This window comes from Acartia tonsa, chromosome 12, assembly GCF_053477335.1.
Source record: "Acartia tonsa isolate MP-2025a chromosome 12, ASM5347733v1, whole genome shotgun sequence".
NCBI classification, from domain to species: domain Eukaryota; kingdom Metazoa; phylum Arthropoda; class Copepoda; order Calanoida; family Acartiidae; genus Acartia; species Acartia tonsa.
In genome coordinates, this window is record NC_137271.1 from 7,279,905 (window position 1) to 7,568,262 (window position 288,358).

Genomic DNA, 288,358 nt, shown 5'->3' on the forward strand with positions numbered 1-288,358 from the left:
ACCGAATTTTTTTTGTTGAACTTTTCTTGAACAGTATCTATATACAGTATTTTCTTAATGTTTTGTCAAAAAAATTAAATTTCAATCAGATAAAAGACATTTACAATATTTTTCAACAAAGAAAAAAAGTGGCAATCTCACTTTATAGAGTTTACAAAGTACATATTTCATAATTCAATAATAATATTATGATGAAAATCTGTCGAGAACATTCCAGAAAAATGAGAATGAATCATTATGGTTTTTGTCTGACCCTTAAGATCTCTCTAACGACCAAACCGATTAAATTCTCCTTTTCAGGAAAGACTTAGATAGGTCATGAGCAGGGTTTTAGCCTATTATTTCCATAAAAGTTAAGGTGCTCCCAAAACTAGGGTAGCTGCTGCTAGTTTAATTTAAAGTATTTAGTGTAACTACTTTATAACTTGAACCAAAAGTGTGTAGATTACTTAATGTACATACAGGAAGAATTTTTATGAAATAATGAAATATTGGGAGTCAAATAGTAAATTCGTAAAAATTTGATTAGTTTAGTTACACTGTGAACGGCCCAGTAATAGTGTCGGACTTATTATGACGTAGAAAAAAAAAATTAGCCAATGAGAGGCCATTATTGACCAATGGTAAAATTTATAGTGGCCTCTCATTGGCTAATTATTTTTTTACGTCATAATCAGTCCGACACTTTTACTGGGTTCTACACTGTGGGAGGGAAGGGGACATATCATAACGTTTTCTAATTCATTGGCTTATCCACTTTGGGAACTTTTCTTGAAACTCGATTGGTTGGTTTGTTAATTAGAGTGTCCAATCATTTCAATCACTAATTGTAGTCTACAGAAGGGGTAATTTTGTGTACCGTCATTGGGGATGTGCATCAATTTATCGGCCATTGTCTTATCTCTTTAGATCTTTAAATTTGTCTATGAATAAACAATGGATATATTTGTCCTCGTTATTATGAAAATCAATTCAATGAACTTTCTAGAAAAAATATTGAAAAAATGATGAAATATGTTTTTGTAATAATCATTGCTCAAATAAGTTAAAAACGTTTTCAATCCTATAAAATATAAATTAATTTTATTCGGCCAATAATATATCTCTTACCACAAAACCATTTTTTTTATTTAAAGGAAGATTCACAAAAACCCTAAAGATGGTTTTAGCTATTTTATTTTTAAAGAAGTTGTATCAACTTTTTTTTTTATAGCTAGCCGGTTCTTTTAGTAAGTAGTAGATGTAAAATTTTTCATAGAATTCAAATATGCAATCGGTTTTTTTGTAGACCTCTTATTTTTTAAGTAATTTAAGTTTTTAAAAAAAATAATTAAGTCGGTTTTAAGGTACTAAAACACAACAAAATAAAAGAAGAAAATGGTCAGTAAGAACAAAAATAGTAAGATCTTTAATTTGACACCTTACTTTTAAAATTCTGTTGAGTAATTATTGAAAAAATCTATTTTTTTAACCTCGGTATAATAAAAACTTTAGACCTAAATATTTTCTCAAACAGACATAAAAAACATGGGTTCATATATACCATTAGAATCAGAAAAATATTACGAATCCATTGTAAGCAAAATTGAAAAAAATTAAAAAATTAAAAAATTACAGAAATGGCCAATTATTTTTTTTGTTCAGACAACACTATTGTCTTCCCTTTTTTACCCCCTCTTTACCCCCTCTTTACCCCCTTCCCATTTTTATACTCAATTGAAGAATTAAGACGTTGCCTGTACAACATAATATGATATTTTCATATAATTCCTTTTATTGTAGTTTATATACTATATTGTAAACTTTTTTTTTCAATTTTGCTTACAATGGATTCGTAATATTTTTCTGATTCTAATGGTATATATGAACCCATATTTTTTTATTTGTGAAATAATAAAATTAAGTTCAAAGTTTTTATTGTCGTGGGTTTAAAAAAATCGATTTTTTCAATAATTACCTGACAGAATTGAAAAAGTAAGGTGTCAAATTAAAGATCTTACTATTTTTGTTCATAATGACCATTTTCTTTCTTTTTTTTGTTGCATTTTAGTACCTTAAAATCGACTTAATTTTTTTTTAAAAAACTTAAATTACTTAAAAAATAAGAGGTCTACAAAAAAACCGATTGCATATTTGAATTCTATGAAAAATTTTACATCTACTACTTACTAAAAGAACCGGCTAGCTATAAAAAAAATAGTTGATACACCTTCTTTAGGCCTTGGGCTAGGTATATTTCTAGCCCCTAGGGCGTCACCTCCCTCCCTCTAAGTAAACAGAGCCCTTAGATGCTAGGTGCGCTGCCGCTGGTGATATTCATATTTCAACATTCACTCTAACATCTATATTTATTATTGGACGTTCACTCTGATTTAATAGCCTTAAACCAGCCAGTAATCAATAAGAAGCTTCATCAAAAATTTTATATTTATCTTAAGTTAATATGATAACAGCAAAGTCAGACTTTCAACATTTTATTAGTTTTATTTTTTACTAGCGGCTAAAATCTCTTGGAAGGGTAGTGGTATCTTCCCCTAAAATAGTTATAAACCTTCTCAAGAAGGAAAAACCATACCGGTTCAGTCGATACAAACAAACAGACACACAGACAAACATCCTGTTACTATATTATTAAAATTAAACTATTTCAATTATAATATATTCTTCAGATGTTTGTTATCATTCTAATTTAATCTTTGCTTGTACTATTAACATGCGCAAAGGCAATTTCCTTGAAAATCATCTTTGGAGCAATTTGAACCCCCCCCCCTTGTTTAGAGTTTTAATTTTACATTTCTATGTACGTTTTTATGATCTATTTGACTGCGTTTTAGGATATATGGCAAAAAAATTTCTAGAAGGTTCGTTTAAAAATTCATTACTATTTTTTTTACACAATGACTCACTTTGTCCGTCCGACTGTCCCTCGTGCACCAGAGAAGATGGAAATTTTAATAGTTATTTTTGGCTGCTATAAAAGTTAGATGTTTATTTTTTTGTGATTTATTATATTGTTACACTATTATAGGGCCTTGCTACTTTTTATTCTTGTATAACATTGTTTCAAAAATAACTTTTAATTTTAGGTTATTTGAATTAAGATTAAAGAGGTTTTAAAATTTAAAAGTTGATGGGGGGGGGGGGGGGAGTAAAAATTGTTAACTTGTTATTTAGTGGGATATTACAGCAAAAATGCGTACATAACTTTACATACATATATTTATACATATTTAATTCTATATTTATATGTATAGAATAGATAGATACAATATCTTTATATCCTATTTGCAAGAAACGGGATTATTATTCTCAATAACAAAGTGAATTATAGAGTTGTTTCGCTAATTAAAGGCAGGTGTTACTATAAAAATAATAATGCACATGATATGTAAGATCTTATAAACTGCTATATCGATTCTCTTAAATATTAAAGAAAGCTAAGTATGAATTCTTAGCAATTCTTAAACTACTAGCGGCTACACCAAAAGATCTTTGAGTTCAGAAAAAAATTATTAAAAGACAAATTTGCCCCTTCTGTTAGGAAAAATCATTTGTAGGGAAATTCGGACACTTCAATGCATGCAACCCAAACAATCAAATTTAAGGAAAATACCCAAAGTTTTTGAGCCAACGAATTATATGAAGTGATTATAAAACTTTGGGCCTCAAATTGTTCCTTTTTCAGAAAATTAGTTTCTGTCCTAACGCCATATGCATGGTTTATATCGGGTTAGCATGTACACTGATTCATACTTTGGTGGTTGGTTGTTGTTGGGGGGGGGGGGGGAGGGGTATAGTCATGACATTAAAATATAATCATACACAACACCCATTAGATAACCAATCAGTGATAGAATGTTATACAATTGTGATTCCTATTATATATATCATGTTCCTACGCGATACCACCAAAATTCAACATATAATAATAACCAAAACCATCCCTTACCCCCCTCCCCATCCCTTTTTGAGTGTCCTTTACCCACGTCCCTAGTAGGCCTGCTCAAAATACCCCTTCCTGTGTTCGTTTGATTCACCCCATTCTTTGGTTGTGCGTGTGTGTGTGTGTGTAGATTACATTTTGGTGTTGCACATCACATAGACAAATAAGCTTAGATAAGTATGAATGGGTAACTCAACTCTTAAGGGTAAGTGGTGGGTTCGAATCTCAACCCTACTGAAGATGTTATAAATTCTATTTTAGATGCGCAAAATTAATATTATTACTTGGATGTTACACAAGATTTTACTGTTCTCTAATAAGGTGAAACTCGCAGTGGACTACAATAACAATACATCCACCCGCTATGCCCACACTACTGAATGAATGAACTGATCATGAGGTCCATGTTAGCATCCTAAGTTGATGACTCTTTTTCCCCTGTCATAATATCTATGTATATTCTATATCTATTTGTGGAGAATACCTTGGCCAATAACAGGCAAAGCATATGCAGTAAGAACACTCAGGTTAGGGTTGTGAAAATAAAGGGTTGGTTATCTGTAAATTTTTTGGATGCATAATCAATAATCATGCACTTTATTGTCAAGATTTGGTCAAATCTAATCCTCGAGGGGTTATTTAGGTCAGAGTTGTTAAAAGACTTGTTTAGAAACTGAGATATATATTTTTTTAATTAAAAAGGGGGATTATTTGGGTATCTATATTATTTCAAACAAGATTAATCCTTATTTGCTATTGGTGGAAAGGTTTGGACACTGTTACATTGTACAAATCCAATCATGATTCTTCCCTATCACTTGAATTTATAGTGAATTGAAAAATTTGCTTAAAAGAAAGGAATAACAAAATCTTTAAAAAGATTTTAAAAGTTTTAGTGCAATTCATGCTACCTTCTGGTTATTTCCTATTCATCCTATTATATAAAGTAGTAAAGTTTTTTTTGTTTATTTGTCAGTTAGGATCTCAATAACCATTGAACCAATTGAGGATTCTATTATAAGGCAGCCTTACATAGTTAAGGAAATAGTTTTAGGCTATTTTACTGAACTTTCTCTCATAGATGCTTCAGTCGCAAAGCCTGCTTCTTTATATAAAGAAAAACATATCTGATAGAATTTATTAAAAATGTTGAAGTATTGACATAGGGTAGGGGTTAAGGGATGATTATCCCTCTCGAACTTTGACCCCCTCAAAATTTCAAAAAATACATTAGATTATCCCTCTCAAATCTTTGAAACCCCTAATTTAAGAGTCTGAAAATAAAAAGCTTGGACGTCCCTGTATTGTAGTATTGTTTTTTATTACAAAAATTATAGAGTTACGCATCTTCGTTATTATATTCCGTCTATCTACGTGACGCAGCTAATTTATCTATGGCAGAGAAGAGAGCGCACCACCGTACGCGGTTTCTATAATTCCATGCAATTGCGCGCGAAACAGTACCGTTGAGGGCTGGAATGTGTTGTGATTAGCTGGTGTTATGATTTATAGAAACCGCAACGAGAGTGAAGTGGTGAACTGAAGACCTACTCATATATACATGTATATTACATAGATAGATACATTATACATACATACACACTGCCTAATGCCTTTAGTTCGCTTCAGGCAGTCAAGCCATCAACACGGAAGAACCGCTGCGATTTTTCTTTTTAAAAACCATTGGTTTATGAATTTTTTTGGTGATAACAAAAATATGACAATGTAATGATATGTTAACAAAAAGTGACTTTAAAATGATTATTTTAAAATAATCCTATTAGTGAATAAACAATTAATTAGTATGTAAAAAAAACTTAATAAAAAATCCGCAAAAAAATAATAAAAATTGCGCCAAAAAAGGTTGACAAAAAGAACCAATTATTATGTGATTTTTAGAAAGCAACAAAAATTAGTGATCAGTAACAATCATTACAAAAAAAGTGACAAAAAAAAGAAAATTGCGGCTCAAGCAACATTATCATTAAAAATTTGTGCAATTTTTTTGTAATAATTGGTTGAGTAAACATTTTGTATCTCAGGTGAAACAAAACTATTCAGACACAAAAAGAACTTTCAAAAGGGAGGTTTTTAATATACATAGAGGATTACTTAAAACAAATTTGCCATTTAAAATAAAATACGATTAACTTGACAAAGTTTTTTTTTGTTGTTGTCAAAGATATCAAAAAAATTGTTATAATAAGTTTAATAAGTTATATGATTTTTAAATTAATGTCTTGGTATGGTTTTATACTATTTTAAGCCCCCTTTCTATTACCCTAGAGTAACAAATTTCCAAGCAAAGATGCTAGTTATAGGATAAATATTAGAACAACTAATACTGGCTATTATGGCTTTGTTATTGATTTACTTTTTTTCTATTTCTGTTCTACCATTGATTTTAAATGTACTTGTGCAATGAATGTCAGTATGATAAAAAGATTATTCATTATTGCTTTTTTAGATAAAAAACCCACAGTATTCTTCTATGTGTATATAACTACCTCAAATTTTAAAGATACCGAGACATACTGCTTTTCATCTTGGTTATCCTAGCCATGCCACACAGACACACATAGACAACCAATTACTTTAGGAATCATTCAATTGGCACGCAATATCGTAAGAAAGCTAGGTTTGCTGGTTTTACATCCTCAAGAGGATTGTATAGACAAATAAAGCTTTCTTTGCTTGTTTCACATCCTAAGAAAGAACCTAACTTTGTTTAAAGTGAATTATAGTGATTATTATAAAAGTGAAAAAAATCTATGAATACATACATGTAAAAAAAATCTAAAGTGAAATTTAATTTAATATGTTGTAAAGTTTAACAAAAGGATAAGGTTTAATACCAGTGATCTGATATATATAAATTATAGTTCGGTAAAAGAGCTCACAGCTTCAATATGGTTTTCAACTTTTTAAAGAAGCAAAAAAGGTAGGCTTTATATTTTTAGACGCATACGTTTTGATAGTGGAGTTATCATGTTTAGAATAAGCAACCTTACAATACTCTAATGTTACTAAGTGTAAGCTTTAAATACAAATTAGACAAGGACATTTTTATGTGAAATGTTTCTTTTATTTAAGTATTTTAGTTTAAAAATCCGCCTATAAATAAGAAATATCATTTATTTTGAACATTACATATGTATATGGAATAGTAAATATGCACAATGGAATTTTTTTCAATCAACAAATTGGCTATAAAATATTTATGCTGTTATTTAAACCTAGTGCAGACAGTCTAGAATTGTTCTGTCTAATATGATAATTTTCTAATATGTTTTATTTATATATAGAAAATGAAAGGGTAGCTTTTTTGAAAGCTATAGAAAGTAAATTAGATCTTTGATGCTTTTTATAGAAAGTCCAAAATTTAAAATTATATTTTTAGTTAAGATTAAAAACTAAAAAACTTAATTTGAAATAGTTTAATTTTATTAAGGCTAAATAATATTGAAAGTTTAAAATTTTGTGGTTGTTTTTTCTAAAATCATCGCTCATGTTTTATGATTACCATATGGCTTAAGTTTGAAGATAAGGGTTGCTTTTTAGAAACATTTATGATACTAAAATTACAGTATATCTGAAGGTTTATCCAAATAAAAATTTCATTAACAATTTAAGCTAAAAGGTCTTTAAAAATCATCGAAGGCTCAAAATTAAAAAAAGTGACAGACGGGGTAAAATTGATTTAGTAAAATTTGAACCTAAATTACCAGGTAATTTGCAAAATAACACTTTCAGTATAATAAGGGTTAAAAAGAATGTTTTATCTATTTCGACATAAAATTAAGTAGAATTCAATGAAAGGTAACTATTAAAGGAAGATTTATTGAAGATGTCTTTTATATACTCCATTTTTATTAAGTACTTGTCTATGCTTCAAGAATTCATTTATAAAGTATCTTTAATGAAATCAAATGAGCAATTTAACACAAAAATATCATATTCAATATTAAAGTTGTATTCATGGGAAATATTTACTTTAATTTATTATTTTGTTACCTTGTCATAGCTGCACAACTTATGACTTAAATCGTCCTTGTTTTATCAGGGATCTAAAGGGATATGACAATGGCCGAGGCCAATAAATCAATGTACATCCCCAATACTGATACACAAAATTACCCCTTCAATAGATTAAAATTAGTCGTTGAAACGTTTGAACACTCAACTTATCTAACCAACGAATCAAAACCAAGTCCCCAAACATAAGGAAAAAGGATAAGAGGATGAATACTCACCCCTTTTTCATGGTAAAATACTACTTCCCCATCCCTAAATTTATAAGCAGACGAAAATCAAAAACCGCCCAGGGCTTTTTGTAAGTCAATCATAAATAATAATGTGAATAAAAAGAAAAGCGATATTTAGCAAACAGCCGTGGGCGGTCAGAATCAGCTGAATATTCATTATGAAAAAAATTTCCCCCTTTTTAGAAATAGAAGGATTCATCTTTCATGAACAAATTTTTTTAAATAAAAATAAATACCATGTAATTTTTAATTAAAACATTAAAACGAAAATATCTAATCTAATATTCTTGCCCTAAATATGGAAATAGTAAAAAGTAGAAAAATATTTTTTAAAATAATTTTTAATCCTCCCATTTGAAAAGTAGTGGAATAGCAATAAATTTTAGCGCGGCAACAGCGCTAAGTAGGCCTCTAGGCCCACTGCCTATTTTCGTCTTCTAGTTGCTTCGATTCCTCTCTTTTATTTTTTTCTCTATGTCCCCAAAGTTGTTAAGCCAACGAATATGATAATGTTATTATAAACTTTGGGGACTAGTGTAATAAACAGTCCATTGTCCCTTCTCTTTCTGTGTTTTATAGTTATAAAATAATGCAAAATGATATATATAATTAATTTACATATTAGTACACAAATAAGCCTATGTTTTTATTATTACATCATAGAATTAGAGTAACAAAATAAGAACAAAAGTTATTTACATTTCATAGAGTGACAAAATAAAGAGTTGAAAATCCTTTAATTTTTAGTAGATAGCTATTTGAACCCATAGACGTCCAAAGTTACGGTAAAATGGTTTTAACCCCCCTCAAACTTTAAAACACCTCATTTTACCCCCTTCAAAATAAAAAGCTTGGACGTCCCTGATTAGACCTGCTACAAATTGTTATTGTTTGATTGATAATACTTTTTTTTACATCGAAATAAAAGTAGAATAAAACATAATTTTTTTTTAAAGATTGCTGTTTATGAGACCTTAGGTAACAAAGAGACACAACTAAATAACAATAGACGCACACCCAACTACTTTGTTACATTGGATAAAGCTTAATAAGTGAAATTTGACACTGGTTAAAATTTCTTTAGTGCCTTAATAAGACCAAGATTTTAGTATTTATTTTTTTTTTTATAAACTTAACAAGGACAATTATAATAAACTAAGCTGAAATTAAATAACAATATTTTAGAATTATAAATTACGTAAAAATATATTTTTCTCGTATTCATTCGAATCCGGTGGATAGGAACCGGTTCTCATCCACACGAAAAAACTATGTCTAGCATCGTATTATATCCAGCTTTCTACGATTATAAAAATGTACAATCATAAGATTAAAACCAGTTTTTTTGCCCATGCCTTCGGCACCTCGTGGCTAAAACACTGGTTTTAATCTTATAATTGTACATTCTATATCCGCGGAAAGCCGTTTTTAATACGATGAAAGAAATAACTATTCCTATAACCATTGGGGAGGGATAATTGGACTGTAGATTATACTTGCTCCGAAAGGTTTCTAAACAACCACTCTTATTAGTTGGCTTAAAAGCTTTGAGTATTTTGTATAAAATCATGATTGGTTGGTACAATCCTTCATTGTCCAAACTTATAAACCAATAAATATAATCTACAGAAGGGGTAATTTTGTTTTCCGTAATTGAGAGTATAATTTAATCTATCTTTCATAATGAAGGTAATTAATTAAAGCTTGATGATACAGTTAGGGAGTTGAATCCATTTTTATAGAAGCAGAAATATAATCTATGATAATGGATTCTGCTTCTATAAAAATGGATTCAACTCCCTAACTGTGATAGGTCGAATAAATATACTTTGAAAGTAAAACTATATTTATAAGTACTACTGTGAACCTATAACTACCATGTAAAGTTATTCTTTTTTTTTTTTTTTTTTTTTTTTTTTTTTTTTAAACACTTTTCTTATGATAACATTATTTCTATATTCAAGATTTTTTTAATGCTATGCCATTTTTTAAAAACTTTAAATTGATATTTAAAAAATATTTTATTATGATGAAAATTGTTTGTTTGTTTATTAAATAATTGTCGCCAACAAAAAAACAAACAAATTCAATTAAGTATCAAATTTCAAAATAACACATAAGGGGATTAGTCCAGGAATCTAAAGAAATAAGATAATTGGCGATAAATTGATGTACATCCCTAATGATCATACACAATATTACTCCTTTTGTAGAAAACAATTGGTTAAAACGTTTGTACACACAACATAATAAACAAATTAATCAAAATTTAATAAAAGTCCCCAAAGTTGTAAATCCAACGAAAAAGAAAATGTTATTTTAAAACTTTGGGTACTAGTGTATTAAACAGTCCTCAGGGATTAATCAGGGATACAGGGATAAGATAATGGTCGAAAAATTAATATTCTCCCAAAGTTTTTTTGTTAAAAAATCTAACTGATGATATTAAAATTCTGTATATTAAAACTATTGTTTAAAATTTTTTGACATGGATAATTTAAACCAATCATTTTTGTTTGTTTTGATTATTGCAATTAGCAGCAACAGCCAGCCACCCTCAAGAAACGTGTAAAAAGCCTTTTTTTTCTATGCTTAAAAACCTTGAAATTTTTAAATCTCTTTAAATTACTAATATTAAGATTCTAATTACAAAACTAGCAAAAAAAAATTAAACAATTCTTTAATTTTCTTTCGAGAGGGGTGTACAATTTTAAATTTTGCTTCAAAAGTTAACAAGACCTAATTTGTTAGAGATTAATGATTAAAACAATGGGTGTATTATTTATCATCTTAAGTGTGACATTCTGTCTTTGGTAGCTTGTAATTAGTGATAAAATAAATAGTTGTAGATATGTTAGCTGTATTATCTGTATTATCCCCTTCCTTGTTTCAATTCTCTTTAAAGGCGTTTTATAAAATAGGCAAGGTTTTTTATATGCCCGTTAAGACCTCGATAATCACCGCACCGATTGAGTTCTTCATTTTAAGGAAGCTTCACATAGATCCCAGGACAACAAGATGTCCTTAGTGACAAAGTGTGCAGTTGCTAGAACTTACATAGTTTAAAATGTTCTGGTCATTTGCTAACATTGACTGTCCTTGTGAATTTTTAAGACTTCGAGAGAAAGTATTAAAAAGTAATAAAAAGAGTTTAAAAGCTGACATGTTTCAAGAAATGACATAATTACATTGTAAACCTATGGGAGACATTACAGGAATAGGTTTTCTAAAAAAATAAAAATAGTTAAAGCAACAAGTAATAGGATGTCTTTGTGTATGTCTGTTTGTACGTTTGTCCTGCAAGATCTCTGAAATAATATAATAGATTTGTTCACTTATAAGTAATTTGAACTTTTTTGTACCATTCTATCATTAGAATAATCGTTTCTGTCTTTGAAAGTATAGAAGGTTGGATAATAGACATTATGAAAATAGATATACAAATAGATATATTTAATTAGAAAAAGGAAGAATAGTTATTATTGCATCGTATTATAAACAGCTTCCCGCGGATAATAAAATGAAAAAAAATTAATATTAGCCCTGATTTTTTTTAGACCTAGAAAATACGAGATCTTACTTAAAAATTAATAAGGGATAGCCTAACACAAAAACAGACGTATGGACATTTCATAAATATACCAAAAAGAATTGATTTTAAAAAAGAGAAAGGAGAGAAGAAAAATAAGTAAAACAAAGAGAAAAAGGTATAGGAAGTTAATGAAAAAGAGAAAGAGAGAGAGAGAGAGATAGGGTAAGATGATAATTAAAGGTTGTAGTTCCTAGAAAAAATTCCGTGGTAATTCTTCATTAAACGCTTCAAAGAATTTCAAAATTAACCATAGAGAAACTTTACTAAAAGCATGCTATATATAAAAAAACTACTAGAGTGCCCCTTGCCTTTAGGAGCTTTGTATTGAAAAGGGGAGGGTGGTTGCAGACAAATAGCCTAAAACCATCCCAAGATTTGAATCTAAAAGTAAGCCTTAAACCAATCTTGTAATTATTTAAAGAATCCCATAATGGAGAACTCAATCGGTTCTTAACGAATCTTGATATCTTAACGGACAAACAAAAAACACTTACTAGTTTCTATAATAGTTTTCTATATCATCGTATTATAGACAATTTTCCGAGGATATTAAAACTTAAAGTTATATGATTTAAACAATTTTGGTTATCCCCGAGGAGCCAAAGGCCGGTGCTAACAAAACTGGAATCAATTTTATGATTTTTATTTTAATGTAAGTAGAAAATTGTTTTTCAGTATGTATGAGCACTAGTTCTAATTCAGTGGATAATAATCGGTTTCGAAGCCATACTGAAGAAGATTTTCATTTTTCAAGTTACATTTGAATGCATTCGATTGGTTATTGCAGTTCTTCTTTCATAATAATTGTTCTTGCTGCATTTTAGAATACTAGCGGCTGCTAGCCTAAAACCATACCTACCCGTACTTTATATAAAAATGAAATAGCCTAAAACCAACCCGAGACCTATAAGTAGCTTCACTGTAAAGGAGGACCATATCGGTACAGGGGTTAGCAAGATCCTTCGCTACATACAAAAAAAGCTTACTTCTTTATATATTAAAAAAGACAATTTTTATACATACATGTTTTTTTTTTATATAAAGTAAAGTGTTTTTATGATCACCATTTTACCCTTCTGCGACGTCTCCTGTGTCCCAATTACGCTAACTAAATTGTCAGCATATAATTAAACAACATAAAAAAATGGGAAAAAAACGAGAGATTTTCAAGATTTAATTTGTCCTTAATCTTGTGAACGCAATTTCATAATTTAAGCAAAATAGGACAGTATTTTATTTTATTTATTAAGTAGCTAAGCTACTCTATAAATTACTTTGCTGTCCGTTCGTAAGTTTGTAAGTTCGTAAGGGGGGAAACATACATTTCTTGGCTCCAATTTTTTATTTTAGTTAAAATTTTGCTATAACAATGTACGTTAGTTTGTGGGTCATGCTATAATAGTTATTTGTAGCACCGTATTATAGACAGATTTCTGCGGTTATTAAAATGAAAAATTAAAAAATCAAAACTAGTTTTCTTAGTCCCAAGGGGCCTTATGCCCAGGCTAACAAAACTGGTATTAATTTTATTATTTTTAATGAATATTCGTGAAAAATTGTCTATAATGCGATACGATACATGATTTTTCAGTATGGCTCGGAAACGGTTCTAATCCAGCGGGTATTAATCGATTTCGAAGCCATATACTAAAAAATGCATTATTGTTGTTTAGGATTTTCGAAATCCTATAAATGATAGGGCATACCTTATTTATAAAGTAAGCTTCTTATTTATTTTAGTTTTAATATTTTGTAATTTTGACCTAAAATTACATCTCTTTGAAAAACTTTGTTGCTGTGTTTCTTATATAAAACACGTCCTTGTTACCAAAGCAACAGTAGTTACTAATCTATTAGTTTATTTGAGTCCCATAAAAAATGCCTATTGCAGTTGTGCGGTTGAAAACAATTAGTTTTCCTTAAGAGAAGACTTTCTCATTTACTTGTAAAATAATTCAAAATGAAATTTACACAACATTGAAAAACTGCGGATTTTTTATTTTATTTATGACGGTTGATATTTAATTTAAATATATAATATACGATTTTTCGTCTCCATTTCATAAGAAATTTTGAATTAAAATAGAGAAAATATCAATCTTAGATTATTTGTTTATTAAGTGAAGTACTTTCTCGTATTCATACGAATCCGGTGGATAAGAACCGGTTCTCATTCTTTCGAAAAAAACTATGTCTAGCATTGTATTATATCCAGCTTTCTACGATTATAAAAATGTACAATCATAAGATTAAATCCAGTTTTTTTAGCCCCGAGGTGCCGAAGGCACGGGCTACAAAAACTGGTTTTAATCTTCTAATTGTACATTCTATATCCGCGGAAAGCTGTTTATAATACGATGCGAGAAATAGCTATTCTACCGCCCAAGCGCATTGCGCCATTTTAGGAGCCGAAGAAGGACATGATTTGATGACATAAGGAAATTGGACCATTAAAAAGATACAAAAGGATTCTCTAAAAAGGCTATATAGGGATGCCTTTTTAGACATGTTGAAGTTTTTAGGCATCAGTTCAATGTTAATTATAATGGAAGACTATGAAAAGGACATTTATGTCCATTAGTAGGGCAGCAATATTTTGGACATTAATAAGTATTAATAGATTCATAATTCATTTTAGGGTATTAAATCCTATCAATAGTTATTTATCGAATCGTGCTATATACTGCTTTCCTCGTATATTAAAATGAAAATGTCCACGCTAACAAAATTGATTTTATGATTGTTATTTTAATTTTAGTAGAAATTTCCTGTAATACGATATTATACATGATTTTTTAGTATGGCAAAGAACTGTTTCTAACCATGCAGTGGATATAAATCGGTTTCGAAGCCACACTAGAATAAAAATTAACGTATTTTTAACCAAAAATTCTTAGATTTTTTTAATTCTAAAATTTTGAAGTTTAAGTAAATTGTAATTGTTTTAACAAATGTAAAATGCCAAATAGGCAAGAATTCAATTAAAGTTTTTCCTCAGTGTAACATCCTATCATCTTATACCATTAAAGTTGTCCTAAAAAACAACTAAAATTGCTGTTTAAGATCTTAAAAATGGCAAGTTTAGATGTTAAATTTATAAAGAATTAAATATACCTAAATTGAAAATAGAAAAATGTAAATAAATAAGTTTTGCATTAATTATTTTGTAAGTTAAATGTTAAGGAATAATATGCTAAAATTTTCTTTTAAGAGTGGCTAAATTTTGAACAAGAATGTCAGTGTTAATGATTTAACACTTTAGGATGAAAAGTGCAACATGAACTAAACAACTCCCATCAAAGGTTAACTTACAAAGCCACAAAAAAATCAACAGTGAAGTGTTTAAGAATCAGTCCTTTGTTAACATACTAATTTATACAAAAACATAAATATATAATGATATGTAGAAACTTTACTGGTAAAAAAACGGGGAAATTGGACATAATTATGCCTAAAAATTATCTACAAATTAAAAAAATATTATTGAGACAAAATGTATTGAATTTTAAATTATGCGCAATAACAAAAGAAATGTCCTGAGAAACCAAACTGAAAAATCGTAGGCCATATATTTTTCTTCAGTTGAAACATTTAGTTTTTTGTCCTTTTTACTAAATATCACACCATTTTATATAATAAATTTAAAAAAGCTAATTATACTCTTTTTTTTGTTGCTTTATGAAACAACTACTTCGTTTCCTTCTTAGCTGTTAGCAAAGAACTCTTTTATAATTGCTCCAAGGTCGTAAGTTTAGGGGTTACATACAGCCAGGGATTAAGGAGGGAAGAAAAAATAAATAAAATAATACCCTATACATTTTGGATCACTTAAGATTAGACGGGTATAGTCCCTTTCGTGGCATAGCACCCTAATGGGCGATTCTTCGTATTTTTCACAGCAGCTTTTCTCCTATTTCTAGCCCCTGCGGGGAGCTCTAACCCTGCGGGGCAAATTGCTTAACCCTGTGGGGCAATCACCTAATCCAATATAACCTAACCTAACCTAAAATAACCAATAAAAAGCCATTTTAAAAATACGACGAAACGCCCCTTAAGGGGCGTTGTTACGAAAGGGACTATTCCCGATTAGACGAAGTTGAAGAACATATAGTGTGTGCCCCCTCTTTGTTTTAATGTTAGACTAAAGGATACTGTTCTAATATCCTTTTTTTATTTCAGTTAACTTCTGCAGGGTTTCTGAACCCTACAGAACACAGACTTTTTGTTCCTATCCCTGAGGGCGGGCACCTATCCGAATATAACCTAAACAAAGCTATATTTATATTGGTTTGTATAATGATTATATTCAATAAGTTTTGTCTTGATAGTGATAATTTGTAAAGAATACATTAATATTTATTCTCTTAATATTAATTTGATTACAATATTTCAATATAAATCCGTAGTTTACTCTTAGTACAGAGCCGTATGTATAGTTTTAAATTACAAGTTTACAAAACTTTTACCTTAATGTAATCTCTTTACATTAGCAGACGAGCAGCAGCTTAAAACTTGCAGTTATTCTATTTATACAAAATCTTAGAATCGGCTCAAAAGACGATCGTGAAATGAAGGGTTTAGGGGGGCCGAAAAGGTCGACTAATGTACTTAAAAAGCAGCCCTATATATAATTGCCTTTATGTTATAAAACAATTACTGTTTTTACTATAGAAAATTTCTGCACTTTGCAGCCCGTGCAAAAATAGTACAATGGCTTGCAGGAAAGTTAATATTTTTCATTATATATTTTCAAAGAGCAGCTACTTTTATATTACTAAATTAGCTGCCACGGCCTTTCCAGGACCTATGAGAAGCTACGTTGTAAAGGAGAACTATATCTGTTCATCTAATTTTCATATACATATTTGTTATTTTAAATTTAACAAATAAATGGAGAACATTTTTTGAAATTTGGTACGTTGTATTGATTTTGTTATTTCTGAGCTTTTTAGGGAGATTCTCTACTGTTCATATACTCTTTTTAAATTGTTGAACCGCAAGACATGTGTTTTAAAGATATATTCACACAAACAAAACATGATTCAAATTACCCTAAAACCCCTTTAATCTAGCCTACTTTATCTTAACGACCTAGGTTTGGCTTGTTATTATTATTAGAGGAGATAATAACAAGCGCAACAGGTGTGTGTGTGTTTAGGTCTGTTGGTTGCCTTTTCTTGTGTGTGTGTGTGTATGTTAAGTGTGAATAATTAGGTATTTTGGGGTCTTTGTGTTTGGGTGTTGGTGCATACAATTTTAGTTGACTACAGGACAACTTCCCTGAAAACTTTAGCGTTTTTCTACCCCCCCCCCCTTTTATTTCTTCTTTCTTATTTATTGAAGTTTTAAGTTAGAGAAATATGTAAGCTTTATTTTTTTATTTTCGTATCTGAAGACAACTGTTTAAAAAAACTGCATGATTATTTTTATCTCAACTCCCCCCCCCCACAAAAAAACAAAGATTTTAAAAGAAATTACTGTAACAGGGGATGGGAGGTATCTATGAAAAAAATAGGATACTGCCATTTTTTGTGCTTATTTTGTTTGTGTATATGTTTTGCACAACCTTTGTCATAATTACATTGTGTTTCGTGCACAATTTTAGCAATACCCTAATAAAAATCAACTTAACGGAAGAAAAGAAAGGGATGGGTCAACCCCCATTAATTAGTTACTTCTCCTTTCAACCAACCAATCAATATTCAGTACAAGTAACCAAGGTTTTTTAGCCAACGAATAACCTATAATTTAAGTACCAGTAAATTAACAGTCCAATATCACCCCCGATGATAACAAGCAAAATTACTCCATCTGTTTTAAACAGATAATTACGAAATGATAATAAACAAATTAAATCCTTCTATAGTAAAAATTTATAGTTAAAAGTTTGGGCACCACATTTTTAACCAACCAATCAAATTTAATAAAAGTACCCAACGTTTTAAGTATATTGCTTAGATAACATTGGGTACCAGTGTAAATTATAGTCCAATGTCCATTTCCTATCTGAGAAAAAAAGGCATTATTGCAACACTTAATCAATAGACTAGTACAAATGTTATTATTAAGAAATCTTAAAATAATAAAAATAAAAAGACAATAATAAATAAAAGTATAATTAATTTTCTCAGAGTCAAACTGAGTGATCTAATATAAAAACTGGACAAGTAAGATTATATCCTAAAGCAGCGTAGCAAAAACAATTCAACTACTTCTTCAGTTAAAGTTTTTTTTCATATAAACATTTACATTTTTAGGGGTTACTTGTATGAAAGAAAAATTAGATATTAAATTTAGATATGTTTGTTATGACAGATATATTTTTTGACTGACGTTTTTGTATATTAGCTGCGCTTCTTATAATTATAAGAATTTAGTTTAGAAAATTAGGGAAACTTATTTCTCAACATTTTGTACGGGAAATCGATGATTAGCTAATATAATAGACCATACAATATAGAAGAATAAACGAACCATTTATTTAGCTTTAGAAAAAAATTCACACTGCTACTTTGTTCCAAAGTTTAATAAAATTCTCTGAAGTTTTGAAACCAAAAAAAGATAGATTTTATTAATAAAACTTAGGGTGCCATTAAAGTTTACAGTCCAAAATTTGTTAGTCTAATTTTTTTGGTCTATTGTAAACCATAAACTAATTAAAGAAAATCCTCCTTCCTTTTCTTTATTTTTTTTTACGGAAGTTTGATAATTGATCGGTTCAACTGAGGGGGAGAAAAAATATGATTTTTTTTTCGATTTTTGATATGCGCTTGTATTATAATAAACTAGCGGCTTCGCCCCTAGCCTCTAGGGGCTTTGCCCCAAGAGATGATAAAAAAAATTAAGGTGAAATTCGTAAAAGGACCAAAGAAATCTTCTGCAAAAAAGGACCAAGGAAATCTTCTGCAAAAAAAAAATAAGGGGGGATTTTTTTTTTTTTTTTTTTTTGGGGGGGGGGGGGGTTGGGGGTGTCCAACCCCCCAAGAAAATAGCCTAAAACCACCACAGGACCAGTAGGTATATACCCTGAAGAGTAGAATCCAATCGGTTCAGTGGTTACCGAGATCTTCAGCTTCAGACGGACGGACGGACGGACGGACGGACAGACAGACGGACAGACATCATTCTACTTTGTATTATAGATAGATCGAATTGTAAGTTTTACATTTTAAAAATAAAACAAAACAATCCATAGTTAACGTAATTAGAAAACTAATAAGTTTTCTATAAGATTAACCAAGACGTACGTACATATTTATTCTATACAAAAGCTATGCAAATGAACAAGGATGATGAAAAAACAAAATGTGACGGTCATACAAACGAACATTAACATGCATGTAAAGGCATTTAAGTCTAAACGAAATCTCAAACGAATCTACCCAAATTATGTAAATTTAGAATGCTTAGTATGGACATACTTTCTTTTTAAGACTTAACGGTAGAGATGCTTTGCTTATAACACTTTGACAAATCGTCATAGGAATCGTTACTTAAATGTAGAACAGCTTCGCTACTAAAAAAGGTTCAAATGTGCAAATAGACGTATATTACCTTTACATGTTAAATATAGATACATGCTTATCATAAACAAACATTGGCGGGTTTTAATACCAAAATCATTAAAGTATAACACCTTAAAATTTGCTTTTAAAGACTTGAGATTTACAGTGCATTAAAGTCATGAAAAGACACTAAGACACCTACATTCATTACATCCTGCGCAGCTACTCTATAACTGATGAAATTTTCTTAATGTAAATTGTATGGATTTATTATTACTTGGATCTTACACCAGATTATCATGTACTCTAGTATAGTGAAACTCGTGGTTGGCTAAAATAACAAACCCCTAATCCACCCTTTTTACCAGATCCCCTCCCCTCATACTGGATGAACGAATTGACCAATAAATGATGTCCATGTCAGCAACAATTTTTCTCCTGACATTAACGAAAATGTCTAACTAATGAATTTATCAACAATACATGCCAAGAACTTTTCTTTTTAATCACATTTTACCCAAAACCTTAACTGTATAATTCTTATTACGTATCAAAATGTTATTATAGCATGTTGCACAGCTGTGCTACTTATTGTTCTTGTTACATTAGGTTTGTAAATATCATAAATTCATATTGTAAACATAGCACCAGGGAGAAAGGGAGGGAGAAGACATTAATGGCAAAATAAATAGTTTTACCTTATATATACTACCAACTAAAGGCAGAATTTCACAAGTGCAATAATTATAAGGGATCTAAAGGGATAAGACAATAGTCGATTAATTGATGTACATCCCCAATGATGATAAACAAAATTACCCCTTTTGTAGATTACAATTAATAGCTGACACGTTTAGGATACTCAACCTAATGATCATTAAAAGTCTTCAAAGTTGTTAAGCCAACGTGTAAAAAGTTAATATAAAACTTTGGGGACAAGTGTAATAAACAGTCTAATGTCCCCTACCTGCCTGAATAATTATGAATCTAGCATCTATTGTCTTATCCCTATATCCCTGACAAACATAAAACTGTATGACGCGCGCGAGTTTGAATGGTTAGGAAGTGCTGAGATTCAACCATTATTAATAAGTAGACAAACACAAAAGTTAGGCAGAGAAAGAGAGAGGGCTGTTTATACACTAGTCCCCAAAGTTTATAATAACGTTTTCTCTTTCGTTGGCTAAATAACTTTGGGGAATTTTACTGAATTTTGATTGGTTTGTTTGTTAATTGTTCAGATGTTTCAATCACTAATTTTACGCTACAGAAGGAGCAATTTTGTGTATTATCATTGGGGATGCACTTCTAGTTAACGGCCATTGTCTTATTCCTTAGATCTCTGAAAGTTAGGTATGGTATGCTTATTACTAATACAAGATTCTGTACTACAGACAGACAAAACAGCGCACACTGACATCCTGTTACTTTAATATGACTTGAAATTGCCATTTGTTTCTATTTGGTATTGGTATTTTCAGAAAAGAATTTTCTTTTGTACTTAGTCACTCTTGTTTCTTTTTTAAAGCGATACCTTAGTAAATGAATGCTTAAAAATTGATTTTCAGGGTTCTAAAGGGAAAAGACAATGGCCAATAAATTGATGTACATCCCCATCTGATGTTACACAGAATTTCCCCGTCGGTAAATTAAAATTTGTGGTTAAAACGTTTGAACACTTAACTTGATTAACCAACCAATCAAAATTCACTAAAGTCTTGAAAGTTGTAAAGCCAATGAATAATAAAACGTTATTGTAGACAGCCCAATGTCCCCTTCCTCCCTGGTTATAAGTTCTGTTGGATTAATAGATTTGCCCATTGTCTTATTCCTATACCTCTGACGAAAAATAGTGGTTAGGTAATTACTTAGAATTTTATTAAATCATCTGACTTTTTATTTTTGTCATTTTTTTTAAGATGATTTTTAAGGAAAGTATTAAGCCACAGATTTTTATAATTTTAATTAAAATTCCTAATTTGCTAGTCATAAGATTTTAGCAACGGTTCTGGGAGGGATCGGGGGGAACAGCAAATTATACAAGTACCCCCTAAGTTTTGAAATATCTTGATTGATTGGTTCACACTAGCAGTGTCCAATCTTTTCAACCAATAACATTAGTTAATCGTCCATTTTATTATTATCCTCTAAAAGATGCCTAGAAACGGTTGACCAATTAAGTTTATCATTTCAGGGAATGTTTTTATTTGTCCTAAGGCTACAGATTCAAAATTTATTTCTTCACTGGTTATTCTGATCAAATTTATACAAATTTCCTTACTCTATATCACTGATTTTTTTATGTTTGGGATGTTTTTGTAGTTGCTAATTTAAAGAAATTACGTTAAAAAACAGATGAATAGAATTAAACTTTTAACACCTACTGCCAATAAAAACTTAGAAATAGGAGTGTTTGGTATTTTTAAAAACTTTTCTCGTATTCATTTGAATCCGGTGGATAGGAACCGGTTCTCATGAATACGAAAAAACTATGTCTAGCATCGTATTATATCCAGTTTTCTACGAATATAGAAATGTACAATCATAAGATTAAAACTAGTTTTTTTAGCCGGTGCCTTCGGCACCACGGGGCTAAAAAAACTAGTTTTAATCTTATAATTGTACATTCTATATCCGCGGAAAGCCGTTTATAATACGATACGAGAAATAACTATTATTGTTTCTTTTAGCAAATAATATTTAGTTTATCTGAAAGAATGGATGTAGATTAGAATATACGTAGATACTATGACAGGGGAAATTGTCGTCAATTTAGGTTGCTAACATAGACGTCATATATTGGTCAGTTCGTTCATCCAGCAGGAGTTGTTATTTTAGCTAGCTTCAAGTTTCATGAAAATCTGTTGTAAGATCCATAATAATAAATCCATTTCTGAAAGATAGTATCTCAAATAATTAGCGGATTATCAATAAGGATGATGATTATGACGTATTAACCTTTTAAAACTTGCTTATAGAGATGCTTCGCCTTTTGATCTATGCCTATGAGTTGCCATATCGTTCTAGTAATCGGTTTCGTTGGTAAAGATTACAGAGTTGCTACGCTTTAAAAAATATACCATTGTTTTTAGGAAACATTTTGCTTCAAAAACTATAAGACAATTCTAAAAAAAGCCTAAATTGACTTTCTGAACTATGCAATTTTATGGAGTAACTTCGTTTTTTTATACTTTTAAGAAAGCATATTCTAAAAAAGGCAAAGGGTAATAAAACGTCTAACCCCTCTAGACAAAAAAGTTATTTTTTGGCATAAAAAAATAGCGGCGCATTTTACTGTTAAATGTGACAAATTTTACTAGATAATGATCGAAGATTCTTGGAAAAATCAACACTAAAAAAATTAAGACGGCTATTAAAACGCAGGGAAAGGGAAAATCATTATACAAGTTACTGGATGCTTAGGTTATGCTCTTGTTAATCGCTGGACCTATTTGGTTATCCTCTACTTCTTATAAGTTCAGGATTTATGACTATTTGGTTGTAGGTACAACCAACTCCCAAGAGAAAAACTCCTAATTTTTTTTACTTTATCTTTTTAAAACTATTAATTAAAGTAGGGGGCAGTCAAAAATTTTTTATTATTATTATTAGAGGTAGTAAGGATTGTAGATTTGTTATAAACTATTTTCTCGTATTCATTCGAATCCGGTGGATAGGAACCGGTTCTCATCCATACGAAAAAACTATGTCTAGCATCGTATTATATCCAGCTTTCTACGAATATAAAAATGTACAATCATAAGATTAAAACCAGTTTTTTTTATCCGGTGCCTTCGGCACCTCGGGGCTTAAAAAACTAGGTTTAATCTTATAATTGTACATTCTATATCCGCGGAAAGCCGTTTATAATACGATGCGAGAAATAACTATTCCATTATTTTTTTTTATAGTATTTACTTAAATCTTGTACTGCTTTAATTATGAAATATGTAATATGATTTTTTTCTTTTTTTTTCGTTGCATTGTTTATTGGAAATTTGTATGGATTCTTTCTTTATCTCTCCTTTTTGCTCTCTCTCTTTCTCTAACTCTCTCTCTCCCTCTCGCTCTTTTTGTATTACTTCTTATTTATTGCTATTTTATCTATTTTATTTAATCATTTGATACTAAAATGTTTTTATTAATATCCAATGTCATATAATTGTTAGCTTCGTACTTTGAAATACTTTATTCTTTAACAATAGAAGTTTTAGGTTATGAAACTAAACTTAAAATATGTAAATAAATCACTTTTTTTTCATTCTCTAAAACATTAGAAAATACTTTTATGTAAATAAAATACATGATGTAATTTTGTCTTAAATATTGCGTCACAATTTTCTTTTAAGAGAAGCTTATCAGTAGTGCATTATTTACTTTTTGAATAACAAATACTTAGAGGCCAAAATTTCCTAAAATTACGTTCTAGCGGCTACGCAAGGCATCTATAGACAGACAGGCCGAAAGAAATACTGATGACTGCCCTGTTTATGGCAACATTGCGGCCCATTGTGCCCTAACTTAACTTTGACCCAGGGAGGGTCAAATGACAATAACTCATTTATAACGAATTTTATCTCTCTATCTATAGCTTATTATTTATATTATTCTTTGAAATGATTATGTTTTTTATTTGTTTGTATAATATATTCCTTTTAATTAAAATTGTTAGTATTTTTAATATTATTTATGTATGATTTTTCCATAAGATGAATAAATCATTTGAAAACAAAAAGACAGACAGACCGATACACAGTTAGATATCCTGTTACTTTTATGTTAAGATTATGAACATAATTTTCCAGGGATCGGCAGCCGCTTGTAAGCCTCAGTGGAATCGTTATTTTATCCCTATAAAATTCAGCTGGATGTATAAAACTCCTCTTTAGCAGACAATCCTTCTTTTTGTTTAAAACTAAGGCTTATGCGCGGCTGAGGCGCGGCTGCCGAACCCTGTAATTTTCCTTGACGATAATTAAAATTGACAACTATGAACACAAAACTACCCCTTAAGAAGATTAGAATTATTGGTTAATTAATTAAGGCACTGTTACTTTGTACAACCCAAACAATATTTGGCAATCTTATAAACTTTAGGAAAATGATTTTCAATTTACATTCCATTGCCCTCTCCCTCCTTCTAATTAAAGGGTGAGCAAAAAAAAATGCGTAGATTTTAAAAATTCAAATTGCGTGGCTTGTGTTAATGGTAGAAAAAAGGCACGCATGTCGTTAGAACCGCTAAGAAGTCTATTTTCAGGAAATATAAAAACGATTCCTGTGCTACGCATAGTTTAGGAGCTACGTGTTAAAATGTCCAAACTGGTGTAAAACTTGACTTGCGAGTAAATTTTAAAATATAACTAAAAATTAGAGAAGATATTTTGCAAAAAGAGATGCCTACATTTTTAAATTTCAAATTGCGCTGCTTGTGTTAATAGTAGAAAAATGTTACGCATACCGTTAGAACCGCTATGAACTGTATTTTTTGGAAATATAAGAACGGTTCCTGTGCTACAAATAATCTAGGAGCCAGATGGTAAAATGTCCCAAAATTTACTCGCAAGTCAAGTTTTAAGTCAGTTGGGACATTTTAACACGTAGCTCCTAAACTATACATAGCATAGGAATCGTTTTTATATTTTCTAAACATAGACTTCTTAGCGGTTCTAACGATATGCGTGCCTTTTTTCTACCATTAACACAAGCCGCGCAATTTGAATTTTAAAAATCTACGCATTTTTTTTTGCTCACCCTTTAATATTAATCAATGAATTTATTATGTTGATAATAAATATGTTAATCCACATATTTGAATATTAATTAACTAATAAATATGACTTTATTTACATGAAATACTTTATTTGTTACAAGCGGCTACGCCCCTAGAGGCCTTTATACTCTTTTCAATTTTAGTTTCTTAAGGGGCGATTTCTCTCAGGAGGAAGGAAGTAAACCTTAAAAAAAATTATAAACCTTCCCTGTACTCATAAGAAACTTAACAGTAAAGGAGAATCCTATCGGTCCAGGCTCCAACAGTTAGCGGGATCCTACGTTATATAGACATAGAATGCGACTTCTTTTAATTTATATTATGATTTCTGGCTTCGTTCTTATCCTCAAGGGGCATCTCAGATTGGTTCCAGCCCCCCCCCCCCTCCTCCAACCACTAATCTAAACATAGAGTAGTTGCACTGCTAATAAGCACAGTTTCTAAAATATTTCTTCAGGACGAAATTTCGTTACAGTATTTAAATCCGTGATAGTTATATTGAATTACTTTTTGGAGAACGTGACGCTCAATAATTAAGATTTTAATTTATTAGAAAACAAAGACCTTACTTTATATTAAAAGACTTATATATATGTTTTTAGAAGCACAGTTTCACGATCCTTAAGGAATGTCTGTAAGTCTATCTCTCAAATAATTTATAAATTAATATAAAATCTTTGTTTGTAGGTGGATTTTAAAAATTTGAAACCATAAATTTCTTCAAAAAATTAAATTTAGATTATTAGATATTAAGATTTACTTATTTTTATTTATATTTTAGGTATGTTTTATATGTCACCAAACAGGATTTTCTATCTATCTATCTATCTATCTATCTATCTATCTATCTATCTATCTATCTATCTATCTATCTATCTATCTATCTATCTATCTATCTATCTATCTATCTATCTATCTATCTATCTATCTATCTATCTATCTATCTATCTATCTATCTATCTATCTATCTATCTATCTATCTATCTATCTATCTATCTATCTATCTATATATCTATCTATCTATCTATCTATCTATCTATCTATCTATCTATCTATCTATCTATCTATCTATCTATCTATCTATCTATCTATCTATCTATCTATCTATCTATCTATCTATCTATCTATCTATCTATCTATCTATCTATCTATCTATCTATCTATCTATCTATCTATCTATATATCTATCTATCTATCTATCTATCTATCTATCTATCTATCTATCTATCTATCTATCTATCTATCTATCTATCTATCTATTCTTTAATCTTCTTTGTATTCCTTATTTTTGTTCCTGAAATGCATAAAAAGTAAAATTTGTATCCAAATATCATTCTGAAAAAATTTCAAATTGGACTTGAGCTTTTTTTTTCATCGGCGCAGCTAGACTTACAATTCTGTTTGTCTGTTATATTCTTGCTTAGATTTCACTTTTGCCTTTTAAAACTTTTTTTAGGGTGTTTATTGAACCCTTACCCCCTCCTCCTATACTGATTCTGGTTTTATTGTGTTTAATAAGTGCTGTTTTTGAATTTCAATAATAATAAACTTTGATTTTTTATTAACAAGTAAAAAAAATAAATTCTCTATAATAGTTTTTACCTTAATAACGAAAGCTTTGATACCTTTTTACTTTATTGTACTTGTTTTTATGTGTGTATGATTTCTGTGTAGGCTTGTGTGTGTGTGTGTGAGCATTACTAATGGGTAAACCAAAACTTTTAGAGCTTTTTTAGAGTCATCTTTTTTTAAGATTAAATAAACATCTAGGATTATCTTGTTTAAAAACCTATAAGCCTCTCCTCCCCCCCTCTCCCTCCTGCCCTCAAAAAAATATTTCAAAGCTACTCAAAATATAAAAATCCATTATAAAGAGCGAAAATCTTTACTAGTTTCGTTATGAAGCAGCAGTAGTCACTAATTTTAAAAACTTTTAAATATTCTTTTTTGTCTAAAGTTAATTTTTACCTCTTGCAAACGGAAAGCAAAATATAAGGAAGAGGGTTAAAATTTAAATATTAGATAATTATGAGTTATAATACATGTAGACTAAAAAAGGATGACAACATCCATAAAAGCGAAGTTCTGAAACGGTAGGACAAACGGACATTAACACTTGTATAATGTCAGAACTGAATAATCAGAATGCGAATGTATAAGAGTCAAAGCAAAATTGGAAGTAAATTTGTTGAAAAACTGCTTGATACAGGATAATGATTATGGACATACTTACATTTTTAGGACTTGATTATAGAGTTGCTTCGCTTATAAAATTGTACTTTGTTGTTCCAGGAATCAGTATACCAAAAATCAGACCAATCGGATAATTTGGTCACATACAAATTTGTTGTTAAAAATGTAAAAAAAATCAACATGTTTAAAATGGACGTACGGACATTCTGTTAATGATTATAGAGTTGCTACGCTTTCTAACTCGTACCTAACTATTACAGGAATCACCATGCAAAATTTGAAATCGATAGGACAATTCTAACATGCCTAAATTAACGAAAAAAGCTATTTAAAAAAGTAAAAAAAATCAACATGTTTACAATGGACGTACGGACATTTTGGTAATGATTATAGAGTTGCTACGCTTTCTAAATCGTACCTAACTACTAAAGGAATCACCATGCAAAATTTGAAATCGATAGGACAATTCTAACATGTCTAAATTAACGAAAAAAGCTATCCGTGACGGACGGACGGACGTACGGACGGACCGAACCTAATTATAGAAAAGCTTCGCTTTTAAAAATATTAAAAATGTACCGTGATGCAGGTTAAAATGGGAAATATAAAATACATTCTACTTATTCAGAGATTGGGGGGGGGGGGGGATTTGGATATTTATTATACTTATCCCCAAAGTTTTATTATAACTTTATCTTATGCGTTGGCTTAACAACTTTGGAGACTTTTTAAAAATTTGATTGGTTGGTTTATTATTATTGGTTGAGTGTCGAAACGTTTAAGCCACTAATAAAGTAAGGGTTATTTTGTGTATCATCATTAGGAATGTTGTCGCCATTTTAGTTTTATTATTAAAGTTATGATAAGTATTAGATAATAGATTTAGTATAAATGATTGGTTCAGCCAATTATAAGACCTTCAAGGGCATACAAACAAACAGACATCCTGTTACTTTAGTATATAAATAGTATTGAAACCTCGTCTTTTTTTATGCTTCAATGTTAGAAAGTTTGACCAAAAAATATTTGGAGACACATTTATCTTACGGTATACAGTTTTATTTCTGTTTTAAACAACCGTTACTGACGAAATACTCAAACAGACAGACAAAAACATACGGCAAAAAAGACAACATAAAACGGACAAATAGATATATGAATTTTGGGTCCCCTAAAAAAAGCTCGAATAAAAGATAAGTATTCTCAAATATAAATTATTTTCATGTTACAAAACATAACGAATATTTTGACTTTATTAGATTTACGTCAGGGTTATGAACATAAGTGGGATGTAGGGTGGTGTGGGTGTGTGTTTACACCCCCCTATCACAAGATATTAAGAAGAATTGCCTTCCCGATTTTACACTCCTTTACACCCTACCCCCTGGAAAATCCTCTGCACGACACTGGTTATAAGTATCACCACTGATATTAGTTACTTGATTCTTTAACGATATTCTGATAATCAGTATAAATATCCTTTTGAAAAAATGTGCTTTTTTTACAGTTTTTATTTTGCATTGTAACACATACAGGGAGGAAAAAGACAACAAAATGTCGTTAAAATTAATCCATATCCCCATATTTATCCTAATCTTTTCCAGCAATAATGTTACATACAAATAAATGTGGGGGAAGATTGATTTGACGTCCATTGTTCTGTCCCTGTAACCCTGTTTGTTACGTAACGAAGTCACGTAACGAAGTCATCCTAGGACAAAAATGGGACATCACTAAATTTTTATATAAAGACGTTTGTTCAAAAAAGTTACAGGATTAGAACAGCTTTTTGCTTAATTTTGCTTATATAGTAAACGTTAATATCATGCAAATTATATATATGATATTATGTAGAAAATATGTAAGCTATAATGATATAAAACATAAGACTTAAATGACTTAGTTTTGGAAGAAAAAATAGCCTCAAGCCACCCTATGGCCTGTATAAACCTTCTCTGAAACGAATAACGAAATCGGTTCAGTTGTTATTAATGTCTTAACGGGAAAAAAATATTACTACTTTATATAATTGAATAACAATTTGAAGAAAAAAAACTTTTTGCGTTATTTTGCTAGGACACTTTATAAGATTATTTTGAAAACAAACGGTGGCCCAAGATTTTATGCAATATTCAGTAAATGTGACAAACATACTAAAAAACAAATTTTGTCTAAAATTTTTGTAAAACTGTGCAAAACTAATCTTAATGTCAGCTATATGGTCATTGCTGGCAAAAAAGCGACATGCTATTTTTCATCTACATTTACTTATGTCGACTACATATATGGCTTTGGTCATTTACTAAGTATATTTGCGATTACTTTTATTTAATGAAATCTTCCAATTTTTAACATGTACAAAACGGCCTGCTTAATTGCTTCAAGATCCATGTCAGATCTATATAGGAAATAAATGTCTATAAACGAGCTCAAGTTTTCCAAGGAATATAAGATTAAAACTCATAGTGCTCCAATAATCCATAATAAACTCTCATTGCCCAGAACGATAAGACCCATTATTTTACTTTATTATAAATAAATTCATTTTTTTCATTTCATGTTGCTATTTACCTTATATTGATGTATTTAATTTCTAATCATAAAAAAGAAAATTTAAATTTATAATATGATAAATTTAAGAAAACTATGTTTTAAAAGAATTCGATTGTGGCGACATTTTGTGTGTTCAAATATTAAACTAAAATTGTAATCATCATCATTAACCCTTTGGTGATGGTAATGTAAAGAAAAAAATATAATTAAAAAAAATCTTTTAAAAATCATTTAAATTATTAAATATTTACTTTCTTTTAGATAGTAATGCCGGGTGAGGAAAATAGATTTATTGAGAAATAGATTTGCATATAGAAAACTAGCCAATAGGGAGATAATTATATCGAGCCAACTCTAGTAGATGTCATATTACCGACATAATAATGCTATGATACTATGACTACAAAATTATCATTATGATTTTTTAATTATTACATTATATTGACAATAGTGGCTGCGCTCCTATCATCTAGGAGCTATGTATTTAAATGAGCAAGAAAAATAGACTAAAACCAAACTTTGACATAGGAATTAAACAACCTAAAACCGACCAGGTACCTAAAATAAGCTTCCATAAAATGAACAAAATATATCAAAATCATAAGCTACAGATAAAAAAAACTTACTTCTTTATTTAATAGGTTTAGACTGTCTATACTCTATAGGTCAGCCACTCATTTTAAAGTCGACATAAACCCTTTAAATTGCATTTCAATAGTATGCCAAATTTTGAAAGAGTCAAATTTTTGTGTCAATATTCGGGTATAGTCCCTTTCGTAACATCGCTCCTTATGGGGCGATTCTTCGTATTTTTCACAGTAGCTTTTCTCCTATTTCTAGCCCCTGCGGGGGGCTCTAACCATGCGGGGCCAATTACCTAACCCTGTGGGGCAATCACCTAACCTAATATAACCTAACCCAACCTAAAATGACCTATAATAAGCCATTTTAAAAATACGACGAATCGCCCCTTATGGGGCGATGTCACGAAAGGGACTATGACCCAATATTCTAATAATGTCTTTTTGTTGAGTATAATTGTCTGTGTTCGTATGTGTGTGCACTTTGATAGCTAGCGGTTCACCAACATTTTTCTCTTCTTTATATCATTTTGCAAAAAATATAATGGGCATTTTTTTGGTAAGCGGTTCTACTCTAAATATTTAATTTTTATGTAAGTAAGGGTATCATGTTGTATAATTCTCTCTTTTACAAAATTACTAAAGGCTTCGCCCTTATAATCCAGACGAATACCTGCCCCAAGTGGTGGAAACCCTTTTTATCTGTTAGCGGATTTCTTTATGTTCTTTTGTATAAACTCCGCTGTGTAGAGTTATATATAGCTTATGCTTCCTCTATTCTTTTAATTTAATTCTCGGTGTTTAGATAGATCCTGTAACATCATATTTATAAGTAACAAGACTCAATTATACTTATAAAATAAAAAAACTGCCTATCTATTCTTTTTGTTAAATGATAAAATTAAACAAAAATTCAATACACATGAAATTAAAATTTTTATTAAAAACTTAGTTACAAAGAACCTACTTTTTCACACACATTCTTTTAACGGTAATATAGGAACATACAGAAAAAGGTTCATCAAGCAAAAAAATTGACATATAGACCGACTTACATTGACCCAAAGAGTAGGATAGGTCAATTTACGATAGACTTTATTCCCTCAAATCATCTTTTGATGTTCCTCTTGGTACATGGTGTCCTCTGAGGGTTCGTGAAGACAATGTTCGTGAATTTAAAGGACTGGTAGTTTAATGGAGATTTAAGGATAGTTATTTATCGCATCGAAATATAGACAGCTTTCAGCGGATATTAAAATAAAAAAATATAAAATTAAAATGAAAAATTACATGTTTTTTTAGCCCGATCCTTCGCCCCTCGGGACTAACAAAGTTGTTATTATTTTTATTTTAATATTTGTGGCTGAGAAACGGTTCTAATAAAGCATATATTAATTTCGAAGCCATGCTGGAGAATGATTTTCAAATTTTAGAAATTTTTAGGCTTTAAAAATATAGCAGCAAATCAAAACCTTATGTATAGTTATATGGATGTTATCATCCTTGTTTAAAAGCTAAATATTATATTATATATCAGGGATACTGGGATAATACAATGGATATTCAATTATTTTTTGTTATTTTTCAAACCCTGCCTTTGGTATTTGGAAAAGGTATAAATATAGGGAAGAAAAGGTCATATATTAATTAAACTACCATTATCCTCTCCCTCCCTGAAAAAGATATAATATATGCAGTAATTGAGTTAAGTACTTTTAAATCAACGCCAATTTAAACAACTTATGTAAAATACTTTTTACAAAATGCATTTTAGAGCCCTGCACTTAAAACAGCCTATTATACTTTGGCGGGTGGACAGTCAGCCGCAAAAATCCGCAAAACTTTTGAAATCTTTAGGAATCATACAACAGATGATAAGTTGATGTATTCTAAAAACAATATTACTCCTCATATAGATTGAAATTTGTTGGTGAATAAGTAAGTTTTATGGTATTGAATATTAGAACACGTTTTTAAACTAGGGGAAAGGGATAAGAGTTATCCTTTACAGCCCATTGTCCCATCCCTTCCGGCTATGTATGTTGCGGCTTTTAAAAAGTCATTGCATTCCCCCACTATCAAACTTTTATCATCCGTCTTATTAAATGACCAATATTTAAGGTATTTCTACAAATAATAAAAGTACTTATAAAAGTTAAAACAGCCTATGAATCAGTGGTAACTGGCAGAATGAGAGGAGACAATGGGCTATTTATTACACAAGGCTCCAAAGTTTTATAATAACGTTTTCTTATTCGTTGGCGTAACAACTTTTGGGACTCTAGTGAATTTTGATTGGTTTGATCATTAAGTTGAGTGTTAAAACGTTTCAACAACTAATTTTAATCTGCAGTAGGTATAATTTTATGTGTTATCATTGGGGATCAACTTATCGGCCAATGTCTTATCCCTTTAGATTCCTGGATAACTGCCAAATGTAGGCGGCTGACGGAACCTCCACTGTTATAGTGCAAACGTCCAGTATCCTTATCTAGCCAATAATCAGTTAGGCTAGTATTAAGGTATACTGCAGATTTGCCAGGCAGGCGCAAATATTTTGAAAAAAACAAAGATGATTGCACCCATTAGTTAAGCTAAACAAACAAACATTTCAATTATAGATTGATACTTGTAACTTAATTAGATGGTTGATAACTTCAAGATGGATTCTTGATAATCAGTTTGATATTAAATAAAAAGGCATTAACAAGATTTGAAAAGATTAAGATGTTATTATTTGAAGCTACTTTGTTTTTTAAAATAAGGCCTAATTGTCGAAGGAATTCCCATAAAATAGTTGATAGGACAATTCCATAGTATTCAACTAATTATTTACATAATTTTTTAATGCAATATTTAAAATCAAATTTAAAATTTGATTACTCTATCCTATTATATAAATAAGAATAATTAAAATAGACATGTCTTTGAGGACTATTGTGTTTTCTGTTATTTATTTTGGAATCAATTTACATCATTTCTGTGCGGTCATTAGCCTTAAGGATGTTCTCAAATCTTTGCAAAAATTATACATTTAGCAAATATTTTTTGCAATATTTTACAAAAGTAAACACCTTTTTCCCTATTCTACAAAAAAAGCTTATTTAAAAACAGTGTTTTTAGATATAAAGAAAATCTTAAACGGGTACTTTTTTGCTTTTCTTTCATACGTAAATTTTTACTGAATTGTAAGTCAACTTTTGCCATATTGTTTTACATTTTGATAAAAAAAGGAAACAAAAGCAGATAAATCATGTTTACGTAGAAAACAAGAACAACTTTAGACCATGACTTTAGTAGCGCAGCTTATCTATTATTAGGTTTGTCCTTACGTCTCATATTTCTTTTGGCTGTATTCTTATTACTTGTTTTTGACTTATCTAACAAAAATAATTTATTTAGTAAATGAATAACAATTTTAAAATGTTGTTAGATTCAAAACCTTTTTTTTCAAAAAGGAAAAAGGAATGTGATTCTGACAAACAATTCTAAGTGAAAATTTCCCCTCAACCCTCTTCTCTTTTTTTCTCCCCTCCTTACCCACTTTCCTTTCTGTTACCCCAAAAAACAAGTTTTACTCCAACTTTACTCCAACAATATATTTAATTTTCGGCAATTTCAAATGGAATTAATTGGCTGAATAGCAGACCCTGGTAACAGTCAAACAAGCATTCTAATACTTTGTAAAAGTTTTAAGCATATGTAGAGTAGCTTTAAACATATTTAGAATTGCTAAAGTATCATATTTCAAAAACATTTCATACGCTATCAAAACAATACCTGCTTAGTTTATTGCTTTTTCATTCTCTATCTGTTTATCTATTTTTTTTCATCTGTCTATTTACATCTGTACGTTTATCAATCTATCTATTTATTGATCTACTTATATTTTTATCCATAAGTAGCACAGAAATTTGTCAATGAGTAATTATTTCTTAAATTTAACAGAGGGACTGAGTCTTACTTACTTTATTAGAACTTTATTGATTGGTTTAAGCTAGCAGTGTCTACGATATCAAGATCCCTAGTAAAAACAGAGCAGAAAGCACCATTTTATGATTGGCTAATATTTTCTATTTTAAAGTTAGTATGTTTTTCAACCTATTTTTATTTTAAAAGAATACACTATTCTAAGACATGAAGATATATTTCGAATTTAGAGTCATTTCAATTCATTTTGTGAATCAAGCAATATTAGCTTGGTCGTTTTAGGCAAATATTTTCTGCAAGCATGTTTATTCGCGTTTTTCTTTGTTTGTATGCACTTTTATTTATGTCTAAGTTCTTGCTACATAGAATCCTTGTTTTTTAATTGGTGCCCTGGTCTGAATTTCTTTATAGTGCCTATAAAAAATGACGTCATACAATACAATTGACCAATTATAGGCCAATACACAGACTTTAAATTACTAATGGCAGGCCAGTATACATTTTAATCGACCAACGGTAGGCCAGTAGGACTTCATTTTTACAGGCACTATAAAAAGCTTCTCCTAGTCTACTCTAGTTAGGCTGTTAATGTTTTGTTGACTCTTAACATATCCCAAGTACGTACGGACAAAGACATACTTTAAGTATAGAGTGACTTCGCTATTCAGCACTAAAGTTCATCCTAAATTCCAAGCATAAAACATTATGATTCATAATATTATCCAGAGAGAAAGGGAACATTAAAAAATCATTTAATAAACCTTTCTTTTATTGAATATTTTAAAGGTACAAAATATAGAATTTCACATATAAGAATTGTACAAAAAAAGTTTTTATCATTCATTGTCTTATACATTTATCCAGATATCCAAGACTATGCCCTTTGTTTTGAAATAGAACAATTTATTAATAAAACAATATAAATATTTTTATTAAGATATATTTATCGATTTTTTCCTTGAAAGTGCCTTGTTGAGCACTAGACTCCCCACCCAATTATTGAATAAACACTCTCTCTTTCTTTCTCTCTCCCCTCTCTTTTTCTTTTTCTTTCTCTCTCTCTCTCTCTCTCTCTCTCTCTCTCTCTCTCTCTCTCTTTCTTTCTCTCTCTCTCTCTCTCTTTCTCTCTCTCTCTTTCTCTCTCTCTCTCTCTCTCTCTCTCTCTCTCTCTCTCTCTCTCTCTCTCTTTCTTTCTCTCTCTCTCTCTCTCTCTCTCTCTCTCTCTCTCTTTCTTTCTCTTTCTTTCTCGCTTCTCTCTCTTTTTCTTTTTCTTTCTCTTTATCTCTCTCTCCCCCTCTTTCTTTCTCTTTATGTCCAAAAATAGAACTATTACAAATGATTTGATGAAAAAGGCACAAAAAATGTTCGTTTCACTTTAAAAAATAACTCAATATGCTTGATTCAAATAATTTGGGCCCTAAAGAAATCTACAAAAACAGATCAAATTTAACATACGTATTAAGGCAAAGTGTTAGTTTTCTTACCAAAAAGCAAATTTTATTTATTGCAAATATGATTTTCATATCGATGCTGCTCTATAACTAAAACCTTTCCGTTTGTCCAATTTTCCTTTAATACTTAACAGTTAATTATCTGCTTTTTGCTGCTCTACTTATGAACCTAATTATTCTTTATAGTTATTAAAGAAAACATTTTTGAGATTAAAAATTTGAAAATTTAGACGATTTAAGTTAACATACATTTATTATGTGTTAAAATCAGGGTTTGAGAGTTAGGCTTTTACACAGATTTAATAATTTTTCTGCAATCTTAGAGGTCTAAAGCAGCATATGTAAATTGAAGGTATCAAATTACAATTATTGGTTGAAATGTTCGGTAACTGACGGTTTGTACAACCCAATTCAGATTTAGGGGCGATTTCTAGGGGTTTAGTTTCCCTTTTTTCAAAATTATTTAAAAAAGATCAATGGACCTTTCTTGTAAAGGAGAACCATATCGGTTCAGCGGGTAGTGAGATCTTTCACAAGAGACAGAGGATATATGTATGTGTTCTTTCATCCCTGCCTATATTTGGGCAATTTAATGGCTGCCCCTCGGCCAATTTATCATTGAGAATAGATTTAGAACAAAAACGTTGGCTATGCCACTTTTATCATATGCTTTGATAGGAATTTTGATAAATATATTCAGGGCTCACAAAGAGTTATTTAGAATAGCTTAAACCCTTCAGGAATCCCCTTAATATTCCAATGCCTAACCCATAAGGAAAAAGGATAAGAGGATGAATACTCACCCCTTTTTCATGGTAAAATACTACTTCCCCATCCCTAAATTTAGAAGCAGACAAAAATCAAAAACCGCCCAGGGCTTTTTGTAAGTCAATCATAAATAATAATGTGAATAAAAAGAAAAGCGATATTTAGCAAACAGCCGTGGGCGGTCAGAATCAGCTGAATGTTCATTATGAAAAAAAATTTCCCTCCTTTTAGAAATAGAAGGATTCATCTTTCATGAACAAATTTTTTTAAATAAAAATAAAATTCTATGTAATTTTTAATTAAAACATTAAAACGAAAATATCTAATCTAATATTCTTGCCCTAAATATGGAAATAGTAAAAAGTAAAAAAATATTTTTTAAAATAATTTTTAATCCTCCCATTTGAAAAGTAGTGAAATAGCAATAAATTTTAGCGCGGCAATAGCGCTGAGTAGGCCTCTAGGCCCACTGCCTATTTTCGTCTTCTAGTTGCTTCGATTCCTCTCTTTTATTTTTTTCTCTATGGCCTAACCTTACCTTTTAAATCATATTGGAATTGATTCATCCAACCTCGTATTGTTTTTTAACGTAGTCATGGCTAAACTGTCTTTTTAGCAACGTCTCGTAATTATTTTACCTGATATTTAAGAAACACTATGTCCAACCTAACACCATTACACAATAATGAAATTGCTATCATTTATAAATTTTATTTTCAAATTATTTTCCCTGCTTCCTATAAGGAAAACCTTTATATTTCTTCTCAATGTATTAAGGGAAATATCCAATTGATGATTTTTGGGCTCTTTACAAATACAAACAGAATAATGTATTATGGAGTAGTTACGTTTCTAGGTATCATTTAACTCAATATGCAAAAACATATGCCAATTTTAAAATCTCTTAACCATCTCATTTTGATAGCAATTTCTGAGTTTTAATCTCTCTTTCTCTTTCTTTTTTTTTCTGTTTATTTTTCTCTCTCTCTCTCTCTCTCTCTTTCTCTCTCTCTCTCTCTCTCTTTCTCTCTCACTCTCTCTATCTCTTTCTATCTTTCTCTTTCTACATACATCTGTCTCTTTTTGCCTCTTTAGCTTTTTAACAGCGACAGGGTACATTTTGATCAAACTTTTTCAAGCCAATGGACAGTAAATAATAAGGTTTGGAATGGCACAAAAAGCTATCGCAATAATATAAAAAATAGTCTAAAACAATCCCAGGACCTGTGTAGAGCTTCCCTTAAAAAGAGAACACAATCGTTTTAGTATTTAGCGATGACAACCCAAAAAACATGTCAGAGTAGCTTAAAACCAACCAATGTTATTTTATAGGGGTACCTAGACAAGCACAACCTTACCAAAAATTTCCATTTCCGAGATCTTTAGCTTCAGACAGAAAATCCTTACCACTGTATCTTTAAAAAAAGAATATTGAATCCTGCCAATGGATATGATTTAAACTAACTGTCCTTTGTTAAAATTGGGTTATGTGTGTGTGTATGTGTGTGAGTGTGTGTGTATGGGCAGTTATGACAGGTGTCCCAACATACAAACCAATAACCAAATTATTTAGTGCAACTACTCTATTTCAGATTGTGTCCTTACGTCAGCTCGTCCTAATAACCAACCGTCAGTAACTTAATAATAACCTCCTTGCTTATTGAGGCTTTAAAACACTATTTTATTTAACTTTAAAAAAATGAATTGATTTTACTATCAGTATTCATTGATAAACGTCCTTGTTTTTCCTTATTTGAGCATTAGAGCATATTGTAATTACAAAACATTGTTTTTTTTGCTATTTAATCTATTTACACAATGTAAAAACGTCGTTATGACATGTACATAAGACGATTTATGCGATAAGGGAGGGGGTCTCAAGTCCAAAACTGCTAAAAATATACTAGGATAATACTGGATATTAAAGTATATTCTTTTTTATAAAAAAATATGCCTTTTTTAGCTACTTAAACAACACTCGTGACTGATAATCAAATGTAAGGGTAGGGTAGAAAATAGCCTGAAACTATACCGTGACCTATGCAACTTCAAAAATAAAATAGCCTAAAACCATACCGTGACTTATGCAATTTCAAAAATAAAATAGCCTAAAACTATCACAGAACTTATGGCAACTTTCCTTAAATGGAGAACTCATTCGGTTTAGCAGTTATCGAAATCTTAAGCTTCAGACAAAAACTCTTTATATTACATTTCAAATTCTACTATTTGTTTTAAAGAAAGTTAGTTGTTGGGTAAAAACATAAAATTTGTTGTTTGATGGTTAAAAATTTGGCCTAATTGAGAAAATAGAACGGGAGAAGGGCTAGGGAATATGATTCAGGGATAAGACAATTAATGATCATTCTGCCTTTGATAGTTAGTAAAATCGAAGTAGAAAAAGGGTTTAGAATAGTTGAATACAAACTGCATTTTGGGGCTAGCACTTTAACCTATTTTTGTACCACTGAAAATTTCCCCGCCCCTCTGTTATTTTTAATATTAGAAAAAAACATATTATTATCTTCTTTAGGGTGGTATATCCGTGTGGGACTCTTCTGAACTTTACTTAAACAAACCTTACCTAACATGAACATTAAATAAACTTCTTCTCCTCAAAACGTTCGTTTTTGGACTATATGCAATATAAGAAAACTCCCCAATATTTTTTTAGATATTACATATCTCGAACAATCTATTTTATTTACTAACCTTTAACCTATCCTGTTCTACTTTTTTATCTTCACATAATCAATCCCTGTCCAAACGGGAGCGCTTTCATTTTTCATTCAAAGCCTAAATTCAATTTGGAATTTTGATCATGATCTTAATTTTTTAGAAGCGCAGCTACTCTTTAATAGCCCATGGTCAGTGTGTTATATAGGTTGTCAACAACAACCCTAAGACAAGGCAGACGGAATTAACTGTCATAGATATATACTAGTCAATTAAAGAGTAGCCTCGAATCTTCCTTTTACATAAAATAGGCAAAACTCTGGGATCTTAAGGGATATGAAAATGGACAATAAATTTATGTACACACCTAGTATGATATACAAATTACTCTTTATGTAGATAAAATTATTGGCGGAATACTTTGGACAGAAAGGGTTTGTACGAACAAAAAAAATTAATATAATCACCTAAAGTTTGAAAGTCAAATAATGAGGAAACATATTTATTCCAATGAACCCTTCCTCCCTGGGTAAAACAATGGGGCAATGGGCTGTATATTACACTAGTCCCCAAAAGTTTTATAATAACGTTTTCTGATCCGTTGGAAACTTTGGAAACTTTGAGGAATTTACTGAAATTAGATTGGTTGGCTTATTTAGTTGAGTGTTCAAACGTTTTAACCACTTTAACCAACAGAAGGGGTAATTTTGTGTATCATAATTGGGGATGTACAACAATCTATCGGCGTTGTCTTATCCCTTTAGATCCCTGGTAAAAGTACTCATAAACTTTATCATTTAAAGATTTGTGCCTTTTTTGACTTTTCGGGGCTAAAGATCAGAAAATTAAAGATTATTTCTAAAAAAAATTCTCAATTGCAATAACTCCTACTTTGAAAAGCTGAACTACAATTATCTTTTGTGAACTATTTCATTGTAAAAAAATCACTGAATACCCATTCAAAATCAAGGTTTATAGGGATTAGGCATTTAATGATTAAATAGGCCAGTTTTTTGTTGTAGGTATTGTCAATAAATCAATGAATGCGAAATTGTCGTAGTTTGTAGTTTTTATGATTTAAAATTCAAATCGCTTATAAACAAGGATGGCGCAGTCAAACTATCTTTTAGTATTAACTAGAGGGATGTACAAATTGTACATATTTTAGTTATACAGTTGCTCCGCTCCTTAATATCATTATTGAAACAAACTGTATAACTCTACAACATCCTGTAAAGTTCTTATAATAAAGTAACAGGATGTTTGCCTGTTTATCTGTCTATCTTTGTTTGTGTACCCAAGGATCTCGCTAACCGCTGAACCGATATGGTTCTCCTTTACAGTGTAGCTTCTCATAGCTCCTGGAAATGTTTATAAATATTTTTGGGGAGGATACCACCACCTTCACAAGAGAAATATCCAAAAATAAAATATGCCGCCGGCGAATATTTTTAGAAAACAGCTGAAACCAAAAATACGAAACTAACCCCATCTAGCGGCGAAAAATATATTTTTATATTGAACAAAAAACATTTTACGTGCCCCTAGAGGCGTAGCCGATAGTGATATATAATTTGATTTAAGTATGTTTTTCTTCAATAGGAATATCCCTCAATGCCTAATTCGATCCATTCAGAAGTTGAAATTAATAATTGACAGATGAAAAATAGTTTTTTTTTCTTCTTGAGCTGATAATCAGTCATGATTCCATTGTCAGAAATTGCTTAAAAATAACATTTCATGATAAAAGAACAATTTTTTTTGATTTTTTGTAAAAGTGTTAAACGTTTAGTATTTTAACTTTAATTGGAAGCATAGAATTGTAATTAAAATAAAAAAAAGAACAATAAACTTTAATTCAACTATAGTATTGGATATCAGATGGTATAAGTGAGATAAGACGAACAGATGGACGGACATTCTAGATTAGCTGCGCTTGCATGAGTAATACAAGCTGAAATTTAAATGGAAATTATTTAGTTTTTTCACCATACAATGCAATGATATTAAAGCTATGACACGTTTGCTTACTTTGTTAGTTGAAGGTAGATGGTTTCACTTTTTGTTCTGTACAATATAAAAATATTCTCGTTGTTCACTTTCATTCTTATTAAATTGTTTTAAAATCAGACTTTATAATTATAAAAAAAACATATACATGTGAGAGAGGACACCCTTTCTTCTACTAGAAATAGCCTAAACCCTACCAAATCAATAAATCACCACAGATACACATATGAAAGAAGATCAATCGGGTATTGTAGATTCTTAAGTGGCGTTTTGTCGTATTTTCCCTGTAGCTTTTCTCCTATTTGTAGCCACTGCGGGGGGGGGGGTCTATAACCCTGCGGGGAAATCATATTTAACTAGCCTAAAATATCCTATCAAAAGCTACTGTAAAAATACGACGAAACGCCCCTTAAAAGGCGATGTCACGAAACCGACATCACCTGATTATTCTTACAGTCTCTAGCCCCGAGTGATATAATTGTACTGAACAAAAACTGATACCATCTCCACTTTACCGTATTAAGCAACTTAGCACATACAATATGCGTGCATTAATGCTATTATATGCAAATCTGACCCTACTTAACAAACAGTACATTCTAAATTTTTCATAAAGTAGTGAGATTTAATCTTGATTTTTGTAGCAAAGCTACCCTTTAAATCTGAATGTCCGTCTGTCTATTTTGCTACCATGCCTTTTCCATGTTGCTAAGGGCGCAATAGCTAGTTTTATAAAACTAAGAATGATGTCAGCTTTGCATGAATGTTAACCACAAGTTTTTTTTGTAACTATTTTGAAATTAGATTAACTAGAAAAGACAATGAAAATTAAATATTTAAAGAATAAAAACTGTATTAAAAAATAGTTTTAAAACACTAATTTTACTTTTTTATTTCAGGTAATTGTTTTGTTCTTGTTTATTAAAAGAAATATTGGTGTTAGTGCTTGATTCTCTTGAAATGATTGCTCTAATTGAAATAGTGTTTTTTTTTATTAAACATATTTTTTTCACCAATTCATAACAAATAAGAACTCTTGTTTGAAAGCTATTATTAAAAGATTTTCATAAGTTGAAATGGTTTTGAGATTTTATTCGTTATCTAAGGTGTATTACTTGCTACGTGGGCCACTTTTCTGCATTACCTTTCCGATATATTTTAGTAATACGCGTGAAAAAATGTTGTTTTCGGTGGAGAGCTGAATATCTAGACATCCAGGGACTATGAAACTTTTTTTCTGGCCTCCCAGAGGTAAGAACCATCCAACAGAGTATTACTTAAAATCGGAGAGGTAGTGCAGAAAAGTGGTTATCTTGGCAAATAATACACCTTATTTATCTAGTTTAAACTCCCAAAAACTGTCTACAGAAAGTATTAGATAAGTTCAACCTTATTTTTGATCTATAGCCTAATTCACAAAAAAAGCTCGAGCAACCTTAATAATGACAACCATGTCTTTTCTGTCCTTTGTGAACTAAGGTTATAGCAATTACTAAACATGCTTTACTCAGCGCTATATATTCCTTATGATCTCAGGGAGGAGGAAGGGGACATCAGACTGTAAACTCGAAAACTTTGGGTACTTTTATTGGATTTGATTGAAAACCAAGAGTTTTCCTATTTTTCAATCAATAATTTGAATCTGCAGAAAAGTTAACTTTTGTATCATTTGAGGGTTCCCTTATTAATTTATCGTCCATTTTCTTATCCTTTAAGATCCCTGGTATTTACTAGAAGCCCCAAATTTAAATGATACTGTACATGAATACAAACAATAAAGAATTGTGGCCTACAACTTAATATAAATGGCATAGATACACAATACATATAACCAAAGAGGGAGGAGACATTGGGCTGTTTATTGCACTAGTCCCCAAACTGTAAGGGAAATTTTGTGTAACATCATTGGGGATGTATATCATCATTCTCTTTTACCCTTATCTTTGATATTTTATACATACAAAATATATATTGAACAATGTCCGTCTGTCTGTAATTCTACTTCCAAGATCAAATAGCAAAACTTTTTAAAACTTTCATGTTTTAAATGAAATGTCATATATAGTGATTTATTGGCAATGTCTGCCAGAATTATTAGAATGGCTGTCCATTGCAAAAAAAAACAACAACCACCCTTTACTGGGTATCATATGTTTTTTTGCTCACTTAAACATGCATATAAACACAAACCTAATACAAAATAGCGTTTTCATGATATTGTTAAATTTCAGATCTACTATTAACTTTAAAATCTTTAAAAATGTACTTTAAGAGATCAGTTTAGTTTATATTTGATAGTTATTATCATTAAATCTATGGATTCTTTGAAAATTTAAACAGTTTTTTTGCAGTATATAAAAAACTCTAATTTAAAGGGTGGAGTTTTGCAGGCGAAATGTTGGAGTTGTTGTTGTGTGTGTGTGTGTGTGTGTGTGTGTGTGCGAGTGTGTGTGTGTGTGCGAGTGTGTGTTGTTGCGCTGTTGTAAATTTAGCAACATCAGTTGGTCATAATATTTAGGGAGGGTGGGGTTTGGGGTTGTTGCAACTATAGACTTATGCATTCTAGATCATTTGTAACAGGTTTTGAAAAGTTTTTAAATAAAACACCCCTTGCAAATCTATGCAATATTTAACTATCAACTAACTTTTTAAAATATATTTAAAATAAAATGAAAGTAGTCTATTAATAATATGTTACTTTAAAAGAGTTGGTTCATTGGTATATCATCAATCCGTATACCAGCCAATTCCACTTTTGTTTTTAGTTCTAATAAATGACATAAACAAATAAAATTGAAACAAAAAACAACAATTGTCACAAAAATTTTGGGTTTCTTTAAAGTTTAAAAATGAATTGAGCTTTAAATGCAAAAACGTACTTTGGACATTCTGTTTTATAACTCTAATAATTGTTGCTACTTAACTGGCCAACAGCTCATTTACTGTTGGTTCCAGAGATCTTTAAATACAATAAACCAACAGTAGGGAATATTATGCTGATATTCTAATGTAATACTTCTGTGATTTTAGCTGTAAGACCAGTTCTTAAAGGGTTTGTATGTATGTATACAACAACCCATACATTAAACGTACACAGGGTTATAGGGTTAAGACAATCCTGTAAAAAAACTAGCCACTGCACTGTAAGAAAAGTAAAGTTATTGTATGCAGTCATAAGACTGTCGATATCATGTAAGCCATGACCACTTATTTTTGAAGTTATGTTTTTAGTCTTAATGTCTGTTTTTCTAATATATATCATCAAATAAACGTGGTCATTGATGACATATTATAAACATACCGATGATCTAATGTCAATATGACTACATATTTTATTAGACAATTGAATTCAAATTGACTGGTCCTCAAATTTATATGTATGAAATTATGCCTTTAATAGCAGATAAATAAATTTGAGCAAAGATTTTCCTGAGAAAAAATAGTTAAGTTATAAATAGATTAGGAAAGAGTTGGGAAGAATTAGCGGGTTTTGGGATACTTTTTGATTCCTTTACTTGTTTCTCATTCTTCATACATATAACACACACACACACACACTCATAAACCAGAAAGGTCAATTCCCGAACACTAAACTTAGAGGGAACTTAATAGGTCTGCTTTACAAACTAATTTTCATGGTGTGTAGACGAACAAACGAACGTTAATAATTATATAGTAGCACTAGCAATAATATGCTTACTGTTTGTGCTTAATAGTCCTATGAATCTTTTATTAAAAGTATTTGAAAAGTAGATTTAGAAAGTTTGCTGTAATATATAACAGTAGATTTTTGAGTAATTTAACAATGTTTTATTTGGCGGGTTTAAAAGCATACTTTTTTCATACATATTATGATAAATAAAAGACTTTTAGTAAACGGTCAGTGCTAAAATTACATTCATAAAACCTATAAAAAGGGTTATTACAGAAGCAGGAAGGTGGCTTGAAAAATAAACACTAGGATTTGCCAATTCTCTGTAATATATGGAAGCTTTGGGATGACATTGATTTCACGGAGTCTCCAAAGTTTTATATTCACGTTTTCTTTTTCGTTGGCTTAACAACTTTGGGGACTTTAATTGAATTTTGATTGGTTGGCTCATTATAGTGAGTGTTCAAACGTTTCAGTCACTGATTTTAATCTATAATTAAGGGGTAATTTTGCTTGACATCATTGGGGATGTACATTAGACTATATAAGTTTGAAGGAATTTTAATTAATATAATAGATTTGAAATCTGCATAAAATTTTAAGGTTTTTTTTTATAAAATTCGTTTTTTATATAATTCTTTATTTAAAGGCGCAAATACGATTTAAGTTGATTAATTTTGACATCTGTGATTGGTGGATTGAAAACTATCTGCGCTCTGATTGGAGAAGCTTAAGTGTCGTACATCATTCAACCAATTAGAGCGCGGGTAGGTTTCAATCTAGCTTTCCTATTAGTCAAAATAAATTAACTTAAATCGTATTTGCGCCGTTAAATAAAGAATTAAATAAAAAACGAATTTAATAAAAAACCCTTAAAATTTTATGCAGATTTCAAATCTATTATATTAATTAAAATTCCTTCAAACTTATATAGTCTAATGTACATCAATTAACGGTCATTGTCTAGTATTTAATGTCTTGACGCTTATTCATTTTTAACATGTCGTTATAATAGCAAACATTCTCACATTCACGTTGACATTAGAACCTGCATTAAAAATAAATAATAGAATCTTATATCTATCAATTTAAATAAAATTGAATTATTGTGCATTGTCCTAACCCTGTAATAATGATATTTCAAATAATCTTCAACCATTTCTTCCTCCCAATGTTGGCAAGCATCACGTTTTTTCCGTTGCCCTAATCCTGTAACCATGAAATATAACATAATTGAAATTATATAAGGTGGAGCGTTTAAAAACAAGTATGTAAATGCCCATAGGAAACATGAAAATATTGGTGCTTGCTTACATGTGAAGACCGGAGCACCGAAAACCCCCCCCCCCCCCGCTTAGTTTTGACAAAAATCAAAAATAAGGGGGGGGGGGTAGTTTTTTAATGTCTGGAAAACGGCAAGGAGGAAAAAAGCTCAGCAAGGCAAAGACTTAACCCCCCCCCCTTAATTTTGAAGAAAATCAAAAATAAGGGGGGGGTAGTTTTTTCACTGTAAAACACGCCAGAAAGTTGAGTGAGGTAAATCAAGTAAATCCAGTATACCAGAGGGGAAACCTTATTACAGGGATATTCATGTTTTGGGGCATAATTTCCTTATTTATTGACTGATTTTAGTAATTGATGTATCCCTGAACAGAAAATGAAAATAAGGAGGAGGGGGGCCAGTAAAAGGTTTTAATTTTGCGCAAAATTAAAACCTTTTACTGGCCCCCCTCCTCCTTATTTTCATTTTCTGTTCAGGGATACATCAATTACTAAAATCAGTCAATAAATAAGGAAATTATGTCCCAAAACATGTATGTCCCTGTAATAAGGTTTCTCCTCTGGTATACGGCACATTATTTACGAAAAAAACATTTTTCTGCATGAGGTCTCAGATTTTGATAAAAACTTCCAGTCCCCTTCATTTGGTCATAAAACTAAGGGCTGGGTGATTTTTAACCTTTTTAATCCATTTAAAGTCCGATTCTTCGCGCATTTTCTCACTGTGGTGTTTTCACAATGAAAAAAAGGCATTTTTTCATGATTTTCAAGTTTAAAATTTTTACATTAATTTTCAACTTACAGACATGTTTTATATATCAAATTAATCACCCAGATGGGTACAATATAGAATTTGTCTTTAAAATCACAAAAATCATGAATTACAGGGTGTCCCAAGAAAAATGTCAAAACAGGTTTTTTAAACTTTTGACACTGTCAGGAAATGAAGTTTGCCCATTTCTTGCCTTGAGAGTGAATATCATCCATTTTACAACACATATGAAGTAAATTTGGCGTGGTAACTCTAAATTTGGACACCTGAGAAATTTTTGAAACACCCTGTAAAAGTGATTTTTGCGTCTGTAGAGCTAAAAATTGGTCCAAATTGATTATTTTTTTCAAATTAGCATACAAAGTATCTAAGTGTGTTAGGCCATAGTGTTTTCTGACCAGATTACAATTTTTATATTTTTTGGACACCCTGTATTTTCAAAAAAAATGAGAAATTTTTTTTTTGTTTTTTTTAAATTTTTTTTGTTTTTTTAAGTTACCTAAAACTGTCATATTGATACAGATTTTGACTAATAACAATAATATTTGCCTATTTTACAAATTTACACACTTTTGGGACACCCTGTGCATGTTTTTAAAAAATGGTGGTTTTTGCCCCTTTTTGGGGGGAAGGAGTCGTTTTAGGGCCAGAGACTATTTCTTCATTTTTGTACAACTTTTCAAGGCACATAATTTGTTAATTATACATCAACCGCCTCTTGCGAACCGTTTTGCCGTTATTTACCGCCAAAGGCGGAATTTTGACCTTTTTTTACCGTTCTCGAGGTTTTAACGGGCATTTTTGGTAAGAAGGCGTTGATTTATCAAAATCACTCTGAAATACTTTTATTTAGGCTATTTTATTTACTAAATTTCATGTGAAGTAAAAATTTTGTGCATCTAACCGTTTTTCGTCAAGATGGATTTCAATTGTTAAAACAAGTGAATGAAGTGAATGAAGAAACATAAATCACGTCCATTTAAAATTCCTTTTGACAAAAATGGGTTGGATATACAAAAATTTTTATTTCACATGAAATTTAGTAAATAAAATAGCCTAAATAAAAGTATTTCAGAGTGATTTTGATAAATAATAAAGGCGTTGATTTATCAAAATCACTCTGAAATACTTTTATTTAGGCTATTTTATTTACTAAATTTCATGTGAAGTAAAAATTTTGTGCATCTAACGGTTTTTCGTCAAGATGGATTTCAATTGTTAAAACAAGTGAATGAAGTGAATGAAGAAACATAAATCACGTCCATTTAAAATTCCTTTTGACAAAAATGGGTTGGATATACAAAAATTTTTATTTCACATGAAATTTAGTAAATAAAATAGCCTAAATAAAAGTATTTCAGAGTGATTTTGATAAATCAACGCCTTCTTACCAAAAATGCCCGTTAAAACTTCGAGAACGGTAAAAAAGGTCAGAATTCCGCCTTTGGCGGTGAATAACGGCAAAACGGTTCGCCAGAGGCGGTTGATGTATAAATAACAAATTATGTGCCTTGAAAAGTTGTACAAAAATAAAGGCATAGTCTCTGGCCCTAAAACGACTCCTTCCCCCCAAAAAGGGGCAAAAACCACCATTTTTTAAAAACATGCACAGGGTGTCCCAAAAGTGTGTAAATTTGTAAAATAGGCAAATATTATTGTTATTAGTCAAAATCTGTATCTATATGACAGTTTTGGGTAACTTAAAAAAACAAAAAAAATTTTAAAAAAACAAAAAAAAAATTTCTAATTTTTTTGAAAATACAGGGTGTCCAAAAAATATAAAAATTGTAATCTGGTCAGAAAACACTATGGCCTAACACACTTAGATACTTTGTATGCTAATTTGAAAAAAATAATCAATTTGGACCAATTTTTAGCTCTACAGACGCAAAAATCACTTTTACAGGGTGTTTCAAAAATTTCTCAGGTGTCCAAATTTAGAGTTACCATGCCAAATTTACTTCATATGTGTTGTAAAATGGATGATATTCACTCTCAAGGCAAGAAATGGGCAAACTTCGTTTCCTGACAGTGTCAAAAGTTTAAAAAACCTGTTTTGACATTTTTCTTGGGACACCCTGTAATTCATTATTTTTGTGATTTTAAAGACAAATTCTATATTGTACCCATCTGGGTGATTAATTTGATATATAAAACATGTCTGTAAGTTGAAAATTAATGTAAAAATTTTAAACTTGAAAATCATGAAAAAATGCCTTTTTTTCATTGTGAAAACACCACAGTGAGAAAATGCGCGAAAAATCGGACTTTAAATGGATTAAAAAGGTTAAAAATCACCCAGCCCTTAGTTTTATGACCAAATGAAGGGGACTGGAAGTTTTTATCAAAATCTGAGACCTCATGCAGAAAAATGTTTTTTTCGTAAATAATGTGCCATTATACTGGATTTTCTTGATTTACCTCACTCAACTTTCTGGCGTATTGTACAGTGAAAAAACTACCCCCCCCTTATTTTTTATTTTCTTCAAAATTAAGGGGGGGGTTAAGTCTTTGCCTTGCTGAGCTTTTTTCCTCCTTGCCGTTTTCCAGACATTAAAAACTACCCCCCCCCTTATTTTTGATTTTTGTCAAAACTAAGCGGGGGGGGGGGGGGGTTTCGGTGCTCCAGTCTACCACATGTAAGCAAGTACCAAAATATTATTTAGCTTGATACAAAATTGGGTTCTTGCATAAGTTAATAATGCCATATGGTCTTAAAAATTTCACAAAAGGCGGCAAAAGTGGCTTAAAAGCATTCAAGGTGCAGTCTGATATGCTATAGTCTTTTATATGATCTAAAATTTTGTTATCTCAACTAAAAAGACATCAATCATATGCTTGTAAACACATAGCCGGACGTACTTACCTTATTATAAAGTAGCTACGATACTAAAAAATATAGAAACTGAATTATTAAGCAGTTTCGCTACTTAAAAGGGAAGTAAAGGATGATATTTAAATCTAATTATTACGCTTAGTTTGGCACAAAAAAACAAGGGTTATTACGTCCAATAGATTTTTGAAGCCTTTTAAAGGTTTTTGTACATTTAAAAACACGATAGAAAGATTTTAGAGAATATTTTGTGGTTATTATGTCATTGACTTTCGAAATGTCAATATTATGTAATTCATGGAAGGACGTCCAATTTTTTTTTTTTTTTTTTTTTTGGGGGGGGGGGGTTGAGTGAGGGTTTCAACGGTTTGATTGGGGAGTAATAGTCGACTTAAACCCCTAAAATTTAATATCGATAGAATACGCATTACTAACAGACAGACAGTCTAAGAATAGATAGATATTTCAGCCTCGCTGCTAATAATAGGAGGGGTTGGGTTTTAATATTTTTGCGGTTTTTGAAAATAATAGTTTAAGTTACAATTTGGTCTATACTTATTTTTATACTTGGTAGCTTTTTGGTTAAGGGGAAATGGTTTTAAAAATCTTTATAATATGATTTTAGAAATATAAATAGCATTCTTTTGTAATATAAAGAAAGTGTTTTCCATAAGTAGCGCAGCAAAAGAAAGCTAAAAATATTAATGCTAAAATAAAAATTATACTGGGCTCTGAACCTGGGACTTTTCTAACTTTTATATATCCCAACCTTACCTGAAATAAGGGACACCCGTGACTTTAAAAAAGATTTTTATTGTTAATTAAAAACATCACTATAAAAGAACCCATACAAATATTTCCTGAAAAAGGAAACCATTATGGAAATCTTAGCTAACAACCAGACAGAAACTCATAAGGACATTGCACTACTTATCAATAAAAGGGGGGGGGGGGTGTAATGCTTCTGGAAGCAATTATATTTGTTTATTACCCACCACTTCCGCTAACGAGCCAGTCATATATAGGGATATACATTCTGGAAAAAAATTGGAACAATGACCTGTTTATTACATTAGTCGTCAAAGTTTTATAATAACGTTTTCTTATTCGTTGGATTAACAACTTTGGGGACTTCAATGTATTTTGATTGGTTGATTTATTAAGTTGAGTGTTCAAACGTTTCAGCCACTAAGTTTAATCTACAGAAGAGGTTATTTTTAAATAATCTTTGGGGATGTACATCAATTTATCGGTCATTGTCTTATCCCTTTAGATCCCTGAGTAAGTAAGTAAGTATGAACATGGAAAATATTTATTTTGAATAATACATAACAAAAGATTTAAAGGCATATTAAGTAAATGTTAAGCCTTTAATAAAGCATTGATAATTGATAATTTTACAATTGATCATTTTGTGCCTAGTTCTACAATTTATTTTTATGACCACGTTTCCCTTTCCCTGTCACAATAATCATAAATAATGGTAACACTATTCACCCCTCCGCCCCTCCCCCTTATATATTTTTCCAGGGGGCGGATAAGAATTAAACTGTAACCCCTAAGTAGTTTAAGGGGGGTTTAGCACCTGCAAGAAATTTCATTTTAAACAAATACACCCTTTTATACATTAATAGCGCAACTACTCTATATTTCAGTTCATCCATGTTTTTCGTATGTTAACTACATCTATAAGTATGAATGTATAACCCACACAACTACCTGGCCAAAGTGTTGTAGACCTTTTTCGTCTGCTAGCAAACTGCTTTCAGTTCTTTCATAGAGACTAGGCTCTGTTTATATCTCCGACGCTATTGGCTGATATTGAAAGTCGGTACAAGGTCCCCTCCCCGTGGATAGATACATATAGCTCGTGCTCACTCATTCTTTTACTTTACTGTATGTTGCCTACTTTTGGACAGCATTATCCTTGTTTGAGTTATTATCAATGTTAATCATGACATAAAATTTGTTGATGATTCTAATCTTGGTTGACTAAGCTCATGACAGGGGTTGCCATATAAAAAAAATCACGCAGCAATAACATATAAGGTATAAGATATTGGATGATTAATTTATAAACATTCCCAATGATGATAAACCAAATTATAACCCCTATGTAGATTACAATTTTTGGTTGTGTGTGACCCAACGTTTTGAGCCAACAAATACGATAAAGTGGTTATAAAACTTTGTATACAAGTGTAATTTACAGTCCAATGTCCCCTTCCGCCTGGTTTTATTACAAGAGTTGTCTTCTGTCTGTCTTATTTTGTTCATATGTTTGTCTGTGTGTCTGTAATGGTTATATTTTTCTTGACATATTGAAGATGATAAAAGTATCTCCACAGATTATGACGTCATAGATATAACAGCCAATGAGAGGCCAGTATTCACTGTAATTGACCAATGGTAAAATTTATGCTGGCCTCTCATTGGTTATTCTATCTTATGACGTCATAATCTGTGGAGGGACTTTAATCATCTTCGACATATTGTACTTATTTTTTTCTAGAAGGTTTTGTAATATTTCACTTTCTTACGCAATTGTCCTTGTTTCAAAATATCTTAACTTTTAAAATAGCAATTTGGCAACTATGAGTTGACGTCTTGGTTTAGGGTTTTGTTCCGTTATAATTATTATTAAGTCTTAGCACCGATTTTTAAAAGTGGGGTGTTATCATTTCCACACATGTATCATATTAGCAAGACATAAGAATTTTATTTCAACGTTACAAACTATCCTTTTCGGTCTGCGATCTTATGGGATAAGACAATGGATGATGTACATCACTAATTATTGTATACAAAATTATTCTGTAGATTAGGATTATTGGTAGATACGTTTGGGCACTGGAAGTCATATAACCCAATGAAGGATAAATCAATCCCCAAAGCCAGTAAATAAGATATCATATTCATAAAACCAGCATAGTTTACTGTCCAATGTATCATCCCGCCCTTCTATTCTTCGCTCAAATATCGCCATTAAATAACCCTTCTTAGCGACTATAAAACCTTGTGTGGACGATATGTGGAATTGAATGTACAGCCGCTGATTTTATACTACTCATTGTGGCTCTCTCCACGGAGGGAGGGGACAATGAGCTGTTTATAGTCCCCAAAATTTTTAATAACGTTTTTGTAATCGTTGGCTCAACAACTTTAGGGACTTTTATTGAATTTTGATTGATTGGTTCATTAAGTTGAATGTCCAAACGTTTCAACCACTAATTGTAATCTACTAAATGGAAGTAATTTTGCATCATCATTTGGGGATGTACATCAATTTATTGGACATTGTCTTATCCCATTAGATCACTGGGCCCTCTCTCTCCGACTGTGGTTTTTAAAATCTTTAGATGTGTCCGTAACATTATTATACTTGATGATTAAAGGCCTATGTTTATACAATACGACTATTCTTAGACATTTGCATAGCAAATAGGCATTCAAATCGTTTAAAGGAGTTAAAAAAAAACGATTTTGTCATCATTTATACAATTTTTATTTTACATAGGTCCCAGGAGGGTTTTAGGCTATTTGATTATTAGGTCTAAGTATTGGAATGGCTATTTTTCTGCTTTCCTGACTTTTTGAATAAAGAATTAATAGATGCTAGGTGCGCAGCCGTTAGTATATATATTGACAAAATGTTAGCATGCCTTTTAAAAAGTTTTACTTTTGTTTTAGATAGATTTAATATAAAGAAGTTACAGCCATTTTAGAGACCTATCGACCATTGACAATTGACAAAGAAAAAAGAAAAATTCCTAGTCATAGAGTAGCTTCTCCACTAAAATTTTAAATGTTTTGATTTTCGGTTTCGCAGCAACATATTAGCGATGATTAAAGACTTTAAATTATGGTTTAATAACAGTATAACTTTAATCTTAACCTTATTAGTAGCGCAACTACTCTATATTCAGAGTATTTCCGAACGTCCTTCCGTTCAAGTTTGTCAATACTCAATATGATAAGATTTGTTCAGCTGAAGTGTAATACTTTTTTGTGAAGACTCCTATTACCACACGGAAAACTAAATAAACAGTCATCTCTGTAAAACACTCAACTTAATGGATCAACAAATCAAAGTTAACCAAATTAAAGTCCCCAAAGTTGTTAAGCCAACTGATAAGAAAAAGTTATTATAAAATTCTGGGGACTAATGTAATTAACAGCTCATTGTGACCTCCCTCCCTGTTTAAAATGTGTTAGGTGTGGATGTGTGTTTGTTAGTGCTTGTATGATTCTTGCTACGCTGTAGTTTATACAATTATCCTTGTTATCTAATACAAAGTTAAACTTTTATATGAAAGGATCTTCAAATCATTATAGGCAATTTGTTTTAAACATATCATTTAGTTTCAGATGTAGGTAGGGTCGGGAGGAACATTGGACTGTATATTATAGTAGTACCTAAAGTTTTCTCATTCGTTGGCTTAATTTTTTTTTATTTAAGTATCCAATTAAATAATTTTACTACAGAAAGGCTATTTATTCCTCATTTTAGGAGATGTTCATACATTAATTGTCCATTGTCTTATCTCTACAAATCCCTGTATTATTATTATTAAGTAGCGAAGCTATAACACGACACTTACAATAGTGCCTTCATTCTGGAATCTACATTAGATTGGACAGACAGACAGACAGACGTTTATATCATAGCTATAGAGTAGCTTTACTACTAAAACTTCTCAAAAAAAAATCATAAATTAAACAAAACTCATAATTTTCTTTATGTAGTGATGGATACGAAAATTAGGGATTTCAAAATTTTACAACAAAATGATAATTTTGATTAAATTTGTTAAGCGTAACGTTGTCGTTTTGCTTCACCCTTAATTCAAAATTGGTAACGGTGTTTCCACAATTTAGCTAAGAAAATTATTTTTAAATTTTGTCTTTTATGGATGCTGAACCGCTCTTTTATCCCCGCTTATGCATAGACTTGGAGTTTACATAGTTTTTAATTTCAGTTCAGGCAAATTTTGAAATACCTTGTTATTGCTTCGCCTTTTCTATATAAAATTATCATATGTTTGTGCAATTTAACAAACATAGCGCATTTTTTGGCGGTTTTGAAGCAACACCAATATGCCAACACCTTATAGTCCGTCAAGCACTGAAGAACAGGGAGGGAAGGGACAATGAGGAGACAGCGTAAAGTGGCACCAAAAAAATGACGCCATGCAATAAAGTTGACCAATGAGAGGCCAGTATAGACTGTAATTGAACAGTGGTAAAATTTATACTTGCCTCTCATTGGTTGTTTTATCGTATGACCCCATTTTTTTCTTGTGCCACTTTACGCTGTCACACAATGAGCTGTTTATTATACTGGTCCCAAAAGTTTTATAATATCGTTTTCTTATACGTTGACTCAACAACTTTGGGGATATTAAAGTTTGATTAGATGGACCATTAAGTTCAAACGTTTAAACCACTAATTGTAATCTATAGAAGGGATAATTTTGTGTATCATCATCGGGGATGTATATCAATTTATCGGCAATTGTCATATCCCTGTAGATCCCTGAGTGAAGCAGCAGTCAATCAGTGGTGCACTGAGAAACAAAGAAATTGAGCCATCAAATTGTCAGCTATAGGAAAACGAGTTGACAGGCAGGCAGAGGGTGGGAGATATGCCACCAGAAAAAAAACAAGCCTCTAAATTTCCATAGTGTTGAAATTGTCTATTAATAGTATATATATGCTAAACTTGATTCAGTTTATTTCTAACAAAAAAAAGTTTAACCAAAAAGGCATTTCCGGGTGAAAAATCCTACTTTTGACTTATTTTCTGGAATATGACCTATTTAGACTCTAAATAAATGTTTGCCTATCCTGTTTAAATTATTTTTCTCTCATGATACATGTCCCTGTCTATGTAAACGAAGTGACAAGTGGCAATTTTCGATATTTTTTTTTATAATATTTTCGAAGATTATTTTATAACTTTTTGCTTAACTAATTTTATTAATAGAAGCATTAAAAAAATATAACTCATTTTTGTACCACTATTGTAGCAATTTTAGTGGCACAGCTACTCTACAACTCTTGTATGTCTGTGCGTCCACTGACAGTAAAAAAATATTAGATTTGATCCTATTCCTTGTTCGTTGATCTAAAGTGTAATGACAATAGATGTAAAAAAACATTATCATTAAGTTCATCATTTATCATTAGTTGAAAAAAAGCTTTTGATATATCAATAAAATATAAATTACATGTATTTTGATGGTGTGCCTTCCATTCCGCAAATTGTCATATCTACAAAAAAGAATGACAAATAAGATTAAGTGTGTATGGATTGGACGTTTTTGATAGTTTTTACTCTCTTTTCATAAAAGATTTTTAATGCTAAACCCAAAGGAGTACTAAAATAATTCTTGTTGAAAGTTAAAGGGACTTTAGTTTTTATCTCAGCTTTTGTGATTTATTTTGCGGATTTTATAGCACACCATTTAAAAAGTTACTGTAATGTAATATGATATACTATTGGAAGCAATATAAAAATCGATAGATCATTACTTGGATGTTGCATCAGATTTTCATGTGCTCTAATAAAGTGATAATCGCAGCTGGCTAAAATTACGATACCACTCATCCACCCTCTTTACCTTATTACCTTCCCTTCTATTGGATTAACGAACTAACCAATAAATAAGGTCCATAATAGCAACCTAAATTGACTTCAAATTTTCTTTTGTCTATATATCCACGTATATTCTATCCATTAATATAGAGGTTTTTAGGCAGTGATAAAGGAATTTTGCATCCCAAGAAAAATATTGTCTGCCAAAATTGAAATTACTCTGTTAAACATGTTAAATCTTTTAGTAATCTTACTTTTTTCTTCTTTGTCATTGACAGTTTTTAAAATAAAATCTGCCTTTATAAAAAAAAAATATTATTTTTATCGTATACCCTATTTCTGGCTTTCAATGCTCTACTTAAAAGTTTAACATTTGATACTTTTCATTTTAATTACAAATTTTTAAGTATTTAGAAAAAACCTATTAAACAGCGATTTGGTCAATAAGGTGCAAAACATATATTATTGGTGTATTGATGAACAAATTTATCAAATATACCTTGACAACCAAATTCAATATTATGTTCTTATTAAGAAATAGTGTACTAGCAGCTGCGTCCCTAGCATCTAGGGGGAAAGGAGTAAAAAGAAACAAAAATAGTCCAATTATATCCCAAGGATTAAAGCTAATTTTAAAATAGCCTAAAACCATCCCGTGGCCTATGTGAAGCTTCCCTATAGAGGAGAACTCAATCAGTTTTGTAGTTACTGAAATCTTAAACTTCAGACAAAAAATCCTTAGTATATTACATTATAGAACTAGTTGATTTACCCTAAGCCTCTAGGGGAGTGTAAAGGAGGTCAGAAAAATAGCCTAAAACTTTATAAAGCTTCATTGAAAAGTATAACCAATTCGAATCAGTATTTTCCGAGATTAAAGGCTTCAGATAGAAAAACCTTACTACTTTATATGGTAGGATAGTCATGAGGGATTTTTTAAGTACATAAAATTTAATAGTGTACAAATATTAAAAATAAATCTTGTCAACCATATTCTGAGGCTTGCAATAATTCAATAGGGCTCATTATATTCTTATTTTACACTCCGGGGAAGATAAACTCAGATTTTAGGCAGATCAAAAGAGATAAATAAATAGATAGATTTAGTGAGAAAGAGATATAGATAGAAAAGGAGAGAAGGGGGGGGGGGGAGAGAGAAAGAAATAAAATAAGAGAGAATGGGAGATAAAAAAGGATGAATTTTTTTTTACACAAAAATGATAATTAAAATAGCACCTTACTGTATACTAGTGTACCACCCCCAATGAAAAACAACCACAGGACCCGTAGGAATATTCCCTGAAGAGTACAGCCCAATCGGGTCAGCGTTTACCGAGATCTTAAGCTTCAGACGATAATACATCGTTCTACTTTGTATTATAGATAAAGCAAATTCTTTTATTTATGTTTATCAGCATACTTATTTCTGTGACTTGAGTGCATTTTTTTTGCATTTTTTCTGCATCAGTTTGCAGCTCATTAGAACAGTATTACGATGATTTATAACAACAACAAGGATAACCATGTTCAGAAGTAGCGCATCAACAACAAGCTATACTAACAATATTTTGTATTCCCCAAAATCTTTAATAAAAACGTTTTCTTATTCGTTGGATTAACAACCTTGGGGACTTTTATAGAATTTTGATTGGTTGGTTTATTTAGTTGAGTGTCTAAACGTTTCAAGCACCAATCGTAATCTACAGAAGGGGTAATTTTGTGTTTTATCATTGGAGATGTACATCAATTTATCGTCCGTTGTCTTATCCCTGTAGATCCCTGGGTAGGTTTAGTTTATAATTATTTTCGGTTGAACCAATTTATATATCTTTTGTATCCTAATATCTATTGCTAACTCAAGAAAATTTTGCATATAAAAATTAGAGGGAAGGCTGATTTTTCTACAATTGTACTATCCCTGTCCTCCTAAAACAGATAGGCATACGGACATACCATAATTATAAAGGCTATTAACACTCTACAGTAGAACAATATAATAATATTTGTTGTAGAGTTGCCTTTCTCTTAAAATAATTTTTAAAAGTTCTATTTAAAATAAATAAATATCAGTTCTTTATGATATTGATCTCCAATCATTAATTACAAAAATTAAATAAATCTTATCTTAACGAGGTGACAAAAGTTTCACTATTATTTTTTTATGAAATTTATTGATGGCTTTTTTTTTATTTCCAATAAAATTAATTCTAGATAAAATAAATTGTTTTATTTATGACGAAATAGATCTTTACAGTTCCCTAAGATTCCAATAATTGATTTAATTAATATATTTTTTTTATTTTAGGTATGTTTTATAAAATAAAATTCTACTTACAGAAAATATAATCTAATAAGTTTTTTGGGTCTTTTTTTGTTTATCGATTGTACAACTCGTTCTTCTTCATATTTTGACAGATATTGTCAATTAAAAGATATTTTTATCTTAATTAATTAAATTAGTCCATTCATGATATTATTAAAATGCTTTGTTTCGTTATAAACATATACTATTTACTATTAAACTCAGTTTACGTTTGAAGATTTTATTTGAAACAAATATTACATGTCCAAATCAGTTTTTTATTATAAATTCAGCTACAAAGCAGAAACACCAATTATAAAGAGAATCGATGCAACATAGATGGATGTTGCACCAGAGTTTCATATACTCTGTTAAGGTAATACTCCCAGCCGGCTAAAATAACGATATCCCCCCATTAACCCCATTTTCTCCATCCCCTCCACTTCTACTTTATGAACGAATTGACCAATAAATGAGGTCCTTATTAGAAAGCTAAATTTACGACAAATTTCCCCTGTCAATACATCCACGAATATCCTATATCCATTATGCAGAGACACCTGTTGTATATATATTTATCACTTATCTCTGGTTATCATCATTTTAAATCAAAATATATGTAGTAGAATAGAATAGCAGATGAAAACCTAGTTTTCATAGAACAGCAAATTTTTAGTTAACAAAAGTAGTAAACATTATTTTAAAAACGCAAGGATGAATGATTTTAAAATAACTTTTAAGATGTTTTTTTTTAATTTTACCCTTAGGGTTTATTGTCTAAAATGGGGTTAGGGAAATACTTGCTAAAAACCAAATTTATTTGAAATACTAAAACCTTAATTTAATTTTGCTTAAGACCCCTCCCATCCCCCCCCCCCTCTTCCTTTGGACGCCACTAATTGTTTTTGTGTGAAAGATTTATTTTTCTCACTTTTTTATGTGAACATCCCCTCGAGGTATTTTGTGGTCAAAGTTGTTAATTGAAAATTGGCGCTCTGCCATATATTTAAAATCTTTACCATAATAATATTGATTTATTAAGTAATTTTAGTGTACTTTTTGCACTGATTCATTTGTAACTGTAAATTTGTAGAAGATCAGCTAACAATAACATGTTTTACATTATAATTATTTTACAATGATTATAAGAAGAAATTTGCAGCTCTGTTAAAAACTAGCGGCTACACCCCTAGAGGCTAACAAAACTTGTTTTAATCTTATAAGCTTATTTTTATATCCGCGGAAAGCTGTTTATAATACGATGCGATAAATAACTGTTACAATTTTGGGTATTGGTAGTCTTTCATCAGTTAGAGTGGTGTATTTCATGCAGGCTTCCTTTAAAACCCACATAAGAACATACACTTTTTGTAGAAATATGAAACACATATACATATTATTGATTATAATATAGGAAAGTTGAAAGGAAAGTAAAAACAAATATATATATAAATAGACCTTAACCCTTATATTTTTATCCTGAGTCTGATACTTAAAACCTTACAAAGTTTAAACTGTTTCAAAATTATATTATCCTGTTATTTTTATTTAAATGTCATAACTTATCATATTGCACTATATATAAACAAAATTGTCATAGATTTTAAGCAGATAGGCGGACTAGACATACTTCGTTTTTTTTATGTTTTTAAGGATTAGGCCCTGACAAATGCAATAATATTTATCCTGCTTTCTGCTTATCTACCAGGGACGGAATAGGACAATGACTGTTAAATTAATTTAGACCCTTTCTTCCTCCTGAAAATTACAATTATTCTCAAGAATTGTTAGGGGAATTTTTCCTAAGGTCGATTTCTCTGGAGATGGTGGTGGTACTCTCCCATAATGTAGTTATAAACTTCCCAGGACCTATGAAAAGCTTTACTGTAAAGGATAATCATATCGTTTCAGTAGTTAGCGAGATCCTTCTTTACATACAGACAAACATTCTGTTACATTTATATAAGGATTATTCTCTACATATATCCTTGCTTATCTATGTAATAATATATTTAGTTTTATATAATATATATTTTTATGATAAATGCAATTTTTTTCTATAAGTGTTTTATTCCCTTACTTTTTAATTTAAACATTATAAATATAGCTTTAAACCATCGCGGGACCAATTGATACATTCTCTAAAAAGCACAACCTAATCGATTTAGCAGTTATAACGGTCTTATCAGGTATGGACAGACAGACAGACGGACATAATAGCAAAAAAGTGTTTTAGAGAAAAATTTGTTTCTCTTTAATGCCTTAGCTGTTTTTAGGATCTTGATGTACAGAATTCAAGTCCATAATACTAATCTTGTTAAAGCAATGAATATTTTTGCGCGGATTTTTTGTTTATTTTTTCCTTGTTTTCTATAGTCACGGGCAGGTGTTTTACTCTTATTTATTTATTTATGTGTTTGTCCTAAATTATGCAAAATATTATGCTTGCAATAGCGCAGCTTCTCGTTAAGTTGGATATGCCAGTCCGCCCAAACGTCATTCCGTAATTGAAAAGCATCCCCGCGTTTGGTAAGATGTATATTTACAAATGAACGAAATATAATTAAACAATTTGTATAAACTTGTTGAAATTGTTCCACAAACCGCAGAAAATTTTCTTTTGTTATTAGATAATTAATTATTGTAATAAACAAGCCATATTCGTTCATTTCAACGGACATTCATTGATATTACTTTTAAAAAGTTAGGTTAAGTAGGTATTTAGGTTGGCCCAGACAGGTTTTTTCCTTCCTTAGGATTAATTTTAAGGCCGTTAATTTCAAAATTCTTTAAAAATAGGATCGATATTGCAAACTAGTGGCTACCTACCAAGGGGCGTTTTATTTGAAGGGGAAGAGTGGAGAAAAAAACCAAAATCATCTCAAGACCTTAAATCTTAAAAGGATACAGCCCGAAACTATCCTGGGGCCTTTATGAAATCTTCCATAAATAAACGAACTGCATCAGTCAAGTGGTTTGCGAGATCTTAACCGACAAACATAAAATCTGCTACTATATGTATTAGGTGTTACTTAACGTCAATATCATTCCCTAATATAAAGTATAAAAAGCTCCAAAAGCAAACAAAATGAGAAGGCTGAGTGTCCCACTATTCATATGGATATTAATATAGTATCAGAGGTTTTATGCTTCATAGAAAATAGGATGGTTTAGTGTTTAGAATTACCTAAAGAGTAACTACTTTATAATTTATATGTTATATGTATGTCTTCTGATAATTGGAAGTTTTATAGTAAGTCACCTTCTGAAAAGCTTCTATATAAGTACTTTTATAATTATTTGGGGAAAAAAACAATAACACCAACATTAGAAAAGAGAGGGGAGAGGGTTAATAAATCTTCCTCAAAATTTCCTATAATCCCCCCAAAAGCATAGTTTTTTTTAAAGTTTAACATTTATTCCTGATCTGCTTCTTATTTGTCAATCTTGTTAATTTAACATTATTTAAACATACATTTTATTTAAGAATAATTGAAATAGTATTATAGAAAACTATCCTCGATATAAGCCTCATGAATATTCTAAAAGGGAAATTTTAGTAGGTCAAGCAGTTTATGAGATTTTAAGAAACATAATAACATACTAAATATAAATTGATTTTACTAGAATTGTTTTTTTGAATATAACTCCCCATTTCATATGAAATATTAGCCAAAAAGGCCCTAAAAATATAATACAAATAAAAAATTCATGATTTTAAAATAACATAAGTAGGGGTGGGTTTTTATCATGATTATATGATTATTGGCAGTTCATGAATGATTGGATTTTCGCTTTGTATTTTCTTGGTTTAGTTTTTTTTATAAAGAAGCGTAGCAACTGTATATTCAATAATATAGATTTTTATATACTTTCACCTACTTTTTACATATTATAATCATGAAATTTCTTTTAATTTTAATAGCGATTTCTTGTTCTATTAGGTTTTAAGTTATCTATAATACAAAGTAGAACGATGTCTGTCTGTCCGTCTGTCTGTCCGTCTGTCTGTCCCTTAAGATCTCGGTAACCACTGAACCGATCGGATTCTACTCTTGAGGGTATATACCTATTGGTCCTGTGGTGGGTTTAAGCTATTTTCTTGGGGGTGGGACACCCCTTACCCCCCCAAAAACAAAAAAATCCCTCCCTTATTTTTTATTCCAGCATTTATTTTGAATGAAAGAATAGCAACATTCTCTCACTAAAAACAATAAATATTAATTTTTTTTATCACCTCTTGGGGCAAAGCCCCTAGAGGCTAGGGGCGAAGCCGCTAGTAAATAAAAAAGTAGAAAATGTGACTCATAAATAGAATCAATTTAATAATATTGTTTTACCTAGTTTATTTCTTTGTTTTACATGTTATTACTGCGCTTCTTATGTATGTTGTCATCCTTGTTCTCTTTATTATTGAAATATGTTGATTAACATGTTATTACTACGCTTCTTATGTATGCTGTCATCCTTGTTCTCTTTATTATTGAAATGTGTTGATTAACGAGTATCATGTTAAAAGTTAACTGTAACTCCCACTCAATCAAAAATTACAATTTCGAACATTTTTTTCAAAACAAAATCTAAACATGCATGGCAGGTTTTAACAAAGACGATTTAGTCCAAAGCAGCGACCTTAAAAATAATGGACAATAAAACATTAACATAAAATATTTCTAATAAAGGTAAACAAAATCACCATTCTTTAAAAGTATTGTTTTAATAAAGATTCAATAAAAGTAATCAATGTTTTTAGTCAGCGAATGAAGGGCCTAATAAAAAAATGTTTAAATGCAATACAAATGACTAATGATATGCCAGTATACATTGTAATTGACCAATATTAAAATGTTTACTAGCCTATCATTGGTCATTTGTATTTTATGACGTCTTATTTTATTAGGCGCTCTAACCTGCTTCCATCGTCTGATTAAGCAATTTTATTTAACTAGTAGTAGGTATTAGTAATATTTATTGTCCAATAACCCCTCCCTCTATGGTTATGAGTAAAACATGAAGGCCGATTTTTATCCATAAAAACAGTTCTAATGATTTTAATTACTATTATTTTTATAGATTGTGAAATGCCAAATGTTATTAATAATGCTTTGCTAAGCATGCGTTAATAAAAAAGTGTTTTCTCGTGTATGCTAGTAACCAGAATTAAAAATTTCACGTCTTTAATATGGAATGTTTTTGGAACCTATATTATAGGCCCATTTAATAAAGCTATATGATTTTTATGTATAATTGAAAAAATCAAATAAAGTTTATAACTTTTTCACAAATTCTAAATTTTTAAAATTCTTTTGTCATTTAAATAGCCCGAAGGACCTCTAAACCAGTGGTCTCCAAAAAAGGCCTGTCTGTCTGTCTATGAAAGGCATAATTTTTCTTGAAAAGTGACCTAAATTAACAAAAAGTCGAACCTAGGGACAGACCAAAGTTAAGAAGTAGCTATGCTAGCAAAAAATATAGCTGTTTTTTTTTCAAAAATACTTTCATCGTTTTGTATGAACACTGGTGCCAAATTAGACTGGTATTCAATGAAATTTATTTATATATTAATCCTTTTTTGTTGTTTTTGGCTTCATGTTTTGATTTTTTAATTAACTGTGGTTTTAATTTATCAAACAACTGTTCTACGATTTTGATTTTCATCTTTAATATTTTTAATAGAAAATTTCCTAATATTCTGAGAAATAAATATGTAAGACAGGCAGGGATCTAAAGGGATAAGACAATAGCAGATAAATTGATGTACATCCCTAATGATGATACACAAAATTACCCCTTCTGTAGATTACAATTAGTGGATAATACTTTTGTACACTCAACTTAATGAATCAAAGATTCAAAATTCAATAAAAATCTCCAAATTTGTTAATCCAACGAATAGTAAAACGTTATTTTAAAACTTTTGAGACTAGTGTAATAAACAGCCCAATGTCCTTTCCCTATCTATAAGACAGCATCAAAGATTTAATAAAATTGAATAGAAGTAAAAACAGTTTAAAATGATTACATTTTTTTGGAAGGGGGGGGGGTGGATTATTGAAAATATTGTTAAAATTTCTTACGTGGGAGTAAACACACCCGTAACAAGTATAAATTTCAGTTTATTATCAATCATTGAAAATTGTCAATATTTAACTGTCGTAAAATGCATTTAAAAACAAGGATGACAACTTCTATAAAAGTAAATCAATGACTTTCACAAGAGCTTAGAGCAACATTTACAGTAAGGACACTCTTACATTTTAAAACTTTTTACAATATCATGCAGTTTGTCTGGCTGTTTTCATAAGCTTCTGTTTTTTACCTTTTACCTTCAAAGGTGTCTTAAGGAATAAATATATAATAATCCCCAATTATTACATTAAAATTACCCCTTCTATAGATTGATATTACTGGAGGAAAAGTTTGGACACTGTTTGTTTGTTAAAGCTAATCAAAGGTCCCCAAAGTTTTAAAGCCAACAAATGAGATAACTTGATTATAAAACTTTGGGTACTAGTATAATACAGTCCAATGTCTCCTCCTCCTCCCTTTAAGTCCTTAAATGTTTATAACTGTTAATTTATGTAACTAAAATAAATTAAAGTGAATATTTTTTGTACATATATAATTAAAGATAATGAACACTAATGCATTTTGGATGATTTTGTTTATTAGTTCCGTCAATTATTATTATAATTACTTACTTTATTGTATAGAAGCTTCTCAATAATTTACATCAGTACATACATATATAATCAGGTTGGGACATTGGGCTGTTTTTTACAGTAGTCTCCAAAGTTTCATATTAACGTTTTCTTGTTCGTTAGCTCATAAACTTTCGGAACTTTGGTTGGTTAATTAAGTTGATTGTTTAAACATTTCAACCGCTAATTTTAATCTATAGAATTACTCTTTGTTTTATTTATTCACGTCAAAAATTTAAAGTTTTGTATATGTTTTTTTTGTACTTTGAATGTTGTCATCCTTGTTCTAAATATCTATCTAATCCTTTTTTAAAAACTGTTAATTCTGTCTGATAAAATTAAATATATACGGTAAATTATTAAGTAAACTTAAAATTAATTTTAAAAGTTAAAATAAAATTTAATAATAAACATATTAGTTATTTAATATTACCTGATGGAAGTACATCTATTGTGGAATAATTTATTTTATTTTTGACATTTTTAACAATGTTTTAATCTTAAACAGATGTTTAAATATTTTTTGCTTCACGATAAATAAAATAATTCAAGTGAATTCATTTTTTTTGTAGGAAGAAAACTACTCTGGGATCTAAAGGGATAAGAAAATAACCGACTAATTAATGTACATCCCCAATGTTAATGCACAAAATTAACCCTTCAGTAGATTACAATTATTGGTTGAAATGTATGGAAACTCAATTCAATAAACAAACCAATCAAAATTCATTAAAAGTCCCCAAAGTCGTGAACCCAACGAATAAGAAAATGTTATTATAAAACTTTCGGGACTTGTATAATAAAAAGCCCATTGTCCTCCCTTTCTCTAAGTGAGAAATAGGCATCAACCAATAAGCAAAATTTAGCATAAAACAACATTGGCGGTCAGACTGCTTTTAAGTAACTTTTTGTGCTACATTCAATTTCTAATTTATATTAATTGGATTTATTATTTTTTCTAGGTATGTTGTTTTTAAGCAGTATCTGCGCAGTCTACAGTAAATATTACACCTAAATACAATCATTTCTTAATTAACTTAATCATAAAATTTACTTTATATGTCTTAAGGAAATCGATCATTGAAAAGCTACTTTGTGATGTTTAAATTTAAATTAAGCTGTCATGCTTCTAAAACCTATTAAAAAGGAAAATTATGTCCATGGCAGCGATTTATATTTTGTCTATAAGTTTTGATCATAATGTAGATGGTGGAAAGAGGTCTTTAACAGTAAATTCTAAACTTTTTAACTCCAAGAAGGTATTAATTATATAATACATTGCAACTTTATGTGAAGCTGATACAATCAAACATAAAAAATTATATATTCAATAGCGTTACAGACAGACATACAAACATATATAGCAACTTATAGACTAGCTTTGCTACTTTAAAAAAAGTATATGTGAATTGATAAAAGAAAATGATTGTTAAGATATAATCAGGAATACCAGATGTCGTTACATTTTTTTTTGTTGATGTAGCAACGCAGCTACTCTATTATTAGGGTTTGTCTGTAAGTTTTCAAGACTGTCTTTATTTATTGACGTACATTTGATGACAGGGACAGGGTGGGGTATAAGGGGATAGATAAGGGGTATCGTTATTTTAGCCAGCTGATATTGTGATATTCTTTATCCTCATAAATGGTGAACTTTTTGCTGTGCCAGTTATCGACATAGTGGTCTTTGTGTTATCTATCTATTAGTTTCTTCATTTATCTTTTTTGTTTGTCATTCTTCCTTTTTTCTCTTTGTCTGCTTATCCTTTTTTACTTTCCTTATTTCTTTCGCTTTCTCACTTTTATATTTTATAGAGCTTTTGAACTTAATGAGATTTTGATCCGACAAAAATGTCATAGTAGGCAATTATAGCACTGACGGCTGAGCACCAAGCATCCAGTTAGAGGAGGGTAGAAAAATAACCATAAACCAACCTACTTAATAGTTAGATTTAAAAATAAAGCAAAAATCAACCCAGGGTCTATGTGAAATATCCTACTGTTGGAGAACTCAATCAGTTATGTAGTGTTAAGCTAGATCTTAAAGAATAAACAAAATAACCTTTTTAATTTTTCATTGCTGCGCTTTTTAGTGTTTATATTAATTCAACGTTTCTTTTATTTTGTTACACAAGATAGGTATAAAAAAGTTTGGAGGAAAAAAAGTTTGATTTATTGCTATGCAATTTTCAAGATTTATCTATTAGCATTTTTTTAATATTCAGGGATATAAAGGGATAAGACAATGGCCGATAAATTGATGTACATACACAATTATGATGCTCAAAATTACCCCTTCTGTAGATTAAAATTGGTGGTTGAAACGTTTGAACACTCAACTTAATGAATCACTCAATAAAAATCAATAAAAAAAAGTCCCCAAAGATATTAATCAAACGAATTAGAAAACGTTATTATCAAACTTTGTCCTCTCTCTCTCTGTATATAATACTATCGGTTATGCCCTAGAGGACTCTAGAGGCCCTTGTGGTGAAGGTGACCCCTCTACTTTCAATTGTACTTATTAAAAGAAAAGTTTTAAAAAATGGGAAGGGTTAATTTTTTTAGGGTGATTTCCCTTGCGAGGGTGATGGTACCCTGCTCCAAAATAGTTATAAACCTTCCCAGAACCTATGAGAAGCTACACTGTACAGAAGGACCATATCTGTCCAGCGATTACAGAGATCCTTTGCTACAAACAAAAATAGCTTACTACTTTATATAATAGGATTATGTGCAGGGATATAGGGATAGGACAATGAATTTTTGATTAATCTTTCCTTAAAGTATTTTAAGTAAAATTATGCCTTTGGCAGTTAGGGAAGGAATAGAACATAGATCAATTTGAATGTCTTTATGCTTTCATGATTTATTTCATTTTCTCTCTCTTATTCTTTTTGGCAGAAGTTTGTTTTACTAAAGGCCCGTCATGGTTATCAAATGTTTTTTACCCAAATTCAGTATGAAGAAAATGAAATTAATGTCCATAAAGTATTCTAAAGAACCTACAGTCAAAGGTCGTAGAATCAAATTGTTAGTTGTCATATTTTAATGGAACTTCTAGTAAAAAGGTTGTATATTTTAATGGTTTGGTGTCTCTTTTTTATGACTTTTAACAAAGGTCGTTCAATTAAAGGGTTATGAAATAAATCTAAAATAATTAGTTTGTAGTTGGAAACCATGTTTGTGTTGTTCTCATTAAAATGACAAACAAGTGTAAAGCTAAAACTTTCTTTATTTCTTTAATAACTACTTGTAAATTAAATTTCCAATCACATAAAATTTCAAAAAATAAAATGATCTGGACAAAAATCAAAATTATCGTCAATTGTCATATTAATGATTATAAGTTATTATAATCAGGCAAGTATTTTCATGCAAAAATAATTAACAACAGGGAGGGAGGGAATATTCGTCTGTAAATTATACAGAAGCGTGTTGAAGAGGGTTTTAGGGTGTTTCTGCCCCTTACCAAAGTTGAGAGGGGTACATTAATTTCTAGGTACACCGTACCCCTCTTAAAGCTTTGTGTTAAGGCCCTAACAAGATCAAATAACAATCATTAAAGAACTTTTTATTGAGTAACAATTCTTCAGGGATGTAAAGGATAATTGAATCTACATTGATTTAATACAAAAGATCATAGGAGTTAAGACAATAGAAGAATGTTTATTGTACATTCATATTAATGCTAAACAAAATTGCTCGTTCTGTATATTAAAATTGTAATTGAAAAGTTTGGGTACTGCTAGTTTGAAACCAACCAATTAAGACTTTTTAAAAAGTAACAAAGTTTTTAAGCCAACAAAGTATTTTTTTAAACTTTGGTCACCAGCATAATTTACATTGCAATGTTCTCTCCTACAAAGTATAATGTATATTATATGTAATGACGTCCTATGTCCTTTCTCTGTATCCATGTATGTTTATTTTGGCTGAAGTCTGGAGGTTAAAGATTAAGAAGATTTTCTCTTTTTTTGTCCTTTTTTTCTTTTCTTTATCTGTCTTTATTTCTCAATGTGTTTTTCACTTTTACTTTCCTTAGCGGTTTCCTTCAAAGTGCTTAGTCCAGCACAACAAACCACTACCTTATCTTAAAAATAAATTAACAAAAAGAGCTTTATGTATGTTTTTTATCTTAGGTAAAGATGAGTTAGGTTGTATTGGGTACAAGGGCAACACTGCAGGGTTAGGTCACTCAAGGTATAGCCAATATTGGGTTAGGGCCCTTACATGTGTTAGGCATAAAACATCCACATCCTTTAATTTCAATTTATTTTGAAATGAGGGCTGGGGTTTATGGGATCAATTGAAACTTTAAGAGAAAATACCCTTTTTCTTCATTTAGTGCTGAAACTTAATAGTTGCTTAAGAAATTGTACATTTTTCTTTATTTATAACAATAACAGCCTAATATTTCAAACAGACGTTCTATATTACGGTGGTGTACCAGAAAAGTCATTTTTTTGAAATTTTGACAAGCACACTATCTAAACCCATCACCCTAACAAAATGATAACAATTAAATCCAAAAATGGTCCATTATTTCAGCTTTATACAAATTTTGATTTTTTTACTTCTCCCCTTGTAGGGGTAAAATTTTATTGTATTAGAACTAAAGCTTCATGGTACTTACAGAATAGGTCTTGCGGAGTAGAATCCAATCAGGAACCAAAGTCCGTTTAAAATTATCTCGCTTCTAGTCCTTTTTGGGACACCCTGTTCTATATATCTATCTTCTAGTCCTTTTTGGGACACCCTGTTCTATATATCTATCTTCTAGTCCTTTTTGGGACACCCTGTTCTATTTATCTATCTATGTCAAGAATGACAATGTGCATGACCAAATTTCCCAGAGTAGGTTGTAACCTTTCCTTATTCAAGGAAAAGGAAAAAGAATCTTTTCAAAAATCTAATGGCAGTAAATCATACTTCTACCAATTATTAGCTTCTCTTAAGGCCTTTGTTATAAAACTTTTTTTTAATGGGTGTCTGGAGGAGGATAGGTTTTCTTGGGGTCTTGTCTAGCTTAAAACCTGTACAAGTCTAATATCAAGGTATAAATGTTTTAAAGGATCTCATTGGTTTGTAAAACAATAGCATCTTTAAACAATTTATTTGAAGTAAAATTAAATAACGTAAAAAAACTCTAGGATATATTTTCCTGTTTGGGAAAAAAGGGGAAAATTAAGACAGGGTAAAATTTTCGCCCACGGGGATGAGATGCAACCATTGCTAGTGGGGATGTGACACACAATCATGAAAACTTTTCTAGAGTTTCTACAAAACAGCAACAAAAGAAAATTAATATTTGGCGTATATTTTAACCGTTTTTTGTGCATATTTTTAGTATCTTCATTTTTACTAGACTACTTAAACTTAATTCATTCCCGAGTTTAGGTGGTTTAAGATTTTTTTTAATGCAGATTTGAAAGTTGAAAATAATACTTAGTTTGTCATCTTTGCTATTCTAATATTTTTGTTTAGTTTGTATAAATATAAAACTTAAGAATTGAAGTGTCATATAGGCAGGGGTGAGCATTCACATCCGTTTAGATTCCCGATTTACACTATTGCAAAACCATTGGAGGGTGATTAGAATAAAACACTAGAGGGTAAAAGGGTTAAATAACTGTATGTTCCCATCCCAAGGACCTTGTACCGACTCTCAATTGGGTTTTTGAAAAGCAACCAATAGTGTCGGGAATATTAACACAGCCAAGTAGTAGAAAACAATTTGCTAGCAGACGAAAAAGGTCCTAGGAAAAGTGTATAGACATCTGTACTTTAGACCGTTGTGTTTCCATTCAGGATTTACATAATAGTAAAAATATATCAGGGGGGGGGGGGGATGGGTTTTTAGTGAAGGTCAGTCAGAAGAATTGGCAGGTTGTGCTGGGTTGTGCTGTTGTAATAATATAAAGTAAAATTAAGGGATAAGACAATGGACGTAAAATCGACATACATCCATAATAAAAAATACACTAGATTACCTCTTATGTAGATTAAAATTGGGGAAAAGTAAAGAAAACTTAATTAAAAACTTTGGGTGCTAGTTTAATTAACAGCCCAATGTCCCCTCCCTCCCTTTAAAGTGTGATTAAATCACGGAATTGAATGCTCACTCATATAAGCGGCAAGTCACACATTTAACAATACATATAGTGTTCTGTTATGTTGGGGGGGGGGGGGAGGGGTATACAAAATCATACCAAACTATCCTTAAAAGGGATAATTATGTCTATAAGTAGCTCTAAAATTACATGTCAACAGACAATGATAGCCACCCTGGAAATATTAAACCCTGCGGGGCCTTTCCCTTGTGGGCACTAGCCTAACTGAGGTCTCCTATTCAGCCTAACCTCACATAAATTATGCATAAAAAAAGCAAAATATGACAAAATAAAGTTTCAAAATCTTTCTATTTGTTTTTTTAAAAGAGCGGAGTAGCAACTAAAGGCAGAATTTAGCTGTTTTGTTTTAGCATATTATAGTGAGAAGTAGTCCATATAACTCACATAAACACACACACACACACACACACAGACACAAAAGCACACACACACACACACTTTAAGACACATTTATGCACATAAAACACACTTTCTCTCGCGACTGTGCAAATTTTGCTACTCCCAGTGTCATTCTTCTTCACATCCTTTATGTCTCTGTCTATCTTTCTATCCGTTTTCTATCCTTTTATATAAAACAGTGTCTATCCATTTTCTAACCTTTTTATATAAAGCAGTAATGTTTTTTGTTTGTCTATGAAGATATCATTAACGACAGAACCGATTAAGTTCTTGATTTTAAAAAGCTTGACAAAGGTCCAGGGGTTTTAGGCTATTTTCTATTTATTAACATTTTCTTTTGTTTTTGTTATTGGTTGATATCAAATTTTTTTTAAATATTATCTGATATTGTGATTTGTTGACAATCATTGCAAAAAAAAACTTTAGGCTGATAAAAAGATATAAATCAAATTTTCTATTAATTATTGTTGTATAACCAATATTTATCTATTTAGCAATATCTATCTTTCTTGAAATTGTTTTGCTATCTACTTATCTTTCTTTTTTGCAATTTTTTTGCATATATTATGGGTTTTAATTAAAATTACCGTTTAAGATGCAAAACTTACAACTATGTACTGCACATGTAAATTCTAATTAATTTCAAAACACAAAAAGAAAAAGATTCTGTAATTATTTTATTCTTTCATTTAAATTTGCCTAATTATAAATCAATTTAGATCTGCCATATTTTTTTTCTTAAATTCTTAAAAAAATTATATTTTATCAAACTGATATTTTAAGATTGTATAAAGTGGTCTATCTGAAAAGGCAGGTCGTCTGTAAGCCTAAAAATATACACTATTTGAATATAAATTGATGAACATCCAAACTATTAAAAATACAGGAGACTAAGATGATTGGTGGAAAAGTTTGAACTGCTTGTTTATACCAACTAATTAAGTATCCCAAATTTTTAATTTAATAAATGACGAAATTTGCTTTAAATCTGGGAACCAGCATAATTTTCAGTCCAATTTTTTAGTATAAAAGAACATTCAATCAAAGTTGGGGGAGGGACTAAGCCGCTAGTGACCTATATATGAATAGAAAAATAAATAGGAAAGGAAATAATTGTATTATGATGTTTGTTTGAGGCTACCACATTTTTAAACAAGAAAGAAAATTACCAAAACAGCAAGAAATTGAAAAGCATATCTAAAAAGGCTGAAATCTATAAATAAAATACCCAAAGACATATGTAAAATCTCCCAATCAGTTCAGAAGTTATTTAAATCTTAACCTTCAGACATAAAACCTTTCTATTTTATATACTAGGAGGGAAAAATTTTCATATTAATAGTTTAACTACAACATAAAACCTACGTATACATATTTAAATACATTAAAGTAAAAGAAAATATAGATAAAGTCAATTGTAGAGTAGCTATGCTCCCCAAAACTTTTGAATGGGAGTAGCCTAACAATAGGCACAATCCCCACCTCATCCTTCCCCACCCTCCATCTCTTTATGATACCCAAATTACTTTTCGGTTCCACAATTTTGAGGTGTTTTGGGCCATTTTTATGGGTGGGTGTTTTCTTAAAACTGAAGCAGGCCTCTGTCATCAAAGAGGCAAAGAGGGCCAAGAACAATAGTTTAAAACCATCCCAAGGTTTAAACCTTAAAATAGAAAAACATTCACAGGAGCTACGCGAAGCTTACCTAATATATTATAGTAAAAAGTTTTGTTAAAAAAATTAATTCCAAACAATTTCAGTTGTTCTATAAAAACGTTAATACATTTCATTTTCATTTGTCAAAAATGATGGATAATAAAAATTTGGGATAAAAGTTCTATAGCGTTTTAGCTCCGTTGCGTTTAATCAATAGGATCAAATCTTTTTTGTTTAGAAGTTATTCTATAACTATGGTATGTCCGTACTCAACAATCTATACGCTCATTCTAGATTTTTAAGGGTATATTAAATTATAAAATATACTGTTCCTAAAAGTTTTGTGCTTTTTCATTATTTGACAAAAAAAACTTTCAACTTAATTCGGTTGAAGAAACCTTTAATGTCTAAAATTCTACTAATTATTGTAATGTACAGAAGATTTTATTTTGTTTATTTTAATGCGGGGGGGGGGGGGTTGCATCAATTTATCGTTAATTGTCTTATCCATTAAGATCCCTCATATGCTTATACTATATGTTGTGTGTCTAGAGTATCTACGCTGTCTCTCTTTAAGCTATTAATGTCTCTAAACAATGTTAAAATCAATTATGTACTTTATCAGAGTACTTTACTGTTCTTCTTTTTGTTACTGCGCTACTTATGGACAAAATTATCTTTGTTAATCTGTAACAATTCTCAATTAGAATATTTTAAAAGCAAAACTTTTATATAATTTGTTGCCGGCCCCTAATATCAATGGGTTCTGTATATGAAGAGGTTGGGTGGAGGGGTCTGAAAAATAACCATCTCAAGACTTAGATTTAGTAACATATAGCCAAACAAAATCCCAGACATATATGTAGCCTCCCTCAACAGTTTAATGATGTTTAAGGATTAATTTGAAAGGTTGGTAGGTTCTGATTAAAGATTTATTAAAGCGTTGAAATACTTGTCTTTTATGAAATAATAATAATTACTAATATTTTAAATGCATTTTTATAATTAATTCATAATTTTTTAAGGTATGTATTATCAGCAAGTTTGCTACAGACATCACGCAAGAATTGTATGATTGCTTCTCTACAAAAACTCTTGGGAGAAAATACAAAATCGGATTAACAATCCATTAGAATTCCTGTTATTATATGAGCCGTTCATAAGAAAGCCAATTATGTATTAGCAAACAAGGAAAACTAAGCCCATAAAACGATACCAAGACGTAATTTAAACAGCCTAGAACCATCTTGGGATCTATATGAAGCTTGCCTAAAATGGAGAACTCAATCGGTTTGGTGGTTGGCGATTTCCTAACGGACAAACAATAAATCTTACTACTTGGTAATAGAGAAGCCTATTTTTGTCAGTTTCTATGTCAGATTAGTTAATTTTACTACTGTAAGAAATTTGTCAACGTTTTGGCAGATTTTCTTAAAATTTATTCGCGCATAAAATAACATAATTTTTAGTATTTATCGTTTTGTCAATAAATTATCATTACTTTTAATATTAGCTATTAAATTAACGATATAGTAACCACAAAAAAGGTTAATTAATGCGTTCTACACCTACCCCTTTTTCGGAGATATGGGGAACCCTGTGGGTCCTAACCATACGGGGCATTAAACTATAAAACATTGTACGAACATAAATAGCAAATTTGTTGAGAAAACTTTAAAGGTTTAAACCGAAAGAACCCATGTTCATATAATACAACTAATGTAAAAGTTAGCTAAATATATTTTCCTCCTCTCTATGAACAACATTAGTTTTGATTTAATTGATATTTAGTAATTTAAAATGCTTGAAATAAAGCTGATAGGTCTTTTCAAGGACCTATAAGAATCTACCCTGTAAAGGTGAAGTTGTGGACCATATCGGTTCAGCGGTTAGCGAGATTCTTTGGCAAACAAACACAGACGCACCGAGATCCTTTTACTTTTTCATGTCTAATGTACATGTCTAAATATAACTTTAGCATTTTTTGAAAATATAAAATCTGGGCTAATTTTAAAAAAATGCAGTTTTTTTCTTACTAGGTTACTTTGTAGAAACATATCTTGAAGATTCTCCTAAAAGCCCTAAAGCAGTGTTTAAGTTTTATAAACCAATTAAACAATTCAGTCATTTGCAGGGAGGGGATATATTAATGATAATAAATTTAATCTACAACGCTGTATTCCTCCAACTTAATAATAACCAAAGCATAATATAGATGAGTGGGAGTATGATATATTGTCCATTATCCTATCCCAGTTCCCCTGAGCAATTCAGCCTAAATTTGCTTTCACTAATTAAATAATAAAAATAAATAATGGTCCATTTTACACATCTTATCTGAGAAAATTAAAAAAAAAATCTGTTGGTTTAAAAAAAAAATAACTGTATGTAATATTGTTTCCAATATGGCTTCGAAATCGATTAATGTCCGCTAGATTAGACCCGGTTCTCAGTCATACTGAAAAATCATGTATTCAGAGCCCCTTCATAATAGCGCGAGCACAACCGCTAATTTGTAAATAAAACTAAATAAACTTTAATTTGTTATTTTTTTTGCACGTTTTGTATGTTTCTTTTTCTCTAAAGCCTAAGCATATAAGCAGGATATGAAATTCAATATCTTATTTTTCCACTTATGTAACTTTGAAATTTGTATTTAAAACAACAACAAAGTAGTGTCACATTACTTTCGCATATTGGCATATCTTCAAATGTGAAATATTCGCAAAAAAGACACAATAGCAAATTGATTGGAGGGGTTGATTGATGATGAGAAAATGAACCTTTTGGTTGGAGGGGGGGGGGGGGGGGGTTAAATTACTCGCTAAACGCTTTAAATTTTTTGTCCCCCCAAAATATATACGCTTTTGGGTAATTTAACCCCATTATCAACCCTCCATTGGAGGAACTTAGGAGTTTTATGTTCTGTAGCAATAGTTTGCAGTTCTTTTGATTTTAATAATAAGAATTGCATTATACGGTAGATATAGGAGTCTGGTAGTAATGTTATCTGTTGGTCCTAATGTCAAAGAAAATATCGTGAAAATTTGCTCTTCTAATCGAAATTAAAATCTAAATAAAAATAGCTTGTTTATCCTTGTCACCATTCCTAATAAATAGCTTAAAACCTGACTAGCTCTATGTAGTAGTTTTAGAGATCTTACAAAATACACGTAAACTTCCCACTATTATTTCATATATTTTATTTTACTATAAAAATATTTTAGATTTCTACTTATTAAAAAAGCAATTATAAATACATTAATTTCTTATAAATGAGAAAAATAAATAAGTTATAAATTAAAATATCATTATTAAGTTTAGAAAATAAACAAAATTATCAAAATATGATATAGTAGTGAAAGTAAGAGTAAATTTTCAGTAGCAAAGCTACTATAAAATTTCAAATTGACGGAAAGACAGATGGACAGACAGACAGACAGACGGAAAGACAGATTTACCGACATACAGAGACACATAAAGACATAAAGACAGACAGACATACACACATACAGTCACACAGACAGACACACAGACAGTCACACAGACAGACACACAGACAGTCACACAGACAGACATACAGACAGTTACACAGACAGACACACAGACAGTCACACAGAAAGACACACAGACAGTCACACAGAAAGTCACACAGACAGTCACACAGACAGACACACAGACAGTCACACAGACAGACACACAGACAGTCACACAGACAGACACACAGACAGTCACACAGACAGACACACAGACGTACAGAAAGACAGGCATAAAGACGGAGATGCAGACAGACAGACAGATAGACAGACAGACATCCTAATACTTAATGGTATTCGTAGGACTAAATGACCAACAGCCAGATAGACGAACAGACATATGAACAAACAGACCCATTTACAGACGTATATACAACATACAGACATTCATACATACAGACATACATACAGACATACATACAGACATACATACAGACATACAGATATACAGACAGTCATACATACAGACATACATACATACATATATACAGACATACATACAGACATACATACAGACATACATACACACATACATACAGACATACATACTGACAAACATTCAGACATACATACAGACATATATCCAGATATACATACAGACATACATACAGACATACATACAGACATACATACAGACATACATACATACATACATATATACATACAGACAGACATACATACAGACATACATACAGACATACATACAGACATACATACATACATACATATATACATACAGACAGACATACATACAGACATACATACAGACATACATACAGACATACATACATACATACATATATACATACAGACAGACATACATACAGACATACATACAGACATACATACAGACATACATACAGACATACAGACATACATTCAGATATACATACATACATACATACATACATACAGATATATATACATACATACAGACATACATACATACAGATATACATACATACATACATACAGACATACATACATACAGACAGACAAACATACAAACATACATACAGATATACATACATACATACAGACATACATACATACATACAGATATACATACAGACATACATACAGACATACATACAGATATATATACAGATATGCATACAGACATACATACATACATACAGACATACAGACATACATACATACAGACAGACAAACATACAAACATACATACAGATATACATACATACATACAGACATACATACATACATACAGATATACATACAGACAGACATACATACATACATACAGACATATATACAGATATGTATACAGACGAGACATACATACAGACATACATACAGACATACATACAGACATACATACAGACATACATACAAACATACATACAGACATACATACACACATACATACAGACATACATACATACAGCCATACATACAGAAAGATTGACAGGAGGGCAAAATGATTGACAGATAAACAGACAGACATCCTGACACTTAATGGTATTTATATGACTAAATAATAATATACACACGTAAGTGAAAGTAAAGGATTTGGTCAATAAATAGCATATGGATTTACACATAAAGACTTTACATAAATATTTTTATTGTTAACAAGTCTATAAAAAACTGCATTGTTACTAAGCAATTATGTGCAAAATATCAAAAAAATATGTAGAAATACCAGGGAGGGAGGGACATTAGGTTGTCTAATACACAAGTCCTCAAAGTTATATAATTACGTTTTCTTATTCGTTGGCTTAACAACTTTGGGCACTTTTATTAAATTTTTATTGGTTGGTTCATAAAGTTGAGTGTCCAAATGTTTCAACCACTAAGAGAACTGTACAGAAAAGGTAATTTTGTGTATCATCATTGGGGGTATAAATCAATTTATCGGCCAATGTCTTATCAATTTAGATCCCCGACTAAAATAGTGTTCAGCGACGTACAAATAAGTAAAATTACGTTTTACTATATCCATATGACGCATATGAATATTTGTTAAAATTAGAGCACGTATGGATATAATATCTTTTAAATGCATATACAAAATACACAACAGATATATTCCTATTGACTAATCAAAACAAGGATGACAACATCCATAAAATAGAAGCTCCACAAATCAGTCATTGACAGTGCTTCTATTATTTAAGAAAAAAGTTCTTAAAAATGAGATGCAAGTATAATGATACTACGGCAAAGTATTGTCTAATCATCTTAAGAATCAACGTTTCAATAATCTAAATTTTGCATTAAAACAAGTTAATAATTTACTCAAAGCAAAATAAACAGAGTTGATTGTGCTTTTTAAAGAAGCTTTAAATAAAGTTTAGGATATTTTTTCCAGAGTTATGTTAATTAAAATTAAAATGCAATCTAAAATAACTCTATTTAAGACTATTTTAGACTAGCCAACCATTTAAATCTATAAAAAAGAAAGTTTTAACAAGAATGACAATATTACTTGTAGGAAAAATATTTTTAAACACTTTATTGTTTAGATTTGGGTTAAGTTTATTGGAGTTTAGATATGGAATGATAATTTAATAGAAGAAAAATTAAAAAAAAAAAACTGTATTCTATCTATTACTAGCGGCTACGCCCCTAGACGCATCTAGGGGCATGTGAGGTGGGAGGTAAATTTCAATAACACATTTTTGAATTTTAGAATAAAAAAAGAAAAAGTAATTAAATTATGGGGAAGATTTTTTCTAGGGGTGATTTCTCTTTGGAGAGCGATGATACCCTCCCAAAAATAGATATAAACCTACCCAGGAACTATTAGAGGTACCCTGTATTAGAGAACCATATCGGTTCTGTGGTTAGCGAGATCCTTTGGTACACACACACACAGCCAGACAGAGATCCTTTTACTTTATTATAAGGATACTAGCGGCTACGCCCCTAGAGGTCTCTAGGGGCACTTGAGGAGAGAGTTGAATTTAAAAATTAAATTTTTTTGGGGTGGTTTGAGGGTGTCCCACACCCCAAGAAAATAGTTATAAACCTTCCTGGGACCTATGAGAAGCTACCCTGTTATAAGGAGAACCCAATCGGTTCAGCGGTTAGCGAGATCCTTCGGTACAAACATACAAACACACAAACACACAGACAAACATCCTGTTACTTTATTATAAGGATTATACTTTATTTATTTTTCTAACATTTTTTGGATATGCTATGCTCCAAAATGAAAGGTTTGATATCTAAAAATTCTTTGCTAATAAGCCCCTTTAAAAACTAATAAGCTCCATAGATAAAAAGATAGATAATCTTCTTTAAAGTCATATGTTTAGATTTAGAAGTTATTAAAATTTTAGGTAAAAAATTCCTAGGCAGGTTTTTGGCTATTTCCCCCCCTGCAAATCAAGATGCCCCTAGAGGCTAGTGGCACATACGCCAGTTATTGAATTACTAGAATAACTATAATTTCAGAGAATATATCTATTGGTCATACTTAATTACTAGTTGCTACGTCACTAGCATCTAGGGGCTCTGTATTCGAAGGTGGTTGTATTGTAGAAAATGCTAAATATTGCCTAAATATGTGAAGCTTCTCTAAAATCACTCTAGAAATCTTACTCCTTTATATGATAGAATTAATTTATTGGTGCAAGAATATAATATTTTTCATTGACCTATCCCTAATACCCCTACCCTTTTATCCATAACAAGAAATTGACACTTTGACGGAAGATAAATGGATAAGAATATCTCCTAATTGAAACCTATTATCTACCTATCAAATTAATAGTCTTGTTGTAGGCAAAACTAGCGGCGTCACCCTTTATCCTAAGGTTAAGAGGAAGTGGAGGTGTTGGAGACCCTCAACACTGAATAGAATAGTAAAAGATGGGTTGCTATTTCTTGCCCAACCGGACTACTTTGTGTATAAGATGGACAAAATATATGTTCTATAGGATCTCGTAAACAGATAGAAACGTTGGACATTGGCTCTTTTCATAGTTTGATTTTGATATAGTATAGCTTTTATGCTATCTTACAACTTTTAAAAAGTGTCAAACAAAGATTTTCAGAAGAGAAAATCAAATTTGTTACAAAATTTTTAAAAGAAGGACAACTTTTAGAACTATCAGCATGCTCTAGTATTAAAGACACCTGCTTGTTGCATTAATGATGATTTTTGATTAGCGGAAAATTTAGGCATTGTGCTCATAAAATATTACCCCAAAGAAATTTTGTACTTTAAGTAAAACCTTTCCCCCAATCCGAATTTTAAAATGTTCTAGATTGTCATTTTTACAATGGTGTAATAAATTGTTGGCTTACTCCTGCAAAGGATAGGGCAGTTTAGATTGTAGAGAGAATAGTTATAAGCTTCGTATTATAGACATTTTTCCGCGGATATTAAAATGAAAAATTATTATTAAAAACCATTTTTTTAACCCCGAGGGGCGGAAGGACCTCATTAATAAAACTATTAATTTTATGATTTTTATTTTTATATTTGAGAAACGATGCTCTACATGTTTATCATTATGACTGAGAACCAGTTCTTATCCAGCGGATATTAATCGGCTTCGAAGCCGTGCTGGAAAAAATCTAATTAAAACTTACTACTTTATACTTTAGGACATTTACTAAATAATTAAAGAAAGGAGTATCAATGAATTCAAATAAAATTAATTGTTTTTTTGATAATAGCAGACGTTTGACGCTTTAGCCGTACTGACAAACGAATTTTAGAATAGCTTCGCCACATCACTATAAAAAATCAATATTGTACAGTGTAGTTCAAATATACCCTAAAATAATTTGAAATTGAGGGTAAAAACATCCAGGCCCCAAAAAATTACTTTTGTCACTCTTAAACAATTAGAGGAATTTTTCTTTTGCTAAAAAGTACCAAAAATTGTCCTTTTTAGAACCCCATGGTCAGTTTTACAATTTTGGTAGCGCATCACTTTTATTTAAGTTCAATAAAGTTAAACAAGGATGAAAACATCCATAAAATATAGGACATTTAAAAGGACATACTTTCATTTTAGGATTTAATTATAGAGAAGCTTCGCTTATAATACTGTATCTAGTTGTCCTAAGAATCATTACTTCAAAAATTAGATGAATAGGATAATTATGTCGTAAAAAAATGTTGTCAAAATGTTAAAAATCGGCTTGTTTTAAATGGACTGCGGACTTTCTGGTAACGATTATAGAGTTGCTAAGCTTTATAAATTGTACCAACTGGTATATCAATCATAATGCAATGTTTGAACTCGATAGAATAATTCTAACATGTCTAAATTAACGAAACTAACTAACCGTTAGGGATGTACCGACCGATCATAATTATAGAAAAGCTTCGCCTTTAAAAATGAAATCTAATTGAAAGAAAAAAATCCATTTTTTAGGGAGAAGAAACCATTTGCCTCCGAGTTTTTCGTTAGTTTAATAAATGATAACGAGCATGCAGAAAGACAAAAGTTTACTTGAAAAACAGATCTATAGTATAGATGTATATACAGACAACTACCTCCCTTCCTTTTTCAAAAACATCTTTCGTCTGCTTCTAAATGATTTTCTGCTACTTAGCTGTGTTAATATAAGCGATACCATTGCTTGGTTGATTTTCAATGACCCAATAGGAAGGTTGCGCAAGACGATTGCGATGGGGAGATCCAGTTATTTAACCCTTTCTCCCTCTAGTGTTTTACTCTAATACTTGAAAAGACACACACTCATTCTATTACTTTTGCTTTTGAAGAGGATATGCCAAAATAAAATCATGTTTTTAAAAAGTCATTACAGTAATGTTAGGTATGTTCTATAACAGGTGCAAAAACACAGAGCGAGAGGGGACAATGGGCTGTTTATAATGACGTTTTCTTATTCGTTTGATTAACAAATTTGAGGACTTTAGTGAATTTTGATTTGTTGGTTTATTGAGTTGAGTGTTTAACGTTTCAACCAATAATCTTACGCTGAGATAAAATCAACCTTATTCGACGTTCACTCAAAGCCCAAAAATAATGGACTTAAAAGTGTATTAAACTGTATATAAGACATTTGCGAATATATTGATACCATTAATTTGCCTCTTAGATAGAAAAAAGTATGTGTTTTTAATATTTTTCTCTTGCTTCAAATCAAATTTCAAATTTGAGTCACCAAAAATGCTAAACTAATTTTTGCTCTAGAAGAATCAATTTTTGGAGTTAGAAAGTGCTTAATACCTCATTTTAATCGCCTGGCATTGCTTTATAATATACAGGTAATGACTTGGTTTTTTATGGAACAGCTGACTAATAAATCGAGGTTTTGTGATAAACCCACTTTTGTTGTTGCTCCATAAATGATATTTTTTTTCCCAATTTTTTTGGCTGTAAAGAAGCTTTATATATTCATATAACATCCACCTAAATTTGACTTTTGATATTTTATTTATAACATCACCAGAGGGAATTGAATTTTGGAAAAAAAATATCAATTTATATTTTACACTGCTATGCATTGTTCTTGTTCTTGTTTCTAAAAAAAATTTATATTATAAAAAAGAGAATTATTTAATGCTTCTATAGGTATGTTTATCATTTTTCTAGGCTAAATATAACTATAATTAGACCATTTTAAAGTTAGACATCTTAACATATTAACACAATTATTGAATCAGTCTGTATTATTAAGCTGGCAACCCTTAAAACAGCTGCATTTCATTATCCTATTATATGTAGTAACTAGTGGCTTCGCCCCTAGCCTCTAGGGGCTTCGCCCCATGAGGTAATGGAAAGTCAACCCTCCAGAATAATTTTATAGTTATATTTTCAAAAAAGTTATTCTTTGCCGAATTACTCTTTGGTAAAATTAAACCCAGGTTGTACGCTGTATGCACAAAAATTTTAATTCGTAAAAATTAAACCCAGGTTGTTCACCGTATATCTCGTACGGGGTGAGCATAAGAGAGTACCCTGTATGCGGCGCAAGCTCTGATAGTCCCACTGATTGGACCACATATACACAAAAATTGAAAACTCTCCTCTGTAAATTTTTTTAATACCTATAATTGCAACAACTTTTTAAAGATGTCAATTTTTAAAAGTTACAAAAAGCCCAAGAAAATTTGTTGGTGAATTTTTTTTTTTTTTTTTTTTGGGGGGGGGTTCATGGGGGCTTCGCCCCATGATGCAGTGGGGTTCCCCTAACCCAATTACTGGTTTTTGTTTACAAAAATAAAAAAATTGGAAATAGGTATTTTTTATTTTTAGAGGGGTTGGGGTGTCCCACCCTCCTAGAAAATAGCCTAAAACCACCAGAGGACCAGTAGGTAAATTCCCAGAAGAGTAGAGTCCAATTTGTTCAGCAGTTACTGAGATTTTACAAAAAATGTAAAAAAAAATTTTTGGGGGGGTGGTTTTTTTAGTTTTTGGGGGGGTTGGGGGTGTCCCACCCCCCAGGAAAATAGCTTAAAACCATCACAGGATCAGTAGGTATAATCCCTGAAGAGTAGAGCCCAATCGGTTCAGCGGTTACTGAGATCTTAAGCTTCAGACGGACAGACAGACGGACAGACGGACAGACGGACAGACATCAAGCTACTTTGTATTATAGATTATTATATGTATAAACACACTTAATTTTTTAACTTTTTATTGATGGAATACATATGTTTCTCTATAAAAATAGATCATCAGTTCCAATTAAGATGTATAAAATAAGAGTTAAAAAAAAATATACATATATATGTCAATACATTTTGAATCATTTTAAAAGACTAAATAAGAAAGAAGTGTTAGAAAATTGTGCCCCCTGCGGGGTTTTTTACTGCTTATATCCTCTTGGGGTTGGGGGGGAATTAGCATCTTTATATAAAAAGGGGGAGGTGTTTAAAGAGAATTTTTAAAGAGAAAAAAATAGGTCATATTTTATCATTTGCAGTTTTACAAATTAATACATATTATACAAAAGCTTTTTTGTCTGTAGCTTAAGATTTCGGTAAAGTATAAGGCTATTTTACTAATTTCCTTACTCCTTTAATTACAGAGCTCCTAGATGCTTGGAGCGCAGCTGCTAGTAAACAAACAAAGTAAAACGATTCCTGAATAATTGATTTACAATTTTAAAAAGCAAAACATTTTTACAATTAGGATGTGTATATCCACGCCATGGTTAGCTCTTATTGTTAATTCAGGCGTGTTAGAATTAATCTTAAATGTTGGAAGATGATTTTTGTAGCAGTAAGGTACTTAGCAACTTTAAAATCATTACTTTATGTAAAGGGATGTCCCGGTGGGGGGGGGGGGGGGTTATGGGGTTAAGGGCTATAAATTAATTTGGGGCAACCCCATAATTTTTAATTTTTTAATTTTTAATCTTTCCCTCTCCCGCCCCCCCCCCAAACAAAAAAAAATATAAAAAGCTTTGACGTCCTTGCCTCTATAATATAAAGATTACCCCACAAAATAAACATGGGGATGCCCAAATTTAGATATTTCAATTCCCCCCCCCCTTCCCCCCCAAATCAAAAAGCTTGGACATCCTTGATTATGTAAGCTCATTTAAAACATACTGAAATCAATTTGTGTACAACAATTATCCTATTTAGTTTTTTAGTAGTGAAGCTAAACTATAATTCAAAATATTTGTCCGTCCATTGTCTGTCCATTCATCTGTATGTCTGTCCATTGGTATGTCTGTCTGAGACAGAAAGGGGAAAATGAGATTTTCTCGGCTTCTATAAAAGATAGAAGGCTGAAATTTTCATGGATTGAATATTCTCTCTCTCTATCAATACTCCATATTTTCATCAAGTTTCATTAGGATTTGCCAAAAAACTAGGGTGGGCTATATCGATTCCTACATTTCAAGTTTTCATGATTTTCTCTACTCCTATTCAAGATAGATGGTTGAAATTCAGGGATTGAATACTTTGATATTTTGCATAATTTTATGAAGTTTTATTGAGATTTACTTATTGGGGTTCTACCTCAAACATAAGAGTCCCAAATGTCGGAGTGGACAAATGCAGGAGTCCCAAACATCGGAGTGGACAAACGTAAGAATGGGACAAACGTCAAAGTGGACAAACATCAAGGTGGACAAACATCGGAGTGGAAAACATTGGAGTGGACATTGCTTAAATAAAACCTAGGAGTGTCTACTATTTAAATAATATTACAATTTTGAAATTTTTTATACCCCTGTCTACAAAATAATGACTATGGCTGCAGCGCTCAGCCCCCTAGCCTATATCCTAACCTAACCTAACTAAGAAAACAAACAGGACAAAGGTAGGGGGGGCTGTGTTTGTATAAAAAAAATTCAAAATTGAAAAAAAAGTTTGGGACTGTGTTTGTCCACTCCGACGTTTGTCCCAAAAATCCTGTGTTTGTCCACTCCAACTTCTGTCCCACTCCTGCGGACAGTCCCCATGAAAACACTTCTGATATATTCTCCTTAAGACTACCTGTTCAGGGATACATCAATTACTAAAATCAGTCAATAAATAAGGAAATTATGCTCCAAAAAATGAATATCCCTTTTATAAGGTTTCCCCTCTGGTATACTGAATTTACTTGATTTACCTCACTCAACTTTCTGGCGTGTTGTACAGTGAAAAAACTACCCCCCCCTTATTTTTGATTTTCTTCAAAATTAAGGGTGGGGTTAAGTCTTTGCCTTGCTGTGCTTTTTCCCTCCTTGCCGTTTTCCAGACATTAAAAAACTACCCCCCCCTTATTTTTGATTTTTGTCAAAACTAAGCGGGGGGGGGGGGGGTTTTCGGTGCTCCGGTCTTCACATGTAAGCAAGCACCAAATGATAAACATACCTATAGAAGCATTAAACGATTCTCTTTTTAATTATAAAAATATTTTTTAGAAACAAGAACGAGAACAATGCATAGCAGTGTAAAATATAAATTGATATTTTTTTCAAAATTCCAAAACTATTCAGGGTCCTATAAAGAGCATCCATAAAACACAGAACTCAATAGGTACTGTAATTGTCAAAATCTTAAGCTGAAGACAAAAAAGATACTACTTTATATAATAGGATAATGAAATGCAGCTGTTTTAAGAGTTGCCAGCTTAATAATACAGACCGATTCAATAATAGTGTTAATAAGTTAAGATGTCTAACTTTAAAATGGTCTAATTATAGTTATATTTAGCCTAGAAAAATGATAAACATACCTATAGAAGCGTTTAATAATTCTCTTTTTTATAATATAAATTTTTTTTAGAAACAAGAACAAGAACAATGCATAGCAGTGTAAAATATAAATTGATATTTTTTTCCAAAATTCAATTCCCTCTGGTGATGTTATAAATAAAAAAATATCAAAAGTCAAATTTAGGTGGATGTTATATGAATATATAAAGCTTCTTTACAGCCAAAAAAATTGGGAAAAAAAATATCATTTATGGAGCAACAACAAAAGTGGGTTTATCACAAAACCTCGATTTATTAGTCAGCTGTTCCATAAAAAACCAAGTCATTACCTGTATATTATAAAGCAATGCCAGGCGATTAAAATGAGGTATTAAGCACTTTCTAACTCCAAAAATTTATTCTTCTAGAGCAAAAATTAGTTTAGCATTTTTGGTGACTTAAATTTGAAATTTGATTTGTAGCAAGAGAAAATTATTAAAAAAACATACTTTTTTCTATCTAAGAGGCAAATTAATGGTATCAATATATTCGCAAATGTCTTATATACAGTTTAATACACTTTTGAGTCCATTATTTTTGGGCTTTGAGTGAACGTCGAATAAGGTTGATTTTATCTCCGCTACAGAAGGGGTAATTTTGTGTATCAACATTGGGTTTGTACATTAATTTATCGGCCATTGTCTTTATATTTATGCAAATGTTTGTTTGATATGGAAGGTTTTATGCTATTTTTGAGGTGTTGTTTCAGGACATAGACAATAGTGCAAACAGTAGTTTTCTATTTACAATCAAGGAATGACATGAATAATAAGTATTGATATATAATCTGGACAACTACCTGGACCAAGTAGTGGAGACCCTTTTCGTCTGCTAGCAAATAAGTTCCTGCTCTGTTTATATTTCAGACGCTATTAGCTGATTCTAGAGACCCAATACAAAATCGGGACATGGTGAGAAGGTCTTATACAGCTAATTTCCCCTCTATTTTTTTATTTCAATATTTAACTGACATAATATTGACATGAAACGTATTATAAAATGATTGAATTTTGTAATAGTTTACTTTTGGAACAAACTCCTGTGACATGGTGAAACTTACAAATCCATTTTGCACGTTTATTCACGGTTTTAAGTAAAAACTCGACACGGGGCCTTTGGTAAGTCATTGCAATATCATCCGATCTATTTCCTAACTTACGTCCGATTGCAAGTAGAAGTCAAAAGGAAATCATTACAATAAAAAAAAAAGCAACAAATACAATCTATTCATATTTCAAATTGAAATACCTAGTGAAGTAATAGGTTATGCTATAAATGACAAAATATGTCAATCTTCTTAGATATACATTGAATTTATATTTGAATTTCTTTAGTTCCATCATTGGAAATCAATCCTTATAATAAAGTAACAGGAAGTCTATCTGTCTGTTTGTTTGTCGCTAAACTGCTGTGGTTTTTCTTTACAGGGTAGATTCTCATATGTCCTGGGAAGGTTTTTAACCATTTTAGGGGAATGTACCACTTCCCTCCCAAGATAAATCATTGGAAAGAATTATCCCGCCCCCCCCCCAAAAAAAAACAAACAATATTGAGATAAAACGGAGTGACAGGTGAACATTAAATAGAACATTAAAGAGTAGCTGCGCAACTAAAAACATCAAGAAATCGATCCAACCATCCAACTGACTGGTGAAAAAAAATCCAGAAAGCACGAAAAAGAAATTGTATTTCTAATTTTGTAGTCTAACTCTAATTATACCAATAAGCGATGAATTTCCAAATATTTATGGCACAAATTTGCTTAATTTCTACTTTCTTTCTTCCTCATTTTAAATAGGAAAGGAATAAGTATGTTGTTAATACCAAAATACCGATTCGGTTCTCCTTTTTAGAAAAGTCTCATTTTTCTCTCATTTCGCTCTATTTTATCTCTCTCTCTCTCTCTCTCTCTCTCTCTCTCTCTATCTCTCTCTCTCTCTCTCTTTCTCTCTCTCTCTCTCTCTCTCTCTCTCTCTCTCTCTCTCTCTCTCTCTCTCTCTATTTTACATTACACTTTTCTTTCTCTCGTTCCTTATTTCTATTTCAATGTATTTTTTCCCTAGTTTCATCTTTTGTTTTTACAGTTTTTCATTGATTTCTAAAGTTTTGTAAAGATTTCCAGGGATGAAGGGATGTCCAGGGCTATGGACCAAAAATAAATCCCCCCCCCTCCACAACTTACAAAATTATACATCTCTATCTCAATGTTTGTAGCCTATTTTTTTTTTTGGGGGGGGGGGAAGGATAATAAATTATTTAACCGTCGTTGTCCCATCCCTCCTTCTTGAAAGATTTCTCTTTAAACCATCACAGTTGTTATTATTAAAAGATGGGTCTAAAACTGTTTATTTCTTTAGTATAACAGCACAAAATTAGACTATATCTAAGTGTAATTCAGCTGTAATTTTTAGGAGTGTTTTCTTATTTAAGTATTTATGTGTGTGCTCTACTTTTAACTTCAATGTTTTTCAATGAAAGTTGATCTTTGAAAAGTGCAAAGCCGAAGCATTTTATCGATTAAATTCAAGTTTATGTTTTGTAAACATTATTGGGTAAAAAGTTTAATAAATTGAAGGTTTGTACTGCATAATCTAAATCTAATAATTTTGTTAATTTTCCTTGGGTGTACATCAATTTATCGCCCATTGATCTGTCCAATGTCTACTTCTTTCTCAGAGAGAGAGAGAGAGAGAGAGAGCGAGAGAGAGCGAGAGAGAGAGATAGAGATAGAGAGAGAGAGAGAGAGAGAGAGAGAGAGAGAGAGAGAGAGAGAGAGAGAGAGAGAGAGAGAGAGAGAGAGAGAGAGAGAGAGAGAGAGAGAGAGAGAGAGGGCACAACGAGATGTTTAGTACACTAGTCCGCAATATAATAAGTTTTAAAATTACGTTTTCTTAACAACTTAGGGGACTTTGAATTTTGATTGGTTAGTTAATGAAGTTCAAACGTTTCAACCACTAATTTTGATCTACAGAAGAGGTAATTTTGTGTATCATCATTGGGGATGAAAATCAATTTAGAGGCCTTTGTCTTATTCCTTAAAATTCCTGACTTCGTTTTAGACTACTGTTTAAACAATCAATTCTAGTATGAAATTTACTGCAATCCTATATTTTAATGTATTTTTGAACAGTATAAAAGCCCATACATTTTTTACATACTTTGAAAAGTACCAAATCAATCGTAAAGTTTAACGGTTTTGAAAAAGAATAAACTCTTAATTCGCCGTGTCCAAAAGTTGCTATTGTTACATTTTGGACTATACACATTGATTTAGCTTTTAAATCAATGCAATGTGGGGCAAATTAATTAAAAATAGGAATTACAGGAAAGTGTAGAAGAGTTGCAATTTTATAACATGGGTTAGAGGTCTTTTTATTGCAGGCTTTTCATTGATTTTACTTTACGCTGACCCCTTTATTTTCAAATAAGGGTAAGGGTTCAATTTTCAAGGCTTGATTCAATGGAAGTATGCCCAAAATAAATATATTTCAATTTTAATTTGAAACTATGTATTATTTTCCTTTATTTTTCAATTAATTTTTAAAATCTTTGAAACGGTTTACTATAAAAATAATTAGTTTTTAAATAAATCTTGAAATTAAAATCAAAAGACTGCCTGGAAGTAACCTAAATCTAAAAGATTTAGAAAGAACAAAAAAATGCAAAATCCTAAATTTCTTTCTATTAAGTACGAAAAGTATTTGGAAAAAAATGGCCCAAAAAATATTTAAGTTTACAAAAATAGAGCTAAACATTTTAGAGATATTTCTAAACTAATCCTACCTGTAAAAAATGGTGACGTTATTATGTCAACAAAAGTATGTAGTTATGTAATTAGTTGACTGTTGCTATTTTGTCAGTCACGGCATTGCGCTTCGATAGTTTGCCATCAGTTTTGAAAGGGTTTATAATTGTAATTTTCTCTATATTTTGTTTTTAAGTTTTCTTTAAAAATAATTAAGAAAAACGTTCTAAATAAACTGAATTGCGCTTAAACATAAAAAATCTAAGTGACCATTGAAAAATTTAGAGGAACAGTATTCTGGAAAACATTTTGGATATCATTTAAGATTATAGAGAAGCATAATTTGCAGGGACTTTAAGGGATAAAACAAGAGATAATACATACCTGTAAAATACCTCTTGGGGGCGAGGTGTAGCCTTGGCTTTAAGTCCATTAGCTCCACCTTGGTCCAAAGAGATAATACATAGATATTAACCCCAAATTATGGTAACCATGATAACCATTTCTGTAGATTAAAATTATTTGTGGAAAAGCTATGGGGTTGACAATTTTTGAAACAAATTAAATTTTGATGAAGGTTGTTGAGCCTTCGAATGAAAGATCGTGTGTATAAAACTTTGGGTACAACTTATATTAGAAACAAATGTCTCATTTACTGTTTTACACTAGTCCCCAAAGTTATAATAACGTTTCTTTTTCGTTGACTGAACAACTTGGGGACTTTTAATGAATTTTGATTGTTTTTTATCAAGTCGAGTGTCCAAACGTTTTAACCACTAGTTGTAATGTACAGAAAGGGTAATTTTGTTTATTAAAATTATCGGTCTTTGTCTAATCCCTATAAATTCCTTAGGATTTGAAATGTTCTTCTGCATAATTATCCGTGTACGCATGCTTAAATAGCATCAGATAAGGACGGACAGCTATTTATCATCAGTCCTAACAAAATCATTGTCAACAATCTATTTATGGTCTTTTTACTCGAGTAATGCACAAACTTTTTAATGGCAAGATTAATTTCTTTAGAAAGTTTATGAAAACAAGGATGATTGATTACTTGGCCAGTGCAGTGCATCATACTTTAGATTTATATGCACATATATTATTTTGCTCTATTTAAAAATAAATTTTTGGCTCTGCATAAACTTTTGAACCAATGAGGCTATGGACTTTATACATATTTTCGACCCTCTATTTTTTTAAAATCTGCAATTAGCCTATAATATTTTTTAGATTGTCAGTTTGTACGTTAAGATGTAGTGAACCACTGAACCGATTATGTTATCTATTTTTAGGAGCTTCACATATATCCTGCGATGGCTGTATTCAAATTTTAATTAGTTATATTTTAGTTTAATTAATTTAGGGTTTTATTAAGGTCCTGCCCCCCCCCCCCTCCCTTTGAAAACAGAGCACCAAGATGCCAGCGGCGCTTTCGCTAGTATATTATAGAGTAGCCTTGGTCATATCTTATAAAGAGTTGAAATATGGGTGTCTTATTGTTAAATACCATTTTAGTTTCACAAATTAAAAGGAACAACATTTGAACAAAATCTTTTTTGCAGCCAATTTAATTTAATTTTTCTTTTCATTTACATTTTACATTGGTATATTAACTACTATTAACTTAACATTAGAGTAAAACGATTGAGAGGAAGGAGTTAAACAATTGTATGTCCCCAACCCGTGGACCCTGTGCCGACTTATAATTGGGTCTTACACGGCCAAGTCGTTACAAAAGAACAGAAAGCAGTTTGCTAGCAGACGAAAGACATGGGCCAGGAAGTTGTCTGGGTCATAGATCTCTATACTTATTACATTTTATAACTTAACTTTTAATTTATAAGATAATAACAAATATTTTTTCTTTAGATGCCATTACCCCTTTATCCCTGTAGATAATAAACCTTTGGGCTAGGAAAGCTCATTTTTCAAGATAAATTAACAGAATTAAGCATTGATAATAAAGATAATATTTTTATTTTTGCAAAATCATACACCATAAATTTTAAAAGTTTTTTTGGCGTTTTCTCTTAAAGTGGCTTGTTGAGCAAAGAAGCCCCCTTCCCTTTATATTAAAAATCAATTTTTTATTTTTTTACTACATATCATGTAAGGTTAGGCTCTGTTGTGTACTGTGTAAGCCGAAAGGGAAATGGCACCGCAGTTGTAGGCCCTGTAGGGTGAGCCCCGTATATTTTTTTTGTAGATACTTACCGTAAATCTAAATTATATTTATGTAGAAGTTTTTTTTTTAAAGATATTAATTTATTTTTTTATTTCAGGTTAACGACGTCCCAAAATCTGCATGAGCCCACAGATGGGAGTCCACATAGCGGTCAATATAAGCGACGCAGGTATGTCTATATGTCTATCTTTTTAGCTAGTTAGTTATCCATCTTCTTAGCTATGTATATATCTATCTATCTACTTACTTAGCTAACTATAATGATATCTGAGTTCCCTTCTACAATAAATAAATCTACTTATTTATTTTTCTGTTTCTTATTCTAGCAGAATAATATTTATCTTTCTATCCGCTTTAAAATGTTTTGCTTGTCAAAGTAAAGTCTGTTTTTTTTATGTTCAATCATGTATTTGCCCATAACACTGTCAAAATGCTTACAAAACAGACCTTTTTCAACCTAAGATACTTAAACAGTTTCTTTACAAGCCCAAGTAATAAGTAATATTTTTCTATTTCATGAAAAATTAATAAAAATACAAATAAGCAAATTTGGGTGTTTAATTGCTAAAAAATGAAAACTCTCTCTCTATCTTCGATATTCTAAATATCTTACCATCTATCTATATATATGTTTTCTATCTAGGTCTCCAGTGGGTCGTGACGTCACCGTGTCACGTGACCAGCACGAATATGCCGACTCTGAAAGTATACGAGGAGGGGAAGGGAGCCAGATTGAGGAGGACGAAAATGTTTTAAAATTTACAGGTAAGCTTCGCCACTTTTTTACGTTTTCATCCTTGTTCTGTAGCAATGGATGTAAATTGTCGTTAATTTAGGTTTATAGAACTCGTTTATTGGTTAGTTCGTTCTTTTATTAGGAGAAAAGAGGATGGGGTAAAGGGGGATGAAATGGGGGAATCGATATCTAAGCCCGCTGCGAGTTTTACTTTATTAGAGAACATGAAATTCTGGTGTAAGATCCAAGTAATACTATATCCAGTACTAGCGGCTACGCCCCTAGAGGCCTCTAGTGGTACTTTGAATGTTTTTTTTTTATTTAAAATATTTAATTAGAGAAATAATTGGTTTATGTTTCGTTCAAGTCTCTTTTTTTGGGAAGGGGTAATTTTTTTCTCGGGGTGATTTCTCTTGGGAGGGTGGTGGTACCCTCCCCCAAAATAGTTATAAACCTTCCCAGGACCTATGAGAATCTACCCTGTAAAGGAGAACCCGATCGGTTCAGCGGTTAGTGAGATCCTTCGGTACAAACACACAGACAAACAGGATTGTAGCAAAGTTGCTATACAGTTATTAATGTTTAATTGATGTATGTAAATTCAAAGATAGTACTATGGAGAATAAATACATACAACTTGTCTAAATAACGATCGTACAGACCTTAATTATAGAAAAGCTTTGCTTTTTTTAATGTTCGCAAATTGTTATACAGTATTTTTTAACTAAACTAATTTTAAAATTTCTCTAAACATATTTAAACAAACGATCAATCAAATTATTACAGCACTTAATTTATGATATTTTATTTTAATTTTGATTTATTATTCCGTATGATGAGAATTTTATTAAATAATAATAAGAATCATTAATATTTTTTTCCTAAAAATTTCAATGATGACTTTTATTATTTTGATTAGGGGGGAGTGGATAATGGCGGTTATTCTATAACCTCTCCCAACTAATTAACTGGTGCTTTTCCTCAAAATGTTTATCGAGCACTCGAAACCCCCTTTAAAATACGAGGGGGAGGGGGTTTGTTTTATTTCTCAAATGACTAACGCCTTAAGTGGACCTTAACCTTTTGGGGCTATCCAGTTTACAATTTAACCTAACCTAACCTGACAAAAAATGCTGTCCCCTTCCCTTTTCCAGATTTGGTGTGGGGGGTTTGGTGATCGACAAAGCAATTACAGGGATGTTGCAAATTAACTCTGATTAATATTTTGTTTAGAATGGAATGAGGAGAGCTCTGTGATAACCCTGCAGCTCGGCAACTCAAAAACTATCTATCTATCTATATCTATCTATGTATCTCACGTATGGTCCCTCAGATGTCAAAACTTTATTTTAGTGTTTGGCCAAAATGACTTAGCAATTGTATCTGTAAGTACGTCTAATAACACCCTATGCTATTTTTAAAATCCTAGAAAATTTTATTTGCAAGAAAATTGCATAAATTTGCAACCTTTTTTAGAACCACTACATAACTCGAGTTTTAAAACTTTTTATATAAAATCCTTTTTACAAAAAATATCAATAATTACTTAAAATTAAACCTGAAAGAAAAGAAATCTCATTACACGTGTTAATTTGCATGTTTTAGGTCTTTTTTTGAGGAAAGTATAACTTCCACATTTTTGACAATAATTATATTTTTTAACATTTCAAAGTAAAATATAATAAAACTTAAACGATTTTTCTTGAATTATCAGTTGAAAATTTCATCAAACATGCAATTTAAGTGATGAAAATTTAATAAAATCATTTTTTGAATGTTTAGAATTACCAATTTTCTACATTTAAAACAAACTGTTAACAAAATTTAAAATCATTCTAATATATAACTTTAAAAATCAATAACATTTTATAAAATGATGTTTTAAAAAATAAATCATTAAAAGGTATTAAAATGCATTTTAAGTTGCTTAAAATTATAACGAGAATATCTTTTTACACTTTATTCTTTGTAATAGAGATTAATCGTAATTTGCTGAAAATGAAACATTTAATAAACTAATTGAATCTTTTTGTGACCATATTTAAAATTTTTAATTTTTACACTAAGGTGTTTTTTAATAAAAATCTTTGTTAATTTCTGTTTTACGACAAAAAAAGAAAGGGACTTTTTTACTATTTCTAGGTTATCTTATGCAATTTAAACTATATAATATGAAATAAATTTTAATTGTCTTTCTTTTGAGCCACAAAATACTGTAAAATGTAACATATATGCAAAAATAACAATTTTTTTAATGAATATTATAATATCCTTATATGACATTGCGTCAGAGCTTATTCTTTAGATCATATGTTCATGAAAAGTAGCCATAACTTGGAGGGTTGCACTATTTGTTAGAATATTAAATAAACTTGAATGGTAAAAATATTAGCATATCCTTTGTTAATTCAAATGCTTTAGGTATATTATTCGGAAAGTTAGGTAAAAAAGAGAGCATTTGCTGTGTATACTGTTGAAAGACTTTCAAAAATGTGAATTACAAAGCAATCCTAAAAGATCGGGCCGTAGGCAAGTCTTGGTCGATTGGGGGGTACGGGGGTTTTCTGATAGCAATTTGCGTTATTGGTATACAAGGTAAAAAAACAACATTTTAAAGAAATTCTTTAAATAAAACCCAACGTGTATTGGCAGTACAAACATCTTCATGCTAGCAGACATATGTTTATCAAAATTAAAGAAAAGTATTTCCACAAGAAAAATTATTCAGGTTTCTACTTTATAATTTTAAATATTTTTTTTCTGATAAAATGTTTGACATATATCATATAATCATTTACCAAAAAAAATATTTTGATAATTTAGATTTCAGAGAATATGAAAACCCTCAAAAACTAAGACGACATTTTGCATCTTCTGCTATGACATTTAAGAAAAAAAATTTAAAAATCAAAATTTAGTATGAAAACTATTTTTATCGATTTTTCTGAAGGTATTATCGTATTCTATGGGTTTTTCATTATCATTTACTTATATCGAAAGTGCCAAACATTGTACCCTAACTTATTCATTTAATAAAAAACCAGCCGTGATCTATCTATTCTATATATTTGTTTAGAATGGAATGATGAGAGCTCCGTGATAACTCTGCAGCTCGGCAACTCACAAACTATCTATCTATTTATCTATCCTATTCTATATATTTGTTTAGAATGGAATGAGGAGAGCTCTGTGATAACCCTTCAGCTCGGCAACTCACAAACTATCTACCTATCTATCTATGTATGATTATCTATCTATCTAACTATTCTATATATTTGTTTAGAATGGAATGAAGAGAGCTCCGTGATAACTCTGCAGCTCGGCAACTCACAAACTCCAACACAAACAGGTAATATCACCATAAACTATTTTTTTTCTTTTCTAGTCCCCAAAAATTTGTGTGATAATCGTTTCTTATTCCTTAGCTTAACAACTTTGGTGACTTTTAATGAATTTTGTTTTGTTGATTGTCCAAACGTTTCAATCTCTAATTGTTATCTGAAGGGATAATTTTGTGTATCATCATTTGGGATATGCATGAATTTTCTTGTCCTTTTAGATCCCCGTTTTTTTACCTTACTCACAGTTTTAAAAACGACTATGTCACACATCATATGATTTGTTGTATGACTATGTTAATAGTTAAATTTTTTTGGGGTGATTAAACAAGAAATATCATACCCGCGGAATTGGTATTTTTTTTTGTCGGCGAGGTGTCGGGTAGGAGTCAGAACAGCATCGAGTCATACTAGAGACGTTAAGAATGATACTTACAGTCAATAGTATTGACTCTATTCCTTATCCCTGAGATACGACAAAAATTTTAATATTGCAGACAACCTTATCTTCTTTTAAGTACAAGTTTTATGAGGATTATCTTAAAAATGTAATTTGGGCATGCAATATCTTTTTAGGTTGACAAAACTTTTAGTCTTTGAAAAATCAAATTTTATTTTAAAATCTAAATAAAAAGGAGTCACCATATTTTTAAGATGAAGTTTTATTTTCAAACTTTCTGATAAAAATATATATTCATATTATTCAATTAAAATTTTTTATAAAGACATGCCACTATAAATACTCTATGATACATTTTTGACTAGCTGTTGACGTTGTGCTTTTAAGAGATACTTTGTTTTATTTCTATAGAATGCTTAAGAAAATGAAAAAAAAATTAAATTTGGGCAGATTTAACGAAAAGACTTTATTTCTAATGGCTTGAAAAGTTGAAATTATTGAAATACACATTTACAAATCTATTGTTTTTTTACTGTATAACAGTTGACTGTTCGCTGGTGAACTTTCTACTGGACAAAATTATCCTTGTTATTTGGACACCTTATTATGTCAGGGAGGGAGGGGACAATGGGCTGTTTATTACACTAGTCCCCAAAGTTTTATAATACAAATTTCTTGTTCGTTGGTTTACTACATTAGGGAATATTTTTGAATTTTTATTTGTTGTTTCATGTATTCTACAAAAGGGACTATTTTGTGTATCATCATTGAGAATATGCATCAAATTATTGGTCATTGTCTTATCCCTTTAGATCCCTGCCTTAATAAGTATGTAATGTTATGCATAGAATATGAATTGAGACATATAAGCAATGTAACGGTGAGACATCAAAATCTGATAAATAAAATTCATCTTAAAGTCGGGTTCTAACGTTGTAAAAAACATTAAATCACTATAGATATAATCTATATTATAATCAACTACTGTACTGTAATTCTAGTAAGATTAATCTAGTTTTAGAATAGTTTTTATCATGGTTCGGTTAGGGGTTAAGCCAGCAAATTTTAAGTTGTTGCTACACCCCTAGTCCCAGGAACCTGACAAAAGGGGATGGAAAGTCGTCTTGCACTTTCAATTTTAGTTTTTAAAAGAAAAAATCTTATAATTGTTGAGGGGAATGGGATTTTTTTCTACTGTAAAGAAGAACCATATAGGTCCAGCGGTTTGCAAGATCTTACAGAGAGACAGACATCCTGTTATTTTTGTATAAAAATTTCTGATTTAAGTTTTAAAGTGTAAAAACCACAAAAAAGCTAAAATATGTTGATATGCATTAAAACTCATAATAATATTTTTAAATTGGCTGTAAAAAATTTGCTACGAAATTGCACATGTACTTTAGTGGTCACCTAGTTTTAATTTGCTTATTGCAAAAATAGACATGGACATTAGGTGACCGCAGGGTTAGATCATGTCCAAATTCTAAAACCTGACCTTAGAATACGCCTTGCAGAAGTGTGCAAAAAGGGGTTAAATCATACGAAGCTCTTTATAGTGCCTAAAGAAAATTGCCGTCATACAATATAAATGATCAATGACAGGCCAATATACAGAGTAAATTACCAATGACAGGCCAGTATACATTTTAATTTACCAATGGTAGGCAGATATTAAGTCATTTTTATAGCACTATGTAAACCTTCGAATCAACCTGGCAAAATTAAAGGGGGTGAATACACCCCCCCCCCCCTTGACAATAATCTACATTCCCCAAAAATTTCAAACTTTAGAATTCGTCTAATATGACTTAAATATGATCATGTCTTTAACCTACCGTATTAATAATAAAATTGATATTTTATTACTTGAATCTTACGCCAGATTTTCATGTTCTCTATTAAAGTGAAACTTGCAGCGGACTAAAACAATGTTTTCTCCTTACACCCCCATCACCTTTTCTGGTACCAGATGGACGAACTGTTCAATAAAAAAGTTCCATGTAAGCAGGCTAAATGGACGACAAGTTTTCCCCTGTCATAATATCCAGATATATTCTACGTCGTTTTATGTTTTTTGGAATCATCATTTATTTTATAGTTCTTTTAAAAACTAATATTAAAATCTGTGTTGTTAAAAATCTAAAATACTGATATAAAACCAAAATTTCACCTTAATTATTTAATATGGTTACAAATCTAAGATATATTACAGCAACAGTTAATATTGAACAAAAATTAAATTGGTTTTAAAATAAGTAAAAAATATGGTTTTAAATTGTGTTGGATTTTTATAAATGATTAAATTTTATTAGAATTATAAACATCCTTTCTTACCCCTCAATGATAATAAGCTAAAAAAAGGCTAATTTTAGCCCAAAATGATTGAGTAGCTTAACTATTTGATTAAAACTTTTCTATTTGTAATTCATAGTAAAAATGCCATAATAGTTATTTCTCGTATCGTATTATAAACTGCTTTCCGCGGATATAGAAAGTACAATTATGAGATTAAAACTATTTTTTTTAGTCCCGTGGTGCCGAAGGCGCCGGCTAAAAAAACTGGTTTTAATCTTATGATTGTACATTTCTATATTCGTAGAAAGCTGGATATAAAACGATGCTAGACATAGTTTTTTCGTATGGATGAGAACCGGTTCCTATCCACCGGATTCAAATGAATACGAGAAACAGTTAATTCAATGTATTTTGGACATAAATATTTCCAAGTAATATATATTTGTGCCGTTAACATCAGGGATTAGAAGGGATAAGACAATTCATAATAAATTGATTTACATAGACACATCCTAGTGTGATAATACAATTACTCCACCATTAGATTAAATCATTGGTGAAAAGTTTGGACACTGCTAGTAATAAGGTTTTACAAAATTGCCCAAAATTTCAAACTATTAAACAAGTGTTTTAAACTTTGTGTACAATAAATTTTACAGTCCAATGTTCCCTTCCTCCCTGCGTGGTGAAGTTTAATTCTTTTCCAAGATTAAAATTTAGTAAACAACAAAGACATTTCTTAGTTTTTTTTTGGATGTGATTGTGGGGGTTAATTTAACTAAAACTTCTTTTGAATTGAATGCACAAATTTTGTTTAAATAATGATTATTTTTTGCCAGTAGTGGAAGGACAATTGTAACTTTGGTATCATAAATTGTAAAAAATAAATTTAAGAAAAGATTCCCTATAAAATATAAATTATTTAGAAGTAACTCTACTCTATAAGTTGCGATTGCGTCCATTTGTGATTGATTGTCTATATATAAATCAACCTATCCAATTGACATACTTTTTCACCTTTAAAAGCACCTATACAGACAAACACACATGCCCTTAAAATCTTGCAGCAACTTTTTACTGCATTAAAGTTGACTGTTCTTTATTTCTATATACTTAGACAGCTTATTATTGTTGCTGCGCTACTTATATAAATAATTGTCCCTTTTTAACCCTTTCAGTTGATTTATAAGTCTTTTTAGGGTCCTAACCTTTTTTTACTTTCTTTTGTGCACTGAAGTAAATCCTTTAGGTCAATAGTAATTTTTCATGTGGCATAATAAAAGTCTTATTTTTGCCATAAATAAGGAAATATTACACCCTTAATCTAATTTACCAGTTTTCTCACACACATTTAGTTTTTTGGTAGTGAAGCTACTCTAAATGTTCCAATGTCCTTCTGTCTTTATGTCTTTAGAAAAAGTAAGCTAATTTCTTGAACTCTATTAAAGATAGATGTCTGAAATTTCTTGACACAATACAATCTTTCCCGATTTTGTATTAATTTAGCGGGACATGATTCCAGTTACGTCATATTTTTCTTTCCCGAAAAAGGGAAGGGGGGAAGAAAATCTATTCAAAAGAGATGGGGAAAACCCCCTTTTCTCCCATCTCTTTTTTTCTTCCCCCCTTCCCTTTTTCGGGAAAGAAAAATATGACGTAACTGGAATCATGTTCCGCAAAATTAATACAAAATCGGGAAAGATTGTATAGTGTCAAATTAAGCATCTTCTCTGTATAAAAATGATTTACTTAGTTGCTAAATTAAATAGTATTTTGAATCTTTTTATAACGTTTCATTTTAATCTTTTCAATAACTTTAAATCTCCATTTGTTAAACATTTTTATAATTTAATAAATTGTTCTCAGTAAGAATGTTGTCATCCTTGTTTTAAAGTTTTATCTATTAGTTTTTCAGTAGTATAGCCATACAAAATTTCCTTTTTTTTGTAATTTCATTTAATATTTACCATATTTTAATATCTAACTTTTTTTTCTATTTATCTGCCTTTATATTCGCTCATTAAGATCTATAAACTTGCCTTTGATTATCAAGCTTTCCTATATAGGGGAGCTTAGTCATAGTTAATCTGGTATATAATACGATTCTAGATATATTATATGATTTTATTAATGATTATTTTCTTTTTAGGGGGCTCAAACCTGACATCTGACACGTTGAAGAGACTGAGACGTCAATCAAGCCAACAGGAAAGTGTTACAAGCATAACTGTAGAAAATCACCGCTACTAAATACTTTAAATATATCATACTCAACGGAAAAAAAGTTGACTAAACCCCATGAATTTTACGGGAAATGACAATGGATGATAAATTGATTTACACACTGAATTATGTATAACAAAATTGCCCTCTAAGGGAAGATAACTATTTGAAAATTATTGAAACTTTTAACCTTGTACATTAATTTTTGACACATTTCAATGAAAAAGTGATGTATTTATTTGGGTGGGTCCTTTTTTATGTTTGATACACATACACAAAAATAATCAGACCTTTTTTTATACTATTGTATGACAAACGAGGACAATATCATGTTAATAGCGCAGCCATAATTGAACTAATTTTAAAGCTTAATAACTATGTTTATATCAGGGGGAAGTGGAGTGTAAATTAAACTGGTCCCCAAAGTTCTGTAATATCCGTTTCTTATTTAATCCTAAACTTTTCCACCAATGATTCTAATTTACAGAATGGGTAATTTTATTTATCATAATTGAGAGTGCACAAAAACTTATCTCCCATTATGTAAAAAAGATTCATAAAATTTTGAATTATTTTCATCGAATGAAAGTAATATAATACCCTTACCGTCAATTTTCCGCTATTACATTGGACGTACTTCCTTAAGGACATCAAAAATAGCATAGAGTAGCCTTGCTATCATAAAAGTATAATAGTTTATAATGAGAATTACAACCCGCCAATTTTCTATTCAATATCATTGGGATATCTGCTCTTTAACAACTGACATAAATACATTTATTGGATTTTTGTAATTTTTATGTTTGGAGGTTTTTTTTTTTATACAAATAGATTTATTATCTTCGTAACAGAATACTAAAATTGATATAGAATTTATTATCAAATGTAAAATCTTTAAACTTTTGACTCTTAAAACTTATAATGTTTCTTTTTTCCTAATAAAGCAAATTTGTAGGGATCTAAAGGGATCAGATAATGGCAGATAAATTGATTTAACAACCCCAATGATGACACTCAAAATTATCCCTCTGTATGTAGATTAAAATTAGTGGGTGAAACGTTCCAGTAAAAGTCCTCAAAGTTGTAAAACCAACGAAAAAGAAAACGATATCTTAAAACTTTGGGGACTATATTAAACAGCCCATTGTCACCTCTCTGACTCTCTATCCCTTTCTGCAAATTTGTATGTTTTTGAGTTAGAATCAATAAACACATTTGTATTTTTCTTTTGTAGTAGAAGATCTTGTAGCTAATATGATTGATTTAAGAATAACACAACGTTTGTCAAAAATACCACAAATATAAAAACTGCAGTGGTTGAACCGCAGGGCCCCCTAAACAAACAAAGCAAAAGTATATCACGCCCTCCCTCCTCCTTCTCTCCTTTCTAATTTGGTCCTTCCGGGTTCAGATATTATACATTGGGTGTTGGAGGTGTCCTTACGAAACAACATATTTTTTTAGCTACTTCAAAACTTAACTATTTCCTTATTTTAGTATGACTAGTAGTCACTAAGAGATCAATAAGATAGTATACGTTACATTCGATTTAATTTGTTAAAATTTTGCAGAATTTTATAAACATAAATTTCAATGTACTTTACTTTATTGTTCTTTTCTTTGCTGTTTATACAAAAAAGAAGCTTTACTGTAAAGGATAACCATATCGGTTCAGTGGTTAGTGAGATCCTTAGCTAATAGGATAGTGTTTGCTTTTTATTGTTACGCTACCTTTTGAACTTTTTGTCTGTTTTAGATATTTGAAATTTTGGTTGTTTTGTATGGTATCTTAGTTTATATCATTTTTAACACATAAACCTATTTATAAACATATATGATTTATATACTTATACGTATGTATGAGGTAGGGATTAATATTCTGAAGGAAAAAATAACTGGCAACGCAGATAAATTTTCAAGCTAACTTAATACTTTCCTAAATATAAGTTTTTTGAATATAGAATAGCACCAGACATATGACATTAATTAGTCCATGTAAGGTGAAGATAATGTTATCATAGTTTAGGTTAGCCATTAGCATTAGATCGCAAGTAATTGGTCCAGTAAAATTAGGAAAGGATTGTAGATTAACCTACATGCTAAAATTCATGTTCTCAAATCTAAATATTTTGTCTTTGAATAGTTTTAAAGAAAAGACGTCTTTGTCTCTGTGTTTATCTTTATAAGGAAGGGTGTGAGATCCACAGTTTTTGTTCAACTTTTTTATCAGTGGGGTGAGGGTAGAGGGGGGTGGTATAGGTGTTGATTTAAATATATCCTGCTTCCAGGGTGGGATAAGTCAATGATGTTAAAATTAAAAACAATTCACAATTATTTATCTTGTATTAATATCTTATTAAGAAAATTAATTATTCATTCATTGTACAATCCCTTTATTCCTGGTGTCAACAATCTAAATATTAGCACGGAGGATAGGGACGTTGGACTGTTTATTACACTAGTCCAAAAAGTTTTATGGTAACGTTTTTATTATTAACTTTGGGAACTTTTATTGAATATTGGTTGGTAGGTTCATTAAGTTGAGTGACCTAATGTTTCAACCACAAATTGTAATTTACTATTGGTATTTTTTGTATCATCATTTTAGATGTACATCAATTTATAAGCCGTTCTTTATATTCCTCAAGTATTTCCATGTTTTTATTACAAATGCTTTCTGTCTGCCTTATTTGTTCAAAAAGAATGAAAAGCATATCATGCTCTTAAATGATAATCTCATAACTTGAGGAAGGGAGAGGACATTGGAATGGTCCAAAATTTCCAAAGCTTTATACGATATTCGTTATCTTAGTCTACAGAAATAAAATTTTTACCATAATTCGGGCTGTCCTATCCCTGGTTTTACTAACACATGATTTGGGATCTGTTTTGACAATATTTTTTTCGTAAATAATATTTATTTCTTATCAATTTGTGATTCCTGGGATAATTTGTTTGTCTGTAAAGGCGGGGGGAGGGGGGGGGGGGGGTTGCAACATTACCATAAAACTATATAGATTAAGCAGAATAACCTTCCCCTCATGAATGCTAAACACCTACCCCCCCCCCTGGTGAATCACTGTGCACGCCATTTTAGATGAATCCTGTTAAAATTTTAGGAATAAATTGAGCACATGAAATGATTCCAAGTCGACTAGAAAAACTAAAAGTCACTGAAACTAAAAGAATTGCAAAATTCTTAAGTGGAATTGCAAATTATTAGATAATTAGCAGCGCAGCTAATATAAAACTAAAGGATGTATGTATATATGGTGCGTTTGCATGCGAGTACGATAATTTCAGAGTATATACAGTTTTCGTAAAAACTCTTGGTTTCACAATTACCCCCTAAGAAAATGAGATTGTTTTTATCTGTGCATCATTCCACCAACGAGCCTAAAACCTTCCTTATACCATGACTAAGCTTCCCTGAAAATTGTGTATTTATTGGTGCTGCCCTTTAGAGATTTTAATTCACTTACACACACAAACATTAATAACTTACTACTTTATTGGATACTAGTCGCTTCGCCCCTAGCCTCTAGGGTTTTTGCCCTAAGAGGTTTGATCAAATTATTTTTCGTATTTTAGATTTAAAAGAAAAATTGGAAGAAAAATTTTTTTGGGGGGGGATTTTTTTTGAGGGGGGTAAGTCGATTCCATATTTTAATTTTAGTTTTAAAAAGAAAAAGAAAATTTTTTTTTGGGGGGGGTAGGGTAGATATACCACACTTTTCTGGGATCTTGCTGAGTCAAGTATCAACTGTTGGGAATATCAAAGGATGACTCCATGCAAAATTTGAGCCGGATCCGGCCAAAACCGGCCGTGAATTTTATGAAAAACCGTTTTTTTCCGGTTTTTAGGGGGTATCTGTAAATCGATTCAGCTGGAGCAAAACCGGTTAGAGGTACAAAAAATTTTACTTCACATGAAATTTAGCCAATGCAATTGCCTACAAAAATGTACTTCATCATCTACTTGATTGGACAACTCTTTTCCCTCCTAAATGTCCATTAAAACCTCGGAAACGGCAAAAATCGCCAAAAATCACGACTTCGGCGGCAAATAACGGCTAAACGGTCAGCCGGAGGCGAATGAAACATAAATAAAGAAATGTCTGCCTCAAAAAGTTGTTCAACATCAAAGAGATGCTTGAAGTCTCTAAAACGACTCCTTCCCCTCCTTTAAGGGGAAAAACTGAAAAAACGTGATTTTCAAAAGTATGCCCACTTCGTGGGTGTGGGGGCACTGAACCCGTCACCCCAGGGTCACCAAATATAAAGTCTAGGCGGCCCACAATGCTGAATTTTCACCAAGTGAAAGTCTTGTGTCATTATCTCTTATGAGAATAAAGTTATTAATTAATTAAAATTTCAAATTGTGATTTTTTTATGGATTTCTTTGATGAAATGACAGGCCGGTCAATTTTTAGGCCATTTTTTGCGGTTTTTGGGCCGTCACGCCCAAACGGTTTGAGATAATCTCACGGGACCTTTTGCCCAACCTAAGTCTGGTTATTTGTGAGGTCTAGGGAAAAAAAAACAGACTTACGCAAAAGATTATAATTATAATCTTTACACAGAAAAATGGCACGAGGTGAGGGTGTGAGGGGGCAAAATGAGCCGACCAGCGATTTTTGACGGCACGCAGCGACGTCGTGCTTCATCCAATCCGGGATTTTTTTTTTCTTAGACCTTACAAATAACCAGGCTTAGGTCGGGCAAAAGGTCCCGTGAGATTATCTCAAACCGTTTGGGCGTGGCGGGTTGAAAACAGCAAAAAATGGCCTAAAAATTGACCAGCCTGTCATTTCATCAAAGAAATCCATCAAAAAATCACAATTTGAAATTTTAATTAATTAATAACTTTTTTCTCATAAAAGATAATGACACAAGACTTTCACTTGGTGAAAATTCAGCATTGTGGGCCGCCTAGACTTTATATTTGGTGACCCTGGGGTGACGGGTTCAGTGCCCCCCACACCCACGAAGTGGGCATACTTTTGAAAATCACGTTTTTTCAGTTTTTCCCCTTAAAGGAGGGGAAGGAGTCGTTTTAGAGACTTCAAGCATCTCTTTGATGTTGAACAACTTTTTGAGGCAGACATTTCTTTATTTATGTTTCATTCGCCTCCGGCTGACCGTTTAGCCGTTATTTGCCGCCGAAGGCGTGATTTTTGGCGATTTTTGCCGTTTCCGAGGTTTTAATGGACATTTAGGAGGGAAAAGAGTTGACCAATCAAGTTGATGATGAAGTACATTTTTGTAGGCAATTGCATTGGCTAAATTTCATGTGAAGTAAAATTTTTTGTACCTCTAACCGGTTTTGCTCCAGCTGAATCGATTTACAGATACCCCCTAAAAACCGGAAAAAACCGGTTTTTCATCAAATTCACGGCCGGTTTTGGCCGGATCCGGCTCAAATTTTGCATGGAGTCATCCTTTGATTTTCCCAACAGTTGATACTTGACTCAGCAAGATCCCAGAAAAGTGTGGTATATCTAGGGTAGGGGTTTCCCACCCCCCAACAAATAGTTATAAACCTTCCCGGGACCTATGAGAAGCTACCCTGTAAAGGAGAACCGATCGGTTCAGCGGTTACTGAAATCTTAAACTACAGACAAAAAACCTTGGTACTTTATATAATAGGATAGTCGCTTCACCCTAGCCTTCAGGCGAAGGTGATGAAGTTCTTTAAAAAAGCCTAAACAACCGTAATTCATTTATAAAGTTTTCCTGAAAAGTAAAACCCCTTAGGACCAGTAAGATCTAAGATCTTTATCTTCAAACAAAAAATCTTACTACTTCTTATTATAGGAGAATGTATGAAGATCTTTTTATTGAAATCTTATAAGACAAATGTTACTTAATTAAATTTTATTGTATGTATGAAATATTAAGGATATTGGCGTCCTTGTAAGTGATTTGTTCATCTTGTACATATACAGACAAGTATACTTTTATCCATAACTAACACAGCAATATGAAACTGCCATTCAATAAAAGTAGAAAAAGTTAATGTAAAAGAAATTGATAGGTTTAATTTTTAGTAATATGCATACAAGTAGGATAAAAAAATGTTGTTAAATTGTCACTGTTTTTGATTTATTGTAATAGATTTAAACAGCAGGAAGGAAGGAGGCATTGAGCTGTTTATTAAAATAGTCCTCAAAGTTTTATTATAACATCTTCTTATTCATTAGCTTAACAACTTTGGGGACTTTTATTGAATTTTGATTTGTTGGTGCAAGAAGTTGAATGTACAAACGTGTCTACCACTAATTGTAAACTACATAATTTTGTGTATCATCTTTGTGGATTTACATCCTGAGTGTAGATATTTATATTTATTCTAATTATCCTATACCTGTATCCCTGCTAATATAACTATATATACATCCTGAGTGTAGATATTTATATTTTTTCTAATTATCCTATACCTATATCCCTGCTAATATAACTATATATACATCCTGAGTGTAGATATTTATATTTATTCTAATTATCCTATACCTATATCCCTGCTAATATAACTATATATACATCCTTGGTGTAGATATTTATATTTATTCTAATTATCCTATACCTATATCCCTGCTAATATAACTATATATACATCCTGAGTGTAGATATTTATATTTATTCTAATTATCCTATACCTATATCCCTGCTAATATAACTATATATATACATCCTGAGTCTAGATATTTATATTTATTCTAATTATCCTATACCTATATCCCTGCTAATATAACTATATATACATCCTGAGTGTAGATATTTATATTTATTCTAATTATCCTATACCTATATCCCTGCTAATATAACTTCCTATATTTACATCCTGAGTGTAGATATGCATATTATTTCTCACACAACCATATTAGCATCTTTCTCAAGATAACTACAAGCCGCACTTTACTTTTTGTTTCTTTTATTGTAGCAAAGCTTCTCTAGTTCACTTTATCCATCAGTCAGTAACGCTATGGGCGAAATGTTATTTTCCCAGATGCTTTTTAAGATAGAAGGTTGAAATGAGCATCCACTATGTGATATACTTTGTCCGTTGGTCTGTCAGTCATTCTAGAAAATATAAATATAAAATACGAAAGAATTGTTAGTGATTATTTTCTCCAATACATTTCTATTTTTGATTTTAACAAATCATCAAATATTCTTGTCCTTAAATCTCCTTGTTCATATTCACATCCACGATTTTGTTGTGCTTTCCAACTATGGATATTTTCTTCCTTGTTTTTATACAATTTTAAAGCACAATATGATAGAGGTTTCATTTGATAAATTCATGAACAAAAATGTAAATTGTTTGAATTTATCAAATTAGGATAATATGTTTGTGTCAATATTCAAAGTAGAGTTTTTGTACATAAATAGGATGTTCATTTCATTTCATGAGATTCAGCTAAAATAATACAATAGCGAAAGCAAAGAATATAAAATGTGTAAAATTTCATATCTACAATAAGTTGAATGATGTCTGTCCGTCTCTCTGTCTGTCTGTCCGTCCGTCTGTCCGTCCGTCCGTCCGTCTGAAGCTTAAGATCTCGGTAACCACTGAACCGATCGGATTCTACTCTTCAGGGAATATACCTACTGGTCCTGTGGTGGTTTTGTTGGGGAGTGGGACACCCCCAACCCCCCCAAAAACAACCCCCCCCTTTTTTTGCAGAAGATTTCCTTGGTCCTTTTTTTGCAGAAGATTTCCTTGGTCCTTTTTTTTTGTTTTTGCAGAAGATTTCCCTGGTCCTTTTACAAATTTCACCTTAATTTTTTTGATCACTTCTTATGGCAAAGCCCCTAGAGGCTAGGGGCGAAGCCGCTAGTGTCTTTATAATGTGTTTCCTAAATTAAATTTTAGTTTGAATTAAAGATTTTGTTGTTCTATTTTTAATGAATTATTTGCTGTTTTCTTGGGACACCAATTGATATGTAAAGGATATGATATATATGGACTGAAGTCATCTTCCTTCCTTAGTGTGCAAATATGTATGGAGGAATGCGCCGCGCTGATTGGCTGTTTATATATTTTACGATGAAGGGCGGTGATTGATTATATATTGACAATTTAACCACCACCCCTTGCTCTATAAAATTTATATGCAAATTATTGTCATTTATGACAGTGACATATGAAAATAATATTTTTTGTAAAAATCAGCTATAATTGTATGAAATAATGATTTTATCACTAATTGGTTGTTTATTTAAAAATCCAAAATATCCGCTGCAGATTCGAAGTTGATGTTATAGCAGGAAATAGTCTAAAGTCATTCTGGTTAGGTTATGTTATATTGAATTTGAGTGGCCCCTTTCAAAAATCAAAGGGGAGTTTCAGGGGCATTTTGAGGTAAAGCACCTTCTAGCCTACATCTTTACATTTGTAACACATGATGAACTAACAACAGGCGTTGAATAAATGGATCAAGGGTCGTGATGTCTACCAATCTACACAATCAATACACACAGGCGGACATCTACACTCCAGCAAGGTTAGTTAGATAGATAGATAGATAGATAGATAGATAGATAGATGTTGATATATAGATTGTCGTTAAAAAACATGTTAAATAATTTCTTATAAAAAGTAATATAAATCAAAATAATTAGCTATGTAAGGCACGAATAACATAAAAGATTATACATTTTTTAGTAGAGAAGCTACTCTATAAGACTTTTTTTTGTGTGTCCGTTCACTAATCTTAATTTTTGCCTGGCTATCAAGCATTTACTGTATAACCCACAATGCATAACCGTCTGTTTGACTATTCTTATAATTTCATTGATATTTTGTTTAAATTGTATACTTTGCTAAAAAGGATATATTATCACTAGGATCTCACAACAGACTCTTATGTTACCATTTACGCTAGTTACTGATGTTGTGTCATCCTTGTTCAATGATTAATTACATGGTAATAATAAGATTAGGAAACCTTATTTATAATTATAAAATTATTATATAATCATCTAACACAGATTTTTATTTATGTAGATGTTGCATTTTTATTATTTAAAGTAGTGCAACTACTCTATAAACGTTTATCCATTTGACCAAGTCACTTACGCTCGATTTATACATTTTAACGCTTTAACTTTTGTCTTAAATTTTGAATTCATATTATCTCTGATATACTAAACAAAATGTATTTTTTTTAAAATGATAAATTAATTAAAATACTATGTCCTTAAGTTTTAAGAAGAAAATTATATTTAATGACAAAAACCTATGTACAACAAAACTGACAAAAGTAAAAGCGGTTTCTTTATTTGCTTGATTTGTTACTGTCACAGTGAACTTTCTGTCCCAAGTTGTATGTAAACCTACTGTAATTCTCTTAATTTGGTATCCTTAAAACACATCTGAGTAAAACAATGGATAATTAAACCCACCAACTGACATAGTTATGTCATTAAAACATTCTCAAAACAGCAAAAATTAAAAGTTCTATTAATAAATTTATAGATATACATATAATCCAGAGTAATACCAGGATCCAGTGATGCTATATACTCTTATGCAGCGACTTGTTTTTGCTGATATTTCTGACCCTATTGGTTGATGTTCAAAGACCCAATTGAATTTCGGCACAGGGTCCACAGGGTTGGGACATTAAGTTATTTAATCCCTTCCCTCTTTATTTATAAAAAGTACTGTGCAGTGGTATAAACAATACTAATTTATTGGCTATTGTCCAATTAATAGCCTAAATGAGAATTATACTTTGGCTACATTTTATATTTTTTGTTTTGCTAAAACATCAAAAAATGATTATTACATCAGTTAAGCAATACTTCTACTTGTCTTTTTGTTTATTTACATTAGGAAAAAAATAGGGTTCTGGTGATAGGACAATGAACGATAAATAAACTTTCTCCAAGGAATTTATCATATTTTTTTTTCTGGTTGTCTAATATACCATTCGATAAATCCTTATACTAAAGTAACAGGATGTTTGTTTGTCTGTGTATCTGTGTGTCTGTACCGAAGGATCTCGCTAACCGCTTAACCGATCGGGTTCTCCTTAACAGGGTAGATTCTCATGGGTCCCGGGAAGGTTTATAACTATTTTGGAGGAGGGTACCACCACCCTCCCAAGAGAAATGTTTAAAAAAGTTGGAAATTTTTTTAACATCTGGAAGACTTCAACGTAACATAAAAAGGTATCCATAACATAAAAAATTATTGTAGAGACTTTAACAAACAAAAACATTTAAAGTGCCACTAGAGGCCTCTAGGGGGCGTAGCCAGTAGTTTAAATATGAAGAAATAAGTTTTTTGTCTGAACTGAAGATTAAGATACGAATTACTACTGAACTGATCGAGTTTTCTTTTTTAGGAAAGCTTAATAGAAAGGTTATCGGCCATTTTACTTTAAGATTTAAGCTTTGGAATGGTTTTAGTCTATTTTTCTGTCCTCTTTCAGCAAATAGCCCCTTTATATTACCCCTTTATATTAAAACGCAGTATATTACATAATGTTCATATTTTGTTACTTTGTGAAAAAAAGATTTAAAGATAATATTTTTTATTACAAAAGAGGAGGAAATTAATTTTTCCATTCCAGTGAATTTTCAATTTTATTAAAGCTTTGCATTTTGTTAAAAATTAAATTTATTTCTTTATTTTATTTTTGATTTTTACAAAAAAAAATTAACTTTTAGAACACAATTCCTTGTTTAGTGATGAATTTTAGGAACTAAAGCTTAAGAAATCTTCAAATAGGAGAAAATTAATTTTATTTGTTTAATTCTGCCTTTAAAAGTTTAAAAATAAGGGAGAAGAAAAAGTTGTAAATACATCTTTTCAGTTATACAATGATAAAAGCAGCTGAAAATAAAACATACTTTATGAATTCTTATTTTCTCTATTTTTCTCTATTTTGTGTGTGTAATTCTATCAATTACTTTGAATTCGTTTCGGTCTCACTATAATTCAGAATTCAGGACAAATATGCTAAAAAAGCAAATGCCTAAATCCAGTGGCGTACATAGGGTTTTGCCAGGTGGTTAGTTATCTTGAGAGGATAAAAAATGGAAAGGAAGGACTTCTAATTTTTAATACTATAAATAGCTAGCAAAGCTCTATGTATAATCCCGTTTAAGTGATTTCTCCAATTCAGACATCTAAACAAAGGTTCTGCAATCAATGGTTGGTTATCCTATCTCTACTAGATTCCCTCAAAGTGTCATGTTGAGCACCGAAGCCAGCTCCCTCCTACCCTTTATTTTAAAACAATTAGAAACTGCAATGGGGGGGGGGGTCCGTCCACTTTTTAGCTTGTTATTTACTTTATGTCAGGTAAGGTTAGGCATATTGTGTAATTGGTAGCCCCTCAGGGTTAGGACAATGAAGGTATAGGCCCCGCATAGTTAAATTTAAATATAAGGGTTGGGGTTCAGTGCTCGATAGGCATTTTGTGGGAAAGCACCAAAATTGCACAATAAATATTTGGAGGAATATTAATTTAACGTATTTATAGAATACTTATCTCCGTCACTCGTCTCCTAGAAATGATTAACTATGAAACTAGTTGCCAACATTTTTGCAGGGAGAAAGGGTAGTGCAATTAAGGTGTCTATCTAGGGCAATTATATCCAAAATTTGGAAGTAGCGGCCATTTGATTATAATACTATACAACAACTAAAAATGTAGCTAATATCCAGAAAATCAAATTCATTTGACAAAGGGAATCTTCATAAACATTTCAAACCCATATCCTACAAAGAAGCGTATTTTTATTTATAAAAATGACTAACAGAAAAATACTTGGGTATACAGAAGCTTCGCTAGTTAAAAAATCTTGTTTAACAACTTTAACTATACATTTATCCAAATATGAAATTAGAAAATACTTTTCTTTACCGTTATTTCAGACTTTTACTAGACTTATTTATAATAAAATTATTTATTTTAAAGTATTTTTATATGTGTACTATGTGTAATTTTAGAATCAAAGATAGAAAAAATATGTGTAAAATATTCTATATTTTAAATTAAAGTACAGGTAAAGTTACATTTTTTTTAGTGTAGTAGATATTAGTTAGAAAAAATCCTTATTTTTAAACTTTTAATTACTTTTTAGGTATGTACTCTTTTTTGAAAAGGCGATGTATCGTTTTGAATGGTAACGAATGATAAAATTATTTGCAAAGTTCTTAATTAATTATAATTTGAATGTTCTATTGGCGATTTCAATTTTATGTTGCTTTGCTTAACTTATAAATGCCCTTATTTAATATTAGATATATGAATCGATATATAATTACTTAGATGTTGCACCATATTTTCGCGTAATCCAATAAAATGAACCTTCCAGCTGGCTAACACAACAAAACCCCTAATCCACCCCTTTTACCCTCATCTCCTCCTCTCCTACTGTAGAAAAACCTTACCAATAAATGAGGACTTAAGTAGCAACCTAAATTTACAACAAAATTTCCCCTGTTATATTATCCACGTATATTTGATCAATTCATATATTCGGAATGTAGTGGTTAAATATGAACATTATTAAATCTTTCACAAGGGTTAGTAATTGCTTAATTACTTTTATTAATTGTCAAGAAATAGTAATAATCATAATTCAAACAGTCACATTCATTACCAAAACTAGCGCAGTGCATTAAACCTCTATTAATTAATGATATCAATAGCAGGGGGGAGGGGACATTGGTCTGTTTATTACACTAGTCCCCAAAGTCATTAATAACGTTTTCTTTTTTGTTTGCTTAACAACCTTGAGGACTTTTTTTATATTTTTATTGGTTTGTTTTTTTAGTTAAGGCCCGGGCTGATAAAAAGGGTAGCAATTTTATGACTTTTTTAACATTCGTGGAAAATTTTCTGTAATAAGATGCTATTCATGATTTTTCAGTATGGCTGAGAACTGGTTCTAACACAGCGGGCATTAATCGGTTTCGAAGCCATACTGGAAAATAAGTTAAAGAGGAACTAAAAACTGTCTTATAACGTATGTGAATATACGCAAAATAACACTGCAGGGGATGGGATGGAGGGGGGGCAAGTAAAATTATATAATTGCATGGCTTGCGTACGGATTATTAAATATTTTCTTTCACTATAAAATATCATGCATAATTTTTCAAATAACATATATTTTATATACTTAAATTATATACCAATTAGGCTTTTTTGATTCTCTTCAAACTTATTTGCTACTATTGGACATAAATATCCTTGTTTTAAAATGAAATATATTTTTTTCTCGTATTTATTCGAATCCGGTGGATAGGAACCGGTTCTCATCCATACGAAAAAACTATGTCTAGCATCGTATTATATCCAGTTTTCCTCGGCATCTCGGGGCTAAAAAACTAGTTTTAATCTTATAATTGTACATTCTATATCTGCGGAAAGCCGTTTATAATACGATGAAAGAAATAACTATTATTTGATTTTTAACAGTGTTCCACATGTTAATGCTAAACATTCCTTACTGAAGAAAAATGCACAAAAAAACATAAGGACATATATTCTTCAAAACAAAAAGCCTCACATGAAAATATCATATTTAGTGATTGTTTGACAGTTTGAATGCAACAACTACAATTGACAAACTTTTCTGTGCTGCGATGAAAACATAAGAATAGTTTGATAGTTTGACAAGATCGATGGTTGGTCTAGCCTTTTCTGTCAAAAATTGTGTATTTATAATGTCATATGACTGTTAATTTGTAGATATTATGTCAGTTATGGCTACTTTTTATTAAAGCCATATAGTCGATATAAACACTTGAAATTACATATAGATATTAGGCCAACAAATTTGACAGGGTTCGGACTGTACATTACCAGGGAGGGAGGTGACAATGGGCTGTTTATTACACTAGTCCTTAAGATAACGTTTTCTTATTTTTTGGCCTAACAACTTTTGGGACTAAGTGAATTTTGATAGGTTCATTTATTAATTTGAGTGTTCAAACGTTTCAACCACAAATGCTAATGTACAGAAGGGGTATTTTTGTGTATCATCATTGGGAGTTACATAATTTTATCGGCCATTGTCCTATCCCTTTATATCCCTGCCTGTTCTTCTATTTATTAATCATTTTACATGTCCATATCCTTATAAGAATTCAAGCAGATTTCTCCGAAATTTCTCATACGAATAATTTCTAAATTTATTCCCACCATGTGAGGAACAAAACTTGAATTTTATGTTTTGTACATTTTAATCATTACGTCTGCTTTATTTAAATCATTTTGTAATCTAAATGAATTTGATCTGCCAAAGACAGAATGTTACATATTTCAGGGTAGAGTAATTTAATAAACTAGTACTAAATGTACAAAACCTAAAAGTCACAATTGATCCCAATTTTCCCCTTTACGTAACTATCTAACCCTCTTAATTTACGTAAGACAAAATACCATGGACATCTAAATTCTATGAAAAACACGGCAATAACAATTTTTAATATATATATTTTTAATCTTGAAGACAATTACAGACCTTATTTTTTTTGTAAAAATATATAAATTCGACAACAACAAAAAAATCTACGAGCAATAAAAACAATTCTCTGTACAATATGAAGCATCAAAAAGGGTGAAGTAATTTAGAATATTGGAGAATATTAATATTAAGATGACCTATTCCAATATCCCAGCAACTGTCTACTTTAAGATTCATGACCAAACTATGATTTCTATTTCCCACCTCTCCACATTTTCCCTGGGATGTTCTTACATCACAACATACATTTATACTTGTTTTAAAACAGCTAATATATATATTTTTTCCAATTAGTTTTGAAAATCTGTTTCAATCAAATCACAACAAAGTTTGTTCTCAATCTCTCGAAAATTATTAATGTTTATTTAGTTTCTGATACGCTTTTAATTCTTAAAATTCGTCAATAAACATAAAATTTGTAAATAGTCAGTCGAAAGGGATAATGTTAGATGTAGAGAAGCCGAAAAACCAAAAAAACTGTAAAAATTTTAGATACTTTTAGATAAAGTTTCAATTCCAGAGAATTTACTTCAAAAGTTATGCATATAATATGAAATTTTGTAAGATTTTGAAAACTCTGCTTTGCTAGATTGTGCTGAATTTTGAAGTAGGTTCCATTTATGGTCAATTATTAGTGAAACTATACCTCAAATATCATTCTTAAACAATTGAAGTTTTGTATTATAATAGAGATTTACTAAAGGATTATAAGAAAATGCATTAACAGCAATCATTGGAGGAATAATTGTTTTTGGACAATTATTAATGAAAAATACCTTAAACAATAGAAAAATTTAAATGTTAACATTTTTATGGACAAATACTGCATATACATTGATGCAATTAAAACTATACTTGCATAGTACTTATCTATCAGAGCATTTTATACCTCCAAATTTAATGTAATATTGACAATGTGAAAAGATTTATTAGAATGAATTAGGATTAAGTTGCTCGTTTGAAATTACAAAACGATAGGTTTATGAAGGAAACTGAGGTGGATTCTTTTTAAAAAAATTAGGGTCACTTAATGAGGCAAAATAATTTTTGTGAAAAAATCCTCCAAAATCGCATAAAAAATCTACAAAAATTAAATAAAATCATAAAAGGGTTATTGACATTAGATTTTGTTTAAATTTTGTAGATTTTTATGTGATTTTGGAGGATTATTTACAAAAACAATTTTGCTTCACTAATAATTTTGCCACACTAAGTGACCCCAATTTATTTAAAGAATCCTCTGGATGAGTTTAGAAGCTAAGAATAGTGATCCCTAATATGGCTCTTAATCTAGAACAATTTTGGAGAACATAGCCAAAAGAACTATTATTTTTTGAAAAAATGTTTTAGAGGTACTTGAAAAAATGTATATTTTGAGAATGCTAAATTTACTTTTTATAACGAAGAACTGTTAACATAAATTATAAGAATATTGCAATAAATAACAAACCACTAAGAACCATTGAAATGGTAAAAAACAAAATTATTTCATTAAACTAACTTGTTAGTATTTTTTTACAATACCTAAAATAATATCTCATAAATATTTTTTGTTAGTATTTCGAAAAATTTTGTTTTCATTTATTATTTTTAAAAATGTTGTTATCATGTTTTTGCTGCGCTACTATTGAAAATAATTGTCCTTATAAACTTTTTAACATCAAAATATTCCTTTTAAGTTAAAATTATTGAATTGATTCATTTGAGCATAAAATCCAATACAGATTAAAAACTTGATTTGCTTCCAAACTAATGGAAATTTTATTTAAGTCATTTTTGATCAAAAGTCAAAATAAAATGACTTGAATATCATAAATACAGGGAGATGACAATGGAATTTAATTAAGAGTTTCTTAAGCTATTGCACAAGAGAAAAGAATTTAGTTTCCAGTTTTCTAGAAGATAAATTATCTATTTTATAATTAAATTGCAATAAAGACAACAAATATTTTAATCTTTTGATAATAAAATTTTAACGGTGGAAAAGATAGAGACTAAATACTTTACCTATAGTTGCATTGAAGATAGGTGATTTATGAAGATTTTTGTTGCTTTTGATATTATTTTTTTGATTTTTGATTTTTGTCTTTCATCTCTTCGCTACTTTTGAGTGTTTAATTCTTGTTAAACTAATCTTCTTTAATAGAATAAAAATTTATCCTTTAATCTTATTAAAAAACTAATTAAAATTAAAATCCCAAATTTGTAATGAAAGGTAAAATTTCTTATTTTAAAGCATGGAAACATTAAATCATTTAACGCTTGAAATAGTTTACAAACAGGGATGGAGGGGACATTGGGCTATTTATTATATTAGTCCCCAAAGTTTTATAATAACGTTTTCTTTTTCATTATCTTAACAACCTTGGGGACTTTTATTGAATATTGATTGGTTGGTTTATTGAGTCGAGTATCCAAACATTTCTACCACTAGATAATTTTGTTTATCATCATTGGGGATATACATCAATTTCTCAGCAATTGTCTTATCCCTTAAGATCCCGGAGTTTAGAGTTTATATACAATTTTAAAGAATATGGTTTAAAAAAATTTCAATGGTTTTAAGCTATTTTCTTTTTAAGAATGTAATCTTTTGTTTGTTTGTTCAATTTAAGGGTTAATGTATTTTTACATGGGATGGTTTTATTTTTAATATTTATTTTTAGTATCGTATTATAGACAGCTTTTCTCGGATATTAAAATAAATTTTTTTATTTGCTCGGGCTAACAAAACAGGTATTAATTAGATGATTTTTATTTTAATATTCGTGTGAGATTGTCTGCAATACGATGCCATAAATTATTTTTCAGTGTGGCTGAGAAACGGTTCTAATCCAGCGGATATTAATCTGTTCCCAATCCACACTGGAATACCATTTCTCCCTCCATAGTTTAATGATTTAATTAAAACATTTGACGCAAAAATGATGATGCATAAATTTAATTTTGAATATTCATAAATTCATTATACAAAATATATCATAAACAAAGATTATATTATAACAAGGACAAGAGTGTCCACAAGAATTGATTTTGAATATTCGTGGATATTATGAAAGGGGGGAAAAGTCGTCAATTTAGCTTACTGACATAGAACTCGTTGATTGATCAATTCGTTCATCCAGTCGGATGGAAACAGATTTTTTTAGCCCGCTGCAAGTTTAACTTTATAAGTGGTCATGCAAATCTGTCTGTTGTAAAAACTTTCTCGAAATTATATTATTAATTATTTGTGTATTAATGATTTTTCCTTCATAAAGCATGTTGATTTTGTTTTCTATTTCTTAGAATCTATAAAAAAAAACAGGCGTACGGACAGGCTCTCTAGTTATATAGTAGCTGCGCTACTAAAAGATGAATTCCTCCATACAGTGTAATTAAAAACAAAAACTTTTATTTTACAATTTTTTCTATATTTTTCAGGGTCGTGTAAAGTAACACCCCACCTCCCCCCCTTTCACAATTTCTATGTGTTAAATTTTGAATTTTGTTGATTAATATTATAAGATAGAAAAGTGTTGTGTAGATAATTTGATTGCCATTGTATCCTCCCTCCTTGTTTAAATTTGTTTAGGAGTGCAGCTACTCTATTACTAAACATATTTGCTAGCCGTTTGGCTCCTAAGGGTCATTATAAAAGGGGGAGGGGGGAGGTAGTGACAGATAAACATACACAAGGATATCCTTACTTAAAGAAAGCTTTCTTGTTTATTAGTGAATGTATTGGTTTATTTATTGACTTATGGTACGTTGCACTGATAAAATAATAATCGCAGCTGGCTAAAATAACGATATCCCAAATCCACCTCCTTTACCCCATCACCTCTTTTCCTCTTGAATGAATGAACTAACAAATAAATAATGTCTGTGTTAGCAAGCTTATTGACGAAAACTTTTCTCCTGTCAATGTATCCACGTATAAACTATATCCATTTACACAACCATAATATTGCTACGCTATTAAAACCATGATTGTCCTTGTTTTCTTCAAAATAATTTAATTATTTCTTCAATAATTAAACTTATTATAGATAGAAGCATACACAATAATCAAACATAAGAGGAATTGTTAATAAATCACTAGTTATGACAATAACAATGATAAAAAAGTTATCGAATTTATTTTTACAATCTGTAGATAAAAAAAGAAATAAAAAAATCTTAATATCTTATGGACAAATTCAAACTATAGAGTAGCTTCTCTTCTCATACTAGCTATGAAGTATAATAATATAGTGTTTAAGATTGCTTTTTGACAATTAGCTAAGATAATTATTTATTGTTTATGATGCAGGCAGCTGCGCCCCTAGCATCTAGAAGGAAAAGTGAAATAGCTTAAAACCATCCTATCCAACTTATAATAACTTTAACATAAAATTATGTTACATGTGTTTCCCCATTCTCTCTCTCTCTCTGTCTCTCTCTGTCTCTCTCTGTTTCTCTGTCTCTCTCTGTCTCTCTCTCTCTCTGTCTCTCTCTGTCTCTCTGTCTCTCTCTGTCTCTCTCTGTCTCTCTCTGTCTCTCTCTGTCTCTCTCTGTCTCTCTCTGTCTCTCTCTGTCTCTCTCTGTCTCTCTCTGTCTCTCTCTGTCTCTCTCTGTCTCTCTCTGTCTCTCTCTGTCTCTCTCTGTCTCTCTCTGTCTCTCTCTGTCTCTCTCTGTCTCTCTCTGTCTCTCTCTGTCTCTCTCTGTCTCTCTCTGTCTCTCTCTCTCTCTCTCCCTCCCTCCCTCCCTCCAAATCCCTCCATCTCTCACTTTCACTTAATTTTCTTTTGAAAAGGGGGTTATTAAATATGTAAATCCTTTTAATTTTAATAATTCTTATTAAAAATTCAAGGTGGAATATTTTTAATACACAATACAGTATGGATTTTCGTTGGGTTATGGATTATTTAAGTTTAAACGCCCGTTTATATATTAAGAAATATATATATCTTTTTGTGGTTTATTTATTGCTTTGCCCATAGCCTTATGGAGAGGGCAGGGCAGGGGGGCTAAGTTTTTTTAGCCTCGAGGTACCGAAAAAAAAAAAACTGGTTTAATCTTATGATTGTACATTTTTATATTCGTAGAAAGCTGGATATAATTCGATGCTAGACATAGTTTTTTCGTATGGATGAGAACCGGTTCCTATCCACCGGATTAGAATGAATAAGAAAAAATAATTGTCATTTCTTATCAATATGTTTTCACGTTATAACCAATAATGTGGGTGGATTGTGTATTAAAACTACCACATCTATTTATTATAGTTTCAACATCCGTAAAAACAATAAATCTATAAGTATAGATGTATAACCAGAACAACTGCCTTAATCCAGTGGTGGGGACCTTTTTCGTCTGCTAGAAAATTGCTTTCTGCTGTTATGTAGCGACTTGCCTGTGTTTTTATTTCTGACGCTGTTGGCTGATATTCAAGGACCCAATTGAAAGTGAGTTCACTGTAATGCACTGTAATACACTCATAATCCAAACTGTATACTATTTTATAATAACCCAGTTGGGAAAGTTGTAAGTTAGGTGTTATTAACAGTGTTTTCACAATAAACAATTAATAACAATGTAAGATTTCTGTATTGTCAATAAATCACTGAATATTTTTTTTCCTTAATGAGCAGGGAGGGGGAGGGGGGGGGGTTAGATTTTACAGTTATATTGTTAAACTAGCAGTTTCTTAACTTTTTAAACCAATAATTTAAATTTAAACATAGGGGCTAATTTTATTCATCATCTTTTGAAGTTACATCATTTTTTATCATTGTCTTGTTTTTCAAAAACTAGCTTATTTTGTTTTCAAGATATTGAATTTAAGCAAAGGTCTTAAGCATTAAAAACAAAACAAAAAATGTCAACCGTTTTGTAGGACAATTTCCTTACTCTGTAAAAGCATCCTTTGTTCGATTCCTAGAGTTGTTTGATAACATTTTAAAGCAGTTGAAATTGCTTTCAAAATTAAGGAATTTGTCCGCTTTTCCGATGTTGTTTTTGCTGCTATTAGAGATGTCCAAAATTTAAGATGACAATTTAGAAGTTTTCATTTGTGTGTTATTGTTACTATTTTGGGGTATAGTAACTTTCGTGGCAACGTATCTTAAGGGGCGATTCTTCGTATTTTTCACAGTAGCTCTCTCCTATTTATAGCACCTGCGGGGGGGGGGGGGGCTCTAACCCTGCGGGGCCAATTGTCTAACCCAATATAACCTAACCTAACATAAAATAACCTATAAAAAGCCATTTTCAAAATACGGCGAATCGTCCCTTTAGGGGCGTTGCCACGAAAGGGACTATTCCCCTATTTTGTAGATTTATTACTTATGAGCTACATATCGATTGATGTAACTCTAATGTAACAAAATGACCTTTAAACCCGTCGTTTCTTATGTAGTTGTCAACACCCAATTTTTAGTAACAATAGATTAAGGGACAGTGGCGTTTTAGCGCTGTTTCTGGGATTTTAAGTAACGGGCATTAGTTAGGTTTGCTACATAAAAAATTGACTTGAATAGACCATAAGAAAACTTCGCTTTTTAACTTTTCCCGAAAGCAATATTTTTTTTTTTTTTACATATTTTTCAATATCTTTGGTGATTTTGGTCCGATTTTCATACTTTTTTGAGATCCAGTATGCAATTTACTTTACTCTCAGTATGTCAGTCAAAATATAAAATATAAAAAACGGTTTTGTGTTTATTTTCTTCAATAAATCTATTCCTAATTTTAACAAATACTCTTTAAATCTACTTTTATGTATTGTATTCCCATCAACAATTTATTGTGCCTTGCTACTTATAGATGTTGTCATCCTTGTTTACACAATGATTATTTTTAGCTGTTTTGAATTTTTTTGTATGCTATGCTGTCCCTTTTACCTTGGCTTAAAGTGTAACAAAACATTTAAAAGAAGGCGGGCGTGCACACGAATTGGAATTCATTTTCCAAGATTTTTTATTAATGAATTTAGATTATAAATGTATAGTATAGATGTATAACCAGAAAACTACCTGTATCCCCCTTTTAATTACCTTTTTCGTCTGCTAGCAAATTGTTTTCTGCTCTTTTGTAGCGACTTGGCTGTGTTAATATTCCCGATGTTATTAGTTGATTTTAAAGACCCAATTGAAAGTCAGAATGGGGTCCTTGGGTCCATCTAAGGTTTTACTCAAATATTTAAATCATGTTAAATTTATGTAATTTCCTAACTTTAAACTCGTGTTATCTTATTTTTAATAGGCAGTGACGGAACTTTTAGACCAATAATTTTAGTCAACATCCAAAATGGACGATTTTGTTTATTACCATTGTTGTCTATTGTCTTATCCCTATTTTTTAATCTAACAAGGACTATTATGTTTATTATAAGTTAGGGTAAATAAAATCTTCGAATAAATTAACCTTTCCCTGTAGGGGTGTGTGTATATGATTTAAGGAACGAAAGGGGGTACAGTAATCAAACGGCTGCCATTTGCCCCGATTTAAATATGTATATAAAGGTTTTTGAAATACATCTAGCAGATTTCATGTTTGTTAACAGATTTTCTAAAATGGTATTTTTCCTCAAAGTACTTTTCGAGCATTGAAACCTCAACTTATTTTCATATAATTTGGTTGAGGTGATCTAACCCTGTGTGGTTTCCCAGTATGAAATGTAACTTAGCCTAACCTAAACCTAAAGTAATATACAATCAAACGAAAAACTATCCCCTCATTTTTTCATCTTATTTTATAAATAAAGGGTGGGGGGGGGGGGTATGTGCTTAACTATGCACTTTAAGGGAATATGCCAAAAATGTATGAATTTTCAATAGAAATCTTTGTTAATTATAATAAATTATCAAATTATAACAATTTAAATATGATAAGCCTTTAATTATTATTTTTTTATGTTACATGATATATAATGCTTTACTGAAATTACTATTTTTAAATCGGGGTCTGTTTCGTCTGCATCTCTACTTGTAGGTGTTGGTATTTAATCCTTAATTCATATCAATTATTTACGTTTTAAAATATACATAGTTATAGTATAGTGGTGTTACATCATTTCTACAATGAGTCTTTTTTATTATCGTCAAAGACTGACAGTTTTGCAAATTATCTCGCAAATTACAAGCTTTTTTCTTTAACTTAACTGAAATCATAAATCCTCTAATATAAATGCGAGTATTAAAGTTATGACACTTTAGTGGAAACTATAATACACCTTATTTAATAAGCAAAGTAAAGGAAACCTATTCTAAAGAAAAAATCAATTTTGTTTATTAGTAGCGCATCAATAACAAGATAACAGTATTCTTTATAGAAAAAAAGGGGAATAGTCCCTTTCGTAACATTCGTCGTATTTTTAAAATGGCTTTTTATAGGTTATTTTAGGTTAGGTTAGGTTATATTTGGTCAGGTGATTGCCCCAGAGGGTTAGGTAATTGGCCCTACAGGGTTATAGCCCCCTGCAGGGGCTAGAAATAGGAGAAAAGCTACTGTGCGATGTTACGAAAAGTAATATTAATATTACATATTATTTATTATTCTTTTCCATTTTTGTTTCTAAATGGTTCTCCTTTACAGGATAACTTCTCATAGAGGCGTAGCCGTTAGTATTACATATGTCTTACATATGTCTACTATTTGTTTTTAATATAACCTATCCCCCCTCTTGCATATGTATATAAAACCATATAAAGGTTTTTGCCTTTATGCCAATTTAAATCGCTTCATCCTGTTTAAGGACTAATGGCTTCGCACCTAGCATCTTTAAGACAATAGTACTCAGTGTAAGAATGATCTTATTATTGGTTAGAAATCTTACAAATTGTAGAACAAAGCATCGTATTACAGACACTTTTTCACAAATATTAATAAAAAAATAAATAGAGTAATAGTAACACGGAAAGCTGTTTATAATACGATGCGAGAAATAACTATTCTCTTATCCGAATCCATTTGTTTAAAAAGTTTAAAGTTTAAAACATCATGATGACAATGAAATGACGATGCAGGACTTTATTAAAAGTCTGTTAAAGTATTTCAAAGTGGTTTCAAAACAGTTTCTTTTTATTATCAATTTAATATACAAATTATATAGGAAAATAAATGTACATGACACTTCAATGTCAGGTCAAACAACCAAGTATAACTAAGAGGAGCCAATCCTTCCTTTTCTATTCAAACACCCGGGGTATTAGGTTAAGTAACATCCAACAGACAACCAACTCTTTGATTGCATGATCTTTGAATGAAGTTCATTGTAATAAGTTGGACCTTTTTTTGGGCTAATAAATTCTCCATACTGAAACTATTGATGTCGCGCATCTAACGTAGCAGCAGTAGGGACCATATTTAATATTTTTAGTTACGGCGAAGTGTAGAGCTGAGATTCAACATAATAGCCCTAGTTGAATAAACACTATTGCCTTATATAATAAAAAAATTATGTTTGCTTGTTCTTGCTGTGCTACTTATAGACATGATTGTCCTTGTTTCATCTAAAATACGATAACGCTCCCTTTTAATGATCTTACTAGTTATGATGAACCACTGACATAAATTCATTCTATTAGGATTGAACAATTGGGTTACAGGTTTTAGACCTAGCAAAGTTTCATTTTTAGCTCAATAAAGTAGCTCAATGTATGTGTTTGTGTGTTTTAAGATGTTGTAAATCGCTGGACCAATAGGGCATTGTCCAGGTTTTAGGCTAGTTAGAAAAGGGGATTAAGATAATCTCACAAGTGCCAAATAAGATCTTAGATATGGTTTAAGTCTTTATGAGAAAGTGACTGTAATTTTTTGTGTTATTATCAGAAAAAAAATTAATTAAATAATATATTACCATGTTATGTTTTTTTTCTTCCTTTTTAGCGTCTAATATTAAGGCGTTGCTCTACTGACTTTGTAAACTTCATCATTAGATTTGTAGATTTTATGGTGTTTTAACTTTTATGCCATTAAATCAAAATAGCAATTTATTACTAAAAAATAAAAAATATTATTTTTTTGGACAAAATAAGTCAGCTTTTCTGCAGTACATGTCAATAAAACACTTACTCAATAGGTCCTTTTATTTTATACAATCTATATTTTAATATTTGACTATAAACAAGATATTTCCATTCTTAGCCCTTCTAATTTCTAATAATTTTAATTAAAAAAATAAAATCTATGTCTGTCCTGTTTTACCATCATTTTGAAGAATGCTCCTCCCTATAAATTATTTCTATTGTGATTTTTAACAAAGAAACATTTACTTAATGATATTAGAGCATTTAATAAAACAAACTAATATTTTATAATCATTTAGAAATGTTTTCATTTTCATTGTTAAATAGTAGAGATTGTTTTAAATATATAGTTTAAACGAGAACTATAATATCCAAAAATCAAAAAGCTTTAAAGTAAAAATAATTTCAATCTGGTTCAGAATTCAGTAAAAAGTTACCAAAGGGTATAAAAAGGTCTGTAAAATTACTTCAAATAATTCTTTTTTTTTGCGCATTTATATATACTGCGAGATAATTAAGCATTTCTGAGATTTTGCTATTCCAGATTAATTGTAGACCTTTTTTTGTAGCTCCCAACCAAGAGAAAAATCAACCAATAATTCAAATTATCTAAATTATCTAATAGGGTTAAAATGGGCACAATATAATCCTATAAGAACACTATGCTTTTGGTGCTATTTGAATTAAATTCATAATTGGGAAATTAAAAACTCGCCTGCGGTGACGAGGCCTGTTTTAATGGCATGGCAACTCTATAAATTATTTTTGGGTGTCTGCACTAACATGTAGATTATTTGAATAGATAGATAGATAAGTGTATTATTTTCCAAATTGCAAAAAGGAACTATGTGCAAAATATCTTAAAAACAAATACATACGCTAAAAAATTTCCTATATATGACCTGTCAAAAAATTAACAACTATTCTGTTATTAAAGAAGCATCATGTAAGACAGTTTGTAAGTGTGTCCAGTTAGATTTCGGAAACGGCTTGGCCAATCCAGGAAAGTTTTGTATTGGTCTAGTGAAGGTTATTTACCATAGGAAATTTCACCTGAGAGATATGGCCCAAGAAAATTCACCCCTTCCCCCAAAAGATTACAAATAGTTTAAAGACTTGCTACTTGCTTAATTTGAGTTATATTCATTGTGGTGAATTCAATTGAGTTTTGACAGGGAAGCATCGACTTAGTATTCAACTCATACTCAACAACTAATTTATCATTTGCACGGACACGGACATGTGTTCGTTTATTTTAATCTATTTAAATCATGTCATATTGCTTTAAATAAAAAAGACAACCTTATTCATACTTATTGAAAGCTAGAAGTAAGATAAAACTAGAATGTATACAAATATTAATAGATTAACAGTGAATAAAATATCTTAAAATATCTCATGTTAAATGTCAAAATTAGTTAATGAAAGTTGCCCAAAATCTCTAGTGTTTTACACTAATGAACAAACTTAAAGCTTCGGTAATCGGTACAGCCGTTTATCGGATCTTAATGATTTCCAATACATACAGACAGTCATCTAATTTTTATTCAACTCTCAATTTTCTAAACGTCAATGGTGCAACTTTTATTAATTTGAATGCAGTTGTGCAGCTTGTAGCTAATCATTTCATTTACTAAAAGCCTGCGCTTTGAATTTTCATTATACTTTGGTCAAAAAAACACAATAGTCTAATACAGGATAAAAAGATATTTAGTATTATTGCTAAAACAAGCTTGAACGAGCTCTTTATTCTAGCTTTCTCTAAAAAAATAGCTCTTTAATTTCAAACCCTATATTGATTGTCCTAACTGTTCATATAATACTAGAGGCTGTGTGTTTATAAAGGCTTATAAGGAGGAGGGGAATTGGCCCTCTACTTTCAATTTCATTAGGAAAAAGTAAAAAAAAAAAACTTTTAGGAGGTTAGTCATTTTTCTAGGGGCGATTCTCTTTTGGGGGTGGAGGTTTCTTCCTTAAAATGTTTACAAATCTTAATATAAACAGACATCCTGTTACTTTTATAAAAGGATATTTTTTAAAAATTATATTGTTAGGAAGTTTTATTCTCTTAACAATTGAAATAAAAAGAAATATACAAATAATTGAATGATTAAATTCTAAATCTACAAAAAGAAATGTTGAATTCAACGGAAAAATGTTTTCTTTTATTTGTTTAAACTTGATCTTGTACTTTTTGTTTGTCCTCAAAATTCCAACTAAACTAAACCGCTAAAAATTACTCTTAAAAATCCACTAATTTTATATCAATGTTTTAGGTAAGTTTTTTTTATACATCCAGTGTGTTTTAAATGGACGTACCGGATATCCTGGTTGTGATTTAGAGTTGCTACGTTGCACAGTAACTTAACTGTTATAAGAATCTTCGTGCAGGGTTTGAAATTAATCAAACGATTATAACACACCTAACTTATCTATTAAAGCGAAAAAATACGAAAATACGAAAAAAAAGACGTACGGACGTATAAAGAATAATTTTGCTTTTTAAAAGTGAACGATATTTTCGTTTATATAAAATGATCAATCAAATTTCTTTTGAAAATCATTCATAAAAAACAGTACAATATTTCCATTGGATGTAAAAATAGCAAAGCTCATAATTTCATTATTTGAATATGGTTATAAGTAAGGCAAAATATTGATATTGGTAATATTAAATTTTTTGTCAGCACTTTGCTTTTCTGTTTAACAAGGAAAAATTTATTTCATGAATCCATTCTATCAAAATGTTTTAATCTTATTTTGGTACTGTTTTATTTTTTCCGTCTTGCTATACTAATTAACAAAAATATTAATGTTATATCCATTTATTTTATTGTATCCATTTTCATGAAACACATACATAAATATTAGAATCATTTGATTTTTATAATCATGTTCTAAAATGTTACGACTTTTAAAACATTCATTATGCTAAGTAGCATTTTTAAAATTTAGGCCTACCCTTTATACAATTTTTACATCAACATTATGACCTATATAACGTTACTCTGATAATAATCTTTGACTATAGTCCTTTCTCCCAAAAAAAGAGCTCGTAATAAGATTCTGAAATCTATATTATATTCTGTATCCCTTGGAGCGCGGTTTTATTTACCCATAAACTTCAAGCTTTGGTGTTCTAGCATTCTTGTTGAAATTTATTTGGACTGAATAGTCCTATAAAAAAAGGATTAACGGCGATAAATTCATCAAAGTATTATGTAAAAAATCGTCTAAAAAATTTCTAGAAAGTTCCTCAAACTGTTGGTCATAATGTTGACAAAGTAATCAGGCATATAAGTTCTAATTCTAACAGCATGTCAATAATATGTCAGACATAACCACAATTAAACAAGGATGCTAACATCCATAAAAGCGAAGCACTGAAACGGTAGGACAAACGGACATTAACACTTGTATAGTGTCAGAACTGAATAATTATATTATAAATGTATAAGAGTCGAAGCAAAATTGTAAGTAAATTTTATGGAAAACTGCTTGATACAGGATAATCTTTAAGGACATACTTACATTTTTAGAGACTTGATTATATAGTTGCCTCGCTTATAATATTGTACTTTGCTGTCCCATGAATCAGTATACCAAAAATCAGATCAATCGGACAATTAGATCACCTAAAATTTGTTGTTAAAAAAGTAAAAAATCAACATGTTTAAAATGGACGTACGGACATTCTTAATATTGATTATAGATTTAGATACAGGAATCACCCTGCAAAATTTGAAATCTATAGGACAATTCTAAACTATTTGAATTAACGAAAATCTCTCTGTGACGGACGTACGGACGGACCGACCCTTATTAAAGAAAAGCTTCGCTTTTAAAAATGTCATATAGTCCTTATAAACCGTGGAAAATTGCAATTTTATTATTCTTAATACTTCACAATTTCACTTTACTATTTGCTGTTTTAAAATAATTTTTTGGTTGATTTTTCAGGAACGCCTAGCCTGGCATTGTTGTGTAACTGTGAAAATATTAATACATATTTATATGCCTATAGTAAAATTTTATCAAATTAAGTACATGCTTATAACTTATAAGTAGAATAGTAATAGCGTGCAACAGTATTCTTGATAAACCAACAATAACGAAAATTTAGGGACGTTTTAATTGTATACCTTGGAAGAAATAGTCAATAAATCACAAAATCTGACATTTAGAATTTAAGGTTTTTATTTGAAATCTTCCCAAAAAGGTTTTTGTTCTCTATAAATTTATACATAGAATTATAGAGTAGCTTTTCCAAAACATACAATATTATTTACATTTTTTGTTTGGAAAGCGATTTATTTTACTTTTTTGACATACTTTGGTTTTGTTGGGATGTTTATGTATATGTTGTAAGCAAGGCATATGTATGGTTGGGGGAGGGGGGGGGGGTGTATGTGAATAGGCATATGATACATGCAATACAATATTGCAAATTAAAGAAATAGCCAACAAAAGCATGTTCAATATAAACACAGCAACTCTTTGATAGGAGTAATATAATTTGGATTGCATATGGTTTCTTCAGTCACTTATTGCAAAAATATTTGATATATATGAAGGAATCTATAGGAATCTTTAGGGATAAGACAAGGGCCGATAAATTCATGTTCATAAATACCCCTTCCGTAGTGGTTGAAATCTTTGGATACTCAACTTTATAAACCAACCATTCAAAATTCAATAAAAGTCCCCAACGTTGTTAAACCAACGAAAAGGAAAACGTTATTTTAACAGTTTGGGGACTAGCGTAATAAACAGTCCATTGTTCCCTTCCATAAACGCCCATGAATGTTTAAAATTTTCCTTTTTATATAATGTAATAAATATTCACCCAATAGTTTAAAAACACAGAGACAGTTTTTTAGCTCTTTTAAATTAACAATATTTAAGGAACACCAAAATCAGCATATGAGAAACTTTTGTAGAGATAGTGCAGAGGAGGTATTAAAATTATTATAGGGGGGGGGGGGGTATTATGAGTAGTATTATGTATCGAATATTGAAAAGTCAAGGTTAACAAGAACGTTAACAAACATGTCAGCAAAATGGCGAAAAAAACGAAACAATGAAAAAACATAATAGTGAAGCATTGAAGCCTAAAAATGTTGAATATTTACCATAAAAAATATAAATCAAAATTTAAGGCAGATATTCACGTTAAATCACTAAATTAATGCAGGGATCTAAAGGGATAAGACAATGGTAGATTAGTTTAAGTATATCCTTAATGATGATACACTAATTGACCCCTTCTGTAGATTACAATTTGTAATTGAAACGTTTTGCCAATAGAAATAGAAGAGTAGAAGAATATTCTGAACCCTCTTTTCGTCAAATCTAAGAGAGAACATTCCTAGCAGACAAAAGTATTGTTTACTTTCGACTCAAGCTGATGTGGATTCTTAAAAAATGATAGACTCGCTATTCGATAGTGAGGCAAAATTATTTTTGTGAAAAATCATCCAAAAGCACATTAAAAATCTACAAAAATTAAACCAAATCATATGTTAATAACCCTCTTAAGATTTTATTTCATTTTTGTAAATTTTTTTATTCGATTTTGGAGGATTTTTCACAAAAATAATTTTGCCTTACCAGCGAGTTGCCAGCCTAACTTTTTTTTTAAGAATCCAACTTTGTTTCAAGCTTTCAAATTGTAAACGAAATTTTTGGGCAATTAATTCTGATTCCGCAAAGCTTTCTACTAAGAAAATATACTGTTAACAGCTGACTTTTACGTATGTATGAAATGAAAAAAAACATGCCTTCGTAGGAAAATGTGTACATAATTTCAACCAATGAGATCCAATGTAAATTCCGATGCGATTCTCCTATTGGCTCAATCAGACATTCCCTCTCTTTCTTAGTACCTTTATTGTTTTGCCACTCAACTTAATGAACCTTGCAAAATTCAATAAAAGTCTCCAAAGTTGTTAAGCCAACAAATAACAAAACATTGTTGTAAAACTTTATGGACTGGTGATTGATGTCTTATTTTTCATCTAATTCAGCAAAAAGAAAGAAAAAGAAAGTATGAAGGAGATAAAAGGAGAAGAAAAAAGAGATTAACGAACAAGAGAGAGATATAGTTATGATATAATTTCAAAAAGATATAAATAAAAACATTAAAAAAAAGAAATCAGTGAGAAATAGAAAAGCGGAAAACATATACATAAAAACATACATGTATAATTTTTTGGGAAAACATAAAAAGACAATTTTGTGGGAAAAAATACATATTGGGCTGACGCACACAACTATATGAGTGGTAATATCCCAGAATCATCATTGGGAGAGTTTATTGCCCCCCCCCCCATCCCTTATTTTAGAAGTAGCGTAGCTACTCTGTATGTAGAGTATGTACGACTTTACATCACTTCGTCAACATGCAAATTAAAAAATCAATTTATAAATAACTTGGATTAATTATTACTTGGATCTTACACCAAATTATTATGTACTCTAGAAAGTAAAACCTTGTAGTGGGCTAAAATAACTCCCCCCATCCCCCATTTACCCCTTGTCCTCACCTCCTACTAGATAAACGAACTGACCAATAAATGACAAGAAAAATAGCAACCTAAATTGAGGATAATTTTCCATAATATTCATGTATTATATTCTACATCCATTCTGCAAATATATATTGCTCAAAATAAATGTCATATTTAGTGATTAATATACAATATTTGTCTAATATTTTCTCTTTTTAGCTTCTTATTGCTGCGCTACTAATGAACATTGTAGTTCTTTTTTACACAGTTAAAGTGGGAGGAGGGCTACAAATGCCCCATTTGAAGTAAATGGAAAATCAAAACCAAATGAACGGTTGGGGAGTTATGAGAATTTTTGTAAGGAATGATGGGGGGGGGGGTAATTTATATGTTCCTGGATTTCAATGTGTGTTTGTGATCAGGGAGGGTGGGGACATTGGGCTGTTTATTACACTAGTACCAAAAGTTTAAAAATAACGTTTCTTAATAGTTGGCTTAACAACTTTAGTGACTTTTAATGAATTTTGAATTGTTGGTTCATTAAGTTAAGTTTCCATATGTTTTAACCACTAATTGTAAACTACAGAAGTAGAAATTTTGTGTATCGTCATTGGAGATGTACATCAATTTATAGGCCATTGTCTTATCCCTTAAGATCCCTGATTTCAATGTGTGTTTGTGATGTGTTTACTGTTTATTCAACCACACTAAAAAAACCATAAAAAAAGTTATTTTAGCTATTTTAATTTTTTTTTGTTTATTCGTAGATTTTTAAGCTGATTTTTCTTAAGACACATATTCAGTGATTTATTGACTATAACTTCTTTTGATAAAATTTTAAAAATCACGACAGTTGTAATTGCTATAATAATGGATATAATTAGCAAGGATATAGAAACACCACATAATGAGTATTTTCAAATTATTTGTCTGTTTATATAAATTTTACCCATTTAATACAATACTATACTTTTGACAACCAAAAAAAACAAGGATGACAACGTACATGAGTATAAAAATACGAATGTTCAACTGACTAACGTTTTATGAAAAATTATAGTTTCTCTAAACTTGTAACAGCAAGCTTAAGATTATCTTATGTATAAAATTTTATTTGTGTTTTCACATTGCGGGGAGAAGATTTCAAGATAAATTATGAGCTTGATTGTACCCTCCCTCCCTGTATTTAACCCTTCAAGCCACTTTACTTTGATTGAAAGAGAGGTCTTAGGTATATTATTAAAAGGAGACATATGATTACGACAAGTTGTCAACTGTTGTCTCTCCATTTATACAAGGAAGTTTTTTTCCTTAAAAGAAAAACTATTATGCTATTCAAAATAATATTTTAGAATGTTAGTGCTAGTTTATTTAGGCTGCAATTGATTTTTAAGTTAATTTTGTATCGATTTTTTAATATTATTATATAAAGTTGTAAAGTTTTTGTTTGTTAGTTAAGTTCTTGCTAATTGGGTTCTCTATCTTTGGAAGCCTTAGAATGGACTGCCTCATGTCCCCCTTCAAATGCAGAGCCTCAAGACTTTAGGGGAAATTAAGTAAAAATAAATTTAGGCATATTCTCATCCTTTTTTCAAACATTTCTCAATCGTGTATTAATCGTGTATTAAAATGAACGACTTTCCCTTGATATGCAAAGAAAGCAGGGATATTTATGGATAAGATAATGAACGATAATTTTATACACGGCCCCAATGATAGACAAAATTATCTCTTCTGAAGATTAAAACTATTGAATGTTTGGACAATCAACCTAGTGAACCGAACAATTGAATTAAGACCCCTCCCGCCCTGAAAAGAAGGTCTCTTAAAACTTATAATTAAAGCAATTTTTACATATTTGCACATCCTCCGTCTGCAAATTTATCAACTCAAGGTAATTGCAATGTAAATTTTTGTAGCGCTGAAACTTTACTGTTAGGGCATGTTCGTCCGTAAGTTAATCTATCTTTCAATGGCTCCAACTATTTTTTATTTGTTGGGTTTTAAACTTAATTGTTCAGAAGGGGGGTGTAGAGGAGTATCAACACCTACTCTTGTATTGAAATTGGGCAGGCATTTCTACCCCATTTTACCCCCTAAATTATTTGTACCTCCCTAGTGAATCTCTGTGCATGCAATTTTTTTACAATATTAATATGACACATTATTACATATTTAGGGTTAGATTTAGTATTATTTGAGCAAAATCTTATGTATTAAAAAACTTGAAATTTGCTCTGTTTCATTGTTATAATTTTTTTGCCTGAAAAAACATAAAGAGCCCAGCAGGGTTTAGGAAGCTCACCCCCCCCCCCCCAGCAGGGTTTAGGAAGCTCACTCCCCCCCCCCCCAGCAGGGTTTAGGAAGCCCCCATTGCAACATTTTCCGTTTTCCACCCAAAGTATCACAGGGTTGTATGGTATTGGGTATACTGCCAAAAATGAATATTTCTCTATTAAATTAAGATCACTAAGTTTGCCCAAAATGTAAAGGATTTTTGTCGACCAGCGAATTCCAAGGGAGGGGGGGGGGGAAGGGGTGATTACCCCCCCCCCCCACCAAAATAAAATAAATTTTAATTTTTTTATTTTACTCCTCCTTCCCCATAGAAAATTTAATTATTTAGGAGGGGGTTTTACCAACCCCTTAAAAATTTTTACCCCCTTAAAATAAGAAAGCTTGGACATCCTTGGTCGATTTTAGTGATTTATATGGTTTACATGTGGTCATGATTGACATATCTTCGATAAGGTATTATTAATTGTATTATTACTTCCCACCCCCCTTTCATTAACAATAACTATATGCTTTCCAATGAAGACTTTCTTTTATATAAAGGGGGGGGGGGGGACTTTATTTATCCTCCATTGTCTTATCCCTGTATGCCTAGCTTATAAGTCAGCATGTGACTTCATTGTGGTAGACCATAATAGGTATTCCCATCATGCACCAAAAAAATTAAATTGACAAACATAAATTTGTTTGTCCTACTTATCAAATTGCTATTCTTTTCATTATTCTAAGATAAGATTATTTATAGAGTCTTATTTTCTAAAAAAACATAAGTTTGTTGAAGCTTTTAGCTATTAATTAATACTTTTTAAAGCTTTCCATTAATGATAGACTGTCCGTTTTTCTTTCGCTTTTCATTGTTTTGTATGAACGCTAAATAATAACAATTTCTTCTCCCCAAATTTATGTGCTTGTTTTTTTTTCATTCCCTTTCTTCCTATCTAAAGACATGGAGAGGTTTCCTAAAGAAAAAAATATTTTCCCCTCTTTTTCTTTGATTTGTAAAAGAACAGCTACTCCATAACTAAGGTATGTATATAAGTCAATCACTAAGACTAAGAAAAAGTAAAATTTTTTTTAGTGGGGGTGGGGGAGGATTTTCCTAAGGGCGTTTTCTCTTTTGAGGGTAGAGGTGCCTTTCCCTAAAATAGTTTTGAACCTTTCTTGGACCTATAAAGGAGACCCATACCAGTTCAGCGGATTGCAAGATCTTTCGGTACAGACAAAAAAAACTTACTACTTTATATAAATGGATTAAAAGTAACCCTCCCTAATTTGTCTACAACCCAACATACTTTAATTTAATGGGTTCTTTTAATGTGTTATGTGTAATTGTAAAAATTAATGAGTTGCTGATCTTTTCGTGGGCTTGGGGTTAATTTAACCCCTTTCTAGATAGCATAAAGAATGAATTTTAATAAAAAATTGGAAGATGAGTAAAAAAATAATTCTGATTCAGGAAGGGAGGAGGCATAGGACTGTAAATAAAACTGGTACCCAAAGGTTTATTAACACGATCTTTCATTGGATACTTTAATTGAACCTTGTTTGGTTGGTAAAAACTAGCAGGGACCAAACTTTCAACAATAATCTGCAGAAGGGGGTGGGTATATATATTTTTAAAAATATTGTCTTATCCCTTTGGTCCAATCATATGATATCATTTTGATTAATTTTGCCACTTATTTTTAAATCTTTGTTTTTTCTTGCTTTAAAAAATCTTTTTCTTAAAATTTTTAATGACATTTATAAATTCTTTAAAGCAAGCGACGGTTTCAGCAGTTACCCAAAAGTGACTTTCATATTTAGGAAATTAAGTCTTTTTGTTTGATCTTACGATATAAATGATAGTTTTTGTGCAATTTGAATTAAGAATTCTTTTATGGATTAAAATCTGTAGATTTTGAGTCTTTTTAAAGGGCATTAGGACATTTTCAAAATAGTAAACCTAAAGTAAAGTTAAATAAAAAGATAGAGATCAAAATAAAAGATAACTTTTTCTTCAACTATATACCATATTTTGAATTAAAAAATATCAAAGAATGAAAAAGAAATCCTCCATAAGTAAAGAAAGTCTACAGGCTAGAGACACCATAATTATATAGCAGGTATGCTTCTAAAAAGCACACCCCATACAATTTAAACACAATAGGTGGCCTAAAAATCAAAAACATGACTTTTAGAGTAGTCAAAAACATTAACTAAAGTATATTTGTTTTTACCATATTTTTTATTGATATACGAGTTTTTTAATAATTATATTAATTTTATTTTCTCTCCTTAGGTAAGTTGTTTTATGGTGTCAAAGCTCAAACACAACACACAAACACAGTAGAAAGAAAAAAAAATGTTTAATTTTAAGAGAGAGGGGGATGATGGAAGGGAAAGTTTTTTCATTTGAATGGTAAAGATTATGGGTATAAAATATTACATTTTGTCACAAAATCATTTTATAAAAATGTTTCACATTATTTTACTAAAGTACGCAGTCGTCCTTCATTGAATTGTCTTGCTATCTCTAATATCAGCTGAGATACCTCTATAGCAGCAAATCTAATCTAGGTGATATCTTTCTTTATTCACATCTTTACACAGATTTGGATAAATATTAGGAAAATTTGGAACAACAAATGAGCTAACAATGGATATAGAATATATGTGGATATATTGTTCAATTGTCATCATTTTAGGTTGCTAAAATGTAGAATATTAGTCAGTAGAATGGGAGGGGATGGGGTAAAAAGGGGGAAATCGTCAATTTAGCCCGCTGCAGATCTGTAATATCCAAGTAATTATATATCCATTAATCTATGTAATACAAGAATACCTTAAAGATAGATCCCATGACAAATTAATCTTCGTCCAAAATGATTAAAAACTATACAAGGACACACAAATAAAATTTTACTGATGTTTTTCCCTGTGCATACATTGAACAATCACACCACTTTGATCTGGCATTCTTTTAAAGCTCATGTTTTATCAACTCTTGGGTTTAAGGGGTTTTTAGAGATCTTAAAAAATATATATTATGTTACTGAAAGTCTAAGCAATGACTATCATAAAACAATATTTTTGATAGAAAAATATTCATGAATTGCGTAGCAAGAAAAATGCAAAAGCAGCTAATAGTGCATGTAAAAAAAGGACGTCATACAATGCAAATGACCAATTATAGGCCAGTATACATTTTACTATTGGTCAATTAACCCTTACAGATCGGGGGGGGGGTCATATTGACCCCCCCCTCTAGTTTTTTCAATGTCATTTTTTTTGTAGGTAAGATGGAGAGCTGTGACTTCATGACTTTTTAAGTTTAGTAATTATGCGTCGGCAAGAGTTGATTTTATTAGGATATCTGGTCTGTGTCGGTCGTGGTGTCCGGTCAAAGTCGGTTGGGTAGCACCAAAATTTTAAAAAAATTCTAAATAAATCTTAATTTCTACATTATGACTTTTGAAACCTAAATTTTTTTTGGTGAATACTAAGATATCAATGACCTTATGAGAAAAGTGGTGTTATGACCGTTTGACCGCACCCTGACCGACTTTATGGCCGATTTTTGTCCGGCTTTTACTACAGACATATATCATGAATATCGTGGCTTCTATTACAGCTAGAGACCTATAATTTTTTTTGGTAAATTCTTGAGCAACAATAAACAGATAAAAATAATAATTGGCGCCGCCAACCGCCGTTTTACCGCCGTAACCGCCGAAAATAACGGTTTCCGTTATTTGCCGTTTTTCGGCGATGATCAGAAAAAGTAATTTTTTTGTTATGAAAAATAAAAGTTCGTCCTAAAATTTGATCATCCTAGCTGCAAAATTGGCCGCTCTACAGCTGTTTTAAAACTTAGCGGCTGGCCGCTAAAAAGCGGCTAAGGAGCGGCCTGACCGCTATGACTAGAAAAAGTAATTTTCTCTAAAAATACACATGAACCACCAGAAAAAAATTTTACGTCTTTATCTGTAACAGAAGCCGAGATAGAGGGGGGGGTCAATATGACCCCCCCCCCCGATCTATTAAGGTGGGAATTGGGGCCCGATCTGTAAGGGTTAAAATGTATACTGGCCTATCATTGGAAATTAGTATTTTTTGACATAATTTTTATAGACACAATAAGCTGCTTAAAAATGAAGCTATTACTAAAATTTAATTTATTAAAATCTTTAGAATTATTTTCTATTTATTGTTTTTTTCCCTAATATTAAAAAGAACAGATAAATACTTCAAGTTTTTAGAGTAGCTGCGCTACAAATAAATATTTTGCCCCTGACACTCGCATCGGCCATGTATTAGTGTACACTGTACTGTACAGAATTAACGACGCGCGGCATTTTATGCGCTCAAATCAACAAACACAACAAATTTTCCCGCTATTTTACAAAGCTTTTCTACATGTGACATCTTTAACTGTCTTTATGTCTGTTTGTCCAAATATTTTGAATAGTTAAGATATCAGGAACTGTTTAAATATATGTAATCAATACTTTAAAGTAATATCTGATTCATATATCTTGAAATGTGTTTGACAATTTAAAGCTTTCCATCTTATTTATAGTTTATAATAATCATCAGAGAGAGTGGCGACAATGGGCTGTTTATTACACTAGTCCCCAAAATTTAACAATAATGTTTTTCCTAGTCATTGGCTTTACAACTTTGGGGACCTTAGTGAATTTTGATTAGTTGTTTCATTAGGTTGAGTGTTTTAACAACTAATTTCAATCTACAGAAATTTTGTAGGTAATTTTGTGTATCATCATGGGGATGTACATGAATTTATTGGTCATTGTAATGTCCCTTTAGACCCCTAATTAAATACACATTCATTCAAATTTTTTATTGCACAATATATACAATATACAATTTATACATCTTTGATTTCAAAGCAGTTATGGTCGGGATTCGAACCCTACACCAACCAATCCCAGTACCTAACCCATCCCCTTGAAAAACAAGCATGTTTAATGACAGCCATGTTTTTAATGTGTGTAATAAAATGTCACATTTCATCTGATAAAACAATGTACTCACAGCGTAGGGTCAAAGTTAAAAATATTAAAGTTGGTTAAAAAGAGAAAGACTATGTCCAAGTCCATTGGATGGAAGGCTTTTTATATTTAGTTGGTAGCCTAGTTGCTCTATTACAAGGGCCTGTCTGTAAACACAGCCATGCTTAAAAATCATAACTAGCATCGTAATAATGACAATTTTCCACGAATAATACTGTAAAAAGTATAATTCTAAAACCAGTTTTGTTATACCGGGCCTTAGTTCCCTCGGGGCTAACAAAACTGGCCTTGATACGATGCGATAGATAACTATTATTTATTGAAAGATTTAATTATTTATAGACAATTAAATAAACTACCCAAGTGCAAGTCATATTCATTGATTTATTGACAAAGCTGAAAAAATGTTATCAGTATCTCACAAAAATGCTTAGTGTAATGGCAAGAAACCTGTCAATGGACTTGAAAATAGAAGGATGATTTTTATGCAAATTAAAAATAAACTTTCGATTTTACAGCATAACTTACTTTTGCGAACTTTAAAAGAATTTTAGCACAAACATAATTCGCATACCCAACTTTTGCATATCTCACCACAAATTTGCCATACATGATTCTCATCTAACAAGGACGACAACATCAATGTAAACAAAGCTCATTAATATTAGATAATTTAAATGATTTTATATGCTTCAAGCTATAAGCACTAAGGATAAAAAATACATAAAAGACATTTTCGAAGCAGCTTACAGTGCCTATGAAAAATGACGTCATACAATACAAATGACCAATGATAGCCCAGTATACATTGTAATTGACCCATGGTAAAATTTATACTGGCCTATCATTGGTCATTTGTATAGTATGACGTTATTTTCATATTCACTATATGCTGCTTCGGATTGGAATTTTTGGATGACAAAAAAATTTGGGCAAAAATTTTACAATTCTTAAATTTTAATAGATTTTTAGGTCTTATTTTAACATTATAACAGCTATTTTAACAGTTATATCATAAAAAAAACATAACCATAATAAAATATATGTTACATATGTATTTATATATTTCTCTTTATAAGCTAGTATTATTTGTAACATATAATTTTCATGGTTGTTCTAAATAAAAATGTTCATACAAAAAAAAACTTTTAACATAGATTAGCAAATTCATCAATGTCCTTTAGCAATATATCCAAAGAAGATAAAGTATAGAATAGAATCCAGGTAGAAGATTCTGCCTGGCTAGCCTGAAGTAAAATTGGAACTTTTGAAAGACCAAAACGTCTACAAGGCTGTTAGTAAATAACATGATTTCAGTAATTATTCAGAAAAAATATTCAAAATAAATTTCTTTTCCAATGATTTACTAAAAGCCATGTAGCCAAGAATCCAGCTTCCTCTTCCCTATTCACGATGGATTAAAAATGAATTTAATGTGCATATTAAGCCTTAAAAAAATAATTATGTAAGAAAATTTACAAAAAAAATATTGGTCTCAGTATTTATATTATAAAACTAGGTTGCGCTCTTATGTTTCTTATATTAGATGTTGATACAAATTAAACTTTTCTAGTTTTGTCCAACTAGTCATTGTAATTTGTACTATATCATTATTGTCTTTACTGCGCAAGTCAAAGATTCCTTCAAATTTCCCAGAAATATTTAGGGTTTTCATTTCTATTCCTCCTTATTCTATGAATATATCAATGAAATTTATTGGTAATAAAGAACATTAAGTAACATTTTTCGTGAGCATCTTTTTAAAAAGGTTTTCAATTAATCTAATACAACCTCGTATCTTTAAACTTCAATAGCTAATTATGAATCTTTAACGTTATTGAATAAACATTTTTGTTTAACTAAATGTTGCCAGGTATCTAAAGGGATAAGACAATGGCCGATAAATTGATTTACATCCTCAATGATGATACACAAAATTAACCATTCTATAAATTACAATTAGTGGTTGAAACTTTTGGACACTTAACTAATGAACCAACCAATCAAAATTCTATAACAGTCCCAAAACTTGATAGGCCAAATAGAATAAGAAAACGCAATTATAAAACTTTGGGGACTAGTGTAAACAGTCTAATGTCCCCTCCCTCCCTGAAATGTTGCCCTATATTCATCCACCATGACAAAAACACTTTTAAAGCATAATTATTATAACATCATAACTGTTTACATTATTTCTAAAAGTGACATTTTTATTAAGGAATTCTAAAATTGCATTTACGGCACTTGCAACTTCCTATCTATTAAGAGTAAGATGTCGTCTAAATTGTAAAGATTTTTTTATTGACCACTTTATAATTAGTTTTATCAATTGAATGCTTTTAGCTTTGATTTTTACAAAGAAAGGACCTAGACATTTTTCGTTGATGAAATTTGGACACTAACTTAACTAAATAACCAGAATAAGGTCTCAAAAGTTGTTAAGTCAACGATAAAGAAAACTTTATTATAAGACATTGGGGACTAGTGTAATAAACATTCTATTGTCTTCTCCCTACCTCATACTTTTCACACCCAAAATATTATATATGTAATACATGTATACATTTTTGATTTTATAACTCTTTGTAAAATATAAATATATAAGGCATAAAAATACTGTTATAATTTTTACAAAAGGCCTTTTTATTACGAAAAAGGACAAATATTCTGACAAACAATCTATGTTTAAAAGTAGTAAGGATTTTGTCTGCTCATTAAGATCTCGTTAACCACTGTTATATTGTTGAAATATGAGTAGACATAATTGCTATTCCAGTATGCCCCCGAAACCGATTGATATCCGCTCTGATTAAAACCGGTTGTCAGCCATAATGAAAATCCTAGAAAGCATCATAATATAGACAATTTCAATAAAAAAAAATCATAAAATTAATACTAGTTTTGTTAAATCGTGCCTTCGGCTCCTCTGGTCTTATAAAACTGGTATAATCTTATAATTTATTTAAGTAACCGCGGAAAGCTGTCTATAATACGATGCGATAAATAATTATTAGGATAATTTTGACTCCTTACTTTAACTGTCAAAAAGTGTGTTCTATGTATTATCTAGTATTTATTAAACATTTATCTAATAATTATCTATATAATTTACTATTATCTATCTATCTATCTATCTCTACGTCATTGTCTATCTATCTATCTGTCTGTCCATCTGTCAAGACTGAACAATAATACATTTTTACTTTTCTGCAATTCACTTCAAGTTTCACTTTTAAGCTCCGTAATAAGCAAAGCGAAAGTATTTTTCTACTACAAGTTGATTCGTCGGTAGATTTTAGTATACTTTTTTTCAAGATGGCCTGAAAACCGACTAATATCCGCTGGATTAGAACCGGTTTTCAGCCATACTAAAAAATCATGTTTAGCTTCGTATAACAGACAATGTCCCACGAGTATTAAATTAAAAACCATAAAATCAATAGGTTTTTTTTGCGTTGGGATAAATGATAATATTTACTCTCATTTTTAAAAGCGAAGATTTTGTATAATATATATTTCTGCTTCTATAAAAATGGATTTATAAATATTCCTTTCTCTAGCTCTCTGTCTATCTATTTATCTATTTGTCTATCCAACCATCTATCTATCTACAATATTTCTATCTATATTTATGGTATTGTCATATTATTTTCTCTCTCTTTCTTATTTTTGTCCATCTATCTATTTATCTATCTAATTATTTATCTATTTATCTATCTATTTATCTATCTATTTATCTATCTATTTATCTATCTATTTATCTATCTATTTATCTATCTATTTATCTATCTATTTATCTATCTATTTATCTATCTATTTATCTATCTATTTATCTATCTATTTATCTATCTATTTATCTATCTATTTATCTATCTATTTATCTATCTATTTATCTATCTATTTATCTATCTATTTATCTATCTATTTATCTATCTATTTATCTATCTATTTATCTATCTATTTATCTATCTATTTATCTATCTATTTATCTATCTATTTATCTATCTATTTATCTATCTATTTATCTATCTATTTATCTATCTATTTATCTATCTATTTATCTATCTATTTATCTATCTATTTATCTATCTATTTATCTATCTGTTTATCTATTTATCTATCCACTTATCTATCTATTTATCTATATATTTATCTATCTATTTATCTATATACTTATCTATCTATTTATCTATCTATTTATCTATCTATTTATCTATTCTATTATTTACTTTCATATCAAGTCTTATCCGTCGATCCATCATAAAAATTGACAAAATTAGACTTTTATCTTCGTTGATAAGATTAAATTTCTCTAATTTGGAAACTTTAATTCTTAAATTAAGATAAAGCTCACAAACGCACATGTTAAATAACAAGAAAAATAGTCTATATAGATAGCGGAGCAATTGTAAACTGGGGGTCTCCAACCCTCTTGAAACCCTAATAAAATTAAGTTTCATTATAACTCCTGAAAAGCACAATCATCGATTTGCGAGGTGCTAAATGATGAGCGACCAAACGGACGGACAGACATTGTTTTACTTTTATTATAGATAATTTTTGCCGATAACTTTGCTTTTATAATGATTGTGTGTTAGCCTTAGCCACCTTTAACTTAGAAACAATTCTACGATTCGGAGTGATTAAATCTAGAAAATTAAGTTTTTCAACCTTCAAAATAATTTTAAAGACCTTGAGTTTTAAAAGTAACACATTATTAAGTATTTTTATAGATAAAATGATAATTTAATTCGGATCAAGTTTGAAATAATACTGTGTGCCTATTAAAAATCTACAATTTCAAGACGTAAGACATTACAGGGAACGCGTGGCGCACTTAAATGAGCTACAAAGGCGATTTTATACGCGTTTTATTTAGCCCTGCATATTTTTTTTATTTAAAGATTCTTTCTTCGTATTGCAGGCCTGATCCAATTTTTGTTTAATTACTAATATAATTAAATAAGAAAATGTCCTTAACATTGAATTAAAGTAATTTCTTACTAGATTAACAAGGATGATATAATATCAAAGAAACTATATAATAAAAACTGATTTTGTGTAAAGGTTTGTTCTATTAGTATCGTAGCTACTCTATTACTAAGGTATTTTTTATAATATATTCTTGTTTGTTGACTGATAATAAAATGTTTAGACATAGAAAGTTAACCAAAGCGTGAAAAATTTATAAATAAAAATGACAATTGGAGTTGGCTTTCTCTGCGAGTTTTATTGGTCATTTGTTTCAACGAAAATCAAAGTCAAACACATGATATAGCTATGATGGACGTCTAAAGATAATTTTATAGTTTTAGGGGTGTTTACGCCTTTCAAAATTTGAATTCTTTCATTAAACAAATACTTTTGAGTACCCCCCTCAAACCATTGAAACACCTCATTTTACCCCCGCCCCCCTCTCAAAAAAGCCGTGACGTCCTTGCAAGATTTATAGAGCAGTAACGCTGCAGAAAAAGAAATCAATTAAAAGTAATTGGGCCAATTTGTGCGAGATGTCCTTCTCAACCTAATGCTATCCCAGGGGTGGGGTCATGCATCTTGAAAAATAGAAAATGCCAGAGAGAGAGAGAGAGAGAGTGGACAATGGGCTGTATATTACACTAGTCCCAAAAGTTGTATAATAACGTTTTCTTATTCGTTGACTTAACAACTTTTGGGACTTTAGTGAATTTTGACTGGTTGGCTTATTCAGTTGCGTGTTCCAACGTTTCAACCTTTAATTGAAATGTACAGAAGGGGTATTTTGTGTATCATTATTGGGGATGAATAACTTTATCGGCCATTGTCTTATCCGTTTAGATCCCTTGAAAAGAAAAAAAAGGAAAAGACAGTAAACTGTAATACACTTTGGATAAAAAAGATTAGTAAGGTTAAATACAGAATTAATAATGTTTTTTTTGTTACATATTCAGTAAATACAATTATGAAGGATAAGTAGCTCAACCACTCTTGTCATTTATGTGTTTATAAGTGTGGTTTTTAATGGACTGTACAGGATAATTTGTTTATAAGCATGAGCGGTGTGTCTGTTTTATTTTACTGTTTTATTTTTAAGAATAATTTTCAATGATTCGAAGTATTAATCTTTAATTCCAGCTCGGTTTTAAAATAAAATAAACGATATTTTTATTAGTGCTTTCCCTCGAAGTATCTATCAAGCTATAACACCCCCCCCCCCCCTACAAAATTGAAAATAAGGAAGAGACGGAAGGTGTTTAAGTTGCTTAATTAAATACGTCTTTTAACTTAGAAAAGAATAGATGATTTGTTTTTGAAAACTGGGTCGATAAAGCATCAAGAAAAGAGATAGCCTGATATCTAGTTGCCGAAAGTGTACGCAGTTTCCTGAGTGTTTCCTCATCCTAGCTCAATATTTACTACTAGCTAAAAAAGCTTCAAACTTCAAAAAAAAAAATCAAAATTTAAAAATTTCAAATTTATAATGTATATTGTATAAATCGTTTACACATTCAAATTTTGATTTTTTTAAGGGAAGTTTGAAGATTTGTAGCTAGTAGTAAATATTGAGCGAGGATGAGGAAACACCCAGGAAACTGCGTACACTTTCGGCAACTAGATATCAGGCTATCAGAAAAGACGATAATTGTTTAATGACACTTTTTATCCCATATCACCCCCTCATTCGATTCTTTAAGATAATCCAAAATGTAATTTACTAGTTTGATAAATGTTGGCAACACCCCTAGCCTACAGAGACTTTTACCAAAGAGGCGATGATAGATAACCCCTCAGATTATTTAGATTTTGAAGAAAAAAGTTTTTTTTTTTGAGTATACTTACGAGATCTTTTGGAACATAACAATAGACAAACATAGCCTACTTCTTTATAGAAAATGATTGTAAAACCTTTAATAAACAAAGATCGTAAGTGATTAGGTTACCATAATTATAGAGTAGCTTCTACTATAAAAACTATAAAAAAGAGTTAAATAAGTACAAAACTGTAAATTGAAATTGTATCAATCTAATAAAAAGAATCTATTATTTACTCTTTAACGTACTCATTGATAAACTGAAGGACAATAATAGAATTAAGAAACAATGAAAAGAAGCAAATAAGTTTTACCAGACGCGTGAACATAAATGTAGGAAGGGTGTAATCAAAAGGAAAGGAATATTACCCTTTCCAGTTATTAATATCTGCTCGATTAGAACCAGTTCTCAACCACACTAAAAAATCATGTATAGCATTGTAATTTTCCACGAATATTAATAATTAATTAATACCAGTTTTGTTATATCGGGGCTAACTAAACAGGTTTTAATCTTTCATTTTGATATCAGCGGAAAGCTGTCTATAATACGATACGATAATTAGATATTCAATCCCCCTTGGCTGTTTTAAGGATCATTCTGAATGGGGTTGCAGAAGGTTGTAGTGGGTAGATCATCCACCCCCAGTATTTTTTTTTCCAGGGGTGTTGAAACACCGCCCAACAACCCCCTTCCGCACGCCTATGTAATAAATTTTATTCTGGGGAGTATAATCTAAAGGAAAATAATATTCTGATTGGTTTTTGTGTCCTTGACTCATAATTTTCAGGGACTTATGGATAAGAAAATTTAGATGAAATTAGTCTTTCAAAAATCGTTAGTTTTTGGCAGTTTTATGTAGTTTTATTAGATATCATATTTGATTTATTTCGTTTTTAAAAGCAAAGCTTTCCTATAATTAGAGTCGGTCCTTACGTCCGTCTGTCCGTCTGGAACGGATAGCTTTTTCGTTAATTTAGGCATGTTATAATTATCCTATCGATTTCAAACTTTGCATTGTGATTCCTCTAGTAGTTAGGTACGATTTAGAAAGCGTAGCAACTCTACCAGAATGATCGTACGTCCATTTTAATCATGTTGATTTTTAACTTTTTTAACAACAAATTTGTATGTGATAAAAATATCCGATTGATCTGATTTTTGGAATACTGATTCCTAGGACAACAAAGTACAATGTTATAAGAGAAGCATCTCTATAATCAAGTCCTAAAAACGTAAGCATGTCCTTAAACATTATCCTGTATTTAAGCATTTTTAAAACAAATTTACCTACAATTTTGATTCGACATTTATACATTTATGTTCTGATTTTTCAGTTCTGACACTCTACAAATGCTTTTATGGTTGTTGTCATCCTTGTTGTTAACAAGAAAGTCATAGAATTTTACCATACGTTGATATTGGACAAACGTATATAACATGCTTAAATTATAGAGTAGCTACGCTTTAGTAAAAACTAATATCATGTAAATATTAGGAGTAAGAAAGAGTTGTAGATTAATTTAACTGCCATTACCACCTCCCTCAATTGCTTAAATTATATTATTTGGTCAACTTTGACCTCCTAGAAATTGATTTCTGATCGAATATATTAACTTTTAATGTATTGACTATATTGGTATTTAAACAATGTCATCAAAAAATTTCTCAGCTTAAAACATTTTTTTTTGTGTTTTTTTTTAAAAAAACTTTGGGTACTTTTTTAAAAATATTGATTGGTTGGTTTAGATTATCAGTGTCCAAACTCGACCTTATAATTTCAAATTGCAGATGAGGTAACTTTTTCCATTAGGGCTTCAAAATCGATCAATTTCAGCAGGATTAGAACCGGTTCTCGACAATACTGAAAAATAATGAATAGTATTGTATTATAGACAATTATCTACGTATAATAAAATAAAAATTATAAAATTAGTACCAGTTTTCTTACCCGGGCCTTCGGCGCCTTGGGAATAACAAAACTGGTTTTTAGTTTTTAATTTTTCATTTTAATATCCGTGGTAAGCTGTCTATAAAACGTTGCGATAAATAACTATTATTATGTTTCATATAGTTTTAGCTATTCATTTAAAAAAAACTGAAGTTCTTGTAATAACACTAAACCTATTTTACAATGAAAATATCATACCAATATGTACATACCAAAACCATAGACAAATATTCTAAAAGTTGAATCATGCGATTTTTGCGACAAATTCCAAAAAAATAATGAAACCTGTTTTATTGTCATATTCAGTGATTGATTGACAATGCCTGTTCTTAGTTTTAAAGTAAATCTAGGGATATTAAGGGAAAGGACAATAAACAATAAATTGATGTCCATCCCCAATGATTATAAAATATTACCCCTTCTCCTTAAAACTATTGGTTGAAAAGTTTGGACTCTACAATTCAGGAAGAGTACCCAGAGTTTTAAGCCTATAAAATAAAGAGAAAAATAAGATAAAAAACTTTGGATACCAGTGTAAATTACATGTCAATGTCCCTTCCCTCCCAAGGATAATCTCCTTGATACACTAAAGTTTATTTTCAACAAAATATATGTTTTAAATGTATGATGAAATGTCCCGATTCTGAAATACACACAGTTAAATTTCAAGGTGAATTTTAATATCAAAATAAATTAATTTGAAATATTATAATAACCTTTATTTCTTTGGTTCTTAATAATGTTTCTTTGGTTCTTAATATTGTTTCTTTTTCATCAGCCGTTTATGTGATCTTATGAAACACAAATACAAAGTGACAATGAATTTTGAAGATAAAAAATAGTATAAATTTTTAAGAAGACCTTAACGGTTAATGTACAGGCATCGTAAATAACATTATATTGTATGGAAACAAATTAAGAAATAAGAGAGACGAAAGAGTTGAAGATTGATTTAATAGTCAGATTGTCTATTGACTTTTCCTTATTGATATGGATTTAGCGAATTTCCAAACGATCATGATTAAGACCAAATTTATTATTATTGCACAATAGCGATTGTTTTTTCACATTTCTGGGAAATTCTTTTATTCTCATGCTTATTAGTTTTTCTTCAAGCAATAAATCCCTGAAAATATATTTTCAGAATATTTTAACATTTTCCCCGATTTTTTCCACCTTGAATAAACGTATCAACTGGATGTGTCAGATTTTGCCCTTGAAATCAATTTTAAGGAATATCCCAAAAATAGTAAGTGGACCGCCCATGCCCCTTCTTTTCATTTTGAACACAGAGTCTTTTAGGTTATGGTTGGAAAAATAATATTTTTAGAACCCCCATAGGTTTAAGTCCACCGCGTCGGATTAGAGCAGCATATAAACCCTAAACAAGCTTTTTAAAATTAGATAAATTTGGGGGATGAGTTCTTATGTTCCACATTTCCATTCAAAGAGATTGTACTAAATTTTGTTGTGTTGTATTGTTGATCTTAGCAGATAAAGGAATAGGAACTTCAAATGATGAAAATATTATGTTTTTTTTTGTTTAAAACCTATTTTGTAAACCTTGCTTATCTGTCTGTTTATCTGTCCATATTTTTCCGCCGTTAGAACCTCCGACAAGTGCATTAAATTACGCTGATATCTTCATTAGTGAGTTTAAAACTTACTTACAAAAGTAACAGGATGTCTGTTTGTATGTAGTGAAAGATCTCTATAACAGCTAAACCGATGTTTTTCTCCGTTATATTGAAGCTTTGGCAATTCTTACAATTTTGGAGGAGGTTGATTTCACCCTCCCAAGAGACGTCACTTAAAGAAAAATATATACCCTCTCATAATTTTTGCAATTTTTTTTATTTTAAAAGTAAAATTTCAAGTTAATTTCAAGTTAACCTCTTTGGGGGGTGGTGGTGGGGGGGGGGGGAGGGGCTAGGGTTGTAGCCACGAATTAACAAAGTGCTAAAAATCAATAATTATATCATATAATGCTTTTTGCCTTAGCTACTTTTGGACATAATAATTCCTCTCCTTTTTTTCAAGGAAATAATTGTTAGGTTTTTGGCCATTTATTGATCCCTAAATCTAAAAAAGTAGAGAAGAGAGGAATATGAAATATATGGATTGAGAGAAAACTCCCAAAATTCTGTAGAAAAAAGCTTTTTAGTCAAATTCCAGTGTTTTTGTAATGTAACAAATATTTTAATTTGATTAGCGGAGCTACTTTAAATTTAATTAATGTTTTTTTTTTCTGACTGAGTTGGCCATTAATATATCTATTCTACTTATCTTAAATTAAGAAACATATAATGTGCTTTTTATGTAATACCCACCAAAATACTTATATTTTTTCCCCACTCAATTAAATTTTTCTAGTATTTTTGCGCTTTTTATTAGCATAATTTTCAAATTGACAAATACTCTTTGCTTATAAAAATTAACTGCTACAATATATTTTTTGGTTGAATTTTAGGAAAACTTTTTGTACTCTTGATTTTTATTCTTTGATATCTAAAGCCGATTTTATATGTATAATGTACTTTAGATTAGGGATGCTTTGATTTAAATTTTACCTAAATGTTATTAATTTTTAAAGTCATTAAAGTCAAATACAAAAGAGCTTAAAATATAAAAATAATGAGTAAAGCCATGTATTAAATAAGTTTTTTTGAGCATTTACATTAGATTATTTTTGCTGATATTTCGCTTTTATGTTTTTGGATCACTATGTGTTCATTCTGTATCTAAAAAATACTGCGTAGAGACTATATTCTTCACGATAGTTCACTACTATATTAAAGGATGGGACTCACTCAAATATAACAAGGATATCTAAATTAAAGTCAAGATTAAAGTTTTTACCATTCTATGTTTAAAACTCCATTCTGTATAATATGAAGTGTGTTTGTTATTTTAATAATAGTTGATTTTCTTTGTCATAGTAGGACATTCAACAATTCATATTCAAATTTAACCTTGTTAGACAAAATAGAAAAAGTCATACTCTTTGGGGTCTTTTTTATAAGAGGGGATGGATGACCCCATAAGCTTGTGTTTAAAATTTAAAATAATTCCATTGTGGGGGGAGGGGGAGTTAAAAATTGACATTTTTTCTCCCAAGAAATACGTACATACACATCAACATCTTGTTATTTTTATATAAAGAAGCAAGATGTCTATTTGTCTTACGTCTTGAAAGATCTCGATTCTTTATAGGGAAAATTTTATCTATCTTCATATGAGAGTGCCATTAATTAGGGTGGCTTAATATAGAACACCTGCCAAAACTCTAGGCCAGGGTGATGTAATAATTGAGTAGCTTCCACGAGAATTGCGGGTCAGCTTGTAATGTAACATAGAATACAATCAGCTGTGCGCGAAGCTTACCAATCTATAATTGGCCAAAGGATTCTCACCTCCAATCTTCTCGTGCATCTGAATCCTAACTTCAGAGAATCAAGGCTACATACATACATACACTGGAACTAATAAAAATATCACCTCCCCCCCCCCCCCCCCCCCATCAACAAAAAACGGTCTAGAACTAGAATTATGGTAGTGGACAAATTTACTTCTTCCTCTTAAAAATACACTCAATCAGAAGTTTATGTGATCTTAAAATTTTCAAATCTCTCATAAATTTAGGATAAAATATTTTTTAGGCCTGAAAGGTTGCGTGATTTTATTTTATTTGTGTAAAAAATAATATTTTTTTTATTTCAGAAGAACAGTCGTACAGAGGAGAGACCTGGCCTTGTATCTGCCAGTAGGAGCATTCCTTCACTTCTACTTCCAGCACTTTATAATTCGGTAAGCAGATTAATTAATGGATAGATAAATATATGATTTTATAAATAGATTAACAAAGGATCAGAAAGAATGTGTGAAGTGAGTGTGACAGATATATAGAAAAATTAAACACTGATAAAAACACAGAAATACTCACAGGATACATGATAGACAGAAAGACTGACAAATTTATATATATACAGACAGATAGATAGATAAATAAACAGATAAACTTACAGATGTACAGGCAAGTGTAAATAAAAAGAGAAAGACAGTTTGATTGACACGTAGACAGACAGCGAGACATTGACAGACAAACTTACAGATATACAGATAGATATAAAAATGACAGATGAACAGACAGGTAGACAGTCATAATGACGACATAAAAGTGAGATGAATAGACATACAGATAGAAAGACATATAGATAGATAAATAATCAGACAACCCTAACGTTGTATTGATAATATATTATAATAATTTGTTTAGAAGTTGGATGAAAGTCTAGAGGGAGGGGATAGCAATGGAGATATCTACGAAACTGTTCAACAAGTAAGATTAAGACAGATAGTTATTAGATCGATTCTATTTATATGGCTGGATAGGCAGATACTTTGATAGTTTAAAATAAAGGTACAGTGGCTGCTAGCGGCTGCGCCCAAAGCATTCAGTGGCTTTTTTAATCGCAGGGGAGGATAAAGCAAAAAATACCCTAAAACCATCCCAAGTTTTCACTCTAGAAACAAAATGGCCTAAAAACCTATATAAAGCTACCCTTAAATTAAGAACTGAATCGGTTTAGCAGTTCGAGATATCTGAAAAATAAAAGAGAAAACATAAGTAAATTGAAGCGTTCCTTTGTTTTTAACGAATATTTAAAATCTATATATAAAATATCTTTACATTGTCTATTTTCTATAAAAAAAAACTTTAGTTCTTTCTTGCTGCGTTACTTATGGATAATATCGTCCTATTTTGGCAACTCAAATATATGTTAATTCTGAAAAACAATTAACTGACAATAAAGCCACAAAAGAAACAATGATTTTGCTCAAATTTCTGGAAAGCTTGATCAATTTTGAACAAGGACTACAATTTTAAATAGTTTGCGAAGCTGAATTATCTATTGGAAATAAGTAAACAAGTTATTTGTCTATAGTGCCCTAGCAAAATGAAATGAACGTCAGAAAGTACCCTATTTCCCATCTATTTTCTGGGGGGTTTCTTTCCCCTTACCTTCTTTCCTTCTACTATGACGTCCATAGAATAGGCAGGCCAAAAGCTGTGACATCTATCCCCATTTCCCTAGGGCACTAAACACAGTTACGTAAACTAGACTTTAATTGTACCAAATAAGTCCACTATAAGTTCAATAAAAGTGGCTTCAAACCACATAAACACATTCTCCGTGAAATTAATTAGTTAATTGGATCAGCCTAATGCGAGATCTTTTGCTACATACAAAAAACTTACTACTTCCATATTCATACTAGTTTATTTTGCTCCATTACAGGTTTTTGTTTTAAAAAATTGATAAAATCGTGTAACCAAAATTATTCTTTAGAGAGTCCAATAAAAAAAATTAACTATGGAAAAGGAAAGGACGACTTTATAAAAATTGGGACACCTAGCACTATCTTTGAAACTTGTAGAGTAGATTTGCTACTAAAACTGAATAAATCGAATCTGCAGTCCGTTATTTGATTTCATAGAAAACCCTTTCTTCTTATTTTTACACACATTTTAATTTAAGTGTCAAAGAATGGTATCCCATCAAATTAGCAAAGAAATACAAAAACAAAAGAATAGTTATTCATCGCATCGTATTATAGACAGTATTCCGCGGATATTAAAATTAAAAAGTTTTGTTAGCCCTGGGGTGCGGAAATGATATGGGATTTTCTGTTTATATTGACAGGGGAAAATTTGTCGCCAATTTAGCTTTCTAATATGGCCCTTCTTTATTGGTTAATTAGTTCATCCAGTAGGAGGGAAGGGGATTGGGTAAAGGGGGTGGATGGAGTGTATCGTTAATTTAGCCAGCTCTGACCATCACTTTATCAGAGTACATGCTAATCTGGTGCAACATCCAAGTAATAATGTATTGATTGCTACAATTTAGTAAGAACACCTCTAGAATTAATTCCAACTACAAACTGCACTCAAAATTTAAGTTTACACAAATGACAACAAACTAAATTTTATGCAAAAAATACAATTACCGTTGTATTAGTTGTTTATTTTTCATAAATATAGCGTTTTCACAAAAGAAAGATATTAAAAAATATTGTGCTTATACAGTATTTATATAGTGTCATTATTAGAATAACCGTCAATGGCTTATATATAAAGTAGTAAAGATTTTTATTATCTGAAGCTAAATATTTCAATGTAAAATGAACTGCTTAAGTTCTAAGTTATAAGGAAGGGTCACATTGTTCCCGGGCTAGTTTTGGGCTATTTTCTTTAAATATTTAATCTCTGTGATGGTTTTAGGCTATTTTTGTAAATAATGAGTAAGCTCTGACTCTAATTTCGATACATGTCATTGGTTTAGAATACGTAATTAATTTTGATCTAAATCGCTTAATATCTGCCAAAATCCGCAAATTAAATGACGAAAAAACTGCGGCTATGAAATCCTTGGCAAAAACCCAACGCCTTATTGTCTACCATAAAAATGAATATGGGTCTCACATTACTATTGTTAAATTTGCAAGCTAGTGTTTTTATTAAACCGTTAATAACATTATTTAAAAACAGCTAATCGTCTAAACAATGCAATGGTAAAAAGTTTTTTCGTGGTTTGTTTAATTTTAGAATAGTACAAATCTTAAAAATGTTCCCAAACTGTAATTTGTTAAAATTATAATGATAATAATTTAGCTATTAAGCATTGTTGCTGTTTTTTCAGTAGTTTTTTAAAGTAACAAATTTTGATGTCAATTCTAAAACTTTTTGCAATATATTTCAGAAACCTATCTTTCTATCAATTTTTTTCTTTTCTCTCTCTCTCTCTCTCTCTCTCTCTCTCTCTCTCTCTCTCTCTCTCTTCTCTCTCTCTCTCTCTCTCTCTCTCTCTCTCTCTCTCTCTCTCTCTCTCTCTCTCTATCTATCTATCTATCTATCTCTATCTATCTATCTCTCTTTTTCTCTCATTCTAACATTTTATTACATTAATATAGTTAGGTAGGCATGTTAAGAAGGTCCGTAGGGGTTGTTTTAACATTAGGAGAAATATGTGTAGAGAGCAGTCATGATAAAACAAGGATGACAACATCCAAAAAAGCGAAGCACAAAAAAATGTCATAAAAAATATAAAAAAACAGGAATTTTTTTGCATGACTGAAAGAACGACGGTTCAAGTATTTTATATAGTAAATAATCATTAGTACAAATAATCTTAGAATTATAGAGTAGCTTCGTTGCTAAAAATGCATAAATTTATTGGGTACCCGTAAGCGAATGTTTCAACAATGTAAAAAATGAAAAATTATTGCAAAAGTTATATTATTAGAACAATAAATAGTAAGAAATTTTAATTTTTTTTCTCTCTATGTAAATTTATCTAGCCTTTTTTGATTAATTATGAAATTAATTAGCTAACATCTTTGTATGTTCGGTTTCATATGATAACTTAGAATCAAAAGAAAAGACAATGCACCGCTCATTTCCTTGCATAGATATCACATAGTTAGCAGGGATCTAAAGGGATAAGACAATGACTGTTAAATTGATCTACATCCTCAACGATGATACACTAAATTACCCCATTTTTTATTACAATTACTCGTTGAAACGTTTGGACACTTATATAAAAAAAATCAACTAATCAAAATTCAAGGTCCCAAATGTTATTAAGTTAATGAATAAGAAAAGGTTATTGTGAATCTTTGGGGACTAGTGTAAAAGAAACCCTAATATCCCCTCCCTCCCTGAATAGATAACCATAGATAAAATAGCACGTAGTTAATCAGACACTTATTTCACATATTTTTCTGAACCGCTACGAATCCTTTTACATTTCCTATATTAGTACAGAAAAAAAAGATTCAACTACTGTTTTAAAGCTGAAAGTTGTCTATGAATCTTTCCAATAATACGATGAAACCTACTCTACAAGTGTCCGTGTCTGTCTGTCTTTCTGTCTGTACCACTCGTCTGGCGAGATTATAATTTATCTTCCAATTTCATCTTCTTCTCAGCCCAAAAGTGACACACAGAAAACTGTCCCGAATTTGTATTAATTTTGAGGAACAAGACTCCAGTTACGTCATATTTTTCTTTCCCGAAAAAGGGAAGGGGGAAAGAAAAAAAAGGGAAGGGGGGAAGAAAAAAGAGATGGGAGAAAAGGGGTTTTTCCCCATCTCTTTTGAAGAGATTTTCTTCCCCCCTTCCCTTTTTCGGGAAAGAAAAATATGACGTCACTGGAGTCTTGTTCCTCAAAATTAATACAAATTCGGGACAGTTTTCTGTGTGTCCCAAAAGTCCATTGAACAAAATTTTGTACCTGGACTTTAAAGGTTCCATCCCTTGCAAAATGAGTATATTATGTCTTTAATAGGTAAATTAATATATTTGAGGTGATTATATCACATTTTAGCCAAAAACTTTTGTTTGATGATTATTGCAGGTTAGGTTGGGTTAAATAATGAATAAAAGAGCCCCAATAGGATTGGACCCCACAAGATTAGATAGATTCCTGAATTATAAATAATGGGCCGGGGGAGGGAGGAAAAGGGGTGGTTAGGTGGTCAAGATATAGGTTGAAGTAAAAGTACCATATATATAGAAAATCTCCGATACTGTTGGACGTTATATTAGAGTAAAACACTAGAGGGAGAAAGGGTTAAATGACTGTATCTCCCCATCGCAACCGACTTGTGCAATTAATCTATTGGGTCATTGAAAATCAACCAGTGGTGTCGCTTATATTAACACAGCCAAGTAGCAGAAAAGAATTTAGAAGCAGACGAAAGAGGTCTTTGGAAAAGGAAGGGAGGTAGTTGTCTGTATATACATCTATACTATAGATCTGTTGACGTATCGTAATTGCTTAAATCTTGTAACTAAAATGCATATACGTATATAACACTAACAATTTATTTTTTTTGTTTTTGTTTTTTTCCTCAAAAGTTTATATAAAAAATGTGGAAACGAAAAATTAATGTTTAATCAAATATTCTTAAATTTAATCAAGTTTACAAAGAAAAGGAGAAGACAGAAAAATTACAATCCCAATAGACAGGGGTTGCATTTTTTTAACAAAAACGATCATTGTTCGTGAATTTGATGATTTTTAGCAAAGTTTATTTACTTAACTGCAGTAAAATTAGTAAAAGAACCTAAAAGAAAAACAACTAATGAAATATATTCGTAAGGGTCTTTGGTTTGAACTAATATATCTCATAATGGCTAGTCTGAGCTTTTCAGTGAAGACTTTCATAAAATTAAGGTTGGTTTTAGGCTATTGTTTTGCCCTATAGCACAGCTTCTAAAGGGTAGGGGAAGCAACAACTAGTTTGAATTCATGTATTATTTTTACTTTTTGTTATAATAACATAAGAAAGTATAAGATGATAATCTCATTATTAGGAAAGCGTTATGCAATTTATTACAAATTTCCTATTTTACAGATTTTTTTATCTTTAGGTAAAATTTAAAGGATTTTCAACTTTAAATATTTCATTTCTTGACAGGGCTAGGCGATAATTCATGCCTATAAGAAAAGAAATTATTAGTAAATTGTAAAAGCTCATTTGATTTTAGTTTTAAAGTAAAATTTAAAGCAGATACAAAGTTTATACTCTAGACTCAAGCATAATTGAGTTTTGGAATAGAATGTTAAAGACACTCTTAAAATTGAATAGCTTAGCTGCTGTAGACAAATGTCATCCCCGTTTTTGTTGATTTATATTAAACGGTAGTAGTTATAAAACAATGAGACAGTTAGGAGGTTCAAACAAACTTTTAATAGTAGTAAAATATTTCCTAAGATTACTTTAGATTCCCTTTAAAAATGTTTCAATAACTTTATCTGTTTCAATGAATTTTGTTTTATTAAAATACTCCAATCAATGTAGTCCATGTAGGGGTTGGGATTTAAAAAATCCCCCATCCCTATTTTACAAGATGAAAAGTAAAGAAAAAATGTCCCCCTCAACATTTTTCTTTCTGTTCTCGATAGGGAAATCACAACCTAATATTTTTTTGAAAGTTGGTTCATGTACCTTGACATTTTTATTCTTCCCAATCTATTTGTATAAAGTTGGTTTACTATTCCCAACTGTAAGACAAAGGGAATACCTCACAATAAAGAATAAACTGACCTACACAATCACAGATTAGAAAAGACTTCAAACATTGCAACGAAAAATTAAATTCAGCTAAATCAATAGATAAACTTAAACATAGCCAGAGGACGATTAGATTGATCTACAACCCAATTCTCCCCTCCAAAACATACCAGCTATCATAGACTTAAACATACATTACAACTTTTATTATGTTTTTTATTATCTATTATCTTATCCCTCATACCTCTGTCTTTTTCATTTGGTCTTCTAGTAGTGTTTTTGTTTAGCTAAAATATCGTTAGACAGACATACCACATTTCATAGCTTTAAAATTTGCCTCGCTATAAAATTTTAATTTATTTTGTTTTGGTAAAACACCCTTAATATTTGATAAGGCATTGGGATAAGCGTAAAAAAAGGATTTGGATTCTTAGATTCCAAATTGTCTGTCACAAAAAATTAAGTGTTTTTCCAATGTAATATGAATGCATTTTTTACATTAGCTAAATATTTCGCATGGTAAAGCTTCCTTGAAAAAAAAAAATAGCCATTGGTAACTTTACAGACCAGTGCAAAACACACACACACACACATCAATGGCTGTTTAATGATTGATTATTTCTTCTAAATCGGCTTATTTTTGATACTCTTCTGTAGTAAGTATCTATATTTTTACTTATTTTATCCTATTTTAAAAAAAAGTAGCAAGTTTTTATGTTCGTCCGTTGAGATATCGCTAGACACCGCAGAACCAATACAGTTCTCCATTTTAGGAAGGTTTCACAAGGAAGATTAGGGCTATTTCATTTTAGGTTTCAGTTCTGAAATAGTTTTTGCTATTATGCTATATATTAAAAAATTAGCTGTCTTTAGAAAAAATATTTAACAGTTTTGGAATAAAACTTTCGTCTGTAAAGGTATGAGAGGGACTTTTGAACAATGAAATTCTAGGCAATACGACAATTTATACTTTAGTGGGCATTAGGCATATCTTGTACAAGAATAAGTGTGGCCATAAGCAGCGCAGCAATATAAAGTTAAAATGGTTTTAATAAATAGATTCAAAGTGTAAAGTTTTAAGCCAGAAATAATTATAAAAAAAAACAATATTATTAGACTTCAATTGTCAAATTTGAATATTAAATTTCCGAAAAAAAATGGTCTGATATTTTTTCAATTTAAGTATTTTTTTATTTAAATTATTTAAGTTATAGGTTATATACTAATGAAATATCATGTCTGTATCTAATAAAAAGGCCTTGATTAAATAAACTTTTTTCTGTTTATTTTAAAATAATAATTGAAATCTATCCCCCCCCCCTCATTCCTTACCTCCACTTGAGGAAAAAAATCATCTTTTGTTTTTAATAAACAGTATAAAACTTATGCTCATTAAAGCATCATGTCTTTTTATTTATAACCAACTGAAAATTGTTTTTTTAACATGAAACACTGTGTATTGGACTTATCAAATAAAAAAAAACATGTTTAATTAAACTGTGTTGATCACTCTATGTATTATATAAAGTCGTAAGGAATATTTGTCTGAACTTAAGATCTAAAAAATTACTAACCCGATTAGATTCTCTATTATAAGTATGCTTTGCATAGTTTTTTGTTTGGTTTTGAGCTATTTTTTGCACCTCTAGATGCTAGGTGCGTAACCGCTAGTAATATATAATCTTTTTTTTGTATCGTTTTTGGACAATTGACCGCGGATACCTAATGAAATGGAATTCATAAACATTTCAATAGCTAAAATTAATAATTTTATTTAAAAAAAACTTCCTTCTATCAAACTCAACTTTATTTAAGTAATAAATCAACATAAAATTTAATTTGAATATCAATATTTACCTTTCTTTATGTAAAAAATCATATATCAAACAATTTTATAAAGTAGATAGATCAGGGAGGGAGGGGACATTGGAATGTAAAATTAAAGTTTATATCCTGTTTATTGGCTTAAAGACTTAGGGTACTTTTTACATATTTGATTTTTTTGAAAACAAACTAGCAGTGTCTAAACCTTTCAACCAATAATTTTTATCTGCAGAATAATACTTTTGTTTATCATAATTTGTATTCCCATGAATTTATCGTCCATTGTCTTAACCCATAAGATTTCTGGGATGATACAGAATAAGACGTTGGCTTTTTCAGGGATTTAAAGAACAATAAAATCAATATTCACTATTCAATTCATTCCTTTAAAAATACAAGCTTCAAACCACCAAGTTTTACCCATAAGATTGAGGGAACGATTAAATTTATGATCCATTGTTCAATACCTTAATTCCTGAGTTTCTTTATATAGAATTGAAAAACTCGCACAATAGTCTACGGAAGTATAATAAGAATGATGTTTCCTCATTTTTTATCAAGTAGTAGTAGGTATTAAAATAAGTTCGTTAGAGCTTAGAAAAAAAGCCATCTCTATATAAAAAAACGAGGATAATTAAGTAGCGAAGCAATATCTGATTAATTAGGATCACAGTTCATTATCAATAAATTACAATATTATATCTAATTTTTTTACACAATAAACAGAAGATTGGCATACTTGCCAAAATATAAGGTAGTTACTCTATAAATAATCTGTAGATTCAAATTATTGGTGTAAAAGTTTGGACACTGCACGTTTGAACCAATAAGGATTTACACCATGCCTCCTCAGTTTTTTAACAAAAAAATGAGAGAACGTTTTTTAAAAACTCTAGGTATCAGTAAAATTTGTAGTCCAATGTACCTTGTGTATTCTGTGTATATATTTCTGTGTTACTTGCTGCACTATCTATGTCAATAATGGTCCTTGTTAAAATTATCTGTTACCCAACCTGATAAAAGTGTGATGTAGTAAAAAATGTAACTGTATATACTAAAGTTATAGAGAGACACGTTTTATAAAATATAAATAGTCATAGAGAGAGGGGACAATGGGCTGTTTAATACACTAGTACTCAAAGTTTTATAATAACGTCTTCTTATTCGTTGGCTTAACAACTATGGGAATTTCAGTAAATTAGGTAGGTTGATTAATTAAATTGAGTGTTAGAACGTATCAACCAATAATTTTGATCGATATCAGGGGTAATTTTGTGTATCATCATTGGGAATGTACATCCATTTATCGACCATTGTCTCATCCCTTTAGATTCCTGATAAAAAGTATTACAATATTTCCTATCAACTACCTCATACGGGCGATGCTGTTGTCCATGACACTATAACGTCAGGTCCAACAACCTGCAAGGATAACTATTAATGGAATAATACACGGCAGCGATGTTGAAAAGAGACTATCCAAGGAAAAACACCTAGCTCAATTTGTAGGAATATATTTCGATTAAATCACATCTAATCCTTGTCAACCTGCACAAAATTAACCATATTTCAAATATTTATAGTAAAATCAGATATATATTTTGAAAAAAATTAGGTTATTTTAAAGTAAAGAAACAACAAAATAATGAAAAAGTGCTCGAAAATACAAAGAAAAAGTTAAATGTATTATAATGAATATGGTTATCCCTTCTATTATTCTTTACTGTACAAAGGTTTGTTTGAAACTGAGCAATTTAACCGCTGGTTTTGGTGTAAAGGGAAGGGGTAGAAGGGATAGGGGTTTAAAAGAATCAAAGTTCAAAAGAATGAAAGTTTTGTACTGTATGACTTTTGTTTTTTTAAAAATATTGCAATTAGCAAAACAGAAATACGTGAATGTGTTGAAAAGATTTTAATTTTACATGAAAGTGTATGAAAAAATGTCATAAATTAAACAATAAAGTATTAAAAGTATTTTTAGTAATGATTAACAACAAAGCAACAAATGTAAATTTATATTTAGATAAAAAAACAAGTAAAATTACAATTTTTTATTTAATCCATTTCTTAGTGTGTCAAATTTATTGATGTATTCAGCTTCCCGAATTTTTCTGTAGTTTGATGAGTCCAGTTTGCATTTTTCTAAGACCGAAAGCTTCATGTTGGTCATGCTGTGTCCAGGTAGATTAAAATGTTTTCCTGTTGGGTATTTGTCATGATCTGTGCTTCTGACATAACCAAGGTGTTGGCCAAACCTAACTTTTAGTTTAGCTTGTGTTTCACCGATGTATTGAACAAAATTACATGCAGCTTTGTCACAGGAAATGCAGTAAACAACATTTTTACTTTCACAGGTAACACTCTCTTGTAGATTGATGTAAATTTTCTTGTTATTTGAGCTAACAACTTTTTTACCTTCTTGAATATAGCTACAGGTATTACATCTTGGTTGTTGGCATTTTTTGAGGCCAGGTAAAGATCTCTGTTTTCTTGATGGTAATTTTGTCTTTACAAGGCGTGCTCTTAAGCTAGCAGATCTTGGCTGTCTGTAAGCAACCATGGGAGGGTGGGGAAAAATTTCTTGTAGGCGTTGGTCATTCAATGTCATAAATTTCCATGCATCCTTAAATATTTTTGACAGTGGGGGCAATGATGGATGGTAGGATACAACAAAGGGTATTCTGTTTTTCTTCTCTCTTATCACTTTCTGAAGGGCTTCACTCCTTTTTAGATTTAAGGCTTTTTGTATGCTTGTGTTGATCAGTTTCTCGTCATAATTTCTCATCAGTAAAAATAGTTTGAGTTCATCTAGTCTTTTCATCAAAGTGTCTTCTTCTGAGCATATTCTAACTAGTCTGTGGCACAACGAATATGGGATATTATTTATTGTATGTGGTGGATGGCAGGATGAAGGAAGAAGATATTGCATTCTGTCTGTTGGTTTTCTATTAACTAAGGGAAACAAAATCAGTCCAAACACCCGGAGTATCAGGTTAAAACAGACTACCAACTCTTTGATTACACGACCTTTCTTTGGAAGTCCCAACAGTGCATGATAATTAGTTGCGCATGTTATGGACCAGAGCATTCCCCCTACTCTATTCATTAATGTCGCACACCTGAGATAGCAGCTGTAGGAACTATTTTAAAATTCTTATTATTACGCGGTTTTAAGCCCTGATTCTAACCATAATAATGACCTTCTTTTAGGCCATGGCATTACTATTGTTAGCCAGCGTCTAACATAGAAGCAGTAGGAATTATTTTTACATTTTTCAGTTACAAAAACTATTTAAAAAATCATTCCTTACCCAAAAGTGTAACGTTACATTACACATTGGGGGATAGGACAATGTGAAAAAAAATTCGACAACAATTTTACCTATGAAATTTATTAAAATATTAAGGCAATGTGGTTTCTTAGCATTTTTCTTCTACAATAGCATGCTGTAATTAGTCACAAACAAAGTAAAATGCATATGCAAATAAACTGTCATTGGACTTTTTAAGGATGCTTTTTCTTCAGATTAAATATCCCTTGTCCCTGATTGGGCCCAATTCTTTTCATACTATTATACTATACCTTGTAAAAAAAGCATCTCATTGTGTTTTAAACAAGGACAATGACATCTAAAATTATCGAAGATTTTTATTATCATTATAATACACCTTTCTGATTTGTAGGGCTGAACGTTTGCAATAAAATCCATGCTATACTTATTTTTATATTTTTATAACTTTTAGATTTAATACTGCATAAATCGATAATGGATGTGCTAAAACTTGGATCTTACATCAGATTTTCATGTTCTATAATGAAGTGAAACTTGTAGCGGACAAAACTAACGATTCCGTCTTTCCACTTCCTTTACCCCGTCCCCTTCCCTCATACTGAATGAACGAACTGACCAATAAACGAGTTCCATTTAAGCAAGCTAAATTGACGACAATTTTTCCCCTGTCATAATATCCACGTATATTCTAAATCCATTAAAACGATAAAATTTTCTAAACAGAAGAAATAATTGGTTAGTCATTTTAGAGATCTTAAGGATATATATACAAAATACTATATTTTTCATAAATATATTCAATAAATTGTAGGCCATTTTCTTTATAGAGTTGCTGCGCTGAAATCTAAAATGACAATTCACTATCTATTGTATTTAAGCTGGAATTCTTCTATTTTTTTTCTTGCAGATACCACAATACATAAAAGATACATTCAAGGGACGTTCAAGTATTTTGGAACAAATAATTGAATGGGACAAAGGAACTTTATTTTAAAGCACAAATACTTTAAAGTATTGAACTGTCCTGTACAATAACATACTTTATTTACTACGCAAAATGGCTGGGTTTCTTGTTTATTGGATAATTTCAAAGATATATGATTTTGTTTTGAACATTGATTGTCAAAAATTCTTATCTACTAATACTGCATAAAACTAATTAATATTTATGTTTTTTAAGAATTATTATGCTACGTTTCTTATGGACCTAATTAACCTAGTTTCTTTCCCTATAGCTTCTTGACCCTAAGACACATTAAGCTTCCTCAAAAGTACAACGAATTGGGGCCAGATTTTCGGTTATCTTTAGCTTCAGACATAAATCTTACACCTTTTAAAAAAGGAATATGTTTTAACTTATTTTATGCCTTTTGAAAAAAAAATCATCAAGTATTCACTTCTTCCACCAATCAGGCATCAGATTTCAAGAAAACTAATCTTGTTAAATTTTAGACTGGTCCCTGTATGGTGTATGGCAATCCGCATCTTCAGCAGGCGTCCCAGCCGCAGTCCCGCAGGCCGCGGCCACCAAGTTTGAAACCCATCGACTTCTACGGATCGCGAAGCGATATCTATCAGTCCAACACAGAGCTCTATGCGTCTAGGTATGTATAGATAATTAGTATAGTATGTCTTCGAAAATGATCAATATCCGCTGGATTAGAACTAGTTTTACTTAGCAGTACTGAATAATAATGTATTACAGACAATTTTCCACCAATTGTAAAATAGTAAGCATAAAATAAATACTAGATTTCAAATAATATACATAGAATAGAATGTTCTTTTAGGAAGATAGTAAACTATGGGCTTCGAACCTCAGGACCCTTGGTTATAAAATTGGATTCTTAATAATTCTAAAATCTAATTTTTGTTTTAGAAGTGAGCTATATTCTCCTACAAAGAGCGACATCTATGGAAGCAAAAGTGAATTTATGTTTGGTCACAACCCATCCACAGCCACGCCAACCAGCAACCGCAACAGCTATTTCGGCGGCCACAGCACCCGCCCCAGCTCCATCTACTCACCCGTGGGCACGTTAACCCGCCGTGGCTCCAAAGTAACGCCGATGGGCGGTCAAACTAGCGGCGTTAACGGGGAACGGGGCGTGGAGGAAAGTGGAAATTTTTATGAAAGTGATTCTGGCGTGAGTAGCTTGTATGAGCCGTTAAGCTTTAACGGTGGAAACGGCGGGTCATCACTGCAGCTTATGAATCCACACTCTACCTCACAGCATAGGTATAGTTCAATTATATTTTTAGTAGCGGCGCTGCTCTATAAGAGCCTACCCAACTTTCTGTAAAAGACTTTAATTTGCTTGTTCCATTTAGAATGAACATATATTGTTATGCAATTATTTCATTTTTTGAAATAGAATGGCAATTAATTGATTACATTTTGTTAGTTTGATTTAATTTTGAATGAAAAAATTATCAACTTGTTTTATAATTTTCAGGCTTGACTTTTTACCGCCTCACCGCAGCGATTCCAGCATGAGGTTGGACAACCCCGGTCACATTCACATGCGGTCATCATCCGGCGGTCATCAGGACCACTTCATCATGCCCGGGCAACATCACATGTTACACCATATGACCGCTGGCAGCCGGGGGATGGTTGGCAGTCATCTAGATTCTAAGACAAGCAGCCTCCAGTCCACAGCTTCGTCAAGGATGAGTTCCAGCGATTCAGGTTGATAGATAGATAGACAAATTGATAGACAAACAAACATACATACAATGAAACAGTAAAACAGACGGATTAGAAGACCAAAAACAAAAAGACAAATATACAAACAAACATAGAAACAAACAGACAAACAAAGAGAAAGAAAAACAGACAGACAATATAATATAGAGACGAATATAGAGATAATCAGACAGACAAATAGACAGACAAACATGCAGAAATACAGACAAACATACAGTTCAACAGGCTGAAAACAGAACAAATAAACATACAGACAGACATATAAAAAAGCAAACAAAATTTCAGACAATAAAGTTTCATTAATCTAAAGTACATATAAATAGAGGAAACCACAAATTACCAGGGATCTAAAGGGATAAGACAATGGGCGATATGAAACATAAAGTTCTGTAGATTACAATTATTGTTGAAAACTGTTAAATACACAACTTAATGCACCAAACCAATCAAAATTCAATAAAAGTCTCCAACCAATAAGAAAAAAACTTGGGGAATAGTGTAATAAATAGCCCAATTTCCCCTCCCTCAACTTATTTTAAGACCGTTATAAGTATACCAACCAATCAAAATTAAAACTATTTAGGTGTAAGTTCTGGAGGACAGGGGCCACCTGGATCCAGCGCCAGCAGGCAGGATCAGGCAAAATCTGTGTCTTTTCAGGTATAGTTGAGATAATTATTTTTTTTTCTTCAATTATTAAATTTAAAAACAGAATTTGGAAAAAAATATCTAATTATATCAAACTAACAAAAAAAAATGATAAATCTAAAAATATAGATGCATAACCAGACAACTATCTGAGTCCCCTTGTTTGGGACCTTTTTTGTCTGCTAGCATATTGCTTTCTGCTCGTATGTACCGACTTGGCTGTGTTAATATTTCTGACGCTATTAGTTTATTTTCAAAGACCCAATATAAAGTCAGCACAGGGTCCTCGGTGTGGGGACATACAGTTGTTCAACTCCTGCCCCCTCTAGATTTAGAAGTCATATCTAAAAATAAAGATACTTGATTTTTCCTGAAATACTTGTAATACCTTTTTTATAGGGAGAAGAAGAAATGGATGTTGGACAAAACGATTACGATGACGTCAACGCTGCTATCAACGAAGTCTTCGACAGTATCGACAATAATGACGACACAGAAACAGATCAGATGGACGAGTCATCCACTTACGAGGGGATGGACGGGCTGAGGAAAAGCCCCGCAGGGCCGCGCCAAGGCCGTGGCAGCGTCTCGGTTAACTACAGTAATACCATTGCTTATGCTGATGCTAAGAAACAACCTACAAGGTAAGTACAGACATTTTAAATTAAAGAGTGGCTACGATTTTTTTCAAAAATGTGAAATTGAAATGCAGAAATTTGTATGTATAGCTAACAAAACAAAAACTAACCAATATTTTGTTTTCTTAAATGTTATTTAAAAAGATAATTTTTACCAGTGTGGATTCGAAACTGAGTAATATCCGCTGGATTAGAGCCGGTTCTTAGCCATACTGAAAAATCATGTATGCATCGTATACATAATTTTCCATAAATATTAAAAAAATCATTTTTAATCTTTCTATAATACGTAGCGATAATGATTATTAATCTCTCATATTTTTTTATTTTTTTTTTATAGAAAATTCAAATCCTTCAATGAATCACGACGAGCTAGCGGAAGCCATTCAAATTTTGCAAATGGTCTTATTCCTACAAGTAATGGGTAAGTTTAAAAATACTTTTTTTCTAGTGGCGCAGCCTAAGAAAACTTTTGGCATTAATTTAATTCTAAAAGGCTTTAATCTCATAGAGCAGCTGAGTAAATAACATTTCTTCAAAATATTCATACAGGGAAATATTTGAAATTCTTATGTAAAAGTACTAGGATGTGTATGCGTGTGTGTCTGTCTGTATCCTTCTTCTTTACGATGTAGCTACTCATGGGCCCTTAAAGTTTTATATCTAGTTTGTGGGAGGGTACCACAACCCTCCCAAAAGATTTCGGGCCTAAAAAAATGACACTTCCTAATTTTATATCTTTTTAATTTTTCCTTTAAAACTAAAATTAAGAATGTATTTTACATCCCCTCACCCACCTTTAAGTGCCCCTAGAGGCCGTTAGGTAAGTAGCAGCTTGTACTCGATAATATAATACATTTTTTCTTTAACTTTAACTTTAACATTTTATTTTAATTTCAGAACATATGAGAAAAATACAAAGAGATATAGTCTAAAAGAAGACAATCTTCTGTTTTCATCACACAACGACTCACAATATTCAGGTATTTCATTTTCTTATTGATTGATAGGAAGATTTTTTAATGTGTGCGGCATTGCGCAGTTTCTTCAAAATACAAAAATTGTATGTGTGTGGCATTGCGCTTTTCTTTAAAGTTTTCAAATAAGGGCTTATTCCCATAAATTGAACCTTCCCCCTATTTCTAAAATAAATTGAAAACAAGGGTGGGTAGCAGTTTTCTGTTTATTATATATTTAGGACAGGTTAGCTTAGGTTATATTGGGTAGTGAGTGGCTCCACAGGGTTAGAGCACAACAGATTTAAACCCTTCACATGGGTTATAAAGGGTTTAACAGGCACTTTGTAGAAAAGTACCTTAATAACGAATATTCAACTATTTGGAATTGGTAATAGTATTTTTTTTGATTGATTAACCCTTTGTTTAGAAGTTGTAAAGAAGAGCAAGCCCAAAGAGGAGATAAGTTTGAAGAACCTGGCAAAACGATTGAATCTTCCTGTTTATTTGGAACTTCTGCTAACAGCTTCAGACACAAGCTTTGAGAAACTTTTTAATTATATTCAGGTATATAGTTTGATCTAAAGGAATAAGAGTCACATCTCCAATGATAATACACATGATTACCCCCTTTTTTTTTCTCTCTCTCTCTCTCTCTCTCTCTCTCTCTCTCTCTCTCTCTCTCTCTCTCTCTAACTCTCTCTATTTCTCTCTCTCTCTCTCTCTCTCTCTCTCTCTCTCTCTCTCCTTCTCTCTAACTCTCTCTAACTCTCTCTATTTCTCTCTCTTTCTCTTTCTCTATTTCATTTTTCTCTCATATTGTTAATTTCTATGAATCTTTTTATCTCTATTTCCCCTGACCTATCTATCTTTCTACGTACTCAGCTTATACCAACAACGAAATTAAGTCGGAAAAAATCACGAAACCTACACGTCATTTTATGATGACCTTTTTATCTGCCCCCATAATATTATTTTATATTTATTTCAACTGTTGGCTATACCTTATTCCTGCTATGTACTAATCAAGTAATCAATCAATCTACCTATATTATAGGATGTGATGCCCGAGCTTACTGGAGAGGTGCAAGGCCGTCAGGCGAGCAGTTCCAGCCTCCTGCTCCAGGATGCCAGGTACCATGCGGAATAGTTAGTAATCACACCGTTTTATACACAGCTTTCTGCGGATATTAGATTGAAAAATTATAAGATTAAAACGAGTTTTGTAAGCCCCGAGAGCCGAAGGATCAGGCTTACAAAACTGGTATTAGTTTTTATGATTTTTATTTTTAAATATTCGTGGAAAATTGTCCGTAATATGACGCTAAATATGATTTTTTAGTATGGCTGAGAACCGGTTCTAATTCAGCGGATATTAATATGTTTCGAAGCTACATTGATTTTTTTTATGTTAACAGTAAAATAAAAGTCTAATAAAACAAGTAAACTTCTATAATAAATAATAAGATAATTTTCTATATTGGGATGGAAGAATTTGCATTTATGTCCCTCTGGTTTAAATCCTTTTTAGATTTTTTCTTAACTATTTTCTTAATTTCAAAAGATTGTTGCAACTAAGACTTTTAAACTCCGGTTTTAACGTCTTTTTGGACAAAAACGCAATTTCTTAATGATAACTAATCTTGTTTAATATTTAGACTTTCCCTCCACCCAACTCAAACTCACCAACACTTGGCGGAGCTGTGGGGCAAACAGCTGGCGGATAAAATTGATCTACTCAGGTATGACAAAGGCGTGGCTATAAAATTTATAAAAGGTCTAAGTTACAAAAGATCTAATTTACAAAAGACCTAATTCTACAAAATTAGCATAAATTATACAAACATACATGGGTCTTTAGTAATTTAGACCTATTGTAGCATTAGATCTTTTGTAACATTAGACCATTTGTAGTATTAGACCATTTGTAAATTAGACCTTATGTAAAATAAATCTTTTGAAGCAATACCACAGCAAATCTGTTATGTCATGTGTGTTATGAATGAAGTCGAATAATTAGTTTGTATTTGGTACTCTAGAGGATATACTAAAGCTTCAGTCAATGGCAGATAAATATAATTCAATACTTACCAGCTTCCAAAGATGAAATTCTTACCAGATTGATTTATCATTTGTTGTGGAATCCATATATCGCCACCAGTAGCTTTAAAATAATCAAATAAGTGTTGAATCACTTTGTTAATGTAATGAATAAAGAAAAAAAAAATAAATTTAAAATGAAATGCAAAAAAACTTATTTATAGCAATAATTACTGGAAAACTCAGAAAATTTTATCTAATAATTTAATATTTTTTAGATGTCGTCTTTCTGCGCTTGAGAGTGAATGGAATGAAAACAACCTGACTTTCTCTGATATTCAGTCCAGGGTGTACACCCTGGTTACTCCTGAACAGGTATATGTATACAAACAGACAGAAAGACAGACAGACAAAAAGACAGACAGAAAGAACCAGAAATACGGTTACTGATAAAGACAGACATAAAGATATATAGACAGAAATACACATAGAAAAACAGACAGAAATACCGACAGAAAGATAGAAAGAAAGGCCGAGACAGACTTACAAAGAAACAGACAAAACAAAAACAACCAGGTTTTCGTTGATATTCAGTTCATGTTATACGCCGTTGTTACACAATAAAAGACAGATATATAGACAAATATACAGACAGATGCACACATTGAAAGTCAGAAAAAACTAACAGCTATAATATTTTTTTCTAGCTAATAATTATATTATTTTAGTTGGGTCAGCTTTCAAATCACCGAAATGACCTGGAAACGTCCACCCGTCTACTTCACATCCTCTCTTCCAGGCTAGCCAGGTTAGAATTCATATAGAGTTCAGGGATATTAAGGGAGAACACCCCCGTTTGTGATAAAAAAAATAACCACTTATGTAGACTAAAATTATTGATACGAAAGTTTAGAACTTGTTAGTTTGAACCTTCCAATGAAAGTACCCAAAGTTTTATTCCAACCAACGTGTTCACTAACATTGGGTCCCGATATAATTTACTTTACAAAAAGATTATTTAAAATATAGTTTTAACTGAAGATTGCTTTAATACATTAAACATGATGTTTTACAAATAATCTTTTGTTATTCATTCTATGTAGACTATAATTTACTTTACACCAATAATTCCTCCTTTCCTGGAATCAGCTTTGATGAGTATGGGTCTTGGGCAATTTACATTCTAACAAAGAAATTATTTTAGATGTGATCAACAGCTAATAGTTTTATCCAATATGTTGGACTCAGGGGAAGCTAACCAGCTACAAAAACTTCTATTTGAAAGGTAAATAAATAAATTTTAAATTTGTTTTGAGTAATCTTAAACTTGGAAAATCTAAGAAAATTTATTTGTTTTTTTTTGGTTCCTTTTTTCATGATTTAATTCCCCATTTGTCTCTTCTGTTTTTAAGCATAAGTTGTTTTTTTTGGTGACCATAGCAAATCTACTTTATAAATCACTTTATTCTCCGTTTTATATTTATGAATTTTTTTCAAGAAATATCCTATAATTTTTCTCCTTTGTCATTTCAGATAGATTGCTAAAATTTTGTTATATTCCTATAACCAGTGTGCTACTCTAATACTCATTATATTCGTCTGTCTGATATGTTCACTTTTTATTCAATTAGCTAGAAATTTTTATATATTTCTTTGCTACTTCTGGCTACTTACATGCTTTTTTATGTAGCTCTTTTATTGCCTATTGCTTATGACCGAAAAATCTCGAATGATGTTATAACAGAATAATGGACTCTTCTAATATGACGTCATGGCCAACAAGTTTTAAATATTATCTCTTTTTGCATAGGGACTATAAAGAGATTCCTTTTTTCAAACATTTTCTTTTTTTCAGAGAGCAAGAAAGATTACAAGAGCTTAAACACATGACCCTGGACCGTCTGTCCGAGGCTAAGCACCTAAAAACGTACGCCAACTCGCGGCGGGATCGTATCAAGCACCTGTTAACCACTACGGCCGTCGCACCGGGCCACGTCGCCAAATTTGACGAGTTTTGCGACAAGCTGGTAAATGTCGTCTTTGCCCAGGAAGAGGTGAAGACCAAGATTAAGACTTTAGAGAGGCAGCGAAGCTCTTTGAAAATTTTGTTCCACAGCGTTCCTGTTTCAATTCTGTAGGTCTTTCCTCAGGGATATGACAATGATAATGAATATTTGAAACTTACTCTTAAACAAAAAGTGCTTCAGATTATTCCAAAAAAGTTTAAAAGTAAAAAAAGATATTGGAACTGGTTTAGAAACAGTGATAAAATAGTACTAAAAAAAGAAATAGTATTTTTATATTAATTTTGTAACGATCTTTCATTAATGTTAATAATACAATTATCAATAAATTTTTAATGTTTTTAAAGTACTGAAGAAAAAAAATATTTTTCCATCACAAGCATGCAATAGAAGAACTTTCTGAATCAAACAAAATAAGACTTACACACATACACACAAAATTTAGATGAATTATCTCAATTCCGGTGAATATTTTTGTTATTATTAGCCTTTGTTTTTTGTAGTTTTTTTGAAATCACAATGTGTTATTGTAAGAAGAAAGTTTAATGTAGTTGTGTAGCAACACGATAAACTATTTTTGTCCTGTGACACAGTGTGATTCATATTTAAAGGGTCCCAAATATTTGGGGGATTTTTATAGTCAAATTTGGTGATGAGATTAGAGCTTTAATGATTCCAATCTGTGTAATATGTATCTATGTATACTCTGTTATAGTTCATCTATGATTATGTAAAAAATTGTCTACTCTTTCATAAATTAATCTATGTTTTGTCATTTCTATTTCTCTATCTTCATAAGTCAATGTTACTCCATGTTATTTCTTTATTTGATTTCATTTCTTTTTTTTTGTCAAAAAATATGTTTTATTAATAAATGATTATATGAAACTGTGTTTGTCTAATTTTACCATTGAAAAATTACAATATATAGTGGCCTATCGTTGGTTATTTGTATTGTATGACGTCGTTTTTTATTAGGCACTATTATCTGCTTCCAAAATGTTCTCGCGTCCCTTAATAATTTACTTACAATTTTGTTTAGACTTCTGCATTAATATTCTGCTTATTCAAATCTTACACTCTACAAGTGTTAATATTTGTTTGTCCTTTCATTTCAGAGCTTTGCCTTTATGGATGTTGTCATCCTTGTTCAAAATAAAATGGAGGGAGGGAGGGGGGGATTTGTTCGGTGGTCCAAAAGTAGTTTTGAGTAAACTGATTGACCCATCTGTAAAACTTATTTTCTATTGCCTCAAGGGTAAGATAACCTTTTCTTCTTGGTTGACTACGGAATTATACACGTGACTTGTGTCATTTACATTTGTGTAACATTCACATGTTTTTCAACACTTTTGAATAAAAGTTCTTTAGGGTATAGAACAGGGGCGTCCAAGCTTTTTTATTTGGGGAGGGTAAAATTTTTTGAAGGGGGGGGGGTAATTTGTGTTTGGGGGGGGGGAGTAAAAAGGCGCAAATTTTTTATCCCTCCCAAAAAAAATTACCCCGGGGGAAAAATTGGCTTGGGGGGGGGGTAATTACCGCCCCTGAAATCTATTCGGGGAGGTTAAACACCCCTCCATAAACTGTTAAGGGGGGTAATTACCCCCCCTAAAAAAATTTGCCCGGGGTAAAATTTTTGGGTGGGGAAAATTTATAATGTAAAAAAGTACCTACCTAATAATAAAGTACTATAAAATATATACAGTGTGTTTTTTTTTATGAGAACTTTTTTGAAAGCAATTTTACCCCACTTATAGTTATCAGAATTTAATGATTAATGGCTTATTTTCTTCGTTTTTTCAGGGAAATTATGAAACAACAAAAAAAATTACAGTTGACACCTAAGTTTTAAATTTTCAACTTTACTGTACTTTTTCAACAAAAACTGTAATTTTTTTTGTTGTTTCATAATTTCCCTTAAAAAACAAAGAAAATAAGCCATTAATCATTAAATTCTGATAACTATAAGTGGGGTAAAATTGCTTTCATAAAAGTTCTCATAAAAAAACACACACTGTAGTAGTATCTCATTCCTATACATGAAAACACAATAATCAATTCAAGTTTTGCTTACTGATAAACCACTATGATTCTCCTTTAAAGTGTAGCTTCAAATAGGTCCTGGTAAGGTATTTATCTAGTTTTGGGGAGGGTACCACCACCCTGGCAGCATTCCAAGATAGATTGCACCTAGAAAAAAAGCTCGATATTTTGATAGTTACTGAAATAATTGATTGTTAATGTTCGTTTTTCCTACCGTTTCAGAGCTTCGCTTTTATGGATGTTGTCATCCTCGTTGCACCTATAAACCTATCAATAATCGTGAAGAAAAGCTCCTTTAAAAACGCAATTGGTCATTTTGTATTGGTCTGATTCTTTTTTTAGATTAATGCGCCCAACTTTAGATTTGTGTAACCAAGTCAAAATTCACGTTTCTCATTTTCCAATAAGTTTCTAGTCGTCCATTTTTTAAACTCAAAAGGTTACTATTTCGCGAAAGAAAATTAATCAAATTCAAATCTTTAAATCACAATAAACGTATTTCTTATATCTTTTAAAGTAATTGTAGGTTAAGTAAAGATTAGCAGAGCCCTATATGGAAATGTCCCAGCAGGGTTAAAGCCTATTACAGAAGCTATAAATAATTTATCTAAAAAAATAAAAGACTAAAGGTTGGGTGGGAGGGGAAAAGGGTCAGTAGTAAAAAAATAGGTTCGAGCACCCAATATTATGTCAAAAGATGATTTAGCCTCGGGACTTTTAGAGTTCAAGTTAAAATCAAGGGTTTATTAGAGCTTTTTACATTTTCAAAGCCATCAGAAACTTGTAATGAAGCAAAAAATATACTAAATGTACTAAATCAGTTTAATAGTTATTTCTCGCATCGTATTATAAACGGCTTTCCGCGAATATAGAATGTACAATTATGAGATTAAAACCAGTTTTTTTAGCACCGAGGTGCCGAAGCTGGATATAATTCGATGCTAGTCATAGTTTTTTCGTATGGATGAGAACCGGATTTTCCTCTCAATTCGAATGAATACGATAAATAAATTTCCAGTATGGCTCAAAAATCGATTGATAACCGCTGGATTAGAACCGGATCTGAGCCATACTCAGCATCTTATTACAGATAATTTCTACGAATATTAAAATAAAAATCATAAGATTAAAACCAGTTTTTTTAGCCCGGGCCTTTGGCCAATCAGTACCAACGAAGCCGCTTTAATTCATTTTTATATCTACAGAAAGCTGTTTATGAAACGATGCGATAAATAAATATTATCGTATAGTATTTTTTTCAATTGTCCTCGGTTAGGAAATACAAAATCATAGAAAAAAATATTTTTTATAAAAACACCTTTAAATAGATTTGATTTGCTTTTTTTGATTTTACAATATTTCTTCTAGTTGTCTAAGAACACTGAAAATGTAGACTTTTTTACTCTCAGTATACTTTCAGATCACCCCTATAATACGCCTTTGTCCATACAAAATCAGGGATCCTAAGGGATAAGACAATGGCCAACAATCAATGTACATCCTTAATGATGATCACATCACTTCCACTTCTGTAGATTAAACTTTGTGGTGGAAACGTTTGAACACTCAACTTAATGACCAACAAATCAAAATTCAGTTAAAGTTCCCAAAGTTGTTAAGCCAACGAATAAATAAACGTTATAATAAAACTTTGGGGACTAGAGTAATAAACAGCCCAATGTCCCCTCCCTCCCTGACACAAAATACATACACGTGATTATCAACAGGAACTTTCTTCTAAAGAAAGTTAGGTTGCCGATGCTAGTTTTTAGTTGGTCATTGGCCTTAAAACATCTCCTTATTTGAAAAAATTAAAAATGAGGTTGTACATCCTAACTTTAAGGTAAGTTTGAAAAAAATGTTAAAATGTTTTATCTGAAAACTATATAGTATTTTTACACTAAAATACTTTTAATATTTTATTAAGATATTTTTCAGTAATTTGAGGTAACCGCAAAAAAATCCGGATATTTCAATAAATAAAACAATGTTGCTTGATGTCTGTTTGTAACTGCTGAACCGTTAGACTCCACTCTACTAGGAATATACTTATTGGTCCTGTATGGTTTTAGGCAATTTCCTTGGAAGGTCGGACACCCACAACACCCCCCAAAAAAGAAAAGTATCCTCTCCCCCCCCCCCCCCCAACAAAAATCTCTTTTTTTCGTAAGCAAAAAGTAATTGCTGAACCAATTCGGCTTTTTTTTCTTCAGAAAATATAGATATTGGTCCTGTTAACCTGCGGGATGGGACACCCTAACTCTCCAAAAATAAAAAAAATATTTTTTTATTGTTAACTACTAAATTTCTGTAGTTCCCCTTACATCTTGGGGCGAAGCCGCGAGATAATTTTATAAAGAGGTTAATTATTTTGACAATTATTATATTTCTTTATTCAGTTTCATGCTGCTGGTGGCTCAATTGAACTTAGCTGAAGGAAGTTATTATTACAACTATCCTTACAACTTAGGTTCCAACTATCAGTATGGAGAAGTTGCTTCTATTTCTAATACTGGCAGTAATCCTTTACCTTGGAGCTCAGCGCTAGTGAGTTTTTCTTTTTTTTCTTTTGGTTAAATTACATTATTACACAATGCCTATTGAGTAAAGGAATATCGTAATTTTTTTTATAAAAAAGCTTTTCTTCAAAGTCTAAAAATATTTACTTTCACTAAAATAAAACCATCACAAGATTTAACTCTGAAAAAAAACCTAAAACCATCACAGGACTAATAGAGAACCCAGTCCGTTCAGTGGTTATTGAGGTCTTAAACTTCAGACAAAAAAACTTTACAAAATAGGATTATTTTTTAAAATTGTCTAAAGACTAGTATTTTTAAATCAGATACAATTTCCACAAAAAATACAATTATGAATTTGCTTTTAGTAGCGTAGCTACTCTGTAATTTCAAATGTCCGTCTGTTCGTCCATCCGTTTGTAAGACACGAATTGGAGTAAACTTACTTCGCTAGCTATGGAATGGATACTGATATCCCTTTTTTAATATTGCCACTGCCATTAATAATCTAATTCTTGTTTTTTTTCTATTTAGGGCGCCTCATCATTTATTGCTCCTTCAAGGTAATTTTGTTTCATCATAAATATCTTTAAATTTGAAATATGACATGTACAAATTTTCATTTAAATTTGCTGAATATTATTGTATATTCTATATATATACACAACTAATTTTTTTCTCATTATATTTATGGAATACAATTGTTTTACTAACAATTATTTTAGATTATGTACTTTTAAATAGTGAGTATATTAAATTAAATATTATGTGTTCCTTTGTCTGCTAAGGTCTCTTTAAGTGCAGTTCATATTGCTCCTTAATCAAAAAATTTTGGGAAATACATTAGTTTTTATAACAGATCTATAGTATAGATGTATATACAGACAACTACCTCCCTTCATTTTTCAAAGACCACTTTTGTCTGCTTCTAAACTATTTTTTGCTACTTGGTTGTGTAAAATAAACGTTACTATTGGTTGATTTTCAATGACCCAATAGAAAGGTTGCATAAGACGGTTGCAATGGGCAGATACAGTTGTTTAACCCTTTCTCCCTCTAGTGTTTTACTCTAATGTTTTTATAACAAAATATTATTTCAGTACTCTGTATTCGTCTTACAACCCTCGGAGAAGGTTCGTATTTTTATAAGCGATTCTTTTCTTTAATTATTATGGCTGGTGTGTCCGTTATGATATATAAGTTGGAAGGAATTTTAATGTTAGAGGGAGATTTGAAATCTGCATCAAATTTTTAAGGATTTTTTTTATAAATTCGTTTTTTGTATAATTCTTTACTTACAGCGGAAATACAATTTAAGTTCATAAATTTTGACCAATAGGATGGGTGGATTGGAAACTACCTGCGCTCTAATTGGTTGAATAGTGTGCGACACTTAAGCTTCTCCAATCAGAGCGCAGATAATTTTCAATCCACCAATCACAGATGTCAAAATTAATTAACTTAAATATATCCGCTTTTAGATAAAGAATTATACAAAAAACAAATTTGATGCAGATTTCAAATCTCCCTCTAACATTAAAATTTACAATACCCATTTCGCTTAGCTTCCATTAACACATATCAAAGATTAATTCCATGTCAAAAAGCATGTTTTAAATTCAGTATTTCCCAGATTTTCGAGTTCAATAGATCTAAAATGTTCGTTTTATTAGCTTTTTTTTATGTTCTTATCCGTGGAATTAGTCATATATCACCAAAATGAGACATTCAATTATGAATATGTATGGGACTAATATATAATACAATAAGGATGACAACATCCATAAAAGCGAAGCTTTGAAAAGGTAGGACAACCGAACATTAACACTTTTAGAGTGTTGAACTGAATTACCTAAATATAAACGTATATTTGCTAACAAAATTGTAGGTAAATTTGTTGCAAAACTGCCTAAATACAGGACACTTACATTTTTAGGACTTGATTTTGGAGATGCTTTACTTATAATATTATACCTTGATGTAATAGGAAGAAGTATTCCAAAAATCATATTAAGAGAATGATTGTAAACTATAAAAAAAATTGTCGTTAAAAAGTTTAAAATTTAAGAAGGTTTTAAGGAATGTACGGACTTTCTGGTTATGGATAATAGAGTTCCTAACTGTTATAGGAATCATCACGAAAGTTTGAATAGTACAATTCTAACAGTCTAGATTAGCGAAAAGAGCTAATCGTTACGGACGGACTGACTCGAAATTTAGAAAAGCTTCGCTTTTAAATAATTTTTGTATTTCATAAATATTCATGATAAATATCTAAACATTTTAAAGATACAATTAATTTTTGTCTTCGTTCAGGTGTCGCAGAAGATACTGCAAATGATTTGGTTGGAAAACTTGTACAAAAAAATAAATGTGTTGATTTTTTTGTAGAAAAGATATCATACCGTTTTGTTTATTGATTTAATTCTTAATAATAAATAGTATTGCTCTCTTAACCGGTGTTTTTTCTTCAAATTATCCTTATTATGATAATTAGTAAGATTTTTTGTCAGATTAACAGAGTTTTGCAATTATTGATTTTGCCATCTTAGTTTTATAAAAAATTTATATATGTATTATGTATAAAAAAAGTACATTTAAATAGAAAGGTTTAAAAACAGGAAGTACTAATATTGCCTAATATTTACAAAAAAAATAAAAGAATAGATGGTCAACTTATTTTTGTACATTCAGGAATCAAAGGATCAATAATTGATACAGATATGTTATTGATTGCACAACATTTGTTTGAAAGTCCAAACTCTACAAGTCTACATAATAATAAGTTGCTCCCTTAGTCGCTAAATCCGATGTAGTTTAGATTAGTGATCTAAAGGGATAAGAAAATGGCTAATAAATTGATGTAAATCCCCAATAAAGATATACAAAATTACCCCTATGTATTTTTATAAGTGGCTAAAATGCTTGGACACTCAATTTAATGAAACAACAAATCAAGATTCAATGGAAGTCCCCAAAGTTGATAGGCCAACGAATAAGAAAGACTTTTGGGGACATGAGCTAATCTACTCTGTAAATCTTTTTGTTCGTTTGAATGTGCAAATTAAACTTTCTTCTCTTTGGCATATATATACTATTCTGTAACTTTTCCCGTCAGTTCGTCTGTAATGATCGTTTATGGGAATTTTTGTTTATTTTTACTTTTTTTCTTCCACATATTCCTGAAAAAATAAAAGCAACGAAATGTACAAAAATTGTTTTGCAAAAGTATTGCCGAACATTGCCAAAAATTATCAACACAAACATAGTTTACTAATTCGATTTTACACAAGCATGCACTGAAAGTTTATAGATTAATTCAAAAGTAGTCCTTTATAATGAACTAGCGGCTTCGCCCCTAGCCTCTAGGGGCTTTGCCCCAAGAGGTATAATTACATCTTCTATTACTTACCTAGCAGAAAGGATCGCAAATTTTCGCACCTACCCAGCAGGAAAACATTTTCTCGATTAAATAACAAATTCGCAAAATTCGTAAAAAAATAGTCTAATGTGTTCTCAAGAAAATTACTACTGGTGCTGCTCATAGTCTAATATTTTTTTTTTTTTTGGGGGGGGGGTAAATTTTCATTTTTGGGGGGTTGGAAGTGTCCCACCCCCCAAGAAAATAGCTTAAAACCACCACAGGACCGATAGGTAGATACCCTGTAGAGTAGAATCCGATCGGTTCAGTGGTTACCGAGATCTTAAGGGACGGACAGACAGACGGACAGACGGTCAGACGGACAGACAGACATCGTTCTACTTTGTATTATAGATTACTATGAAGTTTTATCCATATTTGATAACATACGGGATATGCCACGAAATCTTTTTTTTTGGAATATCTCTGAACTAACTCTTGCTTAATTGCTTTGCATGAATATGGTCACAAGCCCTTTAGACGACCAACCCTTTGATTGCACGAATTTTGTCGAGAAGTCCTGATTGTGCATGTTAATGTGCCTGTTTTTGGCAAAGACATTTCCCCTACTGTAACTATTTATGCCGTGAACCTAAAATAGCAGCATTAGGAACCACTTTTAACATCTTTTGTTATGACGCTGTGTTAAACCAAGATTTCTACCTTTAAACTTCTCTTCAACGAGCAGATGAGCCAAGTGTTACGTCACCGTCGCGGGTTAGGACTGACGGATGTACACTTACAGACAAGCTTCAGTGATATAATATGCTCTAAATCAATTTCTGCTATAAAATCTAACAGGCCACTCACAAAAAAGTATTTTCTTTTATAGATCTAATTCTTCATATTTCTTGAAAATAAATTCCAAAACAGTAAATAAAACTTTGTGAAAATCCCCAAAAATAAATAAATTGTGATCAACTATTTTTTATCAACTCACGGATTAAGGAACAATAAAGTTTCCTAACTTCCCTTAATCAATCATCTATCATACGTTCACTTCTGTTGTCTTATCCCTGTATCCGTGAGTCAGAGACTAGGAAATGTGATTCAGACAAACAATTTAAGTGAAAATTTCCCCCCTCAACCCTCTACCCTTATTTCTCCCCCCCCTTCTTACCCACTTCCCTTCAGCTACATGAAAAAACATGTTTTACATCACATCTCTACGCAAATAATATGTTTAATTTTCGATAATTTCAAATGAAAATTATTGGCTGAATGACAGCAACTGCTCTGAGTATAAACAGGGAGGAAGGGAACATTGAGCTGTTTATTACACTAGAGTCCAAAGTTTTATGATAGTGTTTTCCTATTATTTGCTAAAGAACTTTGGGGAATTTTATTGAATTTTGATTAGTTGGTTCAATAAGTGGAGTGTCCAAACGTTTCAACCACTAACTGTAATATACGGAAGGTGTAATATTGTGTAACATCTTTGGGGATGTACATAAATTTATCGGCCATTGTCTTATCACTTTAGATCCCTGAGCATAACTCTATCTGTATCATCTATCAACTCTTACCTACTGTTGCAACATATCACTATGGCTTAAAACAAATTGATTGTGAACAAAATTTTAGTTTCTTTAATAATTCTATATTCTAGTTATCTGTGTGAATTAAAAAGTTTCACAACGGCAAACATATGAAATTAAACTAAATTATCAGCCAGGAAGGGGACATTATACTGTTTATTGCATTAGTCCCCAAAGTTTTGGAATAAAGTTTCTTATTCGTTAGCTTAACAACATTTTGGACTTATATGGAATTTTGATTGTTTTGTTCATTAGGTTGAGTATCCAAATGTTTCAACCACTAATTGTATCCTACAGACGGGGTAATTTTGTGTATCATTATTGGGCATGTACTTAAAGTATTCGTCCATTGTCTTCTCCCTTTATATCCCTGCTAAATTATACAAATTGTTAACTATACCAAATCTGATAGCCATTGAAAAAAAGGTCTAAATTAAATCGTCCAAAAATATAGCATTTTATACCAATGTGTTATTTTGTGATTGTGTTTCCAAAGCCATAATTCAATGACCCATTTTTTCACTAAAACAACAATCGTTGCATTCAACATTACTAGATATCTTTCAAAAAAGATAATAAAAAAGCTGAAAATAGCCTTAAAAAGTTGAATGTTTTTAATTGGAAAAAGTAGTATGAAATTTTTAATTATAACTTTTCTTAAATATAATGTTCACATTCCTTTTTTACATAATAGTGGCTACGCCCCTCTAGGGGCACTTGAAGAGGGGAGAGTTAAATCCCAAAACCTGTTTGTTTAATTTAGATTTTTAAAAAAATGTGGGGGAGGGGGGGGGGGGAGGTTCGACCCCCCGCCATCCCCATTTTTTATTTTAGTTCTTAAAAAAAGTTAATTAATCGGTTCAGCGGTAGCAAGATACTTTGGTACAAACAAACAGACAATCACACATCTTGTTTCTATATTATAAGGATTAATAGGGCTAGACTACTTTAGTTGTTTTATTAGCTACTTGATTTTACATCGGCAGCATAACACAAACAACAAAGAAAGAAAGGTTAGTTATAAATACAGCTAAATATAATTTTTTCACCACCTATTAGAATAAAACACTAGATGGAGAAGGGGTTAAATAATTAAATAACAAGGACCTTGTGCAACTCTTTGAAAATCAACTAATCGTGTCGGGAATATTTACACAGTCTGACACAGGCAAGTATTAGAAAAAAAATTGATAGCAGACGAAAAAAGTTCCTTGGAAAAGGGGGGGAGGTAGTTATCTGTATTTACATCTATACTTTATACACTTTCACACTCCAAAGTAATTACTGTGCACGCCTAAGGGTTGGAATATTTCTATTTCAAGTTAGCTATTTAAAGTTTACTGTATTATACCCGCACTATATAAAACGAACTAAGAATAAAATAATTCGCATTGTTTTGTGTTCCTAAAATAAAGTACGTTATTTTAGTCAGAAAGAAATAATCTAAAAATCCAACCACCCAACAGATATGGGTCTCCTTTACAGTAAAGCTAATAATAGGTCCAGGGAAAAATCGCCACTTAATAAAAATGACCTCCTCAAAAACTATTTATAATAGATTACTCGTAATTTAAACAGAAATGTAAACGAGTAAAGTGGAAAATGATTATGTAGGCGTTGATTAAAATCACAGATGGGCAACACTTAATTAGTTTAATCCAATCTTAAACAGGAAGACTAGACCACAGCAAGAAAAAGCTGCTATTTAAATAAAACGAACCTAGTAATACTAATAGTGTTTAACTTTTTGTCTTTGTGACGAAACAAAAATCCATCTCTTTTTTTAAGGGGTTTCCTTTCCCACCTCCCCTCTCATCCTTCGTTTTTGTTACGTCACAAAGATAAAAAGTTAGACACTATTACTAGATTCAAATAAAACAATTCTCTCTTGAAAGGTTTCGTGATTTATTTTTTAAAATATACATTTCCTAATCAATGAAATACAAATCTATAAGTTCCAAAAATTTGGTGTCTCAACAATCGCATTACTCTGAAAAATATTTATCTTTTTGATAGTTTTACATAATAATTAAGTGAACTAGTTGCATGGCCATAAACCACATTGAAAACAATGAAGACTGATGCCTTTTTAAAATGAAAAAAAAATTACAGTCCTAATTTAAAATGTAAGCAAAAATGAAGTATGGTTGCTCTTTACAAATTACTAGGGGCTATGATGCTCTGGAGTCAGGGGAGTAGAAAATAGCTTCAAACCACAAATACAGCTTTCCTAAAAAGTAAAAACTTATATTACTATATTATATTTTTTTTCTTTTTCTATTATCATTTGAAAGAAGGTTCTACATATTGATAACAAATTATCTTTTATAACACTAATTTTACTATAACAAATTCCGTTTTGTAATTTCAAGAAAATGATATTGTCCAATAATGCGAAAAAGATAAAAAACCTTAGTCCTTTATTGTTTACTTATTTTATTTTTCTAGTAATCATTATTGAGATGTTATGACTTTTAAATTGTACCTAACTGTCCCAGGAATGAGCATGAAAAGTTTGAAATTGATAGGATGATTCTGACAAGTATAAATTAACTATCACAGCTATCCGTTAAAGGCAGGCTAGTCCTAAATGCTGAAAAACTTCACTGTTAAAAGCTCATTGAAGTTTTTTGTAATATACACGTTTAAAAAGGGCTATGCAAATGAAACTTTTTAACAAATTACCCCCTCCCTTAAAAAAATTTTACCCCCCAAAATATAAAAGCTTGGATGCCCTTGCTCTTGCTCTTGCCCTTTCTATTCTTTCACTTTAATGTTGGTTAACAAAGTATCTACTCTCTGACTTACTTTCTCAAGAAAATATAATAGGATTTGTAGGTGAACATGTAAATCAATTTAGTTCTCTAATTTGCTTTGTTTATATTTAAATATAATTTTCATTTTTGTGCTATGCTACACTACTTAAAGTGTTGTCACCATTGATTATTTTATATTTTTATTTAAAGTACAGTCTTTTTAGAATTATTGCTTTTCTTTTAAAATGCGTAATACACAGAATAATTTGAATATATTAGCTTACGCCAATAGGTCATTCTACTCTAATAAAAAGACGTATCAGGTTATTTTTCTCAAATTGCCTTTTTAGCACCTAATCCTTCCCCCTTCCCCATATTTTTCAAATATATTGGAAATAATAAGTGGGTGGTTATTTTTCCTGAATACCCACAGTGTACAGGGCTACTCATTACCCAATAAAATATTACCAAACTTGACCAAACTAATTAACAAACATAAAAAAACTACCCCATATTTTCAATTTATTTCAAATCATATTTGAGTGAAGAAGGGAATAGGTTTCTATGCTCAATAAGACATTTTAAGGTAAAACACCAAATAGACTATAATTAACCTCAATTTCTTGGATAATGAAAAATTGATAGCTAGTTAAATAAATGTTATGAAATATTTTATATTTCAGTTATTTCTAGTATTTAGTATTGGTTTACAACTTGTTTTTGCAAAGGGAATAGACAATTAATATGTTGTAGGCTAGGTATAAGTAGGGGTCGGTAGCTGCTGATTCATAATTGTAATGTAGGCTACTGAGGTGGCTGCGGGTGGCTGACACAAAGTCAGCTGAAGGTTTTCCAAGCTACCCAGCTTTCCAAACCCATGCAGTTATTTGCTGTAGCTACTTTAGATTTTTTAAAGAGTATTTCAGCTGTTAAAGCTGCTGAAAAGCCGCCTCATTTGGCGGCTCAGGCTGAATTAGGTTTCGGGTAGCTTTGATAAGTGAACCTTCGGGTTGGCTGAATTTGAAAATGGTGGATGAGCCTTCGAATTAAAACTTGGAACGAGGGGATATTGATTCGTAAACTACACAGAGCTGGATCTTTAAATCATTTTAGTGGTGAGCCAGATCGGGGTGAGCCAACTTTCCACCAATGAGAGCACAGCATTTTATGAAATGCCACGCTGTGATTGGCTGAAATTCGGCTCACCCCGATCTGGCTCACCACTAAAATGATTTAAAGATCCAGCTCTGGTACCCAAAGCTCTATAAAAAAATATCTTTTATTGGGTACTTTAGATAAACCAAGATTGCATTTTAGCGTCAAAACTTTCCAACAAATAATTTTAATAGACAGAAGGGGTAATTTTGTTTAATATAACTGGGAATCTAAATCAATAAACTCTATGCAAATCCCATTTTCGAACACAGTAAAAGTGTCTGAATATGACGTCAGAAATAATTAACAATTAACCAATGAGAAGCCAGTATTCACAATGGTAAAATATATAGCGGCCTCTCATTGGTTAATTGTTAATTTTTTCTGACGTCATATTCAGACACTTTTACTGTGTTCCCTATTTTCATTTATTTCTAGAAAACAAAACATCAAAGGTTGAGTGAAAATGAATAATCAGCGAATAGTGAGATTATTATTTGAAATATTTTTCACAATAATTTTTATCCTACAAATGGGACAAGCATTGAGGTAAATAATATTACTTAAAAAATAGTCAATAATAAGGGGATTGGGTAGAATTTTAAAATAAATAAAAACTGTATTAAATTAGACGAATCTTTAATGAAAAAAAAAGATGAAAATCCGTCAATACAGCTAAAACTGAACCCTCTCTCTTATTTTTGAAATAATTTGAAAATAAAGGGGATAGGTTATTATGTGGTATCCGCCTAGGGTAAATGGCAGACACCAGAGTTCGAATAAAGACTACGGCAGTGTGAACAGACGTGGACACCTATACTATAGAGAAGCTACGCTTCTCTAGCAATCACTAAATAATAAACATAGTCTATTCAGTTGTTTCTTTATTGCTGGTCTAAGGATAACTAAACTTGTACAACATAATATAAATACATATGGATTAGGAATAAAGATAGTTAAAGATAAATCATACAGTAAAACATAGATAATTGCAATGGTTAGGTAGATGGCTATCCCTGTCTGGGGCAGGCAGGATAGCCCATGGAACAGCACAATAGGTAGATAAGCATAGAGGGGTTGAGTGGTAGGTCTGGGTACTAAAGAGGGAAGGTTTGATGATTACTTGTGACAACAACAGTCTGTGTGGGGGTGATTCTATCAGGTGAGGGAAGGCTTAGATCCTTTATCCTCAGGGTTGAGGTGGTGCTGATAACTTGGTGGTTGAAGGGGAAGGTTCCGGTGCTTAAGATGGGAGAGGGAGGGGTAACACCCCTCCCTCCATTTGCAGGACAACTGAGAGATGAAAACCAATACCGTTATCTGACATATTTTCAGGTGGCTTTACAATTGTATAATAACAGGATTTAGCTGGGTGCGTAGCATCACTATAATGTCTTGGTTTCTGCATGGTCCAGAGGTGCCGCATACCACAACTCTCCCCTCGGAAGGCTGGGAGGGGTTGTCTGCACCGCCAGACTTCCGACAGTGGTTGCGGCCTTCAGTTTGTTGTCCTTGTGGAATGGGTCCGCCAGGATACCAGCTGCTGAACGGTGGTGGACTCCAGCCCTCCCCAGGTCGAACGGAATCTGCTATATCTGCTGGAGTAGCTGGTCCTGTTGGATGTTCTGGCCGTTGGATGTGTACCTCTGAGGCCACCCTGGCAACCTCCAGGGGTGGCACAGCACATGAGGGGGCTTGGACCAACAGCCGCCTGGTATACACCTCTTCAGGTTTCTCCACTGGGCTGGTGGTCTCCATCGTGTTGGTCACCTTGCTGCTGGCAGGCTGGCTACTGGATGCAGGCGCAGCTTCTTCGCCCTCGGGGCTGGTCAGGTTCATTCGGCTTCCAGGGTCTCTGTCAACGCGGGCAGGTGGTGGTTGCCATACTGTAGGAGCGTTGCCTCCCTCAGGCTCATCCTGGACATTGGCAGGGTAGTGCCTGGCAGTCAGACCTGCGGGGTAGGGGAAGGTAACAGTCCATCCCTTATGCCGGAGGCTGTCTTGGATCTGCAAGGGTGGCTCCGCTCTAGTTGGCTGGGAGACAGGCCCATCCACGGCCACTGCTGCTGGTGGACTGGAGGCACAAGGCTCCGGATTTCCTCCCCTAGCCTGAAGGGGTCCAGGCACATCGTCTCCATCTTGGGTAGACATAATTGTTGGGGATCCTCTACTTCTATGGTTAGGCTTGGCACTTGGCGCGTCCAGTTGAGTTACTCCCCAGGCAGCGGTCAAAGCTTCTTCAGTTTGGCTGGTAATGGCTGATATCCTGGTTCCTGGGGCAGATGCAGGGGGCGCAGGCAAGTTTGGCCCAGCCCAAACTTCCTGGTACACCAGTGCAATACAATTACCCTGGCTTGGTTGAGGGAGGTAGACAGCTGGATGCAGTTGGGGGTGAGGGACAGCTGGACTCTCCCTGCTGGCTGGGGGCTCTGGCTGGCTGGGGGTGACGGGTGTCACCCCTTCCTCTGGGGCTGCGGGCTCATTCCGGGGTCCAGGTATCTCGGTGGCGGCGACGGTTGTCGCCCCAGGCACCAGCGTGGGGGCGCTGGATAGCACCCCCCAGTCTTCACAGGGGTCCAGGTCTCTCGGTGGCGGCGACGGTTGTCGCCCCAGGCACCAGCGTGGGGCGCTGGATAGCACCCCCCAGTCTTCACAGGTGGCGGCGACGGTTGTCGCCCCAGACATCAGCTTGGTGGTGCAGGGAAGCACCTCTCGTTCCTTCCAGGTGGCGACGCCGGTTGGCGTCCCGTACATCGACTCAGACTCGCTGGCTAGCGCCTCTGGCCTCTCCCACTCGGCGGCCGCCAGGGCCTCCCCGTACACCGTCCCGGTGGCGCTGGGTAGCGCCCCTCGGCTCTTGCTGGGGGTGACAGGGGTTACGGACACCGGTCCCCTGTGGTTGAGGCTGAGGTCCAGGCCAACCCGGTTGGGTTCAGCCGCTTCTCCCAGCACGTTGATCCTGGCCACTATGGTCCCAATCTGAGACACAGACTCCTGGGTAGCCGCGGCCCCAGCGGCGGCAGCTGGTTGGGGTGACGGCTGGGCATCTCCCTCCAGGTGGACCTGGGTGTCAGACTGGTTGCATGCAGGTTGTTGGGCGGCCTGGTGTTTCTTCATTGCCTGGTCCCAACCGGTTCTACACTTGGCGGCTGTGTGGCCGTTGAAGCGGCAGCGCCCCTTCGTCCAGTTGGGTCCCATCAGGCCGGCTTCCCCAGGGTGTATCAACCTGCCAGGTCTCTCCTCCTCCAGTTGGGGCACCAGCTGACAAACAGGGTCTCTACTAGGGGTCAGGCGGTGCTGGGCTGCTTGTGGTGGCTCCTTGGTTACATTCAGCCTCCTCCCCATACACACAGGTCCCTTCCATCCAACAGCGGCTCTCCTCTCCTGGGTGGCGAGGCCAGCCGCGGCCTTAGCTTCTGCAGGTGCTTCTCCACCTGAGGGATCCTGCCTCTGGGTACGCCAGATAGTTGGTAGCAAAGGCCGTTGGTGGTGCCAGTCGGAAAGGGGGCTATGATCTCTTGGGGGTACCTGTGGCCAGTGTGTGGGCAGGTACCCACAGTTGAACCAGCAAGGCCCAGAAGATGCCATACTGATGGTAGCCTGAACTGTATTCTGGACTGCCAGCAGGCTGTTGGTAGCCACCTGAGTTGGGCCAGAGTTGCCAGCTGGTATTGCGTCCCGGCCAGGCTCCGTCAGCTGCTGGTGGGGAGCCCCTGCGGTGGTTCTGGTTTTGGCAGGGGGTGGCCTTCTTGTTGACTTCCCTAGTTGGAGCTCTGCATCCTGGTGGGCCTCCATCTTCAGCAGCATGGGGGAACTTGGCTGGGACATGTGCAGTGGTTCAACAGAGTAGAGGCATCTGGTCTTGGAGTGTGGGGGAACAGCCTCACTGCTGCTGGTCAACCCTGCTCCCTCCGTGCTGGGTAAAGCCTTCCACTGCAGCAGGTCACCAGTTCCCATCCTTAGGCCGGTCCCCAGTCGTTCCATGCCTGGGGGCTCCCAGGGAGGCTTGGGTGGCGGCTCCCCCACCCCCAGGTACGCGTCGGGCATCTGGGTGAAGAGCCTATTCCCCTGGGACAGCTCCCCATCCTCCAGCTTGGTGAGGCCAGCGCCAGGTAGGACCTTTCCACCCCAGAAACAGGTGGTACTGGCCCTAGGGCTGGGCCCCTTTGGAGTCTCAGTTCTGGTGGTAGTGTCCATCTTGGGGCTGGCCACTAAGTCTCTGAAGCTTGTCACCTTCTCATTAGGCTCAGTTGCATCGTTCAACACCCCCAGGAGGACACCTACAGGTTCAGCAATCCCCAGTCCAGTATTGCTATTTCTCGTGCGTTGAGCACCAACTGAACAGGAGCTGTGCAGCGGACATTCAGTCACCCTTCCAGACAAGGGCATCTCAGGGACCAGGGGTCTGTGACCTGGCATGTGTTTGATGTTCACTGTACTCAACACAGTAGGCCAAAGTAATAACAGAAGCAGTATCTTGTATGAAGAAGCAGAGAGTGGTGGGGTACAGATGTTGGTGGTTCTGGTCCAAATGAAGACTTCTGTCCACCACAGTGCCAGCAGCAGGCCTAGGCACACAGTTAATGCCCAATCAGGAATGTCTTCTATTGCCGCACGTCGGGCCAGGGGCTGACAAGTTCTTATCTTGTAGATATAGGAGCAGAGTAGAGTAGCCGCGCCGCAAGGAGGTTCGAGCCGGCTCACCCCTAGTATAAATACTATAGCTGTGTAATTAGGGTGGTAGTCCACGTAGCCGTAGGCTCGGTCCTCCTGGCTCAAGAGTTTCTGTGGCTGGCGCGTCCCCATGATAAGTAGCAGGGGGTTGGTCTGTTGGGGCCAGCGTCTTGTTTAACTGTTGAGCCTGAGTTGTTCTCCTTTCCAGTATAGCTCTTGATTTCTGTGATAACCAGCGGATCTTAGCTTAAAGGTAAAGGGAATATGGTAGGTATCCACAGATGTCTCTAGGAGCGTATCCACTAGTAGATATATGGATAGGTAGGCTATCTACAGTATGACCTTTTTCGAGGGTCACACTGTATATATATATATGGCTACACGCCCATATATATATATATACGTGTATAGGAATATCCCCAGAGCTAGCTAGCTTTCCTCCTTGCTCCAAAAAATCACGCTTCCTCTGTATATAGTTCACAACTATGAGGGTCGATGGTCCAGGTACACACCACCACTACCCAGTGTGGGGCATCAAGTCAGGCTATGTCCACAGGGTGGGCATACTTTCGTTCAGTTACCATATCAGTTTCCAGTGTTGTTTGGTGAGGTTAGTATTCACTTACTTGCACCCATGATACAAAAAAAACAACACTATTTATCACTTGGGTGTTTATATATACATATATTTGTTTCACTAACCACTCAGCTTTGAAGTAGGGTTGGCAGGGCTAGGAAGATGTTGAGGGTCTGAGCGGGTTTAAGGAACTGGTTTAATTTTCCTTATCACACTGTAGATAGGGAGGGAGGAGCTTGCAAGTTTTTCTCCTAAAAAAATATCTCTGTTGTATGCTATAGAGTGGCCCCTCTCCTGTGTGTGTGTGTGTGTGTGTGTGCGTAAAATCTCCTTTCCGTGCAGCGCGCTTACGCACCGTCAATCCGCGCACACAGGTAAAACGCGCACTTATCCCTCAACTCGCTCTCTCGTTGGTCCGCTTTGTCCGTTGAATTTTATGATATTCCGCACTCCGTTGCGCTACCCGTAAATGGCGCTCTGTGATCCCGGTCACTAGCTCCACACCATGGGCGGACTTAGTCAAGTGTGGGTAGGAGGGGGGAAGCGCGTGAGGGGACGGGGTAAATCCGTCCGTTACCCCTGTGAGGAAGGGGGGGGGGAATGCCGTGGGTTGAGGTAACTGTGTAATGAGGTAATGTTGCCCTCTCTCCTTAATCCTAGGTTTATTTTTATATCACCTTGATTGTATTCTCTTCAATGGAGAGTGAGCCCCTCCCTTTCCTCTGAAATAAGGGGTGTATTGTTGTTGTGCTGTAGGCTTGAGGTAATTAGATTGTGTATCAGGGCATTTGTTATATTACATCTAGCTTCTATTTTTGTCTTTATCACAATTACATAACAGATTTGTTTACCAACCCTGTTCTATTTTTAGTTGTTATCACAATACACAGTAAATCCAAGCCTGTTCTATTTTTAGTTTTATCACAACACAACAAATTGTTTGCCAATCTTTGCTCATAAATCTATTGTTTAACCATCACACCAGGGTGGTAATCCCTGCAATGTGATATAATATCTGTTTTTCTAGATGGGTGGCTGCGTTGTAGCCTCTCAGGATACTTGGAGTTGACGTAGTTTTCTCGGCTTTGGTGCACTACACTCGTATGTTGGCTCGCAGCTCGCAGCTATGTGGCGTGTTTCAGCCTATCGGCGGCAGGGAATGTCCCGTCCTGCTAGCGCCGCTTGCAGCTATGTGGCGTGTTTCAGCCTATCGGCGGCAGGGAATGTCCCGTCCTGCTAGCGCCGCTTATCCAAATCCGGCTGATGGCGGCAGGGAATGTCCCGTCCTGCTAGCGCCGCTGGTTCGGATCCTGCTATCTCTTGCAGTAAATGTTGGCCTATTTTCAGCCGTTTGCACTTATTTGGCTTGTTTCAGCCAGTCCGCAGGCCTGTTTCAGCCCTTTGAGCGCTCAATTCTCCGTTAGACGTCGGCGCTTCTCGCGGTTCTCCGTCAAGTTTCGCTGTTTCACTTCCACAACTGCCGGATGCAGAGTTAGACCTTGCTATCCAGGGTGGGTAATTCAGGTTGCTTGTGTCAGTTTTGCCAGTTTCGCTTCCACAACTGCCGGATACAGAGTTAGACCTTGCTATCCAGGGTGGGTAATTCAGGTTGCTTGTGTCAGTTTTGCCAGTTTCACTGCTGGGAGTACCTTAGCCTCAGCTGCGCGTCTGCTCTACACTTGTGGTTCGCCGTAATCTCACACAGCTGTCACCAAAAGTTGTGGTATCCGCCTAGGGTAAATGGCAGACACCAGAGTTCGAATAAAGACTACGGCAGTGTGAACAGACGTGGACACCTATACTATAGAGAAGCTACGCTTCTCTAGCAATCACTAAATAATAAACATAGTCTATTCAGTTGTTTCTTTATTGCTGGTCTAAGGATAACTAAACTTGTACAACATAATATAAATACATATGGATTAGGAATAAAGATAGTTAAAGATAAATCATACAGTAAAACATAGATAATTGCAATGGTTAGGTAGATGGCTATCCCTGTCTGGGGCAGGCAGGATAGCCCATGGAACAGCACAATAGGTAGATAAGCATAGAGGGGTTGAGTGGTAGGTCTGGGTACTAAAGAGGGAAGGTTTGATGATTACTTGTGACAACAACAGTCTGTGTGGGGGTGATTCTATCAGGTGAGGGAAGGCTTAGATTCTTTATCCTCAGGGTTGAGGTGGTGCTGATAACTTGGTGGTTGAAGGGGAAGGTTCCGGTGCTTAAGATGGGAGAGGGAGGGGTAACACCCCTCCCTCCATTTGCAGGACAACTGAGAGATGAAAACCAATACCGTTATCTGACATATTTTCAGGTGGCTTTACAATTGTATAATAACAGGATTTAGCTGGGTGCGTAGCATCACTATAATGTCTTGGTTTCTGCATGGTCCAGAGGTGCCGCATACCACAATTATACCCCTATGCCTAATCTCTTTGAGGGATCTGTCCCTACAGGGCCTATACCTAAGTTGTCTAACCCTACTGGGCTACCCAATATTCAATGTAACCTAACCTAACATCACCTAAAGTAATAAACAAATTAACAAAAAAGCTACCTTTCTCAATATTTATAAATAAGGAGGAGGGATTTATGTGATCAACAAAGTATCATATACAGTTTGAAATCGATAGGACAATTCGAACATGTTTAATTTAACTAAAAGAGCTAATTATTCAGGACGAACTGAAACGAATCATATAAACGTTTTGCTTATAAAAATTTATAATTGTGCATTGTAGTATTAATCCAAGTTAAAAATTCATTATTTAATTTATTTTTAAAATCAGGAAATATCTTAGCAAGCCTATCATGAGTGAGAATTCTCTTGTCAACTTGGATGACAGTTTCCAACCTATCTTCTATGTCTGTAGGAAAAAAACAAACACATTTAAACTACATAAAAGTAAGAAGATTTTTGTCTGCATGTTTGTAACAAAGGATCTCGCCGCCAAATGTAGAATGTTACAATCTATCTTATAGGTCTTTGGAAGAACTATTTAGGGGAGGTTACCACCACTCTCCAAAGAGAAATTGCTCCTAGAGGCCTATGGTTTCTATTGTAACAAGTATTATAGAAGCAAATTGCTGAATTACGTGGTGTTCAAATAATTTTAGGAGAGCAATAACATTATTAACTCTTTTAAAGAGAAGAATTTGATCAAATATAAGATGTCTGTTTGTCTTTAGAGACAGCCAGTTCAATTTCAATCTTGGAAAACAATTAGGCATATTGATATTAAGTAAAGTTAAAATTTTTTAATTTCAACCAAATTTAAGACAAATTGTGTTAATGCCCATGGGCCTAAAAAACTGCATAATCAAGAAGGGCTACCATTTCTAAAACTGGCAAAAATAAGGTTTCTGCGTTTTTGGCCATATGTGTGTTTTTTGTCAAAGAAGGTGTATTAACTTTTTTGCTTTTTATTTAAGATAATTAGCCGGTTCTTTTAGTAAGTAGTAGATGTAAAATTTTTCATAGAATTCAGATATGCAATCGGTTTTTTTTGTAGACCTCTTATTTTTGAAGTAATTTAAGTTTTAAAAAAAAATAATTAAGTCGGTTTTAAGGTACTAAAACGCAACAAAATAAAAGAAGAAAATTGCCAGTATGAACAAAAATAGTAAGATCTTTAATTTGACACCTTACTTTTAAAATTCTGTTGAGTAATTATTGAAAAAATCTATTTTTTTAACCTCAGTTTAATAAAAACTTTAAACCTAAATATTTTCAAAAACAGACAAAAACAATATGGGTTCATATATACCTTTAGAATCAGAAAAATATTACGAATCCATTCTAAGCAAAATTGAAAAAAAGTAAAAACTTAAAAAAATAAAAATGGCCTAAAATATTACACGGTGTTTCAAAAAAAACTGCGTTTTCCGTTTTTCTGACACAACCAGAAGGAATACAGAAAAAACGATTATATGTTCTTATTCTCTGTAAAAAAGTACATCAAATTTCTAACAGGTGTTTTTCATTATCTCTAAAAATATGGCCTCTATGATAGGTACATAGTTTCCAAAAATGCTTTATGTGAAAAATGTTGTGCAAGAAAAATTAAAATAACTCTTCTATTATGTATAAAAAAGTCGTAGAATTTCAATATTAATTTAGAAAAAGGTATAAGAAAAGTACCTTAATGAGTTTTAAAGGTGAAATGCTTTTTAGCTCCTCACAAAAGCATTTTTAAGAAACTGCACTTTGTCATTTTTTCACATTTCTTGATTGTGATGCATTTGCAGTAAAAGAATCTCCTTTAATAACGTAGGTTATAGTAAAAAGAAAAAAACTCCATTTTATTTGACAAAAAAATCTCTACAGACAAAAAAGTTATTGAAGTTTGAATTTTTTTATTAAAGCATTTAATTACAAATTATGGATAAATTATGAGTTTATATCTTAACCTGTCAATCAAATTAAAGGATTATAGGAATAAATGAGGGGTGGGGATTTACGAACATGAGCAATTTTTAAGGTCATGTTTCTTAAGTATACAAAAAGAAAACTGAATATTTGTTTTCAGTGAGGGAATTTTAAATGAAATTTTTAGTGTAATTGGTAGAAAATTGTATTGGCCGTATTAAGGTGTTGTTTTCAAGTGAATAAATTTTTGAAAACCAACCTGAAGGCACAAAATTCTACCAGAAAAAAGCATCATGCTCATCATTTAAAATATTTATGCTTTAAAATGCGCCATTATTTTCAGAGATATTAAAAAACACCTGTAACAATTTCGATCCATATTTTTATAGAGAATATTGACATATAATTATTTTTTTTGTACTCCTTATGGTTGTTTCCCAAATTTGGAAAACGCAGTTTTTTTTTAAACGCCCTGTATATTTTTACAGGCAACACTTAATTTTAACTATTAAACTAGCCAATCAAAAATCTCAAAAATTGACGAATCATGAAGCTTCACCTCAAAACTTAACCAATAGAATTGACAAAAAAAAGGATAATGTTCATACAATATATACAATAGATACTACAATAAAAATAGTGATACTTACATAACATGTAAAGAATGAAAAAGTATGAACAAATTTGCTTCAGTCTGTTTATAAACTTCAAAACAATGCAGTTAAAAATGCATTATTGTTTCTTGTGTTTAAAAAATATCTGTTACAGTGTATGTACATTTGTTTAGGTTTTGTTCAAGTCAACCCTTTAAAGCCGAAAATTATGATTCTTAAAATAAACTTATATTTTTTATTATAGTTTTATAAAACTTTTTCAATTTTGCTTAGAATGGATTCATAATATTTTTCTGATTCTAAAGGTATATATGAACCCATATTTTTTATGTCTGTTTGAGAAAATATTTAGGTTTAAAGTTTTTATTAAACCGAAATTAAAAAAATAGATTTTTTCAATAATTACTCAACAGAATTTTAAAAGTAAGGTGTCAAATTAAAGATCTTACTATTTTTGTTCATACTGGCAATTTTCTTCTTTTATTTTGTTGCATTTTAGTACCTTAAAACTGACTTAATTATTTTTTTTAAAAACTAAAATTACTTCAAAAATAAGAGGTCTACAAAAAAACCGATTGCATATCTGAATTCTATGAAAAATTTTACAGTAGTTAGGAAAATTATCCTAGTTTGGCTTCAAAACAGATTAATTTACGCTGAATTAGAATTGGTTCTCAGTCATACTGAAAAATCATTTATAGCATCGTACTACAGACAATTTTCTACAAATATTAATTTAAAAATCATAGAATTTTATTTTAAATTTTGCAATCCGTGGAAAGCTGCCTATAATACAATGCGTTAAATGACTATTCATTTCTTACACTTTAAAACTATATATTACATGAATAACAGGCTACAGATTTTATGCAGATTTTCTTGCTGGAGCTTTGACTGGGACAAGTAAAATTAGCTGGAGTGGAAAACACAAGAACCTGTCCTATACTGAGCTTGAAGATCTAGTCATCAGTTCCAACTATTCAGATCTTGAAATTACAAATGCTGTAAAAACTGGAGTGTTTATTCTTCCCTATGGTTACTGCTACAGACTGTCTGCAGTGAATAACAAGCAGAAGCTTGAATTTAACATGAAAGAGCATGCTAAGCTAATTATGATTGAAAAAAATGTTGATAATAAGATCAGTATACAGGAAAAGTTGGGATTCTTTTCTTAAAATATTAATTTTTTAAAGATCAGCCACAAGTAGTTATAGCTATGACAGCTACACACTCCCACCATCTAAAACTAGTGCCCCTGGCAAGCAGTTAGTTGCTTAATACAGGGTGTCCCTCGTAAATTGTTTTTTAAAACACTTATTACTCCCTTAATATTTGAGCTATCTTAGTAAAATAAAAAGTATTTGACAGCCTACTACTGGCCATTTATTGTTAACAGAAAAAAATCTACAAGGTAATACATTAAAGGCTGATTTTAGTGAATATAAGACTAATTCACAAGAAAAATATGCCTAAGTTAACTTTAAAAGCAGCTGGTGATCAAACGGTGGATCACAAAGACTTACTCCAGACATAATAAGAACTGGCATTGTAGTCTAATTAAAAAATCTAGTATATTTCAGGTTCTTGCGTGCATTTGAAGCGAGCTCACATGAAAATTATCAAAGAAGATCAATATTATGCCTATTTTTACATATTGTTCACTTATATTACACTTCAGATTCTTGAATATTGAGAATTTCTGGTATGCCATGTCAAGCCTGTTCTATTTTTGTGTTTGGAAAGTCTGAGCGACCAGCCGTTTGGACCCTAACTAATCCTAAAGTTCATAAAGCAAATATTTTCTTGTGGGTTAGTCTAAATTCAATAAAATGAACCTCTTATGTAATACCTCGTAGACGTCTTCCTGTTTATTTTGTGGATTTTTCATCATTACCCCATAAAATGGTCAGTAGTAGGCTGCCAAATACTTTTTATTTTACTAAGATAGCTCAAATATTAAGGGAGTAGTGTGCGTTTAAAAAAAACAACAGTTTACGAGGGACCCTCATAAAATGTTGTCACTTGTATTAGAAAGAAATTGTTTAGCCGTTAGAATTTTCATATTAAGTTTGACAAATGCTACAACTTTAAAGGATTTCAAATTTTTTTATGGTTGGCTGTAACATAAAAGAATGATGGCACAGCTGACAACTAAAGTTTTTCTTTTCAAATAAGGAATAATTCCCAACTTGATGCTATTATAGCAAAGCGCGGGAATCAACGATTTATTGGACTTTGAATCAAAGAAAAAGAAGGGATATGACTTTAAACTGTTCAAATTGTCCTACAAGCTTTTTGATTCCACAATAAAAGATGGAGTTGATTGTACGGATTATAGGTTTGTTTTTTATTGATTCATCAGAAAGAAAAAAATCTTGGGTATAGTAACATCGTAACATCGCACCTTATGGGGTGATTCTTCGTATTTTTCACAGTAGCTTTTCTCCTATTTCTGGCTCTAACCCTGTGGGGCCATTTGCCTAACCCAATATAACATAAAATAACCTATAAAAAGCCATTTAAAAAAAAACGACGAATCGCCCCTCATGGGGCGATGTTACGAAAGAGACTATTCCCAAAATCTTGCATAATCTAGAAAAGACACTTAATTTGTATTGTCATATTGGCGAAACACAGATGTCTAATTATTGTCAAATTATACTTTCTAAATGCTAAACTGATCTGTAAAACTTGTCAATAGTGTATAACGTTTAGAAAGCTGAATTCAAGCTATGGAGAATGCTTTGAGGATGCTTTAACAAAACATATTATTTCTCTTATTGGATGCCTACCCCCTTGGTTTCCAACAGCCACTAAAAGGTATATGTGTAGTGATACGACGGGAAAACGGCGGCGGATTTTTATAAATTTTTGATAGGTCATGTAGATATGTTAGAAAATCTTAAGTTTAAAATTTAAAATCCTCTATGTAAAAAATTGCGGTTACAGGAGCCTTTCAAAGATTTCTTGAGGATCAGGACCTGCAGGATCATACCTAGAACCTGAAATTGAATTGAACAACTTTGTTTCATATGAGGATGTTCTACTATGGGATATTTTGGTAACATAAAATTCTTTGTTTCAGTAAAAAAAATTTATTCTTTTTACCTGGATGACAATGCCAGGTTTGTTGGCATCCTGTGCCCACCAGGATGGAGATATTTCTATCTTCTTTATTTTGTAAAAATTAGTTTTCAAATTAACTTTTACAATCTGAAATGTCTAGAAATTAAAACCAACTCTAGATACTCTACTAGGAATATGTGCCAAGGAGAGCTTGATGTTGGTCCAAAAATCTACGAGAAATTGTTGAATGACTTGAAAGATGTTATGACTAATGTAAATAATCCAGTCGAAAAGCAGTGTTTTCCACCATGTCATAGGATTACCATTAAGGTTATACTTATTTTTGTTGTTAAACAATAAACATTGTATGATTAAATTAGAAAATAGGGAGAGTTTAAAATGCGGCCAGTTAATTCAACAAAAGCTTCGGCACATTAATATCTCTTCCCTCATTCAAGCTGCCCTTTTTGATATCCGATTCCAAATATAAAGGCATGAGAAGTGTCTGTTTTATTGAATGTTTCATTATTTAGGTTCTATTGAATATGAATTTATGTTACCAATGAAAGAAGGATGACAACATCCTGAAGTATACGTAAAACAGACTACGGAGATTTTAAGCATATTTGTTCAAATCAAGAATAGATAAATTGGAGGAAAAATAACAAAACCTATTTTGCATGTCTTTTTTTATTTTTTAATATTCAAGTGTTGTAGCATAAATGATAGACCAATGAACAAAGTAAATTACATACGCACATTGGTATATAGCAAATTCTCAAAAAAATCAAACTGGATTGTAGAGTAGATTCGCTACCAAAAAGAAAATATCTTAGATATTATATTATAGTTAAAGATGAATGAACAAAATATTTTTTTTCAAGGCTGGGGTCGCATTCACCAGAGAAAACTTTCCTTTTGGACGGAGAAGTTTTGTAAATGAAGATTCAGCTGAGAAGTATACAGATGTGTATGCTTATAATGAAGTTGACCTAATAGTTGAACTGGGTAGTGCTCTAGGTATAAAATTTTGTAATGAACTTATTATGTTTATTTTCTTACTTTTCCATTTAATATTTATGTTCCTTAAAATGAACCTAGTAAAAGTGTCTGACTCTGATTATGCCGTAAAAAAATTAGCCAATTTGAGGCCACTATAAATTTTACCATTGGTCAATTACAGTGTATACTGGTCTCTCATTGGCTAATTTTTTTACGTCATAATCAGAGTCAGACACTTTTACTAGGTTCCCAGCATCTAAAAGATTCTCAGAAAAAAAGACATTACTACTTAAATCTTAATGATTTTTTATGGACTGACAAAGCTTAACCCATTAATGACAATAGGGTCTTAAACGACGCACAAATTCAAACCTATACTATCACTCTATTTTTGTATGCTGTCCTTTTTAAATGTTTGTAAATAACTGAACAGAGCTTCAAGTTTTGTCCTCTACATTGCTTGGCCTCTCACTTCATTCGATGACCAGATGAAATCATATTTTCATGGCAGAGGTGGAAAAAATAGGAAAAAATTTCCACACCAGGTCTAACTTTCTTCTTTTAAAGAATTAAAACATACTTATTTATAATTAATTATAGTATTTATTATGTATTTTTAGTTTCTGCTAAGTTTTCTTTAATTTTAGTTAGTTTACATACCTTTTTTTGATAATTTGTTGTGCGTCGTATTCGACGCATTCGGACTAATCATTTTAGCCTTGCGTCCTTTTTGACCTTATAGGACTAATCATTTTAGGATTTTACTGTATAATCTCCTATAATCTGCTAGTTGCTTCGCCCCTAACCTCTAGGGCGGGTGGGGGATGTCAGGAAAATAGCATAAAACTATCCCAAGGTATTTATAAAGCTTCCCTGATAAGTAAAACCAATTCAGACCTGCAATTTCTATAATCTTTGGCTTGGGACAAAAAACCTTACTACTTTATAGTATGGAATACAATATAAGCAGCGGCTACGCCCCTAGAGGCATCTAGGGGACCTTAGATTGCAGGGGGAGTCAAATCCCCTCTTTCAATTACAATTTTTTAAAGAAAATTTTAAAAAAAATATTTTTAATTTATTTTCTAGGGGTGATTTCTCTTGGGATGGTGGTGGTACCCTCCTTCAAAATAGTTATAAACCTTACCAGGACCTAGTAGAAGCTACCATGTAACGGAGCACCATATAGGTTAAGTGGTTAGCAAGGTCCTTTGGTACACACACAAAGACATACAATAACCTGTTACTTTATTTTAAGGATATAAAAATAGTAGCGCAGATAATCTACAACTAGGGCCTGTCTGTACGTCCACCTGTCTGTATTTCCATAATTGCATCCAAATAAATAATAGCTACCTTACAACTAGGGAATGTATGTATGTCTGTCTATATATCCAAAATTACAGCCAATTAAAGACTGTAAATATGTTTATACTTCTGTAATTTTTATTGCAGCCTAGCTGTTAAGGGATTCATAAAAATAGCGCAGATACTCTACAATTATGGTCTGTCTGTATATCCGTCCGTCTGTATATATATAATTGCATCTAAATAATTAACAACTATTCCTACAACTAAGAAATGTATTTTTTAGGGATCTAAAGTAATAAGTCAATGGCCGATAAATTGATGTACTTACTCAGGGCTATACCATAAAATCTTTTTTTAGATTACATTTAGTGGTTGAAACATTTGGACACTTAACTAAATAAACCAACCAATCAAAATACAAATACAATTCCCCAAAGTTGACAAGACAACAAATAAGAAAAAGTTATTATAAAACTTTGGGGACTAACAGGGGCTGGGGGGGGGGGGGCGAGGGTTTGTCATGTATTTATTGGGTTGTTCAATATAATTGTCGACAAAATCATATTTCTTTCCTAAAGCTAATAGAGTGAAAGGATATCTCTCTGTGTATCTGCTTAACTGATATGCTTCTTTTTTTACTTTGTAGCTTCTCATAGGTCCTGGGAAGGTTTATAACTATTTTTTGGGAGGTTACCTCCACCCTCCAAAGAGAAATCGCCCCTTAAAAAAAACCCAACACAAGAAAAAATAGAATAAACTAAATGAAATTAATTCTTTTTAAATCTAAAATAAAAAAACATTGTTTTTGAATTCAATGACCTCTCCCCATCTCAAGTGCCCCTAAAGGCCTCTAGAGGCGTAGCCACTGGTACCAAATAATTATATTCTGAATTGTTTTATACAGACGAATGGACGTACAGACAGACACTGATTGTAGAGTATCTGTGTGATGTATCCTTATAATAAAGTAACAGGATATACATTCTACATGTGTCTGTGTGTACTAAGGGATCTCACTAACCACTGAACCGATATAGTTCTCCTTTACACGGTAGCTTCTCATAGAACCTGGTAAGGTTTATAATTATTTTGGGGGAGAGTACCACCACCCTCCAAAGAGAAATCGCCCCTTAAGAAAGACCCCCCAAAGAGAAATCGCCAACACAAAAAAATAGAATTAACTTAATTAAATTAATTCTTTTTAAATCTAAAACAATAATATTGTTGTTGAATTCAATGACCTCTCCCCATCTCAAGTGCCCCTAAAGGCCTCTAGAGGCGTAGCTACTAGTACCAAATAATTATATTCTGAATTGTTTTATACAGACGAATGGACGTACAGACAGACACTGATTGTTTAAAGTATCTGTGTTATGTACATCCTTATAATAAAGTAACAGGATATACATTCTATATATACAGCATGACCCTCAAAAAAGTATTTTTAAGCATCTGCAGCCCTTATTTCTCAATGAATTATAAAAAAATGCATATGTCCTTGTTCTCCATAGTATTCTACATAAGTAGATATAAAAATATTTTTTTTACCTCCATTAACACCGGAGATTTTTAGAGCTAAAGTTTTGAAAAAGTGACTGAGGAAAAAGTAACTTTTAACATGAAACGACTTTTTTAGCTAAATTAAGGTAGAAATCCTTTTATTTTTGTTACTAGCAGAAACTTTATACAAAAATGAAATAAAAAATTTAGTTTTTGAGTAAAAAGCATTTTTTTACACATATTTTTTGAGTCTTTTTAGTTTAATGATATTTTGAAAAACTTACTTATTAGGCAAAATTTTTTAAGATTAAAAAACCAATTAAATCTTTATGAATATAGCAGGAAAATTGTTTTTGTTTCACAATCCTAACTTTAATAACAAAAAAGTTATGAAGAAAATAAAATTAAAACATAATGATTTTTTTGTCTAAAAAGCTTAATTAACCCCCTATTAAATTATTGAGATGTCAGAAAAGTAGGCGGAGCAACTGTCATAATTAATCCTTTTCTCAAATAAGGGTTAATAAATAACCTAAAATTTGCAAATTATCAATTCATTCAGTAGTATTTTTTGCCATTAAAAATTTATATTTTTTGGTGGAATAAAAAAGAAATAATTAGTTAACTTGTTTTTCTTTGTGTCTCATTATTCAGTTGCCAGAAAAACATAATATAACCATCCAAAAAATAAGAGAAACAAAAAAAAATTCTTTTTCTCAGTCACTTTTTCAAAACTTTAGCTCTAAAAATCTCCGGTGTTAATGGTGGTAAAAAAAATATTTTTATATCTACTTATGTGGAGTACTATGGAGAACAAGGACACATGCATTTTTTTTTAATTCATTGAGAAATAAGGGCTGCAGATGCTTAAAAATACTTTTTTGAGGGTCATGCTGTATGTGTCTGTGTGTACAAAGGGATTTCACTAACCACTGAACCGATATTGTTCTCGTTTACATGGTAGCTTCTCATAGGACCTGGTAAGGTTTATAACTATTTTGGGGGAGAGTATCACAACCGCCCTAGGAGAAATCACCCCTAGAAAATAATAAACCCCTCTCAAAATTTTTTTATCAATTTTTCTCTAAAAACTGTAATTAAAAGAGGGTGTTTGACTCCCCCCCAACCCAAGGGCCCCTTATTGCCTCTAGGGGCGTAACCGCTGCTAGTATAGTGTTCCATACTATAAAGTAGTAAGGTTTTTGTCTGAAGCTAAAGATTATAGAAATTTCAGGTCTGAATTGGTTTTACTTATCAGGAAAGCTTTATAAATATCTTGGGATGGTTTTATGCTATTTTTCTGACATTCCCCACCCACCCTAGAGGTTAGGGGCGAAGCAACTAATAGATTATACAGTAAAAGCCTAAGATGATTAGTCCGATATGGTACATAATAGACGCATGGGAAAATTGATTAGTCCGAATGCGTCGGAAACGACGCAAAAAAAAAACTTCTTTAGTATGCCACAAATCAAAAAATCTAAAAATACAAATGTCTTACAATCCCTTTAAGAAGCTGTGTTTGAAATTTCAAGCGATTCTGACGACAGGGGGGAAGTTCGGCACTAATGGGTTAACTTGCTTGATTCACTTCACTAAGAGATGCGATTGGTAAGAAGGTTTAAAAAAATATAATTCGTTATATTTAGCAGTAGGTACTAATTTATACATATGTTTGAGATCAATTTATAATTTTTTTTCAAAGGCCTTTTGAATAGCTAATTTCATAAATCTGCCTTTTTGTGTTTCAAAGTATTACCATGAACTATATTGTTTAGGTTTATGGCTGGGATTATCAATGTTGAGCCTGGTGGATTTCTCCTTTTCTGCTTGGAACTGTCTCAAAACTAGAATATATAAATCATACAATGTAAATCCTATATAAACGTAATCTAATAAAGTGAAACTTATAGCAGGCTAGAAAAACGACCCTACAGCTTTTATCTCATCCCTTCCTACTGGATAAACTATAACTAACGTATTATGATAATCAAAGTTACAAGGAAATTAAATTTTTTATCAAAGTAAGACGACATTGAAGATTACGTTAAAATAATAGAGTTACTCAAGAGACATATTGTTTAAATGGGCCAATATGAGAATACTGACGGAACATTCAAGAGATTTCATTGTTTGAAACATTTTACAGATCTTGGAACATATCTATAGTATAGATATATATACAGACATAGACAACTACTTCCCTTCCTTTTTTAAAGACCTCTTTCGTCTGCTTCTAGATTATTTTCTGCTACTTGGCTGTGTTAATATAAGCGACACCATTGGCTGATTTTAAATGACCCAATAGAATGCGGTTGCGATGGGGAGATACAGTTATTTAACCCTTTCTCCCTCTAGTGTTTTACTCTAATAATCATGGTAGTACATAAGGGCATAAATTTTTCAATTTGTTCACATTTTGAGTCAGCTATAAACTGTCAAATATCTTAGGAGATAGCTTTTCCTAGGTAAATTGATTCATGTAAAAATTTCTTCCCTCATATAACGTGATACGTATGACAAAATAAACAATAAGTTAGTAATAAAATTCTTTTAATAAAGTTAGCTTTCTACTAAGTATATTATCGAATAAATTTGTATTAAATTTCGTCGTAAATATCTCGTATACAACAAAATGTAAACAAAGTTTCTGTCTGCAAAAATTCCTTTTTTAACTTACTTCTTAATTACTATGTCTTCTATAGGAAAGAATTCAATTAAAGCTTTTAAATATGATCCCCCATGGAAATAGTCTAAAAACTGCCATGATCAGTAGAGATATTAAATAACTAATAAATGATAAGTACAGTGCCCAATCGTTCCAGTAGTTAGACAGTTAGGGAGTTGAATCCATTTTTATAGAAGCAGAAATATAATCTATGATTATGGTTTGGACCTTCTAAAACTGTAATCTACCTTTCCACTTTCCCCTCTCTTGGTGAAGATATCTTCAACGCCGATACGATTTTTGAAATGTAAGATTCTACTTTCCCTTCTCTTGGTGAAGATATCTTCAACGCCGATACGATTTTTGAAATGTAAGATTCCACTTTCCCCTCTCTTGGTGAAGATATCTTCAACGCCGATACGATTTTTGAAATTTAAGATTCCACTTTTGCCTCTCTTGGTGAAGATATCTTCAACAAGAGAGACAAAAGTGGAATCTTATTTTTAGAGGGTCCAAACCATAATCATAGATTATATTTCTGCTTCTATAAAAATGGATTCAACTCCCTAACTGTTAGAGGGTTGTTAAGGTTTATTCGGACTGACAGACTTCAATATACATTTTATTGTGCAAAGCTTTCTTATAAATCTAGGGTCAGTTCTTAACGCAATTAAGCTTTAACGTTTGTTATTACTATCCTTTTATATAAAGTAGTAAGCTGTAGCAAAGGATCTCGCAAAATGCTATGGTTCTCTTTTACAGTGAAGCTTCTTACGGGTTCAGTAAAGGTTTATAACTATTTTGGGGAGAGTATCTCCACTCTACCACTTTTTAGTTCCCCTAGATGCCTCTAGGGGCGTAGCAACTAGTTTATTATATTGTATTATTATTTAATTTAAACATTTAATTTTTTCGCATATGTTTATTTCAATTTTATCAAAAAAATAAATATGATAAAAATGTAATTAAGTTAAAATGATAAAGTTTCTTCTTTCATATAACATTACCTAAAAAAAATATAATTATAATATAGAAATGGTAATTGAAAAATAATGGGGTTATTTTTGTTATTTATTCATTACTTTAGGTCAGGTCAAGTTAGTTCAAGCAATGTTGAAACTGCTGGATTGAGGCACTGCAGGAATAAGCCCTGCAGGAGAAGGCCAGTTAGTGGGTTTAGGCAAAAGAAAAAAATATCCCTGCCTTAAATCATTTTTAATTTATTTTGAAAATAAGAGGGGGGGGGGGCGGGTATATTAGTTATCTACCGTCTTTTTGTCTGACAGCACATACACCATGTGCATTAAAAATACCTGGATTAGTTGTAATTCAAGTCACAAACTACACCATATCACTTAGCTCTTGCTGGTGCCGTAACCTTGAGGGTAACTTAACCATTGATTGGATCTATATTAACCTAAAATAGTTATTTTTCTCATTGTATTAAAGACAGCTTTCAAAGGATATTAAAATTGAAAAATTTTAAAAATTTCGTGGAAAATTGTCTGTAAAACGATCCTATACATAATTTTTCAGTTGCACGTCTGAATAAAACTAAAACTTATGTATTGACTTGCAGTATTTTTTGAAATTAAAACACATTTCAGAGCATTAATTTACATTATGATCAAGCTATAGTTGTAATAATTCAAGTAAAAACTTGTATACAGACTTCTTAAAGTCGTTATTTTGAAATTAACTAGGATGACAACATCCATAAATAGCGAAGCATAAAATAATGTTGGATGGGAATGCGAACAGGGAGATTTAAGAAGTAATGGTTAAAATAAGGAATCACGAAACCTCTCCTACCTAATTCTATATTTTGCAATTCTTTAATGCTTTTTTTGTCTGTAGCGAAGGATCTCGCTAACCGCTATTTTGGAGGAGATTGCCAATATCCCCCCCCCCCCCACCAAATAAAAAAAATACTTTTCCATCCATTGATTTTGTTACTTTTCTTTTTGAAAGTAAATAAAAAGGATGTGGGTCGAATTCCAGCCCCCATCACCAATAGTATTCCTATGGGCGTAACCGCTAGTATTTGCATAATGCAGCATAACCGACGATGGAAAAAGTACATTACAGGATGCTCATTGGTATGATGAATATTCACAAAAAACAGCCGTCTTCTTGAATAACAGCTGATAATATGACACTTCCATCAAAGCGTATCAGACTAACTAACAAACAGACAGCCAATTGAATTATAGAGTATCTCCGCATCTAAAAACTTACCATTACACTGTACAGAATATTGGTCCAATCAGAGTACAGCAGCTGGTAGATTACCTGACCAATGAAATATCTGGATTATACAGATAATCTGACCAATGAGATATCTGGATTTTACAGATTATCTAACCAATAAGAGATCTAGATGGTGCCCATATAGAAGATTGTTTTAGCTAAGTAAACACAACAGTACAGCTCCATTGTTACACAGGAAGCTCTACCCCTGTGTTCTGATAGCAAGTAATGTTGATGTGGACGAGAACTGGTGTCAGGTGTGCTAGGAGAAAATTGATTTGGACGAGAACTGGTGTACTAGGAGCATAATATTAAATGGTATTTCCTTTCTTTACAATATTATAACATTTTTTAATTCATACAATAATTGATAACAAAACTATAAATACAATGTTAATTTTGAAACAACATTTAATAATATAACAAAATAAATTTAATACACAGTTATGTACAATGTACATGATACAACATTTGTATTTAACTTTTCTGCTAGTCATATGTTATAATTTGTTAATTAAAATACATTTATACCTTTCACAAAACAAAATCTTAACAATTAATAAAACAGTTATAAGGAACTTTTAATTATAATTAGATAAAACGTTTGGGGCAAAAGAGATTTACTCTAAGAAACAAATTCAGGCCAAATAGAATATATTGCTTAATAAATTTTTTTTACATCTAAGAATTTTATAAGAATCAGTTAAAATTTAATATTTTTTTTTTATTTAGAGTCAAAAGCTTTCTAGAATATTTAATTCTTGTAAATATTTTTTTTAAATTTAGGGTAAAAGTTCAAATAAACTTCATAATAAACAAATTTACTTTGATTCAAATATCAATAAAAGTATTTTTATTTAAATTCTAAATACTTTATTTAATAAAGTGAGAGGATAAATTTTCCAGCCATATTATCCTTCAAAATTTTATTAATATTCTTTAAAGAAAAGTTAATCCAAAATAGTTTTCTTATCTTTTAGAGGCAAATACAAGCATAATAATACAAATTTTAAAATGAATTTATAATTAAAACTTTGAAAAATTATTGTTTTCTTATTTTATCCAACACACACAAACAAACAAACTCACAAACAAACAAACATAAAATATTAAGATGCACAAAATTAAAATTTAGAAATGTACAGTATCCTTTATATTTATGTATTTGGCTTTATTATCTATCTATCTATATATCAAGCTAGTTTGCCAACTACATTATCTATCTATCACTCAAATATGGATGCAATTATGCTAGTGCCCATCAAATCTTGCCTTAAAATGCATCACATCCCCCTTTAGCCACTGCTACCCTTATCTTTACATCTCAACCCTTTCTAGATCTATCCTTTAGCCTCCCCCCTTTTTATAATTGCAGCTGTGGTGCAGTGTAGATGCACTTGGCAGCTGCCTAACTGCTGCTAGGCAGCTGCCTGACTGCTGCTTGGAAGCTACCAGGGTGCAATGTCCGCCCGGCCATTAACATTGCAACTGCACTACAAATAACAGCCACAACTGTATTTGCATTCTTCCTCAAAAGTGCAATAAACTTTTCTAGTATCTAGTATCTAAGTATCTAGGAAAAATCATGAGTTTTGTAGGTAGGCTTATATACAAAGAGGTGTCCATATCTGTATTTGTATGGTTAAATTTATCTAATCTTATTAGATACATATGTGATATATTTTAGTAAATTTTAAGTGATTTTATCTTTTAATCTAGAAATTTTGATAACAAAAATGGTTAGGTATTGTTTGGCTTTAAAATCCCAGCATTGATAAGTTTTATGCAGAATGAAATTTGAATAGACATCTAAACTTCAAATTTTAAAATATGACTGACTCAAACAAAAAAATGTTCAATATAGATTTATTGGATCTCAAAATAAAGAGAAAATTATTTGCCCTTTAGGATATGAAATTGTTTATTAAAATTCTATATAAAAAATTTTATGTACTTGTAATTTATAAGAAAACAAAATATTTTTTCTTAATTATATCATATGTAGACTTTATGATTCACATTTAATTTATGCTTTCATTAGTTTAGACAAAAATAAGTAATTTTTTTGTTTAAATTGAATTGTGGTCAAGGCTTGTTTTATTTTGAATTATTTGTTTTATGATTTTATGAACGAAAATTATCCTTCAATCTAATAAAGTTTTTGAGGAATTACTTTTTAAGTGACAAAACTTTAAGTGTGTTCTTCTTGAATTTTTTCCTGTCAAAAGTACATGCCAATGTATAACTATAGAAGTAGGAAAACAGATCTGGAAATTATGAATGTACATCCTGCAGCAGCAGCAGGCAGCTCCAGGTTGGAACAAGGTGCCCAGCCTGGAAAGGTTGTTCTTGGTCAGGTGATGATGCATGTGCATCTGTCCTGCAACCAATAGGAAATAAGAAGAATTCAAGAGCTCTCACCATTCAGAGGAGGGAGGGGAGGGGGGTATTTTTGTGGAAAACAAAATAGGGAAAAGGTGAGTTAAAATGCATTTTGGTGCACATTTATTTCATACCCAATTTCCTACTATCCCCCCTCCCCCCCACCATCCCAAATATTACTTATACAGTAAATCACAGTAAAATCTCATCCTAAGCTAGCTAGCTTCTTTATTGTAATAGTATTGTGACAAAACACTTCAGAAAATAGCATTTGACATCACATGGTTTTAAAGTTGAAGGAAAAAGGAATTCATTTCTATCCAGGCCACCTCCATGTGATATTAAGGGGACAAAGAACCAGGAAGTAGTCCTACCCCACCACCCTCACCCATCCTGCAAAACTTGCAATATACTCCCCCCCCCCCCCTCCTCTAAAGGAAGATATCGTACTTTACAAACATTAAACTATTCTCTGTGTTCAAATAGGGAAAATGGAAATGGTTCTCTGTTTTATGATATTTTGATGATAAGGGAAAATAAAACAAAAGTAAAGATGAAACTGGATGAAAATAAGGGAATTAAAGTAAAGGATAACGAAAATTTTTTTGTCTTTCCATGTTTTAAAAATGGTCAAGATAAATTTGATAAATTCCATGGATTGATAAAGGATAAGACAGCTGAAAAACTAATGTAAATCCGATATGTTGATAAACAAAATCATCCCTTCTGTAGAAGATTACAATTAGTGTTTGAAAATCTTGGTCACTCAACTTAATGAATAAACTAATCAAATTCCCCAAAGTAAAAAATAGGAAAAATTATTGAAAATTTTAAAGACTGGTATAATAAACAACCCAATGTCCCCTCGCTCCCTGGTGAAATCAATTAATATAGAATACAAACCTAACATCATTAAAGGTATTTTGCTGTATTCTTGTCATATTCTGAACTTAGATATGAAATAACCAATAAAAATTAATCTGATTATCTTACTAGTTATTTTTCAAAATATGATTTAGGCAATTTTAAGATTTAATTTATTATTATGAAGTAGCTTAAATTGTATGTACTTTTAAACACATAAGAAAATTAAGTTTTTAAAAGTAAAAAAAAACATCCTGATAAATGACTTTAAACTATATATGAAATCTGTAATCTAATGATTTAGAAGCACAGCTAAACTACAGTATGCCTGTATGTCTTCACGAAAGATCAGCTAATTAACTTTACATTCTTTGAAACTGACAGATTTATAACTTAAGATTTGAATTTAAAAGATTGCCTAAATATCAAATAATCTAAGCATATCATTTCATTTTATTGTTGTTTGTTTTACTTCATTTGTATAAGAGTTTACTATGTTTTTTTTTTATCAGTTTAATGTTGGTATAATGGTTATAACATAGTTGTTCTTGTTTTTTATTGTATCGACGTAAAAGCAAATAAAAAATACACTTGTTCATCAAAATGAATCATTATTTGTAATGGAAACCAGGGATTTAAAGGATAAGACACTTGCCGATAAATTGATATACAATGATGATACACATAATTAACCCTTCTGTAGATTATAATTAACGGTTGAAACGTTTGGACACTTAGCTCAATGAACCAACCAATCAAAATTCAGTCACCAAAGTTGGTAAGCCAACCATTATTATTATATTTGGGGACTAATGTAATAATCATGCCAATATCCCCTCCCTCCCTGAATAGAAATAGGCACAATTATGTCTTTAATAGCGTAGCAACAATAAGATGATGTAATGCAGTAAACTCTAATACCGTAGGAATAAAAAAAACATATACAATAAAAAAGGACTGTATAATGTAAACAGTTGAAAATAAGACAGTATGCTGCAAAACAGTTAAAATATATTAAATATAAAAAGACAGGTATAATGTATTATTGAGTAGATGCGCTACTAAAAATACATGATTCAGCATCCTCTATATAAAATTCAAATTATTGCAATTTATTCAAATTTTTTTGTAAATTACACAGTTTTAAATTTTTGTATTTTTTTGTTAAAGTTTTTTTTATAATTTGTATACAAAAGCATAAATAAAAATTTGTTGAAAATTGAATTATTTAAAAAGAAACAATCATAATATTCTCATTATAAAATTTAAATTTTTGTTATTCTTTTAAAACCTTTAAATGAAAAAATAACAAACATGGCTAAAAATAAATAAATACTCCGATTATTTTTCTATCCAATTTTTCCTATACATTTTTTAAAAGTAGCGCAACCTACAAAGAAATAAAAATCACAACCCTTACATTCATAAAAATGGTGTTATTTTAGAACACAGTAATAGTGTCTGACTGATTATGACGTAACAAAAAAAATTAGCCAATGAGAGGCCGTTATTGACCAATGGTAAAATTTATAATGGCCTCTCATTTGCTAATTTTTTTTGTTACGTCATAATCAGTCAGACACTATTACTGTGTTCGTTATTTTACATTTTCGAACTAAATTATTTACATACTACATGTATTTTTGGAGGGGGGGGGGGGAGATGGATTCTTACCACAACACAAGTACTTTTTGAAAATACGAAAGTACGTATGGGGCAAATTGCTAAAAATTAATATTTTAATAAAAAGAAAAAAAGTTCTTTAAGTCCTATCTTAATTCATAATTCCTATTGAATTGTTATATATTTATTTTTTCAAATACGTGTCTATTTTTAAAAAAAAAATTCGTATTTTATAAGGTTGCATTTGATATTAAAGAGAATAAAAAGGGAATGGACTAGAGTTGCAATAAAAGAGGGAATTTGCAAAATTTTGCATTTCTGCGAACTTTACTTTCATCCCCCCTCCCCCCCACCACACACCACCCTTTTGTTTATATATTTCCATTATTTTGCAACGAAAATTTCAAGCATCTCTCTCTCTCTCTCTCTCTCTCTCTCTCTCTTTCTCTCTCTCTCTCTCTTTCTTTCTTTCTCTCTCTGTGCTGTCACTCTCTTTTTCTCTATCACTATCTCTCGCAGCTTTCGCTTTCACTGAAAATACAACTTTGTACTCTTCATCCTTGGAAAGTATGTTTGGGGCCCTCTCAAGGATACAGGGATAAGACAATAGACTTTAAATTAATCTTCCCCCTTTTCTTTTAATGTTTCAAGTTTTTTCTTTGAACAGATTAATGTTGCGTAGAGATTGATATAAACGTCTTTGTACTATTCTCTTAGATCTACCAGTTAAATCGATTTGTTATCACCAGATTTTCATATATTCTAATAAAGTGATAGCTGGCTAAAATAACGAAACCCCATCAGCTTTACCCCATCTCCTGCGCTTCCACTGGATGAACGAACTGGCCAATAAATAAGGTCTATATTAGCAAGTTATACTGACCTCGAATTTTCCCCTGTCAATATATCCTGTATATCCAATATCCATTACATTAACATCACAGATAGGACAATGAAAGATAAATTCTTCTCTCCACATATCCCACATATATTAGTTATTTTATCTGGATTTTCGGTGGCTCCAGTAGCCGCCATAATTGATGGAACAAAATATTTTATTTTTTATCAAAAGTTGCATATTTGTGACATTTGAAAAGTTATAAAATTTTGGAATTGTACCTATCACATAATTAAAATAAGAAAACAGTAGCTCCCCCTCAGCACCCAGAAATAGGATTAGGAACCATTCTAACATATCATTGATAACAAGACACAAAGATTAAAGCAAAATGAATTTGTGGAGATAAATCATTTCTATAAAAGTAAAGGCACCTTATGACCCACTAAAAATACTAAAGTACAAAATGTTCATAAAAAAACCTCAAAATTGATTTTTTGTGCAATTAAGCTGCAAGCAAATATGTGTTAAAGTGTGTGTGTGTGTGTGAAAAAAATAAGAAACGTAATCCTATGTCTTTGTTACGTGTTGTGTAGCCAGGTTTGTCAGGGAGAAGGGATAGATAGTCTGAAATTTTATCCAATATTGTCATTAGATTTAATCAGAGATTTTGAGGTAGAATATTAAATCCTGTATAAATCCATTTTTTTGCTATTTACTTTTATCAAATGTTGATTGATTGGATCAAACTACAATGATGAAAATTATAAAATCAATAGCTTTAAATGAACAGAAGGGGCAATTTTATTAATTCTTTAAGGGGGGGGGGGAGTTACAACAATTATTCGTTCGCTTTATTATCCCTTAATATTCATGATTAAACATAAAGTGGCCAAAACACATTTTTAATTAGAATAACAATTATGTCCATAAGAAGCGAACATTACAAATAAAGAAGTAGTGCAATAACTTAAAAAGCTGTAAATGGATTACTTAAACTCCCCCACCCCCTTTTCCTAACCCTAGGGGGACTTTAAAACTTTTTGGCACTAACCCTATGTGGTACTAACCTTGCGGGGATCTTTTAGCCGTACTGACCCCAACCTATTATAAGCACCAAAACTTTTTTTGCGGTCCATTGCGTTATATATAAAAGTGTCAAAAAGTCCAAAATATAATAAAAATTACTTTATACTGCAGAAAAGGCAAACGGCAAAACACTATTCTTTCCTAACACTCAAATATAAACATTTACTTTGTATTATTTTCTTTTAAACAGAGGATCAGTAGGTTAATTCAGGCTTAGTAGAATTTTCCAAGAAATTTTAAACCTTAAAAAAAATCAGTCTTTCTGGCATAGAGCTTGAAAATCTATTGCCTTTATCTTCAAATGATTATTCCTATGCTGATTAGGAATATAGTATCTTTAAATGTTAAACGTTTTAATTGTACATAGGCTTATTCTAACTTCCTTGTCATCATTTGTTTATTATGACCAGGGACAGAAGGGGCATTGGGCTGTTCAATCAGTTGAGTGTTCAAATGTTTTAACAACTAATTTCAATCTACTGAAGGGGTAATTTTGTGTATCATCAATTAGGATGTACATCAATTTATCAGCAATTGTCTTATCCCTTTAGATCCCTGTTTATGACGCAAGAAGAAACTTGAGATTAAAATGTTAAATGTACTTTAATGCAGTTTTCAAAGTGTTTATTCAAAACGGACACTTATGTCCATAAGTTGCGCAGAAATAAAGCAGGTATTGCCAATCAATCACTAAATAAAGTTCGACAATTAGTATTTTATCATTAGTAATTAATGTTGCTGACATTGAACATTGTAAAACCTTGTACGGTAATTTGTACATTGACAAATGTACATAAAGACATACCTACCATAGATGTACAGTAAGTACAGAAAGTTTATAATTTATTCTTTTTTTACAGTAAGAATTCTGAGATAACTGTTTAAGAGATTCTTTGTTGCAAATTAACAAATGATATTTTATTATATAAAAACATTTGATATTCTAAAAGTTCGCAATTTTTTTTTTGTAAATGCTAGAAAAAATTTTCTGGTTAGAACTGGAGTTTTACTTTATCATGTACAAAGAATGTTATGTGTTTCATAAGAGAAGCAAAGCTTCTCTATATTTGCTTGCTTTCTGTTTAATTATCTTTTATTTTCTAACTGTCACTCTAAATTGTTAGGAACCTATGTGCACCTCCCCCCCCCCCACAAAAAAATACATACTCGTAAAGAAAATTGCAAAACATATAACATTGACTGAATATATTATGATATTTCTTGTATAATTTTACTATATTATAGTTTACTCTTCTGTGTCTTGTAATTTTTGCAGATCTTATTATTGGAGTATCACTTATGGATAATCAATAATCTTATATATAAACTTTCTCTTAGTGGTTAAAACAGCACAAACCACAACAGTTGCGCCAGCTCTTGCCCCTAATGAGCATAACCATGATAGCTAAATTTGTTTCCCAATAACTATTTAAATAGCCAAAAAACAAGAAAAGTTGCTTCAGATCTTTCCCCAAATTACAAAATAAGGATTTTTGTGCCCCACAGAATGAAAAATTTGCCTTAGTTCTTTCCCAGAAACAAAAAACTATTGATCCATAACTATTGCGCCGTCCTTGGATCCGTGATGCTAGATGCAACTAGTCACGTGTACCTGCCCTGAACATTATCCTATCCCTGAATCCGTGATGCTAGATGCAACTAGTCACGTGTACCTGCCCTGAACATTATCCTATCCCGGAATCCGTGATTCTAGATGCAACTAGTCACGTGTACCTGCCCTGAACATTATCCTATCCCGGAATCCGTGATGCTAGATACAACTAGTCACGTGTACCTGCCCTGAACATTAACCTATCCCTGAATCCGTGATGCTAGATGCAACTAGTCACGTGTACCTGCCCTGAACATTATCCTATCCCGGAATCCGTGATTCTAGATGCAACTAGTCACGTGTACCTGCCCTGAACATCAGTGCATACAAACACATGACCAAAGTGTTCAAGTAACAAGGATGACAACATCCATAAAAGCGAAGCAGTGAAACGGTAGGACAAACGGACATTAACAATTTTATAGTGTCAGAACTGAATAATCATAATATAAATGTATAAGAGTCAAAGCAAAATTGTAAGTAAATTTGTTGAAAAACTGCTTGATTTAGGATAATGTTTATGGACATACTTACATTTTTAGGACTTTATTATAGAGTTGCTTCGCTTATTACATTATACTTTGTTGTCCTAGGAATCAATATACCAAAAATCAGATCAATCGGATGATTAGATCACTTAAAAATTTGTTGTTAAAAAAGTAAAAAAATCAACATGTTTAAAATGGACGTACGGACATTTTGGTGATGATTATAGAGTTGCTACGCTTTCTAAATCGTACCTAACTATTAAAGGAATCACCATACAAAATTTGAAATCGATAGGACAATTCTAACATGCCTAAATTAACGAATAAAGCTATCCGTTACGGACGTACGGACGGACGGACGGACGGACGGACCGACCCTAATCATAGAAAAGCTTCGCTTTTAAAAACGAAAATAAAATTATCAGTTGATTTAAGTAGCTAATGCTATACATCAATTTTAATTCCATTCAAATTAGAGAAAAAAATCGACACGGGGTCCTCAACATACATTGCTACCCTATAAAAATAGCCGATAAATTGGTATACATCCCCAATGTTGATACACTAAATTACTCCTTCGGAAGATTAAAATTAGTGGTTGAAACTTTTGAACACTCAACTTAATACAACAACCAATCAAAATTAACCAAAATCACTAAAGTTGTTAAGCCAACACTTTATAAAACTTTGGGGACTAGTGTAATTAACAGTTCATTGCCCCCCCCCCCCCTCTATCTCTCTCTGGTAACTAGGGTCAATCAACAAATTCTTTCTTATTTATTTTTGCACTTTAAAATCTAAAATCATAGATTGCTTGAATCTTAGTTATTTATAGAATATGTCATTTTCATTGATTTATATACAAAACTTGCTAAAAATAATTATGTATAACTTGTTTAATTTTTTTCTTGTGTTGCTTTTGAAAATGTTAACTTTAGTAATATTTTTATTTTATAAAATTTTCTAACTTGCATAAACATACGAGTTCATAACGCACACACACACACACACACAAACACTGAAAACATCAACACACACCAACACACACACACACACACAAATAAATACCCAACTCACACACCCACACACACAATTGCGCAGTAAATTATGATTCCATGAATGCACATTATCAAAAGGATTTCAGGGTTAGGACAATTGATCATTAAATTAATCTTCTTCCAAAATTTTGAAATTTCTGCCTCTGTAGCTTTATATAGGCGGGGAGGAAAGGGTTGAAGATTAGTACAATTATCATTGTTTCTTCCCTCCACAGAAACAGATTAAAAGAAATTTTATCATATTTATATTTTTGGTATATGTGAAATAAATTTCTATTTGAACAATCTTGGAAAACAAATTTAATCTCACAAAAATATTGTATGATTAAAATCTTTGATAATCTGTCCATATGCCTGGATTTGTACTTTTTGTATTGTCGGCTGCAAAACGGCTGGCCGCACCAATGTTAAATTAGAACTGGCAGAAAAAGTCCGAGTACCACAAATCTGATTCAGCCAAGTTTTTCTATAACGAGTTACAATGTGCGCGGATATGGAAAACACTTGAATAAATCTTTTATTTTGACAAGGCTGTGTCTTGGCTAAATGAGATTTTTTGGTAGACCTTATGTGCCAGTTTAAATTGAGTTCAGCCGTTTTGCCAGCTTTAAAACTATATTTCAAAACAAATAGTGAACGTTTTTTGATAAGAAATAACAAAAAGACCACTGTTTTTTTGATAACATACAATTTTCTATTTAAAGACATCTTTTTTTTATCATTATCCATATATCAACATTCAATTTGTTAGATTGAAGAGTACAAAATACACTAATCATACTAGCGTAGCTACTCTATAAGTAGGAAGTGTATGTTTGACTCTCACTTTAAAATAAAAAAAAATATTTAAGATTTCAAACAGTTTTGTTACCCTGGGGGCAGAAGGCTTTGGCTAGCAAAAGATGGTATTAATTTTATGATTTTTACTTAATATTCGTGAAAAATTGTCTGTAATACAGTAGTAAATAAGTTCTTTTTTCAGTATGACTGAGAACTGGTTCCAATCCAGCGGATATTAATCGGTTTCGAAGCCATACTGGATAAAGTGAACAAAGAGGGATAGGACAATGACAATGAACTTAATCTACATACAAACCCTTTTTCCTCCCGGCCGATATTCACCAATTACCAAATAATGATTTCTCACATAAGAGTTGTGGTTTATTTTTATTTTGTCCATTGTCCTATCCTTTTATCCTTGCAATATCCTTCAAATTTTAGTGGATCACAAATAACTTCACCCTCCACTAATTTAGTTTTTTTTTAAGGAAACTCGTATAATTAGTATTGGATAGTAGCATTTGAAAAAGAAATATGAATGATAAGGGAGGGGTATGTGTGATTCACTGGTAAATTAGAAGGTTGATACCATTTTTACATTGTTTTATATTTTTTCACTCACTTACATTTGATTATGCAGTCTTTTTTTTTTGTAGATTTTGCGGCTGCTGGCATGTTTGCGGCTGGCTTGCGGATTACGGCAGTGAACCTAGCCGTTGTGGTACACTGTGTGCTGACAACCAGCTAACCACACTGCCACAACCAACAACCAAATTATCCAACAGACAACCGTAAAAACACATTTTTAAGTGGCTGGGGGGTAAGACCTCTCCATGAGATTTTGAAAAATCAACAGCATTTCTGAGTAGTCCTCTTTCCCTACCTAAAATAAGTTAGGTTTTAAAGTATTCTGCTTTAGAAGCGCAGCTACTCCATAATAAGCAGGAAAACGGGTATTGGACTATAGCAGATAAATGTATCTTGCCCAGTTTCTTATCCAGGGTTATTTTTACAATGGCTTTAATAAAAAGTGGCCATTGCTAAAATAAAATCGACATTTTAATGTTATTAAAATTACATGCTTTTGTTGACATAATAGAGACACATTTTTTGACAAGGATTTGGAAAATTCTGCCTAACGTAACATTTAAATATTGATTGTGCTTTATATAGAATAGAGGCTTCGCCCCTAGAGGCTTTCCCGGGACCTATGAAAAACTACCATAATAAGGTTAACTTTTGTTTATTATTCTTATTTAAGTATTGACGAGCCTTTACTTTAGAAAATTTGACACTCATCTGACAATTAATTTCTTGATGGCAAGACTTTAATTGAAAGTCCCTTCTCTCCATGATAATGAATACGCCTGTTTGTCGACTAAGACATTCCCCTAATATTATTTATTTTAATCAGGCCTTTGTAAATTACTATAGAGTTGCTATGCTTTCTTCATTATGCCCTATTGTTACAGAAACCATAATGTCTAAATTTGACTATCACAGCTATCCGTCTAGCCGTAGGCCAGAAAGACAAACATCCCATAATTATTGAATAGCTTCGCTTCCAAAGAAAACTGTATGAACCAACCACGTAGATAAATGAACATGTAAAGCCTTACCATTCTTAGCTAGAATGAATGAATTTTGTGCTGCTGACGTCATACACAAACCCGCCGTAAGGAGCCTCCAAGTTTTTTTTCCGTTGTACAGAGTCACATTCTGGATTGTAGCGCAGCTGCTCAACAAGTTTGGTTTTGTCAGTACGTTCTTTTCTTATTTAATGATAAAAGAAATTTAAGTAGCTACACTTGTATTAAATTAAAAGAAAAATGAACCCTATTGGATAGAAATAAGTTTTTTTTCAATTTAATCATAAGCAGGTGGAATTTTTTTCGTCAAGAAATAGGTTTTTGTTTTTCTTAGAATTTTAGAATTTCTTATTTATTCATTTATTTTACATGACTATGATAAAATTCTTTGAAAATTCTTATCTTTCAGTGTTAACGTATTTAAAGTTGTTGATATCACAAACTAATACAATTATCTCCATAATAATCGCAACATTATAAATATTAAATCATTAAATTTTGACTTTTATGATGTTTTTTTATTTCTCCAACCCTACCAATAGACAAGAAAGTTAACAAACTTCCGTTGAACAGTCGGACCGACGGACTGGCATAACCTAACTATAGAGTAGCTGTGCTACTAGTTTTTTTTTCTCACTAAATGTCATCGCCAGCTATTGTAAATGTCTGAAAAAAAGAAAAATGTTTTATTAATACCTTGTTTTCAATATTTTTTACACCTTAACACGTTTGTCTTTGTTTCAAGCCTATAGGGTAAGTGTAACCATTTTCACTCAACATCTAATTTTCAATAGCCTAGAATCTTCCTTGGACTGATATAAAACTTTTCTAAGATTGTGGAACAGTCAATTCAGTTTTAGAATATTCAGCATATTCTATACTAGCGTTTACGCCACTAGAGGCCTCTAGGAACACTTGAGAAAGGGGCAATTAAATCCCAAAATCACCCACTCCAACTCAGTTTTTTTTTTTTTTTTTTTGGGGGGGGGTATTTTTTCTAGGGGCGATTTCTGTTGGGACCTATGAGAAGCTACCCTGTTAAGGAGAACCTGATCGGTTCAGCGGTTTGCAAGAACCTTCGGTACTAACAAACAAACAAACATCCTTTTACTTTATTATAAGGATATGGAGGATACTGACGGACACTTTATATCAACCCCCCTCCCACTTGGAACCCCCCCCCCACCCCTATATTAGTATATTTTTTAAACCTACTACAAAGGGTTAAAAGTATTAATTATTCCTAACATCACTATACTAGCATGAGGGTATGTCGAAACGTTCATATGTCTTACCTAAACCATATTTCTTGCTTGGTAAACGATTTTTCAAAATTATAAAAATTCTTTTATTTAATGAAAAATCTTGTAATATTTCTTATTGTCTTTCATAAAAAAATATATGATTTGCTTTTCAGCTGCGCTTATTATGAACGTAATTATCATTGTTGAATTACGTTATCAAATTTTGAAACTAATTCTATTACGAAAACAAATTTTCAACAAATTAAACTTTTAGAAATTTATTGAATCATCGATTTGATATTTGCTAATATCTATTTTTAATACTAATATTATGATGACAAGGAGGGAAGTAATATCATTACAAAAAATTTAAGAACAAAAAAGACATAACAAAAATCTCAATATTTTGGTCAACAATGGCTAGATTCTATTATTATTATAGAGAAGGTTTAAGGCTATTTTAAGGGAGCTAACCCCCCATCCTTGTTATCCATGAAAGTATAACTTCCAGAACATTCTCCCCCCCCCCCTTAAAAAAAAACTTTAAGGATTTGAGAGATAGGGGCGAAGCTAATTGCATATTGAAAAAAGTATAAAGACTTTAATTTGAGATGACGAAATCGATAAACGTTTATTTGAAATTAAATAAATTAATGAATATTTTTGATACCAACAAGTTAGACCTATCTCCACGCACCTTGAAACATACTCCGCTTATGATTGCGGTGTAAAGCGTCCATTCGCCCATCAGACAACCAACTCTCTGAGATGCACGACCTTTGTCTGAGAAGTCCCAACTGTGCATGGAAACGAGTTGCGCCTGTTTTTTGGCCAAGGCATCCACCAATCTGACTATTTACGTCGCGCATCTGACATAGTAGCAGTGGGAACCATTTTTAACGTCTATAGTTATGACGCGGTGACGCACCGAGATTCGAACCTATCACCTTCCCGACGACGAGCGGATGCGCTACGTTTTGAGCCACGGTCGCGGGTTTACGATTAAACTAGTTACAATCTTGTTTCATTTGGCTGTAAAACAGTTAACAGACTGTAAAAATACTATAGTGCACTTTCTCTCTGCTTGCATCCAAAAAACTATTGAAGGACTAATTTTACCCCTTAAGAAAACCATTAGGTTATTTATGTTGTCAAATGTCAGTCTAAAGTCAAAGTAACAAAAATTATCGTTTTATACATCAATAGATATGTTATTACTTGGATGTTGCACCAGATTTTCATTTACTCTGGTGAAACTGTAGCGGGCTAAAATAACAATACTGAATAAACGAACTAACTAATAAATGACTTGCATGTTAGCAACCTAAATTGACGACAAATTTTCCGCTGTCATAATATCCATGTATATTCTATATCCATTATTCTTACTCCCTCCCATTACTAAAAAGTCAATACACATTAGATTTGAAAATTGATAATGAGAGTGAAAAAGTTTCTGTAAAGTTTTATAAAATAGGAAATTATACAACATTTGTTAAATAATCAAAAGGGGTTTTTAGGGGCCTTTTTTATAAACATAAAAAAAAACATAAACTATGACTAAAATTTTTTGGTTGAATCGTTTTATATTTAATATTTTAATTTTGGGATTTCCAAAAAAAAATTAAATGTACACTTTTAAATGAATATCCAAAGTAGTAAGCTTTTTCGTCTGTAGTGAAGGATCTTGGTAACCGCTGAACCTATATGGTTCTCCTTTACAGTAAAGCTTTTTATAGGCTCTTAGATGGTTTTAGGATATTGTATTTTTATAAATAAGTCTGGGTATAGTATTAGGTTATTTTTCTACTCTTCTATATCTAATCGAATGTGGAGCTCCTAGATGTTCCAAAAAATGTTTTTTGGAGTTTACCAAAAAAAACTAAAAAAATAACAGTAAATTCCAATACATCAAAAGAAAAGTTAAATGATCACTAGACATGATATTTTAGAAGAATGTTTACAATCAGTCAATAAATAAGGTACGGAGAGACATACAGAATTTAAAAAATGTATAGTATCTGCGCTACAAAATAAGCCTCTACTAAATATTTTTACACGTAGTAAAAGATTACATAATAGCTAGCTACATGTAATTGCTGGTTTAACTTATCTATACTTTTATTAATGTTTTGTGTACTCTTTACATAAAGCATAGCAATTCTGATACATTTGTGTGTGTGTACCTAGTTTCATGTTGCATCAAAATGTTGCATCATTGTAAAAAATGGACTCTCAACTTCAGCAGCAATAACAAGCTAACAATGTTTTTGATAAAAAGTAACTATTATAAAGTTAGAATAGAGAAAAACAGTAAAAGTAAAAAAAATAAGCACAGCAAAAAGGGATAAGCTATCAATATCTTAATCAGGAAAGCTTTGCAAATGTCTTGGTATGGTTTAGAGGTCCCATGAGGCTAGAAATAAACCATAAAATATCATAGAATAAGGTGTCAAAGCTAACTTTTGTTCATTTAGAAACTTAACAAGAGCAGCATTTTCAATTATAAAAGTATTTTAAAAATGGTTTCTGAAAGGAAATTAATATTTTTATCAATAAATCATTTTATATGAATTTACTTTACTACAAAGTATATTATCTTTCTTGTTTTACGTAATCATCTTTTTTTTATAATTTTCATAAAATCATTTCCTGTATTAAACCTTTAAAAAAAACCTATGTACGTTTATACTATTTAATTATTTTTTTAGATAGCGCAGCTACTTCAAAACTAGAATATATCAGTATGTTTGACCAACCAATTCAATGAATATATCATTAAAAAAATTATAGTATTACTTAGGCCTAGCTATTCTAACAATCAACTCTACAAAAAACCACGAAACCTTTAAGTAAAGTAAGGTCGAGGTATATTTTTTTCTTCGTGTAACTGAAGAGGGGTGGGTATGAAGGGAGAAGAAAAGAGGAAGAGGGTTTTGGGGAAATTTTTCTTTAGATTTATTTGTCAGAATCACATTCCCTTTTCCCTCAGTATTACTATAATATAGTTTATTTTAAACTTAAAACTGTTTCATGAAAAATAAAAAAAATTGCCACAACTTTTTGGCCAAGGCATAATGTTTAACACATATTATTATGAAGTAAGAAAAAAAGAAAAAAAAACAATTCTTAATTTTAAAAAAACATTATTGCTGAAAAAATAGGAGGCAAAATACTTATTTTTAAATGAAAATTTAACATTTTACCTTTTTTCTATCTTCTTGTTTTAATGTTATGTTTTTTATAACTTGTTAAAAGTTGTAAATAATATATTTAAAAATATTTATTTAAATGGAAAAATACACGTATTTTTTTTATTTAAGTGAATATAAACAAATTAAATTGTAATGAAAGCAGCTGTTTTTATTATATCATACTGTAAAAAATATATTTTCCATATTTTTTTTTTTAATTTAGTGGTGTCTGTATATAACGGATAGTTCTTAGGCATGCTAGAATAGTTCTACCAATTCAAAATCATGCTATCAGATATAGTTTTTGAGAAACTCTATAAACCTCTTTTAAACATTTAACAACAAATAAAGTTTGAATTGGTCATTCCTAGGATAAAAAGGTATGCTCGGATAGACATAAAATGACAACTTATACATATATATGGAATCTAAAAAAAAAAAGTTTTTAAAAAGTATTTTTTACCGTACATATTTTGTAATATGATAAGGAATATGGCGATTCAATATTTATCAAGGTAGAGAACAAAGAAGCTGAATTTTTAGTGGCATAGCTACTATATCATTGATTTTATATGTAAAACATAAATATTTTTTTTTGTAAGAATGCTTTCTTTACCTATTGTGACAAAAAACACATTTATTTTTTGTTGCTGATTTAAAATAAAAGAAAATAAGGTTAAATAAGATTTTTGGTGGAAAATTATTTTTTTCTTATCACTATTGTAAATTTAAAATCTTTTTTTTTATTTGAAGCAAAAAAGTCCAATCTTTATTTTGCTTTTTCTACCAACATAATCACATGGTTATCTACTAAATGGTAACGGCTATTTTTTGTGTGTGATTTTCTGTGTATTTGTTTGTGTGTATGTGTATGTGTGTGTGTGTGTGTGTCTAGACGCCAACTATTCCTGAATGTTCTTGTCCTTGACAATGCACCTTACAGTCTCAACTTTATCCCCCCCCCCCATAACTCACTGGCCCCCCAGAACCTGACATTATAAACAATTGTATCATCCTCCCCCCCTTCCTCAGATTTCTCCTTTCCTCCGACACAACTCTCTGACAAAGTCTCTCTCTTTCTTTCTCTGCAATGCAACACTTTCACTTATTCAGCGCGGACAGACGGACAGACTGACAAACGGACAGATAAGTTCAGGTATTGAAGCTGCCCTAAGACACACACACACATACACACACACGCACACAAAATAACAGCTGTTAAAAAATAATCATTATTAAAACGTTTAAATAAGCAAAAATAGAAAACATAAGGTTAACAAGAATCACTTATAAAAACTGTTGATTAAAATAAAATAAAATATAGAGAAATAAAGATATTAAAGCGGTGCTACTCTTTAATAATATACATATTACTATACTTGTGTGTTGTGTGAAGTTATAAGTTCAAGGATAAGGTCGCCGTATACACTGTAACTGACTACACAGAAACTCTACCCACACCAACACAACAAACACACACACACAAACTCTCGCTTTCTCTTTATAGGCCTATATATGATTTCCCTTTCTAGCTTAGTTGAACAAAATTTTCTCCTTCTCTCTCTCTCTCTCTCTCTCTCTCTCTCTCTCTCTCTCTCTCTCTCTCTCTCTCTCTCTCTCCTGTCTACTTCCCAGTGCCTTTGAAGTTAGCCCAACAAGGACAATTATATCCTTCTAAAGCTCAGCAATAACATTATATATATATATATCCTATTATAAAAAGTAGTAAGCTTTTTTGATTGTAGCGCAGGATCAATCTAACCTCTGAACGCATATGTTTCTCCTTTACAGAGAAGCTTCTTAAAGAACAAGGAAAGGTTTTTAACTATTTTTGGGGAGTGTATCTTCAAGATACCCCACCACACATTTGAAAGACTTTTCTCCACCCATCTTAAGTGCCTCTAGAGGTTTCTAGAGGTGAGCCGCAAGTATATAAATATAAATCATTATAAATGACATAAATTTCTATAGTCTTATACTTTTAAAATTAATCCATAAATATTCGAGATATGGACAATGTACACAAATGCCGCTAGACGTTATTACAAACCTTAATTATATAGTAGGTGTGCTTCTAATAAGGGGGGGGGGGGGAAGAAAAAGAAGGCACACATATGATTCGCAAAAAATTGTTTGGGGGGGGGGGGGGTAGAAAATATTACGCCCTAAAAAGGAGTGAGAGAGTGATTGAAAAGGCAGCTTTAATAGACTTCAGAGGGACGGAGATTTTAAAGAGAATTGAGCCTCTAACTTTTGTGGGGGGGGGGGGGATATAAAGCTAGAGGATTGATAAGAAATATTGTTAAAATGGGCCCATAGCTTCTACAGAAAAGGAGAGATTTCACCAAAAAAAAAAGAAAGTGTTATCATTTGACAGAAGGAAGGTAGGCCTAGAAGGAGGCCTACCAAATTACATATATATAATATACATAGATAGGCCTATATACTCTCCACACAGAATGGAATCGTCTAAAAGGAAAATTAAGAAGGAAGGTGGATATAGAAAACTAAGAAAAAAGAAAATTTTTAAAGATATAAAAATAACTTTTTTGTGTAAAATTATTTTGTGTATGTGACTTTTTTTGCGTGTTTGTGTGTGTGTGTGTATGTATAAGTTTGTGCATGAGTGTGTGTGTGTGTGTGTGTGTGTGTGTGCGTGGGTTTGGGTTGGGGCCATAGAAGATGCTGTTTTAAAGTGACAGTCATGTTTAGTTTAATTTAATTTCATCATTAAAGATTATAGTTAAACTAAAGAAAAAATGCTATAGTCTTTTCTTAAAGGCTTCTTTTTAACTCACAATGTCCGTCCGACCATCTGTAAAACTTATAATATTTCTTGAAAAGGTTCATTTTTACAAGAAAATAGTTCAAGCTTTTGTTTAAGCATTTATTTGTAATATTAGAAATAGAATTCAAATAGGATAAATATGATTTACTCTGATGTTAAAAGTGATAACAAGATGTTTTTTTTCTGGTGAAGGTTTCCATACTAAGGGGGAGGTCATTTTCTAGTAAATTCCGTAAAGGTGTGTGTGTTATAAGGCCTAAAAATAGTAGTAGAACGATAAGGTGCTCTATATATTTGTATTCCCTATTGAATAGAACAATAGGGAGCACCTTATCGTTCTACTACTATTTTTAGGCCTTATAACACACACACCTTTACACACTTTTACGGAATTTACTAGAAAATGACCTCCCCCTTTTTCTCTATTTTGGGTAAAACCTCCCCCCCCCCCCACTACAACTTGCCCCAAGTATTTTTTCCTATGCATGACTCTTACGTGGCCTATACCTGAGGAGCTTTTGCCCTGCGGGACTACCCAGAGCCCAATATAACCTAATCTAATATGACCTAAAGTAATTAACAACACACGAAAATCTCCCCCCCCCCCCCATTTCTCATTTGTAAAACGAAATTTATTAGTTCTGTTCTCATTCTTGTTAATTACTCTAATTTATTGATGAAATAAATGATATTTTTTTGATGAAAAATACGTTTTGAACTTGTCCCTTTTCTAAAATTTGAAACGTCAGCAAGCAGCTTTATCACACCCACACACACTCATACACACACACACAGACACAGCTTTTTAAATGGGGTAAAGAGGAAATGTAAAACTGGAAGGAAATTGTAAAGTAAAGGGTTACAAAGAGAAAATGAAAGGAAAGAGAATAGAATTATAATAAAAAAAGAGATCTTAAGGCATAAGACAATGGCCAATAAATTGACGTACATCTTCAACAATGATGATACACAAAATAACCCCTTCTGCAGATTACTTGTAACGTTTATACACTTAACCTATTGAACCATTAAAAGTAAAATATCTTATCTTACAAATTTTATAATCGATGTATAATTTGGATCCTGCCAGCCTAGATCTTTAGAAAAATTTTAATGGCTCATGTGGCCAAAAACTTTGGAGTCTCTTTATTGTTCCTATAAAAAGGGGAATACATTTAAAAACTTTTGGCTGAAAATCCCGAAAGACGTCATATTAGAATAATGGACTATTCTAATACGTTGTCATACGGGATAATTTGGCCAGTTTTTTTTTAATTTATCCACTTTTTTATAGGAACTACAAGAAGCCTCTAAATTTTTACTTTTAGTCTATTTTAAAAATATACATCCGGGTTATTTATAGTCGTAGGAATTATTTTAACATCTTTATTATGCCACAAACTAGGCCAGGAATATAAACAATAACAAATTATTTCTTCTACTGCCCTATCCATGCTACAATAAATGTTTAGAGGATGTGCAAATGGGGAAAGATAAAATTTTAAAAAGGGAAGGACAAAGTAAAAGCACTATGAATATTTTTTTTATTAATTTGGAATTTTTACTTAAATATTATTAGAGTTATGATTTAAAGTAGCGCAGCAATTCCATTTTAACAAAACATGTGTGATTTACGCTTAAACAATGCCTATAATTTCTTTTTTTTGTTGATGAATTTTAAAATCTAAATAATTACCAAAAATACTGTTAATTTTTATCACGTTATTTGCCCTTATTTTTGAAAACTCTGGTTTAAAAGGTATATCATTTCTATAGTGCATGACTGGTTAGGCCTAGGCATAGAAAACAGCTTATTCTATTAGGTGTGTTATCAATTTCGTCATAAATATTAACTATAACATTTTCATACCAACATAAATGAAATTATTACTATAGCTCTAACTTCCCCTGTCCCGATAGCCTTCTCCTTATAATTGCTAACATGAAACACTTTCATAATATAACAATATGTGGACGTGAAGGCGCACCATTCTTATATTACGTACACTTGAAAAGGGGGAAGGGATACATTACAGGAAGAGAGAAACAAAGAAACCGAAAGGGAATAAAAGGGAAGTGAAAATAGTTTTCGGGAAACAGGCCTAGATAAGGAAAAAGGGATGACTTTCAGGGGGAAAAGGAAAAGTGAAGAAACATTATGTGTCCTAATTTTTCCTCAAATATTTGCAGACTAACAACAGTAAGATTTTGAGATGAATTTAGGGGGAGATTAGTTTATCATTCATTGTGCTGTCCCTGTATTCCTTGATGAAAACTTTATTCTAAGGAAAAGTGAAATGACAACGAGATAGGACAATGAAATAAACGAAATTGGGAGGAAACAAGAATTATAGATTATTGGTACCTAGTGAAGAACTATTAGGTAGTGTAGTACTTAGAACAAGAATTTGAATTCTCATAATTTTCTTATTAAATGTTTTTGAGTAAGGACGTAGCAAAAACAAAGGATCTACTGCAGTTCACGGTAAAATATTGCTGGTAACGAATATTGCCAAAAATCTATAAATTTTAAAGGCTGCTAGCTGCCAAACGGCTGAACGTACAGATCATGCCCGCACACTGTTTTAAGCGGCATAAGAAGGCCTACAAATAATCTGGAATAGTCATAAATCAATAATGCATAATTATCTCGCAGTGCAGAGAAATGCGTGAAAAAGGCCTATTTTACGCGGTTTTTCTTCAGCGAAGCTTTCCCTGTGTATCATTGGATCTTGGCTATTCCAGATTATTTGTAGGCCTTCTTATGCCGCTTAAAATGATGTGCGGGTATGATCTGTACGTTCAGCCGTTTGGCAGCTAGCAACCTTCAAAATTCATAAATTTTTGGCAATATTCGTTACCAGCAATATTTTACCGTGAACTGCAGTAGATCCAAAACAAGCTAACGAGGTTTTAAGCCCGGAACTAAAAGCACAATTCTTACATAAGAATTAGAGGGAATTTTACCATACATTGTCCTATCAATACAATACATTTTGTCTCGAAACAAGGTTTTTTTTTCAAAATTTTAGTATCCTATTATATAACGAGGTAAGCTTTTTTGTCTATAGCAAAGAATCTCGCTAACCGCTGAACGATATGTTTCTCCTTTACAATGAAGCTTCTTAAAGGTAAATTATGGTTTTAGCCCTTCCATATCACTTTAAATATAGAGTAAATAAGGGGAACTATAGTAAAATAAGCAATATTTTTAGCGCAGCTACTATATAACTGGGAAAATGTACAACTAACAAAAATAAAGTTACAGATGAGCTACTTATGGGCATAAAAGGCTTTGTTATTTCATTACATCAACAAAAATAGTTTGCAAATGGCAGCTTTATCACGTATTTCTAATGCAAATTTTGCATCATAGAATTGTACTATTGAAGTAAATCTTTTTAGATTCTTTATTAGTGCTTAGGTTGTAGCATCTATAGTGGCGTTTAGGGACAATTTAATCTAAAGATGGTACAAGGAAGTCGAGAAGATTCTTTTGAGAGGGAATAATTTAGTAGGAGTAATATTATTTCTAGATGCAATTTTTCTTGGGATGGTGAATGAACCCTCCCGGACAAATAAAAGCCTCATAAGAATGCCATATCGGTCCAGACATCAGTCATGCAGTATTTTCATGTAGTTTATTTTGAGTTATCGCTTAACTGATAGTTTTATGTATATGCTTATCTTTACAAAAGACGTAACAATTGAACTATTTTCAAATTACATTATAATCTCTTCAAAAAAATAAACAATACAAGCAAGTCTAAAGACAAATATCACACTAAACATTTAACATTATAACTTTCACTAAATTGTTTCAGAAATCATCAATTATAATATGCCTTAGATCTATCCATCAGTCAGACGTACAGACGACCTATCCTAGTTGTAAAAAGCTTCAATCTACAAAATACAGATTAAACTACTAAATAATTCTTACTCAACTACAGCAAAATGGAAAGCCAGATGTACAAAGTATGTTATAGAGAGTATATGAACAATAGTCATAGAAATTTAAACACGAGAATTTATTCATCTATCTTTAATAGCATATAAGAAGATCATACTTCTACCACATGATTTTTCCCAACAAACATTGGACAGACGGACAATGTAAGATATTAAGAATAAATATTAGTCAATGTTATCTGAAATCTATCTATGATAGGGAGGGCGGGGACATTGGGCTGTTTATTACACTAGTCCCTAAAGGCTTTAAAAAGATTTCTTATTCGTTAGATTATCATCAGTGGAGATTTTTAATAAACGTTGATTGGTTGGTTCATTTAGTTGAATGTCCAAACGTTTCAACCACTAATTGTAATATTAAGAAATGGTACTTTTGTATATCATCATTATAGAAAGGCTTCACTATATACTAGAATTATATGGTATGGAAAATTCTGCGTATTATGAAACTGTGGGGGCCTCTTTATTATGCAATATTCAAACCATAAGAAGTATAATAAATACAATTATTTCCAAAGGTAGCGCAACATTGTAATAAAGATAACAAAGTTTAAAAAAACAAGAACAATTACATACGTAGGATCTAAAAGCATCTAGGGGCGTAGCCGCTAGTTTATCGTATATGATATTAACAATTTTAATCTTTAATGCCAAATTGATGTCAAAATGTCAATTCAAATGATAGATTTAATCTAATCTATTTAAAATCTGCTTTATTCCCTGCAAGGAAGGAAGGGCAAATTGGCTGTTTATTACAATAGCTCCCAACATTTTATAATAACCTTTTTTATTTAAAAAAATTGGGATCTTTTATTGAATTTTGATAGGCGGTTTTATTAGGTTGAGTGTCTAAACGTTTTAACTATTGTTTTTAATCTCCAGAAGGAGTGACTTTTGTGCATCATTATTAGGGATGTACATCAATTTATCGGCCATTGTCTTATCCCTTTAGATCCCTGGATCCCATGTCATATCTGGAAGCATTATATCGACAAAATGATATATCATGACTGACATATTATCAACATTTCCATTGTCGACTATATAAAATTAAGAGAAAAGTTTTGCAGGGTTACTTTAAACAGCGAAGCTACTCTTTAATTCACTTTGTCTGTCCGTAAGTCCGTAACGGGTGGAATGTCATTTACTCAACTGCTATTTAAGCTAGACCTCTGATTTTCAATATAATATCTATGAACACGGAATATTTGCTTGATTCACTTTGTCCGTTTGTCAATCCATTTTTTGGGCGTTATCCTCTTAGAAATTTTTTTTTCAATTTTTTTCAATTTTGTATTTCCCCCCCCCCGACTACCGACGAACAACTATTTTAGGTTAGGTTAGGTTTTAGGCTAGGGAGCCGAGCGCTGCAGCTAGGCAGGCAAGGGGGCCGAGCGCTGCGGCTAGGCAGGCTAGGGAGCCGAGCGCTGCGGCCAGAGTTCATAGTTCGCTGTCGGAGGGGGGGGGGGGGGTACTCAAATTTTCAATATTGAAAAAAAATTCTAAGAGGATAATGCCATTTTTTGTGCTTCGCTACTTAAAGATGTTGTCACCCTTGTTTTATTTGTTAAGAAATTGAATTTTAAGTGAAGCTACTCATTTTATGTGTGCGTCTGTCCACATGTCCGTCTATCTACATATACCAATGTAATATTCCTTTGTTATTCACTTAAATAACTTTATTGAAACTAAAGTATTTTTGCTGGCGCTAACACAATTGTGCCAGATCGTTATGGGAGTAATCACTTCGAATATCAAATAATTTGGATGATTTTATGTTGAAAAATGTCTTAATTCAAAACGCTTAAATCTACATTTTCAAAAGCAAAACAATCTAAAAAAATTCCAAAAAGGTTTGTAACTAATAGGACATTTCCTACATACCTTAATTTACGATCAGAACAGTTTGGTTATCCTAATGAACACACCATATTTATCGAAAATCTCCGCTATTGCAATTTAACAAAAAACGCCATCAAGTCTGATTCAATTTTCTGTGAATTTAAGCAAGCTACTGTTTATGGATAAAGGGAAAGGACAACCATGGTTAAATTAATCTTAAATGCACAATTCTTTGTGATTTGAAATATTAAAAAAATCTAATTTTTCTTCCATATTCTCAGGATGGAGGGGACATTGGACACTGGTTCCCAAAGTTTTATTTCTATACTCCATGTTATTCTATTTGTTGGCTAAGAACTTTGGGAACTCTTACCTAACTTTGATTTGTTTTTGGTTGTTTTAAAACCAGTAATGGAAAAGCTTTAGAACAAATAATAATTGTTTACAAAAAAGGGTAGTATAGTTTTGTTTATCATCATTGGGGATGTCCTACATATTCTTTACCTTGTATTAATGAACCTATTATGTTTTTGTAGAAAGCATAGACGTGATTTTTTTCTATTTTTTATTAGCTCTCTTTGTAATGAACTAGCGGATTCGCCCCTAGCCTCTAGGGGCTTTGCCCAAAGAGATAATTAAAAAAAAATAAAGTACTACTCCTGCTGCTCATAGTCTAATGTGTTCTCAAGAAAATTATTTTTTTTTTGGGGGGGGGGATTTACATTTTTTTTGGGAGGTGTCCCATTCCCCAAGGAAATAGCTTAAAACCACCAGAGGACCAATAGGTAAATACCCTGAAGAGTAGAATCCGATCGGTTCAGTGGTTACTGAGATCTTAAGCTTCAGACGGACGGACGGACAGACAGACATCAAGCTACTTTGTATTATAGATAACGAATGCGCCCCTAAATTTAAGAGGAGCGAGGGAGAAAGTGTTAATTGATGAAGAATACTATTGACAAAGTAGACGGACCCAGCTTCTACCAATAACGAAATTAATTCGGAAATAAATCACGAAACCTATACGTGTTTTTCAGCTGTTGTTGGGGAGCAACACATCGTAAAATTGACGACCTCTCCATTTGCCCCCCAAATAATAATTTAGATTTATTTCGCTTGTTGGTTATACCTATTCATGAGACGGACCTTTAAATCGATTGAAGGACGCTCTAACACTTGACCCTAATTATAGAGAATTAATGCTTTTTGGCCATAAGAAAAATAAACGATTGCGAAATATATTTCACCATACAATGTACAAGTGTAAAATTTTTATTTTGCGTACTATTATTTGGTGTGTATGTGTGTGTGTGTGTGTGTGTGTATGTGTGTGTGTGTGTGTGTGTGTGTATGTGTGTGTGTGTGTTAAATACTAAAGGTGGGCCTCCCAAGGTATTCCCACAAATTTACTAACAAATCAATTTAAAAAAATATCAAGTGTTACATTTTTAATAGCGCAGCTATTCTATAATTAGGATAATGTGTTAGTCTTTAGCTTTTTGATATTTGAGTAGCTAAAAACATTTCCATTTAGAATTCTTGTTTACTGTATATTATTCACAAAATATTTTTATGCTTGTATTAAACCTATTAATTAATGTTGTTTTGTCCGTCTACCTTTGTAATTACTATAAGGAAGCTTTTTACTGGTCTCATTGTCATTGTGACTAAAGATATTAACAAGTATCTGTACTGCTATTAAAGTAATTGCTTTTTATTATTAGTAAAGGTATGGGGAATAACTTTCAGGCGAATGACATAATATAAAAATTCTTTAATAGTTATTTATCGCATCGTATTATCGTATTATAGACAGCTTTCCAAATGCATAAAAATTTAAAATTATATAATTAAAACCAGTTTTGTTGTTAACCCTGGTATTCATCTGGTATTCATCTTATAATTTTTATTTTAATATTCGTGGAAAATTGTCTGTAACTCGATGCTATGCATGATTTTTCACTATGGCTGAGAAACAGTTCTAATCCACCGGATAAAAATCAGATTTGAAGCCATACTAGAAATGAATTTACTCTCTCTCTCTCTCTCTCTCTCTCTCTAGTTGTGCTCGAATGAATTGACACCGGGCCTCTATAAGAGTAGCTAAAATTACGCGTTTCCTATTCTACGTAAATTGGTTAGATAAAGGAATGGTTGGCTGTGTACTAGGAGAGAAAATTTACTATTAGAGGTTACACAAATGATTGTTTCCCTTGATATTGAAGGTTGACTTCCGCCTACTCATATCCTGTTTTTTCTTATGAATAAAGATCATTACCCTACACATAGCCAGAAACCTAACCAGGACTAATCCTGAGATTTCCCCAAAAAAAATTAGGTCATACAAATGATTGATTTTTAATACATTAAAGAAACATATATTATATTATGGTGATATCAGAGATGTGTCAGATTTAAAGACTAGACCACATATACTAAAGACATTAAAAACTTTATGCCCTAAAGAAAAACAAATATTATGAAAATAGCAAGGATAAAAGATACTTGACTGCGTAATAATTTAAAGAATAATATCAAAGAAATAACCCAATTAAAAAATATTCTTGCTTTTGTAGGAAATAAATTATATTTTCAAATAACTTAGTTCTATTAATTGTACATCAGCTCATCCTTCTCATAAATATTCATCTATAAATCTAACTGTATATTTTATACAGACTGTATTTTGAATGCATTTTTCTTTTGCAGCTGAACTTAAATTCTCATCTTGTTTAGATTATATTTTTGAGAAAATAATAACATTACACGCTGTGCACTTCAATAAAAATAGTTTTAGTTTAATTGAAAAAAAAAACTATCCACAATCCTTATTATAAAGTAAAAGGATCTCTCTCTGTCTGTGTGTACCAAAAGATCTCACTAACTGGTGATCCGATATGGCTCTCTTTTAAAGTGTATCTTCTCATAGGTCCTAGGAAGGTCTATAGATATTTTGGGGTAAAATACCACCATCCACCCAAGAGAAATTGCAAAAACAACATATCTATACCTATCTCGCTGTAAAGAAACATTTTTTGGTAAAGAGCTGATCTTAACATAAATTGAAAAGGAAACATCTTATTTGCCATAGAGGCCTCTAGGGGCATATCTTCTCTTATTAGAATTAATCAGTTAAGAGTTGAAAAATATTTTTTGGTTAAAAGCTGATCTTAGATCGAAAAGATAACATTTTACATGACCCTAAAGGCCTCTATATAGGGGCATTGTCACTGGAGTTAATATAAATCAGTTTAGAGTCAATATTGCAATTTCTAAATAATTTGTTCCTTTTTATTTTTCTTAAAATGATTTGAATTATATTAATGAGGGATCTGACAGAAAAATGTTTTAAACACTAAATTAAAGAACATCATTACAATTAACAAATTAACCCCTTTGCAAAGTCAAACCAACTTAGACACCAAAGATTTAAAGCCAATGTGTATTCAAAAACAGCATAATTTACAATGCAGCGACCTTCTGTCCTTGTATTTATATACATTATTTATATATACAGAGATACAGGGCCAAAATACCTTGTTAAGCCAGCTGAATTTTTAAAGAAAAATATTACAATATTTTTTTTAATAAGAAAGCAAATACATGTTATTTCTTACTAAAATTAGATTCAAACATACACATTATACTTGCATGAACTTGTAAATCTGAAATCTAATCTGCAGTTGCCAAAAGCCCTCTGATGCAAATTTCATAATTGCTAATATTTCTGATTAAAGGCCTAAGAAATGCTCCATCTTTGACTTTAGTCATAACTGAGAATTGTAAATAAATTTGTCCGTTTAAAGGAAACCCATACCAACAATCCTTACAATTGATTCATGGTCCATTCATGAGCATGGCTGGATTAAGATGACCTAAACAAGTAAACTATAGTCCATTCATAAGCACAACTTTTATGTAAGAATAATAGACTTGCCGTTCTTGTACAATTAAGTCCGTTCATAACCATAATTTTTACATAAGTGTACACGATTTATAACTTGTAATTATTCATGACATAATCGTTCTATCTATTTTAAACCAAGCATTGAATCTTTCTTCATGATCTGTAAGACTTAGCAACATAGTTGAGCTAAAACAAGAATGACAACAACCATAAATGCGTTTAATTTTGATAATCAATCCACTTATTTTTTGGTTAGTAATCAAACGTTTGTAACGTAGGTCAAGCCAACTACAAATAACGAATCGCTGCGCTCTTAATAAACCTAATTTTCTTGTTTCATTGATACTTTGGTAGAATAAACATTCACAGCAAAAAAATCACAATTCACTGGCGCGGAAAGTTTTTTTTTCTGATACTCATTTGGTATAAAATAGTTTTAACTGGTTAGTTTTACATTTTTATCTTGCCAGACATAAAGCAGCGCAACAACAACAGTCACAGAGATTCAAGAATGGAAGAGAGAGAGAGAGAAAGAGAGAGAAAGAGAGAAAACAAATGAGAGAAAATTATGACTGTCTGGGTGTGTGTGTGTGTGTCTGTGTGTTTGTGTGTCTGTGTGTGTAAAATACGCGATGTACTGATAAGTAATTTTTTTATATGTAGTATTGTTATAAACATTTTTCCGCGGATATTAAAATAAAAAAATATAAAATTAAAACTAGTTTTGTTAGACCCGAGGGGACGAAGGCCTGGACTTACTAATAACTAGTAATAATTTCATGTTTTTTATCATAACATTCGTGAAAAATTGTCTGTAGTACATGATTTGTAGCCATGGCTATGAACCGGTTATAATCCAGCGGATATTAGTCAGATTCGAAGCAATAATGAAAAATAAATTTTAACAATAATTGAGTAATTCGTGGTAATTCCATATATCATAAAAATCTGAAATCCCTTGTCAATTAACTATTAAAAGAGAGTTGAGATATAAACAAAAAATTGGGTCTACTGCAGTTCACGGTAAAATATTGCTGGTAACGAATATTGCAAAAAATCTATGAATTTTAAAGGATGCTAGCTGCCAAACGGCTGAAAGTACAGATCATACCCGCACACCATTTTAAGCGGTATAAGAAGGCCTACAAATAATCTGGAATGGCCAAGATCCAATGATGCACAGGAAAAGCTTCACTTAAGAAAAAACGCGTAAAACAGGCCTTTTTCACGCATTAATCTGCACTGCGAGATAATTATGCATTATTGATTTATGGCTATTCCAGATTATTTGTAGGCCCTTTTATGCTGCTTAAAACAGTGGGCGGGCATGATCTGTATGTTCAGCCGTTTGGCAGCTAGCAGCCTTTAAAATTTAAAGATTTTTGGCAATATTCGTTACCAGGAATATTTTATCATGAACTGCAGTAGATCCAAAAAATGTTATCTGCTCAAAATATCATAAAGCAAAATTTAATACCTACACAACAGGCCCTACGAAAGTTCATTTTGGAACTATTATTTAAAATGTTGAAATTTTGGTGTGTTCACTAAACACCTATGAAGGTACCGACCCCCTCCCCCCTTCTAATATATCCAATTTTAAACTAATATCCAATTTTAAACTATCATGCACAATCAGGGGCCCAATCCTTGGGGGGCTCTTCTAAACCTATATCACCTAACCTAAGCTAAAAAAAGTATAAAAAACAGGTTTACACTTACACCTACTTTCAACCTAATATTATATAGTATAATTATATCATAAAACATATTTTGTTGTCAAAAACGTTGTTAAAAGCATGATTTAAATCAGTGGCGTGCAAAGCACTTTGTCTAGGGGGGGGGGCATTTTGAAGATTTTGTAAAATTTCCCCCCCCCCTAAATCAAAGTGCCCAGGGGGGGAACTTTGCTTTAGGGGGGGGCATTTTGATTATATATACTAATTTTAAATAAGGGCGTTTTAAGGGGTGGGATTATTTGATTATGGGCCTCCTAGTCCTTATCCCTTCTTCCCCATCCCTTCCCCCATCCCTTTTTCCCATTTATATTCCCCACCTCTTCCCCCCCCCCATCTCTTCCCCCCCCCCCCCCATCTCTTCTCTCCCATCCCTTCTCCCCACCCTGTAATGACTGAAGGGAAGGGAGCTAGAAAGCATCTTCGAAAAAAATAGTACAGAAGATAAATTAACCTTCCCCCCCCCCCCTCCACCACAAAACATTTTTAATGGGTGGAAGGGGATGTTATAAAATCTCAGCAGGAAGGATGAATAACCCCATTAAAAAAAATTGGGGGGGGGGGGGTGAGATAAAAACACTCATTTTGGAAAAAATTTACCAAAAATTAACCTAATATGAAAAAATGATATTAAATATTTCTTTATTGTTTGACAACAAGGATGACAACATCTTTAAGTAGCAAAGCACAAAAATCATTAAAAAGAATACAGACAAGTAGATTTAAAGAGCATCTGTTGAAATAAATATATATTTTAGGTAGAAAAAGTCACAAATCCTTTTTCCTGTATGTTGTGTGATGACAGTCAAAGTAAATTACATACTGGATGATCGAAACAGCAAGAATTTTTTTTTTTTAATATTATAATCCACAAAATATTTTTCGTACCATAAAAACCAAAGATATAATGAACTGTGTAAAAAATAAAAAAAAATTATTGTGATAAAAAGCAGAAACCATTTGGAAGGGCGCGAAGCGCAAATTTTTTTCTTCAAATATGCAGGGAGGGAGGGGTTTTTGGGCTATTTATTACACTAGTCCCCAATATTTCATAGCAGAAACCATTTGAAAGGCCGCGAAGCGCAAATTTTTTTCTTCAAATATGCAGGGAGGGAGGGGTTTTTGGGCTATTTATTACACTAGTCCCCAATATTTCATAGCAGAAACTATTTGGAAGGGCGCGAAGCGCAAATTTTTTTCTTCAAATATGCAGGGAGGGAGGGGTTTTTGGACTATTTATTACACTAGTCCCCAATATTTCATAGCAGAAACAATTTGGAAGGGCGCGAAGCGCAAATTTTTTTCTTCAAATATGCATGGAGGGAGAGGTTTTTGGGCTATTTATTACACTAGTCCCCAATATTTCATATAAATTTTTCTTATTCGTTGGCTCAACAACTTTGGGGACTTTAATGAAATTTTGATTGGTTGGTTAATTAAGCAGAAACCATTTGGAAGGGCGCGAAGCGCAAAATTTTTTCTTCAAATATGCAGGGAGGGAGGGGTTTTTGGGCTATTTATTACACTAGTCCCCAATATTTCATAGCAGAAACCATTTGAAAGGCCGCGAAGCGCAAATTTTTTTCTTCAAATATGCAGGGAGGGAGGGGATTTTGGGCTATTTATTACACTAGTCCCCAATATTTCATAGCAGAAACCATTTGGAAGGGCGCGAAGCGCAAATTTTTTTCTTCAAATATGCAGGGAGGGAGGGGTTTTTGGACTATTTATTACACTAGTCCCCAAAATTCATAGCAGAAACCATTTGGAAGGGCACGAAGCGCAAATTTTTTTCTTCAAATATGCAGGGAGGGAGGGGTTTTTGGGCTATTTATTACACTAGTCCCCAATATTTCATATAAATTTTTCTTATTCGTTGGCTCAACAACTTTGGGGACTTTAATGGAATTTTGATTGGTTGGTTAATTAAGTCGAGTTTCCATACATTTCATCCACTAATTGTAATCTATATAAGGGGTAATTTTGTGTATCATCATTGGGGATGTACAAAATTTCTTTGGTAAAAAGTTTATATTATACAAAATAAAATACTTCCTTTAACCTGGTTTGTTATGTTCAGTGAAAAAAGATTATAACCTAATTTCTACACTAATTAAAAAATTTGGTAAGGTTAAATGAATAGTAACTGTCTGGTTGGCGCGAAGCGCCAAAATTTTTTTTGTGGAGTATTTCTTGATCTTTTTTTTTGGAAACTGGGATAGTTTTGCTTTTTGTAGAATAGGGGGCAAAAAGGGGCATTTTTGTTGACCAGGGGGGGGCAAAATGGGGCATTTTTTAACATTTAGGGGGGGGCAGGGGGGGCGGTTGCTAGGGGGGGGGGCAGGGGGGGGCGTTTTGGTCGCTAGGGGGGGGCGATTGCCCCAAATGCCCCCTTCGGTTCGCACGCCACTGATTTAAATGAACGTACTGACTTACTGGTAACGATTATAGAGTTGCTACACTTCCGAACTCGTACCTAATTGTTATATGGACCATCATGCAAACTTTCAAACTTATAGGACAATTCTAACATGTTTAAATTAACGAAAAAAGCCTACCACCGAACGGACGTATTGACGGACCGACCTTAATAACAGAAAAGCTTCACTTTTAAAAAATGTTGCTTATTTACATTTCCGTTTGCCTCTGGTAAGTGGGCCTTTGTATGCGTGTGTGTGTGTGTGTGAGTGGGCCTAGACGCCTCCAGACTTATACAACACTAAAAATTGCGTCTCATGTTCTCCTCTCAATAATTGTTGCACAAAAACAACCAAATTTTAGAAATTTTTATTTAAAATGCTTTATGTACTTTCCTATTATATAAAGCAGTAGGCTTTTTAGAGAGAGGCGAAGGATCTCGCTGAACCGATGTGTTTCTCCTTTACTGTAAAACTTTCAGGTCCAGGGAAGTTTTTTGAAATTCAGGGTTTTAATATAATAGTCAAAAATAAATTTCTTAGTTTTTTAGTGATAACACTTTAGACGAAAAATGGTGTTGTGTACCTCCCCCCCCCCCCCCCCCTCGCTTCTTCATTCTCTAATTCGATAGGCCCCAAGCGGTAGGCCTAACTCTCCCCCCCCGCCCATACCCCAAATCACATCATACAACATTAGGCCCAGACTAGGGGTGTTTCAAAATTTGAATTAAAACTTGCTACTAAACTACCAAACTGTATATGTTTTCCTCCATAGGGAAGCTATAAGATTGTTTAAGGCTATTTCAATTTTTAATTTCTTCCTTGGTATGGTTTCAGGCTAAATTTTTGTACTATATCTACGTCCCTTTGAATACATTGCCCTGTAGATGCTAGAGACGCATAACTTAAATATCTTGATATTAAAAAGTAAGATTTTTATGTGCATCCTAATTTAAAAAATTAAAGTTCATCTTATGGTTTCCTACGTCGCACTGAGAGAGAAAGCATGAGAGAGAAAAAGATAGTTAGAGTGAGAGAGAGAGAGAGATAGAGAGAGAGATAGAGAGAGAGAGAGAGAGAGGGAGGGAGGGCGGAAGAGAGAAAGAAGATTTAAAGCCCTCTAGCAACAAATTCCAAATTTTTTGGGTGTGTTGTTTTTTAATCCGGTAGTACCTATGTTTTGTTGCGTAAAAGGTTTAGCTTTAAAGCCGTCAGTTGACCGCTAACAAGCCACCATTTGAAAGCTGTTAGATTATTTTAAAAATAGCATGGAATATTAAAATCATATTGATTCAATGGCCTGATAAAGAATAAATCCACCATTATCATGTTGATTTTCATGGAGTGAGAGGACATTGGACTGTAAGTTTAACTAGTACCCAATTTTTTATAAAAAGTTTTTATATTTTCTTTCCAGAAGAGGTAATTTTGTTTATCATAAATAAGAAATTTTATGAATTTATCGTCCAATGACCGAAGCCTTATGACCCTCGATTAGTAGAATGTAATATCAAACCTTGTATTAAACCTTGAAATTATTGCTTCGCTACTTACTGATGTTGTCATCCTTGTTTTATGAATAAACCTTGTAATCAACCTTGAATTAACAATGTATTATGTACTCTTTCCCACTCTATTAAAAGCTGAGGTTACAAATTAAAATAAAAACCTAACCTTTTAATAATTTAAGTTTATACTTTAAATAGATCATTAGTAAATAACTTTTTTCTTAACGAGAGGGGCGTTTAATGGTCAAGAAATAGGTTTGAGAGAAAGAGCTGAGGTGGGTTCTTAAAAAAAATTTGCCCCACTAATCGCTTAGTGGGGCAAAATTGTTTTCGTGAAAAATCCACCAAAGTCACAATAAAATCTATAAAAATTAAACAAAATCATAGAAGGGTTATTAACATAAAATTTATTTAATTTTTGTAGATTTTTTATGTGATTTTGGAGCATTTTTCACAAAAACAATTTTGCCCCACTAAGCGATTGGTGGGGCAATTTTTTTTAAAGAATCCACCTCAGTTCTATAATATAAGCAGCAAAAGAAGATTACTTTCAATTATTTCTGTATAAGCTTGCTGTAACTTGAATAAATGTCGATTAAACATTACATTACTGCATATCAAATGTAGTGGCCAGGCCCGAATTACATGTTAGCCACGCTCCTTCCTACGGTTATATTCCTTGTTACAAATATGTAATATATAAAGATTATGTTTATTAATTTGTTGTGTAAACTGTAACCTAGGATTTCCAAAACATAAAAGAAAAGAAATCTGGTAGGGGGACAAAGTAACTCAAAAAATCAGTCATGTGACGTCTTAAAAATGAAGGATTATCCATCTCTTTTTAGTGGATTTATTTCCTACTTCCTCTCATCTCAATAATTTTTATGACGTAACATGGCTCATTTTTGAGACACTTTGTTTCCCTACTAAATCTGCCATGTAGCCTGCTTAACCCAACCTAACTTGTGTAATTATCGGGCTAATCAAGATTGTAGAACTAGTTCCCAAACTTGCCAAGTAGGGGAGATGGTCAAAGTAATCAACTTAATAATCCAATTTAGCCAGCTGAGAGTAATACTTTACTAGATAACGTGAAAATCTGGTTCAGCATCAACGTAATTATATATAGATTAAATCAAGAAAAGCTTGTTGTTTCTGCGTTATTTATGGACAAAAATGTTTTTTTTTTGTTTGTTTAATTTGTGACAAGAGATTTTATACTTTTTAACAACGATGATTTCACTTTATTTTATGCAGTTTAAATTATATCCAAACAATCAACAATTGTTGTGTTAGCATTTTTTTTAAAAAGCGAAGCTTATCTTCATATATCAGGATTATGTTCGTGTGTCGCTTTTAGGATTCCCTTATTCGTTAACAAACGACTATGCCTCTAGCATCTAGAGGCTCTATATTCAACAGACAGGCTAGAGAAATGGCTGAAAACCATCCCAAGTCTCAACACTGAACAAAATTGACTAAACTGAGATTTTTATGGTTTTAAGCTATTTTCTTGGGGAGTTCCCACCCCCCCCCCCCCCAAATAATTTTTTTTAAAACTAAAATTAAAAAAGGGGGGGTCGACTAACCATCCCTCCAACCAAAAATTATTTTTTTTTTACTTTTTCTTTTAGATCTAAAATACGACAAATAAGGTTGAACAAACCTCCTGTGGCAAAGCCCCTAGAGGCTAGGGGCTAAGCCGCTAGTATGTTATAATTCTTTAGTATTATGTAAACTTTTGATCAATAAAGACATTAGTTATTCAATCCATCTGTGTTTCAATCTATAAGTGTAGTATATATAACCTGCTACTTTGAAGCTTTTCTGCAACTTTCCTTGTCCAGCCGAACTTTTCCACAGATCTCACGTCTCCCGCACTACAGTATTAAATCAGATAATGATAATCGTATCGTATTATAGACAGCTTTCCGTAAATATTAGAATAAACAATTATAAGATTAAAACCAGTTTTGTAAGGTTATCGGGACCGAGGCCCAGGCATACGATTTTTATTTTAATATTTTCTGGAAGCAAGAAAAAAAAGATTATGACGTCATACGATAGATTAGCCAATGAGGGGCCAGTATACATCAATGGTAAAATTTATGCTGGCCTTTCATTGGTTATTCTATCGTATGACGTCATAATCTGTGGAGCCACTTTTTCTTGCTTCATTTTCTGCAATACGGTGCTATACATGAATTTCGGTGTAGCCGAGAACCGGTTCTAATTCAGCAGATATTAAACGATTGTGTCAATAGAGATAATATTAAAAAGAAGATATTCATAATCAGTTTATAGAACTACAGACAGACTAACCTCCCGCGGGTGACTTGTAGATTAGATTTGCTATTAAAAAGTATGACAATATCCATTTAAGCGAATCTCTAAAATGAAAGGACAAACGAACATTAAAACTTGTAGAGTCCCAGAAATAAGTAAGCAGAATATTAATACACAAATGTAAACAAATTGAAAGTAAATTTGTTGCTAAACTTCTTAAACACAGTTATGGAATCTCGACGACAAAGATTTTTTTATCCAATCTTGACAAGTGAGGTATTTTTGGAAAGAGGAATATATATAGAAAACGCCTATGAAAATTAGAAAATCCGCAGAAATCATATTTGCAAGTTATTTGCAAAAATCTGCAATGCTAATTTGCAAAATTAATTTCATGCCTTAAATGACTTATTTAAAAAGAAATCTTTTTATGAAATGTGTTTATCTATAAGTTTAGAACATACTTAAGGCAAAAAAAAATTCTTTAGTGTTACTTTTTTCACCTTATATATGAAAAAAGCAGTTTCTCACATTTTATGATAAAAAAAGGTTTAGGAACAAAAAATATGTTTTTTCTTGATGTAAACACAATGATTGGCATAAAATCTATCATCCTAAATGTAAAAATCAGATATAGAATCCTTTTTAGAGCAAAAATAGTGCAAAAAGTAACCAAGACATTTTTGCAAAGTATGAAAATCTGAAGAAAATAGTTCTTTTTGATTTTGATATACATATCAGATAAATGTATATAAAATTAGTGATCAAAAACTATGAAACAAGTTATAACTTTTTCAACCCTATCATTGATTAAAATGCACTTTTAGGTTTACTTATTACCAAAGTAGCACATAAAAACTCTTTTTATTAAGTTATAAAATAAAATAAATTCAAATCAACAATTAGGCGTTTTTTATAATGCAGTAGACCTGTCTTAACCTCTTTTCGAGGAAGCTTTGTGTTTATCAAGTTCGAAATTAAATTCCTTATCATTAAACCAAAAACAAAGCGCAAATGTCGTCTTTTAGGGCTTTCCTTTCATAATGTGGCGCGGCATAGAGTGTTTGTTTATTTTGAAGCGCACGTTCTTTACTTTTGAATGAGATATGAGAGTGTGAAGATTGCGGAGAACAAAATTGGGCCTATCATTGGTCTCATTGTGTGCGAACGACCCTAGTATATCAGGGATTTGAAACCATAAGAGCTTCAGGTAGAATTTGTTAATTTGATTAAGAAGTATGGTGTATAGGACGATTATATGTAGTTTTAAAAAGGCTTTAGCCAGCTAAGCATGAAACTTAATTATGATTAATATATGTTTTAGTAATTTTTATGTGCCTTATTGTTGCATTTAACAATGATTTATTAAACCAAATAATTTTCCTTTAAAGCCAAAGTTTCCAAAGATTCTTTAACCATAAGAAAAGAAAAAGATTTTTTTTAGTGCTCAAAGTTTTAAGATAACGAATAATATTTTATTCTGTTTATTAATTGATCTTGTAATTTCAGGTCTTTTGAAATAATTTCATCAATAAATCTATATTCAAACCTGCTGTTGAAACTTGATGGTTCCTGGTATTGGGGGTTTGTATGTTCGCCAACTGATCTCGTGAACTTCCCGCTAATTCGGAAGTCAAGCTCAACCAAAGTGTCATGGTTGAGACAATTTCAAAATATCTGATGAATAGGCGTTAGCATTCATCAAGAGATCAATAGCATCTAGATTATTGATGCAAAAAAGAAAGAGCTGCACAAGCAATTTCAAATGAATGATGGTTGAAGGCGCTGCACAAGCAATTTCAAATGGTTCTGAAGAATAGGCATTAGCATTCTTCAAAGAATCTGAAGAATAGGCGTTAGCATTCTTCAATAAATCAATAGCATATAGTATATTGATGCAAAAAAAACATTGACAATTTTTCTGTGAAATAATTACCTAGTGAATCAATATGGTGCTCACTAAAAAGCAGAAAATTGAGCGAGCTATCGCTATTGGCAATGAAAGGCTAGAGGTGTTTGACGAACAGATAAAAGTGTTTTATGAAAATCTAAAAGCCTGCCAAAGTTTTAGTTCATGTGAAAATGTGAATTTAAAATCAATTCGTGACATTTTTAGTGAGGTCAAGGATCAATCTGACCTAATAAAAAGTCTAAAACCTGCCGTGGATACTAGTGAGCTGCGCGAGTTCAAGCGTGATTTGGATGAAGCTAGTGAGCAGAAAACTGTTGCAGATAAAGTTTATGCGTCGTTGGAGCAGTGTACAAAAATTCTGTACTGGCTTGACAATGATTCAGACGACGCGAGGTCAAGCACTGTCGCCAAGAACCTCGACGTCATTGAGAAGGTGAAGATGGACATGGGAGTGCTTAAAATTTCCATGGAGTTGCGCCAAGAAGTACGTGATATGTACCGAAGGCTTAGAGAGATGGAACGTCGTTCATCTAACTTGGATGAGAGTGGGACACCTGCCATTCTCTCCAGAAGTATGTCTGCCGTGGACATTCGGAGTTCCAACCCGCAGTATGGGCGCTGGGACAACAGTTTGTTGCCGTCGTTCGACGGTACTGACACGGATTACCCAAACTTTAAACAGGTCTTTAAGGACCTGTGCTCTGGTTATGGATTTGCTGACCAGAGGTTAAGTCTGATGTTGTGTATGGAGAAGGTGATAACCAACCCGGAACTACGCAAGCAAGTGTCAGCGATTAGAGATCATAATGAACAATGGGCGTTTCTTGATCAGATGTTTTTATCAAACACTCGCCGGTTCATGAGGATTTTAACTAAGTTGAACAAGATGAAACCTGTGGATAAACCTGTGGACGTGGTTAGCGCAATTGCTACCTTCAAGAGCATGATGCAGGAGGTAGAAGCCATCGTTGGTTCTGCAGCTAAGGATTACAACCACCTAACTCTCATTCATATTTTTAAAGACAAGTGCCCTGAAAATTTGAGAGACAAAATTATGATGGAGCTAGGTAGCATGAACCAACCAAACATCCAGAAGATTGTAGAACTGCTGGAGAGGACCAGGGGTGCCATGTTGGCCGGTGATATGTCCTATGACAATGGCGCCGGCAAGAGAAATCGTGATAGAGCTGCCGCCGCGCAAGTGTCTGGCCGCAGTGACAATGAGAATGGAAAGGCTGGAAAGGACAAGGCTTCCAAGTGGAACAGTGCATGTCCTGTTGAAAATTGCGAGGATAAACATCCTATTTTCCGTTGTCCCACATTTAAGAAGATGGATGTTGTTGACCGAAAAAAAGTTGTCCAGCAGAATAAATTGTGTGAACTCTGCCTGTGTGAGGGTCATGCTGCTGACAATTGTAATAAATCGGATAAGCTTGGTGTCTGTGGCACCAATAATTGCGACGGTTATCATAGTCGTATGTTGCATGAGGCTAGTGCTAGTGTGAATACAGTCTACAAATTAAGTTCTGAGCCTAGCACATGTACCTTCCTGCTGCAAATAGTTCCAGTTGTAGCACCTGGCGGCGGCGCCTGCCATGCCGCCGTCATGTTTGATTCGGGTTCGAGTCTACCACTTATATCTGAGAAGATGTCCCACAAGTTGAAGCTGAAATCTACCGGCAGATATACAAACATTTCTGTTGCTGACGGTAGTGAATCATCCTGCCGCAGTGTGGTGTTCTATCTGAAGGACAGGGATGGTAACTTGAGAGAATTTGAGGCAGCTGTTATGCCTAACCTCGGAGGTGGCAACGAGATGCGCTCGGTCCATCCGGAAACCGCCGCCAAAATATTTAAGATGCCGCCAGAAAGATTTACATATATTAGTGGAGGCTTAGATATCATCATTGGAAATACACATCCTGACGTGTTTCCATCAACCTACCAGAAAGTGGGCCAGTCTATGTTGTGGCGAACCATTTTTGGTAGTGGTTTTATCTGTACAAGTGCTGACTATGGAGCTGGTCAGCAGAAATCTGCATATAAAGCTGCCGTAGCGGTGGATAATGAACCGGTTGGTACTGCCGTAGCTGTTGATAATGAGCCGGTTAGTACTGCCGTAGCTGTTGATAATGAGCCGGTTGGTACTGCCGTAGCTGTTGATAATGAGCCGGTTGGTACTGCCGTAGCTGTTGATAATGAGCCGGTTGGGTCTGCCGTAGCTGCTATTGATAATGATGTTAGTTGTGCTGCAGTTATTCCTGATGATATTGGTAACGTTACTGTAGCCGTTGAGGATATTGTTACGGCGGGTATTGAGCCGCTGAATGATTCGGTTCCAGCCGGACAAGAGCCGACGGGAGTTTCGGTTCCGGCTGGACAAGAGCCGATCAGAGTTTTGGTTCCAGCTGGACAAGAGCCGACGGGAGTTTCGGTTCCAGCTGGACAAGAGCCGATCAGAGTTTTGGTTCCAGCTGGACAAGAGCCGACGGGAGTTTCGGTTCCAGCTGGGCAAGAGCCAATAGGAAATTCGGTTCTGGCCGGACAAGAGCCGACGGGAGTTTCGGTTCCGGCCGGACAAAAACCGGTAGATGATTCTAAATTTTATGACAGTCACACTTTTATTACTTGCCCTGGTGCTGTCATGAATCAAGAATCGACTTGGCTGCTGCCAACCTTGCCGCCCGACAAAGGGTAAGAGGCCTGCAAATGGCGGGTGGAAATATGGCGGGTGTTGCCGCCAGAAAGTCATTGAAAAATTTCAAACCACACATATCTAATCTACGACATAAACTATTTATGTGAAAATGATCTTTAAAGAAAAAAATATTACAAGTTATATTAAGCTTGTGAAGGGAACCTAAAAAGGTTCTGCAAAGAATAAGTATTCATTATTCAACTAATTTTATTATTCATATTTAAGCACAAAAATTCTACAAAATTGTTTAGACTTTTAAAGCAGATTTAAAAGATTTTGGTTTCTTTAAGTATGATTTTGAAAAGCAAAAGTTTGTGTGTATTAACTACCAAATGATTTTTGCAGTTTTTTTTTAGATTGAGAAAAATAGATTTTTTAAAATTATTTTTCGAGGTATTTTTTTCATGGTTCACGTTTGCTTAAAAAATGTTATTTCTCAGATTCTCATATGAGATAATGCATTAAAGTAAAGAACACAACATGTAAAATTATTATGATAATGTTTAAAATATTTCTTATTATTATTTTAAAAAGATTATCGCAAAAAATCAAGATATTTGTTTTAATTTGTAAGCAAATAAAGGTTTTTCTTTCACTCCGGAGGCAAGGATTCCTAATAATCCACGCGTAAAGATTTTTCTTCATTCCGAGAGCAGAGATTCGTAGTAATATATGTACCTAGCGACTTCGGACAATTTTAAACCTTGAGAAAGTATTTATAGCAATTATTTCCTAGGTACATATATTTTCGTTCATGTTTAAAAATGTAAACTCTATTTTCTATGAGATAAGCATTTATAATAATGAGCATGATGTATGATATTATTAAAATATTGATTATTATTTATATGAATATCACAGAATTAATTTAAGATAAACTATGCATATTTTAAATTAACCTTTCCTTCATTTTTATCGCAGATATTAAAATAAAAGCGGTTATTAAAAATTATGATAATAATTGATTCTTATTTTATGGAAATTGAGATTTTTTTAGTAAAAAAGCTACATTTTTCATATGCCTATTTTTATGCCTAAAATAAGAATCAAATGAAAAGCGATTAAATATTCTTCTATTTCATATGCTCAAATTTAATTTTATTGAGTTTAATTTCTTTTCAAAAGTACAATTCATTTTAAAACTTACCTGAAAAGTTTGACAAAAAGGAATAAATGTGTCGAGGTTGCGTGATTCGATATTTATTCTAAGAAAAAAATCAAGTATTTTTTTTAGCAGATTTTTTTTAAAATTATATATGAATTTCAATCAAGTAAAACATTTTTATTCAGATCAAGGAATGATTGAAAATTCATATTTAAAGTCTCATATTTTTTTTACAAAGAAAAATTGGTATTTTTTTCATAATTTTAATGAAAATTCTAACGAAGATATTATTTTGCTATTCTTTAAGTATTAAAAAGTTTTATTTGTTGATTAAGATATTACAGTTCTTATTCATAGGTTTGAAAAACTTTCTGCCCAAGGATTTTGAAAAATTTTTTCTTACTACTCTTTTTGATGCTTAACAAATTTAGTTTTAAGTACCTATAAATCTTAATTTTCTTGTCTAAGATTTATTTCGTTTTATTTTTACATTATTGTTTACATTTACATTTCAACCTGATTTCGTAGGTACTTATTGATTTATTAATAATGATTTATTGCCTATTGATTATGAAATGATTATTATTTAGCATAGTTGTTATATTTACAACATCATGATTAATAGGATTATCTATTTTAGGATTGTGTATGTGATCTTGTGATTGTCATGTGCACGGAATGTTGTATAGTAAACCAATCCCCATCCTTCTATCCTAAAATGTGAGGTATTATGAGTCCTAGTGAGGAGTATAATATTGTGTATGCATTTCACGGGGTTTCATTTAGTTAGGAGCAAAATTGTCACGTTTTCGGGATGTGGCCATTCTCATGTGATTATGGTGAGTTGAGTTTAGTGAGAAATGTTGCTAGTGCTCAGCGCGGAAAAAACCTTGAATCTCGTTAAGGAAGTTAATTTGACTTTCAAACGGGGGGTGTGTCTTAACCTCTTTTCGAGGAAGCTTTGTGTTTATCAAGTTCGAAATTAAATTCCTTATCATTAAACCAAAAACAAAGCGCAAATGTCGTCTTTTAGGGCTTTCCTTTCATAATGTGGCGCGGCATAGAGTGTTTGTTTATTTTGAAGCGCACGTTCTTTACTTTTGAATGAGATATGAGAGTGTGAAGATTGCGGAGAACAAAATTGGGCCTATCATTGGTCTCATTGTGTGCGAACGACCCTAGTATATCAGGGATTTGAAACCATAAGAGCTTCAGGTAGAATTTGTTAATTTGATTAAGAAGTATGGTGTATAGGACGATTATATGTAGTTTTAAAAAGGCTTTAGCCAGCTAAGCATGAAACTTAATTATGATTAATATATGTTTTAGTAATTTTTATGTGCCTTATTGTTGCATTTAACAATGATTTATTAAACCAAATAATTTTCCTTTAAAGCCAAAGTTTCCAAAGATTCTTTAACCATAAGAAAAGAAAAAGATTTTTTTTAGTGCTCAAAGTTTTAAGATAACGAATAATATTTTATTCTGTTTATTAATTGATCTTGTAATTTCAGGTCTTTTGAAATAATTTCATCAATAAATCTATATTCAAACCTGCTGTTGAAACTTGATGGTTCCTGGTATTGGGGGTTTGTATGTTCGCCAACTGATCTCGTGAACTTCCCGCTAATTCGGAAGTCAAGCTCAACCAAAGTGTCATGGTTGAGACAAGACCATTATGTAGTTGGTTTTTTGGCATTTATTTTGCTTAATTACATCATAAAAAGAGTTTTTATGCACTACTTCGGTAATTCTTAAACCTAAAAGTGCAATTTAATTAATGACAATGTTGAAAAAACTTATAACATGTTTTATAGTTTTTAATCACTATTTTTATATACATTTATCTGATATGTATACACAGGTCTCCTTAGCAAAACCTTAGATTAAAAAAAATCTCGAAAGAAACGGACAACAGGGCCTTCAAATAGGGTACAGTGGTGGTCAGAATCCGTTGGAGATTAAATCTTAGCTGCTCCTTCTTGCCAGATATTGCAATTTGAAGTTTTGTGGTAAAAATGCCTAAAATTACAAGAATTCCAAGGATATATGCATAAGTGAATTCATCAAATAAAAAGGGTGAGTTTAACATTTGTGAAGTTTATATGTCTCTGCATATGTAAACTACACAGTCCCTCCTCATTTAGAAAATTTTGATAATTGAAAGAAATTATTCAATGAAAAAGGTACATTTTCCAGTTTACAACTTTAAGCTAGAGGCTGTACCCTGTAACCAGTAGAGAAAACCTCAGTTCAAGTTTACATATAGCTAAAGTTAATTTTAAAAATATTCTCAACCCCCCCCCCCTTTCAACCCCCCTTGCAACCCATAAATTTTAGGTGGTCGAGGGGTTGGGAAAAGCAACAGTATTATGTTTTACTCAAAACTACTTGAAGTATTGTAAGAACAAATTACATGAAGAGTTCCTTAGATATCACTAAATAAATATATAAGCTTTAGTACTTATACTTTAGTAGGCATCAAAATCTCTTACAAATATTGCTGCAACAAACCCCCTCCCCCCTTCTTAGACCACAAATTATTAGGAGGTGGCAGTGGATGTGTAAAATACTCTTGTTTTACTTTGAAATCACTGAATTATATTAAGCAAACTTTGGATTTAAGCTTTTTTAGGATATTAGTTACTTTTACAAATATTGCTGAATCCCCCCCCCCCCTTCATCTGCTGGAAATATTGGCTAGTGGCATAGGTAAATAATATTGTATATTATTTAGAAACCTCTGGAGATATTCAGGGTTAATACTTTAACTATTGTAGGCCCATATTTACTTTTATAAATATCTATTCCAACTACAACCCTCTCAATCTAGTACAATTATTTTGCTTTATAATCTCCTCCAACCTATTGGAATTATAAAAGAAATATTGTCAACCCATTGCTACTTCCCCAAAGCAATTTGGAAATCTAAAAGCTTTATTCCAAAGATTGCTCCTTATTGCTTTAGTGGTTCCTGAGTTAAACCCAGGTGGTGAGGTTGTATGGAGGATAGCTGGAGAGGGAGGGAGAGGGCAAGCAATATTCTAATATTTTTTTTATGGGGGTGGAGGAAATTGTGCAGCAAAATAATTTTTCTGGATGGGGTTGGTTGAGGAAAGATCAGCAATATTTGTTCAAGTATGAAGTAATACTGGACCTACTAAAGTTTATATCCAAAAGCCCTCTATATCTTGAGTAATCTCAAAGTAAATTTCAAGGAATTGATATACTTCCTTCTATTGCTTAATTTGAGGAAGGGGGGGGGGGGAGAGATTGTAAAGCAATAGGAAGGGAAAGGGGGTCTGGAGGGAAGTTTCAGCAAAATTTGTAAAAGTTACTTTTGACCTAACAAAGCATATCTTAAAGGTTTGCTTTGCTGCTATAATTATAGTGGTTTCTTAGTAACACACTATAGCAGTACCCTTTCAACAGTAACCCATCCCCCCTCTTTCTCTCTTTACAATATGTTATGTTTTTATTTATGAGGGGAGGGGAAGAGGTCAGCAATATATGTAAAAGAGCTTTTGGTTGTACAACAATACAAATCCAAAAGCTTAAATATATCTCCAATAGTTTTTTAATACACATTGGATTGATCTTCTGCCCCTTCCCCCTCTCCCATTTAGGTTAGGACAAGGGGGAGGGTTAGAGAAGGTGGTCAACATAATTTCTACAAAATTTTCCCCCCTATACTTCAATTAGTTTTTGAGAAACATATAATAGTATTACTATGCTCTCCCCAACCCCCCCCCCCTTCACCCTAAAGTTTGTAGGTTGTGAGAGTATGGGGGTTGGGGAGCAGAATTAAAAAAAGTAACTAGGGCCATATGTAAACTTAAACTGAAGTTTTTCTACTGGTTCCAGGGTAACAGCCTTTAGGATAAAGTTGTAAATTGGAAAAACCTCTTTAAGCTTATTTATTACTCTTATTGAAGTTAAAAACACCACTTATAGTAGTAAAAATTGTTCTAAATGGGGATGAAGTTTGTAGTTTACATATGAAGAGATATCTAAACTCCTTAAATGTTAAACTCACCCTTTTTACTTGATGAATTAAGGCGTTCACTTATGAATATAACCTTGGAATTCTTGTAATTTTAGGCATTTTTACCACAAAACTTCAAATTGCAATATCTGGCAAGAAGGAGCAGCTAAGATTTAATCTCCAACGGATTCTGACCACCACTGTACCCTAATTGAAGGCCCTGTTGTCCGTTTCTTTCGAGATTTTTTTTAATCTAAGGTTTTGCTAAGGAGACCTGTGTATATCAAAAGCAAAAAGAACTATTTTCTTCAGATTTTCATACTTTGCAAAAATGTCTTGGTTACTTTTTGCACTATATTAGCTCTAAAAAGGATTCTATATCTGATCTTTACATTTAGGATGATAGATTTTATGCCAATTATTGTGTTTACATCAAGAAAAATCATATTTTTTGTTCCTATACCTTTTTTTTATCATAAAATGTGAGAAACTGCTTTTTTCAATCATAAGGTGAAAAAAGTAACACTAAAGAAATTTTTTTTGCCCTAAGTATGTTCTAAACTTATAGATAAACACATTTCATAAAAAGATTTTTTCTAAATAAGTCATTTAAGGCATGAAATTAATTTTGCAAATTAGCATTGCAGATTTTTGCAAATAACTTGCAAATATGATTTCTGCGGATTTTCTAATTTTCATAGGCGTTTTCTATATATATTCCTCTTTCCAAAAATACCTCTCTTGTCAAGATTGGATAAAAAAATCTTTGTCGTTGAGATTCCATAACTGTGTAAATACAGGTTACTGTTGAAAGACATACTTACATTTTTAGGACTTGATTATAAAGGTGGTTCACCTATATCATTGTAAATTGTAGTAAGATAAATCGGTATTTCAAAAATCAGAATAATGGTATAATTACAGAGGTGCTGAGTTTTCTAAATCGTATCTAATTGTTATAGGAATCATTATACAAAGTTTGAAGTCGATAGTACAACTAAAAACTGTTTAATACAACGAAAAGAGCTAACTATCCGTGACGGACTCACGTACGGACAGAAAGATGAACCGACCCTAACTATTGAAAAGATTTGCTTTTAAAAATATTACTTAGGTTGGATCAGCTGAAAATGGATTTCCTATTCGAGCCCTAGTTTCCTAAAGTGTACAGCGACTCCGGTCAAATGGAAAAGCGATTTAATGTATAAACGATTTATACATTATACATTAAAAAAATTAAATTTTTCAAATTTTGATTTTTTTTAAGTTTGAAGCTTTTTTAGCTAGTAGCAAATATTGAGATAGGACGCGGAAGCTACGCACACTTTCGGAAACTAAAATTCAGTTCATCTTAGGTTGACATCATTCATACTTACAAACAAATACCAGGGATAAAGGGATAGGACAGTGGAAACTAATCATCATAAAAAAACTCTTAAAATCTGTTGGTAGCTTACTAATGTAAGGAAGAAATTTTGGGTATATACTAATTCCTCTGTAATTGTCCTCTCTTTTCTGAGTTTAAAAAAAAATATTTGATGATTAAACGTAATTCGATATTTTGGAGTTATCCCTCTATTCCACCACTAGGGGAACAAACATTCCTCCCCAATAATGCTTAAAGTCCAACGGGTACTATAAGCCTCACATTACCTAACCTAAAATATACAGTATGACCCTCAAAAAAGAATTTTTTAGCATCTGCAGCCCTTAATTCTCAATGAATTATCAAAAAATGTATATGTCCTTGTTCTCTATAGATTTCCACATAAGTAGATATAAAAAATTTAATTTTACCTCCATTAACTCAGGAGATTTTTAGGGCTAAAGTTTTGAAAAAGTGACTGAGAAAAAGATTTTTTTTTGTTTCTCATAATTTTTGGATGGTTATATTATGTTTTTCTGGCAACTGAATTATAATACACAAAGAAAAACAAGTTAACTAATTATTTCTTTTTTATACCACCAAAAAATATTAATTTTATATGGCAAAAAATACTACTGAATGAATTGATTATTTGCAAATTTTAGGTTATTTATTTACCCTTATTTATGAAAAGGATTAATTATGACAGTTGCTCCGCCCCCTTTTCTGACATCTCAATTATTTAATAGGGGGTTAATTAAGTTTTTAGACTAAAAAATCATTATGTTCTAATTTTATTTTCTTTATAAATTTTTTGTTATTAAAGTAAGGATTATGAAACAAAAACAATTTTCCTGCTATATTCATAAAGATTTATTTGGTTTATTAATCTAAAACAAATTTGCCTAATAAGTAAGTTTTTCAAAATATCATTAAACTAAAAAGACTCAAAAAATATGTGTAAAAAATGCTTTTTACTCAAAGCCTAATTTTTTAATTTCATTTTTGTATAAAGTTTATGCTAGTAACAAAAATAAAAGGACTTCTACCTTAATTTTACTAAAAAAGTCGTTTCATGTTAAAAGTTACTTTTTCCTCAGTCACTTTTTCAAAACTTTAGCTCTAAAAATCTCCGGTGTTAATGGAGGTAAAAAAATATTTTTATATCTACTTATGTGGAAATCTATAGAGAACAAGGACATATACATACATCTTTTAATAATTCATTGAGAAATAAGGGCTGCAGATGCTAAAAATACTTTTTCGAGGGTCATACTTGTACATTACAAATATCTTTTTTAAAATGCATTAAAACGTAACAGGGATAATACTGTTCATAAATAGCATAGAATTAAAAAGACAAAAACACAATAAATTTAGGATTCTAAAGGATTAACATGTTAATGGCTATAACAGGTGACTAATGCTAGGGGATTCCACACAAAAATTATCCAGACACCAATCTTACAACTTATTGTAGATGACTTGCTTTTCAGGGTTAAGACAATAGCCAACAAATTAATGTCCCCAATGGCGATACACAAAATTACCCTTTCCTTAGATTACAAAAAGTGGTTGAAACAAAAATTAAAAAATTATAAAATCTCCAAAGTTGTTAAGCTAACGAATAACAAAACGTTATTATAAGACTTTGGGGACTAGTGTAATAAACATCCCAATATCCCCTCCCTCCCTGCTTGCTTTTAGTACTGAAATAAAAAATATACGTAAATTGAGGGGGTATGAGTGCCCTTGTGGGGAGTAAATGGACATAACTGCAAGAGAGCCTTCATTTTCAATTGAATAATACTTTCTTATTTTCAAGGTCAAGAACTTAAATAGTTCATTTTAATTTAATTAATTTTCTAATCGAACTAGGATTTTTTATGAAGAAATTTGGATGTTTGAGCGACTCTGCCTTTCTCTTCAGTTTTAAAGCGAGAACATATTAGAATGGGGTGAACATTTTCTTTGGGGAAGGGGGACCTAACCCCTGGTAAAATAGGCTAAAATTTAGGAGAGATTATTTTGTCCTCTATTTACTCCTCCTTCCCTGGTTGTTATGCTGTCGTACTTTTGTAGGATTTCCAGTCGTCGCAAAACCGAAGTAGTCGAAAATAATGCAAATATGTTGTGAGTCGCAAAAATACTTTTTTTGTGTAATTGGAGGTTTAATCAATCCCCCACCTCCTTTATTTTATTTATTTTTTTGTAGGTAGTGAAAAACGGCCGTTTTGGTATTACAACTAAATTGTATGTTTAAAACTACCTTTTTTCTCTTTTTCCGTTTTTCAACTGCAAATTTACGTCCCAATGTTGTATTGGATCTCTGAAATCAGCTAATGGCGTTAGAAATAAACCAGGTAGTTGTCAGGATTTTATACATATATTTTTATTAGTGAGATTCAGAAAAGAGCCACTGTCAAAAAGCTGAATGATACCAAAGATTCTAAAAATAAACCCACCATGTATATAAATCATATAATGTTATCTAAATGTTAGAAAATATAAAGAATGTTTAATAGAATGATATTTTTAAAAATTGTTTGTCTGTTTATTTCTCAGTTTTCTTTCTGTTAGAATTATTGCCAGCGGCTACGCCCCTAGAGGCTTCTGGAAGAACATAAATGTGTTAAGATCAGCAGCTGTTTACTAAAAAATATCTAAAACGCGGGGATAGTTTCGAAGAACGTGATTTTAGGCGATTTTTCTTGGGAGGGTTGTGGTACCTGCCCAGGACCTATAAGAAGCTACCCTGTAAAGGCGAACCATATCGGTTTAGCGGTTACATAAATCCTTCGGTAGACACAGAAAGACACACACACATACACAGATCCTGTTACTTTTATATAAAGTGTATAAATTTCTTTGTTCTGTAGTAGTATTAAGTTTTGGAAACAATGTTTAAGTAAATTTCAGACAATTTAGCACTTCATTCTATAAGATTTCAGCAACTACCACTTTTATCTTATGACGACCTATAGTCGACATAAAGCAGAAGTCAACACAACACTCCTAATTTAACATGCACTTGCAAACAAATAAAAAAATTTCAAGTGTAGTTAGAAGGTTTTTTTGCTCTCTCACAAAATGTACTTTTATATGTTTTCCTTCTTATTCTCTTTTCCTTTTAAAAACCCACTCTGATTACAAACACCCAGGGGCTGCTATTCAGCCAATTAATTCCATTTGAAATTGCCAAAAATTAAATATTCTGTTAGCGTAAAGCTTTTTTTCTTTGGTGTAACTGAAGGAAGGTGGGTATAAAGTGGAGAAATAAGGGTAGAGGTTTGAAGGAAATTTTCACTTAGAATTGTTTGTCAGAATCACATTTCCTTTTCCCTGACAAACACCGAGTATATTGAGAATCTTGGCAAAAAACACTAAATTACTGCTTCTAAAATATAATAATATTTAGATTTATTTATTTCTTTCTTTTGTACTTTTTGGTTCATATATCTTTTTAAAATATAAATTATAGGTACAAAATATATAAATTAAAATATCGGACTTAGAATTGACACCCTCCTCTTAACTCTATTTTTTGTTCAAGATTACAAGATTCTGTTGAGAAGTGGAGCTGCCCTATAACTAACTTAAGAAAAAAATATTGTGATATTTTAATCTTTCTTTCTCTGTCTGTCTCTGTCTATCTATCTATCAACCTATCTTTTGTTCATTATCTTTTTCTCTCTCCTATATGCTCCATATTTCATAACTCTTATTACAGCATAAAACCTCCCCAATATAAAGTTGTCTGAAGCTTAACATTGGTCCTAGTATGGTTATAAGCTTCTTAAATTTTGAATATTATTCTTTTGGGGGCTTAAAACAGTTTTGCGGCTACACCTTGTCGAGTTGTTATCGGCGTACCTCTAAAACATATACTTATCATTATGTCCTTTTTTGCTCTTGTTTTTCTTCCCCACCACTGAATGTTGTCATTCTTGTGTTTTATGATGTACATTGCAGCTTTGTATTTGCAGTATTTTTTCTGCATTTTTTACCACGCAACATTTGTTCTTCAAAACTTAGATTTGGGGAATTTGTTTATCGAAAATAACAAACGAAATTTTTTTTATAAAGATTCTTACCAACAGACAAATATTCAGCATTTTTTACTGATTCATTTTATTTGTTGCTTATAACTAATTAAAAACCATTGACAATAGCTAAAAAAATTACCTATTACCTTCCAGTATTTTATAAACTAGGGTTAGGACAATTGCAGAAGAATTTATGTTCCTCCAAATTCTTATTTGTAAAATTTTATCCAGGGCAGTTGTTGATTATTGGAGAGGGTTTGAAGATTAACTTAACTACCATTGTCCTCCCCCTTCCTGGTCATATTAGTTGAACTTTTTATTGGTTTTTTTTTTTTTTAAGAATATATTTTTCAATATGGCATCAAAATCGATTAGTATCAGCTGGATTAAACCGGTTCTCAGCCATACTGAAATACAAACAAATAGTAAAATAAAAGCAGAGAGCTGTCAATAATAAGATGCGATAAATATCTTTATTTTATATTCATTTTAATAATAATTTTTTCATTTCACTTGATCTCTGTGTTATTCAGTCTTGGTAAGTTGTACTTTTTAGTTAGGATTAGGGATTTATATTCTCTTTCTTTGAATAGGTCAGATAAACATTTGACAATTGATATACTCTAGAGACGACTCTCTAAATCAGCCAATAGAATAACAGTGAAGGAATATTCAAGACATCTCATTGGTTGAAACATTTCAAAGGAACTCTAAATTGCACGGCTTGCGTGAATAGTAGAAAAATGGTAAACATGTCGTTAGAACCGCCATGGGAAGAACTTTTCAGAAGTGTAAATACTGTTTGTAATTTAGTAGCTTCATAGAAAAGTGTAGGAAAGGTTGAAAGAAGCACGTCCTTTACCTTCCTATAACATAATTTTTTAACTCCTCCCAATAAAAGGCATTGCCTTACCCCCAAAAGAAAATGTATTTAGTAATGGATATAGAAATAAGTGGATATTATGACAGGGGAAAATTGTAGTCAATGTTTTGTTGCTAACATGGACAACATCACTTATTATCAGGAGGGAGAGTAAAGGGCTTGTATGGGAAAGATAGTTATTTTAGTAAACTACAAGTTTCACTTTAACAAAGTACATAATAATCTGGTGATAAGATCCAAGTAATAATAAATTCATTTATTTATTATAATTTCAAGAACTTTTTTATTGTCTAAACATAATAGCAAATTGACTATTTACAAAAACATTTGTCTGTCATGTAATTTGTTTCATTTTTAGGAACACTTTGATCTACGGATGATTTTATGCAGCTTTTTTTGCACAAGCTGCGCATTTGATAAAACTTTTTTTTTGAACAATTCCTGTCATCATTAAATTGACTAAAGTTCTCCACCCCTCAAAAAAAAACTTAAAACTTTTAGGATGAGCAGTAATAGAATGACAGATCTCAGTTTTCGCGATTTGATTTACTTATGTTCTCTATAAGATAAAAGCGATGCTTGAAAGATTATCTAATTCTCTATGATATAAAGATGAATTTTTCTCAAATTGCGAAAACAGAGATCTTAAATAAGCGTCACCCATCCAACATTGCGTATGACTTCGAGAAACGGAATTTTAATTTTTTCATCAACTTTTAGTATGTGCAACTTTGAAGAGTGACAATAAAATCTTGATTTTGGTTGTATCTATCGTATTAACGTTGTAACGGACATATTATGAATATAAAAAAGCATTGCTTTTACAATAAAAAGAAAGTTTTCCAATCTGTAAAATCCTTGATTTATTTACCAAATATGATGTGGATTATGGGGGGTTTATTGATAGTCCATTATAAAATAGAGGGTTGTTGCTTCACTCTTGTACAGTCATGTTCAACTGTCATAGGAATAAGCTTTTATATCAATTTAAAAAGCTTCTGCAAATCGAAGCTACCATACAGTTTATTTTTGTGTAGTTGACGTTAGATTAAAGTAAAAGACTATATGTAATTTTCCCTAAAAGGCAAAGACCCTGTCCCGATCTTTATTGGGTATTTGAAAATCAGCTGATAGCAAATAAAGTTCAATTTTAAGTTTCTGGAATTTTCAGGTGCATACAAGAGAACAACAGGCAAAATGTTAACTAAAATGTTTCTAAAAAATACTTATGAAATAATAACAATAGCCCAATATGACATAGATGATATTTGCCAGCACTTAATGAAATTTATTTTCATCTGCTTGCTGAGGGTCCATGCTATTTAGGGGAGATAGTTGTCTTGAATACACATCTCCTGCTTAATAATCTTCTGTAATTTTTGTCTTTGGTTGACCACTACCGACCATTACAAAGATGTCATTTACTATGATATCATGCATTATTTATATATAGGGGTAAGGTAAACAACTAAATTGCGCAGGATTAGGGCTACCCACAAATGGTTAAAAAAATACCTGAATAATTTACAAAAATGTAAATTTTATAGAACTATAGTATTAGATAAAATTATTAAATATCATGGTTTCGTGATTTTTATAAATATTTTGAATATTCCTATTAAAAATTCTGTAGGATGTTATTGACGTTCTTTACCAAAAGCAAAGCATTTCATGTTCTGGTTTTATGCTAGGTACTTTTCAAGGAGAGATTATCCCACCATAGAGATATTACCACTTGAAAAAGTGACTTTTTCTATCGAAATAAAAAACTAAAATTTAATTAGTGAATGATAGTCCCATATTTTTTATGCTAGCGGCTACGCCCTTTGTGAGCAGGTGCAATCGACCTTACACCCTCCCCTATTTAAATTTAAGTTTTAAAGAAAAGGAAAAAAATAACATTTTTACTAGCTTTGATGTTGTCTATTTCAACAATATTCTACTTAAAATGTCGTCGTAAGTTTAGAAGACGATAAAATTGTGTTTAAATAAACGAGATTTATCTTATGTTTTGTTTTCCAATATACTCATTTATGATTTAACAGGATGTTTTATTATTGAATGTAAAGTATTAATGAAACTAATCCATTTCCATTGACACAAATTAATCATTAATATACTTATTGACTTTAGGAGTTTTATATTAGAAGGATTAAATCATGCAAAACTGTAAATTTAATGATAAAAAAGATTCTGCAGAATTAGATGTTACATCCTTGGCACTTGTATCTAAGGTTGAGCCAGCAAGAGAAATAAATCTAAAATGATATTAGAAGGCAGATAAAATGTCGTATTTATAAAATGTCCAGGTATAAGTTATGTCCCCTAAAATTACAAAAATTAGCAGAAATTATCAAATATTTTTTTCAAATTAATTTAGTTGTTGGTTACAAGTTACAACTGATATCTAACAATCAAATAAAGAAAGAAAAATTGGCAGGCAGATTATCAGATTAATAAAATGAATACAACACACAAAGATATTCAACTTTACTAAGTCCAATTATATCCATAAGTAGCGCAGCAATGGCATAATTGTCCTTGTTTTGGGCGTATTTATTCCTGTATTGAATGATGCTATTAAAAAGGATGATCTTACTTTTATATCTCACTTACCTCACGATCATATAATAATCGATTTATTATTACCTGGATGTTGCAACAGATTTTCATATACTCTAATAAGGTAAAACGCGCAGCTGGCTAAAATAATGGAACCCCCCATCCACCCCCTTTACCCCTTACAATCCTCTCCTACTGGATGTACGAACTTACAAATAAATGAGGGCAATTTTAGCAACCAAAATTCCCCTGTCAATATATCCACATATTATATATATCCATTCATATGATATGTAGCTGGATATAGCAACTGAAGAAACCCCAATTTGCCTTTATTATCATGTGTAAGGATAAAATCGTTCATAAGAAGCGCTACTATAATACATAACTAGCAGCTGCGCTCCTAGTATCTAGGGGAACTGCAAAACCATCTCTGAAAATTGGTGAAGTTTCTCTAAGAAGGAGAAGTCAATCAGTTCAGTAGTTATTGAGATCTTATGCCTTACATAATAGGATAGCTATGCAACTATTAGCAAATTTTTACCAATTTTTATCGATAAAACATCACGAAACCTTTTATATAACCTAATTTTTAAAACCTATTTATTGATTGCTGAATACCAGCAACGACAGTTCCTATTAGACAAAAATCATGAAATGGTGATAATCAAAATTACCCCACAGTAGATTATAATTAGTGGTTTAACGTTTGAACACTCAACTTAATGATCCAACAAATCAAAATTCACTAAAGTCCTCAAAGTTGCTAAACCAACGTTGCTAAAACGTTATTTTAAAACTTTAGAACTAATGTAATGAACAGAACATTGGCCCCTCTCTCTCTCTCTGCAAAAATCAGACAAATTTTTTAAAGACATTAAGTAAAAGCTGGTCGATACTAAAGTGGCAAAATAAACGCTATGCGCGGACGGTTATACGATCAACGTAGGAAAGCTGCGCTTATAAACAAGGATGACAATATCCATAAAAGCGAAGCTCTGAAATTGTAGGACAAACGAACATTAACTCATGTAGAGTTTTAGATTCTTAATAAGCAGAATATAAATGTATAAGTTTTAACAAAATTATTCGTACAGTATACTGTTTAAAGGAGATAATTACCAATTAGGACTAGATTAATATTTTACTTTGTTGTCCTTGGAATCAGTATTCTAAAAATCAGATATACAGGATAATTATTCCACATAAAAAATTGTTGTCAAATGCTTTAAATTAACGTACTGGTAACGATTAAAGAGTTGATACGTTTGGTAAATCGTACCTAGCTTTTACAGGAATCAACATGCAAAGTTTGAAATCTAAGGAACAATTCTAAAATCTCTAAATTAACGAAAAATCAAAAAAGCCAACCGTTACGGACGTACGGGTGGACCGACCCTAATTACAGAAAAGCATCGCTGTTAAATATGAATAATTACCTTTTGGAACAAACTATTTGTTATCATATACTTTTAAGTAGCTGGCTGCGTGGCCAAATAATAATTGAAATATTAGAATAAAGTATTTTTCTATGATCAGCCTCAATGTCTCTTAACTTAAATAAGCGCCATAAACATTTAAATTTATCCTATTACATAAAGTAGTAAGGTTTTTTTGTTTGTAACATAAGATTTCGATAATTACTAAACCGATTTAGTTCTCCATTTTATGGAAGCTTCTTTTAGGCACCTGGATGGTTTTAGGCTATTTGATTTTATATCTAAGTTTGGTTTTAGGATATTTTCTACTTTCCTTACTCCTTCCAATACATGGCTCCTAGAGGCTAGGAGCGCAGCCGCTAGTGAGTGCATAAACTGTTACTTTGGTAGATGTAAAACATTATTATAAAACCCTACCAATAAACTACAAATGCATTATATTTGATTCCTAGATGTTTTGATTATGAAAGTTGATTTTTGGGCCTAGATACGCCTGCTCTAAGTATTACAGTATGATTTTTATTTTTAGCGTCTTTTGATATGACTCGATTTGGTCCGATTTAAAAAATAATCCCCTATAAAATTAATATCGAGTGGTTTTTCGTCATTTTATAGTTAAAGTACTTTTAAAAAACATATGATTAATATTCTAATCTAAAACTCAATTGTCAGAGTAAAAACCCATAAAACATTACCAGTGGTAGAAATAGTAATTGGAAATAATTTTTCAGCAAGGCTAATTATAATCTGTAAAAACAAACCTTGCTGGGTAAAAAAGTGGACAAAAAACTGCTTGAAAATGGCCATAAATCTTGTTATAAAGCTATTCTAAAGTATTATATGTTTGCCTGTCTAACCTAACTCAGATTGCTATTTACCACTTTCCCTTCTCACAAAATAGCTCAAAACCTGCCCTGGAACAATACTTAGCTTTCCCAGAAACAATAAAAATATGTAGACACGTCCTTTACGACACGTTACTGGATATGTATACTAAAATATTTTATTATTTTCGGTTATTTTTCACATTATAATGCAACGTTAAAAAACTTGCATTTCCCAACCAAGAACAAGACAAAATAGTAAATAACAAAAAATTAATATAATTAATGATTAATTTCAGTATGTTTTATATTGCATGTGTGGTAATACGACACCCAGACGGACAGGCAGTTTACAGAGTTGCTTCGCTGTGACTTATGATAACAAACCCCCTGCACTAATCTTATTATATCACCATCTATCTCATGACCGCTGTTGACCCCGCAACCCAGCGGTCAAACTGGCCTGCCTAAATGTGGGGAGGGGACTCAAACATGCAACTATCACGCGTCCCTCACGCGCTTATATAACCGGGAGGCGCTGCCTCCCCTTTTACCACCGCTGCCCCCACAGCCTGTCTACCGCCGGGAGCTAAGCCCTAGCGCCCCACACCCCCTTCAAACCTAACCATTGTTATAATCTGTTGTATATATATAGTAAACATTGCTTGTAAATATTATTCAGTTTAAATATATAATTTCTGTATGCTTGAATCCTGCTTGTTTGTTTTGGTAGAATAATTAAAGGCTAGGGCTCGTTGAATCCGAACTCGTTACCCTGTGGGCCGAGAACGCTCGGCTTACCAGAACTTGGTGTCAGCGTGTTTCAATCGAGCCTTACAGAAACTAGCCTATTCTACCTCTGATTGGACCCTTTGGCAAGTAAGGGGACAATCAGCCGCCAACTGAGAAGCCAACTGACCCGTGAGACGGCCTTTTTAGGTCGAATTTCCATCATTTTGAACGCAATATGTGGGCCTCTGGCCTACGGCAAGCAGATTTAGCCTGCTAAAAGCGCCAGTTAAGACGCTTTTTCCGTGCCGTGTAGGAGTAGCGCTAGGTGCGCAGCCACGGCAATCGGATAATTTAGCTCAGACGGCTACAGAACTGAGTCTAAATTGGCAAGTGTAGCTGGGACAAGCCCCAGGACACCCAGGCCAAACCTACGAGACAGACAGCTGGGTGCTGGTCTCCTTAAGAAGGCAATGTGTGGCTGCGAAGCTTCAGCACACAAGTAAGCCCTACCACTGCGACGGATAGCAGATTTTGAGCCACAGGCACGGCAGGACGGGACATTCCCTGCCGCTGCCTCCCAGGATTCGAACCCGAGGCGCTGCAGGACGGGCCATTCCCTGCCGCCATTTTCGGGATTCGAACCAGCGGCGCTGTAGGACGGGTCATTCCCTACCACCGTCACCCCTCTGAACCTTGCAGGACGGACATTCCCTGCTGCCAGTGCTTCCAGAATCACACCTAGAGCTCCTAGTGATAACAACACATAAGTGTGTATAAATGTCAACCAAGTGATAAAAATAAATATAAAATTGTTGACCCAGTGATAATTAATAAGCTCTAGTGATTCGAAGCTACAGGCTAAGCCACCATGGTAAGCGATACCACCATAGCTGCGGTTCGGCCACCACCGAAGTTTCTGCCAACCCCAGCCGAACGAGAGGCCCCCTTGTCTCAAGGGCAGGACCTCCACTTCCCCTGCCATGTCAGGGTGAGGTTTCCTACTCCTGACCCTGCCCAGCATGTACAGGTTGATGCCATGATCGATTCTGGCAACCGTGTACCAGGGTCTGCTGTAATTTCTGAACACCTCATGCACGCAATGGGCGTGCAACGCATGTTGATTCCGGACAACACCCAAATCCTGACTGCTAACGAGGAAGGCCAGCCCCTCCAGGTAATAGGAAAATTAAAAGAGTTATATATGGCAGTCTCACACACCCTTATACTCCATCTATACCACGTGACTGTGGTCCGGAACCTCTCACACCCTCTGAACCTAGGAGGGTATTTTCTCAAGGAGTTCGGAACTAGGCTCTGTTTCGACATGCAACCACCTTGCTTGTGGGTGCGTGGGGAGTTTATCCCACTCCGTGGCGTCCCCATTGACCGGGAGACAGCCGAGAGAGAGCTAAGTTATGAGGGGCCTCTGCCAGGCCCCCTGCCAGAGCAGCCGCGTGTGGTTGAGAAAGGCACACACTGGGTGGACGCTGAGCTCAACGCACACAAGGGGGCTAACCTGCTAGCCATGGGGTTGCCCCCAGTGCCCAAGGTGCCGAGGGAGAGCCTGCCAACAACGTTTCCTGAGATTGCCAGCCCTCCAGAACCAATCTTCTCCGCCGACACCTTTATCAACGGCCAGCCGTGTCCACCTGGCCCCCTCTACCTGGGACCTCCAGCCAGTCCACCAGCCAAGCCCGAGTCCAGACCCGTCAAGTCGCGGTCTGATGTAACCGGGGCCACACTCAACTCCCAGGCCTCAGCCTCTCCCGGCGCCGTGCCCGTCAAGTCGTGGCCGGCTGCCTCCGGAACCATGCATGGCTCCGCTACCTCAGCCTCTCCGAGCGCCGAGCCCGTCAAGTCGCGGCCGGACGCCCACGGAGCCAAGGCTGGACCCAGCACTTTGGCCTCTCCCAGCGCCGAGCCCGTCAAATCGTGGCCGGACGCCCTCGGAGCCACACCTGGCTCCGACACGTCAGCCCCTCCCGAAGCCGAGCCCGTCAAGTCGCGGCCGGTGGGTCCCGGAGCCAAAGCTGACCCCGCACCAGCCACGTATAGGCTAAGCGCTGTCACTCCAACTGATGGCCAGCCACCCCAGCTCCGCACAGCCAAGCGGGTGGTCCTGCCTGGCTGCGGGGTCATGGCGGTCCCTGTTGAGCTAGTAGGCCATCGCACCAAGGATGCCATCCAACTAGCTGCCCCAGAACAGAGGTTTGGGGAGGATCTTGTCATCCCAGAGGGCCTGTATGCCCACAGGCCTGGCTCCGCCACTGTGTTTAGAGTACTGGTGGTAAATGAAGGGGAGATGCCCCTCTTGCTGGATGCTGGCCTCCCAGTGGCTGGGGAGCTGGTCAAGCCTGACATTCTAGAGGTCTCTGATACGCCTCCCCCGCGTCTCCACTCGTTCCAAGAGCCTGCTGAGCCCCCAGAAATGCAGGAGTTGTGGGAGGCCCTGGAGATGGAAGACAATGAGTTCCTACGCAAGGACCCCTTGCTCAAGAAGGAGGTCTGGACTATGTTGTCAGAATACAGAGACGTCTTCTCCAATTCTACCCCCGGCTGCACAGATGTGGTTGAGTTGCAGCTGCGCCTCAAGCCAGGGACCCAGCCGATCCGCCAGAGATTTAGGGATCTGAACCCGCGGCAAGAGGCTGAACTGGAGAAACAACTGGACACCTGGCTACAGGAGGGAGTTATAGAGCCGTCAGACTCCACCTGGAGCAGCCCCCTGGTGCCCATCAAGAAGAAGGACGGGAGCACCCGCTGGGCCGTCGACTACAGAGCCCTCAACAAGTGCCTGGAACTGGACAGCTACCCCCTGCCTAGGATCCAGCAGTTGGTAGAACGAGCTGGAGGGCACCGTGTCTACAGTGCTTTAGACGCGGTGGCCGCATACTACACCATCCGTGTGTCCGAGGACAGCCGGCCCTGCACCGCCTTCACCACCCCCAGGGGCTTGTATCAATGGAAAAGGATGCCCTTTGGCCTGGCTACGGCACCGTCTGTCTATTCCAGATTTATTGCAGGGGTCCTAAACCCACTAGGCACAGCCAACCTCCAGTCATACCTTGACGACGTCCTGACCTTCCACCAGGATACCTGGGCCCACCTGGCCAGGCTCCGAGAGGTCTTGGAAGCCCACCGCAGGGGAGGAATCCGCCTCAAGCCAGCCAAGACCAAGCTGTTCCGATCCAAGGTGGATTATCTGGGCCACACCCTCAGCCGTGAGGGGATAGCCATGCAGGAGGACTATATTGACCGTATCCTGGACTGGCCGGCCCCCAGCACCCCCAAGGATTTGCTGGCGCTGCTGGGGTTCTTTGGATACTACCGCCTGTTCATCCCAGAGTATGCAGACCTCACCTACGAGATGAATCGGCAGAAGACGGCCAAGACCCTCACCTGGACGCCTGAGATGGAAGCCCAGCTGCTGCAACTCAAGGACAAGTTCCGCAAGGCCCCCATCCGAGCGCCGCCCAGGTTTGATTTGCCAGCGGTGTTCCAGCTCACCACAGATTTCAGCAGCCGCGCCATCTCTGCCATACTGAGTCAATGCCAGGATGGCAAGGAGAGGCTGATTGCCGCCGTGGGGCGCAAGACAACCGACCCTGAGACGCGCTACCCGTCCTGGAAGGGAGAGATGGCCGCCATTATGTATGGGATCCGAACATTCCACGGCATCTTGTCCTACCGCAGCTTCCAGATCAACACTGATTCCTCAGCCTTGCTACAAATGAAATCACTGAACACATCCACAGGGATGGTGGCCCGCTGGCAGGAGGAGCTAGCGGCCTTAGACTTTACCGTCTGCCACCGGCCTGGCACCCAGAATACCAACGCCGACGCCCTCAGCCGCCGGGAAGACGCCAACATGCCAACGGCTAGCGCCGAAGAATTAGCAGAGCAGGCTGAGTATATCCACAACCTTTGCCAGCTAGGGGAGTCCGCAGCTAGCCGGCCCCCTGCCGCCCGACTGGATCCAGCTAGAGTATTGGAGGCCCAGACACAGGACCCCCTCCTGCTCCGTGTCCGCCAATGGGTGGCTGATGGCAAAGCCCCAACGAAGGCTGAGCTGCGTGGCAAGGAACGAGACGAGCAGCAGTACGCCAGCCGCTTCCCAGCCTTGGGGCTTGACGAGCATGGCTGCCTCACCACCACTGACCAGACCCTGACAGGGGAGAGGACAAGATACCTGCTGCCTTCGGCCCTCCAGCAGGACGCGTTCTTTCTAGCCCATGGGACCCCCATGGCTGGGCACTTTGGGATGGACGCGACCATCGCCCGCGTTGCCATGCACTTCTGGTGGCCCAACCTGGCCCGTGACATCCGTCTGATGGTTCAAACTTGCCCTGAGTGTGTCCAGAAGGTTACCAAGGAGAGACTGAAGCAAGGGATCCACGTGCCCTCCCGCCAGGGGTATCCACAGCAAGTCCTATTTATCGACCTGGTGGGGCCACTGCCAGAGACCCCAGCTGGGAACCGCTATATCCTCACCTGCCAAGATGGGTTCAGCCGGTTTGTCAGCCTCTACGCCATCCCCAACAAGCGCACTCTCACGGTGGCTGAGACTCTGCTGCACCGCCACCTGGCCACGTTCGGATGCCCCCTGAAGATCCATTCCGACAATGGAATGGAGTTTACCGGCCAGGTATTCCAGGAACTGGCCTCCAGACTTGAGATTGGCCTGACACATCCACCACCCTACAACCCCCAGTCCAACCGAGTGGAGAGGTTTCATAGGACGCTCAACACAGGCATGCGCCTGTTCCTAGACAGAGACGATAACAACTGGGAGCCCCACCTGCCTGCCATCGCCTTCGCCTACAACACCAAGGCCTGCAGATCCACTGGCGTGACCCCGTTCCTGGCCTTCTTTGGGAGAGAGGCCAAACTTCCGGTGGACATGGTACTACGGCTGCCAGAGACCGAATATACTTCAGTTCCAGCCAACGTCCAAGCTCTCTTGCAGCGCTACTATGCAGTGTATGATGCCATCCAGCAGAAGGAGGAGGGAGCCATCCGGAGGAGCGCGGCAGCTTACGAAGGCACGGCCAAGTATGAGGTTGGAGACTTGGTCTGGTACCTGGCCCCCCGCCTGGTGCCAGGGAAGGCAGCCAAGATTACCAAGAGATGGACTGGCCCCTGGAAAGTAGTGAGGCAAGCTACAGAAGTACATTATGTCATCAAACCTGCCTCCCCAGTAGCCAGGATCTCAGAAGTTACCGCGCATGTAGGCCGACTGCGCAAATACACTGGAGACGTGACTGCCCACCAGATCCCAGCAGACATCCAAGTTGATATGGACGGCGACGAGGATGCCACCGAGCTGCCAGTCGGAGCGGCGGCGCCCGCAGCTAGCGACCCAGGACAGCTCCCAGTGCACCAGCCAGCCGCAGCCGCCCCACAGCCTAGCGGCCAGGATCGTGACCCAGTAGAGGAGAACCTGTAGGAGCAGCCCAACAAACCACCGCCGCCGCCGCCCGCTCCAGAGCCACCCAGAGATGCCATCTGGAATCCTGACGCGGACATGGAGAACCTGCCAGCCAGCAGCGAGCCTGTAGGAGAAGAACCAGCCACTGCGATGGAAGAGGCCGCCCCAGAAGACGAAGCTGAAGCCATGTGCCCCCTGTTGATGACAGCCATCCCCATCCGGGTAGGAGCTAGGAGACCAAGCAACCTGAATCAAGCAGGCGCCCCCATGGAGTTCTATGCGCCCTCTGCCATCGTCATTCCCCCCCTTAGGAACCACCAGAGTCAGCCTAGGCCTCCGTGTCCAGTTACCAGCTGAGGCAGAGCTAATCCTGCAGACGAGGCAAAATTTCCAGCGGCGGGGCTTGGCCGTCGCCAACCCACGCCTAGAAGCCAACCAGGAGCTGACAATGCTGATATCCAACCACAGTCAGACCGAGCAACGAGTGTCCCGGGGAGCCTGTGTAGCCCGAGCTGTCCTCCATCGAGCTGTGCCTCAAGAAGAGCCTGTCCTGCGCAGGCATAGGCTGTCGTATCCCCAGGTTCAAGGCCTGGTGGCTCGGGAGCCACGCAACCCTTGAAGGGGAGGTTGTGGTAATACGACACCCAGACGGACAGGCAGTTTACAGAGTTGCTTCGCTGTGACTTATGATAACAAACCCCCTGCACTAATCTTATTATATCACCATCTATCTCATGACCGCTGTTGACCCCGCAACCCAGCGGTCAAACTGGCCTGCCTAAATGTGGGGAGGGGACTCAAACATGCAACTATCACGCGTCCCTCACGCGCTTATATAACCGGGAGGCGCTGCCTCCCCTTTTACCACCGCTGCCCCCACAGCCTGTCTACCGCCGGGAGCTAAGCCCTAGCGCCCCACACCCCCTTCAAACCTAACCATTGTTATAATCTGTTGTATATATATAGTAAACATTGCTTGTAAATATTATTCAGTTTAAATATATAATTTCTGTATGCTTGAATCCTGCTTGTTTGTTTTGGTAGAATAATTAAAGGCTAGGGCTCGTTGAATCCGAACTCGTTACCCTGTGGGCCGAGAACGCTCGGCTTACCAGACATGTACTATAAGATCTCGTTAACGCCTTTGCAAATTGAATTTTCCTTTTAAGAGAAGCTTAGCATAGGTCCAAGGATGGCCTAATTGTTTGAAAATCTAAGTCTTGGGATGGTTAACATAATCTGTGTCTGTCTTTGTGTACCGACGGATATTGCTAATCGATATGGCTTTTCTTTACAGTGTAGCTGCGGAAAATTAATAGTTATTTTTAGGAAGGGTACCACAACCATTGCTTAATAAATTGCTCCTAGAAAAAAATGAACCTCCATTTCTTTTTACTTTCCTTTTAAAAACTAAAATTAGATGGTGGAAGGGGTTGACTTCCTAAAATGCCCATATAGGCCTCTATAAACACAATCGTTGGTGCCTAATATAATGCAAGGAAATCAACTTTAAAGCGAAGCTTTATAGAACACGTTGTGTATGGTAAAAATTGTATGTAAGGTTAAACGCACTAAATTTGCAACAATTAAATAATTTCCTCTGCATTTAAAACACAAGATTATTTTTCCAAAAAGTTTAAGATTTAAAAGGTTGGTTACATTGTATGTAAAAGTTTAAAAGAGAGGCTTTCAACATTTAGTCTTGGTCCGTCTTTCCGAAGGGTAACTTTCATCGATAATTTAGGACTCCTAATTGTCTTTTTGATTCAGCAACTCTATAATCATTACCAAAAAGTCATTATGTCCATTCAAAACATGTCAGATTTTAACTTTTTTGATAACAAGTACCTGTATGTTATGATTAATGTATTCAGATTTTTGGAGTATTGATTACTAGGACAATTCCTATAACAAAGTCCTAAAAATATAAAACAGATTTCTGTATTTAACTAAATTTGACATACATATTAATTATTTCAAATTTTACTTATCAAGTTCTAGTACTCTACAAGTGTTAATGTTTGTATGTCCTACAGTATGATTTTAGATCTTCACTGCAATAAATATTGTCATCCTTGTTTCTTGATATTTTATTGATGTTAGTTATATGAACCTTGCATGCCTTGCGTCGTGACAATTACAGATATACAAATAGATACCCAGATAGATAAAGATATTTAATTATACAGATAGATACCAACAAAGATAAAGATATATAATTGTACATGCAAATAGATAGCAAAATATGATTTGAAAAAAGAATATTTAAAGAAAGAAAGTTGAAAAATATAAACGGATATTTTTGAGTTATTGCAATCTTGTGCTTTTGTTTAAATTATCATTTGATAACACACAACTGACATTGCAGAAGGGGGAACAATTGACTTACCTATTAATTTTTAAAAAGACTCGATCCCACAACTCCCCGGCCCGTATAACTAACGGTCGTATTGAAACAGTCGCGGATCATTAAAATTATTACTGGGTGTTTCATAATATTATATTTGAAAAAACAAATAAATTTTTAATATGTTAAAGCTTACATATATAATAGAATTTACTAAATATATTTTAGTTTGGATTCAATAAAAAAAATTCTGTTGAACCGGTTCTAAACCATACTAAAAAATCATGTATCGTTTTTGTATAATCGTAAAAAAATAAATCATAATATAAAGGCTAAAAAATAAAATAAAACTTATAATTTATAATTTTACTATCTACGGAAAGTTGTCTATAATACGATGCAATAAATAAATGAAATTTTTTACAAACAACCTGTACATATAGAGACTATTTAGACAATAATAAATAGATATAATAACAGATGGATCAACAGATTAAACACCTTCTAATCAAAAATTTATTCAAATTTCATTCCTCGTAAGTCCATTAGGAAACTTTTCATATATACTATTAACACAGAGATAAATAGATAGATACGTAGGTGATAAAGAGAAATATAGATAAATAAATAGATAGATTGATAGATAAACAGAGATAGTTAGGTAGGCTGATAGAAATAAAGATATAGAGAAATAGATAGATAAAAGATTGATAGATATATATTGAAAGATAGATTGCTAGAGAGTAAGAAATATAGATATTATAGAGGTATAAATATATAGATCTATAGGCTAGATGGATATATTGAGAGAAACCTACATTGATAGATAGACAGATAGGAGTTAAATTTGAATCATGAAGTGCCTAGCATTTATGGATAGATAGATACCTATAAATGTATAGATAGATAGCTGGATAGATAGATATATATACAAGGCATAAAGTTTGACAGTCTATGATAAAGTGCCCAGTATTTATGAATAGATAGATACCTAAAAATGTATAGATAGATAGATAGATATAAAAGGCATAAAGTTTGACAGCCTATGATAAAGTGCCTAGTATTTATGAGCGATGTTTTCTTTTTACTTTTGCACTTGTAAAATATTAACCATGTTTTTTTTCTCATGAATATAAAGGGATATATCTACATGATTTTAGTAGCGCAGCTACATTAGGATAAAGTTTTTGCTATCATTCTTACATTTTTCATTTATAAAGGTATTTTGGAAGCATTGCTACTTTAAAACTTATGATCTTTCTGTAAGTTCTGTATGTCATGGGGGGGGGGGGTGGGCTCAAAAAGACCCATCCCCATACCTATTAAGGTGCGAATTAGGGCCCAATCTGTAAGGGTTTAAAATTTGATGATATTAGTAATTTACCAGGGACAAGGGAAGGTTTCTCTGACCAAAAAGTCTATTAAAATCATGCAATCTAATCACGAAACCTTTATGAGTGGGTAATATTTATCGATGATTCAACTATTATTAAAAGGGGCTTGTAGTAATTATGTCTGAGTATAAATTCGCTAATCTAAATTCACTAAACCTCATCAAAAGTTTGTAGATTATTAACAGGGATCGGCAGCCGCACGTAAGCCGCGTGTAAGCCTCAGTGATATCGTCATTTTATTACTATAATATTCAGCTGGATGTATAAAACTGCTCTTTAGCAGACAATCCTTCTTTCTGAAATTTCTTTTTCTGCTCACAAGCAGGTTTAAAAGTGAGGCTGAGGCGCAGCTGCCGAACCCTGATTATTTATGTTATTAGCAGACCGATTAAAAAAAAATAACACAGTAGGGAGATTAAAAAACATTTTTAAATACTTCCTAAAAATAAAATCTTTAAATATTTTTCCTACCCATAAAATTTGTAACTGTTTAAAGACAAAAAAACAAAATATTTTGACAAATTTTTACTTCGGCTCATTTTCAAACACTTCCTAATTAACCCTTTAGAGCAAGTTAAAGTAAAAGTTTCAAATTGATTCAATAACTTAAAAACATCTTACTTTAAAGCTCAAAAATAAAATCCTTTGCTCATTACTTATTAAAACAAGGATGACAACATCTATAAAAGCGAAGCTCTGAATTGGAAGGAAAAAGAACATTGACACTCATAGAGTGACGGAACTGAATAAACTGAATATATGTCTATGCAAAATTGTAAGTAAATTTGTTGCAAAACTTATTAAATACATGTTACTGTTTAAGGACATACTAACGTTTTTAAGACTAGTTATAGAGAAGCTTCGCTTATAACACTATACCTTGTTGTAATAGGAATCAGTATTAAAAAAATCAGATGACTAGGATAATTTGAATATATAAAAATTTGTTGTAAAAAAAGTAAAAAATCAGCTTGTTTTAAATAGACGTACAGACTTTCTAGTAATAATTATAGAGTTGCTGCGCTTATCATTTTGTACCTAACTGCTATAAGAATTAGCATGTGAAGTTTGAAATCGAAAGGACAATCCTAACCTTTTTAGATTAATGAAAAAAGCTAACTGTAACAGATGGACGTACGGACGGACTTACGGACCGACCCTAATTATAGAAAAGCTTCTTTTAAATAGACGTACGGACTTTCTAGTAATGATTATAGAGTTGCTGCGCTTTCGAATTTGTACCTAACTGCTATAGGAATTAGCATATAGAGTTTGAAATCGAAAGGACAATCCTAACCTTTTTAGATTAACGAGAAAAGCTAACTGTAACAGATGGACGTACGGACGGACTTACGAACCGACCCTAATTATAGAAAAGCTTCGCTTTTAAAAAATAATGACGTAGAAACATAAAGAACTAAATTCTATTTGACGATCAACTTAATTTAAAATAATCATAAAAAACATATATTGGTGCCTTACCACAAAGTTGCCTATCAAGCACTGATCCCCCTCCTTATTTGAATTATATCTTTTGGTTTCTTTAATGCTATACCAAGACTCCCTCCCCTTTGGTAGTTTACAATTTGTTTTAAATTAATGGTCGGGAAAGTGGGGATTCTGTGCTCTACAAGGCACTATGGGGGAAATTCCCCATATTTTAAATTCTGTGAAAAGTTTGTAAATGTTAATATTCGGAGAAGATTAGTTGTTTTTAGTATTGCAGTACATAATAAATCATGATTTCAGGGAAGCTTCTAATTCACATTACCCATTTCGCCACTTCCCTCCAACTTGTTTCACAATTAGAGGCAAGAAGTTGTCAAGAAATACCAAATTAAACCACAACATATATTATAAAATTTGGGATTTGGAAAAGAATAGTTATGTAGTTCAGAATTTTATTGACAGGTGTCGTAAAAACTTTTTTTATGTAAAATTTTTAGTTGAGATAAATATCTAAACAATCTTAAATATTTTTGAAAATATTACAGCTATCCACTCTTTGGGATTTTCAATAAATTTTATTCACTATTAAACATATAATTTACGAGTAGTCTATGATTTAGATAAAATATATAAAATATGTAAAAAGCATTATTCAACTCGTTTATCTCAAAACTGAACATGGAACTAATCTCTGACTATCATTTTTGCATGGCTTGTAGTAAAGTGAGCAAAAACTAATAAAATAATGCTTGAGATTCTTATCAAATTCTGCCAAAAGTTGCATAATCTCATCATCTAGTTTTAACTGGAAATCTATGAAATCAGCTCTAAAGCATTGTTTGCCAGAATAGCCTTCCCTTGTCCCTGGTAATTTACAATCAAAAGTTTTATCAAAAATACTAATTTCCGGGTTATAGCTTTTATAATTGATAAATCAGTCATAATTTCAACAGTGAATATTTCATATACATAAAATAATGTGAAATTTAAAGAGCGAAGCTTTTCTATAATTGTAAAGTTTGTATGTCACAGACTATGGCGAAATCTAAAGAATAGTTAAATGACGAAGACCAAACTGCATAACTTTTGTGTCACTTTTGATTCCTATGACGTTATAAAATGAGGAAGATGAGAGGAGAAGTGGGAAAGAAACCCCCTAAAAAGAGTTGGAGAATATGACGTCAAAAGTGGTGCAAAAGTTATGCAGTTTGGTATTCGTCTAATTAAATGAGTGAAAATGTAAGCGCAAATACTTTATTGCTATGTTATGTCCATAAATTACCTGATTTATAAAAAGTAATAGTATTAAACCATAGTCCGAAGCTTCCAAAAAATTTGGCGGGTTTGTGAGATCTTATAGAAAAAGTGAGTGAAAATGTATAAACAATATATCATAAGTTATGAAAATTTTAGAATATATATCAAAATGAGCTTTAGATGCGTTAAAAAGTATCTTGGGATTCCTACATTTACTGAGGAATTTATAAGTTTGATTTTAAAGTAGAACTAAAAAGGAGGGGGGGGGGGGTGAAATGGATTCAATCTATGTAGGGTCTTTTTAAGATCAATACAAAAAAGAGAAGAATTTGTGAAACCAGCAACCAAAATAAAGCAATAACCCCCCCCCCCCAAAAAAAAAAAGGCAAGTGGATAGTTAATGACAACCCTAACTCCTACCCCCCCCCCCCCCCCCTGGACATGAATAGAATTATGTTTTTTGATAAAATCAAATTAATGTTAATGAAGGGAGAAGAGCGTAATAGGATAATTGAAGAACGAATCAAGGAAGAAAAAAAGCTAATAAGAAGTCAAATCAAAATTCTTGTCTTGGGTAATTTTTTTTTCATGTTCAGGCACCCTACTACTAACAAGGATGTAATATTAAGTCGCTACAAAAGTGCAAAAAGCAATTTGATAGCAGACGAAAAATGTCATCAACACTAGATCCAAATAGTTATTCGAGTTGTAGATCTTTATTTATAGATTTATTACAAGGATGACAACATCCATAAAATCGAAGCTCTAAGATCGACAATTAACGCTTGCATTTTAAAAACCACTTAAATACATGACACTGTTTGTAGATATACTTTTATTTTTAGGACTTGATTATTGATATGCTTCACTTAGAATATCGTACTTTGTTGCTATGGGGATTTTTTTTGCAAAATCAGATAAATAGGATAATAGTATCATATAAAATTGTTCGTCAAAAAAGCATTTAAATCAACATATTGACCACTGAAAATAAATAAACTAATTAGTTCTGTGGTTAGCGAGATTCTTAAATACAGACAGACACAAATAAAAGATAGATACACAAACAGACTGACATCATGTTACTTTTATATTAATGTTAAATATTAAGGTACCCAATCAGCTGGGAAATCTACATTTTTAAAGTCCCTCAGAGTAACTATAGGTAAACAATGTTTAAAAGTTTATTTTTTCTATGCATATAAACTTTATATCCACGCCATCTAAAGGTAAAATTATATACCTAAATAGGTACAGGTTCAAGGACGTCCAAGGGGGGGGGGGGTAAAGTGGTGATTCCCCCCCCCAAAAAAAAAAAAACATATTTGGGGGTGCCGTACCCCCACCAAAATAAATTTTACCCAGGGGTAAATTTTTTTTTTTTGGGGGGGGGAGAAAAAATTTTTCCCTGCCAACCCATTTCCCCCCCCCCCTCCAAATAAAAAAGCTTCGACGCCCCTGTACAGGTTGCACCAATTATGTTATAACACAAATCATATGTTGCTTTAAAATAATATTTATATTTTTTTGTAAAACCAGGTGGTGGAATTGATGAGGAAAAGAAGGTAAAGAGTATCAAATATATCCACGAAAACATACATACAGGTAATTAATTATCTGTACAACTTTAATATATACATATTAGACTATATAAGATGGAAATAATTTTAATGTTACAGGTAGATTTGAAATCTGCATCAAATTTTAAGGATTTGGATAAAAAAAAATGTATAATTCTTTTTTAAAAGCACAAATACAATTTAGGTTAATTAATTTTGACATCTGTGATTGGTGGATTGAAAACGACCTGCACTCTGATTGATTGAATTATGTATGACAATTAAGCTAGGAATGTTGTCAAGAAAAAAAAAGAGTTCTAGCTTTAATTGCTGCTAAGTAACTCTCATCTCCCCCATAGCTTTACGGACGGACTGACCCACGGACATGGTAAATTACAGAGTAGCTTCTCCACTAATGAGAAATCCATTCTTAAAATTGCCTAAGTTCAAGGGTGGGAAGTAACAAGTAAAATAACAAAATGTGTTTATAATGTTGACTGATTTAGGAATCACAATCTTAGTAGATGAGATGGAAATTCTTGGAATAAATTATGTTTGTGATAACGCTAAGGTATCAATTTCACTTACTAAATTAACAACAATTTTCTAATAAGCTTTGTAATAGTCGTGAGCAAGTGTTTGTTGTTGTTGCTAATTTTAAGGGTGCAGTGTAGTAGATGATTTGGGAATAGTCCCTTTCGTAGCAACGCCCCTTAAGGGGCGATTCGTCGTATTTTTAAAATAGCTTTTGATAGGTTATTTTAGGTTAGGTAAGGTTATATTTGGTTAGGGGATCGCCCCACAGGGTTAGGCATTGGGCCCGCAGTGTTAGAGCACCCCGCAGGGGCTAGAAATAGAAAGAAAGCTACCGTGAAAAAAAAAAAGAATCGCCCCTTAAGGAGCGTTGCAACGAAAGGGACTATACCCGATGATTCTTGTAAAAGATATATCTAGTACAATCCATCCCCCACACCTACCCCATAGTACAACTATATTTATTTCAAATTCCATTCTTTTTTTCTGATAAAAAAGGACAACACAGTTAGGATATGAGTGAATTTGTTAGTTTTCATTGAAGAAGCAGCTGATTGTGCTTATAAAAAAATAACTGGCCTCCCATTGGTCAATGACAATGTATACTGCCTATCATTGGTCATTTGTATTGTATGACGCCATTTTGATATGGGCGCCATAACCTGGTTTTCAATAAACAATATATACATCCTAGCAACACAAATTTTGCAGGGTTCTCTCTTTATTATCTTAGATTTTTTTCTGGAATAGAATTAGGCTTTGTCATAGAATCAATAATCCATATTTTTTCAAAGAAAATGGCTACATCCAGACTACTACAAAACCTAAATGGAGAAAGACTAGAACCTCATCAGTTTACAATAATCAAGTGTTTATGGAATGATCCTGGGATAAAGGTAATAAACACCAGAGAGAGAAAAGGGACATTGGGCTCTTTATTACACTAGTCCCCAAAGTTTTATGATAACGTTTTCTTATTCATTGGCTTTACAACTTTGAGGACTTCAGTTAATATGATTGGTTGGTTTATTAAGATGAGTGTTCAAACGTTTCAACCACTAATTTTACGCTATAGTCTGAGAATGTACATAGGTCTATAGAACATTGTCTTATCCCTTTAGATCGATAAATACAAACACTGTGTCATACACAAACAAAGTTAGATGCATTAATTCTTGAAATTAAAAGAAAAAGTTTAATTTAATTGGGCTATAGAATCACAACCATCTGCTTCTTGAGAGATTGACTTTTAATTTTAAAAAGTGCCCTAATAAGAATTATATTTTTATATTTCAACAAAACAGTCTTTTAATAAAATAATTTTTGGGTAATTATATGCAAAGAAAGTTAAGCAGAACAAAGCATTTTTAAAGATCTCAAAAATTGTCATTATAGCAACTTATAATTGTACTCCAATTAACTAAGCAAAATTGGAAATTAGAATTTCAAGTGGAGATAAAACTTTTTAACTAAAGTGCAATCAATATATTCATTTTTGACTTTAATATTCATGAAGAGAAAAACATGTCTGAAAGTTAAAGTACTTTTGTTAGTTGAGAGTAAGTTGAGTTTCATTTAACTTTATCTTTTCAGGAGTGCTTCAAAAGGAGATCTGAATTTAGCTTATACATTCAAGATACAGTTGAACAGTAATTTATTTCAACAATTACAAAGTCAAATACTGGGAATTTAAATAGTTTGCTTGCAATATCATAACCTTAAAGATATTTTCAATCAGATACATAATTGCATCATTATTGCTTGTTGTTTCATCACCAGTTTTTCCTACCTTACCTCGTGAGGGCGGAATTCTCCTCCGATTTTTACGTGAACTTCTAAAGAATCCAGAGCATCATCTGCTTCTAATGGGATGTGATACTTTAACATCAAACAGATATACAACCCTTTGATTGCACAACATTTGTCTGACAAGTCCTATATTGTACACCCAATATAGCTGCAACAGGAATCATTTTTAAAGTCTTTAGTTATGAAGCGATTTTGAGCCAAGTTTAGAACCTATCACCTCCCTAACGGTGAGCGGATGCGCTATGTGTTGAGCTATAGTCGCGGGTTAACATGCAGTGTATCCTAAGAAATATAGGAAACATCTGGAAATGAACTTTGTTTTAAAAAAGTAATATCAATGTTAAACTAAGTTTTATTTTTTAGTTTTCTGAATAACATTGATATAATAATGCAAAATGATTATCTTCCTACTGATGAGGTAAACATAATTTATATGTATACAATCAAGATAAAATCTGAGTTTAATTTTTAATTTGATATATGGAAAAAAGCTTCTCCTAAACATGTTTTTTATTATTTAGCTATTGATTTATATAATGTGTATCATTAAAATCAGGATACTTTATGTTGGTGGTTTTTAATAGGGTTGGGCCGGATATCCGGTGTGGCCGGATATCCGGCCATTTTCAATATCCGGCCGGATACCGGATATTGAAACTATCCGGCCGGATATCCGGCAATATAATCTTTTATATTTAACAACAAAAATCTCTGTTTTTTTTTAAATCTTAAATGGCTGTAATTTTCTTATTATTGAAGCTAGAAGAACAATTTTTTCTGAATATGTTTAACTTTATGTAAATTTTATATTAGAAATCTTAAAACATAAATTTTGGCGGTGGCAGCAGTACTTGGCAGCTGCCAGCCGCAAACCGACGGTTGGCAGGTAAACGGCAACGGATTTTATGAAATTGTAATGTCATGAAGATATATAAAAAAGCCTAAGTTTAAAATTTGAAATCTTCAAGTAAAAATTTTCGGTCACAGCAACCGTTTAAAGATTTCTGGAGACCTGGAGGTTCAGGCCTGCCAGATTATACCTGAAACCAGAAATCGACTTGAATAACTATATTACATATGAGGATGTACGACTATAGGATATTTTAGTATTAGAAATGCTTTGTTTAAGTAAAAAAATATTTTTACTTTTTACCTGAATGACCTTACCAGATTTGCTGGCATCCTGTGCCCGCCAGGAAGGAGGTATTAAAAAATTTCAAGTCTCAGTTATGTGTCATACCCATATTTCAAAAGTCACTCAGTTATAGCCCTCTACCTTTTATACACAGAAATGGGATAGAAAAAAAACAGAGGAGGGTGGGGCAGGCATTCAACGCCACCTCCCTGCCCATCCTCCAACCGTTAGGGGTTGATAATACAGATCGAGGGTATTAATAGTTAATTAGATTTATTTGCTAAGAAGAAAGATCATTTGATAGTTACTTAATAGTTGCGAAGGATCTCGCTAACCGCTGAACCGATATGGTTCTCCTTTAGAGTGAAGCTTCTTATAGGTCCCAGGGTAGTTTTAGGCTGTTTAATTTTTATAAAAAAAAGTCGTTGTAAGGTTTTAAGTTATTTTTCTTCACTTTCATGTCCCTTCTAATATCCCTAGATACTAGGGATGCAGCCGCTAGTATAATATAAAACACCGGTTTATGAAGAAATTTTTTTGTGGGTATAGTCCCTTTCGTGGCAACGCCCCTTAAGAAGCAATTATTCGTATTTTCACAGTAGATTTCCTCCTATTTCTAGCCCCTCGCGGGGCCAATTGCCTAACCCTGCGGGGCCTAACCACCTAACCTAACCTAAAATAACCTATTAAAAGGAATTTTAAAAATACAACGAATCGCCCCTTAAGGTGCGTTGCCACGAAAGGGACTATGTCCTTTTTTGATACTTTAATATGTAGTAATTTGGCCGGTTATCCGGCCGGATATCCGGTAATTTGGCCGGATAACCGGATATTTGCATTTTGAATCCGCCAGATATCCGGTATCCGGCCAAAAAAATATCCGGCCCAACCCTAGTTTTTAATCAATTTGTTTGCTAGGTGGGATACCCCAAATTCTCCCCCCAAAAAATCCCTCAACAATTTTTTGTATTCCATAAAAATCTTCAAAATGTTACTTGATATCCTACAGAGAAGCTTTCAGATTGAGTGAGCATCTAGAGGCTAGATGTAAAGCTGCTAATAAGATATTTAGGGGCAGCTTCTCAATACAATCATGCTTAACTTCTCCAAAAACATGTTTCTTATTTAGTAATTTCTTATTTCAATTCTTTTTCTTTATAATCAGGATATTTTGAGAATTCGTAGGCCAACTATGTCAGTCAAAGAATACACTATAGATATATCTAACTACAATTTCAGGTATATCTTGTAATTGTTTTACTAATATCTTTTTCTAGAGCTAACCAAGCTATGTCAATGCTATTAGATTTTATTCTAATTTAAAAAATAATATAGTAATAATGTTTATGAACCTTAACAGGACCTATCAAAATGTATTTCCCCCAGCCCTTTTAGGATATAGCTTGTAAAAACCCTGCGAGTGGTAACAATTTATCACATATATTTTGCCTCCCTCTCAGTCTACCTGAAAGATTCAATAGTAATTTATTTAAAATTTCTATTTAGATTTGTAGATGTAGGAGGTTCTTACTATCACCGAATGAAATGGATGAATCACTTTGACGATGTTACTTCTGTTATATTTGTGGCTTCTTTGTCAGGAAGCTTTAGAACAGTATAGTTAATTGTTATGATTTTAGTAATTCATCCCTATCATGTGTGTTGACGGACAATGTTTAATTTGTAGAAAAGCTTTCCTTTGAACCTAAACAACAGCAGTAAAATCTATGTACAAGTTTATTGAGCTAAAGTTGTTCACAATTATGAATTAGTTACATTGGCTAAAATAGATCCTTTCCTCGTTTATAGGGGTAATGTTTAAATGTCTACATCTATCTTTACAGTTTTAGGGCAGGTTATGTATAATGAAAGCAGATTCCTCCCATTCAAGTATTTTAGGGGTGGAATCCAAAATCAAACTTTATACAACATTTAAATCAATAATTTTAACATCAGGCAATTTTTACAACGAAATTATTATTAATTGGAGTAAAGCTAGTTTACATTTTAGGTCTGTCCACTAGCTACACCTAGATGTTTGATTTGCGCGTATTTATTTGTAATCAATTAGGCCACTTCTTTACACTTTCTTGCAATAAGTACATTATACTGTTAAAGCTTAATTGAATGCAGACTATGATAAAAATGTTGATATTGCTGATATTGACACAAGAGAGGAAAGTCATATAGTTGTAAGTTAATTATTTTACAATCATTTTGATGTTTTTACTTGCTATACAATTAGTTGCTAAATTATTTTGCCAATTACTTTTTCAATGATGGGTTTTGCTTGTCATATCTAAGGATACAGAATGCAATAATTAATTTTATTATATATACGCATACGCACCTAGCGGGAGGGGGGATTTACCACCCCCCCCCCCCCTAACTTTCAATTGTAGTTTTAGCAAGTAAAAGTACTTAAAACTTTTTTTAGGGGGGAGTGGATGATCATTTTTTAGGGGCAATTTAAATTGGGAGGGTGGTGTTACCCAGGAATAAGGTATAACCAACAAGGGAATTAAATCTAAAATAATATTTGGGGTGCAAATGGAGAGGTCGTCAATTTTTTGATGTGTTGCCCCCCAACGACAGCTAAAAATCACGTATAGGTTTTGTGATTTTTTTCCGAATTAATTTCGTTTTTGGTATGAGCTGGGTGTTACCCTTACACGAAATAGTTATAAAAAGGGGTCCTTTTACTTTATCATATGGATTATTATTTTTTCTAGAGGAAAATGGACTTATCAGTGAAGATATTTGATCAAGTAATATCGAACAAGTTCCTAAATGATTCTTCCATAATATTATTTCTCAATAAAAAAGATGAATTTAAAACGAAAGTTCAAGAAAAAGGAAACCTATCCACATATTATCCTGACTACATAGGTAAAAATTCATAAGTTTTCTGTCTGTTTGTCTGTCAGTTTGTCTGTCTGTCTGTTTGTCTTTCTGTCTGTTTGTACCAAAGGGTCTCGCTAACTGCTAATTCTAAAATAAAAAATTATGTTATTAAAGTAACTCCTGCGTAGAATTTAATAAATAAAAATTCATCCCAAACCAATTAACTTATCTTACAAGATCCATAGAAATGGTGATATTTATATAATAGACAACCAACGAAGCTTTTTATAGTGCTTATAAAAATGACGTCATAATGGCCTGAGTGGCATTCCATTAGTAGTTTAGTCTGTGTATTCATTGTATTATATGACTTTTTTTTATTGGTACTATAAAGAGCTCCACAACCAACCCTTTGAATTCACAACTCCCTATCATGTATATGTGTCAATGATCAGAGCTGTGCCTGCTTTAGGACAAGACATTTTTGTAAAGAAAATATTTAAACTTTGATGTACTAGAACTTTAATATTGTACTAAAACAACCTAAAACCATATGCAGCTTCCTTAAAATTAGTTCAGTGGTTAGCAACAAAAATACTCAACTATTATTTATTTCAGGAAACTCGTATGATGTTGATACATGTCTAAAGTTTATTGATAGCTTATATCTACCTAATGGGAATAGAGATAAAGAAATATACAGACATTTTACCTGCGCCATAGGTAACTTTTCACTTATGCCAGAGAATGGCAGATTTAGAATCTGTCATGGTTAGATTTAATTTATCTTAAAATAAGGGTTGGGTTGAGAGATCAAGGAACTTTGTTCTTTTATATAACACACACTGTCTATTTTTATTAAAAAAACTGTTATTAGTTATACTGTTCTACTTATGTATAGTATTAGACAT

The 288,358-nt window shown here is 32.4% G+C and overlaps 2 protein-coding genes and 1 long non-coding RNA gene across 3 annotated transcripts in view; all 3 read left to right on the plus strand.

Annotated features, from left to right (window-relative positions):
- Positions 1-6,460: 6,460 nt before the first annotated feature.
- On the plus strand, positions 6,461-174,341 carry LOC145333495 (uncharacterized). Its single transcript, XM_080178647.1, has 22 exons — positions 6,461-6,884; positions 93,290-93,361; positions 93,836-93,957; positions 97,212-97,277; positions 102,111-102,163; positions 110,605-110,694; positions 152,958-153,044; positions 153,514-153,576; positions 165,890-166,041; positions 166,317-166,676; positions 166,894-167,129; positions 167,731-167,807; positions 168,195-168,439; positions 168,774-168,857; positions 169,334-169,416; positions 169,820-169,956; positions 170,447-170,523; positions 171,048-171,131; positions 171,708-171,804; positions 172,158-172,237; positions 172,634-172,714; positions 173,285-174,341. The coding sequence occupies exons 1-22, from the start codon at positions 6,853-6,855 to the stop codon at positions 173,565-173,567; spliced, it is 2,661 nt and encodes an 886-aa protein (XP_080034773.1). The 5' UTR covers positions 6,461-6,852; the 3' UTR covers positions 173,568-174,341.
- Positions 174,342-177,259: 2,918 nt separating this feature from the next.
- LOC145334803 (uncharacterized) lies at positions 177,260-180,471 on the plus strand. Its single transcript, XR_013885002.1, has 5 exons — positions 177,260-177,339; positions 177,896-178,043; positions 178,550-178,578; positions 179,116-179,148; positions 180,332-180,471. It is a non-coding gene; the product is annotated as an uncharacterized LOC145334803 (long non-coding RNA).
- A 99,559-nt stretch (positions 180,472-280,030) lies between these two features.
- The window catches only part of LOC145333705 (guanine nucleotide-binding protein subunit alpha-14-like), a 9,309-nt gene continuing 981 nt past the window's right edge, over positions 280,031-288,358 (plus strand). Inside the window, exons 1-12 of the mRNA XM_080178917.1 lie at positions 280,031-280,140; positions 280,678-280,731; positions 281,106-281,171; positions 281,632-281,696; positions 282,454-282,555; positions 283,253-283,308; positions 283,832-283,886; positions 285,769-285,842; positions 286,110-286,201; positions 286,734-286,795; positions 287,336-287,492; positions 288,066-288,170. Coding sequence (XP_080035043.1) covers positions 280,044-280,140; positions 280,678-280,731; positions 281,106-281,171; positions 281,632-281,696; positions 282,454-282,555; positions 283,253-283,308; positions 283,832-283,886; positions 285,769-285,842; positions 286,110-286,201; positions 286,734-286,795; positions 287,336-287,492; positions 288,066-288,170 — 985 coding nt within the window. The 5' untranslated portion in view covers positions 280,031-280,043. The remainder of the gene's footprint in view (positions 280,141-280,677; positions 280,732-281,105; positions 281,172-281,631; positions 281,697-282,453; positions 282,556-283,252; positions 283,309-283,831; positions 283,887-285,768; positions 285,843-286,109; positions 286,202-286,733; positions 286,796-287,335; positions 287,493-288,065; positions 288,171-288,358) is intronic.

Bases quoted from the DNA above. Each gene is read 5' to 3' on its own strand.
- LOC145333495 (XM_080178647.1), top strand. From the start codon at position 6,853: ATGGTTTTCAACTTTTTAAAGAAGCAAAAAAG. The intron at 93,958-97,211 runs GTAAGCTTCGCC...ATATTTGTTTAG, and splicing joins AAATGTTTTAAAATTTACAG to AATGGAATGAAGAGAGCTCC. The intron at 172,238-172,633 runs GTTAGAATTCAT...AAATTATTTTAG, and splicing joins CTCTCTTCCAGGCTAGCCAG to ATGTGATCAACAGCTAATAG.